This window comes from Amblyraja radiata, chromosome 11 (genome assembly GCF_010909765.2).
Source record: "Amblyraja radiata isolate CabotCenter1 chromosome 11, sAmbRad1.1.pri, whole genome shotgun sequence".
Lineage (NCBI taxonomy): Eukaryota > Metazoa > Chordata > Chondrichthyes > Rajiformes > Rajidae > Amblyraja > Amblyraja radiata.
The window spans coordinates 56,649,980-56,889,456 of NC_045966.1; the positions used below are offsets into that span (position 1 = coordinate 56,649,980).

A 239,477-nucleotide genomic window follows, 5' to 3' on the forward strand; every position below is an offset into this window, starting at 1 on the left:
CGGTCATTTTGTATTCCCCAAGGTGTGATTGATCATTTAAAGCAATCATTTAGCCCGATGGCTCGTTTGTGTATGGCCCAATGTATTTTTAAAGTTTACTAGACCAAGTGGGACCCGTTGGGTCCCGTCCCAAGGCGCGGTTGCGGGGGGAGGGGGTGGCTCGCGGCATCACACATACACTAATCAACCCCTTACACACACACACTAACCACCCCCATTGATATTATATTAATATTATTCATTCATTTCTTTTACCCCATTCCCTGCCCTATCCACTCCCGCATAGCCCCCAACTCGCAGGCACGGCTAGAGAGGGAGGGGGGGGGGGGTAGACAGAGAGGGGCACAGGGAGGGACACAGAGGCACAGGGAGGGACACAGAGGCACAGGGAGGGACACAGCGGCTCAAGGAGGGACAGAGAGCGGCACAAGGAGGGACACGGGGGCACAGAGAGGAACACGGGGGCACAGAGAGGAACACATCCTATAATGGCATAAATTGAGCCTGACAATAAACATAATAATATTTTAATATTTAATATTTTAAGCATACACTCACTGCATCACTACTGATATTTCAATTATGTCCATACATTGGATGTCAGATACGGTTTTCCGTAGTCTTTCTTAAAGATGGGCAATGACTCTAAGCTTATCCAATAAAGTCCATCCCTATTTAAGATAAATCACCATCAAATAACATAATATTCCAGCTTAAATTGTACTTAGTCATATAGAGCATAGTTTATTACACAAATTCCACAGGGCTTTTATATGCACTTGCTGATACTTGATCCTAACCATGTGTCAGTCATTGTACCTCTCTGCAGGCCATGTTCTCTGGGCATGACATTGCCCCATAACATTCGTTTTAACGTAAATTATCAACTGAACACTATAACTGAATCATGCGTGATATCCCTGCATTATAATAGCAAACTATAATTATGCAGCAAAGTAAAACAACTTACCTCAAACAGCCATAAACAGTGATTCTTTACTGCAAAATCTTCCATCCAATCCGATGTTGATATATTGTTTGGCTGCAGCTAAGGAGAGCTTGTCACCGCGTTCAGCCAAATGGCCAAATATATAGAAAGCCAAATAGGACACTCGAACAGTTTATACCTATTAGCCTCTTGTCCCCCTTTTCTCATTGAAATGGGTTGTTGTGGAAATGGTTGATAAAGTGGTTGTCGTCTACAAGCTAGCCTATTGTTTAGGCCCTTTGTGCGGCGTCTGGCGGGCTTTTTGTAGCGAGAAAAATGTCTGCCATTTGTGTTGTTGATATAGGCGTGGCAGTGAGCACGCCATGGTAGTGGATTTAAGTGGTACCTCACTCATCTATTTAGCACCCATTGGCCCCAGGTCTACACGAAGCGGGTGATAACTGGCAGACCCACAACTCCGTTCATTTCAGGTGACCTCCTACACACTCCCATAGTCAGACATTGGTATCTAGTTCATCTAACCTAATGTCTCTGGGCTGAAGTTCTACTGGTTTTCCGCTTTGCCCATAGTGGAAATATATCTTCCATGTCTTGTCTCTCACATCCTCTGATGATCTTAGACACCACTATTAGTTCACCCCTCCAGTTAGATGGTGAGTGGAGGGAGCAAGCTCAAACTGACCTGTTTGAGGCAATTAGCCATGTTCTGAAAGAATGCTAGCTAGTGAAGCAATTGGACTTTTGTTTCCTTGTGAAGAAGATGATGAACATGTCAGGCAACCAGGGTCAGCATCATCAGATATAGGTCACAGAACAGTACATCACAGAAACAGACACTCTGACATGTGACGTCTATGCCAAATATGGTACCAAATTAAACTAACCCCTTCTCAATTCAAACTAACCCCTTCTCAACATCTCCAAGTTTGTGGATGACACAAAGCTGAGTGGCAGTGTGAGCTGCGAGGAGAATGCTTTGAGGCTGCAGGGTGACTTGGATAGGTTGGATGAGTGGGCAGATGCATGGCAGATGCAGTATAATGTGGATAAATGTGAGGTTATCCACATTGATGGCAAGAACAGGAAGGCGGATTATTATTTGAATGGTGTCAGATTAGGAAAAGGGGAGGTGCAAAGAGATGGGGGTGCTTGTACATCAGTCACTGAAAGTAAGCATGCAGGTAGAGCAGGCAGTCAAGAAAGCCAATGGCATGTTGGCCTTCATGGCAAGAGGATTTGAGTATAGGAGCAAGGAGGTCCTACTGCAGTTGTATAGGTCCCTGGTGAGACTACACCTGGAGTATTATGTGCAATTTTGGTCCCTTAATTTGAGGAAGGACATTATTGCTATTGAGGGAGTGCAGCGTAGGTTCGCCAGGGCTTCCCCAACAGCTTTCCAGCCAGCTTTGCCAACAGGTCATTGTTGGAAGATCTGACATCAACATCAGAGACAACATTCTCTTTATTGACTATGGCCTTCAACACCATAACTCCAACCATATCCACCTCCAAACTCCAGACCCTAGAGGTTGGCCACTGGATCATTGACTTCCCGACCCATACACCACAATGGGTGAGGATAGGAGACAAAACATCCTCCATGATCATTCCCAACATCAATGTCTGACAAGGGTGCTTTCTCTGCCCTTTACTGCACTCCTTATACATTCACGACTTTGCAGCCAAATCCTGCTCAAACTCCATTTACAAGTTTGCAGATGAGATCACCATTGTGGACCAGATCTCAAACAATGGTGAGGCAGAGTACAGGGAGGAGATAGGGAACTCTGTAACATGGTGTGAAGACAACAACCTCTTCCTCAATGTCAGCAAGGCAAAGGAGTTAGTTACTGACTTCAGGAAATGAGATAGACAGAAATGCTGGAGAAACTCGGCGGGTGAGGCAGCATCTATGGAGCGAAGGAATAGGTGGCGTTTCGGGTCGAGACCCTTCTTCAGACTGATGTGGGGGTGGGGGGGGGGGACGAAGGAAGGAAGAGGCGGAGACAATGGGCTGTGGGAGAGCTGGGAAGGGGAGGGGAAGGAGGGAGAAAGCAAGGACTACCTGAAATTGGAGAAGTCAATGTTCATACCGCTGGGGTGTAAACTACCCAAGCGAAACATGAGTTGCTGTTCCTCCAATTTGCGGTGGGACTCACTCTGGCCATGGAGGAGGCCCAGGACAGAAAGGTCGGAAACGGAATGGGAGGGGGAGTTGAAGTGCTGAGCCACCGGGAAATCGTCCCACCGCAAATTGGTGCTGCCTCCATAGATGCTGCCTCACCCGCCGAGTTTCTCCAGCATTTTTGTCTACCTTCGATTTTTCCAGCATCTGCAGTTCTTTCTTAAACATCAGGAGATGAGATGGTGTGCATGAACCAGTCAGCTTCAATGGTGCCAAAGTAAAGATAGTCATGAACTTCAGGTTCAAGGTGAAGTTGGTGTAGGTATCATCAATAATTAGTCATGGACTAAATACATTGAAGTTACAGCCAAGAAAGCACACCAACACCTTGACTTCCTCAGAAGTTTCTATGCCAGTCAGTTAGCCTCCAATGACTTTTACCAGGTTCTACAGATGCACTGCAGAAACTGTAGATGCTCTGTAAGATGCATTGCATTGGAACGCATCACAACCTGGTTTGGCAATTGTTCCGTCAAAGATCGCAAGAAATTGCAGAGAGTTGTAGATGTAGCCCTGTACATCACACAATCCAGCCTCCTCCTCATTGACTCCATCTACTCTTCACTCTGTTTCGGGAACCCTCTTCTCCCTTCTCTTGTTGGTGAGGAGATAAAGCTTGAAGCGCCTTCCACCACTTTCAGGAACAGCTTTTGTTCACAGCTGTTATCGGACCACCAAAAGAGTCCTCTCATAAGCTTACGGGTGAAATCCCAACCTATGCCATTGTGGCCCTTGGACACGTTTTGACTTGCACTTTCACTGTTATTGTAATGTTATAACACTGTCACACTATATTCTGTACTCTGGTATTTTTCACTTTGCACTATCTGCTGTGCTTGTGTATGGCTAGTTTGTACTCATATACAATATATGGTATCACCAATGGGGTAATGAACACTCTTGATCTGGCTCTTGATTCTTGTATTCTCCCACCTGATGAGAGACATTCTTACTGTTCTTGCCATCGGGCTCCCTTTCTGAAAATTAAAACATATATTTGGCCATCACTTAAATGGCCATCAACCAGAAATATAACAGTTTTCCTCTCCGCAGTTGCTGACAGGCTTGCTGAGTGTTCAAGAATTTTTGACTTTATTTCAGACTTCCAGCATCTGTGGGTATTTATTTTTGTTTTCGGGCCTTTTCTGTGCTGTTAATAAAGCCATTATACAAATACCTATTTAAAACGGAGACGAGGAAACACTTTTTCTCACAGAGAGTTGTGAGTGTGTGGAATTCTCTGCCTCTGAGGGCAGTGGAGGCAGGTTCTCTGGATGCTTTCAAGAGAGAGCTGGATAGGGCTCTTAAAGATAGCGGAGTCATAGAAACATAGAAACATAGAACATAGGTGCAGGAGTAGGCCATTCGACCCTTCGAGCCTGCACCGTCATTCAATATGATCATGGCTGATCATCCAACTCAGTATCCTGTTCCTGCCTTCTCTCCATACCCCCTGATCCCTTTAGCCACAAGGGCCACATCTAACTCCCTCTTAAATATAGCCAATGAACTGGCCTCAACTACCTTCAGCGGGAGAGAATTCCACAGATTCACCACTCTCTGTGTGAAAACAGTTTTCCTCATCTCGGTCCTAAAAGATTTCCCCTTTATCCTTAAACTGTGACCCCTTGTTCTGGACTTCCCCAACATCGGGAACAATCTTCCTGCATCTAGCCTGTCCAACCCCTTAAGAATTTTGTACGTTTCTATAAGATCCCCCCTCAATCTTCTAAATTCTAGCGAGTACAAACCGAGTCTATCCAGTCTTTCTTCATATGAAAGTCCTGACATCCCAGGAATCAGGGGATATGGGGAAAAGGCAGGAACGGGGTACTGATTGGGGATGATCAGCCATGATCACATTGAATGGCGGTTCTGGCTCGAAGGGCCGAATGGCCTACTCCTGCACCTATTGTCTATTAAAAGTAATATCCCAGATGTGTAGATGGGGAAAAAAAAATGAAGGAAGCTTTACTCCAAGAAACCTGATTGATGCCGACTCTGGATGCATGTAACATATAAGTCGGGTACATCCAACATCTTAAACCTCGCTACAAGAAAAAAATTAGAAAACTATTAACATAGCCTAACCAGCTGGCTATGATCTTAATCCCTTTGGTGTCAAATTAGCTCAAACTGGAAATTTTAGCTTTGGTAAAAGAATAACACAAAGAGACAATGAGGTTAAAAAAACCCACTTTGGAACTAATCCAAAGGAGCATAAAAAGTAAACAAGGGTTCATCAGAAACTGCTTTTAATCAAGCAGAGAAATAAAACCCAAATTGTGGGATTTATTACAAAGCATAATGGAGAATTTTACAGAAGAGGAACGAGTTATCTGGCCTAACTGGTCTAATAGACTGTTTACACTTCACACAAACCTCCTCCTATTTCCTCCTGTCTTACATCAATACAACCTGTCAACACCTCGTTTCATTTTTTCCCCCCTCTTGCATATTCTACATTCCCCTTAAATGTCTCTGCATTCACGTATCAGGGAATCTTCATATTGAAGATAGATACAAATAGCTGGAGTAACTCAGCGGGTCAGACAGCATCTCTGGAGAAAAGGAATAGGCGACATTTCGGGTCAAGCTGAACGTCACCTATTCCTTCTCTCCAGAGATGCTGTCTGACCCGCTGAATTACTGCAGCTTTTTGTGTCTACCTTCGGTTTAAACCCACATCTGCAGTTCTTTCCTCCACGAATCTACATATTCTTGCCCGTTTATCCGTCGTTCCTCTTTTCTGCTGGAAGATGAGGCTGTGGCTGCATTGAGTGGGGAAACTGCCAGTTTCCCCCAACCTCCGCCCCACTCACCCCAGCCTCCCCTTCCTTCCCCCTGCCCTTCTTCCTCCTGCTGCTCTCCAGGTTTCATCTCATGACCCTCAGGTTCGGGCTCTGCTGGTTGTCCTGCCCCCAGCAGAAGCTTCCATTCATCTGTATGGTTGAGCAGCATGCTATTTCTGCATTTGCTTGTCCGGTATTGTAGACAGTAATATTGGTGGTATGGTAAGCAGTGCAGGTAGTTATGAACAACTACGGAGGGATCTGTGGACTAAGGGATGGCAAATGGAGTTTAATTTAGGTAAGTGCTGAATTTTTGGATGTTATCGATCAGCATGGAGTCAATAGGCCAAAGGGGCTGTTTCCAGGCTGCTTCTTTCACTCAATCAATCAAGTCAATCCAGGGCAGGACCATCACAATGAATGGTAAAGTCCGTGGGAGTGTTGTAGAGCAGGGCAGCACGGTGGCGCAGTGGTAGAGTTGCTGCCTTACAGCGCCTGCTACGCCGGAGAATCGGGTTCGATCCCGGCTACGGACGATGTCTTTGCGGAGTTTGTACGTTCTCCCCGTGGGGTTTTGCCGAGATCTTTGGTTTACTCCCACATCCCAAAGACATACAGGTGTGTAGGTTGATTGGCTTGGTGTAAGTGTAAATTGTACCTAGTGTGTGTAGGATGGTGTTAGTGTGCAGGGAACGCTGGCCGGTGTGGACTCAGTGGGCCGAAGGGCCTGTTTCTCAGCTGTCTCTCGAAACTAAACTAAGTTAAACAGAGGAACCTAGCAGTACGAGGACATAGTTTGCTGAAGATGGCTTAGGGCAGTGAAGAAGGCTTATGGCATGTGTGCTCTCATCAGTCATGGAATTGAATATAGAAGACAGGACGTAATGTTACAGATGTACAAGACATTATTGAGGCTTTAGTCACCCTACTATGACATTGAGCTGAAAGAGAATGGATCTTAGCAAAAGGGAGAGGTTGGGCAGGCTGAGACATTGTTACTTGGACAACAGGAAGCTGAGGGGGTCATCTTCAAGACGTGTATAAATTCATGAGAAGAATAGAAAGGGTGAATATACATTCTCTTTTTGCCAGTATAGAACTAGAAGGCTATAGGTTTCAGGTGAGAGAGGAAAGATTTAATCAGAACCTGAGACGCACACACTTTTCACACAGAGGATAGTGGGGATATGGAGCGAGCTGCCAGATGAAATATTTGAAAATAACAACCTAAAAAATACATGGGTCACGGAAAGGCAAAATTTAGAGGGATAAGGGCTGAATGTGGACAAATGGGACGAGCTCGGATGGTGCATCTTGGTCAGAGTGGATGAGTTGAACAGAAGGGCCTATTTTTGTGCTGTATGACTATGGTACTACACTGATGCAAACAGAACTTCCCTTTAATTAGAGACTCCCTTGCCCTGGGATTAAGATTCTTATACAGTAATCTATTATTTTTATACCACATAATTTCATAATTCTTTATAAGGTCACCCCTCAATCTCTTATGTTCAAATGAGAATAAATCTAGCCTATCCAAACTCTCCATATAACTACAGCCCTCCTTTTCCACTGGAATTGGATCCCTTCTGCACATTCTCTATGGCGGCCACATCCTTCCTGTTGTGTGTTGACCAGAACTCTACACAATACTAAAAGTGTGCTTCAACTAACATTCTGTACAGTTGCAATGTGACGGTCTCAACTCTTATACTCAATGCCTTGGGCTATGAAGGCAATCATTCAAATGGCTTTTTCACTACCTACCAGGAAACTAGGGACTTGCACCTCGGGGTCTCTTTCTATATCAACGTTTCCAAGACCTCTGATATTTACACTCTATGTCCTACAGAATGACTACACCCTTGTTGGATTAAATTCCATCTGCCACCGTTTGGTGCAACTTCACAGCTGATCCTTAAGCCAATACTTCCTAGTATCCTGAAGACAATCATTCATTGTCCACAACTTCACCAATTTTGGTGTTATCTGCAAACTTACAATTCATATCCTCCACTTTCTCATCCAAATCATTTCTATGTACATCACAAACAACAAAGTTCCCAGCAGCAATCCGTGTGGTAATAATAATAATGGATGGGATTTATATAGCGCCTTTCTAATACTCAAGGCGCTTTACATCGCATTATTCATTCACTCCTCAGTCACACTCGGTGGTGGTAAGCTACTTCTGTAGCCACAGCTGCCCTGGGGCAGACTGACGGAAGTGTGGCTGCCAATCTGCGCCTATGGCCCCTCCGACCACCACCAATCACTCACACACATTCACACATAGGCAAAGGTGGGTGAAGTGTCTTGCCCAAGGACACAACGACAGTATGCACTCCAAGCGGGATTCGAACCGGCTACCTTCCGGTTGCCAGCCGAACACTTAGCCCATTGTGCCATCTGTCGTCCCGATGAAACACCACTTGTTTCAGATTTGCATTGAGAAAAACACCCATCTACCATTTCCCTCTGCCTCCTGTCACCAGGCCAATTTTGGATCCAGTTTGCCAACATTCCTCAAATCTCATGTGATTTAACCTTCTAGATCAGCCTGCACCGAGGGACCTTATCAAAAGCCTTACAGAAGTAAATTTATACCATGGCTACTGCTCTGCCCTCTTCAACCTTTCTAGTAATCTGCTCAAAAAAATACTTCGATTGGTGAGACATAGTATTCTCTGCAAAAAAACTATGCTAATTCCTCCCATTCAGTCCCTGCACATTGTGTGAAGATTCTCACTGGCATCAAGTGGGTTTCCTCCAGGTGCTCTGGCCTCCTCCCACATCCCGATAAGGAATGGGTTGGGAGTTAATTGGCTGCTGTAAATTACCCCCAGTGTTTATGTGAGTGGTCGAATTTGGGGATGGGCGAGAGGTGAGTTGATGTCAATGTGGGAAGAACACAATGGGATTAGTGCAAGTGGGTGGATGACGGTCGCCACGGACTCTGTGGATGGAAGGACACGTTTCCCTGCCATATCTCTCTGACTCTCTACAGGTCATCCATTACTGAGAGGCATTAATCGTTAAAGACTCCCAAGATACTGTATCTCATAAGATCATAATAGGAGTAGAATTAGGCCATTCAATCATGGCTGATCTATCTCTCCCTCCTAACCCCATTCTCCTGCTTTCTCCCCATAACCTCTGACACCCGTACTAATCAAGAATCAATCTCTGCCTGAAATCTATCCACTGACTTTGCCTCCACAGCCTTCTGTGGCAAAGAATTCCACAGTTTCACCACCCTCTGACAAGAGAAATTTCTCTTCATCTCCTTCCCAAAAGAACATCCTTTAATCTGAGATATCTGATTCTGAGATAACTCTCAATATCTAGTGCTTTACAAAACATCGTGTGTAGTTCCATGTGGCTTTGTATGAGACTGAGACTGATACCACTGAGCAGTTAATGTCCAAGCAGGGAGCCTGCAGCTGCTATTCTATAATTGAAAGCAACAGTGATAGAAACTCTCTACAAGCAGTCTTACTAGTTTTATATTTAGTGATTTTGACAATTGACAAGATGAAGAGTGAGGGGAGACATAAAATGAGATCCCTGGAGCATGGCGTTCTGCATCAGCGATCTATAACAATCTATTTTAAAATAAATCACTGGAATTGTTTTGGAAGGCAGATGGAGTGAGTTGGATGTCAGATATTTAGGAATCCCAACAAACTAGCAACTTGGTGAGCTTGAGAGAGACAGTAACATGGGGGATATAATCACCAGGGGAATTGTTCAATGTCTATAGGTAAATCCTCCAATGCCAAAGAGAAGCAGCATTTCAATTCAACAATACACACAGTGGTCCACATTAGTGTGAGTGAACACTGCTCTACTCACTTGGGATTTGTGAAAGACCACATTAATACAGTGTTTAAGAAGGAACTGCAGATGCTGGAAAATCGAAGGTAGACAAAAATGCTGGAGAAACTCAGCGGGTGAGGCAGCATCTATGGAGCGAAGGAAATAGGCGACGTTTTGGGTCGAGACCCTTCTTCAGACTGATGTGGGGGTGGAGGGTGGAGCGGGAAGAAGAAAGGAAGAGGCGGAGACAGTGCCCTGAGGGAGAGCTTGGAAGGGGAGGAGAAAGAAGGAGAAAGCACTTGGCCAGCCCCAATCACGGGGTGGTGCATCATATTCTCACTGCTGGACCACCGTTCCACGCCCGAGCGCGACGGCTTCACCCTGACATGATCCGTATTGCCAAGGCCGAGTTTCGGCAGATGGGGGCCATGGGAATTGTGTGTCCCTCTGACAGCCCGTGGGCCTACGAATTGGAAATCGTTGAAATGGTGAAGAACTTTTGGGATGTCTCAGACATTGGTCGGAAGGGACTGGGCAAATGGGAAACGAGGGAATTTATGTATTTAAAGATGAGTTTGCCAAACACTTGCACACTATCCAAAGCTCTGGGTTGCCAACCATTTTAACTCCCATTCCGGACTTTCTATCCTTGGTCTTCAATGCCAGAGTGAGGCCACACACAAATTGGAAGAACTGCACCTCAAATTCCGTTTGGGGAGCTTGCATCCAACTGTATAAACATTTCATTCTCCAGTTTCAAGTAATACCCCTACCTTCCTTTCCCCTCTTCCCCCCCCCCCCCCCCCCCCCAACACCACACCCCTGTCCAGACCCATTTCCCACACCATCTACTACCACTGCAGTCACCGCTTCTTTTCCCCCTCCACTCCAATCCTCTAGTCTATTTACTCGTATCCCCTCTTTCTACTCCTTCCAGCCACATTTCATTCTTCCTCTTCTCTCCATATCTGACACGGTCTCCTTTTTACCTTCAGCCATTGTCACTATCTGCACCCATCTGTCTATCAACCCCACCTGCACCTTTTAGTTTAGTTTACGTACTGTGCAGAAATAGGCCCTTCGGCCCACCGAGTGCATGCTGACCAGCAATCCCTGCATACTAACACTACACACACACACGGAACAATTTACAATTATACCAAGCCAATTAACCTACAAACCTGAAGGTACACAAAAATGCTGGAGAAACTCAGCGGGTGCAGCAGCATCTATGGAGTGAAGGAAATAGGCAACGTTTCGGGCCGAAGCCCATCTTCAGTGTCTGAAAAAGGGTTTCGGCTCAAAACGTTGCCTATTTCCTTCGCTCCATAGATGCTGCTGCACCCGCTGAGTTTCTCCAGCATTTTTGTGTACCTTCGATTTTTCAGCATCTGCAGTTCCTTCTTAAAAACCTACAAACCTGTACGTCTTTGGAGTGTGGGAGGTAACCAGAGATCTCGGAGAAAACCCACAGGTCACGGGGAGAACGCACAAACTCTGTGCAGACAGCACAGTCAGGATCGAACCCGGGTCTCTGGCCTTAATGGCAGCAACTCTACCGTTGCTCCACTGTGCAACTTGCTTCCACCTATCACTTGTCAGTCTTTGCCGCAAGCCCGCCTCTCTTTTCCAACTTTCCCCCCTGCCCCATAGTTTGCGTACAGTTTTGGTCTCCAAATCTGAGGAAGGACATTATTGCCATAGAGGGAGTGCAGAGAAGGTTCACCAGACTGATTCCTGGGATGTCAGGACTGTCTTATGAAGAAAGACTGGATAGACTTGGTTTATACTCTCTAGAATTTAGGAGATTGAGAGGGGATCTTATAGAAACTTATAAAATTCTTAAGGGGTTGGACAGGCTAGATGCAGGAAGATTGTTCCCGATGTTGGGGAATTCCAGGACAAGGGGTCACAGTTTAAGGATAAGGGGGAAATCCTTTAAAACCGAGATGAGAAAAACTTTTTTCACACAGAGAGTGGTGAATCTCTGGAACTCTCTGCCACAGAGGGTAGTTGAGGCCAGTTCATTGGCTATATTTAAGAGGGAGTTAGATGTGGCCCTTGTGGCTAAGGGGATCAGAGGGTATGGAGAGAAGGCAGGTACGGGATACTGAGTTGGATGATCAGCCATGATCATATTGAATGGCGGTGCAGGCTCGAAGGGCCGAATGGCCTACTCCTGCACCTAATTTCTATGTTCTATGTTCTATGAAGGGTCCATCCCGAAACATAGTCTGTCTATTCCCTCAAACCGCTGAGTTCCTCCCACACTGTATACCTGGCCCAGCAAATTAAATGCTGTTTCACAAGGCTCAGTAACACAGTATGGATGTTAAATTGTCAGATCCGTCGCTGGGAAAACCAATGAGGCCGAATCAGCTAGCACTGACTGCCATCTAGTGGTGGTGCTGAGATTTACACAACCGTGGATGACATTGCTTCTGCGCAACATTTTCCAACCTGCACTGTGACTTCTGAGATACAACTCCCTTGTTGACCTGTTAGATCAGTCCACTCGCATCTAGTTTAACACGTTGCAATCCAGTCTCTCTGAGAATCTCCTGTTAGCAGCAGCAAATCAACCATGAAACTTGAGTTAAACAAAAACCCTACAGATTGTGAAAAGAAAAAGAACTGCGCAAAAAACCCTAAGACGTTTGTGCAAAACACAATTAGAAAACAAGTTCATATTAGACCAAGAAGTGGTCCATGGTGTGTCATTGCTGAGTTAAGGGCATGTCCCACTTGGTGATTTTTTCGGCGACTGCCGGCGTTATATCAGTGTCGCCAATAGATTTAGAACATTTCAAAATCCAGCGGCGACAAAAAATATGTTGCGACACTTGAAAAAACACCACGCGTCACACGACATCACGCCGCGTCACGCCACAAATTTTTCGGTGACCTGATACATCAATCAATGATGCTGGCAGTCGCCAAAAAAAAATCGGCAAGTGGGACAGGCGCTCTAGAATTAGCGTTGTGCTGGTTTGCTCAAGAATTTGATGGTTGTCAGAAAGTAACTGTTCCTGAATCTGGTGATGTTGGATTTCAGCCTATGTACCTCCTGCCTGACGATAGCAACAAGAGGAGACATGGCCCGGATGGTTGCTATCCTTGATGTTAAGGGCCTGTCTCATTTGGGCGTCATTTGCGCGTCACGCATGTGGCGCGCAAGGATTTTGTACATCCCAAAATCCTGGGGCGCAGCGCGCGACCACGCATCACACGTGCGTCGTGACGCGCAAATGACACCCAAGTGGGACAGGCCCTTTAGATTCCTCCTTCTTGAGACAGCACACTTCGCCACTCATCAATCTTTATCTCGCACCTCGTCTTTCCGTCGCTGCCCTTTGTCTACCCAACTACCTATACCAAGCCCACCATCACCTGTACCCACTTATCACTTCCTAAGCTTGTTCAGGCCATCCAAACTGAAGGGTCCCAACCTGAAATATAATCCATCCACATTCGCCTGACCCGCTAAATTACTCCAACGCTTTGTGTCTTATTTTTTCAAACTAGCAACTGCAGTTCCTGGTTTTTATATTCTACTCTATTCTTGTGCCTCAGTAGCTGCGATCAGCACTACGTTCCTTCAGCAATCGGTGGCATGAAAGCAACCACAGCCGACTTCATTTAATGAGTATGGCACCAACCATTCTCTTATAATTCATCATATTGCATCATAAAGTTAACTCACGGCCTTAACTTTAAGTACGGTTCACCTAACTTAATAATTATATTATTATAAACCTTGATTTGCAATCAGGGTCCAGGTTGTCATCATAAATGCCGTCGTTAACTAGCCCACCCATAGCAGCACTAGACCCATATACCACAGTGGTGTCGGTAGTAAAGCTGCTGCTTCACATCTCCAGCAACCCCAGGTTCAATCCAGACCATCAGTTTCCTCCAAAGCTCCAGTTTCCTCCAACACCCCAAAGATGGAGCTTAGTAAGTTGAATGGTTAGTGTACAATGGCACATTAGTCACATTATCTATGTACAGCGAAATTTAATTTTTGCACACAATTCAGTAAAAAATATTACCCAACATAATCACAATCATACTTAATTACAACGGGTGGACTGGATTGTAATGGAGAGAGAGGACTGCTCCCCGTGTAATATAGGAGCGATTCTCCTCTCATCAATGAATCTGAATAACATAAATTACAATAGAAATCCAATTATACATAGCACAATTAGAACTTGGAAACAAATAAAACAGAATCTAAAATTAAGAAATCTATCTCTTTTATCGCCAATAGTCAATAATCCGTCGTTTAAACCCTCTACTATAGACACATCATTTACACAATGGGAAAGAATAGGAATCAAAACGCTCGGAGACTTGTATGAATTTGGAAAATTACTATCATTCCAACAATTACAACTGAAATATAAATTGAGAAATAATCAATATTTTTAATATTTTCAAATATGTGACTATCTGAAAAAATATACAAAAGACATAATATATATATAATATATATAATATGCCTCCAGACTTACTGGACGAAGCAATGAAGACAAAGACTGAATCAGCAAACTTCATATCATACTTATATAACACTATTTTAAATATAGAAATACCCACAACTGACGGTATTAGAAGAGACTGGGAACAAGAACTAGCTATAAAAATGTCAAAAGAGAGCTGGGATAAACACTAAACACATAAATGCTCGATTAACGTAAGACATACTCAAATTCAATTCAAAACATTACATAGACTTTACTATTCAAAAACCAAAATAAATAAACTTTTCCCTAACGTCTCACCCATTTGTGATAAATGTCAGTCTCAAGAAGCTACCATAGCGCACTCTTTTGTTTTTTGTATAAAAATCCAAAAATTCTGGAACGAAATATTTGAAATCTTCACAAAGTTATTTAAAATAAAACTGATACCAAAAGCAGAATGGATTATCTTTGGAACAATGGAAGGTAGCCCTGAACTAAACGTGTTCGAAAAATATGGTTGGTATATCCCTTTTTGCGTAGTTTTTTTAATAATAGAGCGATTGTTTCTCTTTCTTTCTTTCTTTTCTAGGGTCTATTTCTTAACTTTCTTCTCCAACTCTCTTTCTAATGGGCTTTCTTTTCCCTACACTTTCTTGCACTATCACGACTCTTTCTCACTTTCCTTACTTATTTTATTTCTATCTTTCTTAAAGCTCAAAAAATGAAGGGGTACAACAAATGTAATAAGATATATGTGGTGTGTATTACTGTAACTTATTGTACTACAGGTGCACAACCTTTTATCCGAAAGCCTTGGGACCAGACACTTTTCGTAATTCAGAATTTGTCGGTCTTCGGAATGGAAATTTTTTAGCGTAGATTTTAATGGCTGGCTCAGTGGTAGAGTGCTCGGCTCATATCCGCAAGGTCGCTAGTTTGCGCCTTGATCCCGGCAGTTACTCGGTCGCGAGTTTGCGTCTTCAATGTAGTTTTTTCTTGCAGAATAAATGTTTGTATGAAATGCAGTGTAGGAGAGGTGTACTGACTGTGTGGGCAGAACTTTGGAAGTGATTGCCCACCAGTCTAAAAAGCCACTGTGTCTCCCTGTCCCTGGGATAGCAGGGGGCGATCAAACAGCACAATACCCCCCTCCCCCTCCAACTCCAGAGGAATCCGCTCCCCGATGGGCCGCTACGGCAACAAGTGGCAGTTTGCCCACAGCCCGAGCTGCGCCCCCTCATCCGCCACCCCAAGAACAAGATGTACCTTGCACACCATCAGCTTCTGCCCCTACGTGTTCCTCTGAAGTTGGAGCGGGGCTGGGCTGGAGTTGCTGCTGGCTGTGGGTCTCTGGGATCTCCGTGCTTGCAGTGGGCCTGGGGGTCGGTGTCCCGTTGGTCCTGACGTCTCCGGCCACCCCCCTGGACTGGAGCTGAGACTGGGAACTGTACCGCCCTTGCCCCCTCCCTCTGCAACTGCAAACAACCCCACTCTCCTGCAAGGGCGGTACAGTTCCCGGAAGATGGCAGGTGGCCAGAGACGTCAGGACCAACAGGAACCCGCTCCCCGAAGGGCCCCTACGACGCCCCGAGCTGCGCCCCGTCATCCGCAACCCAGTCATCCGCAACCCGGGAAGCAGAGGGGTGTAGGTGGGGTGAAACTGAAGGGAGCGACAATCTGTTGCTCGATACACTGTGTATCGTGAGTCTACCATGGGAACTTTTTAACTCAGCGGGCAGGCAGCAGCATATTGTCAATTATTAACCCTCCCGCGCAATATACCCTCACCTTATCTTTTATGAATGGGGATTTAGTTCCCCTTTCTTCGAGGACCGACCGGAGGTTCCGCTGTCACCTCTGCGGGCTGCCCTCGGTGAACGTTTTCAAGGACCTTTCTTCAAGGACCGAAAAAATGGCCGCTATTCGGAGGTTTTCGTTATTTGGATCTTCGGATAAAAGGTTGTGCACCACTAATAAAAAATAAAATAAAATTTAAATAAAATTTAAAAAAAACTTAATTACAAGAGTTTAGGAAGAGTAAATTCACTGAGGCAATACATAAGAGACAGCACCATCTGGTATGCTTCTAGTTCAAAGTTCATAAAAGTGTAGATTTAACTTGGTTTTAAAAGCCTGTTGTCCTAGTGGCAGCTCTGGCTCGGAGTTGCATGCGTTGGCCCGGCCCAGCCTGAAGATGCTGTTGATGCCGTCTGCAGTTTCCGATTCACCCGCGCGGCCTCCATGGGGCCTCCAATGGCGACCGATCCAGTCGATTCTCCGGCTGCTGCCAAATGGTTGGTGCCAAACTTGTGGCTCAACGCTACAAGCACTGAGAGTATGTTTTACCAAGATGGAAGGTCTAAACCTAAGAGTTTTAGATTTAAGGATAAAGGGCCAGCCATTTTAAAAGAGGAATTTCTTTACAATGAGCAAATCTTTGTAGTTTTCTAGCACAGAATAGTGGATGGTCAACAAGTATGCTCACAATTGAGATCAATATATGCAGACCTTAGGGGTTATCAAGGGACATAGGGCACATGGCAGGGAAATAAGTGTTATATTGGCAATGATATATAGGCATTAGGTAAAATCATGAGGAATAAATCGGGTAGATGTCTCTTGCCCAGAGTAGGTGAATCGAAAACCAGAGGACATAGGTTTAAGAGCAAGGGGAAAAGATTTAATAGGAATCTGAGGGGTAACTTTTTCCACACAAAGGGTGGTGTGTGTATGGAACGAGCTGCCAGAGGAGGTAGTTGACACAGGGACTATCCCAACATTTCAGAGACAGTTAGACAGGTACAGTGCTCTCCATAATGTTTGGGACAAAGACACATAATTTATTTATTTGCCTCTGTACTCCACAATTTGAGATTTCTAATAGAAATAATCACATGTGGTTAAAGTGCACATTGTCAGATTTTATTAAAGGGTATTTTTATACACTTTGGTTTCACCATGTAGAAATTACAGCTGTGTTTATACAGTTCCCCTATTTCAGGGCACCATAATGTTTGGGACACATGGCTTCACAGGTGTTTGTAATTGCTCAGGTGTGTTTTTAAATGCCTAGTTCATGCATGTATAAGAGAGCATTCAGCACCTAGTCTTTCCTCCAGTCTTTCCATCACCTTTGGAAACTTTTATTGCTGTTTATCAACATGATGACCAAAGTTTTGCCAATGAAAGTCAAAGAAGCCATTATGAGACTGAGAAACAAGAATAAAACTGTTAAGAGACATCAGCGAAACCATAGGCTTACCAAAATCAACAGTTTGGAACATCATTAAGAAGAAAGCGAGCACTGGTAAGATTACTAATCACAAAGGAACTGGCAGATGAAGGAAGACCTCCACAGCTGATGACAGAAGAATTATCCCTATAATAAAGGAAAATCCGCAAACACCTGTCCGACAGATCAGAAACAGTTTTCAGGAGTCAGGTGTGGATTTGCAAAGGACCACTGTCCGCTGAAGACTTCATGAACAGAAATACAGAGGCTACACTGCAAGATGCAAACCATTGGTTAGCTGCAAAAATAGGATGGTCAGGTTACAGTTTGCCAAGAAGTACTGAAAAGAGCAACCACAGTTCTGGAATAAGGTCTTGTGGACAGATGAGACAAAGATTAACATATCAGAGTGATGGCAAGAGCAAAGTATGGAGGAGAGAAGGAACTGTCCAAGATTCAAAGCATACCACCTCATCTGTGAAACACGGTGGTGGGGGTGTTACGGCCTGGGCATGTATGGCTGCTGAAGGTACTGGCTCACTTATCTTCATTGATGATACAACTGTTGATGGTAGTAGCATAATGAATTCTGAAGTGTATTAATGGAGCAAATCAACTCCTACATCGACAAAAACCTGGACCCACTGCAGTTCGCGTACCGCCACAACAGATCAACGGTGGATGCGATCTCGCTGGCCCTCCACTCCGCACTGGACCACTTGGACAACAAAAACTCATATGTCAGGCTGTTATTCATTGATTACAGCTCGGCATTTAACACAATCATCCCCTCCAAACTGGTTACCAAACTCGCAGAACTGGGTCTCTGCGCATCCCTCTGCAACTGGATCCTCGACTTCCTCGTCCACAGACCACAGTCTGTTCGTATTGGTGGAAATGTGTCAGCCTCAATAACAATCAGCACGGGAGCACCTCAAGGCTGCGTGCTCAGCCCCCTGCAGTACTCACTCTATCCCCATGACTGCGTAGCGAACCACAGTGCGAACTCCATCATCAAGTTCGCTGATGACACCACTATTGTGGGGCGTATCACTGATGGGGATGAGTCAGAGTACAGAAGAGAGATCGAGCAATTGTCCATATGGTGCCAGCGCAATAACCTGGCCCTCAACACCAGCAAAACCAAGGAACTGATTGTGGACTTTGGAAGGAGTAGGAGGGGGACCCACAGCCCCATTTATATCAACGGGTTGATGGTTGAAAGGGTCAAGAACTTCAAATTCCTGGGCGTGCACATCTCTGAAGATCTTTCCTGGTCCGAGAACACTAACGCAATTATCAAAAAAGCTCATCAGCGCCTCTACTTCCTGAGAAGATTACGGAGAGTCGGATTGTCAAGGAAGACTCTCTCTAACTTCTACATGTGCACAGTCGAGAGCATGCTGACCGGTTGCATCGTGGCTTGGTTCGGCAATTTGAGCGCCCTGGAGAGGAAAAGACTACAAAAAGTAGTAAACACTGCCCAGTCCATCATCGGCTCTGACCTTCCTTCCATCGAGGGGATTTATCGCAGTCGCTGCCTTAAAAAGGCTGGCAGTATCATCAAAGACCCACACCATCCTGGCCACACACTCATCTCCCTGCTACCTTCAGGTAGAAGGTACAGGAGCCTGAAGACTGCAACAACCAGGTTCAGGAATAGCTACTTCCCCTCAGCCATCAGGCTATTAAACCTGGCTCGGACAAAACTCTGATTATTAGCAACCACTTTCTGTTATTTGCACTACCAGTTTATTTATTCATGTGTGTACATATTTATATCATGGTATATGGACACATTTATCTGTTTTGTAGTAAATGCCTACTATTTTCTGTGTGCTTAAGCAAAGCAAGAATTTCATTGTCCAACACAGGGACACATGACAATAAACTCACTTGAACTTGATATCCTAGCTGCTCAAGTTCAAATAAATGCCTCAAAACTCATTGGCCGGCGGTTCATTCTACAGCAGACAATGATCCCAAACATACTGCGAAAGCAACAAAGGAGTTTATCAAAGCTAAAAAATGATAAATTCTTGAGTGGCCAAGTCAATCACCCAATCTGGACCCAATTGAGCATGCCTTTTATATACTGAAGAGAAAACTGAAGCGGACTAGCCCCCAAAACAAGCATAAGCTAAAGATGGCTGCAATACAGGCCTGGCAGAGCTTCACCAGAGAAGACACCCAGCAACTGTTAATGTCCATGAATCGCAGACTTCAAGCCATTATTGCATGCAAAGGATATGCAACAAAATACTAAACATGAATTATTTCATTTACATTACATTGCTGTGTCCCAAACATTATGGTGTCCTGAAAAAAGGGGGGGGGGGGGGGGGGGGGGGGTGGAGGCTATGTATAAACACTGCTGTAATTTCTACACGAAACCAAAATGTATTAAAATGGTCTTTATTAAAATCTGACAATGCGCACTTTAACCAAGTGTCATTTTTTTTCTATTACAAATCTTAAATTGTGGAGTACAGAGTCATTTAAATGACGGGTCTTTGTCCCAAACATTATGGAGGGCACTGTACATGGAAGGACAGGTTTGGAGTGATATGGACCAAACGCAGGCAGGTGGGACTAGTGTAGCTGGGACATGTTGGCAAGTTGGGCCGAAGAGCCTGTTTCCACACTGTATCACTTTATGACTCTAGTGGGCATCAAGACAGTCACTAATCGCCCTCCAATAAGTTACACAAGTAGCTACGTCTGCATGTGGTAGGCGACCCAACTATGTTGTACGAGTGAAGAGTCGGGGACATCTTGCTACAGATACCAACAGAACATCCCTGAACATCAAGGTGCAGCACTATACAAAATGAAGGGGATTGCGGAAGGCATTTATAAAGCACATACAAAGGGGAAACAGTCCAACAACCACCATGTAGATCATTACGAAGCTGGTAATGTGCAGCCTTCAATTTACAATTAGGTGTTAAGTTTGTTTTTCCATGCACACATTCCTCAATTATATTCACAAACAGGACCACCTGACTCTGGACTTTCAGAGTAAATAGAAAATAATACGTTTCAAATAATAAAAACATTAAAATCATGTTATGACAAAGAACCCCAGCAGGTACTTTACTAGATATTTACACCTTTCATATATGCTCCACTGTGAAAAAAAAGCTTTTAAGAAAAATACAGAATTTAACCTGGAATGCCTGTTTTATTTATTTTAAATGAGAATAAGCACACAACAGTAACAAATGAAATACACAACATGAAGAAACCAACAGAAAAATTCCAGCACATTTCTGGGCCTGTCAGTCAGACTAAACGGTAAACTGATTAGTTTTTACTTCAATTCCCAGCAGGGGAACCAATGTCGATCGACGTAAAACACTGTTATTTGTCTGCTCTGTACTACACTGCTAAGGAAGTGACTGTGGGATGGGTGGGGGGGTGTGGATGATTTTCTTTGAAGGTTTGATTTATCCTGACATGTAGATTCACTGCAGGAACCACTAGTTTATTGGCTTTGTGGCTGCTTTAGTACTTAAGCAGCATCGTGACAGAAGAGCACCATTAAAGAAATACAATGTGAAAATTTGCCGGGTGCCCCCGTGACTGCAGGCACAATGGGAATGTGATGGCTCTTCCTCAACTGAAAGGCTTTCCTTGGGACCTGGGTCATCCTTCACAGGCCACCTTCTTTGTACTGTTGGGTGCAGTTAGCCATGGAAGACTCGAGTTCTTGTAACCTTGCAAGCAATTTTTTAACAAATCAAACACAACACACTGGAACAGCGGATTCTTCCACACTTTAAGCTATCCACAAGAAACCATGTGAGGATAGTATTTAAGATCGTCTCCTTAGTATTTGATGAAGATCTTTCTGTGTTCCTGCAATTTGTAATGTAACATTTTCACTTTAGCCTCGTTATTTCAGGTACCTTTCAGTACAGAAAAACAGCAAGTTGCAATTGCTCCCCGTAAGACAGCTGGATATATAGAATTAAAGCCATGCCAATTATCCATGAAGGTAGATCTCAAAGCACAGCCCCCAGAAAACCAGTTTACAGTGCAATGCAACCTGAATAACCTTCAGCAAGAGATCTGGATTACCTCATAGTAATCAACATTGTCAATGTAAAATACAATTTGTGGTGCAACAGAGTATTGGACAATAATGAAGGCAAAACCGTTTTTTTGGGTCTGAATGGTAAGCACCACTGAAACCTATAACCCAGTCCAATCCAAGCTTCTGGGCCACTATGGGACTATGCAAATACTTGACGACTCCACATTTTCATACAAAATTTAACTGAGTGGAAGTATTTCCTTGCTTCAGAGTGGGGAACTTGCAGTGGATTGTAAGGCTGCAGACCTGCAGTTACTGCTGATACACAGGAGCCAATTCCACCGGAGATTACTTTAAAATGTTCCCCCTCTTAAAACCTTGGTCAATCCGAAATTCTACATATGGGAACTGAACCTTCTATTCACTTATGTAATCCAACTCGGCACACAGGGAAGAACTGCTTAAAGTAAATGGAAGCAACTCACAGTGCTCTATACAAGAGTAACCAGCAGTTAGCATACTGCTGTTATCTGCCAACTTCACAACAAAGCAAGGAAGCCACACTTAGACACACATCAGATTAATGGCAACAAAGCAGGAATACGTTCCTATGAATTCACGCAGTGTGACAGGATTTTGCTGAAGCATGTTGTCCTTTGCTCATTTCGCTTGTCCACAGTGAAAGACCAAAGGATGGGGAAAATTGCAGGTAGTTTGTCAGTTGATAAGTCCCTTTGGCGTGTTTTTTTTTTTAATGTTTTTGTCTGTCAAAGTGCTCAGCACTTGTTCAGAGTTCAATCACAGTTAAAGTTTTGTCACGTAATTCTGAAGTGTACACAACCTAGGGCACGGAGATCCATAAGGGAATCATTGCCCTTGTTTCTTGGAGAGATACCTGCAGAAGAAGCAACATGATCAATTAGAAAGGGTTGCATTTTAAAGCTGAAACAAATAATTTTCAAGAACACAGACATAAAGTAAAAAGATATTGATGTAAAGAAAATTAACATGGAATTCTTCATTGCAGAGGCAGCACTCAAAATCTTTTTTAAACCCATCTCCATCCTACTCTGCACTCTGCAGTCATTTCATCTTCCTCAGTCATGGTTAAAACCAAGCATAAGCTTTCCCAATTCCAAAACAGGAACACCCAAGAGTTCCCATCTTCCTACTATTTGCAAACTTAGTGGGACCCAAAAAATGCAAATTGTGGGGTAGAACCAATTTGTTTCGTATTCATTTTCTTGGTGATATTTTAATTGGGAAAGACAATTATCTTGTCTAAGGTGACTAAAATATTGATGAGCAGAAAGAATAGAGGGAAGATTTATTCGAAGTACATAAAAGAAGAAGGGGCAGAGAGAGTAGGTATCATAGTTAGGTATTGAAGGAGACAAGACCTACAGATGTTGGAGCAAAACACAAAGTGCTGGAGGAAATGAGCAGGACAGGCGATATCTGTGGAGGAAAGGACAGATGACGTTTTGGGTCAGGACCTTTCCTCAGAGTCTGGAGAGGGGCCCCGATTCAAAACATCGCCCTTCGACAGAGTCTGAAGAAGGGTACTAACCCAAAACGCCATCTGCCCATTTCCTCCAGCACTTTGTTTAGGTGCTGAAGGATGGAACAGTTAGATCTGCTCCCTCCATAATGTGACCCAGCTCCAGCTTTGGAAAAGTCCCTCCTATTGCACAATAACTCACGTCAGCCATCTTTAGTTTCTGAGCCAAGATTGATATTTACTTAGCACGTAGGACCATGACACAACGTGAAATCCTTAAAATACGCAGGAAATGCTTATACCACCAGGCCTGACAGAATTTGAATTGAGATCATACAGCTGAATGGGCCGTGCAACCCACGAGGAGAAACATTAATCACAGGAAGACATCCTCAATCTTCCTTGCTCCCTGATACAGCTAACAATAAGCTTGATACCCACTCTACTTTCCTGCCACAGTAATCCATCTCCTTTTTGAAAATCACAATTAAATCTGTAATTTCCACTCTTTCAAGCAACAAATTTCAGATTGCCACATTTCACCGAGTAAATATACTTCAACCTTTTACAAAGGAAAACATTCAAATACACCACACAGAGAGGCAGAATTAGGAACAGCCAAAACCATGCTTGGTGGGAGCAGCTCTGAGAAGGCTTTTTATAGGACAGGGAAGTAAGCAGGTGGAGAGATTCAAGATTCAAGAGTTCAAAAGAGAGAAGATACAAAGCAACATTTTAAAGTACAAGATATTATAATGAATAGAGGTTTGCTTTACGAAAAATAAACAACGAAAGCAAGCCATTTTCACATTGTCAAACCGTGAGTGGTGGAGTGCCTAGACAATCAGTAACGAGCCTTAGGTATTTACATTCTAAATGAATGCCTTTGATGAAGGGGCAAAGTGTAATTCATCCAGGTTTGTTGATAGTATATGAAGAAGATACCAAATGTCTGCAAAAAGTATATACAAGAAAAGAGCCAAACACTGGAAGGTATACAAAATGCTGGATGCTGGTCAGGCAGCATCTCCAGAGAAATGTCCAGACCCAAAACGTCACCTAGTCATATCCTCCAGAGATGTCACCTGACCTATGAGGGCTCTCCCTCTCTCTCCATCCCATACCCTTTCCCAATTCCACCCGTCTTACTGTCTCCCACTACATTGTATCTCTGCACCGCCCACTCCCCTGACAACTCTGAAGAAGGGTCTCGACCCGAAACGGCACCCATTCCTTCTCTCCAGAGATGCTGCCTGTCCCGCTGAGTTACTCCAACATTTTGTGTCTGTCTCCGGCGAGTTATTTAAATACTTGAAAGTGATTTGAGGATTTTTTCTTCTCTCAGAATGTGAAGATCCTTTAGAATTCTCTATGGATGCTGAGCCACTCTTTACACAAGGCCAAAGGAGAATAATGTTTGGATTAGAGTACAATAATTTATAGGTGTGGTGGCCATCATGATAGTGATCATGATTTATAGGGTCAAAGCTATTATCTTAGTGAATGGCGGAGAGCCTCATAATTGATTCCTGCTCCTATTTCTGAATTCCTTATGTGATAATAAGCAATGCTCACTCTCTGGAGCCGCGATGGCATCTATTCTAGTGAGAATCTATTCTTATTGAGCACATTCTGAAATCTCCGCGTCAAATAAAGTACCTGTGCTGTATCATCATTTAACAGATGGCACATTCATACAGTACCAACATTAGCCTTTCTAATGAGCAGAGGGGGGGGGGGGGGGGGGGGGCGGGGGAGGGTTCTTACCTTTCCCAGTATTTATGATTAAGCTCCGTGAAGTCTTCTAACTTGCCAATCTCCTTCAGGTATTGTGACAATTTCAGCAGTTCCATATCTTTATCTCGATTCAGATGAGCCTTCATAAAAGGTCGAATCTGGAAATAAATTGCAATAAAACGCAGGTTAAGTTTACAACTTGCCATCCCACAAGAATAGATAGCACAATATTTCCAAAATATACAGAGGTGGATCAAGTGGGCACTTTGGTCCTTTCCTGTGTGACATGATATATAATTCACAGATATCAGATTGTTACAGTTTGAGATCATAAGCAGCATTATGGTTACATCCACGTTACAAGTACACAATAGGACAGCAACAATAATTAATGGCCTATGATACCACGGAAGCACACAAAAGAAAGTTCCTTTAAGCCACAAAGCACGGAATACTCATATTATCAGAGAATAACCCTTACCTTTAGTCCGTTTTGTGGATTCATCAAAAAGTTTCGCCCAATATCATCAAACATTATTGTATTTTTTCTAGTGTAGAACTCAGGAAATTTATCCCAAATGACTCCCAGTGGCTTGACCTGTGAGGAAAAACTTTTGTGAAATATCTTCCTTAAACTCCAGCATACCATAGGTTCGAAGATGACAAACAGGGGGAAGAATGAACTTAATTATCACAGCTTGAGTTATCAATACTGATGCCAACCTATCTGAGCTTCAGTTACAATAGGAATGAGCAACATTAGTCCAGTTTCAAAAAGAGATGAGCTGGTAAAATGAACCTGGCTCTCTCTTACCCTTTTCTGTTGGCATGTGTCCACAACAAAGCCAACTTTATTTCAGCTTTAACTAATGTGATTGCAGAGAGGTGCCACAGTCAAACTGGTTTTGTCAAGGTAAGAAAGTAACAAATTTGATGTATCAAAGATGCAGAGATAGTTTATTGAGATACATATAGTTCCAAGGGAAATAGTCAAAAAATATCGCAGATGCTGGAAATCTGAAATAAGAGCCAAAAATGATGGAAACACTCAACAGACCAGGCAGCATCTGTGGAAGGAGAAATAGCTCATCTTTCAGCTTGAAATGCTTATTTTTCCGCAGGTGCTACCTGATCTGTTGAAGATTTTAAGAATCGAACAAGGCGGATGCCATGAGGTCATTTCTCTAGCTGGAGAATCTTAAATTCACCACAGTCTCACGATAGAGGCTTGGGTACGGAGAAGCTGTTAATTGCCAGAAGGCTGTTATCTGTTATCTTAGGGATGTTGCACATACTCTCAGGGTTTGTATGTTCTCAACTGTTTATACGCTCAGGTTAAGATCAATAATCTTTGGAGCATTCAGAGGTCATGGGGATCAAGCAATGACGTTAACTTGAAGCATAGCTTCGATGTTCTTTAAATATTTCACCCTCGAGCACAAAATTCAGAATAAAAGAAACTTTAAAACATAATTATTTGATCAGATCCCCAAAATAGGTTTTTAAAATGTATCTAATTCTTTGCAAGTTCGGAACAAAATTCAAATATTTATCCCGAGACAACTACTTTGCACTCACCTCCACTACTCCCCTCTTAGGTGTGTGCACTGTGATCATAGCTGCACTGTCCAGCATGAAGGTTATCTTGTAGTTAGCGTGTGTTGTGACTCCCAGTTCCTGAAAGAACGTGAACGCACACAAAGCTCAGCAAAATAAATGTAAAACTGTACAACCACACAAATAAAAATATAAACAATTGAATTCTGAGTACTTTTCCATTTTGTTCTCCCCAAAGTACAATGCAATAGCCCTGTTCAAGTCAAGTCAAGTTTATTCGTCACACACATACGAGATGTGCAGTGAAATGAAAAGTGGAAATGCTCGCGGACTTTGTGCAAAAAGACAAACAAACAAACTACAAACAGAATCACATATTCTTTTTCATATTGAATATTGTGGGCAGAAAGAATAAGGGAAAAAAACAGCAATTTAAATTTTTTTTTTTAAAGCAGTAGAGTGGTACAGTAAAGTTAGTCCCCGGTTAGTCCCTGTTCTTTAGGTTTATGGGAATGAGGTAATTGAAATGCACAAATTCCTTTTCAAATGGGCTTGACGCAGTTTACACTGAGGCAGTTTCCCCTGGCTGCAGTGTTTGAAATGAACCATTGTCATCTTCAGGGAGGGAAAGGCAAGACCAGGTGTAGAGGAGATTTCTTCATTCAGAACATTGTGAACATTTTGGAATTCTCTACTGATGATGGCTGGGGACAAAAGTATTTGAGTCAGAGACCATCGGATATTTGAATGGTATCAGAATCCAGAGGTGCAAAGAAAGAACATACAAGCACATAGAGGCAAGGCAGCCATCCTCTTGCTCAGCAACAGAGCAGACATAAAAATACCACAATGCAATTTCTGATGCACTCTATGCTCATTCTTACCTTGATGTGAAGCATTTCTCAAGAGCCACAATTTGAAGGGAATTATTTACCAATGTAAAAATGGGCTTGTTTATACCATTACAATGCTATGCCAGCTGGGAGTTATTTATCATATTCAGGCTGAAGAACGCTCATTTTTCATGGACATTAAAAACAAACAAAAGATCAAAGGCAAACTATCAAAAGGCATCTGGTGCAGTCCATGGAACCCAACAAGACCTGGTCGTTTCTTCCAGCTAGAATAATCAGAGCCAGAATAGTGTGACTTTTGCAGGAAAAATATCCAGGAATGGGAGAGTATTGGTTTAAGGCAGCAACGCAAGCCACGACTCTTAAAAACAGGGTAAAGATATCCCATGCAATTTATCTAGGGTAGAAGCAATAATCATGTGATCAAAAATATACTTTGTTTATTCATAGGTAGACAAAAATGCTGGAGAAACTCAGCAGGTGAGGCAGCATCCATGGAGCGAAGGAAAAGGTGAGGTTTCGGGTCGAGACCCTTCCTCAGACTCAACCCGAAATGTCACCTATTCCTTCGCTCCATAGATGCTGCCTCACCCGCTGAGTTTCTCCAGCATTTTTGTCTACCTTCGATTTTTCCAGCATCTGCAGTTCCTTCTTAAACACTTTGTTTATTCATGGCATGTCTGGTGGGCCATGTATTCATGGATGCAATCGGTGCGCCAATGCTGTGGGTGGCACCAAGATCCTCTGGTGCTGAGGCAAGAGAGGTTTCCTTCATGCAACAATGTTTACAATCGGCATCAGCCATTACAAACCATCTCCCTTCAACCCACATGAAAGCTGGAACTAGCAAATCAGGAAAATGTCACTGCATTTGCAGAAGATGGCTTCTACAGTTGCATTTGCAAATACTGAAGAACATAACCAATTCGTCGGTCAATTATTTGCTTTCTCTTCTTTGCCATATCCACCACAGAACAAAGATGAAATGACTTCTTCCACAAGGAAACATGGTCAGTTATTGAAATAATGCCCCATTCCAAAAGGCATTGTTTCTATAACTGACCGTGTGTCAATTGAAATGCTTGAAATACTGTGCGATTTTGAAAAAATAATAAGAAAGGAGTGGTCACCCCTTTTGAAAACTGAATGCAATATAAAAAGGGAAAACGCAAAAATTGTTATCACTGCAGACACTAGAGCTGAAATAGTGCCCTGGACTTAAAATCCAATTAATCCAAGTAGTGCCAGCGATTGAAGCCAATCGCTGGCAATACTTTATACCACATCATCTGAAGGAATGGTTTATACGATCACAGATACAAATCGAACCAGAAGATAAATCATCCAACACTGTCACCTCTAACCTTTATGAGCAATAAAACAGAATGATACTCGGACACAACTTACTTTCATTTTTACTTCAATCCACTTCATACTAGTTGCAGCTGTGCATAAAATTGGAAAGAAAAACTGTATTGAGTCTTGACATGCTGTGCCGACTTCAAAGCCAAACATAAGTACACTAAACAGGAATAGCTGCTGTGTCACTGATTAATTCATTCTAACATTAGCCACATTCATGAGATGTACACTGAAATATTTCGCAGAGTAAAGGTTAGTATCTGTCCCAACAAATGAAAAGCAACGGGCTGGGAATGTTCAGCGCATCAGACTGCATCTGTGGAGAGCAAGACTGTTTCATCAGTGGCCAGGAATTTTGACAACAGATGCTGCTTGACCTGTTGAGTATTTTTTGCTTTATCCCCCAATCACTGCTGCAGCAAATGAACTAAATTCTCACGATCTTTGATGCTTTTTAACACAACTCATACAGGGCAAACAGTGATAAATGTTATAAATATCCTGAGCAGCACGAGATTATCACTGCCGCAGAAACTATAGTGCTTTGAAAACAAATCCCACCACAGTTACTTGTGTTAATGGCAGTAATGCTATTTATTGTCCAAATTCCAAAGATGATGTTGAATGCTTAAATACTGAAATACAGATACAAGTTACCCTGCATTATAAGGGGGTTGGGGGAAAGCCAGGTTGTATTCCAAGTTCACCGTCCATATCACAATTTTCTCCAACCCCCATTGCTAATGAATCCCATGGTATAATTGGGAGTTGTGCTCCTACAAAATGTTTTATTCAGAACAGTAAATGACCTCACGGGTACAAGGCAAGGGGGAGCAGAAAATTAGTTTCCCCCCCCCAAACTCAGAGGCAGGTTCAGCCAGGGTTGTAACATTAAAGAAATTAACTAAAGTATTGATAGAAAAGATATCCTCGTCATTTTCCACAGCAAATCTCTTAAGTGCCCTCAACCCACAACATGAATTGGCAGAAGTGATATTTACAGACAACAGGGTCCGTTTGATTACAATTGGGAAATTACAAATATACATTCCAAAAGAACAAAATGTTATGGCATATCTTACATCGTTTGGTAGGGATTAGCGTATTCTGTAAGGGCAAATTTCCATGGCCCGAATTGCCATAACGCGAGGTTTCCCTGTACATCTAAGACAATTCTTCACCCATTAAGCCTACTTCATCCCTCTTTCAAGCTTGCACTGATCCTCATTTACATTTAAAACATGTTATTTATTGCATGGTTCTGTTTCTCTTTAGATGGTTATAAAACTAATCAGATCAATTTACTCTACCTCATTACTTACACCATATAACAATGTCATAATCTTCATATGCTGATGTGAGGAACTCATGTAGGTACGGCCTCATCAGTTCAAGTCCACTCTCAGCACAGGACCTATGGTCTTAAATCAAGGTTATCAAAATCAGTCGTTTTCAAAGGAAGATTCAAGAACAAAATTGCATTAACGTTGTGCCCTGCTGATATTATAGTATCCTAGAACTTTATTTTACAATTACAAGAACTTCATTTCACAGTTACAATGTGGAAATACAGATTTTTTTTTACCCACAACCAGTAATTAAAGCAATAACTAGATAATTAACTTTAGTCTTGATGTATCTCGAGGGAGAAAGTATTGGCTGTATTACGGTGGAAAATATATCCACCTTTCTTCGAAGTGTGCTGCTCAATTAATGGCATTTAAGGGCAGACAGGGTGTTGTTTTCAAGTCTTATCTGATAGATGTCATGAAACAACTGGGTGGCACTGCAGTAGAGTTGTTGCCTTACAGCGCCAGAGACCCGGGTTCGATACTGACTATGGGGTGCTTGTCTGTATGGACATTGTACGTTCTCCCCGTGGGTTTTATCTCCGGTTTCCTCCGGTTTCCTCCCACACTCCAAAGACGTGCAGGTTTGTAGGTTAAATGGCTGGGTGTAAATGTAAAGTGTCGCTAGTGTGTGTAGAATAGTGTTAGTGTGTGGGGATCGCTGGTCGGTGCGGACTCAGTGGGCCGAAGGGCCTGTTGCCGCGCTGTATCTCTGAACTAACCAAAGGGCAGTTCTATTTCTCTTTGCACAGACGCTGTCTGACGTTGAGTTTTCGTTGGATTTTCTGTATTTATTTCAGATTTCCAGAATGTGCAATTTTCTTTCAGCTTTACCTAGGTATGTTGCAAAGCCTACCTGAAGCGTCTTTGAAAATCTTCCGGTGCGGGTGTGCGCGATTTTGGCGCCGTTTAGAGGGGGCGGGTTTAAAACGCGATTTTCTCTAGGCTGTTCAAATCGAAAATGTTCAGCCTTGTTAATTACTAACGAAAAATCGCTGGAAGACCCCGTCGCAAAAGCTATTATTAGGTTTAAAGGCCTTGAATAATAGTTATAGTAGTTTAAAAATCAATCTCTAAACCCGCGCCCGACAGCAACCGCAGGGTCTCATAAAGCAAACCACAGAAGTTAGACTGTATATTTTTACATTCAAAAGGGCTTCTAAAGATCCCTTTATACTAAGTTTAATATTGCGAGTAGCTCAATTTGGGCCCATTATATCGCGCAGTATTTTTCTCGGCATTTGGGGCACAAATCTACCGCAATGTGAACGTTCTAAACCAGCGCGTTCACAGAGACCCACTGGAAAGCTGATTTAAATGGACATTTATTTACAGCAATTGAACACTAAATTCCTTCCATTTGGTCTATAAATTAATGTAAATGAGATTTAAAAATCATGTTTTATTGTGAATTATTTGTGAATATTATTTGGACATTTAGGCTATTTAAAAATGTTAATCATTTATTAAGAAATGGATAGATGTTTAGATCTAGTAATTGAAGTCTGAAATTAGCTACAATTAGGTAACTAACTAATTATATGCTTTAATTTCAGGTCATCCAAGTAAGATTATTTTATATTTGTTTCAGAATGCTTCAATCTATGATAACTGAAAATTTCATTCAGTTCTCTTAATTTTTAAGAAAGTTATGGGCTTTTGACTGTTCACGATCACAACTTTTTTGTTATGCCCATAGAAAATCAATAGGGAACAAGATGCTCATTTCCGAGTATGAAAATGGCCATAACTTTTTAAATACTTGAGATATGAAAGTGAATTAGGTGTCAAATTAAACTTATTTTTATGCTTTATCTGATGGGATAAATTACAGACTTGATTTTTTAAATCTCAAAATTTTGTAACATTGCTACTTTACCTATACTTCCAATGAGATCGAGTCACACGATACAGTGAGTTTATACCTATGTAACCAGAGATTGAATCTACCCTCATAGAACATAATAATGTAACTTTCTATACTTCATTGCATCCAGAATATTGGTAGATTGGTTATTTTCAAACAGGTATTTAGAGTCAACAACAATAGATCACACAACAATTCATGCTAATAGAACTTAATCTGGCTCAAACTGTGAAGTACTGTTGGGGTTTATGAGAGTTAAACTTTTCCTTGAATCATAAATAATTTTGCAAAAAGAATTACAGAACATCAAACATTGCAGAAAAATGTTAAAAGCACCAAAATATGCCTATTGGAAGCTTATGCAAGTTTTTACAATAACAAAAAAGGTCCTGCAAAGTGAAAAAATGATCATGCCTCGTGAATTATTCATCTGGAGCACATAAATGAGATATGTTTGGCCATGATGTCACTGCACAACAGCTACATAATAACATCTGAACGATGAACCGATGACTCAGTAGGTCATTTCATCCCTTGAGCCTGCTCTACCACTCAATAAGATGGCTGCTTATCCAATTGCAAACTCAACTCCATACCCCCACTTAAGCCTGTAATGATTCACACTTTAATTATCAAGAATCTCTCTTTCCAACCTTTAAAAAAAATTCAGAACTGCTACCCATTCTCTTTCAAAGAGAGTCCAAAGGCTCAAAACACTCCAAAACATAAAATTATCACTTCTCATCCGATTTAAATAAATGACTTTGTGCTTTTTAAACAATGACCTCGCGATAGATGTGCCCACATCCACTCTGTCAAGATCCACCACCATCTTGTCACCCATCCCTCTTCTAAACTCCAGAAGATGCAAGCACCAAATGTTCCTCTTATGTCTTGCACATTCCAGGTATTAGCCTAATACATGTTCCCTGAATTGCTTCCTGTGCATTAATATCCTTCAAAGATAGACACAAAACGCTGGAGTAACGGAGCGAGACAGGCAGCATCTCTGTTCCTTCTCTCCAGAGATGCTGCCTGGCCCAGGGAGTTCCTCCAGCATTGTGTGTCCATCTTCGGTGTAAACCAGCATCTGTAGTTCCTTCCTACACATTAATATCCTTCTTTACATATGACCACCAATATTGTACGAAAGCCATCCTATATAACTGGAGCATCACCATAATATTTCTGCACTGAATTCCAAGCGACAAACGATAACATCCTGAAGACAAGCAACTGCAGATATTGGAATCTTGAGCAAAATAAAAAGTGGTGGATGAACTCAGCAGGTCAGGCAGCTTTTATGGAGGAAAGAAAACGAGCAGATGAGGCTTTGTGGAGGGACTCTTCGTCGGTCTGATTGCAGTAGGGGGAAGAGGTAGGGGCAGGATAAAGCATGCCAGAACTAAATAATAATATTGTGTCTGCCAGAACATGGGCTCAAGGGATTGAGTGCAGCTCGAGCCACCAAACTGACCGTATGACAAGAGCAGCGGCCTTTGGGCCAACACCCACAAGTGGCTGTTGGAGGGCTATTTAATTCTTTATTGTATTTTATAATCGAGATCATTACTGAAATAATGTCCCAGAATAGATTGGGGAACAGGCCCAATGATTGACCCAGTTTTACCATTCCAATGTGCGGACCAGTGAGACACATTATTTCTATGAATCACTTGACCTAGGTCAAGATAACAATGGGGACACTTGGCTGCCTACACGGTTCCCAGAGAAGCAAAAGGGAAATTATAGAAAAACTGCCATAGTTCCTTCCTCACATTACCAGGCCCTGAAGCTCGAGGAAAATATTTGCATATATATGTAGATATTTGATGAAATGGGTCTTCCCCTTTAGTATCAAAACTGAATATTTTACTGGTCTGAAATTTTTTTATTTTTTTATTTTTTTAAATAGGCTGTTGTGGTCAATCTGCTCTCCAGCTTTAATGACTTTGATTTGAGAACATTTTGCTTCCTCTATTAGCTTGAGTGCTTTTCCTCTCTCTCACAGTAAAGGTTGTGGTGGGGACCCAAACACTAATGGTCAAGATGGATGGATGGATGACCTCTGTCTGGTCAGGGAGAGTGACGAGGTCATAGAGGGGAGTTATAGGGAGGTGGTCACTACAAAACCACGGGAGAGAGACATGTGGGTCACGCTAAGGAAGGGCAAGGGGCAGAGGCAGGAACGAGGGAGTACTCCAATTTCGGTACACCTTGCAAATAAGTACTCCTGTATGAGTACGGATGAGGATGACAGCCTACCCGGGGGTAGCAACAGCGGACGGGCCTCCAGCACAGAGACCGGCCCTGTTGCTCCGAAAGGTAGGGAAAAAAAGAAGAGGGCAATAGTAATTGGGGACTCTATTGTTAGGGGGTCGGATAGGCATTTCTGTGGACGCAGTCGGGAGACCAGGATGGTGGTCTGCCTCCCTGGTGCCAAGGTCTCGGACGTGTCTCAACGCATCCAAGATATCCTGAAATCAGAGGGAGAGGAGCCTGAGGTCGTGGTACATATTGGTACAAATGACATAGGTAAAAAAAGTGAAGAGGTCCTGAAGGGAGGATTTAGGGAGTTGGGAGGAGAGTTAAGGAAAAGGACCAAAAAGGTAACAATCTCAGGATTACTGCCTGTACCACGCGACAGTGAGAGTAGGAATGGAGCGAGGTGGAGGATAAATGCGTGGCTGAAAGACTGGTGCAGAGGGCAGGGATTCAAGTTTATGGATCATTGGGACTTCTTTTGGGGAAGGTGGGACCTGTACAGAAAGGATGGGTTGCACTTGAACCCGAGGGGGACCAATATCCTGGCGGGGAAATTTGCAAACGTCACTGGGGAGACTTTAAACTAGAATGGTTGGGGCGAGGGACTCAAATAGAGATAGCTAGTAGACAGAATGGGAGGCAGGAAGCAGAAAAGGGAAGCACTCGGACACAAGAGGAGAAAGGAAATAAACAGAGAAGAAGAGACGGGGGGTTTCTTAAATGTGCATATTTTAATGCTAGGAGCATTGTAAGAAAGGTGGATGAGCTTAGAGTCTGGATAGACACCTGGAAGTATGGTGTTGTGGCGATCAGTGAAACATGGTTGCAGGAGGGCTGTGATTGGAAACTAAATATTCCAGGATTTCGTTGCTTCAGGTGTGATAGAATTGGAGGGGAAAGTGGTGGAGGTGTTGCATTGCTAGTCAAGGAAGATATTACAGCAGTGCTTTGGCAGGATAGATTGGAGGGCTCATCTAGGGAGGCTATTTGGGTGGAACTGAGAAGTGGGAAAGGTGTAGCAACACTTATAGGGGTGTATTATAGACCGCCAAATGGGGAACGAGAATTGGAAGAGCAAATATGTAAGGAGATAGCAGATATTAGTAGTAAGCACAAGGTAGTGATTGTGGGAGATTTCAACTTTCCACACATAGACTGGGAAACACATTCTGTAAATGGGCTGGATGGTTTGGAGTTTGTAAAATGTGTGCAGGATAATTTTTTGCAGCAATACATAGAGGTACCTACTAGAGGAGGGGCAGTGCTGGACCTCCTGTTAGGAAATGAGACGGGACAGGTGGCGGAGGTATGCGTTGGGGAGCACTTCGGGTCCAGTGATCACAATACCATTAGTTTCAATATAATTATGGAGAAGGTCAGAACTGGACCTAGGGTTGAGATTTTTGATTGGAGAAAGGCTAACTTTGATGAGATGCGAGATGATTTAAAAGGAGTGGACTGGGACATTTTGTTTTATGGGAAAGATGTAGAAGAGAAATGGTGGACATTTAAAGGGGAAATTTTAAGAGTACAGAATCTTTATGTTCCTGTTCGGTTGAAAGGAAACAGTAAAAATTGGAAAGAGCCCTGTTTTTCAAGGGAAATTGGACATCTTGTTCGGAAAAAGAGGGAGATCTACAATAATTATAGGCAGCATGAAGTAAATGAGGTGCTTGTGGAGTATAAGGAATGTAAAAAGAATCTTAAGAAAGAAATTAGAAAAGCTAAAAGAAGATATGAGGTTGCTTTGGCAAGTAAGGTGAAAGTAAATCCAAAGGGTTTCTACAGCTATATTAATAGCAAAAGGATAACGAGGGATAAAATTGGTCCATTGGAGAAACAGAGTGGGCAGCTATCTGCAGAGCCATAAGAGATGGGGGAGATATTGAACAATTTCTTTTCTTCGGTATTCACCAAGGAGAAGGATATTGAATTATGTGAGGTAAGGGAAACGAGTAGAGTAGTTATGGATACTATGAGTTTCAAAGTAAAAGAAGTACTGACACTTTTGAAAAATATAAAAGTGGATAAGTCTCCAGGTCCTGACAGGATATTCCCTAGGACATTGAGGGAAGTTAGTGTAGAAATAGCCGGGGCTATGACAGAAATATTTCAAATGTCATTAGAAACGGGAATAGTCCCCGAGGATTGGCGTACTGCGCATGTTGTTCCATTGTTTAAAAAGGGTTCTAAGAGTAAACCTAGCAATGATAGACCTGTTAGTTTGACTTCAGTGGTGGGACAAATTAATGGAAAAGATACTTAGAGATAATATATATAAGCATCTGGATAAACAGGGTCTGATTAGGAACAGTCAACATGGATTTGTGCCTGGAAGGTCATGTTTGACTAATCTTCTTGAATTTTTTGAAGACGGTTACTAGGGAAATTGACGAGGGTAAAGCAGTGGATGTTGTCTATATGGACTTTAGTAAGGCCTTTGACAAGGTTCCTCATGGAAGGTTGGTTAAGAAGGTTAAACTGTTGGGTATAAATGCAGGAATAGCAAGATGGATTCAGCAGTGGCTGAATGGGAGAAGCCAGAGGGTAATGGTGGATGGCTGTTTGTCGGGTTGGAGGCAGGTGACCTGTGGGGTGCCTCAGGGATCTGTGTTGGGTCCTTTGTTGTTTGTCATGTACATCAATGATCTGGATGAAGGGGTGGTAAATTGGATTAGTAAGTATGCAGATGATACCAAGATAGGGGGTGTTGTGGATAATGAAGAGGATTTCCAAAGTCTACAGAGTGATTTAGGCCATTTGGAAAAATGGGCTGAAAGATGGCAGATGGAGTTTAATGCTGATAAATGTGAGGTGTGACACCTTGGCAGGCCAAATCAAAATAGGACGTACATGATAAATGGTAGGGAATTGAAGAATACAGTTGAACAGAGGGATCTGGGAATAACCGTGCATAGTTCCTTGAAGGTGGAGTCTCATATAGATAGGGTGGTAAAGAAAGCTTTTGGTATGCTAGCCTTTATAAATCAGAGCATTGAATATAGAAGCTGGGATGTAATGTTAAAATTGTACAAGGCATTGGTGAGACCAAATCTGGAGTATGATGTACAATTTTGATCGCCCAATTATAGGAAGGATGTCAACAAAATAGAGAGAGTACAGAGGAGATTTACTAGAATGTTGCCTGGGTTTCAACAACTAAGTTACAGAGATAGGTTGAATAAGTAGGTCTTTATTCTCTGGAGCGCAGAAGGTTAAGGGGGGACTTGATAGAGGTCTTTAAAATGATGAGAGGGATAGACAGAGTTGATGTGATCAAGCTTTTCCCTTTGAGAATAGGGAAGATTCAAACCAGAGGACATGACTTCAGAATTAAGGGACAGAAGTTTAGGGGTAACATGAGGGGGAACTTCTTTACTCAGAGAGTGGTAGCGGTGTGGAATGAGCTTCCAGTGGAAGTGGTGGCGGCAGGTTCGTTGGTATCATTTAAAAATAAATTGGATAGGCATATGGATGAGAAGGGAATGGAGGGTTATGGTACGAGTGCAGGCAGGTGGGACTAAGGGAAAAAAGTTGTTCGGCACGGACTTGTAGGGCCGAGATGGCCTGTTTCCGTGCTGTAATTGTTATATGGTTATGTCCTTGTCCATCATCTTTGTCTAACTGAAAGAGATACTCAAAATGGAAAAGTTCGATGATGGTCATCAAAAACAAAATTCATGAATATCAAGGTCTGATGGAAATAAGAAAAATGTGGAATTGAGCTAAGATGCATCGTGGCAGCTCTCAACACAAAACATCAACTATCCCTTTGCTCCACAGATGCCGCCTGATGCCTTGAGATGCTCCGGCAGTTTGCTTTTTGGACCAGATTACAGCATCTGCAGTCTTGTCTGACTTTCTTTTTGAGTAAAATGCTAACATATTGAAAAAATAAAGAAGAAGAATTTTGAGGCTCTCTCTCATACTTGCCACGGCTTAACACAGAGAAATGGGACAAAGGGCAAAGCCACAATAAGTCAACTACCTTCTCATTTGTTAACCATTGACAATAGACAATAGGTGCAGGAGTAGGCCATTCGGCCCTTCGAGCCAGCACCACCATTCAATGTGATCATGGCTGATCATCCACAATCAGTACCCCGTTACTGCCTTCTCCCCATATCCCCCGACTCCACTATCCTTAAGAGCCCTATCTAACTCTCTCTTGAAAGTATCCAGAGACCCGGCCTCCACCGCCCTCTGAGGCAGAGAATTCCACAGACTCACAACTCTCTGTGTGAAAAAGTGTTTCCTCATCTCCGTTCTAAATGGCTTACCCATTATTCTTAAACTGTGGCTTGGCTCCTGGTCTGGACTCCCCCAACATCGGGAACATGTTTCCCATTTCTAGCGTGTCCAAACCCTTAATAATCTTATATGTTTCAATAAGATATCCTCTCATCCTTCTAAATTACAGAGTATACATGCCAAGCCGTTCCATTCTCTCAACATATGACAGACCCGCCGTTCCGGGAATTAACCTTGTGAACTTACACTGCACTCCCTCAATAGCAAATACTACTGATTTCAATAAATACAGTTACGTCAAACTGTACAATATTATTTTCTGATCATTCCTCATGAGAAATTTACAGAGGTTAGAATGAACGAGCGTGTTGAAGGGTGGAGAAGCTTGCTGTTGACAAAACAGGTAAGTGACCAATTATTGCAATTTCTGTACTTCAATTCATAGCCAGCCTATTTCTTTATAATTGGTAAGTATGCTTACCAAATAATGTGTAATCGACATCTAAAACTAGTAGCTTTTTCTCTTCCCGAGGTTGGTTCAGCATTTCTATTTTGTATTCCTTTACTCTGCGTGCAATTTTGGCCAAGTTTTCTTCCCTGGTGTAAAATAATTAAGATTAATTACTGCAAAATCGTCAAATTCATCAGAGGACTGCAAGTTTACCATGCACAATAAAATGTGCCACAAATAAGTGGAAGATTGTGCCCTTTAACATTCCACTCCAAAAATTTGGTTTACATATTTAGATTAGGTGTCAACAACATAATCGGGTTTTTTCTTTAGAAATAAGTTTTCTAACGAATACAGAACAATACAAGACAATAAAGTTAATTCCCCCACCCCCATAGTTCACATTGACCATACAATCCCATCCTCAATCACTACCCTAAAATGATCTGCTGTGCATTGTCAGAATAGCATTTGGAGCAAAAGTTTACCGGGTGGCACCAGCAGTGGTTGCCTCGCCAACAGTCTGTCTGTCCCTTCCTTCTTTTGTTGTTTGTTTGTATGTGTAAAATGTATATTTTTAGTGTTCTTTAGCTTGTTTTATGTGGGGGGTGGGGAGTTGGGGAAACTTTTTCTAATCTCTTATCTCGACGGAGATGCGATTTCTTGCCATATCCACTGCGGCCTAACATTGTGGAGTTGGCGGCCTTTGCTGGAAACCGATATCGCGAGCTCCACCACGGGTGCCTGTGGGTTTACCATAAGGAGCTTGCGATCCTTTCGCCAGAGGTCGACCTCTGAGGGAGCCTGCGGACTTTAACATCACGGAGCTCGCGGTCTGTGGTCGGAGACACACTTCGGGAACTACAAACCGCAGGAGCTTCGACCACCCACGACGCGGAAGCATCGATCGCCCCGATGCGGGAGCTTCGACCGCCCCGACCGCGGGAGAATAAAAGAGGAAGGAGATTGGACCTTATTACCTTCCATCAGTGGCGAAACTGCTGTGGTGGATGTTTATGTTAACTTTTATGTAGTTGTGTGTGGCTTGTTGCTTTTTTTTGGTATGGCTGGATGGCAATTCGAATTTCACTGTACGTTAATTGGTACACGTGACAATAAACTGACCTTGAAACCTTGAAATGTCCTAAGCGCCATCTATCTCACTTGCCACCAAGAGGTGTTCACATTTCAACAACTGAATATCAGATCAAGAGATAAAGAAATAGCATTTAAAATACACTTGGGCAGGAAGATGGATGGGAATAGTTTGAAGGGACATGGTCCAAATGGAACGAGCTTAGAGGCGGCATCTTGGTTGGCATAGAGGAGTCAGGCTGCAGGGCCCGTTTCCTTGCGGTATGACTAATTATAATCTGTTTCAATAAATAGTATGAAGCCCTATATTAGTGTGAAACACCACTCAGCATAATCCTCGGACCAGTGCAGTACAGATGGCAGTTAGGGCAGTTCTATGCACCCCCTGCAAGATGTAGGAAGTCAGGGAGACGTCCAGTGTCCCCGAGGACTACACCAAAGTGGGCTGTGGCCACTGTAGCTCCTTACAGATCACATTAGGGAACTGAAGCAGCTAGACAACCTCCGGATCAGCATGGAGACGGAGGTCATGGAAAAGGAGTGAGAGTGAGGTGGTCACCCCAAGGATATGAGCACAATACAGAGATATCATCACCAGGAAACAGAGTAGGCAGAGGATGCAGCAATCCTATGGCCATACGCCTCGACGAAAGCTATGCCCCTTTGGAAACTGTTGGGGCAATGACAGGTCGAGGGAGAGTAACAGTGGTCAGGTGTGTGGCATCAGGCCTGAATCTGAGGCCCTTCATGAAAGGTGAAGACAAGCAGAGCCATAGTGATAGGAGACCCACAAGTGAGGGGGACCTTTGTATCAGCAAAAGAGACTCCATGAGGGTGTGTTGCCTCACTGGAGAAAGGTAATTTGGAAGGGCAAGCGACTGAAGTGTCAGTAGGAGAGTCTTTTGATGACCACAGTTCTATTAGCTTTAAAATATTTATGGAAAAGACAGGGGCAGGCACACCAGTTAAATTTCTGAATTGAGGCAGGGACAACTTTGATAGTATTGGACAGAAACTTGCTAAAATTGATTGGAGTAGGTTTGCACATAAAGGGACGTCTGAAAAATGGGAGGCATTGAAATAGTGATGGTGAGAGTTCAAGGCCTGCATGCTTATGTCAAAGTGAAGGCCAAGGCCCCTGGATGTAAGGAACCCTGAATGACAGGAGAATTTAATATTCAGGAAAAAGGAGGCATGGATACTTGTGGAGACAGCTGGGATCAAGTGCATCCCTTCTGGAAGAGTTACGCAGACTGAGGAGCATGCTTAAGAAGTAAATCATGAGAGCAAAAAAAAAAAGATGGCTCTAGCAGATAATCTAAAGGAAATTCCAAGCGATTTTATGTAAATTAAAGCAGAGGATAACTAGAGAGAGAGAATGGGGCCCCTCAGATGCGCAAGGCTGGGGAACTTGGAACAGTTTATGGAGATGTCTTGAGGTCAGTCCGTGTTATGGTCAAGGAGGTACTGAACGATCTAGAGCGTATGAAAATAGATAAATCTCCCAGGCCTGATCAGATATATCGGAGGACGTTGTAGGGAAGAAATGGCAGGAGCCATGGATGAGATGTACCAACCATTATTAGTCACGGGTGAGATGCCGGATGACTGGAAGGTTCCAATGTTGTGCCACTATTTAAGGAGGGCTGCAAGGAATTGCCGGGGAACTATAGACCAGTGAGCCTAAAATCAGTGGTAGGTAAAATAGTGATGAGGAGCCTGTGAGATAGATAGCATTTGGATAGAGAAAGGCTGATCATGTATACTCAGCATGGTTTTGTACATATCTTACGAATTTGATTGTGCTTTTTGAAGCGGTTTCTTTAAAGAGTTACGAGATACAGCGTGGAAACTAGCCCTTTGGCCCACCAAGTCTGTGCCAACCAATGACACCCGTACACTAATACACACACTAGGGACAATTTACAAAGCTAATTAACCCACAAAACTGCAGGTCTTTGGAAAGCGGGAGGAAATCGGGGCACCCAGAGGAGCTGAAGCAGATACGATAGCTGCATTAAAGAGATAGATACTTGGGTAGGTACATGGACAGGAGAAGATTAGAGGCATATATGCCATACTCGGACAAAGGGTCTAGCTTAGATGCTGCATCTTAGTCAACATGGACGAGTTGGGCCGAAGGGCCCATTTCTGTGTTGTGTGACTCCGTGACTTACAAGCTAAAATAAAAAAAATCACTGTGATCCATTTAATCACACTGCCGAGGGAAAGAGTTCTGTGCACACGTTCATTTAAAGTGGAATCAGTACCTGTTCTCCACCTCTATAACATCCTCTTCAATATCAAAGTCATTGATGATGTCTTCATTGTCAGGGGGTGGCGCCAAGACTTCCTCCTGAGCAAGGTCGGAAATGAACACATTAAACAGGCAACCCCAAGCAGAAAAACAGGAACCTATCATTTCAAATTTCCTCTCCTCCAATGGAGCTAGATTGAACTATGTAAAGGTCATGTTCACCTGCACCAGTGACAGGAGACCCTAAAATCCTCCCTCCTTCCTTCCCCCCCCCCCCCCCCCCCCCCTCCCCTTCCCACCAACAACAAAAGCTGTATAACATTGTTCTGGAGATCCATGTAAAATTTTCAGTACTGTATCCAGAGTAACAAGCAGTAAACCCCAGTGAATAATTGTTTTCAGCATGCTTCAATTTATCCTGCAAACTACTAACCAGGTTACATAACAACTGCGAAAGAAGAAAAAAAATAGCATCAATATTTTAAGTAGATGAAAAGGCTCTAGTTTGCTAGAAATCTTGCTCATCTTGCTGAATACTTCTAACAATTTTTTTTGCGCTTTTACTCCAAATACTTCACATTTTCCACATTTTCTATCGCTGACCATCTTATCAGAGGCTCATATTAGAGCACTAAGATTTGGGCAAAGTGCCCAATGACTTCAGAGAACGAAATGAAAGAATGAGAAAAATGTATGCTCAATTAACCGAGCATCCATTCGTCAAAAGAAATTCCTATGTAATTCCCTGTTACAACACACTGTGAAAATTACAAACAGAAATTAATCAGAACCCGATATTCAGATCAACAGTTCTCTATGTGGAAAGTCCTGAATGACGAGGTGCTATTGGGTGAGGCAGCAAGCAGTAATACGACTCATCCATTAAGAACAAGGAAATGAGATGATAAAATAAAATCCAGTATCTGTACCATCCCGTGTCTGTGCTTAGATCATACAGTGCTCTCCATAATGTTTGGGACAAAGACCTATTATTTGTTTATTTGCCTCTGTAGTTCAAGTTCAAGTTTCAATTTCAAGTTTAGATTATTCGTCACATACGCATACAAGATGTGCAGTGAAATGAAAAGTGACAATGCTTGCGGATTGTGCAAAAAAAAAAAACAACTACAAAACAGAATGGAACAGAATCAGTAATTACATATTTGTGGGAGAAAAAAAGAAACAGCAATTTTAAAAAGACACCACACAACAGTAAATTGGTACAATAAGTGAGATAGTCCCTGGTACTCCACAATTTGAGATTTGTAATAGAAAAAAAACACACATTGTCAGATTTTAATAAAGGCCATTTTTATACATTTTAGTTTCAAAATGTAGAAATTACAGCAGTGTTTATACATAGACCCCCCCATTTTAGGTCACCACAATGTTTGGGACACAGCAATGCCATGTAAATGAAAATAGTCATGTTTAGTATTTTGTTGCATATCCTTTGCATGCAATGACTGCTGAAGTCTGCGATTCATGGACATCACCAGTTGCTGGGTGTCTTCTCTGGTGATGCTCTGCCAGGCCTGTATTGCAGCTACCTTTACCTTATGCTTGTTTTAGGGGCTAGTCCCCTTCAGTTTTCTCTTCAGCATATAAAAGGCATGCTCAATTGGGTTCAGATCGGGTGATTGACTTGGCCAGTCAAGAATTGACCATTTTTAAAGCTTTGAAAAACTCCTTTGTTGTTTTAGCAGTATGTTTGGGATCATTGTTCTGGTGTAGAATGAACCACTGGCCAATGTTCTGAGGCATTTGTTTGAACTTAAGCAGATAGGATGTGTCCATACACTTCAGAATTCATTATGCTACTACCATCAGCAGTTGTATCATCAATGACAATAAGTGAGTCAGTACCTTCAGCAGCCATACATGCCCAGGCCATAACACCCCCACCACCATGTTTCACAGATGACAGGGCTCTCGCTTAACTTTTTTCCCCTGTTGCCAGCCGGGCAACCTACGCAGCTTTTTAGGTTGCCAAATGACAGGTTAGGTGGTCATTTAAGACGGCTTGCATAACATGTGCGATAATGTGCTCGGACGTAGTTACCAGTCAGAATTATGGTCAATGAAGCATTCACATATTATTTCTGCTTCAAATAAAGTCACAAACTAAACATATTCACCAATCAAGACATGATATATACCACAATGACATGCAGCAACATTACAATATCATCTCTTTTTACATGTTGCAATGAATGCAATTTCTATTATTTCTTTCCGCTTCAAAACAAAATTCTGGTTGGATCAACCTCGGTGAGACTAAGTGCAGGCTTGGCGATCGCTTCACACAACACCTACACTCAGTTCGCAAAAACCAACCTGATCTCCCGGTGGCTCAGCACTTCAGCTCCCCCTCCCATTCCGAATCCGACCTTTCTGTCCTGGGCCTCCTCCATGGCCAGAGTGAGGCCCACCGCAAATTGGAGGAACAGCACCTCATATTTCGCTTGGTTAGTTTACACCACAGCGGTATGAACATTGGCTTCTCCGATTTCAGGTAGTCCTTGCTTTCTCCCTCCTTCCCCTCCCGTTCCCAGCTCTCCCACAGCCTACTGTCTCCGCCTCTTCCTTTCTTTTTGCTGGCGCCTCCCCCCTCCCTTCCCTCCCGACATCAGTCTGAAGAAGGGTCTCGACCAGGAAACCAAGAAGCAAGAGTTACTCCAGGGAGTTACTCCAGCTCCAGCGAGTGATTCTGCGTTGGTTTTCAGCAGTCGTGGCGAGGCGGCCAGATCTCCCACAATGCAAAGAGAGGGAGAAAGCGGCCGATGCCAACCAGTTGCAGTGGCAGTGCGCGAGTGCAGGGCGGCACATGCGCACAAGCACGGCCGATGATGTGCTGCCAACGATCCTCTCTATAGGATCTTTGGTGCTGGCTGTGGTTGTGCGCATGTGGAGGGGGAGGATGTGCAGGCCGTGGCAGTGCGCATGTGCAAGGCGGACTGCCGTGCTGGCGGATGAGGAGCGGACAGAGAGCGACAGAAAGATAGAGAGGGGGCCCGCTCAGAATTAAACGATAGGTGTCCCGGGTGCTTGCCAAGCCGGGCAAAATGGCATGGCTTTTAGGTTGCCCGGCGGGACTGTAGGTTGTTATTGGCAACCGGGCAACCGCTAATTTCGAGCCCTGGATGAGGTAGTATGCTTTGGATCTTGGGCAGTTCCTTCTCTCCTCCATACTTTGCTCTTGCCATCACTCTGATACAAGTTAATCTTTGTCTCATCTGTCCTCAAGACCTTTTTCCAGAACTGTGGTTGCTCTTTTAAGTACTTCTTGGCAATCTGTAACCTATCCTTCTTGGCAAACTGTAACAATGGCCATCCTATTTTTGCAGCTAAGCAGTGGTTTGCATCTTGCAGTGTAGCCTCTGTATTTCTGTTCATGAAGTCTTCAGCGGACAGTGGTCCTTTGCAAATCCACACCTGACTCCTGAAAACTGTTTCTGATCTGTCGGACAGGTGTTTGCGGATTTTCCTTTATTATAGGGATAATTCTTCTGTCATCAGCTGTGGAGGTCTTCCTTCATCTGCCAGTTCCTTTGTGATTAGTAATCTTACCAGTGCTCGCTTTCTTCTTAATGATGTTCCAAACTGTTGATTTTGGTAAGCCTGTTTGGCTGATGCCTCAAACAGTTTTATTCTTGTTTCTCAGTCTCATAATTGGCTTATTTGACTTTCATAGGCACAACTTTGGTCCTCATGTTGATGAACAGCAATAAAAGTTTCCAAAGGTGATGGAAAGACTGGAGGAAAGACTAGGTGCTGAGAGCTCTCTTATACCTGCATTAAAGAGGCAATCAAACACACCTGAGCAATTACAAACGCCTGGGAAGCCATGTGTCCCAAACATTATGGTGCCCTGAAATGGGGGGCACTATGTATAAACACAGCTGTAATTTTTACATGGTGAAACCAAAATGTATGAAAAGCACAGAAGCAGGCTGTCCAGCCCAACACCTCCAGGCCCACCATGTCTAGACCTTTCCTCTTCATGTACCTGTCCAAATGTCTTTTAAATGTCACCATATTTCCAGCCTCAACTACTTCATCTAGCAAAACAAAATAAAGTGCAGGGGTAACTCAGCGGGTCAGGTACCATCTTTGGAGAACGTGGATAGCAAACGTTTTGGATCATGACCCTTCTTCAGACTGATATGGTAGCGAAGAGAAAGAGAGGTGGGGGTGGGACAATGCCTGGCAAGTGATACGTGTATATCAGTGAGGGGGATTTGATTTTCAGATAGTTGGTGAAAGGCCAGAGATGGAAAGACATAATAGCCCTGTACCACGGTGCGAGTTCATTCCAAGGGTTCTCCCGAGTTTGCCCTGATTTGAACTCGGAGATTTACGGTAATGGCCACTCGTCGGTACTCAGGACTCTCATGGACATTTTTCAACCAATGATCCAAAAATATGAATACCTATCCCTGTACCAACTCCTCAGCCGCACATTCCCCTGCCCCATCTTCCCATCCCTACCTTAACTGGCATATGAAACTAGGAACAATCCAGAGATCACCACAATCAAGGTCCTACTTTTAAACCTTTTGACCAACTTCCTACATTCACTCTGCAGGACTTCATCACTTTTCCTATGTTTATGCCAATGTGCACAATGACTTCCCTCTGCTCACCCTCCCCCTTGAGAATGTTCTGCAGCCACTCCAAGCCACCCTGGACCCTGACACCAGCAAGGCAGCACACTATTGTGGAGTCCCATTTGCTGCCACAGAACCTCCTGACTGTCCCTAACTAACGAGTCTCCTATCACTATAGCCCTGACCAACTTCATCCGACCCCGCTGTGCCTCATAACCTTGCATGTTGCCACAGAACTGACTCCTACTCTCCTCTAATTGGTCATTCCTCCAACAATATCTATGTAATCCTTCAAGCATTATGTTAATCCTGCAGAGTATGATATCCGTCAAGCAATTATGATTCCTATGTATGGCATTGATGAGGGATTCCTTCCTGCTGAACAAAGAAAAAAAAGTACTGACCAAAGTACAGAGCTCCAATTTGGCAGAGTTTGCAGCAACAATTTAACTAACTGTACCATGAACTCTCTTTTCTCGAAACATTGTGTTAGCATGGCATGCACCTTCACCAATATATTATTGTTTCCAAAAATGCTGCAAAATTTGCTGATTGCTTGTAGCATTTTCTGACGCTGTTTTACATGGCAAGGCAAGAATCATGGCCTTTTGTCAAGCTATGGCGCAGGTCAAGTCAAGAAAAGGCAGGCTAACATTTTAGACTAAAGAGAGAATATATTTCACTAAATCTCATTCAATCAAACTATTAACTTAGAAGATAGACACAAAATGCTGGAGTAACTCAGTGGGACAGGCAGCATCTCTGGAGAGAAGGAATGGGTGACGTTTCGGGTTGAGACCCTTTTCAGTCTCGACCCAAAATGTCACCCATTCCTTTCCTCCAGAGATGCTGCCTGTCCCACTGAGTTATTCCAGCATTTTGTGTCTATCTTCAGTGTAAACCAGCATCTGCAGTTCCTTCCTAAACTATTTCCTTTTCTTTTCCTATACCAGAATCTGCCAGACCTAATCTAAACAATTGAAACTAAGTGTATTTTTAGTGATCAATCACACGTTGAATATTTGATTCCTACCAGGCACTCCTCCCTGCTGCCCATCATCATAATCTTAGTATTTGGTTTCAATTTAAGCACGCCCAGCTTTACGTCATCTTCTGCAGCTTTACCTGTAAGCAAGAAAAACTATTAATTTAGATTTAATACAAATGAAAAAAAAAATGGACAAAATGAAGCATCTCAACATTGTCTGCACTACATTTGTCAGTAGTTACATGAACTTTCCTCCTAAAATCCAAATGTTGCTGTAACGTCTTAACGGTGCAATACTATAGTCTGCACTTGGGTCATGTTCTCCTTGCACTACATGTTGTACTTGTGTATGGCTTGAGTGTACTCCAGTATACTGCGTCATGATTGGATTGAATGAAAACAAATTCTTTTCCACTGTATCTCGGTACACCTGACAATAATAAACCAATAACAATATTTCATCCTGCATGATCATTTTCTTCTGTTTTGCCCTTTATATAACTTCCCAATTAAGTTTAATTATACCCACTGCCTCAACATTATGAACTCCACTCCTTCACCCGTTTCCCGATCTCAAATGATCATGGGCTGGGAGAGCGTACACAGAATCATTCATTCGCACCTCAGTCTGAACTCTTTTGGGATCCTAGGAGACCATTCAGCTTGGAGTTCTCCTTGCAGAATGCCAGTCAGTCCAATTCCCCCTTCTTCCCCATGCAGAATATTCTCTCTCAAGTGCCTATCCAAATCCCTTTTGAATGCGTAGGAAGGAACTGCAGATGCCAGTTTACACCAAAGATAGACACAAAATGCTGTTGTGTGTTGCGTGTGATCCTTGTGCTTCTGTTTCTTGTTTCAGTGCAGTAGTGATGGCGGGTACAATGGTGCAACGTTCTACCTGCAGCATGTGGGAAGTCAGGGAAACTGCTGGTGTCCCTGATGACTAGGAAACTGAAGCTGTTGCTGGAGGACCTCAGGAACATCAGACACAATGAGAGCTCCTTGGATAAGACTTAAATCCAGGTGGTCATGCCCAAGGTCCAGGAAGAGTGTAGGTGGGTGACCAGTAGGAAGAGTAGTGGGCAGAGTGCAGGTGACCCCCTATGGCCACTCCCCTTCGAAACCATTACACAGTTTGGATACTGTTTGGGGGGGAGAAATGACCCACCAGGGTTGTGCAGCAGTATCAGGCAGGGCGGTGGCATTGAGATTAGTTTGGAGCCACAGCAGGGAAGAACCATAGTGATAGGAGACTCATTAGTTAGGGGGGGTGGCAGACAGGAGATTCTGCGGCAGCAATTGAGACGCTAGGATGGTGTGATGCCTCCCTGGTGCCACAATCCAGGATGTCAGGGAGCAGCTACATGGCTGTTTCAAGGGGGAAGGTGAGCAGCCAGAAGTCATTGACAATAGACAATAGGTGCAGGAGTAGGCCATTTGGCCCTTCGAGCCAGCAACGCCATTCAATTTTATCATGGCTGATCATCCCCAATCAGTACCCTGTTCCTGCCTTCTCCTCATATCCCCCAACTCCGCTATTTTTCAGAGCCCTCTCTAGCTCTCTCTTGAAAGCATCCAGAGAACCTGCCTCCACCGCCCTCTGAGGCAGAGAATTCCACAGACTCACCACTCTGTGAGAAAAAGTGTTTCCTTGTCTCCATTCTAAATGGCTTACTCCTTATTCTTAAACTGTGGCCCCTGGTTCTGGACTCCCCCAAGATCGGGAACATGTTTCCTGCCTCTAGCATGTCCAAGCCCTTAACAATCTTATATGTTTCAATGAGATCCCTCTCATCCTTCTAAACTCCAGAGTGTACAAGCCCAGCTGCTCCATTCTCTCAGCATATGACAGTCCTGCCATCCCGGGAATTAACGTTGTAATTGTGCATGTTGGCACAAATTACATATGGAGAAAAAGGGATGAGGTCCTGCAAAGTGATTATAGGAAGTTAGGCAAAAGGTTAAAAAGCAGGACCTCCAGGGTAGGGGTGTCTGGATTACTCCCTGTGCTGGTGAAGATTGGAATAGGAAGATAGGGCAGATGAATGAGTGGTCAAGGAGTCGGTGCAGGGATTCAGATTTTTGGACAATTGGGATCTTTTCTGGAGATGAAGTGACCTGTACAAGAGGGATGGGGTTGTACTGGAGTGGAACGATTATTCTGGCATGCAGGTGCTGCACAGGTGGGTTTAAACTAGATTGGCAAGGGGTTGGGGTCCAATGCAGGACTGAGAGGTGAGGTGAGAGGCTGGAAGTTAGTATGGTTAGTGATGAAGGAAAGTACAATGGACAGAATGGCCATGACAGAGAGCAAGGAAGGACTGTTGGATCGAATTTTAATGCGAGAGGCCTGATATGCAAGGCAGATAACTTGAGGTGTGAAGAAAGAACTGCAGATCCTGTTAAAATCGAAGGTAGACACAAAATGCTGGAGAAATTCAGCGTGTGAGGCAGCATCTATGGAGAGGAGGAATTGGTGACGTTTTGGGTCGAGACCCTTCTTCAGACTGGGCATGAGCAAGGCAGATTAACTTAGGGCATGGATAGGTGCACGTACCCTGTTGCAGCCAATACGGAAACCGGACAAAGAGAGGAAAAAGGATGGGCAGCTCAATGCTCCAGGGTACAGGCGCTACAGACAAAACAGAGGTAGGTTAAAAGAGGATGCAGCGTTGCTTTATTGATCAAGTAAAATGTCACAGTGGCAGTCTGAGATTACATTACTGATGGTTCGTCCAGTGAGCCTGTATGGGTGGAGCAAATAAATAAAAAGGGGATGATCACTTTGTTGGGAGTGCACTCCATGCCTCTATATAGACAGCAGAAAATGGAAGAGCCAATATGCCAAGAAATTGCAGGCAGCTGCTAGTCTAATAAGGTGGTCATGGTAGAATCTTAACAAATGCCTTGCTGAAATCCATATGGACAACTTTCCCCAATAGAGACAGGGACAGTCATAGTGCTAAGGACTTGGACAGGGGGGAATTTGCCAAATGTGTTCAGGAAAGTTTCTTCAAACAATATGTAGAGGGGCCCGACATGAGAGAGGGCAAAGCTGGACCTGCTCTTAGGAAATTGGACAGGAGTATCTCTCCTCTGTGTTTACTGTGGATAAAGATGTAAAGACTGGAGAACTTGCATCAGTTAATGGAAGTGGCTTGAGGAATATTACTGTCAAGGAGGTGCTGAATGTGAAGGTGAAAACTATATGAAGGTGGATAAACCTCCCAAGCCTGATCAGGTATATCGAAGGATACAAATCATCATCAGATAGGGCAATGAGCCAGAAGACTGGATAATGTTGACTCTACTTAAGAATAGGTTTATTCAGGGAAAAGCTAGCAAACTATAGAGCAGTGAGCCTGATGTCTGTAGTCGGCAAGTTAGCAGAGTATTCTGAGGGATAAGATAAATATGCATTTTGATAGACAGGGGCTGATTAGGGATGGTCAGCACGGTTTTGTATGCGGGAGATCATGTCTGAGTTTTTTGAAGAGTAACTAAAAAGGTTGAGGAGGGCAAAGCCATAGATGGCGTCTATCTAGATTTCAGCAAGGCATTTGATAAGGCTATTCTGGAAGGTTTGATCGCATGGGATGATGGAAAGTTGACAAGGGCAGCTTATACATGGGAACATAAAAAATTGCAAATTCCTAAGTTTAGTTCAGACTTAGCATGGAAACAGCCCCTGCGGCCCACCAGGTCCACACCAATCATTGATCACCTGTTCACACTAGTTCTATGTGATCCCATTTTCTCATCCACTCCCTACAAACTGGGGGCAATTTATATAGGCCAATTAATCTAGAAATGCACACATCTTTGCAATGTGCTAGGAACCTGGTGGAAACCCACAGGGTCAGAGAGAGAATGGGCACATTCCATACAGATAGAACCCAAGGTCAGGATCAAACCCGCGTCTCTGGCCCCGCGAGCCACACATTCCTGACTAAATAAAGCATTATGAGCCCTTCGTCGTCAATGGGTCTAAACACTGGAACTATCTAAATCCACTCGGAAAGCACCTCAGCCAAAAGAACTGCAGCAGTTCACAAAGGTGGCTCATCATCATATTTGTCTAGGTCATTTCCTGACGGGTGATAAATACCAGCTTTCCAATGAGGCCCATATCTTATACATGAATTTAGCAAGTTATTTGAAACGCAAATGGTATTTTGTTTATCAAAGAGATATTGAATATAAAAGTACAGAAGTAGTGCTCAATTAGGATTTTGATGAGACCACGTCTGAAGTTCTCTGTGTGGTAGTTTAGTTTTGAGATGCAGAAACAGGTCCTTTGGCCCACCAAAACCGCGCCGACCAGCAATCCCCGCACACTAACGCTATCTATCCTACACACACATGGGACAATTTTCAATTATAGCAGAGAGTGGTTCTGCAGCCCTTTTTCAAAAATCGTGTAAATATATTGGAAGCAATTAATGAAAGGATTACTGGACTGAAACCCAAAATTAACAGGTTGTCTTAAGGAAAGGCTGGACAGGCTAGTTTAGTATTTAACTCTAGTCAGAGTTTGTAAAAGAGATAGCGAACTTGACTGACACATCTGAAATACCAGGGGCTCTTCACTGGTTATATGTGGAGTGACGTTTCCCCTTACAATTCCCACATGAGGAGTCACAGTTCAAAAATACGGATCACCCATTCCACGAAGGGACGAGCAAACTTTCGCCAAGGGTCATAAGTCTTAGCAACATTCTTCTTCAAAGGATAATGGAAACAATTTTGTATGTTTTTTAAAGGCAGAAGTAGAAGATGGAATGTTACCTGAACTAGCTAAAAATGTAATGTAGATGTTACAAGCAGATCAGCAATGAACCTACTGAAGGGCAGCAAAAGTCAAAGGTGTTTGCTTCTAAATTCCCCATGACTGAACTTGCCTTTCCCAGCCCCAAAAATATTATCAAGCTAGTGCTGTCAAAGGCTTTTTCCCAAGTAATCATAATTATTTCCAGTAATCGCACTATTTTAAAATAACTTATAGATACGAGTTGAAGAAATAGAAGTTTAATGAACACAGTTAACTGTGCCCTTTAAAGTTCATTGTAAACATGAATACAATTTAAAATAAAGGAAAACTCCGAACTATGTCTCTTTCAGTTTGAGATACATCACAATTTAATCACAACTCACCATGGAATGATTCGTATTGGTTTATCATTGTCTATACCGAGATACAGTGAAAACTTTGTTTTGCATGTACTCTGGCAAATCACATAATTCACAAATGCAATCAAATAATTTACTAAAAGTTAGATTTACTCAGCATTAGCATTCATTCTTGGTATTTACACAAGCTTGGGGAAAAGCAAAGAGTGAATGCTCACTCTGCTCTGGAAAGAGTGCAGAGAAGATTTACGTGAATGTTGTCATGACTTGAGATCCGGAGAGGTTGGCCAGGCTCAAACTTTATTCCTTGGAGCGCCGGAGGATGAGGAGTGTATAGAGGTGAATATGATCATGAGGGGGATAGACAGGGTAGATGCATAGTCTTTGACCCAGAGTAGCAAAATCAAGAATCAGAGGACATAGGTTAAAGTTGAGTAGGGAAGATTTAATAGAAACCTGAAGGGCAACATTTTAAACACAGAGGGTGGAGGGTATATGGAACAAGCTGCCAGAGGAGGTAGTTGAGGGAGGTACAATTGCAACATTTAAAAGACATTTTGACAGGTACATGGATAGGAATTTTTTAGTGGGATATGGGCAAACTATGGGCAGGCAGGACTTGTGATGATGGGCCATCTTGGTCGGCAGTGGCAAGTTGGGCCGAAGGGCTATTTCCATGCCGACTCTAAAATTGGGTGGGCGGCGCAACTCACGTCGCAGCGGCCTCTGCAGTCCGTCTGTCGTTTTTTTATTTTATTTTATGTCTCGTTTGAATGTAGTTTAAAGTGCTTTTTTTAAAACTGGGTATGTGTGTGGGGGCGGGGGGTGGGGAAACTTTTAAAATCTTTCCCCTGCACGGAGAACCCAACCTTTTCTCTGTCGGGTCTCCGTTGTCGTTGGGGCCTAGCACCGTGGAGCGGCCTCCAACCGGAACGACCTGGGGCTCCAGTCGCGGAGCTGCAGACTTACTTACCATCGTGGAGCTGGCCGAGTTCGGAGCGGGAGGAGCTGTGGTGGCGCGCCGCTGTGACCCGACCCCGGAGATTCGGAGGCTCCAACCGCAGGTCTGGTGGACGGTGACATCGGGAGCCCGCGGGTCCCTGCTGGGAGACCGCTTTTCGGGGCTTCCGCAACTGCGACTTCTCCCGCCCGAGTTGCGGGGTTGAAAATTACCTGGAGCGGGGCCTTACATCGCCCCAGCACGGCTTTAAATGGCCACGGGGGCTCCAACACCAAGACCCGGAGCGCGGCCTTGCATCACCCCGCGCGGCTTTAATGGCTGCGGGACACTTACCATCGCCAGCCGGGGGGCTTTGACTCTGACATCGGGAGGAGGATGGGGAGTGCAGGGGAGAGATAAGACTTTGCCTTCCATCACAGTGAGGAGGAGATTCACTGGGATGGATGTTTGTGTAAATTGTGTTGTGTCTTGGTTCTTTTTCTTGTGTGTATGACTGCAGAAACCAAATTTCGTTTGAACCTCGTTCAAATGACAACAAATAAATTGTATCATTGTATCAAAATCACACATCGGAACTTGCAATTTTGTGTGAATGGACATTACCTTTGATTTTCAAACCAAGTAACTTCTGTCGTTCCGGCAGCACACCAGTTAGAGTCTTAATCATCTCCTTCAAGTCCAGAACTGTATCTTCTTCCGTCAGCTTTGTCACAGGATATTCCTGCCCACTCCACTTTATTATAATTGATACCGACATCCTCCCAGGTAATCCTCGTTTTGCTCTAAATAGAAAATCAAGTAATTTTTGAGTATCAAAATTAATAAATGCATTCTAAATGCTACAATACAAATATATTTTATAAAAACTCATTCAAAGAAAACAAACATTTCAAACACCTGGAAGAATGTGAAATCAGAGCCCGATTAAAAAAAAACTAAATACAATAGAATGTTTCATGGACTGTGGATAAGAATATGCCTTATACTTAAACTGAAATATAACTGAAGGATGTTTCAAAGTGATGACATTAAGGATCTCTGGGTTTCAAAATGTGCATTTAACACTTTTGATTGGATAGCTAAGAGATTGGAAATACATGTTCAAATCCAATCTTGGTATCAAAATTTCAAAGGCATTGGTAGAATTTACATGAAGTTGTTGAATTTAGATTACAAACCTAACTGGGGGTTGAAACTTTCCACCAATATCCTGGATGGTGTGGATAATCCATACTGGTGTGGATAATCCCAATTTAGCTAGCTTTTCCATTGGAATCAAATCAACACAACATTCCATTGACAATATCCTAATACAGTGACTTCAGTCTTTGAAGATAAATCAAAAGTAAGCAATGTCTTTCTTGAAGTTAACTCACAGCAGGAAGAAAATTGATGTTGATGAGCAATGCAACAAAGTGTATGTTATTTGAACAGAAGTTAGAAAACACTATTCAAATGCAACTAAATTTGCGAAAGACAATTTAGCAACTATTCTGCTTGCCATTTCTCATATTTCAAAATTTCACAAAAAACATAGACATCACACTGAACTTCCAGCGACAACCCTGCATATAAATGGTTAGATGAGAAGACAAGTGTTGATTTCCATTACATTTTTTTTTACTGATAAAGCTCTGTTAAATCAACTGTATAAAGAATCGGAGCGTCAATTATACCCACATTTATGTGTTCTATAGCTTGGGTTAATAAATGCACAGCTACTTTTGGAACATCTCTTAGGCAAATAGAAGCTTGATCCCAACTGGAGTAACATGAAATTGAACCCAAGATAACACTCTATTATTATTATCATGAACTCATCTCAATTTGGATTAGTGAGTCTTACTCAAACCTTACTCATCCACAACCAGTATCTCATGCTGACCTCATACAGAGACTTCCATTTTTGGATTTCTGGGCAATTTAAGGTAAACGTGTTGTAATACATTTAATCGGAATAATCCCTGTTGATTGATATTTAGTTTATTTCCATCAGGGTTACAATAGGTGCTGCATTTAGACCCAGGTCCTGATGACATTGAGTTGAGGAAAGGAAAAATGAATGATGTTCAGTGATCCTACTGCGAATGGAAGGCGAGATTCGACTGAGCTTTTCTCCGAAGAAGTCTCTAGGTAGATGTGTCAACACATTCAATACCAGCTCACATCTGAAGAAGTCACACAGTGGCAGAGAGAAACAGCACAGTAGAATCTTATAAGGGGGAAGAAATAAAAACATTTGGGCACAATCAGGAGGCAGCTCAAATGTCAGCGAAGCATCACTCCCTGTCAAGCTCAATGCGTTTTACGCACGCTTTGATAGGGAGAACACTGATGTGCCTTCCCGAGCCCCCATTCGCCGTGATGGTATTTCGGTCACAGTCCAGAGGCCGACGTCAGAAGATCCTTCAGAGGGATGAACCGTCGGAAAGTGCCTGGACCTGATGGTGTACCCGGTCGTGTTTTAAAAACCTGTGCGGACCAACTGGCTGGAGTCTTTGCGAACATTTTCAACCTCTCACTTCTGAGGTCTGAGGTTCCCACCTGCTTTAAAAGGGCATCAATAATACCGGTGCCCAAGAAGATCAAGGTGACGTGCCTCAATGACTATCGACCAGTGGCACTAACGTCTGTGGTGATGAAGTGCTTTGAGAGGTTGATCATGGCGCATATCAACTCATACCTCGACAAAAACCTGGACCCACTGCAGTTCATTTACCGCCACAACAGATCAACGGTGGATGCGATCTCGCTGGCTCTCCACTCCGCTCTGGACCACTTGGACAACAAAAACTCGTATGTCAGGCTGTTATTCATTGACTACAGCTCGGCATTTAATACCATCATCCCCTCCTAGCTGGTTACCAAGCTCTCAGATCTGGGTCTCTGCGCATCCCTCTGCAATTGGATCCTCGACTTCCTCATTCACAGACCAGTCTGTCTGTATTGGTGGAAATGTGTCATCCACGATAACAATCAGCACGGGAGCACCTCAAGGCTGCGAGCTCAGCCTCCTGCTGTACTCACTCTATACTCATGACCGTGTAGCCGGACATAATGCGAACTCCATCATCAAGTTCGCCGACGACACCACTGTTGTAGGACGTATCACTAATGGGGACGAGTCAGAGTATAGAAGTGAGATCGACCGATTGACCAAATGGTGTCAGCACAATAACCTGGCTCTCAACACCAGCAAAACCAAGGAACTGATCGTTTACTTTGGAAGGGGTAGGATAGGGACCCACAATCCTGTTTATATCAATGGATCGATGGTGGAAAGGGTCAAGAACTTCAAATTCCTGGGCGTGCATATTTCTGAAGATCTCTCCTGGTCCCAGCACACTGATGCAATTATAAAGAAAGCACATCAGCACCTCTACTTCCTGAAAAGATTACGGAGAGTCGGGATGCCAAAGAGGACTCTCCCGAACTTCTACAGGTGCACAGTAGAGCGCATGCTGACCGGTTGCATCGTGGCTTGGTTCGGCAACGAGTGTCCAGGAACCGAAAAGGCTGCAAAAAGTTGTAAACACTGCCCAGGCCTCCCTACCATCGAGGGGATCTATCGCAGTCGCTGCCTCAAAAAGGCTGCCAACATCATCAACATCAACACACCATCCTGGCCACACACTCATCTCTCCACTGCCATCAGGTAGAAGGTACAGGAGCCAGAAATCTGCAACATCCAGGTTCAGCTTCTTCCCCACAGCCATCAGACTATTAAACACAACTTCAAACAAACTCTGAACTATAACAGCCTATTGCACTTTATCTGTTTGTTTATGTGTATATATACATTTAATTGTCCTATTTGGGACACATGACAATAAACTCTCTTGACTTGACTTGTCTTGACAATGAGTTTTCTCACAGATTTTAACTCTTGCAAAACCGCTCATCTGTCTGGTCAGAAACTCATTACTGGCGCTCTGTATTGAATGAATGAATACGTTTATTGTCATTGCACAATACTGTGCAACGAAATTCCATTACATCTCTTACAATAAAGACTGGGAGTTATATCTCATTGTATGGGTGCAAGCTCTTTGCTTCTGGCAGCCAAGTTATCCCATTGTTTTCCTCTCTCACTCTGGTCCCTGCTTCATTCCTGGGTTTCGGCAGTGCTGGGGGATCATTCAGCAAAGCGGTGCAGCGGTAGAGCAGCTGCCTCACAGTGCCAGAGACCCGGGCTCGATCCTGACTGAAAGCGCTGTCTGGACAGAGTTTGTATGTTCTCCCTGTGACAGCGTGGGTTCTCTCAGGTGCTCCGGTTTCATGTCACATACCAAAGACATGGATTAATTGGCTTCAGTGAATTGTCTCGTGTGTGTAGGTTGGAAGTATGCGGGTGATCACAACATGCCATCCTTACTATTGTTAAAGCAACTGTTAATCAGTTGCTGAGGGGAAGCACACGGATACTCAGAGTTAGGGTTGTTATTCTTCTCAACTTTCTCTTTTTGAATGTTGCTCGGCCTCCTGAGAGTTTCTGCTTTTACTGATTCTACTTTTTAAATAAAAGAGAAACGGAGTGAATAATGAGGCACTTGGGAGACAGGAGAATGCTGTTCTTTTGAACATTGATTGCATCCTGCAGGAGAGGTATAAGTAACTGTGTGTCAGATCTTGATCTTGAAAGAGAAGTATCCCATTGTTGCCTTACTTCTTTCCTCTAAACCCTGTCAATTTTCTCCAGTGTTCTGCTTCTAATCTGTATAAGGGGTGGGGCGAGGAGCAGGTAAACAAAACTACAGGTATTTATTTCCACCTATTAAACATCTCACTTGGTACACCAGAAATCCTGTACCTTGCAAATCTTGATGCGGAAACATTTTTGCACAAATTAATAGCAGGAGCAGGACATATGGCCCCTCAAATCTGCTTTCCAATACAATAGGATTGTGGCCGATCGGACTTTAAACTCAATTTCACACCACTGACTACAACCTCCTCCCATCCCCCAGTCACATTCCGCCTCCTTGTTTATCAACAATCAACCTGACTCAGTATTAAAATATCATTTCCAACACTCTTTGTGGAAGAATTCCAAACTCCCAATGAGAACAAAAAAAGCAATTGCCTCATTTGTCATGGGAGAAGTTGGGGGGGGGGGGGGGGGAGGAGGAGGGGTGAGAGAGTAAAGGGGATGGGGGGGGGGGGGTAGCGTGGAGGGGATGTGGGGCGATTTAGGGGGAGTGAAGGTGATGGGGAGGCGGAGAGTGATGGGGAGGGAGTGGGGGGGGTGATAAGAGGCGGGAGGTTAGGGGGTGAGGGGAGGAAGCCTGGCCACAGGTCCAGCCCCAGCCTGCAGGGAGGGAAGGAAGGGGGTGGTGAAGGGGATGGGAGAGTAGAGGGGGTTGCGGGGCGGGATGGGTTTAGGGAGAGTGAAGGAGATGGGGAAGTGGAGAGAGTGAGTGGGTTTGGGGGAGAGTGTGAAGGGGGAGAGGAGGGGATGGGAAGCGTGGTTTAGAGGGGGAAGAGGGGAGAATGAGGGGAGAACGAGGGGGGGGGGGGTTTAGGAGGAGAGCGATGGGGAAGGTGGAGAGAGTGAGGGGGGAGAGTTGGGGGAGAGTTGGGGGGGTCCACCCACTATCCGCCGCCGCCTCCTTCATCTTTATTCTTTGATTACATTTTAATTCCAGGGTTTTTACCGTCTGCGCGCCGGCCGGAAGTCCCGTCTGTCCACCGCCGCTGCCGCTCCGTCGGTCCGTGGCCGGAAGTGTCCGCCGGCGCCTCCACCCTAAGGTTCCGCCCGCAGGATGATCTTCCTCAGCACTCTCCCAGCCTGCAAATCTTTCTCGTTTACTCTGATCACCTGCCTGTGGTTGTTTTTTAAAGTAGAGCAATGATAAAGGTATTTAAGGTGTAACTCTTACTATCCCTCCAACCACTGCCTCCACCTTCAACCCTGATTCCCCCCCCACTCAGCTCCACCTTCCTTTCCTTTCCTTGTGATGATGATAATAATAGAATAGAATAGAATATGTTTATTGTCATTGCACAAAACTGAGCAACGAAATTCCATTTGCTTCTCCCCCGTTAAAAGAAATACAACATAACAACCAATACACATATGTACAGTTAATAGTAAAATAATAGATACATTTTTAAAAGAGTTTAAAAGAATTTAGCGGTATTCCTCAAAGTTACTTCTTGTTTCCCAGTGTTCACTATTGGAGTTAAGCTCTTTTACCGCACATGGGTAGAAACTATTTTTTAGTCTACCGGTGCGAGCCTGCAGAGACCTGAGTCGCCTCCCCGAGGGTAGCAGAGTAAAAGGTGGTTGGCAGGGTGGGATGTGTCCTTGATATTTATGGCAAGCATCGGGCCTTGTATATGTCATCCAAGGAGGGCAGGTTAGCGTTTGTAATGCGCTGCGCAGTTTTTATAATTCCCTGCAGCGCCCTCCTCTCAGCCACAGTACAGCTGGCAAACCACACCAGGATTCCATAGGTGAGGATACTTTCCACGGCACATCGATAGAAGGACAGCAGCAGCGGCTGTGAGACGTTAGCTCTCCGTAGAGACCTCAGGAAATACAGCCGCTGATGAGACTTCTTCAAGAGAGTGACGGTGTTCATTTGCCATTTGAGGTCCTGGGAGATGTTTATTCCCAGGAACCTAAAGTCGTGTGATAATGATGATGATGATACTTTATTGTCACTTGTACCCTGCTAGGTGCAGTGAGATTCTTTGTTTTTGCGTACAAAGTACACAAAAGAGTCGCCACAAAGGCATGGACAAAGTTACAAGAAATACTCATCCCTTCTTCGTCTCCCATCTCCTCTTTTATTGTCTGTGACCCAACCTCGAGGCTCCGACCTGCCCTTGTCTGTGGGGGCTCCGACTCCACCACCTCGCCTTGACCTCTCGCTCTGCACTGGCCTCCCCACTAGTCACGGCTTCCTGTGTCCGCGGCGGGCAAATTGGGCCTGCTTCTCGACGGCTGAGTTACTCCAGCATTTTGTGTCCTTCGGTAAACCAGCATCTTCCTACACCCTTCAAACTTCACCCAACTGCCTCTGTCTTCAGGTAGACAAAAGTGCTGGAGAAACTCAGCGGGTGAGGCAGCATCTATGGAGCAAAGGAAATAGGCGACGTTTCGGGCCGAAACCCTTTCCTGTCTTCATCCTCCCTACTGTTGCCCCTTCACAGTCCACCTATCATCTGCTCACCCCATGTCTCACTCCACTGTCCTTTTTATACAGGATATCGTCCCTCTCAACTCTCAAGCCAGGTCGAGCCTATTGTCAAATGCACATGTCTGGTGAGGTACAGATACAAGCAGCATCACTGGCACATAGACTCAGAAGATACACAAAAACAGAATTTTATTGATAAAACTCACTTAAATTCTGCAAGGCATTAAGAAGAAAAGAGATGGTGGAAAAAAAAACAAGACAAGAGTCTGAAGAAGGGTCTCGACCCGAAACGTCATCTATTCCTTCGCTCCATAGATGGTGCCTCACCCGCTGAGTTTCTCCAGCACTTTTGTCTACCTGTGATTTTTCCAGCATCTGCAGTTTCTTCCTAAACAAGACATTAGTACAAAATACAATTGGTGGGCAAAGGCAAATCCATGGGGGTTCAAGAGGTGGACCCATTGTGCTCCATGGATGAGGTGGGAGTATTCTGCAGGTTGGTTTGAGAATCTGATAGTACAGTAAAATAGCTGTTCCTGAACCTGGTGCTTTGGGATTTCAGGAAAAGAGGGTATGGCCCAGGTGGTGGGCATGCTTGATGTTAGGTGCCGCCTTCTTGAGACTGTACGACATTAAGTTGCTTTTGATGATGATGAGGAGGCCAGTGCCCACGTTAGATCAGGAGAAGCCAATTATTGGCTGCAGCCTCTTGCATTCCTGTGTGTTGAAATTACAGTGCCAGGCCACGATGTAACCAGTCAGGATACCCTGTACGACAAGTCTGTGGAAATGTGTTAGGATATACGGTGGCATTCTGAATCTCTTTAAACTGCTAAGAAAGATTAGTGTCGCTGGCACACATTCCTTGTCCTTACATCTGTGAGCTGGGTCCTTGACAGGTCATCCAGGACAAGTTAACATCCAGGAGCCTTCTTCAGATTGATTGTAGGGAGGAGGACTGGAAGCAAGAAAAGACCAGGACAAATCATGGCCAGCAACAGATGACCACGGGCAGGGTGGTTCCCTGAAAGGCCAATTGTTGATGTGGACAGTGTGATCCCAAGAGGGATACATCGTTGGAAAATGTGCAACTGGTTAACTGACTTTTAGTGGGGGAAGGTTAGGGGCAAAGGGGGAAAAGCGAGGGGTATGTGTTTTACCTAAACCTAGAGAATTTGACATTTATACAGCTGGGTTGTAAACGACCCAAGCGAAATATGAAATATTGCTGTTCCTCCAATTTGTGTACGGCCTCACCGTTGCAATGGAGGATGCCCAGAACAGAAAAGTTGGTGTGGGAATGGGAATAGGAGGGATGTACTGGAGCTGTACAGTACAGAATGTTGAAAGGACTGCAGTCTGGGATCATTCTCCTACAAAACATTGAGGGTCTATGTCTGGGGTAAAGCCCATTCTAAGACTTCAACTTTGTAACAGCCCAGGAGGTCCAGAAGTGGCAGCAGAGCGATGTATATATGTGAATGATCTCTGGAATGAGCGTTTGATGGCTCTGGGCTTGTACTTGCTGGAGTTTAGAAGGATGAGAGGGCATCTCATTGAAACGTACCAGATAATGAAAGGTGTAGATAGAGTGGACGTGGAAACCCACTGTTTCCAATAGTGGGGCTAGAACCTGAGGGCACAGCCTCAGAATAAAAGGATGCGCCTTTAGAATGTGGATGAGAAAGAATGTCCTTAGTCAGAGGAGTTCACCTTCTCCCCTCCATTTCATTCATCTGGTAGTGGAACACATGTCCAACCTGATTTGCCTAGCAAGTCTTCTTGCTCTGCATTTTAATAATAATAATAATAATAAATTTTATTTATGGGCGCCTTTCAAGAGTCTCAAGGACACCTTACAAAATTTAGCAAATAGAGTAAAAACATGTAAGCGGAATGAAATAAATAGTAAAGACATCACCAGTACACAAATTAAAGACAGAATTCAATCCAAAGGCAAAAATCAAAAACACAATATGAAGAGAGAGCAACGGCAGCTAAAGCGCGCCAGCGTACACTCTCCCTTCCGGCAGCCATCTTGGACACAGAATAAAATAATCATTTACACACAAAAAAACATCCCCCCACAATGGTTACCACTGTGGGGGAAGGCACAATGTCCAGTCCCCATCCCCAGTTCTGCCATAGTCAGGCCTATTGAGGCCTATTTAAGACTCCTACATTCTTTTGTCTATGGAGATGCAAGGAACTGCAGATGCTGATTTACAAAAAAAGACACAAAGCACTGGAATAACACAGCTGGTCAGGCAGCATCTCTGGAGGACTTGGATAGGTGACTGATGCAAAGTCCCAACCCAAAACATCCCCTATCTATGTCTTCCACAGATACTATCTTTCTCCAGCATTTTTGTTTCATTTATCTGTGTTCTTTTGTGTTTGTTCTCCCTCCATAAATGCTCCCATTCACTCATTGACCAGATAACCTTGTTTACAATTTATCCCCATGGTGACCCCAGTTTTGCCCTTTCTGAGTCACTCTCTCTCCACTCATCCTGCAGTTAATTTGTTTTAGTTTAGAGAAACAGCGCGGAAACAGACCCTTCGGCCCACCAACCAGCGATCCCCGCACATTAAAACTACCCTGCACACACCAGGGACAATTTTACATTGATACCTTTTATACATTTTACATTTGAGCTCTACTTCTGCACCATCTTGCCGCTTAACAAACTTCTCCTGTCCCCTTCTCAATTCTGTCAAAGTGTCCTCGAAATACTAGCTCTGTTTCACTTCCCACACCTATGGCCTCGCCTACTAAATATTCCCAGCATTTTTTGTTTTTATTTTAGAAGAAAAATCAAGTTTGCTCTATTTCTACAGAATAAGCCAGAGAGGGATAAATACAGATGGTACAAAGTTGTAGTAATTTCTGAAGTACCAATAACCACAAAAAGAAGAAGGGTCTGAAGAAGGGTCTCGACCCAAAACATCACCCATTCTTTCTATCCAGAGATGCAGCCTGTCCCACTGAGTTACTCCAGCATTTTATGTCTATCTTAACCACGAATCCCCTCGAGGGAGATTAATTTATCATGAGATGACAAGATGTTGGTGAATCATATGATCTGAACAGACCAACATTGTGAAAACTTGCCAAAGATTGAGTTTAATAGAATTATTTTGGGAGAACTACTGGAGGCAGATTCACACTTTTAATTTCAGGCACAAAGGCGCACGAAGGATTGCTCCAAAAAATTAAATTGATCCAAGACCAAATATATGATATCCAACATGCTGGTTCTGCTTAAAATAATGAATGAGTCAAAAGATATGAATGCGGTGCACAAACCCAAATAATTCCAGAGACATGAGAGTAAAAAAATGTTGCAAGATGTTACTAAAGAACCCAAGAATAAAGAGCCTTTAGATCACAGGAGATTACATTAGTAGTTCTACAGGAGAGAACCCATGGCCTAACTTCGGGCATATAAGTAATAGGCACAGAAAAATCATTCTGCCAGTCACCTTCAGTGATAAATTGAAATAAATATTGTATAGTCTCATTAGACAAGGGTGGCACGGTGGAGCAGCGGTAGAGTTGCTGCCTTACAGCACCAGAGACGCAGGTTTGATCCTGACTGCGGGTGCTGCCTGTACGGAGTTTGTACGTTCTCCTAGTGACCGCGAGGAATTTCTTGGAGATCATCGGTTTCCACCCACACTCCAAAGACGTACAAGTTTGTAGGTTAATTGGCTTGCGTTTGTATACTTGGTATAAGTGTAAATTGTCCTTAGTGTGTGTAGGATAGTGTTAATGTGCAGGGATCGCTTGTCATCGCGGACTCGGTGGGCCGAAGGGCCTGTTTTCACGCTGCGTCTCTAAACTAAACTAAGACAAGACCCCAATAAGGTTGGAAGCAGGTAGACCTGCATCGTGCTGAGGTCAAGCCCCAGTCCTCAAATATTTCATCATACCCACCCCTCAACCATGACGCTACATACAGGCCATCATCTCCCAGACTGTTTCTAAACTTGTCGCCTCCAACCTTATCATTTCCAGCTCTGCCCTTCCCGCTTCTAACCTTCCCAAAATCCACAAACAAGATTGTCCTGGTAGAATCATTGTTTCTGCCTGCTCCTGCCCTGCAGAATTATAAAGGATGATTAATGGTCCCAGGTGCATATTTAGGATGAATCAGTCGCTTTAGGCAACACACAAGCTTCAGCACAGCATTAACTTTATTAAATTAATAAATAATGTGAAGGCACAAGTTATGGTGTTCAAGTACTTCCTTTGTTTTCACCAGTTACACACAATTCAGAAGTAGCACATGTGGATGAAACAAATAAATCCTCAGATCTGCTCGATGCAACATGGAAGCCACATATTATCATTAAACAGTTAAAGGCGATTTAGTTAATTTCCCTGAAATCTAGGCCCACTTCCATGTAAACATATGCTTTTATTGTTGGATTTAAAATCCAAATGGAAGGAGCAGAGGGCCAAAAATATGAATCATCACCATCACCCCCACTCCCTCTCCACAAGTCCTTTCCAATCAGTTAGTAGAGTGAGGCAAACAAGGTCAGTGATGCTCCTAAGATCTTGCCAAGCTTGAGGATAGATGTCTTCTTGACTCATGCCAGGCTGGATAAGTGAACAGTGGTGGGAGATATTTGCAGAAGGTCATCAATGCCATGTCAGGTCCGTTCAGCACCGACAATTACAAATGAATCTCTCCCCAGTGAGTGATTATAGGAAACAAGGACCCCTTCCCAATCACCAGCCCTCCCTCACTCCAATTACTGACCAAACCAGCCGAGATCAGCTGAACAGCACGAATGGAAGCTCGGGATAACTGTTCATTGGGGAGCTTGCTCAGTGATGTATCATGTTGTGTGTGATGGACTAGGAAATAATCATTTAAATCCTCTAGACTTCAATAGCAGTAGCCTGCATTGATGAGGCACTGGCATCTTAGCAAAACATCACCATCCTTCAGAGTAGTTTCCCCAAATCATAGCTGACTCCGAGACAGAAAGGGGAGTGTCAGGAAAGACTGCTGAAGGCTCAGAAATGGACAATTTTGAAGGTAGTTTCAAGGAAGATGGATGCGAGGATTGCTGAGGGAGAGAATTCCATGCTTTAAGTCTTGGGCAGCTGAAGACACCACTGCCTATGGTGTAGCAATAGCAACAAAACACAATCATGGATGGGACAAGAGATCAAAATTTGTGGACTACAGGGAAGGGAGGGATGAAGAGCTGGAGGAGGTTACAGAGGTGGGATTGAGCATGGGATAGGGGTGGTGGGTGAACCCATGGAAGAATTTGGAAGCAAGGGGATGAGTTTACTTCAGCGATTTTAAAGTATGGTCATCAGGTCCAAAGAAAATCATTGCGAGTACCAGAGGCATGAAGTATTAGCCTTGATAGTTTGGTCTCTTCTATGGAGCAAGTCTTGATGCCACAACCTTCTCCCTCAAGTCGACAGAGTACTATTTTTAGGACAAGCCCTCAATTTACAATATTTTGCAGGTGAAGATGAGGTTATGTTGGGGATACAGATATTTAGAGGTCAGAAAACCTGGGAGATTGAATGTAGAGAATATCACACAGCTTTTAACCGTGGAACACAGTTACAGCATTTTCCATCGGTTACAGATCCTTAGGCCGAGCTGAAACAGTAAGGCCATGGCTGAGGAGTACTGCGAGGTGGGGGGGGGGGGGGGGGGGGGGGGGGGGGAGGGGGGGGGGGGTGGCGGCGGTAGGAGAGATTGTGGAGGAATGTGTCGAGCAGATTGCTTGGTAAGAGAGGTTCAGTTCCAACATTGGCCAGGAAGAGGAGCCAATAATGGTTGTGTAGGCGTGTGGTGGGAGCAGGGAGTCTGATGGCATGGGTGGTGACTCAAATGAGAGTTTACTTAGGTGGCATGGCCGTTTGATCGTGCTAGTTAAGAAGGTCCAATGGATATGGTGGTCGTCGAGGAAGACTGGATCCATTGATGGAGGATGAACTTGGTCAGCAAAGGTGTCCACTGGCGACTGAAGATTTATAGGGACAATGATAATGGAGGAGTGCGTACAGTTCTCTATGTGATAGAGGCGAGTATCAATGGTAAACTTATTGAGTCTGGAGGAAATACGTGCCCCTCCTGGTCGACAATTGCAATTACATTATTAGTTTCTTCCTCCTCACACTTTTCCAACCACTGGGTTTCCCGAGGCATGAAAATCTTGCCACAGGTCATATAACAGTCAGCACAAAGGCACAATATCAATTATAATAGATAACAAGCAACTAGTCTTCTTTAAACTTTCATGGGTACGTCAAAATTCAATGTTCAATAGGTTCCTTTGTCAGATCTTTTTGAAAATCTGATCTGAATCCAACTCATTGGTTTTCGGGAGGTAATAGAACATCTTCAACTAAGTCATTTGACGAATTGTACTTCAGCACTACAGTACAGGAGGTGGCTATTCGATCCATCAGCCCTAATGGCCCTTGCTGGAGCTACACCATTAGTTCCATTCTCTTGATGTTTCTTCATAGGCCGCAGATTTCTTCTCTTCAAGTATCTCTAAAGTTCCCTTTTGAAAGTTATTGTTGAATACACTCTCTTCATTTTCATAAGCAGTGCATTCCGGATCATGGTATCAATTGTATCAAAACATTTCCTCTCGAGCACCGCTGTTTTGTTTTGCCATGTCACCAGAGAAATTTCTACTTGCTAGTCTATCAAAACTGTTCAAGAATTTGGGCATTTTTCACAAATCTCCTTTAACCTCCTCCACCATGAAGAGAATACACTCAGCTTCTCTTGTCTCTCCAAAGAACTGAAGCCTCTGCTTAAATAGAATCTCTCAAATCTCTAACCATTCTAGGAGGTTGTTTTGCACCTCCTTCATAGCCTCAGTGCAAAACAATTATCCCCAGAACTAAAGGGCGACCTAATTGGCGAGTTTAGAAGAGTTTAGGAAAGTTTGAAAAAGTGTCATGTTGAAGACTTCCTTCGACTATGTAGAAGACCTCCTTTGACTATGTTGAAGACTAGCTTGGGAAAATTGGACACCGAATAGTGGAGAGTGAAGATGATCTCCTTCGACCTCCCTATCTACGACTACCTTCGACTACCCTAGATTACCTACGAATAACACACCAACCTAATACGACCTACCTCGAATAAACCTGCGAGTAAAAAAAAATGTTGTTTTTATCCATGGCGACTTTTTTTTACTCACGGGCATTTTTCGGCGTTGAAAAATACGCCGCGACCTAGCTGAGGCCTCGAGTACGCGGGGACTACTCTTGAGCACGAAGGAGTGTTACAAAGACCACCTAGGACCTCGTGTCGACCATGCTGCGAATATGAGTCGAGGGCAAACTCTTCTGAACTCGCGGATTAGGTCGCCGCAGTGGGACAGCCCCTTAACCAGTAACTATGAAGATTCAACATTAACATGCCTGCATTTGAACTGAATACTTTTACTGCAATAGTCAAGGTTCTCACATGGTGTTTTAGCATCCTTGTCCTGACACCTTCATACATATCTACATCTTCTTGTCCAGGATCATTATTAATAATGTACCGTTTAGTTTACATTGCTTCCCCTCAGTATTCCCATTGCAAACATCAAGATCTTTAAATTTCATCTGCCATTCCACCAGTCTGTCTAGGTTCGCCTTGGTCATTTAAGATCACAAAGATTTGTGATCATTTAAGATTTTGAAATTATATCCTGTACAGTAAAACTCCAATAATCTGCTATCTGATTGCTTAGAAATATCAACGGTTTGGCATCTGGCTCACCAAGTGCTGATTCCACCACTCCCACCAACACACTGGTTCCCATTCTCTCTCCAACACAGAGGTCCCAGTTTCCAATCTCTCTCCCACACATAGGGGTCATAGTTCTCCTGCTCCTTCCGACACACTGGAGCTCCAGATCTTAGTTCCCATTAGTTCCATTGCACCCTCCATCACACCATGGCCCTAGTTCCACTGCACCCTCTTATACACCAGGACCCCAATACCCCGGCACCCTTGTAAACACATTATTTCTCATACTCTGTTAAAACACTTGATTCACTTGAAAGTTTGCTCTATTACTGCACAATGAACATCCACACAAAAGTGAATTAAAGGTTGGTTGGAGTATTCATGGGAATAACATCTAAATGTCCAGAAAACCTGTCAGTCTGGCAACACCTGAACATTCCTATTAATTAGGTTTTAGGGAACTAGGGAATGCTACCATTTGCTGTCCTTCCATTTGGAAAAAGAAACATAGTATTCACAATTAATCTCTACTTTCTTCCACTGTTATTTTTTGTCTTTGCTGCCCCTCTCCCTGCAAATAGGCTTTCGTTTTGCCAATTTCTACATGTCATCATTTATCTTATGCGCTGTACATTGCCACATACACAACATCAAACACGCTACCTTCATCAATTTTCTGCCAATCTTTCAACAAACGCAAGTTAGTCAAACCTAAGTTTAGTTGAAGAAATGCTTGCTGCTATTTAATAACCCATAATATCCCACATGTAAGTTACTTCTGACAGTTCAAAAACGTTTCCACTTCTGAGGTTAAGATGACTGGTTTATAGTTGTTGGGCACTGCTCTCTACTCTTTCTCAACATTTACAAGCCACCAACATTTATGTTATGTTTTGAATCACTGGCGATGGTTGTACAGGATTGATTTTGTTCACAAGATGTTTGAAACAACACCATTTGATGCTGCGATTAATATTGGTCGTAAATGGGGTAGGAAATTCACCCAAGGCTTCCCATTGACACCGTTGGAGTGTAGCACAAGGTTGAATCAGCGAGGAATGAGTTCAAACTTCCGATCCTCATGATTCCAGGTCAATGTTGAAGAATAGCCACCCCAAGTCAAGGATTCAGAGACATCTCGCTGTCACTTGATAATGGAGAAGGCAATGCTTTCTGCCCATAAGGAGAAGACTGAATGACGAAATGTAAGTGATCTTTCATACTCCTTGGGAATGCTCCCACAATTTCAATTCAGAAACAAATGACTTGAGCTAGGTAGATCTGGGTTGTAATTTTGGCCATGCATGTTACAAGAACGGCTCCCCTATATTTACAGCTGCTTTGAACTGGAGGTCACATTTATTGTTCCGCTGGCATTGAAACCATGAGATCCCAAAGCAGCAGAGATAGGGATAGTGCAAGTGCTTCTTGAGGTGTTCCAGGAAGGTCTCTGTAAAAGCCAGACACTGCTTGATTGGCACAGGCTAGAGATGGTCCCTTCTGCAAAACATAGGGTGAGAACACAGTTAATCTGGAGGTTGTCCATTTAGAACATTGAACATAGAACAGAACAGCACGTGAATGGGCCCTTTGGCCTACAATGATGTCAAGTTAAACTAACTTCATCTGCCTGCACGTAATCCATGTCCCTCCATCCGCTGCATATCCTTTTGCCTATCTAAAAGCCCCTTCAAATGCCAGCGTCATCCACCTGCATCACCATACATTCCAGGCACCCACTGCTCTGTGGAAAAATACTTGCCCTGCACAAGTTCTTTCAACTTTGCCCCACTTAAAGCTATGCCCTCTATTCTTTGACATTTCCACCTGAGGAGAAATGTTCTGACTATCTACCCTGTCTATACCTCTCAGAATTTTGCCCACTTCTATCAGGTCTCCCCTCAACCTCTGATGTTCCAGAGAAAACAACCCAAACTGTAAGCGGAAACTGTACAGACCATGAACAGCATTGATGTACAGAGGGATTTTGTGGTCCATGTCCATAGCTCCCTGAAAGTGGCATCACAAGTAGAAAGAGTGATAAAGCAGGCATATGGAATGCTTGCCTTCACCAGCCATAACATTGAGAATAAGAGTCAGGAGGTCATGTTACTGTTTCATAAACCTTGGTTTTGGCTTTATATTAGAAGTGGCACACAAAATTGCTGGAGGAACTCAGCGGGTGCAGCAGCATCTATGGAGCGAAGGAAATAGGCGACGTTTCGGGCCGAAACCCTTCTTCAGACCCTATATTAGAAGTGTTGTGTGCAGTTGTGGTTGCTCCATTACAGGAAGGATGCAAAGCTTTGGAGGGTACAGAAGAGATTTGTCAGAAAGCTGCCTGGATTAGAGAGTATAGGTTGGGAGAGGCTGGACAAACTTGAGAAGGGTCTGAAGAAGGGTTTCGGCCCAAAACGTTGCCTATTTCCTTCGCTCCATAGATGCTGCTGCACTCGCTGAGTTGTTTTTGTCTACCTGGACAAACTTGAATTGTTTGTACTGGAGCGTCGGAGGATGAGGGGAGACCTGATGGAAGTATATTCATGATGGAAGCAAGTTCTCTGGATGTTTTCAAGAGAGAGCTAGATAGGGCTCTAAAAAATAACGGAGTCAGGGGATATGGGGAGAAGGCAGGAACGGGGTACTAATTGGGGATGATCAGCCATGATCACATTGAATGGCGGTGCTGGGTCGAAGGGCCAAATGGCCTACTCCTGCACCTATTGTCTATTGTGTATATGGAATGGCATACTTTATTTTCACTTGTGACTAGGCACAGTGAAGTTCTTTGCTTGCATACCCAGAGAGTGGTGAGTGTCTGGAATGTGCTGCACGGGTGGTGGTGGAAGGAGATACGATTGCAGTGTTTAAGAGGCTTTCAGACATGTGGATGGATATGCAGGAAATGGAGGGATATGAATCACGAGTGGGCAGAAGAGATTAACTTGGTATCATGTTCGGCATGGACATTGTGAGCTGAAGGGTCCGTTCCTGTGCTCTACTGTTCTATTACATTATATCGCAGGTTCTTGTGTATTTACCTGATCTGGCCTACATTCCCATTTACATTTTCTGCTTCGTCTTTACAACTGTACTGCCACCCACTATTACACATAGTCCCTTCATCCAAACCATTGTTATAAATTGTGATCAGCTCGAACCTTTTTGAGACCCATAAAACTATAAGAGTACATAGAATTAAGCCATTCAGCCCATCAAATCTACACCACCATTCAATCATGGCTGATCAAATTTTCCCTCTCAACACCATTCTCCCGCCTTCTCCCTTTAATGACCCCACCAGTCACAATCTCCCAACCCAAAAATGTTTATTGCTATGTGTTTTATCCATATATTAATCAGGCATCAATCCATACCAGTGTACTACTTCCAATACCATGTGCCCTAATTCTGCCTAATCACTTCTAAGGTGATGCCTTATCGAAATACTAAATGCACCACACTCATAGATTCTTCCCTTACCTATTCTGCTGGTTACATACAACGTCAAAAAAGTCAATTTGCCACATTCATAAATCCTTATTAACTCTGCTTTCTAATTGCCCCATTACCACTAACAATAGACTCCACATGTTTAGTTTCGATTTGTTTAGGTTAGGGATCCAGCGTGGAAACAAGCCTTTGGACCCACCGAGTCCGCACCGACCAGCGATCCCTGCACATTAATACTATCTTACACTAGAGATCATTTTTACATTTATACCAAGCCAATTAACCTACAAACCTGTACGTCTTTGGAGTGTGGGAGGAAACCGAAGTTCTCGGCACAAACCCATGTGGTCACGGGGAGAACGTACGAACTCCGTACAGGCAAAAACCCATGGGCTAGAATCGAACCTGGATCTCTGGCGCTGTAGGTGCTGTGAGGCAGCAACTCTACTGCTGTGCCACCGTGCCGCCCGTGTTCTTATTACCTCCTCTTTTCCTGAGCTCCACTTTGCAAACAGCAAAAGGTTCAGCTCTACTTACTTGTATGGGCCCGTTTTGGAAGCAACTCTGTTCTCCTGTGGTCTGCCTCTACCTGGTGGCAGCAATGGTTTCTTATTCATCTGGACACTAAGACTATGACTCAGCTCTGTGTGTCTTTGTAAAACCTGTAACCCAAAAACACTCATGTTATTAGTTTGAACATTTTACAATTAATGAATACTTCATTCACTATTTGTTACAATTTTGCCTGCTTAGGAGTTTCGGGAATATGTTCTGTGTATTCATCTACTCCATAAAATTACAATTTTTCCGCATCAGCTCCTTTTCACAGAGGCTCCTTTTCATCATTCTAAGTAGAGATTGTTGAGATGAGAATGGTATTTTTTTCCTCTACTCACAAGCAAGGCAGTTCATTCATAATACAACAATCTGAAGCACTAAACCCTCCTGATTTAATTGGGATATCATGAATTAGAGGGTGAAACTCACCACCATCTCCAGGTCAAGTGGGCACTGATGCCTCAGAAGGTGAAGGAAATTCATCATGTCGCTAATGACTTACCAATTTCTATAGATGCACTCTAGATAGCATTCTATCAGGATGCATCACAACAGGGTTTGGCAAATGTTCTACCCAAGACCGTAAAAAATTGCAGAGAGTTGTGGATGCTGCGAGCCCATCACACAAAGCAACCTCCCCCCATCGACACTTCACACTGCCTCGATAAAGCAATTGAAGACACCCTAACTAACACTAACTATTGAAATTGTACATGTTTGTAGTTTAGTTTAGCTTTAGTTTAGAGATACAGAATGGGAACAGGCCCTTCGGCCCATCGAGTCCGCACCGACCAGCGATCCCCGCACACGAACACAGTCCTACACACACCAGGGACAATTTACATTTATACCAAGCCAATTAACCTGTAAACCCGCACGTCTTTGGGGTGTGGGAGGAAACCGAAGATCTAGGAGAAAACCCACGCAGATCACGGGGAGAACGTACAAACTCCATAGAGACAGCACCCGTAGTCAGGATTGAACCCAGGTCTCTGGCATTGTAAAGCAGTAGCTCTATGCTGCCCATGTATATACTCGTACTGTATGGTATAATTTGAATGGGAAAAAAATGGTGGAAGAAAAATGACAGGAGTCACAGAGCACAGAAAGATGCCCTGTGGCCCACCGTGTCCATGGCAACCACGATGCCCCATCTAAACTTGGCCCATTTATTTATGGGCCTTATCCCTCTAAACCTTTCCTATCCATGTACTTTCCAAGTGCATTTTAAATGTTGTTTAATGTGCTTAATTGTTTTTCGTGACTGCCGATTTGGGAGTTTAACTTCTCATTGTGTTTGTTCTATTGAAGCATAACTATGTGTCAGTCCAGCATCTGGACTCCTGGTCTCACTCCATCAGAGATATGGGTAGTTCTGCTATAACATGTTTCCATATTGCAAATTGGCTATAACGAGATTGATGAATTACTTAGGTTGAAATGCTATAATGCAATTTCAATCGGAAAGTAGAAAACCATTTAAAAGTTACTTTAGATATTGACAACATTGAATAAATAGCTGTTTTGCAAAAAGTCAGGTTCTTCCCCGCAGTAATCAGACATCATTGTCTCTAAAGAACAGAGTCGGTCAGTTTAACAATGGGTGACCATGGACATTGAAAACCAATCACTTCTATTGACATTTGCAAGATGATATTCCACTAAACAACATAACATTCAGCCTTCAGTATTTTTAGCTTGCAGGGACAAAATAAACGTATTGGTATTAAAAAAAACTGTTGTTTTTGAAAATACCGCTGGAGGAAAAAAGTTTGTTATTGGGAGTGAAATTCTTTGGCCCCAACTTTCCTTTCCCTATTCACAATTGTTAACTCTATTTATCTTTCACAGATCCTCCCTGACTTGCTGAGGGAGGGTTCCAACATTTTCCTGTTGTTATTCCATTCTCTGGACACCAGAAGGGAAAAATAAAAGAGGGAGACCCAAAACCACCTGCCGTCGAACTGTAGAGGAAGAAATGAAAACAATGGACCTGACCAGGGGTAGTGTCCAGAAGCTAGCCCAGAACACACAGGAGTGGAGGACCTTTGTTGCTGCCCTACATGCCAGGAGGCTGAATAGGCACTAAGTAAGTAAGTATTCCATTCCCTTACAAAACTCAAATTAGGCCTCACAACCAAACAGCCCAACTTTTGCAGGAGGATTGTCTCTGGGATGTATGCAGTCAACAATATCTTCCAATCTTCTCATCTGTCTTTCAGGTCAATACTCAAGATCACTGGCTGTGAAGCCAGCTTCTAAACTCACCTCTGTCCTTATTTGGACTTTGAAAGAAAGTAAAAACACCACTTCTTCAGCAGGATGCTCTTCATACCTTCCTACAATTCAGCTGGATCACAGCTGGCCAACACCAATCTCATGCCCACCAAAACCTTGAATCATGTTGGTCATCTAAACACTCATACATGGTCTGTCCCCATAATGTAACCCCTCCATCCCTGGTATCAACATAAATGGCCATTTGTTACATTTGTCCTCCTGATGTCCTCTGTCATTGTCCAAGTTATGTACTGATCTTGCTGTAGGGTAGATGCCACTAACCTGGAAAAAGTTGAGAAGATTTATGAGAATGTTGCCGGGGCCTGAGGCTCCGAGCTATGTGGAGAAGTTGGGCAGGCTGGGATTTCATTCCTTGGAACACAGAAAGCTGAGGGATGACTTTATGGAAGTGAATAAAATCATGAGGGGAAGAGTAAGGTTATGGGCACTCACATTTTTCCCCAGGGTAATGGAAGCAAGAACTAGAGAACTTAGGTTTAAGTTAAGTGGGAAAAGGTTTACTAGGAACCCGAGGGGCACCATTTTCACATAGTGGGTTTATGGAACGAGTTTCAGAAGAACCAGTTGAGACAGGTACAATGACAGAATTTAAAAAGACATTTGGATCCGAAAGAGGGATATTGGCCAAATGCAGGCAAATGCGACCAGCTTAGATGGCATTTTGGTCAGCATAGGTGCGTTGGGTCAAATGGTCATTTTGTGTGTTCGATGACTCCATGACCTGTCCATACATATTCAGTTTATTTTAGGCTTAAGTATGTTGGTATTAAATGGTTCAGTAAAAAAGACAGTTTGAGTAATGCCCTCTTTCACAATGTGCTCTATAGTTTGACCCCCCCCCCCCAAATACTGACTGAGAGCTCCTGGCTGTGTACCTTTGGAGTCCGAGGGGGTGGGTCTGCTGGCAGAGGTTTGTTAGGAGGAGTTTGTTTTGAAAACTTAACATTCACATCCTTTACAGTTATTGAAGTCTGCAATCCTGGTCTTCGAGGACTAGGCATGTTATTGCCCTGCGGGTTCTGGCTGGATGGAGAGGTACACCGGAGAACCGGTAAGACCGGGCGCGGAGGTCGCTGAACAGAGTGAGGTAATCGTGGTTTTGGAGGCACTGCAGGACTTTGTGGTTGTACAGTCTGTGAAGGAAAAAAAATGTTGAATAATCTTGGTTAGTTTAGTTTAGAGATACAGCATGGAAACAGGCCCTTCGGCCCACCAAATCCATACCGACAAACACTCGTTCTATCCTACAGACTAGGGACAATTGACAAAGCCAATTAACCTTCTAACTGCACATCTTTGGAATGTGGGAGGAAACCAGAGCACTCAGAAAAAACCCACGCTGTCATAGGGAGAATGTACAAACACTGTACAGACAGCACCCAAGGTCAGGATTGAACCCTGGTCTCCAGCACTGTAAGGCAGCAGCTCTACTGCTGCCCGACTGTGCCATTGGTATTTATCTTTGTTTTTTCTTTCCAATGCTCTTCCCCCACCAACTACCCAACAGATTCACCCATTACCTATCCCCACTCTCTCAAATCCAACAAGCACACTCACATGCGCCGACCTGCTCTCTCTCTCTCTCTTTCTCTCTTTCGCAACTAGCTGCATGGCACTGACGGTGTCGGATGGAATTGGTAAATTCCCTTGGCAGCAACTTTGCCCAAATATTGGTTCTCGAAGAGTGACTGAACTAAACAAGGTTGAAAATCAGGGCTCATAGAAGATGTTGGAGGTGAGTGCACAAGAAGGGAATGTGAGAGTTTGTAAATATCTCTTTATTCTTGAAAGAGGAATGTGATGAGTCTATTAGGATGTAAAGATTAGCGTGTAAGAGTTATCATATAATTTGCTATGGTCCCAAGAAGTAATTTGACTGTGAAAGCCAGGAACCCAGAGTGTTTATATTCAACAAAAGGCGCTGGAGGAACTCAGCAGGTCAAGCAGCATCTGTGGAGGGAATGGATAGGTGATGTTTCCGGTCCAGATCCTTGTTCAGACTGATTGTAGTAGGGGGGAGAATGCTGGATGAGAGAGGGGGGTATAGTACAAAGCCTGGCAAGTGATAGGTGGATACAGGTGAGGAGGGTTGACCAGCAGATGGCGGAGTAAGTGCCAAAGACTGGAGATGAAAAGGAGACAAAATGGTGTCAGGTAAGGAGAGAAGAGGATTGCAATGTAGCCGAACAGAGGGATATAGGTGGAAGCTGATGAGGGTTGGAGAGTGGGAAGCGGGCTGGAGCAATGGAGAAATGGGGGCACACCAGCATTGGGGATCACTGGAAAGAGAGAGGGGGGTATAGTATTTAACATTGGAGAGTTCAACGCTCATACCATTTGGTTGTTTATATATCATTGGGTTGTTATGGGAAGAAATAGTGATAGCTTCAACTACTGTTTACAGCCTTTTTATGGAAAGGAGAGTGATCTATCTGGATCTGGATCACCTCTTGAAATAAATTTGGAATTAGATAGAAAATTATAGGTGAGAGTTTTACTATAGTTATTGTTAGTTTAAGCCTAGATTAAGGGAATATGAAATCTAGAGCAGTGGGAGTCATCACGTTAAGCAGAGTCAATCAACAAATATCTCCAAGGCAGGCTGTGCCTGATCTGAAGAAGGGTCTCGACCCGAAACGTCACCTATTCCTTTTCTCCAGAGATGCTGCCTGACCCGCAGAGTTACTCCAACTTTTTGTGTCAATCTTTGGTTTAAACCATCATCTACAGTTCTTTCCGACACAGTATAGAAACCTTTGCAGGAATGGGAAAGATGGCTACTGGAAAGTAATACATGGGTTATATGGATTTCAAAAGAGCATTTGATAGAAGTCGATTTGGCAAAGAAATGGGTGAAATTAAAACTGTACCGGAAAATGTATTCCAGTCAGTACTGTTTCAGCATGGTATAGCCACAACTGGAATGGTATAGCCATGGAACTGAATTTCAGGAGCAGTGCAGGTTCTCTGGATGGGTTCAAGAGAGAGCTAGATAGAGCTCTTAAAAATAGCAGAGTCAGGGGATATGGGGAGAAGGCAAGAACGGGTACTGATTGGGGATGATCAGCCATGATCACATTATATGGCGGTGCTGGCTCGAAGGGCCGAATGGCCTACTCCTGCAACTATTGTCTATTATCTATAGTGTGTTGGGAGTAACAGCTAGGGTAGAGCATGCAGCCACTCAATCCAAATTGGTGATTGAATCAAGGCTCTCTAGGCTTGAAACAATGCCCACGCCCCATCCACCCCTCCTCCTCAAGATCCGTCCACCCCCCCCCCTTCCCCCCAACAACACCCCACCAAGCTCCCTCTGATATAACTTTTACTTCTAAACATCCTGTTATCTTTAAACATTATATTTTTCTCTCAACGTTACCTTTGTATCTTTGTTTCTGATTTGGAAGGTTGGGTTTGAATGGCCATTGTTGATTTTTTGATCGGTACTATCAGCAGTGGATAAAGAAATAGCGCTGCTCACATTCTTCCTCACATATCGTTCGTAATCCTTCAGCATGCCAGGTAATCCACTGCAGACAATACAATGAAAATCCCGTGAGAAAGATTTCAAGTCTTCTTCTTGATATTTGTATGACAGTTTGTTTCAACGTGAGTGTACACCTATCGTCGCTCCGTACCTTTTACCATTCTTTATGTAATACAACAGACAATACAGACAACAATCTGGAGAACACAACTAATAAAATATTTAGTCTAGTAAGGAACTGCAGATGCTGGTTTAAATGGAAGATAGACACAAAAAACTGGAGTAACTCAGCGGTTCAGACAGCATCTCTGGGGAAAAGGAATAGGTGACGTTTCGGGTCGAGTCCCAGTCCGAAGAAGGGTCTCGACCCAAAACCACCTATTCCTTTTCTCCAGAGATGCTGTTTGACCTGCTGAGTTACTCCAGCTTTTTGTGTCTATCTTAAGTAAGTAAGTAAGTAAGTTTATTGGCCAAGTATTCACATACAAGGAATTTGCCTTGTATGGCAAATAAAATATGAAAGTAGTTTTTAATTTGTGTTGTTATTTTAATGATTTATTTTGCAACTATCATGTCTCAGTCTGCTTTATCATTTTTATCGTGTTGCTTTGGGTTTTGCTTTCATGCAGTTTGATTTGTTCCCATGAGGAAGTGCGAGGATAGCCCAGTTAGAATTCATCTCCCATTTTATCCAGCCATTGTAGGAATGTGTCAGGACTCCCCAATGGACAACTCAGGCAGTGGTACAATTAGATCCATAAGAATACCGTGGGCAAGGGTCAGACCAGAAACCCTCTAGGGTTTATTAAAGAAGTCTGAAACAATTCACCAGGGCCGGCAATTACCAATCAAAAAACAAACTAACCTAAATGTGGTTAGAAGAGAAACAAAGGCAAGAATTCACTCGGAATCAACGTAAAATAATATATTTTAAATTCCCTGCATGTAATGATGGCATTTTGGTCCCAGTGCTTCCAGATATATTTGGCACTGGACAGATTCACTCCTGGTAATTTGCTACTCTCCTCCAGTATTTGGCAGAGGTTGTGCTTAAGTCCAACATGGACTGAACCGGGCTGAAATGCAGCACCAGCAAAATTAGCTACAATTGGGTATTATTAGCATAGTAAGAATAGGGCAGACCCTCTGAGGAAAAGTGGTCATCACATGGAGGTTGGGAAGATGGTAAATTTCCAAAAGTGCAAGATAAATTAAAAATGAAGCTCTAATTACCAGAATTGTTTGGCATCGGGCCTTGGATTCCTGATGCCATTCGGACAGTAGTTGCATCCCCTTCGGTAACAGTAATACAAAATGGCTCCAATGCCACACAGCAACAAGATTACTAGCACCACGATTCCTGCTGCAACCAGGCTATTATCTGCAAATATATTTACAAAAGAGTACAAAAAATAGTAAAAAAATATCTACAAAATATAATTGAACAAAATGGGACCCAGCGTGGGGGAACGGCCAAGAACTGATTGGGAGCTCAAATTGAATACTTTGTGTTGAAATTGAATACTTTGTAACTCTGTCGGTGCCCTTTAAGTGGCGACTCTTTGCATACTCTTACCTCAAGTATGCAAAACAAAGAATCTCACTGTGACATGTCACATGTGACAATAACGTATCATTCATTCACATCATTCATTCACTCATTCATTCAGTTTGCATGTGGACATGTGAGGTGAAGATTAAATAAATTCTTGTTTTCAACTCCAGGTGGCACTAGTCTTACAACAGTTCCAAAATGTCTAGAGCATCGATTTCCTGCAGCCTTCTGCATTTAACACTTTGAGCACCGCATGTCTGCTGCACATATGTGACGGCAGCCCCACTTCAGCCAGACCAGTCTCAATGCAAGGGGATAACCGCTTAAGGTGGAGACGAGGAATATTGCATTGGGGAATGGATTGCATTGGGGGACCAGGCCTCCCGTGTGACTGGGACACAACAGGCCCCACTTAGTCTAAGTAATCTACTCAATGCAAGGAGACATTCTGAATTCAATAGTCAATTTAACACTTTTCAGTCCACGTATCATTCAGCAGGTGCTGCAAGTGGAGTAACGGGAGGTTTTAACATTAAGTATTGTGGCATTGAACACTCATTCTTTACTTCAAAATGCCAAAATCTGGACTACACATCTTCCCACCCTGCCCCCTGTAAAGACTCCATCCCCTACTCCCAATTCCTCCGCCTACGCCGCATCTGTTCCCAGGATGAGACATTTCATACCAGGGCATCGGAAATGTCCTCGTTCTTCAGGGAACGGAGCTTCCCCTCCGCCACCATAGATGAGGCTCACACCAGGGTCTCATCCATACCCCGTAACACTGCTCTCTCTCCCCATCCCCGCACACGCAACAAGGGCAGAGTCCCTCTGGTCCTCACCTTTCACCCCACCAGCCGGCAAATACAACACATAATCCTCCGCCATTTCCGCCACCTCCAACGTGACCCCACCACTCGCCACATCTTCCCATCTCCCCCCATGTCTGCCTTCCGCAAAGACCGCTCCCTCCGCAACTCCCTCGTCAATTCTTCCCTTCCCTCCCGCACCACCCCCTCCCCGGGCACTTTCCGTTGCAACCGCAAGAAATGCAACACCTGTCCCTTCACCTCCCCCCTCGACTCCATTCAAGGTCCCAAGCAGTCGTTCCAGGTGCGACAAAGGTTCACCTGTATCTCCTCCAACCTCATCTACTGCATCCGCTGCTCTAGATGTCAGCTGATTTACATCGGTGAGACCAAGCGTAGGTTGGGCGATCGTTTCGCCGAACACCTCCGCTCAGTCCGCAATAACCTACCTGACCTCCCGGTGGCTCAGCACTTCAACTCCCCCTCCCATTCCCAATCCGACCTCTCTGTCCTGGGTCTCCTCCATTGCCAGAGCGAGCAACAGCGGAAATTGGAGGAACAGCACCTCATATTCCGTCTGGGGTCCTTGCGTCCTTATGGCATTAACATTGAATTCTCCCAATTTGGCTAGCCCGTGCTGTCTCCTCCCCTTCCTTAACCCTCTAGCTGTCTCCTCCCACCCTCCCATCCGCCCGCCCTCGGGCTCCTCCTCCTCCTCCCCTTTTCCTTCTTTCTTTCCCCACCCCCCATCAGTCTGAAGAAGGGTTTCGGCCCGAAACGTCGCCTATTTCCTTCGCTCCATAGATGCTGCTGCACCCGCTGAGTTTCCCCAGCAATTGTGTGTACCTTCGATATTCCAGCATCTGCAGTTCCCTTTTGAACACTCATTCTTTACTTACAGTTGGGCCTTCCAACTCCACCATCCACGCTGCCTCCATGGCCTGAGTTGTCACAGAAGGGTGGCGCCCAGCCAGGCTCACAGTGGCAATTGCGGTTGTTGTTACAGACCTGGGTCAAGAGATGAAAAAGCTGTCATTTTAAACACAGTTTGTCTATCAGAGGAGCTGCACGGGATCTGTCTAATTCAACGACTCTGTCATTCCTCCTGCAGCTTGCCCTTCCCTTCGCTCTCCCCTCCAAGATCACCTCTACCCCCTCAGGCTGGGCTCCTGTGTGTTCCAAGGTTTATACAACTCCTCCAGTCTTTACAAAGTTTATAGCTTCATGCTTTGGTATTTACTCCTCCCGACCAGTTATCTCTGCCTTCAACTGCCTTCTTGATACTTACCTCCATGACTATGCCTTCATCCACCTCCCTGGCAAACTAATAATTGTGATTAGATACTTTTCTCAATATTGAATCACTGTAGACTCTGACTTCAGTTTGAGTTGGAGGGTCATCGAGCTATGCAATGGAAATGTTTAACCCTGTGGAAACCATGCAACATTCCAGACAGGTACCAAAGGAAGACATTCTTAAAAGTATTAAACTGGGTGAGAAAATGTAATTGCAGCTATTTGCTCACTGGATGACCTGTGTTTATAATGAGAGATTAATAATGAAGAAAATACAGAAGTTATGAATCTGATATTTAATATTTAAAAAATGAAACATCAGAGAGTAAAGTTTGGTGTGAAACTGATACATGTCATAAGGTCAAAAGTGAAAGGAATAGAATTAAGGGCCTGTCCCACTTTCCCCGAGTTATTCACGAATTCTCCCGAGTTATTCACGAATTCACCCGAGTTTTCAAACTCGCAGAATGTTCGCAACAAGTCCATAGGAGGCAGTAGGAGTCCGTGGATATATCGTAGCGGCTCGATATGTCAGCTGTAGATACTCGGGGCTATTTTTGTACTCGTGGACATTTTTCATCAGGCTGAAAAAACGTCCCGACTTACCTGATGCCCCGAGTACCTACGGCTGGCATAACAAGCCGCTACAATATATCCACGGACTCCTACAGCCTCCTACAGACTCGTTACGAACATTCTGCGAGTTTGAAAACTCGGGAGAATTTGTGAATAACTCGGGAGAATTCATGAATAACTCGGGAAAGTGGGACAGGCCCTTTAGGCCATTCGGCCCATCAAGTCTACTCCGCCATTCAATCATGGCTGATCTATCTCTCCATCCTAATCCCATTCTCCTGCCTTCTCCCCATAACCTGTGTCACATGTGCTGATCAATAATCTATCCATCTCTGCCTTAAAAATATCCACTCACTTGGCCTCTACAGTGAAGGTAGGCATAGTTAAATGAATGCTTTAGGACAACTTATGCACCCCCTCAGATAGCTAACTCTAGCATCAGTCTTTCACTGATCTCTTGGAAATATCCTTGTCCAACCCTCACCAACATTTAATTTACAATTCTGAGTCTCTGGAATAAATACCGATCTCACTTTGTGTGGCACACAGTTCTCAATCATTGTTACTCTGTCATTTGCACGTTTAACTGATGTTAGTTGAACGTTTTATTCATATTCTATATTCCAAAATGCTATTTTCATAAAGCGATCCTCATTTACATATATTTAAAAAAATCACCAGTGACTGCATCCATGTTTCTCTTCGAAGTCCATTATAAAGATTGCTGAACTAATATTTGTGCTAAAGATAGACACAAAATGCTGGAGTAACTCAGCATCTCTGGAGAAAACAAAAGGTGATGGTTTGGGTTGAGACCCTTCTTTGGGTGAGAGTCAGAGGTATGAAAAGGCACAGAACAAATCAGAGCCACCGGCAGCATTAGCCTTGGAGCCAACAATGGACCATTGTTGGCTGTGGGATAGGTGATACCAAGTTATACAGACAGTGAAACTCACCAAGGCGAGTTAAACTGGGCAGGATGACTAGGGTGGGCGAGGGACACAGAGAGAGGAAATGCATGGGTTACTGGAAATTAGATAAATCAATAAACACACTGCCAAGTTATAAGCTGCCCAAGTGAAATATGAGGTGTTGTTTCTCCATTTTGTGCGTGGCCTCTCTCTGAGAGTGGAGGAGGCCCAGGACAGAAAGGTCAATATGAGAATGGGCAGGGGAGTTAACATGTTTGACAACCAGGGAAATCGTGTAGACCAAGGTGGACTGAGCGAAGGTGTTCAGTGAAACGATCGCCCATTCTGCCCTTGGTCTCGCCATTATAGTGGAGTCCACACTCTGAACAACAGATACAGCAGATGAGGTTGGAGGAGGTGCCTCACCTGTAATGACTGTCGAGATCCCTGGACAGTCGAGGGAGGAGCTATTGGGACAGGTGTTGCATCTCCTGCAGTTGCAGAGGAAGGTAACTGGGGAGGGGGTGGTTTGGGTGGGAAGGGATGAGTTAATCAGGGTGTGGCGGAGGGAATGGTCTCTGCGGAAAGTGGTGAAGATGGGAAGATATGACTAGTGGTGGGAACCCGTTAGAGGTACCTAAAATATCTGAGGATTATGTGCTGTGTGCGACAGCTGATGGGGTGAAAGGTGAGGACTATGGTGACTGTCTCTGTTGTGACTGGGGGGAGGGGGGGTCAAGGCCGGAGCTATGGAATATCGAGGGGACACATGTGAGAGCCTCATCTATGATAAATGATAGGAACCCCCTTTCCCTAAGGAACAAGGACATCTTGGATGTCCTGGTATGGAACACCTCACTTCTTGGGCACAGATGCGGCAGAGACAGAGGAATTGGGAGTAGGGGATGGAGTCTTAGCAGGATGCAGGGTGGGAAGAAGTGTAGTCCAGATAGTTGTGGGAGTCAGTCGGTTTATAATAGATGTCAGTCAATAATCTATCTACTGTGATCAAGATGGTGAGATCAAGAAAGGGGAGGGAGGTGATGGAGAATTTGTGCAGGATGGATATTGGTAACAAAGTTAATGAAGTCCTGCATGGGTGCAGGAGGTAGCCCTGAGGCAGTCGTCAATGTCGCAGAGATAGAGTTTGGGGATAGGGTCAGTGTACATCTGGAACAAGGATTGTTTGACATACTTTACGCAAAGACAGGCATAGCTGGGGCCCTTGTGGGTGCCTTTGATTTGGAGGAAGTGAGTGGAGTCGAAAGAGAAGTTGTTGAGAGCGAGGAACAGCTCCACTGGGTGGAGGAAAGTGTTAGTGGAGGAAAATTGGCTGGTACCGAGGTTGATGAAGAAACAAAGGGCTTCAAGGCCTTCCTGGTGGGGGATGGAGGTGTAGAGTGACTGAACGTCCCGAGTAACAATGAGGGAATGTGGGCCTGGAAAACGGAAGACATTAAAGAGACGAAGAGCTTGTGAGGTGTCCTGGATAAAGGTCGGGAGAGATTGGACCAAGGAGATAAGATGGGGTTTAGGTGCATGGAAATTATTTCAGTGGGCCAGGAGCAGGCAGAAACAATGGGTCTGCCAGGGCAGTTGTGTTTGTGGATTTTGTGGAGAAGGTAGAACCGGGCTGTGCGGGGCTGGGAAATGATTAGGTTGGAGGCTGTGGAGGGCAAACAGCCGGAAGTGATGAATTCAAACATGGCCTGCAAGAGCCTGTTATGCATTTTCCTCTCTAAAATGCAGTTTTGTCTGTCTGCTAGCAGGGTAGAAGCAGTTGCATTAGTTGGTCTTTTATAAGAGTGGAGGAAACAGCACATTGGCCATTGATTGCCTTGTTGATGTCCAGTAAGATTATATCCAGGAATTATTGTTGATGTCCAGCGAGATTATGTCCATGCACTCAATTATTCCAGGTGATCCCTTCTTGCCTCCACATGACGTGACATGGGGAATAAGGGGGAAGTAGGAGCCAGCTTGGATGGTGTTGTAACTACGTCAAGGTAGATGTTTCACTACTTAAGCTCAGGGGTGACCGCGCCTTTGCGGTTGCAGCTCCTAGACTGTGGAACAGCATCCTTCTTCCCATCAGAACTGCCCCCTCCATCGACTCCTTTAAGTCGAGACTGAAAACTCATCTTTACTCTCAAGCCTTTCTTGACGTCCTCTGAGGGAGGGCTATATGTATGTATTTATGTATGTACTTAATCTATGAACCAATGTTGTATAATGTTAGTACCTCCACCAATGTAAAGCACTTTGGCCAACAAGAGTTGTTTTATAAATGGGCTAGAGAAATAAAAGTGACTTGACTTGACTACTTAGTCAGGGGCAGGTAATTAGCTCACTCCAAGTCACAGGATCCTGAAGCACGCCAGCGAATGTGGGTGCAACTGATGTTTCAATCATCAGTTAAGCTCAATAGTGGAACGTAATTTACCGTTTGCGGGGAAGTTCGTTGGTTAAATCTCGATGTGTTTCACACCTACCCCGTGGCTGTGACATTTCGCAGCACACTCATCAGCTGCCAGGAACACAGCACTCTGACACTGGCCCTCAAAGCAGATCTGTTGAAGAAAGAACCATTCATCAAACGGAAATGGCCATTTGTTCTTGCATGGACCATATTAAAATCTTGGAACTCCCCCCACCCAGGCACATCATAGAGTTATACAGCAGGGAAAGAGGCCATTCAGCCCATCGCACAGACCACTGGATGCCCATTCATATCAAACCCATCCTCCTGTACTTGGCCAGTTGCTTTTTATGCCCAAGATAATTTATGTATTAATTCATCATCATCGTTGAAAACATTAACGACGCAGTGGTGCTGGTTTCCGACGGGAACGGTGACGGACGCACCACACATCTCTGTCCTCCAGTTCCTGCGGACATCCGCCGCTGGATGTATAGTATTTTGGTGTGTGTGTGCTTTATCATCATTCCTTACAATGTTATGTACAACAGTAATCGCAACTTCTACTGTAGTGTGGATGGCCGTCGGCTCGCTAGGAGCTCATCCGCCCTTTGACGGGTCTTGTTTTTGGTCCTGCTGGGGGTCCACAGCCCCCTCCTCACCTGGCAAACCAGGTGGGGGGAACGGTTTAGTCGCCGACTATCCAACCATGGAGCGGGTAGCACGGGATTACATGGTACCCGTGGCGGGGGGGGACTCCCCCTGACCTGACCTGAATTAATCTAGACACATGTTTAATGCTTTCAGTGACTCTGCTTCCATCACTCGTCGGGTTGTCCATTCCAGTAACGCTGCACCTACTTGGAGAAATTGGATGGTCTGGGTCTGTTTTCCCTGGAGTGACGCAGTGACTGTGAACCTAAACAGGATGATAGTGAAACTAGGAGGACGACTAGGGTTGGGGAAGAACGGAGAGAGAGGGAATGCAACGGTAACTTAAAATTACCAAAATCAATTTTCATACCGATGTCTACTCAATATTCATATCGCTGGGTTGTAAGCTGCCCAAGATTCATATCGCTGGGTTGTAACTGGGAGGTGCTGTTCCTCCAATTTGCATTGGGCCTCACTCTGACAGTGGAGGCGGCCCAGGACAGAAAGGTCAGTGTGGGAATGGGAGGGGGAGTTAATGTGTTTGGCAACCTCAAGCTATTATTCCTGGGCAGAGTAACTTACATGGTTTTCGGTACATTTTGTTCCAGTCATGACAAGTCCTGGATCCAGCATGTCACCTTCCAGCTCAGGAGTTGTGTACACGTGGGTGCCCCTGCATTGCACCATCCTCCCATTCACAGTAATCGTGGTGTCTATGGGGACAGCATTTGCCTCAAGAGGCTTCTTCGCATAACTCTGACACTGTATTTTCCCACACTTGGCATTCCTTTAAGTACAATAGAAAAACAAATAAGCGTTAGCGCGGGGGTTGATAAGTCCTTGAGTATTATAACACGGAAACAGGCCCTTCGGCCCACCAAGTCTGTCCAGCCAAAGTGGTACTGAACTTAGTTACACACAAGAGAATGTGTGTGATGCCAAATATCCAACCTGTCACTTTAGATTCATAAACTGTGAGAAAGTGGAAGCATTCTTTAAAAGACTGTTCAATTAAAGCATAATTCTTAGCTGGGCATTTTGTGCCAGACTTCACTCCTCTGTCTTTCTGTTGGTGTTCACCATTTCCTCCAGCATCTTCTTTATCTTCTCTGAATCGTTCTCTTTCAATTTTCCTCCATCCCATCATTTTCCCCATCTCTCTCGTCTCCATTCACGCTCCTGCTCTCTTCTCCATTGTCATTTCATCCTGCTGTCTTTCTTCTTCTTTCTCTTTTTTCACATTCTTACTCTCATTTTCTCCCCGCCTCTCTCTTTTTCCCTCCCGCTGTTTCTTCCCTCCAGATGTTCTTGGGAGTTTAGCTGGAATTTGCACATTCTCCCCATGGATGTAGTGTTTCCCCCTGATGCTCTGGTTTCAATCCCATATCCCAAAGATATGCTAGTTGATAAGGTCACTTCAGTTACGAAGATCAGTTTAGTTTAGTGTCACGTGTAACGAGGTACAGTGTAAGGCTTATTGCTGCGTGCTAACCAGTCAGCAGAAAGACAATACATGATCACAATCAATCCATCGCAGTGTAAAGATACATGATAAGGGAATAAGTACATAGTAGTTCACCACTGCACTGTGTGTGGCAGGATGATTCAGTTGCCTGATAACAGCTGGGAAGAAACTGTCCCAGAATCTGGTGGTGTGCGTTTTCACACTTCTATCTATACCTTTTCCCAGAAAGGGGAGAGGAGAAGAGGGATTGGCCAGGGTGCAACTCGTCCTTCATTATGTTGCTGGCCTTGCTGAGGTAGCGTGAGGTAGAAATGGAATCAATAGAAGGGTGGTCGGTTGGTGTGAATGGCCGCCTCGCCAACAGTCTGTCTGTTCCTTCCTTCTTTCTTGTTTCATAATATCTGTTAAATGTATGGTTTAGTGTTCTTTAGCTTGTTTTACGTGGGAGATGGGTGGGGAGGGGGTTGCGGGAAACTTTTAAAATATCTCTATCCTGGACGAATATGCGATTGTTTTCCATATCGTATCTCCGTCCGCACTGCGGCCTAACATCGTGGAGTTGGCGGCCTCTGCTGGGAACAGCCTTGGAAGCTCCAACCGCAGGAGCCTGCGGAACTAAACATCGTGGAGCTGGCGATCCCTTTGCCAGGGATCGACCTCAGAGCTCCAACCGCGGGAGCTTGCGGACTTTAACATCATGGAGCTCGCAGTCCCTGGTTAGGGACCGACTTCGGGAGTTCCAAGCTGCAGGAGCTTTGACCCCACCGACGCGGGAGCTACGATCGCCCCGTAGCGGGGGCTTCGATTGCCCCGACGCGGGGGCTTCGATCGCCGGCTGCGGGGGCTTCGATGGTTCGACTGCCCGGACCGCACGAAAATAAAGAGGGAAGAAGATTAGACTTTATTGTCTTCCATCACAGTGAGGAATCGGCTGTGGTAGATGTTTATGTTAACTTTTATGAAGTTATGTGTCTTGGTGCTTTTTTTTAGTATGACTGTATAGTAATTTGAATATCACTGTACCTTAATTGGTACACGTGACAATAAAAGACCTTTGAAACCTTTGATGTTCTGGGCTGCGCCCACAATTCGCTGCAATTTCTTACGGTCCTGGATGGAGCTGTTCCCAAACCAAGCAGTGATGCATCCTGATAAAATGCTTTCTCTGGTGCATCTGTAAGATTGATCCTGTTGTGTAGGTGAGTAGTGAAATCTGGGAAGGTAGGGAGGATTAAATGATATATAACTACAGGAGGAGTGATTAGAAGGTAGAGAGGGGATGCTATTTCCATGCACATTGACTCCTGTCGCAAGATCCCATAATGCAAGGTTAATTATTGAACAGCAGTTAGAGGATTCATTACCCCATGGGCCTGCTTTGTTAAATATACAGGCAGCCATGGCATTACAGGGAGGGGCAGCGTTGCAATCCTAAAACATTGTCATATCCCAATGTTCAAGGCAAAGCACTGCCATCTCTGCACAATTCTAAACACACATGTGGTAAACAAAATTGTGTTGATCTTTTTACTTTTATTTCCTCATAAATTACATAAGAACAAATTTTAGTCAGTATGTCAAATTTTGGGATGAAGATTTGTAAATTTTGCAAAAATTAGGATTCATAACCCTAACGGCTGTTGCGAGGAGGTCACCTGCACTAATATGGTCTGGTGTCGGTGTAATTTAATACTAACTCGCATATTTAAGTCAGAAGGTCATGAGATGGTCTTCTCCCAAGATATAATTAAAAGATTATCAGCTATCAGTCCCACCTAGCAACAAGAAAGTCCTACGTTGTCCAAGTACTATCTTGCAAATTGCGACGTTAAACCATAGCCGTATCTGCCATCTCACGTAGATAATCAAGACCTGTAGCATTGCTCTTCTTAGCACCTAATTAATATTTCTCCTTCAGCCATCACTGAACAGAGTACCGATAATCTGATCAATGCCAGCCCTGGTGGCTTGCTGTGTGTACCACATTTACTTAATAGAAATGGTGACTATCAAACTTTATTGGCTGCTGAATCTTTTGGGATACGTTAAGATTGTGGAAGTATGTAAATAAAGATCGTTTCTTCCACTTTTGCAAATGATACAAAAGGGTGAAGTTAATCAAGCAGATAACAAGTGGAAGTAAGCAAATCTGTTTTGTGCATCTCTGGTTTTTCTTTAAAGTCCAAGGTTGAAAATATTGTGGTTAGTCTATTTGTCACTGATTGGCAATTTCCGTGCTCCTCACCCCTCACCCCCACCCTCTTTTCCGTTCAACCCCCAGCCTTTGTCCTCCCCTTCATCAGCTGAATCAAATAGAGATGTTTGGTTTACACAAAATGCCAAAACATTAACTTCTCTAACTTCAAATAGCCCTTGCTTTCTCTCTACATCCCCTCCCCCTTCCCAGTTCTCCCACTAGTCTTACTGTGTCCAACTACATTCTATCTTTGTCCCGCCCCCTCCCCGACATCAGTCTGAAGAAGGGTCTCGACCTGAAACGTCGCCCATTTCTTCTCATTTCCCCCTCGACTCCATCCAAGGACCCAAACAGTCTTTCCAGGTGAGGCAGAGGTTCACTTGCACCTCCTCCAACCTCATCTACTGCATCCGCTGTTCCAGGTGTCAACTTCTCTACATCGGCGAGACCAAGTGCATCGTTTGGTTGAACACCACCGTTCAGTCTGTCTTAACCAACCTGATCTCCTGGTGACTCAGCATTATAACTCCCCCTCCCATTCCCAAACTGACCTTTCTGTCCTGGGCCTCCTCCATTGTCAAAGTGAGGCCCAGCGCAAATTGGAGGAACAGCACCTCATATTTTGCTTGGGTAGTTTACAGCCCAGCGGTATGAACATTGACTTCTCTAACTTCAGATAGCCCTTGCTTTCTCTCTCCATCCCCTCCCCCTTCCCAGTTCTCCGACTACATTCTATCTTTGTCCCACCCCCTCCCCTGACATCAGTCTGAAGAACAGGGCCGGATTTAGATTTGATGAGGCCCTAAGCTATTTGAGATAATGGGGCCCTTTATAGAAACATAGAAATTAGGTGCAGGAGTGGGCCATTCGGCCCTTCGAGCCTGCACCGCCATTCAATATGATCATGGCTGATCATCCAACTCAGTATCCCGTACCTGCCTTCTCTCCATACCCTCTGATCCCCTTAGCCACAAGGGCCACATCTAACTCCCTCTTAAATATAGCCAATGAACTGGCCTCGACTACCCTCTGTGGCAGGGAGTTCCAGAGATTCACCACTCTCTGTGTGAAAAAAGTTCTTCTCATCTCGGTTTTAAAGGATTTCCCCCTTATCCTTAAGCTGTGACCCCTTGTCCTGGACTTCCCCAACATCGGGAGCAATCTTCCTGCATCTAGCCTGTCCAACCCCTTAAGAATTTTGTAAGTTTCTATAAGATCCCCTCTCAATCTCCAAAATTCTAGAGAGTATAAACCAAGTCTATCCAGTCTTTCTTCATAAGACAGTCCTGACATCCCAGGAATCAGTCTGGTGAACCTTCTCTGCACTCCCTCTATGGCAATAATGTCCTTCCTCAGATTTGGAGACCAAAACAGTACACAATACTCCAGGTGTGGTCTCACCAAGACCCTGTACAACTGCAGTAGAACCTCCCTGCTCCTATACTCAAATTCTTTTGCTATGAAAGCTAACATACCATTCGCTTTCTTCACTGCCTGCTGCACCTGCATGCCCACTTTCAATGACTGGTGTACCATGACACCCAGGTCTCGCTGCATCTCCCCTTTTCCTAGTCGGCCACCATTTAGATAATAGTCTGCTTTCCTGTTTTTGCCACCAAAATGGATAACCTCACATTTATCCACATTATACTGCATCTGCCAAACATTTGCCCACTCACCCAGCCTATCCAAGTCACCTTGCAGTCTCCTAGCATCCTCCTCACAGCTAACACTGCCCCCCAGCTTAGTGTCATCCGCAAACTTGGAGATATTGCCTTCAATTCCCTCATCCAGATCATTAATATATATTGTAAATAGCTGGGGTCCCAGCACTGAGCCTTGCGGTACCCCACTAGTCACTGCCTGCCATTGTGAAAAGGACCCGTTTACTCCTACTCTTTGCTTCCTGTTTGCCAGCCAGTTCTCTATCCACATCAATACTGAACCCCCAATGCCGTGTGCTTTAAGTTTGTAAACTAATCTCATTTATATGTCCAGATGTCCTATGTCGGCGACAAATTGTCGCTGTTTTTTGTGTTTAATATACTATATGATTTTTTGGACCTAATAGATATCTGAAGCCATTTGCACTTGATAAAATATGTATTTTATCAAAGTAATTGTTAAATTGAAATTTTTTCAGGGGGCCCCCTAGAACTTGAGGGCCCTAAGCTATAGCTTGTTTAGCTTATACGTAAATCCGGAACTGCTGAAGAAGGGTCTCGACCCGAAACGTCACCCATTCCTTCTCTCCAGAGATGCTGCTTGAACCACTCCAGCATTTTGTGTAAATCAGCAACAACGTCTCTATTTGATTCAGCTGATGAAGGGGAGGATAAAGGCTGGGGGTTGAACGGAAAAGAGGGTGGGGGGTGAGAGGTGAGGAGCACGGAAATGGGTGTGGTGGGCGGTGGTTGTGAAATTGCCAATCAGTGACAAATAGACTAACCACAATATTTTCAACCTTGGACTTCAAAGAAAAACCAGAGATGTACAAAACATTTGCTTATTTCCACTCGTTATCTGCCTTCACCCTTTTGTACCATTTGCAAAAGTGGAAGAAACGATCTTTATTTACATACTTTCACAATCTTAACATATCCCAAAAGATTCACAGCCAATAAAGTTTGATAGTCACCATTTTCATTAAGTAAATGTGGTACACACAGCATGCCACCAACCAGGTGCTGGCATTGATTTATACCAGCATCTGCAGTTCATTCCTACACTTGTTAACTAAACCAGCAACTCTATTTGATCAAAATACAACATGGAAACAGACCCTTCGGCCCACCGACTCCGCACCGACCAGCGATCCCCGCACATTAACACTATCCTACACACACTAGTGATAATTTACCAAGCCCATTAACCTACAAGCCTGAAGGTCTTTGGAGTGTGGGAGGAAACCAGAGCACCTGGAGAAAACCCGTGCGGTCAAGGGTAGAACGTACAAACTCCATACAGACAGCACCCTTAGTCAGGATCGAATCTGGGTCTCTGGCGCTGCAAGCACTGTAATGGGCCTGTCCCACTTACACGACTTTTTCCGCGACTGCCGGCACCCATTATAGGTCATTGCAGGTCGCCGAAAATGTTCAACATAATGAAAATTCAGCGGCGACCAGAAAGACGCTACGACTCTTTGGCTGACTAAGGAGACTATTCACGACCATACAGGCGACACTCTGGCAACATGTCCCTGGGTGAAGCCTGTATGCAGTAGTTGCCCAAAGAGTCGTATCTTGTTCTGGTCGGCGCTGGATTTTCAACATGTTGAAAATTTTCAGCGACCTGCTGTGACTATGACGGGTGCCACCAAGTCTCCAAAATAAATCGCGTAAGAGGGACAGGCCCATTAGGCGGCAACTCTACCGCTGCGCCACCGTGCCGCCCCAGAGATGGCAGCTGGCCTTTGTACCTGGCTTCACACTTGCGGTAACTTCCCCGGTGATCTTTGCCACAGTTGCCATATGTGTCGCCGGCATCATTCACCTTCTCGAAGCATTGTGCTGGAGCAACTCGAGCCCCTGAAACAGCAGAGAATAGGTCAGAGGTACACTGTCAATCTACAAACACGAACCTGCCTCACAAGTAGAAACACTAAACATTGGGGAACTCTCAATGAGCAGGAGGCAGTAAGTTGAACCTAACTTGCAACAGTCGACAATTTTCTTGAACTAATAAAATCCACCAAAATATTGAAGCAAAACCAATAAATGTCAGAATGGTATCTCCACAAGAACCATTTGATGCTGGAATCATTTGTAGCCTGGGAAATGCTCACCACAAACTTACTGCTTGTTGGCTTGGGCAGCTTCACTACACAGGAGGTGCAAGATACAACAGATGCTGGGATCTGGAGCAGAAAACAAAGTGCTCAGCAGGTCAGGCAGCATCTATGGAGGTAAATTCCCAATGCAGGGTATTGACTCGAAACGTCGACCATTCCTTCATCTCCATAGATGCTGCCTGACCCACTGAGTTCCTCAAGCAACTTTTCTCCATTCTCTGAGGAGTTGCAACTGGAACTGAACACTGTGCAGCCATCAGTAAATATTCCCAATTCTGGCCTTATGACGGAAGGAAGTTTACTGAAGTAGCTTTTAAAGATGATTGGGACTGAGAAATTGCCCTTAGAAACTCCTGTAGGGCAAGAATAGCTAACATCTGACAGCCACAACAATCTACCTTTCTGCAAGGTAGAACTAGAAACCACTGGAGTGTTTGCCTTTGGTTCCCATTGACCTCAGTTTTACTTGGGTGTCCTGATCCTACACATGTTGTCTTAGAATCAAGGCCAGTCACTCTCATCTCATTTCTGGGATTCAAATCTTTGGTCCATATTCAGACCAAGGTTGTGGTGAGGTTTGGAGCTGCACAGTCCAGGCAATACCCAAACTCCACCAGGAATGCGTAGATAATCGGTAAGTCTTGCTTGATAGTACTGTCAACAGCAACTTCTGTAAATAAGCTCTTCTCAAGCTTACCCCCCAGTCTAGTTCAGTCAAAAAGCACTGAGTCAAGCACGGGACAACTAATCTTTATTTTTGGATAGCACAACAAATTCCCCTATACAATACTTAAACCACCGTGGGTTTGATCCTTGAATCTGCCTGGCCAAGCCCTTCAGCCTCATGCAAGCAGAAACACTCCAAAAATTCATGCAGTCCCAAGCACTCTTCCAGAAGATCAACAAAGGACCTCGTGGGGGCTGCCTTTTATAGGTCCCTGAACCTTGAGGGGCCGAACTACATAGGGGTGGTCTCTTTACAATCCAATAAAACCCATTAATTAGCAACAGTACATTCTTGACAGTTCCCCAACAAAATAACAGAATCTCCCATACATTGTTGCAGGAGAAGCTTCTAGAGGAAGCTAACTTAACTTGAATAATGCAACATTTACCCTGGAATTCAAACAAACCTGCCAGGTCTCAACACTTTGGCCAATCAACAAACAGCAGGGTAACTGTCTAGCAACATTATTTACAATATGCAATGCTTTTGCAGTAATCCAATCTTATCAAAGCATTTTACACTTCCTTGGAGGTCCTCTGCAGAAATCTCATTCATTCTGTCAGTTGAAGCTGAAACACTGATTTGGACCCTAGACTTACTGGCACCATTCTGCAGCTTGTCTTATTTCTGCAGAGTACATCACTTGACCTAATGGCCTAACAATACATGAGTCCTTTACTAGATTTTGGTGCTATTACTGCTCTGTTTTAGCCAGGATTTACACTTCCATCGCTTGCTGATGAGTGAGGGTTGACTAATTGAGCATAGTTGCTACAAGAGATTATTCGTGATTTATGGAATTATGTGAAAAGCTGGTTATTTCAAACCAGTCTTCAACAATAAAAAACAATTTAACATCTGATATTTTAAGGCCGATGAAACTAATAATTGGATGTGGGACATTCTGATACGGTACCATTGAGAACAACAGGTTCTTGAGAACATAAATTGAGAACATGAATGTCCATGGTAATCATCTCTCGTTGAAACCCTCAGGGATAGCATTAAGTTGTCATCTCCTCTATCAACACATCATTGCAGGTACCTTCGTGCCTCTTAATACACAGTTCTGGAAGCCAGTTTTGTCACTCAATATTCTGGCTGTTTGTATATTTAGGGAAACTTCCCTCAACACTGTAACTAAAGCAGTATATGTTGGGTGTCTATTGCCTTGTGGTCAGAACTGCTCAGACCAGCCACTGATAATTGAATATTCAAAAGGGTTTCTGCCAGACCGGCGGTGCTCCTATTATAAATATATAATTCTGCAGGGTTACCTGTCTATATTCCAAATGTTAAACTTTATTTGAGTTGGAGAGATACATTATGGAAACAGGCCCTCGACCCACCAAGTCCACACTGACCATCAACCACCCATTTAACTAATCCTACACTAATCTAATCCCATTTTTTATTCTCTACATATTGACATGAGTTCCCCCCAGATTCTATTGCTCAACTACAAACAAGTTACTATGGCCAATTAGCATACCTATTCCCACGTCTTTAGGATGCAGGGGGAAACCAGAATACCTGGAGAAAACCAACATGATGACAGGGAGAATTTATAAACTCCACATAGACACCATCTGAGGTCAGCATTGAATCCAGGTCTCTGGCACTCTGCGGCAGGAGCTCTACAAGCCACCATTTGAAACTGTAGTTAATCATTTTATGAAGTTTATGACAATTATGAATAAGTTTATTGGCCAAGTATGTACACATACAAGGAATTTGCCTTGGTGCTCCACTCGCACGACATGCAGTAAACCATTAAGAATGAAACATAAAACATTAAAACATTAAGAATAAAACTTTATCGTTTAAACATGTGATATTGTTGTGTCTCTGTATTGAAATAGTATAAACATCATTGTACTGTTTCGTGTCAGGACAGGAAAAATAGATTCTCCGGTAGACCTGATTTTGTTGAATCAAGCTTCAGTCTCCAATGCCCGAGTCACAGTCACAACAGCTAGCCGCATTATATGTGGATTGACTTTTTCTGCACTGACAGAACTGAGCTATTTCCCATATTATTGGGTAGTTTTGTAACTGTACTGGAACAGCTTGGCCTAGTGCGATGGTTCTGTAATGCAGGTCTTCGGACCTCCAGCTGGGATGTTGTCCTGGACCATAATTAGGCCATTTGGCCCATCGGCTCTGTCCTGCCATTTGATCATCGCTGATCTATTTTTCCCTCTCAACCCCATTCCCCAGCCTTTTCAGCATAACCTTGATGTATCCAAGACAGAGTTCAATTTAGCTCTTAGGGAATAACGGAATCAAGGGATATGGGGAGAAAGCAGGAATGGGGTACTGATTTTGGATGATCAGCCATGATAATATTGAATGGCGGTGCTGACTCGAACGGCCAAATGGCTTACACCCACACCTATTTTCTATGCTTCTAATTTTAACCTTTAACGCCCTTACCAATCAAGAGTTCCTGTAGCCCACGTTGTATCTATCGCTCTTCGCCATTTCTTGATATCACATGTTGTGAATCAAATTGGCTGGAGTCCGCCTTCTGCGGGGGTGAGGATGTCAGAACAAAGCTCAGATGCCTCCCTATTCACCCTGACTGAACATGGTTCAGCTTTCTCTCTGGCACTCATATGCTGGGCTTGCCATCATTGAGGACGGGGCTGTTCTAGGAGACTCCTCCTTGTATACTGGACTCTGCCATAATTGTGGGGGAAGTTGTTCTAGGAGGCCTATCCTCATATATATGGTTTAATATTTCACCACCATTCATGACTAGGCATGGTAGAACTGGTGAGTTCCTTTTTTGTTCCATTGTTTGCCCTGGACAATGTTAGTCTTCAAGTCAATATCTCCCACAAATGAAGTGGTAATGAGCAAAAAACAAAGTGCTGGAAGAACTCAGCAGATTGAGGCAGTTTCTGTGGAGGGAAATAGATACAGGGCGTTTCATGTAAGGACCTTTCTTCAGACTCCAAAGAAGCGTCCCTACCCAAAACGTCAATTCCCTCCACAGATGCTGCCTGACCCACTGAGTTCCTCCAGCACTTTGTTTGTTGCTGAGGATTCTAACATCTGCAGTTGCTTGTGTCTCCAACAAAGTGGTCATCTGTTCTTTGTAGAAGATAATGTGCACAGCAAACTGCCAGCAATCGTTACTGCTGGAAGCTTGCTGTGTACAAAGTAAGTATCATAGTTGCCCAGTTTATAACAAATGCCCGTCTTTTGGCTGTAGAGCCCTTCAGGAAATCCTTTGGCTGTGAATGTGGCTTCACAAATTTAAGTCCTTTCATTGAAGATAGACACAAAATACTGGAGTAACTCAGCAGGACAGGAAGCATCTCTGGATAGAAGGAATGTGTGACGTTTCGGGTCGAGACCCTTCTTCAGACTGAGTGTCATGGGAAGGGGGGAGACATAGAGATATGGAAGGTGTGAAAACGAGAGATCAAAGGGGATGAAGCTCAAGGTAAATGTAGAATGGATCATTGTTAGTGGAGGGGAAGGTGCCAATCAGTAAAATGTAATCAGGTGAACAGAAAGATGGAGAACTAGGATGGGGAGGGATGGAGAGAGAGAGGGAGAGTGAGAGGGAGAGTAAGGGTTACTTGGTTAGAGAAGTCTCTGTAAGTCCTTTCATTGTTACATTAGGCATTCACTACACATCCCTTCCAACGGGGACTATAGGTCTTTAGGTCTACAGCCAATTATGGGACCGCGGCTCATTTTTCAACCAACTCCAATCTAACACCACCACCTCCCGCTATTCCAAAACATGCTTACATCGTCCGATCAGCAGAGAAGATTATTGGCTGCAACCTTCCCTCCATTGATGAACTGTACACTGCAAGGGCCAGGAAACGAGCGGGCAAGATCATCTCTGACTCCTCTCACCCTGGCCACAAACTCTTTGAATCACTTCCCTCTGGAAGGCGACTCCGGATTGTCAAAGCTGCCGCAGCCAGACATAAAAACAGTTTTTATCCATGAGTAGTTGCTCTACTCAACAGCCAAAAATCTGTAGCCTCCCTTTGATCTGGTATTTTGTTGGTTCACATGCTTGATCAATGGTGTTTTATCATTAATGTCTTATTATTATTATTAATGTTTAGTGTTTTCTGAGTCATTCGAAACTGTCACTGTATGTCATGTTGTTACTTGTGGGCGGAGCACAAAGGCAAATTCCTTGTATGTGAATACATGGCCAATAAACTTACTTACTTATTGTAAAAATCAAACAGTCTGGCAAAACAGATTCCAGGGTCACCGGAACTTTTAGATCTTACCAGGTCCCCAGAGCAGCACACACTGGCTTTCATAAGTCAAGCACATCCCATTGTAGCAATAGGCCTGACCTCCATCGCAGCTGACCCCATCCATCTGGTAAAAGTTGGCTGGACAAAACTCAGAGTTGCCGGAGCAGTGCTCGGGTAAGTCACAGGCTCCAGATGACTTCCTGCAGACCGTGCCAGGGCTCTTCAACTGGAGGAAGGGAAAATTCACCAGAACATAAGTATCAGCTATCTTGTTTCACTAATGGAAGTCAGTGATCGATTTTAACAAAAGGTACATAAAACATAGAATTTTTCAGGAACAGGAACAGGCCCTATTGTTCACAATGTCTGTGCCAAACATGGTGCCGATAAACTGAACTCCCCAGTCTGAAGAAGGGTCTCGACCCAAAACGTCACCCATTCCTTCGCTCCATAGATGCTGCCTCACCTACTGAGTTTCTCCAGCATTTTTGTCTACCTTCCTCTGCGTGCACATAATCTATCTCCCTTCATGCCCTCTATATCCAGGTGTCTATCTAAAAACCTCTTCAATATCACTCTTGTCTAGGTTTACACCACTTCAACTGGCAATACATTCCAGGCACCCACCACACTCTGTATAAAAACCTTTCCGCACAACCTCTTTAAATTTTCCTCTCAAATTTAAAGCAATGCCCTGAAGTCTTTGAATATCCACTCTTGGGACAAGTTCTAACTGTCTACACTAACTATGCCTCTCATAATTTGACATACTTCTATCAGGTCTTTCCCCAGCCTCAAACACACCAGAGAAAACTATTCATAGAAACATAGAAAATAGCTGCAGGAGTAGGCTGATCATCCAACTCAGTATCCTGTACCTGCTTTCTCTCCATACCCCTGATCCCTTTAGCCACAACTAACTCCCTCTTAAATATAGCCAATGAACTGGCCTCAACTACCTTCTGTGGCAGAGAATTCCACAGATTCACCACTCTCTGTGTAAAAATGATTTTCTCATCTCGGTCCTAAAAGACTTCCCTCTTATCCTTAAACTGTGACCCCTTGTTCTGGACTTCCCCAACATCGGGAATAATCTTCCTGCATCTAGCCTGTCCAACCCCTTAAGAATTTTGCAAGTTTCTAAAAGATCTCCCCCTCAATCTTCTAAATTCTAGCGAGTACAAGCCGAGTCTATCCAGTCTTTCCTCATATGAAAGTCCTACTGAAATTCAACTTCTTCTTATGGCTAATGGCCTCTAAACCAGGCAGCATTCTGGTAAACCTCTTCTGCACCCTCTCCAAAGCCTCCACATCCTTCCTGTAATGGGACGGGCAAAACTGCAGACAATATTCCAAATGTGGCCTAACCAAATTTTATAAAGCTGCAACATGACTTCCTCACTCTTAGACTCAATGCCCTGGCCAATGAAGGCATCTACAGTAGATTCATCTACATGCCTCTGCACGCTCTATTTTATGAGGTCCTTATTGAACAGTAGTGACGAACCTGGAGAAACATCACTTTCCGGGTCCCATTAGCGTATGGAAACCATCAGTAAGTTTTGGAAACTGTAGTTCAGTATTCAACCTGCCTATGTCAAAAAGGTTAAAATGTGAGGAAAATAACAGTTTTTTCTGCTCTTTGCATTACTTTAACATGTTAGAGACTGCTCACCTTTGTAACCATGCTAAATTATTGCATCCAGGAGTTTCCACTGACACAAGGAGCTACACTGACTCTCAGTCCCTCAATACAAGCACTGCAGATTCCTCTCCTCATCAAAATACTGTTCCGTTTTTATAGCAACCTTGCAAATGTCCGTCTAAAGGGAGTTGTTGGCTATTTGAACATATTAGAAGCGATTGAATTGACGAAAATGGTCTCTAACCTTGCAGTTATGACAGCAGACCCCATGAGCACATTCTGCATTAATCTTCAGAGTGCAGTTATTGGCATTACAACAAATGTTTGTGCATTCCTGAAAAATAAAAACAGGTCAAGGTAGGAAGAAAATCAGTAATAGTGCACACTTTGAACATATATTGCATACAAAAACCACAAAGATTAGAGAGATTTGTCATCAATCTTGAAATAATGACATGAAATTAACATTAAAAACATTAAAACATCTCCATATTCTCATCATAAATCAATGTCTACACTCCCTCAGTGGGGTCTCCATCTGCACCTCTGCCATTGTTCTCATTCACTCTCATTTTTCCAAGAATTTTTTTAAATGTTATTTTCATGAAATTATATGAAATTTGAGAAATATAAAAGTGGATAAGTCTCCAGGTCCGGACAGGATATTCCCATTGAGGGAAGTTAGTGTAGAAATAGCAGGGGCTATGACAGAAATATTTCAAATGTCATTAGAAACGGGAATAGTGCCGGAGGATTGGCGTACTGCGCATGTTGTTCCATTGTTTAAAAAGGGGTCTAAGAGTAAACCTAGCAATTATAGACCTGTTAGTTTGACGTCAGTGGAGGGCAAATTAATGGAAAGGATACTTAGAGATAATATATATAAGCATCTGGATAAACAGGGTCTGATTAGGAACAGTCAACATGGATTTGTGCCTGGAAGGTCATGTTTGACTAATCTTCTTGAATTTTTTTAAGAGGTTACTAGGGAAATTGACGAGGGTAAAGCAGTGGATGTTGTATATATGGACTTCAGTAAGGCCTTTGACAAGGTTCCTCATGGAAGGTTGGTTAAGAAGGTTCAATGGTTGGGTATTAATGGTGGAGTAGCAAGATGGATTCAACAGTGGCTGAATGGGAGATGCCAGAGAGTAATGGTGGATGGTTGTTTGTCAGGTTGGAGGCCAGTGACTAGTGGGGTGCCACAGGGATCTGTGTTGGGTCCACTGTTGTTTGTCATGTACATCAATGATCTGGATGATGGTGTGGTAAATTGGATTAGTAAGTATGCAGATGATACTAAGATAGGTGGGGTTGTGGATAATGAAGTAGATTTTCAAAGTCTACAGAGAGATTTATGCCAGTTGGAAGAGTGGACTGAAAGATGGCAGATGGAGTTTAATGCTGATAAGTGTGAGGTGCTACATCTTGGCAGGACAAATCAAAATAGGACGTACATGGTAAATGGTAGGGAATTGAAGAATGCAGGTGAACAGAGGGATCTGGGAATAACTGTGCACAGTTCCCTGAAAGTGGAATCTCCTGTAGATAGGGTGGTAAAGAAAGCTTTTGGTGTGCTGGCCTTTATAAATCAGAGCATTGAGTATAGAAGTTGGGATGTAATGTTAAAATTGTACAAGGCATTGGTGAGGCCAATTCTGGAGTGTGGGGTACAATTTTGGTCGCCTAATTATAGGAAGGATGTCAACAAAATAGAGAAAGTACAGAGGAGATTTACTAGAATGTTGCCTGGGTTTCAGCAACTAAGTTACAGAGAAAGGTTGAACAAGTTAGGGCTTTATTCTTTGGAACGCAGAAGGTTAAGGGGGGACTTGATAGAGGTCTTTAAAATGATGAGAGGGATAGACAGAGTTGACGTGGATAAGCTTTTCCCACTGAGAGTAGGGAAGATTCAAAGAAGGGGACATGACTTGAGAATTAAGGGACAGAAGTTTAGGGGTAACATGAGGGGGAACTTCTTTACTCAGAGAGTGGTGGCTGTGTGGAATGAGCTTCCAGTGAAGGTGATGGAGGCAGGTTCGTTTTTATCATTTAAAAATAAATTGGATAGTTATATGGACGGGAAAGGAATGGAGGGTTATGGTCTGAGCGCAGGTATATGGGACTAGGGGAGAATACGTGTTCGGCACGGACTAGAAGGATCGAGATGGCCTGTTTCCGTGCTGTAATTGTTATATGGTTATATGGTTATAAAGGTTAATTAATTGTTCTGCTTGATTTTACGGTGAAGGGGCTTTGTTGGAATGTGAACTTTTGTTTCACAGAGTTTGGGGTTTGATTATATTTTTTGATGAATTATGATTGAAGAGATGTGATTGATGAACAAGTTTAGAAAAAAATAAGATGATGTCAATGGCACAGAACCTCAAAGGCAGAATTCAGCTCCTTGTTACTGCTAAACACCATATTTAGTGTTTTTAACCAGTAATTATTTTTTTACCATGATAACAATGAAGATTCTAAAAGGATTTACAGGATGAATGCTGAAAGACAGGAGACTGCAGATGCTGGAGTCTTGAGTTAAAAAAAAGACGCTGGAGGAACTCAGCAGGTCCATTCAGGTTGGGAAGAGTCCAACAAGAAATGCCACCCATCCATTTCCCTCCACAGTTGCTGAATGCCAAGATGATGTTTCCCCTATTGCTGTACCTAGAACAGTTTCACAAAAAGAGGTCATCGATTTGAGACAGTAATGAGGAAGAATTTCTTCTCTTAAAAGGTTCAAAGGTCAGTTTATTGTCACATGTACCAATTAAGGTTCAGTGAAATTCAATTGCAAAGGTTATGACTCTGGGATGTTCTACCCCAGACAGGTGTGGATGTAAAGTCTTCGATATATTCAAGTCAAAACATGACAGATTGTTGAACTAAAATGCATAAGAACTGCACAGGATTCAGGGCAATATTGGATCAGCCACAATCTCACTGAATGGCACAGCAGACTGAAGGAGATAATCGGCTTATTCCTGCTCTGCTTTCTCCTGTTCTAATGCTCTATCAGCCATGGAGCCAACATCGTGGAGCTCTGGTGCGGAGAGCTTCCAACGCGGGCGGCGCTGAACAACATCGTATCACCCCGGCGAGCGGTCCTGGACATCGGGCCGCCCGTAGCTGCAACTGCGGAGGGCACGGGGAGGCCCTGACCACGGGGAACAGTGGAGGAAGAGACTGACTTTGGTGCCTTCCCACACAGTGGGGAACTTTGATTCTGCTGTGTGGGGATGTTTTATGTTAAATTCTATAGTGTGTGTGTTCTTTATACCCTTTCTGGCTTAATCCCTCCCTTCACCACCTCCAGTTTAAATTCCAGGTGGAATATTTTGGAGGACCCAAGAACCAAGAACCAAGAACCAAGAGCAAGGAGGCAAAAACTCCCCCCTATTTCCAACAAGTGAAAGAGAGCCAGCAGTCACGGTCACCAGCATTGATTTGTAAAATTTGAAGAAATATTGATGAAACCAACGTATCACTGGAGCATTATAAGAGGCACACATTTATCGGGAAAAAAAACTGTATTTAAATTGCATGAAAAAAAAGGAAAATAACTTCCATTTGCAGTGCTTCATTCAGAGCATAGAGATAACCTAATGTGCCATCATCAATTAAGTGTGGCCACTATTGCCACACAAATACACCATTTAATCTGTGCGCAGGAAAGTCACAGAGAGAGGTATTACTGGATAGTTCTCTTTTATTGACATTGGTGAAGAATAAACATTGATCAAAAAACCAGAGAGAAGACCTTGCTCTTTTCTCAGTAGTGCCATGGAGTCATTATTATTGCACTTAGTTGAACATTGATTTCTAAGGCTGCATTTTTGACTTTACAGTATTCCCTTGGTAGTGCATTAGCTTGGCAGCCTAGATTTTGTGTTCAAGTCTCTGCAATGGGACTTGAAAGCACAGTCTACTGGCTCGGCAGCACCTGAACATGTCAACAGAGAGTGGCAGGAAAGGTCGTAACCAGTTGCTCCTAACCCTTCAATGGGAATTATCCTTAGATTGTTTCCAATTTCAGATACGGTATCTGAATGTCTTCATCATATTCACATGTGCATCATGCAAAACTAACGGAGGTGAACTATGGCTGGAATTCCTCTGCTCTCCTGTTGCAAGTCTGGAAGAAATCCCACACATTCCTTGGAGGAGCCATTTCCCTGAGCTCTCAGTTCTTCCCCTACCAAAGCTACGGCAATTCAAGTTAAAAAGCCTTGCTGAATGCACACCCACCTTAAGGGTGTCAGTTAACGTGTTGGCTCTCAGTAAACCCAGAATTGTTTCAAGAAGGAATTGAGAGAAAATTTGGTTATATAAATTTCAACCCCAAATAATTTAGCTCATTAAACAGAGGGCCACCACTTGTCTACCATTCTCCTCTCCAGAAGAGGACAGACAACATAACACAACCAAGTTCAATCAACACAGAAGGTGCATAATCCTCTTGCAAATTGCCCCCAGGATTCTGAATCAAAAAACATGAATAGATTTTAGAAAGTAAGTCAAAGGATATTCATCTGAAATATGATGCTGCCTTTTGTTATTACCATTTGCTTCCTGCTACAAATGATGTGGCCAGCACTTCACAGCTGTACCTGAAAACCTAACCGCCTGCAAATGGGCATTTCTTACAATGCAGAATATTGTGGAGAAATGCGGATGTAGTCCAGTCAAATCACATAGCCCCACCCCCCCACCCCCACTCATTAACTCTATCTCAACATTATGCTGTCTTGGGAAAGCAGCCAACTTAATCAAAGATCAATTGCACCCAGGGGTCATTACCTTTTCTCCCTTCTCCCAATTGGGCAGAAGATACAAAAGCTTAAAAGTACGTGGTCCTCTCATAAATTAAGGGTGAAGTCCCAATCTACCAACCTATCTCATTGCACCTTTGCACTTTTCTTTAATCTGCACTTTCTCTGTAGCTGTAACACTATACTACATTTTGCACTCTTTTATAATGGCTGTCGAACTAGAAACTGAGAAGTAAAATAGATTAGAGATTAATCCTTTATAATTCATTCCAGTGCATTAATGACTTCAGTATGCTCTTGGATTGGAAACATCACCAATTTGACAATAATAATCCACAAATATAAATGAACACTACCCAAAATACAGAGGTCTGGATTTTGTAGGATGATAACAGGAAAACACAATATTATTATCCCAACAACTGGCAGCAATGTTGAGATATGCAAGTTAGATGTGCTGACAACAATTCACCACTAGGCAGCAGGATGTTTCCAAATGTTGGATTCTGCACAGAGCTCAACATGACAGAAGGATATGGAACAAAATCCTTTCAATGTTTCTCAGATTTTCTTTAGACAAAGAAGGAGGCTATTCAGTTAATCAAATGTGTGCCAGGTCCTCATGTAATTTCCACAACGCCATTTCCACTCCATTCCTGGTAACATCTCTAATGCTCGCATCAACTCCACCACAATAGACACAAAATGCTGGAGTAACTCAGCAGGACAGGCAGCATCTGTGGATAGATGGAATGGGTGACGTTTCGAGTTGAGGTGCTTCGACCCGATAAGTCACCCATTCCTTCTATCCAGAGATGCTGCCTGTCCCGCTGAGTTACTCCAGCATCCTGTGTCTTTCTTTGGTGTAAACCAACATCTGCAGTTCATTCCGACACAACTCTACCACGATTCTCCTAACACCCGACACCACAGTTGCCCAGCACTTCAACTACCCCTCCCATCTGAATCTGACCTTTCTGTCCTGGGCCTCCTCCATTGCTGGAGTGAGGCCCAGTGTAAATTGGAGGAACAACACATCATATTTCGCTTGGGTAGTTTACACCCCAGCGGTATGAACATCGACTTCTCTAATTTCAGGCAGTCCTTGCTTTCTCTCTCCTTCCCCTCCCCCTTCCCAGCTCTCCCAGTAACCTACTGTCTACGCCTCTACTTTTCTTTTTCCCGCCCTCCCCCTCGGCTGAATAAGGGTCTTGACCCAAAACGTCGCCTACTCTTTTTCTCCATAGATGCTGCCTCACTCGCTGAGCTTCTCCAGCATTTTTTGTCTACCCACAATAGAGATAATTTGTTGCACCAATTTACATGAATTTGGAGTGTGGAAGAAAACTGGATCACCCAGGGGAAATCCCAGGCAGTCACAGGGAGAACTGAAAACTCCACACAGAGAGCACCAAATGTCAGGATTGAAATTTAGTTACTGAGGCTTAGGCACTATCACTGCAACACTCATTTGGACTGAAATATCCTGTGCCGTTAACATAAATCAAGTGGCATTCTTGATTTGAACAAAAGAAAGCAGCTGTGAAAACCTTCCAACAGGTCTAATAATTTGAAAAAAGTTTCCGATAAATTTAATAGTTTAAAAATTCTATCTAAAATCTTTCCAATAATTGTTCCTTTATTAATTGTCTAAGTGATTAAAAGTCGTCTTGAAAGTGTTTAATGGTCATAGTCATACAGCGTGGAAACAGGTCCTTTGGCCCAACTTGCCCATTCCGGCCAACATGTCCCGTCAACTCTAGTCGCACATGCCTGTGTTTGGCCCATATCCTTCTAAACTTGTCCTATCCATGTCCTATATATGTTTCTTAAGCATAGCAATAGTACCTGCCTCAACTACCTCTTCCGGAAGCTCGTTCCATACACCTGCCACCCTATGTGTGAAAAAGTTACCCCTCAGGTTCCCAATAAATATTTGCCCCCCTCACCTTATTCCTATGTGCAGTGGTTCCCGATTCTCCTACTCTGGGCAAGAGACTGCTTCTACTCTATCTATTCCTCTCATGATTTTGTACACCTCTATAAGTCACCCCTCATCTTCCTGCACTTTAAGGAATAAAGTCCTAGCCTGATCAACCTCCCCTATAGCTCAGATCCTCAGTCTGAAGAAGGGTCTCGACCCGAAACGTCACTTATTCCTTCGCTCCATAGATGCTGCCTCACCCGCTGAGTTTCTCCAGAATTTTTGCCACTATCAATTTACTTGAGTAATATTTCACAAGTGAAAATGAAATCATGTCCAACCTATTTTGGTAATGTTGGTTGATGACAAATATCAGACAGGGAGAATTCTCCTGCTCATTGTCAGCACATTGCTTTCACTTGTGTTTTATATCCACTAGTTTAACGCCTTATCTGGAAGGCAGTACCTCTGCAAGTGTTGCACTTTTCCAATGCTTGACCAAGTATCAGCCTATATTTCTGTGACACAGTCTCTGACTGGAAGAATTGAGGATTGACCTTCTGACAAACAGCTTGCACTGCTTGTTAACACGGGGGAGCAGCGGTAGAGTTTCTGCCTTACAGCGCCCAAGACCCAGGTTCGATCCTAATTACGGGAGCTTGTCTGTACGGAGTTTGCATGTTCGCTCCGTGACCTGCATGGGTTTTCTCTGTGATATCCAGTTTTCTCACACATTCCAAAGACATACAGGTTTGCAGGTTAATTGGGTTTCAGCAACTAAGTTACAGGGAAAGGTTGAACAAGTTAGGTCTTTATTCTTTGGAGCGCAGAAGGTTAAGGGGGGACTTGATAGAGGTCTTTAAAATGATGAGAGGGATAGACAGAGTTGATGTGGATAAGCTTTTCCCATTGAGAGTAGGGAAGATTCAAACAAGAGGACATGACTTGAGAATTAAGGGACAGAAGTTTAGGAGTAACATGAGGGGGAACTTCTTTACTCAGAGAGTGGTGGCTGTGTGGAATGAGCTTTCAGTGGAAGTGGTGGAGGCAGGTTCGATTTTATCATTTAAAAATAAATTGGATAGGTATATGGATGGGAAAGGAATGGAGCGTTATGGTCTGAGTGCAGGTAGATGGGACTAGGGGAAAATAAGTGTTCGGCACGGACTTGAAGGGCCGAGATGGCCTGGTTCCGTGCTGTAATTGTTATACGGTTATATGGTTATATGGTATATAAATTGTAAAATTGTCCCAAGTGTGTGTAAGGTTGTGTTAATGTGCGGGGATCGCTGGTCGGTGCGGACGGTTTCCTCGCTGTATCTCTAAACTAAAAAAAATAGAAAGCCAAATTAACTGAGGAGGAACATAGAGGAAGTTGAAGAAACCTCTGCCTGGCTGACTTACCTCCACTTCCCCACAGTCACACTGCTCGCCTTGCTCCACATAGCCATTCCCGCATCTTCGTCCTCCATACAATGTGTTTGCATCAGGCATGTTGAACAGACACATCCCTCCACCTTTGTGCAGATACTTCTGAAGCTCCTTTTCATTGCACTTGTTAAAAACTTTGGGAAATGGGGCACTAAAGAGCAAATGTTGGAAACAAACAGTCACACTTGGTTTGTGCGGCATTATTCAGAATAAAGGCAAAAACACGAAACACTCCTGTGCAAGGCACAAGGAATCATTTTGTGAATAAAATGCAATTGCGTTTCCTGTAGTGATCCTCAAGGATAATGGGTTCAATTGCTCTCTTAAGGCACAATTGCTGCCAATTTACGATCAACAAACTATTAGTATCATTCAAAGTCCTGACCAGAATCTATGCACATTTTTAAAATATACTGAATGCAAGATTCCCACACTAGCCAGCACTGGTTTACCACAGCCCTTAATGACTTCTATTACATGAGAACTCTGATTTGTCCAGGAGGGCCTGACTCAATCAATGTTGCTCCACATTTCTGGCAGGAAGCTGTAAGCACAGACTAAACTCCAGACACAAACTTACCCCGTTAAACATATATTTCGTCTGCTTGAGAAAGCCCCCGGAGTCAACCAAAACAAAACTGGGTAAATAGTGATTATGACCAAACTAGCAGCAATGAAATCTGGGAATGGTGAGGACATGGGTATTCCAATATGCGTGGGATATAAATGTACAACTCACCTTTGGATGTCTCTTGTCCTAAGTTCTTTAGAACTAACATGGTGCAAGGACAGGCGCAATGTGTAGGAACAGCACCTATATTTCACTTGGGCAGCTTACGACCCAGTGGTAGGAAATATTGATTTCTCTAACTTTGTGACCCTTGCTTCTCCTCTCTCCCTGTCCCTCCCCCACCCAAGTCTTTGTACTAGTTTAAAGTCGTGTTGTTGAGTCTCATTGTCTGTAACTCATTTTCACCTAGCCCACAGCTAACAATAACCTGTTTCCTTTCTCATCGTTACTTCTTTGCATATCTTTCATTCATTTGTTCTATATCTCTCGTTCCCTTTCCCCTGAATCTCAGTCTGAAGAAGGGTCTCAATCCGAAACGTTACCTATTCTTCTTTCGCCAGAGATGCTGTCTGACCCGCTGAGTTACTCCAGCTTTTTGTGTCTATTTTGGTGCAATGACAGTGTAGGCCATCCATGCAGAAACCCACCTCTCTTGATGTGCGAGGCTTGATTCTGCATAGATCAAAGGGAAACTGCACTATGTTCCATGGCCTTGGAGGATGACATCTCCATTCTCATGCTCACATCCACATTAAGAGCTTAACAAATCTAACATTATCCTTCCCACCCCCTTCTGTGGGTTTCTTTCAAGGCCAGAACTTCTGGTCACAGCCTGATCTTCAACTCCCCTCACAAACGCCAGCCCTTCCTGTTCCCATGAGAAGATGCCTCCAGTCCTCTAACACCACACTTGGTTTGTCCTGCCAGACCCTTGCCTTACCCAGCCTCAACAACCTCCATCCCGTCGCCAGCACCAGCAACTCTATGACCAATGGAGTTAGTGAAGGATATATATTTATGCAAGGCCTATTCTATTGAACAGGTCCTCTTGGGTGCCTAGTGAAGTAGAATTTTCATGCAGGTACCACATGTGTTGGCTTATTGTACATCCCATGGTTAACACGGTGAATTGTGGATGCAGCCCAGACTATCACACAAATCAACCTCCCTTCCATTGACTCCATTTATACCTCACGCTGCCTCGGCAAGGCCAGCTGCATAATCAAGGACGAGTTACACCCTCTGCTCCCCGCTCCCATCAGGCAAAAGGTATAGAAGTGTGAAACACACACCACCAGATTCAGGGATGGTTTCTTCCCAGCTGTTATCGGGTAACTGAATCATCCTACCACAACCAGAGAGCAGTCCTGAGCTACTATCTACCTCATTGGTGACCCTTGGACTATCCCTGATCAGACTCTGCTGGCTTTACCTTGCACTAAACATTATTCCCTTATCAGGTAACTATACACAGTGAATAGCTCGACTGTAATCATGCATTGTCTTTCTGCTAACCGGTTAGCACGCAACAAAAGCTTTTCATTGTACTCGGCACACATGACAATAAACTAAACCGAACATACATTTAGACCCACAGAAGCATTTCTAGGCTATTGTTTTTGCTCTCTTGACAAACTCCACTCCCTTATTCCTCCTTCCATGCCTGCAAATTGTCAACACAAAGCCAATCTCAACTTTGTACGCGATTTTGATTTGAGCTTCCAATCACAGGCACGTCCCTCTTCAAGACCTTTCACCTGGATGTGCCTATGGTGGCCTGACTGATCCCACTTCTGCTTATCGGCTGCTGAAACCTTCATCCATGTCCCCATGTCTCCATTCCCTCTAGACATGACTATGCTAGACCTTCCACTTCCTTTAGACATGCTATCTTCCCCATCTCTCTACTTCTGGTCATCCAAAACACTGCAGTGTATATATTTTATCTCCCTCCAGGTCTCATTCAACCTTCACGCAGTGCTGACTGGTGCTCATTTGACCACATCTCTGTGTTAGAATCCTTCTCTTCGTAATCCAATTATTCCACGGCCTTGCTCCCCCTATCTCTGGAACCTCCTCTAGCATTTGGAGATCAGAAAATACTGAAACATACATCAGACCAAACATTGCCAGTGGACACCAAAATATTTCAGGAACTAGAAATTCCATCAAAGAATTTATGGGCACAAAGGGAAGTTTTTTTTTCTTCTGGAACTCATGGAAAAGGTGTCCTCTTTGTACACAATAATGTGGTGTATTTCAAAGGTTATTTGTCAAGGGTAAGCTACACGCAACAGCCACAGCTCAGACACCATCTCAGCCACGCCAGGTCCTTACCCCGTGGCTGCGGCCATGATACACCCTCCGTCCTCTGGGCGGGCTGCGCAGCAGCCATCTGCGTCATGGCTCATCCCAAAGTTGTGCCCCATCTCATGGGCCATTGTAGCAGCAACACCAACTGCACTGTCAGAGTGATCCTGGAGTGAGAAGAGATCAACGGTGAAAGGACAATAGTTCCATTCAAGAACTATTTTTATAAACTATCACTTGTGATGGGTTCACTCTTATCCATGATCCACATGTTAAATATCTTCATTATTAGAGTCATTCCAATATTGGAAAAGCTGGGAGATGCCAAATTGCAATGGAAGGAAGAAGGATACAACTTGCTTTTGAAAAGTGCTTCAAGATGTTCATAGTTTCAATATCATCAATTAAATTGTTCTGAGCTCCAGACACTGTAGGGCAACACACCACCACTTTGTGCAGAACAAGACAAAACGCCAAGGGATATGGGGAGGAACGGGGTACTAATTGTGGATAATCAGCCATGATCACATTGAATGGCGGTGCTGGCTCAAAGGGTTGAATGGCCTACTCCTGCACCTATTGTCTATTATCGATTGTCTATCGTCTAAAATGGGAGAATGGGGTTGAGAGGGAAAGATAGATCAGCCATGATTGAATGGCGGAGAAGACCTGATGGGCCGGATGGCCAAATACTGCTCCTAGAACCTATGAACATGTGAAGGTACTACACACAATACAATGACTAGATTTTTATTTTATTGTTGCTAGTTAAGGGATAAACCTGTATTATTCACCTGCAAAAAGTGATATGCAATTGTTTTTCACTCAGTTGCGAGTTGGTCCACAATCTCATGTGACAGGCAGCACCTCTGACAGTACAACCCTGAAATGTCAGGGTGAATTCTGTGCTCAAGGCTCTGGAGTGGAACCTAAAACCATGGTCTTCTGACGGAGGTGAATGTACTACAGTCTGAGGAAGAGCTCACTCCTGAGCCCAGGCCAGTGCCACTGAAATAATTCCCTCACATTCATGACAAAGAGGATTTGAAGACATCTTCTCATCCATTCTCTCCTTGAGCTGCAGCATTGTTAAAGGGAATCAACACATCTCCTCCTGTACTTGTCATGCATTGGGTGGGATGGAACAGCTGTCGGACATGGAAGAGCAGCCTGGCACACACGCGCACACACACATACACACACATGCGCACACACGCACGAGCACACACGCACACACATGTGCGCGCACACAAACGAGCGCACACACACACATGCACGCACACACACACATGCAAACCATCCACGGATTAACTTCCATTCTTTCCCCTACTTGTTGTTGCACCGTGGACAATCACAGACAGTTTCCCAATTGAATAACTTTGAGATTAAATGGCAGTATATTTGATAACCGGGGGAGAATGTGATCCAAATGCATTATTTATTTAGCAACTCAGAATTTTAGAATTAACAACCAAATTATATATTTAAAAAAATTGAACCACTAGAGTCATTAGTATTACAAATTCCCCTACCATTGATTTTCAAAGAGAAGTGAAAACAGTACAAGGAAGCACAAAAGGGAACTCACTAAGTAGAAAGTTTATGCTGTGTTAGGCGCTTCCCCCCCCCCTGGTGAATGCTATGTACTTACTTCTCTGTTTCTATCCCAAGTACAGGCCTCGTGGCTGTGAGTCTGGAATCGAGGGGTTAAAGGCTCCTGTACCCGATTGGCCCAGCTGCGTCAGGTGACGGGTGACTCATCTGAAGTATAAATACGAGAACTTCCCAGGATTCTCTTCTCTTCGTCGTGGACTCTGACTGATAAGCAGTCTGTTGGTGGGGGCTGAGGCAGCCTGACCACATGGCATAGAACTTTGTGTATTTTCACCATTCCTTGTTAATAGATATTGAATTCGGACGGATAAGGGCTGACCTTAGAGTTTACATGTATTTTGGTTTCAGGGTTGTATCTCTTTGGGCAGGTTTTGGAATCTCCGGTTCGACGGCCCATGGTGTGGCTGGCTGGAGCATTGTTAAATTGTTTGTCGGTTTATCCATATCCCTGACTGGGTTGTTTAAATCAGGTTTGAGTTTTGTGTTCCATGAATAATTAAAACTGTTTTTTGAACCTGAACCTGGTTTTTGACTTGTGTTACGTGGCTCTGAAGTACTTGCATTCGGGAGTCGTAACAAAATGGGGGCTCGTCCTAAGTTTTGAGGACCCTAGACGTTTTTAGGGGGTTGTTTTTGGTAGGCTTCTGGACTGAGGAAGTCTGTGTGTTGTGAAGGAATTTTTTCTTCCCTGTTTGTGGTAGCATTAGTGCCCAGGTTTTAGCTGGTGCTTTGGGGCTACTTTAGAAATGGAATTTAAGGTGAAAGAATTTGTTGAGGCTCCTAGTCGGGAGTTGTTTGATAGATGTACGAAGGAGCATTTGATTTTGCTGGCTGAGAACTATGCCGTGACTATTGACAAGCATTCAAAGAAACACTCCATTAAATCGGAGTTGTGGGCTGCGTTGGTGGAGGCTGGGGTTTTGCCTGGTGGTGCAGACAGTCCCCCACCTTCTGTTCAGCCAGTTCAGAACATGGAGGCCATCATTAAACTGAAGGAGATGGAGCTTGAGTCACAGAGAATTGCCTCTTTGTTAAAAGAGAAAGAGCTCATGCATGTTCTTGAAATGAAACGGCTTGAGGAGGAAACCAAAAGGGCTGAATATCAGCTGCGGGCAAAAGAAATAGATAATTCCTGGGTTTCTTCTAGGGAACGGGAGTTTGATATGAGCAAGAACATCCGCCTGGTTCCCCCATTTCGTGAGGAGGATGTGGACAAGTATTTCACAGTGTTTGAACGGGTGGCTTTGTCCTTGAAGTGGCCTAGGGACGTGTGGACCTTGCTATTGCAGTGTGTCTTTGTGGGTAAAGCACGGGAGGTGTACTCGTCTTTATCTGTTGAAAGCAGTCTGGACTATGAGTGTGTGAAGTCTACAGTATTAAGGGCTTATGAATTAGTTCCAGAGGCGTACCGGCAGAAGTTCCGGCGCTTTAGGAAGTTTGATAGTCAGACTTATGTGGAGTTTGCTAGGGAGAAGGAGGCACTTTTTGACAGGTGGTGCGCTTCTCAAGGAGTGAAGGATTTTGAGCTACTGCGGGCCTTGATAATTATGGAAGACTTTAAGAACTGTCTCCCTGAGAGGGTTACTACTTACCTTAATGAGCAGAAGGTGAATGAGGTGTCTAAGGCTGCAGTGTTGGCAGATGAGTATGTATTGACTCATAAATCTGATTTTGTTGGGCGATCCTATAGTTTTGGTGCACGGCCGGTTGATCGTGGTGGTGTCGCCGGTGGCAGTGTCAAAGCTGTACCTGTGCCTGCAAATGGCAGCACGTTGATACAGGGGGAGGTCCGAGCTGATAAGGTTGACGGAAATGTAAGGACTGATGAAGGTCCTGTGTGCTACTATTGTAGAAGGAGAGGGCACATGTTAAAGTCGTGTCCCGTTCTGAAGCAGAAAAATGCAAAGCCTGTGGCTTTGGTGGGTGCACAGAAGGCACCTGTCGTACCTGAGGTGCCTGAGTCTGATGAGTGTAGGAATTATTCTGCGTTCATCATGAATGGTTTTGTTTCTCTAGAGGATGGGGGTGATAAAGTTCCAGTATCCATCTTGCGTGATACTGGTTCTACTCAGTCCTTTATATTGGATGGTGTACTGCCGTTTTCTGGGGAATCATCGGTTGGGTCAAGTGTCCCAGTGGTAGGATTCGGGATGGATGACATGGTAGTGCCTTTGCATACCGTGCGTCTCGAGTCCGAGTTGGTTTCAGGCCGGGTAACTGTTGGGTTACGGCCGTGTTTTCCCGTTGGGGGAGTTTCTGTGATTTTGGGGAATGACTTGGCAGGAGGTAGAGTTTTAGTCACTCCTGAGGTGACGGCTGTTCCGATGGTGCAGAATCCTGATAGATTGGCTATGCAGCATCCAAAGGTCTTCGCAGCTTGTGCTGTCACGAGGGCTATGGCTAAGAGCCAGGCGAAGTTTGAGGATGTGGTGGACCTGAGTGAGAGTATTTTTGGGGATCAGGATGATAGATCCTGTGTTGTGAAGGGTGTTTCTCCATCTCAAGATGGGATAGTGTCTGGAAATGTGCCGGTGTCACTGTCACGTGACCGGCTGGTTGAGGAGCAAAAGAGTGATCCAGGTTTATCTGATCTGTGCGACTGCGCAGTGCCTGAGGGGGATATGGATTCCACAGCAAAGGGGTATTTTCTAAGGGATGGCTTACTGATGCGAAAGTGGTCTCCCTTGGATATATCTGGGCATGATGATTGGAGCGTGGTTGATCAGATTGTGATGCCTCGTCGGTATAGGGACGAGATACTCTGTTTGGCTCATGATGGTCCTCTGGGTGGACATTTGGGGGTCAATAAAACGTATGACCGCATCTTACGGAAATTTTTTTGGCCAGGGTTGAAAAAGGACGTGAAACAGCACTGCAGGTGTTGTCACATTTGCCAGGTGGCAGGAAAGCCGAACCAATCGATTGTTCCTGCGCCTTTATATCCAATCCCTGTGGTCGGTGAGCCGTTTGAGCGGATTCTAGTTGATTGTGTGGGCCCTCTACCTCGGACAAGGGTGGGCAACAAGTTTTTATTAACAATTATGTGTGCGACTACCCGCTTTCCGGAGGTGGTCCCTTTGCGTAGAATTACTGCCCCTGCAATTGTTAAGTCTCTCACTAAGTTTTTTTCGTTGTTCGGTTTGCCCAAGGTTGTGCAGAGTGACCAAGGTACCAACTTCATGTTGAAGGTTTTTGGTCAGGTAATGAAGTTGGTAGATATTAAGCATTGTTACTCCAGTGCGTATCATCCTGAGAGCCAGGGAGCTCTCGAGAGGTTTCACCAGACTTTGAAATCTATGTTGAGGACTTACTGCCTGGAGTTTGAAAAAGACTGGGATGAGGGGGTTCATCTAGTTATGTTTGCGGTGCGTGAGGTCATGCAGGAGTCTTTAGGATTCAGTCCTGCTGACCTGGTGTTCGCGCATACTGTACGTGGTCCGTTGAGGGTCCTGAAGGAGAAATGGTTGCAGGATACAAAACGTAGTATTTTAGACCACGTCTGTACTTTTAGCTCTAGACTGAGGAGGGCATGCGAACTGGCAATGGGTAATCTTGCCTCTGCTCAGTCTAGGATGAAGGACTGGTTCGACAGGAAGGAGCCTGTGGAGGTTGATGGGTCGGAGCTATGTCCTCCTAAGCCTGTTTTGGCTGCAGTGGTGCTGCCCCCTGACACGGGTGGTGATGTGGGGGAGGCACGGTTGTCTGTGGCAGTAACGCAGGGAAAGCTGAGTAACTCTGAAGCTTTGGAGACGCTTCCCTTGCGGTTGTCTCATTTGACTGGCATATCCGTGGCAGGGATGGTGTATTGGCTGATGCATTGTCGCGCCAGTGATGTCTGTGTTACTGAATAGTTGCTGAAATTTGGTGGTGTTTTTTTTGTTCATTTTCAGAAACTTATTCAGTATCTTTGGGTGGGGGTGTTAGGCGCTTCCCCCCCCCTGGTGAATGCTATGTACTTACTTCTCTGTTTCTATCCCAAGTACAGGCCTCGTGGCTGTGAGTCTGGAATCGAGGGGTTAAAGGCTCCTGTACCCGATTGGCCCAGCTGCGTCAGGTGACGGGTGACTCATCTGAAGTATAAATACGAGAACTTCCCAGGATTCTCTTCTCTTCGTCGTGGACTCTGACTGATGAGCAGTCTGTTGGTGGGGGCTGAGGCAGCCTGACCACATGGCATAGAACTTTGTGTATTTTCACCATTCCTTGTTAATAGATATTGAATTGGGACGGATAAGGGCTGACCTTAGAGTTTACATGTATTTTGGTTTCAGGGTTGTATCTCTTTGGGCAGGTTTTGGAATCTCCGGTTCGACGGCCCATGGTGTGGCTGGCTGGAGCATTGTTAAATTGTTTGTCGGTTTATCCATATCCCTGACTGGGTTGTTTAAATCAGGTTTGAGTTTTGTGTTCCATGAATAATTAAAACTGTTTTTTGAACCTGAACCTGGTTTTTGACTTGTGTTACGTGGCTCTGAAGTACTTGCATTCGGGAGTCGTAACAGCTGTTGAAGACGCAATCTACCATTCAGTTTCATTAATCATTCCAAAACGGACTGGTGTAAAGTAAATTGGAATTCTATTGTGCCAGATCCACCATTGCAATCACTTACCATATTCACACCACCTGACTGATAATCTGAACACATGCCCATCAACGATGCCAAGCCAATGGTCGTGCCATTGAAGGTGATCCCCCTAAATGCAAAAACATTCAGCGTTACAGGACAGGAATAAAGTCAAGGAGGAGAAGAGGCCACTTCTTACCTCAGATTCTTCAATGTTTAAAGCACCCAACCTGTTGCCTTTAAAGTATGAGGACAGGTTTCCTAGAATATGCTACAAAAGACTTTTGATATGATACAAAACGACAGACCTTTATTTATCCCAGTCGGGAAATTGATCTGTCAACGGTCACAAAACATAAGATACATGAAAAATTAAAGTGACGAGTGGAAAGGATTGGGGGATGTGCAAAGATTTGGGGGATAGGGGAGTCAGTCTACCCCACGACAGAAGAGGGAGGAGTTGTAGAGTTGTACAGTTTAATAGCCACAGGGAAGAAGGATCTCCTGTGATGTTCTGTCCTGCATCTTGGTGGAACCAGTCTGTTGCTGAAGCTACTCATCAGGTTGACCAGTGTGTCATGGAAGGGGTGAGTTGTATTGTCCAAGATGCTCCGCAGTTTGAGGAGCATCCTCCCCTCCAAGACCACCTCCCATGAATCCAATGAGATGCTGCCCAAAGTTATATACCCTTTGGAAAACGGACAAAGGATTTAGCCAGCAGCCTTGCCTGCCAGAGGCACATGGCAGAACTTTATCCTTGGACTGGTGCTGACATTGAGTGGCCAGAAATACTGAGGGAAGCACTCCAATACTGAGACCGACTTGAAAAGAAGCTAGTTTTGTGCAGATGCCCAGCATTGTTCATCCCAAACAGCACTCAATACTGCCAGTGAGTGTAGGAAGGAACTGCAGATACTGGTTTAACTCAAAGAAAGACACAAAACGCTGGAATATTTTGGTGGGTCAGGCAGCATCTCTGGCGATAAGGAATAGGTGACGATTCGAGTCGAGACCCTTCTTCAGACTGCCAGCGAACGATGCACATTTACATTCATATCAACATTGTAAAACGTGTAGGAAGGTAACTGCAGATGCTGGTTTAAACCAAAGAGAGACACAAAATGCTGGTGTAACTCACCGGGACATGTAGCATCTCTGGAGAGAAGGAATGGGTGATGTTTCAGGTCGAGACCCGAGACTGAAGAAGGGTCTTGACCCAAAATGTCACCCATTCCTTCTCTCCAGAGATGTTGCCTGTCCCGCTGAGTTACTCCAGCATTTTGTGTCCACATTATAAAACAATTCTTCATCCCAGTCAATAGAATGCAAGGATTTCTGAAATGTCTATTGCCAGTACTGAATTGCTTTACATTCAGTTAAGTGATGTTGTTGCTTCAGAACAGAGCAAGCACTGCAGCCATTTTGAAAGCAAACAAGGCAAGGTCACAATGGACAATTAGGGGCCAAGGCAGTGGGCTAATAACCATGGGCAGTGGGCTAATAAACGTGGGCAGTGGGCTAATAACCGTGGGCAGTGGGCTAATAACCATGGGCAGTGGGCCAATAACCGTGGGCAGTGGGTCATTAACCGTGGGCAGTACTCCTTCTGAAAGTTCATCCAACAGCCTTCACCATTTCCCCCATTTCTATCAGCCAGCCTGACGGATTACCTGTCATCCTTTATAGGAAGAAGCCACATATAAAATCTGATGAATATCCTCATTAATCTATGATTCCATCCAAGAATATATTGGCTCGAAGTTTACCTAATTTCAAGTCATTCAGTATATTATATATCACCAGGGTTTTACTGTAACTTCCTACTTCACAGACTGTAGAACTGTAGCTTGCAAAGAGTTTGTTTTCAAACTGTGTATAAACATCGTGGCACATACACACTATCCAGCTGGGATCATTTGTTTACTGATTAGGATAGGACACCTACTGATTCTTCCTCTTCCTGGCACAGGAAGTTGAGTGTGGGAGCAGCTGTTCTTATTTGCAATGCAGCTATATAAACATCTGGAGACTTGTGATGAGTGTAGTTCAACTGCAGGGTCATGCATCTCAATGATAATAGAAGTTCCTTTTTGCAAAATAATTCATCTTTGTCTAAAGATGCGAAGTCACCAATAAACTAGGGTACTGTCCGATTCACCTCTACCCCACTGCAGACATTGGAGTTTGTCTATGAAACTGGTGTGTACAATGCTGATAACTGTATTCTGCACTCTATATCTTCCCCTTTGCTCTGCCGAGAGTACTTGAGTTTGATTTGATTATGCTTATGTATAGCATTATATGATTTGATTGAATAAAGCTCTTCATTGTACCCAATACACATGACAATAATAAGCCTAAAGCTACAACTAAAGCTTTGCAGGCTGAGCCAGCATTTAACTCCCTTTGCAAAGCAATGGTAGGCAGTCTTCAATAGACCACAATGTGTACAAATTGGCCGCAACACTTCTTCCTCGATAACAATCAGTACGGGAGCACCACAAGGCTGCTCTGCTCACTCTATACTCACGATGTGTAGCCAGACACAGTGCGAACTCCACCTTCAGATTTGCCAACGACACCACCATTGTTGGGCGAATTACAGATGATGATGAAGTAAGATCGATCAACTGACCAAATGGTGCCAGCACAACAACCTGGCTCTCAATGTCAGTAAGGCCAAGGATCTGATTGTGGACTTTGGAAGAGGAAGGATAAAGAACTTCATAGAACTTAAAGAAAGGTAACTTTGAGGGTATGAGACGTGAATTGGCCAAGATAGACTGGCGATTGATTCTTAATGGGTTGACGGTGGATATGCAATGGAAGGCATTTAAAGACTGCATGGATGAACTACAACAATTGTTCATCCCAGTTTGGCAAAAAAATAAATCAGGGAAGGTAGTGCATCCGTGGATAACAAGGGAAATCAGGGATAGTATCAAAGCAAAAGATGAAGCGTTCAAATTAGCCAGAAAAAGCAGCCTACCAGAGGACTGGGAGAAATTCAGAGACCAGCAGAGGAGGACAAAGGGCTTAATTAGGAAAGGGAAAATAGATTAAGAAAGAAAACTGGCAGGGAACATAAAAACTGACTGCAAAAGCTTTTATAGATATGTGAAGAGAAAAAGATTAGTTAAAACAAATGTAGGTCCCTTGCAGTCAGAAACGGGTGAATTGATCATGGGGAACAAGGACATGGCAGACCAATTGAATAACTACTTTGGTTCTGTCTTCACTAAGGAAGACATAAATAATCTGCCGGAATTAGCAGGGGACCGGGGGTCAAATGAGATGGAGGAACTGAGTGAAATCCAGGTTAGCCGGGAAGTGGTGTTAGGTAAATTGAATGGATTAAAGGCCGATAAATCCCCAGGGCCAGATAGGCTGCATCCTAGAGTACTTAAGGAAGTAGCCCCAGAAATAGTGGATGCATTAGTGATAATTTTTCAAAACTCTTTAGATTCTGCAGTAGTTCCGGAGGATTGGAGGGTAGCTAATGTAACACCACTTTTTAAAAAGGGAGGGAGAGAGAAAACGGGGAATTACAGACCAGTTAGTCTAACGTCGGTAGTGGGGAAGCTGCTAGAATCAGTTATTAAAGATGGGATAGCAGCACATTTGGAAAGTGGTGAAATCATTGGACAAAGTCAGCATGGATTTATGAAGGGTAAATCATGTCTGACGAATCTTATAGAATGTTTCGAGGATGTAACTAGTAGAGTGGATAAGGGAGAACCAGTGGATGTGTTATATCTGGACTTTCAGAAGGCTTTCGACAAGGTCCCACATAAGAGATTAGTATACAAACTTAAAGCATACGGTATTGGGGGTTCAGTATTGATGTGGATAGAGAACTGGCTGGCAGACAGGAAGCAAAGAGTAGGAGTAAACGGGTCCTTTTCACAATGGCAGGCAGTGACTAGTGGGGTACCACAAGGCTCAGTTCTGGGACCCCCGCTATTTACGATATATATTAATGATTTGGACGAGGGAATTGAATGCAACATCTCCAAGTTTGCGGATGACACGAAGCTGGGGGGCAGTGTTAGCTGTGAGGAGGATGCTAGGAGGCTGCAAGGTGACTTGGATAGGCTGGGTGAGTGGGCAAATGCATGGCAGATGCAGTATAATGTGGATAAATGTGAGGTTATCCACTTTGGTGGCAAAAACAGGAAAGTAGATTATTATCTGAATGGTGGCCGATTAGGAAAGGGGGAGATGCAACGAGACCTGGGTGTCATGGTACACCAGTCATTAAAAGTAGGCATGCAGATGCGGCAGGCAGTGAAGAAGGCGAATGGTATGTTATCATTCATAGCAAAAGGATTTGAGTATAGGAGCAGGGAGGTTCTACTGCATTTGTACAGGGTCTTGGTGAGACCACACCTGGAGTATTGCGTACAGTTTTGGTCTCCTAATCTGAGGAAAGACATTCTTGCCATAGATGGAGTACAGAGAAGGTTCACCAGACTGATTCCTGGGATGTCAGGACTTTCATATGAAGAAAGACTGGATAGACTCGGTTTGTACTCGCTAGAATTTAGAAGATTGAGGGGGGATCTTATAGAAACGTACAAAATTCTTAAGGGGTTGGACAGGCTAGATGCAGGAAGATTGTTCCCGATGTTGGGGAAGTCCAGAACAAGGGGTCACAGTTTAAGGATAAAGGGGAAATCATTTAGGACCGAGATGAGGAAAACTGTTTTCACACAGAGAGTGGTGAATCTGTGGAATTCTCTCCCGCAGAAGGTAGTTGAGGCCAGTTCATTGGCTATATTTAAGAGGGAGTTAGATGTGGCCCTTGTGGCTAAAGGGATCAGGGGGTATGGAGAGAAGGCAGGTACAGGATACTGAGTTGGATGATCAGCCATGATCATATTGAATGGCGGTGCAGGCTCGAAGGGCCGAATGGCCTACTCCTGCACCTATTTTCTATGTTTCTATGTTTCTATAAGGACCCACAAATCTGTCTATGTTGACGGGACGATGGTGGAGAGAGTCAAAAGCTTCATATTCCTGGGCGTGCCTATTTCTGAAGATCTTCCCCGGACGCAGTAAACTGATGCAATTATAAAAAAGCACATCCACGCCTCTGCTTCCTGAGAGGATTGCGGAGATTCCATATGTCAGAGAGGACTTTCTTGAACCTCTACAGGTGTACAGTAGAGAGCACATGGACTGGTTGCATCACAGCCTGCTTCAGCAACTTGAACACCCAGGAGCGAAGAACAATGCAGTGGTGAACACTGCCCCAGTTAATCACAGGTACTGACCTCCCCACTGTCAAAGGGATTTACAGGAGTTACTGCCTCACCATGATAGACAGCATCATCAGAGACCCACACCACCCAGGCCACCCTCTCATTTCACTCCTGCCATCGGGAAGAAAATACAGGAGCCTAAAAACTGTAACGTCCAGGTTCAGGAACACCTTCCATCCTCACAGCCATCAGGCTATTAAACATTACAATCTCCAAATAAGCTCTGAACTACATAGATTTGGAGGCATTGCTTTTATCCTTTTGCACTATCATAGTTTACATAATATACACTTAACTTTTTTTTGTTTATTATATTGTTTACAGATCACAATGTTTAAATGTTCTGTCGTGCTGCTGCTAGTATGAATGTCATTGTTCTGTTTGGGACATATGACAATATGTCAGAGGCAGAGATAGATAGATTCTTGATTAGTACGGGTGTCAGGGGTTATGGGGAGAAGGCAGGAGAATGGGGTTGAGAGGAGGAGATAGATCAGCCACGATTGAATGGCAGAGTAGACTTGATGGGCCGAATGGCATAATTCAGCTCCTATCACTTATAAACTATGAAGCACTCCCAGGTATTTAACTTTACTGTACTTTTTTAAATTGCTGTTTTTTCTTTTTTTTCCCCTCCCACAAATATGTAATATGTGAATATATGATTCTGTTCCATTCTGTTTTGTAGTTTTTTTGCACAATCCGCAAGCATTGCCACTTTTCATTTCACTGCACATCTCGTATGTGTATGTGACGAATAAACTTGACTTGACTCTTGACTCTTCAACCTATCTCAGTGTGTTTCAGCTGTATGAGTTACTCCTTCTGCAGCAGAGTAAACGTCCTGGAGCTAAACAAGGAAGATATCTTTGGCACTTACGTGATCAGCTGCGCATTGTCATGCTTCTTCTGGGCCAGTGCCTGACGTCTCCATTTCAGAAAGGACCAGAGGGTGCTGTAGGGGTTCTCCTTCACTTCACACATGTTCCCATGAGTCCATACCTCCAGGTGAACCAGTGCAATCCTGATATTGAGTGACCTGTAATACTGAATGAATGAATGAATGAATGAATGAATGAATGAATGAATGAATGCTTTATTTTCACATGTGACAAGTCACAGTGAAATTCTTTGCTTGCATACCCAAGGTATGCAAATAGTCACCACATAAAGGGCACTGACAAAGTTACAAAGTATCCCGCTCCAGGTTCATCTTTGTTCTCCCCCCCCCCCCTTCCCTCTCCCCCCTTCCTCTTCCCCCTCTCCACCCTTCCCCTTCCCCCCTCCACCCCGCTTCTCCCCCTTCACAGTTATCCCCCCCCCCCACGCCGGGTCCTCCATTGTTCTTCTGAAAGAAACATTCCAGTAAAGAGACAGACTTAAAAAGTAAATCAGAGCACAGGACCTGGCTCTGTGCAATGCCCAGCATCAGTTATCCCAAAAGGCACTTAATGGCCCGTAGCGGTTATTCTGTCAGCAAAGTTGATGCATGTTTATTAGCCCTCCAGATTCCGCATTATAAAACAATTCCAGTCAATAGTAAGAAAGGATTTCTAAAATACATAGAAGATTATTAAGGGTTTGGAAATGCTAGAGGCAGGAAACATGTTCCTGATGTTGGGGGAGTCCAGAACCAGGGGCCACAGTTTAAGAATAAGGGGCCAGCCATTTAGAATAGAGACGAGGAAACACTTTTTCTCACAGAGAGTTGTGAGTCTGTGGAATTCAGAGGACAGTGGAGGCCGGTTCTCTGGATACTTTCAAGAGAGAGCTTGATAGAGCTCTTAAAGATAGCGGAGTCAGGGGATATGGGGAGAAGGCAGGAACGGGGTACTGATTGGGAGTGATCAGCCATGATCACATTGAATGGTGGTGCTGGCTCGAAGGGCCGAATGGCCTACTCCTGCACCTATTGTCTATTGTCTATCCATTGCCATCTCTGGACATTCTGAGATGCTTTACATTCAATGAAGTTGTGTTAAAATGTAGTCATGATTAGAAAGGGCAGCACAGTGGCAACAGTCTGGAAAGAGTCCTCGTATTCAGGAAATGAACAAATGCAACAAAGTCTTATTTATCTGTACAAAATCATTTTAAATCTAATAAATACTGTTTGGTGGGTATCAGCTTTTACAACCAACCAGAGCTACTGCCTTATAGAGCCAGAGACCCGGGTTCGATCCTGACTACGGGTGCTCTCTGTACGGAGTTTATATGTTCTCCCCATGATCTGCGTGGGTTTTCTCCGAGATCTTTGTTTTCCTCCAACACTCCAAAGACGTTCAGGTTTGTAGGTTAATTGGCTTGGCATAAATGTAAATTGTCCCTAGTGTGTGTAGGATAGTGGTAGTGTACGGAGATCACTGGTCAGAGCGGACTCGGTGGGCCAAAGGGCCTGTTTCTGCATTGTATCTCTAAAAATAAACAGAACAAAGGCAACAGCCAATTTCAAAGCAGACACAGCAAGGATGCATTGGACAATTGGAGGCCAAGTTCTACCATGTGGACTATGCCTACACACACACACCACACACACACCATGCACACATCGGCACACTTTCTTTAGACTCACACATGGATAGAATGTGTACTACAATGCAACATACAAAGATCTCTCACATATATGTTCTCACCTTATCGACATAGTTGGCAGTTTCCTTCAATTTCAGTTTTGTTTTCTCGAGATCCCACTGATGTTTCTGAAACTAAAAAGGTGATAAACTTAGATAAAGATATTGATCGTTCAGCAAAGAGGCTTAATATGGATTAAATTCCAAATTTGGGCAATCACACTGGGCCTAAGTTGGGAGCAGTGTGTGTGGTCCATTTCATCCAATCCTTTCTCAATGCAAGTTCTCCAATTGTCTATTGCAGCTAACTGGTCTTCCAAAATTATTCTGAAGGAATAAGAACAAGAGAATTGTAAGAAAAGGTCCACTCTCCCCCGCACCCCTCTCCTTTGGTCCCATGGCACAACAGTGGAGTTGTTGGAGAGGATGTGGAGAGTCTAGGGCCAGAGATCGTAGCCTCAGAATTAAGGACGTTCCTTTAGGAAGGTGATGAGGAGGAATTTCTTTAGTCAGAGGGCAGTGAATCTGTGGATTTTTTTGCCACAGAATGCTGTGGAGGCCGTCAATGGATAGTTTTAAGGCAGATATAGATAGATTATTGATTAGTACGGGTGTCAGGGGTTATGGAGAGAGGCAGGAGAATGGAGTACGGAGGAAGAGATATTTCAGCCATGATTGAATGGTGGAGTAGACTTGAAGGGACGAATGGCCTAATTCTGTTCCTATCTCTTATGACCTTATGAGTTGTTGACTAACTGTGGACATTAATTTCAACCAAACCACTCTTGTCCTTGGTCATCTTTCAGGACAGGCTTCACTTGTCCCTGATCACTCTTTGCACAAAGGAACACCTCCTCCTTGAGTATGAAACAAAAACAGAAAATGCCACAACCAAATCAACAGGTTAGGAAGCACCTCGAGAAAGAACAACAGAGGTAGCATTGCAGGTTAATGAGTTTATCAGAAAGGAAAAAAAAAGTTGCCTAACATGCTGAATGATTTCATAATTTTATGTCATTATTTCAAATATCCAGCATCTGCTGTTGTATGGATTTTCATTTCCTCTGCTCGTTTTGCCATTTCTGGTCTCTCTTCCGATAAATCTGCAAATGCTGTCTGTAGTTACCTTTTTCAATCCTTTAATATGGAAGGATGCTAAATAAAGTTAGTTTGGTCAGCCTTTATACAGCTCCCAAGACCCAAGAGGCTACCTCTCAGTGAATCTTACAGACATGCGAACCAGATGGTTCATGCCTAGAACACAGTAGTTGGTGAAACTGCTGCCATGGGAGTATCCTTGTGCCAAATCCAAGGGAAGAATAAAATGATGGATCACGTTCCGACCTCAGATTAATGGCCCCGTGGTCAATAATGTCTCTGCCAAACCATACACATCATTGGGAAGGGAAAATATTTAATAAGGTCAACATTAAAACAGTGCTGGCTATGATGTTGATGGAGTTTACATGTGGTGGAGGCAAAACCCTTGAACCAAGGCAAGTGACCAGGCACTGCAACCATACTCTGTGTCCTCATCTATTCCCTCTCGCCCAGTTTGCAGTTCAGTGACCCCTGATCGGAAGTACATGAAGATCAGGTGAGGATGGTCACAGGCATGGCAGAAGACTTTTATAAGCACTCTAACATATAAAGTTTACCCAGTTTTTTCCAATCATTCCAACTGCTGCAGGAAATCTGAAATTATAGCTTAAAATTCTGGAGAGTTGTCTGGTAAAAACAAGTTAAGAATTCATCCCCTATACCCTTAAGACCACTAAAGTAGGTCTTGACTGCTTGAGTAAGTGTATAATGGGCGACGGAGAGGCAGGAATGGTCATAGAGTGTTACGTTCTTCTAATTGTTTTCATTTATATTGAAATCACTGAGAAAGAAAATGGCTCCTGTTTTCCCACTTTACACCATTGCAGAAAGTCAACATCTATGCCAGCAAATGCTCTCCAACACCATCTTGTCTTGTTTGGCATTGGTATTGGTTTATTACTGTCATGCACACCGAGATGTAGTGAAAAGCTGTGTTTATGTGCTATGCGGTCAAATCATACTACAAATGAGTCGTACACAAGACATAGAAACATAGAAAATAGTTGCAGGAGTAGGCCATTCTGCCCTTCGAGCCTGCACCACCATTCAATATGATCATGGATGATCATCCAACTCAGTATCCTGTACCTGCCTTCTCTCCATACCCCCTGATCCCATTAGCCACAAGGGCCACATCTAACTCACTCTTAAATATAGCCAATGAACTGGCCTCGACTACATTCTGTGGCAGAGAATTCCAGAGATTCACCACTCTCTGTGTAAAAAATGTTTTTCTCATCTCAGTCCTAAAAGATTTCCCCTTTCATCCTTAAACTGTGACCCCTTGTTCTGGACTTCCCCAAAATCGGGAACAATCTTCCTGCATCTAGCCTGTCCAACCCCTTAAGAATTTTGTACGTTTCTATAAGATCCCACCTCAATCTTCTAAATTCTAGCGAGTACAAGCCGAGTCTATCCAGTCTTTCTTCATATGAAAGTCCTGACATCCCAGGAATCAGTCTGGTGAACCTTCTCTGTACTCCCTCTATGGCAAGAATGTCCTTCCTCGGATTAGGAGACCAAAACTGTACACAATACTCCAGGTGTGGTCTCACCAAGACCCTGTACAACTGCAATAGAACCTCCCTGCTCCTATACTCAAATCCTTTTGCTATGAATGCTAACATACCATTCGCTTTCTTCACTGCCTGCTGCACCTGCATGCCTACTTTCAATGACTGGTGTACCATGACACCCAGGTACACCAGTCAACAGGTAGTGCAAGAAGAAAAATACCAGAGTGCAGAAAATAGCATTACAGCTTTACAATTAGAGAAAGTGCAGATTTTCTTTTCAATTCCCAAGGCCAAGATGAGATAGGTTGGAAGATTGGGACCACACCCTATCTTATGGGAGGGCCATTCAGGAGACTGATAACAGCAGGGAAGAAGTTGTTCTTGAAACTGGTGGTATGCACCTTCAAGCTTTGGTGTCTTCCGCCCGACAGGGCAAAAATGCCATTAATTATGTTGACGGCTTTGGCAAGGCTGGTTTGTGTCAGGGGCTAGACGACATCCATGGTGTAGCGTGGATATCGCTTTGCAAAGTTAAACTACAACCTTCCCTCAGTCTTCCACGATTTATCTTAAATACTGTCATATAAAGTTTCAGTTTAGTTTATTGTCACTTGTTAATGACCACAAGTTAATGATCACTGAAATTGGTATTTACCGAGGTACAGTGAAAAGCTTAAGTTGCGAGCTAACCAGTCAGCGGAAATACAATACATGATTACAATTGAGCCATTCACAGAGGACAGATACATGATAATGGAATAATGTTTAATGCAAGATAAAGCCGATAAAGCCAGTATAGCCAGTATAAAGTCTGTATAATGCAAGCAAAATAACATTTTCAAGGAACATTAAGAGCCTTACCTCAGCATAATCAGCCACTAAATACAGTTCCACATACTTCATATCCCTCACCACATCTCTCTTGTTCTGTGCAAAGTAGAATAAACATGTAGTAACATGACAGTCTGCGCGTACATCCGTGTATCATTATTCTTATGAAACAAGTGAATTAATGGTCAAATCAGTCAATTCTCTGACATGACAAAGTCTCAAAATTTAGGTTCCCCAATTCATACAGAGGAATCCTGCACACAAGAATGTAATATGGTGATTTGAAATCACTCCCTGCATTTTTAATGCCATCAGTCTGTTTCAGGTACAGGTAGTTCTGCTAAAGTACAGGAAATAATGCCTATTTCGATATCGTGAATTGGACTCAACACAATTGATGAATTAGGGCACAATATTTGTATTACACTATTTGTATAACTGAATTGGTTACAATATAAATTTGATCAGAAATTAAAATATCTACTTAAAAATTGCTTTGGAAATTGACATACAGAAAAAAAGCTGCCTTGCAAAAAAAAAACTGTTTCCGTGTAACCTTTCCACAGCAATCAGTCTCAGAGGAACATAGTCTCTCAGTTTCACCACAAGTGGTCACTGAAATTTACAAGCATTTTATTCTCTTATTACGTGCAACAATACTCTATTAAACAATGTGACATACAGTCTTTACGAGTTTTAGCTTGCATAACAACAATATATAGAAAACTATTAAGACCTCTATTTTTGAAAATCCTGCGGGGAAAGAACTTTGTCATTGCGAGTCTGAAATTCTCTCACCTGTAAAACAATTCTCCCCATTGAAACATCTACTTTTCTAATGCAAGGTTTCTTAGGAACACAACTCTTGAATAATAGCAGAACTTCCTATTTACAGACTAACCAATAAACTAAAATAGTACAGAGGGGATTGTGAATTAGTGATAATTAATTATTTTTCCACCGCACAATGAATAGGTTAAGATTCTGTGTATGACTTTTGCCAAAGCCTGCATTCCTACTAATCTTACCCGGTGATGAGTTGGATGAAAAAGGCTGGTGAAATCTTTGAACCAGTTTTCCATTTGCTCATTCTGTTGGAGACCACAGGTCCCACTCTTCAGCTTTAGATACCCAGCCCTGTAGATGAGATGTTGGTCGAGACCATCGACATGCGGCTGCACCAGATAACTGACGTTGGTGTTCAGAACGATCAGTCCCCTACCACAAATAAATCATTCAGATAATGTACTTCCCGTTATTGGAGAGCAATCATTCATTGTTCAACATCTTACGCCTTCAGGATTAATAGGCCGCAGAATTAGACCATACAATAAGTTAGAAAATGATCTTTTAACTCAGTGATCTAATTTCAAACCGATATGTTGGGCCAGTGTAAGGACCCTATGAGAAATAATTTGGGTAGTTTGAAAGTCCTGTCCCACTGTACGAGGTAATTCAAGAGCGCTCCCGAGTTTTAAAGAAATCAAACTCGTGGTAAGCACGTAGAATGTACGTAGCGGCTACGTCAGAGCTCGTGGTCGTCTCGTAGCGGCTCGTAATGCTAACGGCAGGTACTTGGGAAACGCGGAAACTCGTTTTTTTTCAGTACAGGTACTGTGAAAAATGTCCACGAGTGCCCCCGAGTACCTACGAACAGCTATTACCGTAATTCTCCAAGTTCGAATCAGGGGAAACTCGGGAGAACTCTTGAATTACTTCGTACAGTGGGACAGGCCCTTTAGCCTACCTTCCGCTAGGGGTATCATTAAATCAAATGTGTACGAAGGAACTGCAAATAATGGTTTACAACGAAGATAGACACAAAATGTTGGAGTAACTCAGCGGCTCATGCTGCCGGTCCCACTGAGTTACTCCAGCATTTTGTGTCTATCACTAAATCAGACCTGACTTTAAACTGATATTTTCACTTTGTGAGGGCACTGATAGAACTGTCAATGTTAGGAATGGATGTAATGGAAAGGACAACATAGTAGATCAACACATTTAATGTAGACAAGCTGGCGTGCATATTCTAGCTGATATTCTCTTCCTTCAAGAATAACAGAAATGGATAACAGATAGGTGAAAACAGGGAGGGCTGGCTCACGACAACCGACCTCACTTTTACTACTGAGAGAAACCATCGCAGGTGAATTTTAGATTGATAAATAACTTAGCAGGAACAATAATTAGAAGATGCATTAATAAGTCACATTACCTCAGTTTAGAGTTTAAATCATAAGCACATTTCTCATGAAGGTCCTTACTATTGTAAAGTTGACTAATATATTGGTGGAGGTTTAATGATATTAGTTTATTATCGTCACATGTACCGAGGTATAGTGAAAAGTTTTCTTTTGCATGCTATCCAATTAAATCATATAATTTTATACATGTATAATCTAGCAAAACTCAAGTACAAGCGAAGAGAAAAATACCAGAGTGCAGAATACAGTTTTTCCAGCATTGTCATATAATGGTTCCAGAGAAAAGGTCCAATGTCTGCAATGGGGTAGGTTGGAAGATCGGGATTACATCTTAGCTCAGAGAAGCACTGTTCAGAAGTCTGATACAGAGGGGAAGAAGCTGTTCTGTACATTAAAGTTTTTGTATCTTCTGCCAATGGGTGCGGGGAGAAGAGGGAATAACCGAGTTGAAAATGGTCCCTCATTATGTTGGCTGTTTTCCTGAGGCAGTGTGAAGTGCAGATAGAGTCAATGGTGGGGAGTATGGTCTATGTGATGGACTGGGCTACATACACAACTCTCTGCAATTTATTTCGGTCTTGGGCAAAGCTACTCACATTTCTTTGCATTTTTGTTCACACTGCTCACACATGACTGTGCTGCCAGATTCAGGGACAATAAGATTCAGGGACAATAAGATCATAAAATTCGCGGATGACACAACAGTGGTGGGACTCATCAGCGGAGATGACGAATCAATGTACAGGGAGGAAGTAAAACAACTAGTGGACTGGAGCGGCAACAACAATCTAGCATTAAATGTCGACAAAACAAAGGAGGTGGTTGTCGACTTCAGGAGGGAGCAGCCAAAACACACACCCCTCAACATCAGTGGCACCACAGTGGAGAGAGTGGAGAGCATAAAATTCCTCAGAGTGCAAATTACAGACAGTCTCACCTGGTCCAGGAACAACACTGGGATTGTCAAATGGGCCCATCAGCAACTGCACTTCCTGAGGAAACTCAAACAGGCCTCACTTCCCACCAACATCCTCAAGACTTTCTACAGGGGCACGGTGGAGTCTGTACTCACATACAGCATAAACACGTGGTACTTCAACTGCAACTGCTCCGACAGGAAGGCTCTGCAGAGGGTAGTGAGGGGAGCAGAGAGGATCATTGGCGTCTCCCTACCCTCGGTACAAGAACTGTTCCAGAGCCGCTGTCTGAAAAAAGCTCTGAGAATAGCTAAGGACAAACTGCACCCCATCCACACACACCTAGATCTCCTGCCATTAGGCAAGAGATACCGTAGCATCAAAGTCCAGACTACAAGACTGCTAAACAGCTTCCTGCCACAGGCTGTGAGGCTGCTAAACAGTCACTCTGTACTCACAGTGACCTGATTCTGCGGCTTTGCATTGACATTTTAATAACTCTGGCACTGGCCACTCAAATCAGCTGCCCTGGACATTTTAATGACTGGTTTTACTGTATTTTAATGTTGCTGTTTTACCTGCTTTTAACTATTTATACTGTTCCATCAGGGACTGGATTGTTTTTATTGTTATTATGTGTGAAATGTTTTTAAGTTTCATGTGCGATGCTCCGGTATTCCCTGGGAAACGTCTTCTCATTTTGCACTGTACAACTGTTGCTTTGCAAGATGACAATAAAGATTGATAGATTGATTGATAGATTGATAGATTGATAGATTGATAGATTGATAGATTGATAGATTGATAGATTGATTGATTGATTGATTGATTGATTGATTGATTGATTGATTGATTGATTGATTGATTGATTGATTGATTGATTGATTGTACCAAATGGAAAAAAAATCCACAGTTCATTTTCTATTCGATGAATAGGCCGAATAAAACAGTAAAGTGCTGCCATTTCTAGTCAGGAAGACCAAAGAAAGACCTTCCCTTCAGTTATATCCTTCTTCACAACTTTGCCCATTTTGAGCCGCAGTTCAGTTAAGTTCATTTTCTTGTGAACTCATCACCCTTCACTCTAATTCTCAGTTGACAAGGTAGAAACCTACTCCAATAATTGCTGGGGGTTGGAGATTGAATGGTAAATACTGACAAAACACATAGAAAAATCTTCTGGTCATCTTTAGTTAAAAACACAGGGTTGTTCAACATCAAGAGGACAATTTTAATTTTTCTAAAAGGATGTGCCTCCATAAATGTAACAATTTAAAATATTACGGTAAAGTTGTAGTTATATAGCATGGAATTAGGCCCTTCATTTCTAGCAATTCATGCCAAATAAATGCCTTCCTGAGTTTGCCTTATTTGCCTACATTTAGGCCAAATCCTTCTAAACTTTTCCTTTACATTTACCTGCCTCTCAAGGGGCTGTCCCACTTGGGCGACCTAATTGGCAAGTTTAGAAGAGTTTAGGATAGTTTGAAAAAATGTCATGTTGAAGACCTCCTTCGACTATGTAGAAGACTAACTTCGACTAGCTACGACGAGCTACGACTAACTTCGGGAAAATTGGACAACGAATAGTGGAGAGTGAAGATGACCTCCTTCGACCTCCCTTCGACTATGATGAAGACTATCTACGACTACCTTCGACTACCCTCGATTACCTACGACTAACATGCCGACCTACTATGATCTACTATGACCTACTACGACTATATTTTACTCGCAGGCATTTTTCAACATGTCGAAAAGTACGCCGCGTCCTACCTGAGGCCTCGAGTACACGGGGACTACTCCCGAGCATGAAGGAGAGTTACAAAGACCTCCTACGACCTTGTGTCGACCATGCTGCGAGTATGAGTCGAGGGCAAACTCGCCAGAACTCGCGGATTAGGTCGCCCAAGTGGGACAGCCCCTTAACACTTCCTCTGGGAGCTCGTTTCACATACCACCATCCTCTGTGTGAAAAAGTTCTCCCTCATGTCCCCTTTATATCTTTCCCCTCTCACCTTAACTGTATGCTCTCTAGTTTTTGACTTCCCTCCCCTGGGAAAAATATTGAGACTATTTGCCTTCACTTTGCCCCTCATTATTTTATAAACCTCTATATGGTGACTCCTCGGTTTTCCACACTCCAGGGAATAAAGTCCCAGACTATCTAGTCTCTCCTTATAACTCAAGCCCTCCAATTTTAGGAACATCCTTGTGCATCTTTTCTGCACCCTTTTCAGTTTAAAGACATCCTTCTGATGGCTCAGCAGCGAGAAATGTACACCATACTCCAAGTGCGGTTTCACCAACGTCTAGTACGGTTGAGACATGATGTCCCAACTCTTCCACTCAATACCCTGGCCGATGAAGGCGAGCATGCCAAACACCTTCTTCGCCATCCTATCTACCTGTATCGCCACTTTAAGGGAATTATGTACCTGTTCTCCAAGGTCACTCTGTTCTACAATACTCTCCAGGACCCTGCCCTTGTTTAACTTACCAAAAGATAACACTTCACACTTGTCTGAGTTACATTCCATCTGCCATTCCTTGGCCCATTTTCCAAGTCGATCTAGATCCTGGTGTAATCTTAAATAACGTTCTTCACTGTTCAGTATTCCACCAATTTTGGTGTCACCGGCAAACCTACAAACCGTGCCGTCTACATTTTCATCTAAATCATTAATATAGATTGTGGTCAACAGTGGACCAACACTGATTCCTGTGGCAAACAGGGCCGGATTCAGATGAAGAGAGGCTCTAGGCTATTCCACTTGTGGGCCCTCCCAATCCCTCACCCCCATGACTAGAGGAAGATGGAAGAGTGTTTTAAATAATTTGAGTAAAGCCAAGGATGATGACGAGTGTTTAAAATTCCGCAATTCGCAATTCCTTCTCTAAAGGACAAAAAATGTTATTGTTAAATACCGTAGTGATTGAAAAAAAATGCATAAATATTAAAATTAACACTGTGAAAAACTTTTGCTATAACTGAACTTTGTAAACAGTTTGTGGAATAAGCAGGAATTTCACAAAATGGTATCCACTTGAGTGAAGAAAAAAAAAATCTGTATAATATTTGGGAAATATTTCTTGAATTGTTCCTTATTGACAATTATATTGCAAATTCTGAATCAAATCTGCTTCCAAAAACCATTTACAAAACGAGTATGCTTTTTCCTATCATTAACAAAGATGCTACAAATAAGCTTAGTTTTATTACTAACCTGACAGTGGCAGCCACAGCACTACACAGTAGGTTTCTAGCAATGATTATCAGCTCTACCCCTAGCATTGCTCCTGGCCAACTTCCTAGTTCAAATATCTTTGCACTTTCCTACTTACCCCTGAGTTTTGACTTTAGAAGCCTGCAAGTATGTGCTGCTTACTGGATCACGTGTTAAAGTTTGCCAGACCCCGGTGCCACCAGATTGACACTGATGTGCAGCCAAGCGTGGCCAATGAGATAAGGGGCTGGAAAGCTGCGCTTTTCAAAAATGTATTTATTGCCAGTGCTAGTGTCGAGTTATCGGCTTAAAACAGTATTATTCTGAAATGGAGGGCAAGGAAAATTACTGAAGGGTTGTTTAGAGATTACAGTGTGTTGTGACAGCATATGTAAGAAAGGGTTATGACAGTGTCAAAAATATTATACACCTTGGCCCCCTAGATTTTGAGGCCCTAGGCTTCAGCCTGCCAAGTCTATAGGTAAATCCGGAACTAGTGGCAAATCACTAGTCTTGAGCCTCCAATACTACCCTCGGATTCAATCTACCAAGCCAATTTTGTATCCAGTTGGCTCTCAGCTTGGATTTCAGATAATCTAACCTTCCAGACCAGTTTACTATGCAGGACCTCGTCGAAGGCCATGGTTAACATAGTTTAGCAACACTTTCAAACATCTTATTTTCAGATTCAAAAGCCAACCACTAAGACAACGCCAAACTAACAATCACCTTAACTTTTAATCAGTCTGACGAAGGGTCTCGACCCGAAACGTCACCCATTCCCTCTCTCCAGAGATGTTGCCTGTCCCGCTGAGTTACTCCAGCATTTTGTGTCTACCTTCGATTTAAACCAGCATCTGCAGTTCTTTCTTATACTTTCATGACTCATACCTAGTTTCGTCACCATAACAATGAAAACTAAAGGTCCAGTTTTGAAGTGTAAACTATTGACAAAATAAGTCTGCCAGGTGGCGCACACATATCGTGAAAAACCAAAGATCTCCATCTGCACACAATGTGTTCTCTATTTCTATGTAAACATTAATAAACGGATCTGATTGACCTTGACAAAATACCCCCAGCAGGAAGTTCATTGTATTTATCCGGGGAGATGACTTGTGGTTCCTCTAAGTTATAAATACAAAACTTCTTTTTATACTGACCTCAGACGTGCAACTGCCAAACATCTGCTCTTACAATACCCAGCTGCTGCCACGCTGCTAAGATCCCACTTCTGATCCATCTTCACTTTGAACTTGGCCTTGGCTTATTGTGTGGAACAAAAAGTTTCCAAGTAACATAACTCAAGTTACTGGTTATTTTAAATAGAAGACAGATCCATTCCAAGTTGGCATTCCAAGGGTAGACGGTTTACCAGCAGCTAAACATTAAGACTGGAAGATCGTAGATAGTTGGTTTGTACATCAAGCAGTTAACGCTGTTAAAAGGAACATCCCAACAGTGTGTAAAAGGGCAAGATGCCAAAACACTACAGACCCATCCCCCCACTGATGTAAATACATTCAAGGATAAGTCACACCCTGGCCACTCCCTCTTCTACCCTCTCCCATCGGGCAAAAGGTATAGAGGTGTGAAAATGCACATCTCTAGATTTAGGGACAGTTTCTTCCCCGCTGTTATCAGGTAAATGAATCATCCCACCACAACCAGAGGACAGTGCTGAACTACTCAATCCACTGGTGACCCTCGGGCTATCTTGATTGGACTTTGCTGGCTTTACCTTGCACTAAACGTTATTCCCTTATCATGTATCTGTAAATGGGTCGACTGTAATCATGTTTAGTTTAGAGATACAGCGCAGAAACAGGCCCTTCTACGCACCTAGTAAGCACCGACCAGCGATCCCCGCACAATAACACTATCTTCACACACTAGGGACAATTCACACATACACCAAACTTGTACATCTTTGGAGTGGTGAGGAAACCGAAGATATTGGAGAAAATCCACTCAGTCATGGGGGAACGTACAAACTCCGTACAGATAGCACCCGTAGTTAGGATCGAACCCAGGTCTCTGCGCTGCAAGCGCTGTAAGGCAGTAACTCTACCGCTGCGCCACCGTGCCACCCACTTGTCTTTCTGCTGACTGGTTATCATGTAACAAAGGATTTTCAATCTACCTTGGTACACGTGACAATAAACTAAACTGAAACTGTGACTGGAAGATCTTAGATAGTTGGTTTGCACATCAAGTAAAGTTAACGCTGTCAAAAGGCAGCTTCCGAACATCCATACAGTGTTTAAAAGGGCAAGATGCCAAAACAATACAGACCCATCCCCCCACTGCTACAAATACTTTTTCCCCTTTGCCCTCTGATATGTCTGGCACTCATTCAGTGAGCACATGTTGGAAATAGGAGGGAAATCGGGAGCACATTTTCTTCATTCCATTCATTCATATATTCCTGTGATTTTCTTTTCAAGCAAAATCTTAAACAACATTGTGGGCCTCAAAAAAATAATAGAGATGTACTGGTAACTAGCAAAGAACAGCCCCCATAGCAAGGACAGTGTACAGGTGCAAGTTTAACTAGCGATAAATGTCGCAGCTTGACCTAGGTGCTTATTCCTTCCTCTATAAGAAATGTGCTTCAGCAATTTTACCTTTCCCGGTAACTACTAGCACCAAGGAGGACAAGAGCAACAATACAACGATAACATCATTATCTCCAAATAGGTTCCCAGCTTATACACTAAACTGACATGAACATAGAAAATAGGTGCAGGAGGAGGCCATTCGGCCCTTCGAGCCAGCACCGCCATTCATTGTGATCATGGCTGATCGTCCCCTATCAATAACCCGTGCCTGCCTTCTCCCCATATCCCTTGAATCCACTAGCCCCTAGAGCTCAAACTCTCTCTTAAATCGATCCAGTGACTTGGCCTCCACTGCCCTCTGTGGGAGGGAATTCCATAAATTCACAACTCTCTGGGTGAAAACTTTTTTTCTCACCTCAGTCTTAAATGACCTCCCCTTTATTCTAAGACTGTGGTCCCTGGTTCTGGACTCGCCCAACATTGGGAACATTTTTCCTGCATCTAGCTTGTCCAGTCCTTTTATAATTGTATATGTTTTTATAAGATACCCCCTCATCCTTCTAAACTCCAGTGAATACAAGCCTAGTCTTTTCAATCCTTCCTCTTATCTTTCCTCATATCTTTCAATATGCCCGTTCCTTCAACATCCTTGGATCAATATCCTGGAATTCCTGACCTAGCAGTCAACCAGTCTGTCAGTGCATTCTTCAGCATAGCCAGTAGGTTAGGGATTGAAACCATACTTCAAAAGCATGAATAAACAATGTTTGACCCCCGAAGCAAAGGTGCTCTATTGGGTTCATTTTTCTTCAGGCAGTACCATAATAAAATCCCTTTTTCTTTCTATGTGAGGGCACTATCTGAACAACAGCAGCCTCTCCCAGTCACCAATCAGGCAAGTCCTACAAAAGGAGTTGTCTGATTGCTGCATGTGGTGCCTTGACATGAACTAGTTGCCCCACCCCCCAGAATTCCTAAATTCTCCTCACTACAGCAATTAATTACCTATAAAAGATATATATTTTCGGTGAAGTTCTTCTGTGAGGTTGTGAAAGATGCTACCCAAATGCAAGTCTTCTGGAAGCATGTGCGAGTAAAGTAATCGCTGAGGCCATATTGGATCAGGGAGAGGACTCACCTCCACCTTTATTCAAGGGAGTTAGAAATCAGTCAACAAACACCAGCCATTACATACTTTCCCTCTAACTCCTTCTCTTCTCCTTCACTGCAGAGAAGTGTGCTTATCGCTAGTGGGAGAGTTTAGGACCAGAGGTCACAGCTTCAGAATTAAAGGACATTCCTTTAGGAAGGAGACGAGGAGGAATTTCTTTCATCAGGGGGTAGTGAATCTGTGGAATTCTTTGCCACAGAATGCCGTGGAGGTCAAGTCAATGGATATTTTTAAGGCCGAGTTAGGTAGATTCTTGATTAATACGGGTGTCAGGGGTTATGGGGAGAAGGCAGGAGAATGGATTTAGGAGAGAGAGATAGATCAGCCATGAGTGAATGGCGGAGTAGACTTGATGTGCCAAATGGCCTAATTTTGCTCCTAACACTTATGACCTTATGAGAGATTCATGAGATAATTTGCAAATCAAACAATTATTTTATTTCTCATCAAGTAGATTGTTATTTATGGCCATCAAATACATGCACAGTCAGTCTTACCGCAGGCCTCCGCATGTGCTCAGTACTACACTGGAATGCTCAAAGCCCTTCACATTGCCATGGTAAAAACAGTGCGCCTAAAATAAAAGCACACAGTGGTACAAATTAATAATGCAAGCATGCAAGGCTTCACGTGCAGCAACTTCTTAGGTTAATCTGTTAGGGTCACAATGGATTGCCATATTATTTATTTACAATATCGAAGGCCATTCAGCCCATTCGAATCTATACTCACACTCGAAGCATTCCAATCAATCCCATTCCCCAGTTTATTTTCCAGTAACCTATTCTCCCTCGCCAGCCTATTATTAGGTACAGCAGCATAGTGACTAGACTATAGGACATGGAAACAGGCACTTCATCCTAACGGTGCAGGAAGGAACTGCAGATGCTGGTATAACCAAAGTTAGACACAAAATGTTGGAGCAACTCAGCGGGACAGGCATCATCTCTGGAGAGAAAGAAGGGGCGATGTTCCGGGTCGAGACTGAAGTCTGAAGAAGGGTCTCAACCCGAAACGCCACCCTTCCTTCTCTCCAGCGATGCTGTCTGTCCCGCTGAGTTACTCCAGCATTTTGTGTCTAAGTTCATCCTAACTCGTCCATGCCGACCATCTAAGCTAGTCCCATTTGCCCTTGTTTGACCCATATCCCTCTAAACCTTTCCTTTCCATGTACCTGTCCAAATGTGTTTGTATTTTAAGTTGTTATTGTATGTGCCTCAACCACTTCTTCTGGCAGTTCACTCCATCTACGTACCACCGTCTGTACAAAAGCTATGTAGATGACATACCTTGGTCACTTGCTTTAGTTTCACTAGCTGCATCTCACAGTCACGTGCATCCCACCCATACCCAAACGGTCCGTGCATTACACAGGCTCACCTTGTGACTAGGGGAACTGGTCCTTCGCTTTCCATCCCGGCCATAATGAGTCTCAGCATAAACCGGTGCCAATAGCTGCCTGAAAGAGAGACGGAATTCCATTTAACACCTCAGTAAAGTTTTCAAGGCTTTTGAATATCAGAATTCACTTTCAATAATAAGAAAAAGGTCTCGTCCAAGTCCACATTTGAAAGAGAGCCTCCATAGTCCCTGGGAAAATATTTGCAATTCTGGTGATATCCAAGGGAATGAGCACAGGTAGTTCTGCTATAAAGCATGTTTCCACTATGCTAATTGGAATTAACATGATTAATGAAAATATTGTTTCTAATGTAGATATAAAAAGATTTGGAATTCTCTTTAACCCGACACGCAAAAGCCATTTAGTGGCCCCTTTTGGCTCTTCTAATCACCTGCCTATTCTTTCCCCCTTTCTTTATATTCCTCAGGCTTGGCTGATTCCATCCTTTCAAGCCTTGTATGTGCTTCCTATTTTTTTTTTAAACCCAATTTACTGTTTCTTTAGTCGTCCAAGGTCCCCTTACTTTGTAATCCTTATTCCCCTCCCAAGCCGGTTCTGAACATTAATCGACTGGCCTTTAACCAACTCCCACGTCAGATGTAGACTTGCCGAATAACAACTGCTCCCAATGTGCAGTCCCAAGCTCCTGCCTAATGACATTGGAGTTAATCTTGCTCCCATTTAGTATCTTCCCACAAGGTCCAGCCTTCTTCCTACTTAAAACAATCTTAAAGCTTGTGGAGTTATGTTAATTATCCCGCAAATGCTCTTCCTCTGTAACACCAGTCACCTGGCCAGGCACATTTCCCAACACAAGGCCAATTTGTGCCCTTCTCAGGTTGGACTATCCACATACTGTTTCAAGAAGCCCTCTTGGATACACCTCACATATTCTGCCCCATTGAAGCCTTTGATTAATGAGCAAGTCCCAGTCAATTTGAGATAGCCTCTTCCATTGTCAGAGTGAGGCCTAGTGCAAATTGGAGGAACAGCACCTCATAGTTCGCTTGGGCAGCTTACAACCAAGTGGTATGAACATTGACTTCTCTAACTTCAAGTAACCCTTGCATTCTCCCTCTCTCCAATCCCTCCCCCTTCCCAGTTCTCCGACCAGACTTACTGTCTCCGAGTACATTTCATCTGTTTGTTTTGTTGTTACCTTCTCCCAGCTAACAATGAGATATTCTATATTTTCCGTGATCTATATTCCCTTTGCCCTGTTTTCACACCTTACACTTCCTTATCTATGTATCTCCCTCTCTCCAGTCATCAGTCTAAAGAAGGGTCTCGACCCAAAACATCACCCATTCCTTCTCTCCAGAGAGGCTGCCTGTCCCACTGAGTTACTCCAGCTTTTTGTGTCTACCATTGGAGTAGTTAAAGTTCCCCCCCCCCTTATAATGGGGGCATCGTTCTATCTCCTTCAGTTCCTCATTCTTGTGAAACACATGCTTCCCTTTGGAATGGTCATTACGTGAAAGCAAGTTCCTCTTCTGCATTGGATGTAACAGAATTTTTAATTTTTACGCTCGTAGAATCATGGTGACCATCACTAAAATCAAAAAAATCTATTGCTGTTCAGAAAGCAAACAAATGACTGTTGTTTACAGCCCCTGAACTCTCTCATCAATGGTAACATTGTCCGCGCTCACACACGAAAAATAATAAAAATCAGTTTGTGTTTTTTTACAAAACAAGCATAGTGAGCCATTCATAAAAATCAAACGGATTGCGAGTGCAATAACGAAGCATCAACAGTGTATTTCCAGAACTACATGCAGCAGTATAGTTGAGAAGGAGAACCATCACATTTATTTCACAATTCTAATTCTAAGGGAACCTGGATAATGTTGACTGTAGCTCACTAGTTCACCTTGCCCAGAACAGTAAACACCAGAGGATGTGATCTATGAATGAAAGGGTTAAATTGAAATCCAATCTGCGGAAACAATGCTTCTCTGAGTGACTGAACAATTAGGGTCCCTCAGGGAAGCAGTTAGTATTAAATCAAATATAATTTACATAGATTTGGTTTAGAAAATAACATTTTGAAAGGCAGAATATAAGTAACGAGACATGACAAGTGAAATTAAGGTATAATTGCTTCCACCATCCCCTGAGGAAGACATGACTCTGTTACATTATTTCTGAGGATTAGTTTTGAATTTAGCCTTTTACAAGTCTGTGTCATGTCCTGTGGATGCACACAGCCCTTGCAAGGAAAGAGTTGCCTTTAAACCTATGTCTCCAGCATTGGCCGTTTTCATGCTCTCATGTCTGGGGTTGGTGTAGACTAATCAATAGGGATTAGACCGAGTGGGGCCCAGTGCAAATTGGAGGAACAGCACCTCATATTTCGCTTACACCCCAGTGGTATGAATATTGACTTCTCTAACTTCAAGTGACCCTTGCTTTCCCTCTCTCTCTCTGCATCCCTCCCTCTTCCCAGTTCTCCGACCAGTCTGATTGTTCTCCTGATTAAATATTCTCTGTATGCTTCGTTGTCACCTTCTCCTAGCTACCAATGACCTATTCTACATTTTCCTTGATCTGCATCCCCTTTCATGTCTCAATTTCACACACCCTTATCTCTGTGTCTCCTTCTCCCCTGACTCTCAGTCTGAAGAAGGGTCTCAACCCGAAACGTCACCCATTCCTTCTCTCCAGAGATGCGGCCTGGCCCGCTGAGTTACTCCAGCATTTTGTGTCCGTCTTCGATGTAAATGAGCATCTGCAGTTCCTTCCTACACATCTAATCAATGGGGATTGATTGCTATGGTTAGTCACCATCCTCTTTATCTTTGTATCACGCTCTAGCAATAGGATAGGTGAACTGTTACTGGACTGTCCCACTGCGGCGACCTAATCTGCGAGCTCTGGCGAGTTTGCCCTCGACTCATACTCGCAGCATGGTCGACATGAGGTCCTAGGAGGTCTTTGTAACTCTCCTTCATGCTCGAGAGTAGTCCCCGGGTACTCGAGGCCTCAGCTAGGTCGCGCCGTATTTTTCAACATGTTGAAAAATGCCCGCGAGTTAAAAAAGGTAACCATGGAAAAAAATCGATATTTTTTTTACTCGTAGGTTTAGTCGAAGTAGGTCGTAGTAGGTCGGCATGTTATTTAGTAGGTAATCGAAGGTAGTCGAAGGTAATCGAAGGTAATCGTAGATGGTCTTCTACATAGTCGAAGGGAGGTCGAAGGTCGAAGGAGATCGTCTTCACTCTCCACTATTCGGAGTCCAATTTTCCCGAAGCTAGTCGAAGCTAGGCTTCAACAATATCAAAGGAGGTCGAAGGAGGTCTTCTACATAGTCGAAGGAGGTCTTCAATATGACATTTTTTCAAACTCTCCTGAACTCTTCTAAACTCGCGAATTAGGTCGCCGCAGTGGGACAGCCCCTTTAAGCTGGTACTCTTTTCATTCACCAATTCCTACGTTCATAAGCTTTACCTTCAAAGGAAAGTGACATTTGCTAAGGAGCAGCTAGTTAGTGAAGACCAGTTTAGGGTCATGCTTAGAACGTCAGACTCTGTTGATCCAGTTTTTAAATGGTTGTGTGGGAACTGCAGAGTTGATTTGGTGCATGGAACCTACATTTTGCAGGCTCGTTTGTTGCCACTGCAATCAATTCCAGGAAGTTTAATTTCCATTTCCTAGCCAGACCACTTCTTTTTAGGGGAGTGTCTACCCAATGACCTTAAAGAAACAGGCTCCAGTTTACCTTGGAGTTCTGATCTGGTGTGAATGATCCAACTAACAGCCTAAGTTAAAGTAAATATCACTGCTCAGGACCACTTCACAGGTGGTGTTTGCTGAGGAGGAGATCTGGTTGAAGTTTGCTGGATAAATGAACACTCAATTGGAACATTGCCTGTCTACTGGACAAGACAAGTCAGGAGATAATTTAGTGCAGTTAGCAGTAATAAAGTCTGTATCTATAAATGAAAGATTTCACTCTCCTCAAAATGAAAGGCTCTTAATCAACATTACATTTTAAAGTGTTGGATTACAACAAGAATTTTTTTTATTTTCTCCCGTTTCACACACTAATCTCCCATCCCCGAGTCCCACATTGCTCTTTCATCACTATTCTCCCCCTCCTCCTGTCTCCTTCCACCTATATCCCTCCCTCTGACTTTAAATTTCACTCGTCCTCCCTCCTTATCTGACACCCTTTTGTCTCCTTTGCCAGTTACTCCAAGCATTTGCCAATGCAGCCCCTCCCCCCCCCCCCCCACTTCTATCACCTATCACTTGCCAGGCTTTGTCCCACCCCATATCTTTTTTTCCAGCTTCCTCCCCCCCCCCCCCCCCCCCGCCCCATTACAATCATTCTGAGGAATTCTCCCGTCCCAAAACATCGACTGTCCAGCCCCTCCACAGATGTTGCCAGACCCGTCGAGTTCCTCTAGTACTTTGTGTTTTGCTTGAGCAATTTAATTCCCAATTGCATGCTTTATTTTTCGAGGTTATCTTGTGCGATTCTAAGTATTTGAATACAAGGCTTCTTGTTCTGTTCCAAAATCTTTAACTGCAACTGAACATCATTCTTCTGATGTGAAATGTGTAGGAAGAAACTGCAGATGCTGGATTACACCGAAAAATGCTGCAGTAACTACACGGGACAGTCAACAGCTCTGGATGCATTTCGGGTCGAGACCCTTCTATCACTTTCAGTCTGAAGAAGGGTCTCGACACGAAGCATCACCCATTCCTTCTCTCCAGAGATGCTGCCTGTCCCGCTGAGTTACTCCAGCATTTTGGGTCTATCTTCTGATGTGAACCTTCATCTAACCAGAAAGAACTTGTATATGTGCAATATGGTTTAAGATTTCTTAACAAAATGCTTTACAGACAAGGAACGAGTGGGGCAATGCTAGGAAACAGAGCAGCTAACTCCGGCACCAGGCAGCTTGTGCAAATAGCAATGAATTAAATAATTCAGGTGATGGTGGAGAGATGAACCTTGGCTGGATACAAAGGCATTGCTCATGCTTGTCTTTGAAATAGTGCCGTGAGATATATGAGTGTCTTCATGTCTTATATAACAGACAGCACCTCTGAGAGTGCAACATTCCCTCAGTACTGCACTGAAATATTAACCCCAGAGGTAAAGGTTTTGTGGGGAAGGATCTCAGACAGCAATCTAGATCTACAGAACTGCAGAAGGCTGTGAAGGCCAAGTCAATGTTATGGTAGATTAGTATGGGTGTCATGGGTTATGGGGAGAAGGCAGGAGAATGGGGTTGAGGGGGAGAGATAGATCGGCCAGGATTGAATGATGGAATAGACTTGATGGGCCAAATGGCCTAATTCTGCTCCAATCACTTATGAACAAGAACAAATGTCCTTTCCTCACTGGATATTGAGAGGCTGGGCAATGTGTGACTGTCCGACAGAGACTCAAAGAGGCCACGTGAATGGCATTGGTGCTAGCTCATTTTATGTATTAACTTGACAACATCATGAATGCATAGATTGATAACACTATGAACGTAGAAGGATCTTGACCCAAATGCCGCCTATTCATTCCCTCCACAGATGCTGCCTGGTCCACTGAGATACTCCATCACTTTGTGTTTTGCCACCAATGTAAATAAACCCATTACTGTTATGTACTTTTTGCATGAAATTTTTAATGAATAAAGTTTATTATTGAAATAAAAAGTATTAACCCTAGATTATCTGCTCAGGTCTCTGGAGTGGGAGTTGAACACACAGGCTTCTCGTCTGGAGATATTTATGCCAACGTGGGTAATTGCTGCCAGAACATAATCGGGTGGTGTTATAGAAACATAGAAAATAGATGCAGGAGTAGGCTATTCGGCCCTTCGAGCCTGCACTGCCATTCAATATGATCATGGCTGATAATCTAACTCAGTACCCTGTACCTGCCTTCTCTCCATACCCCCTGATCCCTTTAGCCACAAGGGCCATATCTAACTCCCTCTTAAATATAGCCAATGAACTGGCCTCAACTACCTTCTGTGGCAGAGAGTTCCAGAGATTCACCACTCTCTGTGTCGGTTCCAGTATTAAAATCATAAACCTATCTGGGTGTGTGCAGTCCTGTTTATACTCTTGGCTGGATGTAAGGATCCCAGGTGCTTTTGAATGGAACCTTGGAGATCTGGCTGATGCATCTCCCTCGACTAATGTCAACAGCACGATTTGCTGGCCTTGCTCTTTGTGGCATCTTATTGTGTACAAATGAACAGCCTTATCTCCTATCTCACAACCATGACACCATATAAAAATTGAAGGATAGCACTTCTGTAGAGTCCCAAGTTGATCTCTTTACAATTGACCTCATCAACTGTGCATTAGACAATAGACGTGTGCTCCATTCCACTTAGATGGACAATGGAGGACCCAGCGTGGGGGGTACCGCCGTGAGGAGGTGAGGGGAAGAACAAAGGAGGAACTGGCATGGGGGGGAAGGTGGGGAGGGGGGATCTGTAGCTTTGCAAGCGCCCTTTATGGGCAACTATTTGCATACCTTGGCAAGGTATCCAAGCAAAGAATGTCACTGTGACTTGTCACACATGACAATAAAGTATTCTATCCTATTCTATCTTGAAAGTTACACTTGAATTTCCCGAATCCCTGACTCCGGCCAGAGCAGAATGAAAACAACTATATTCCAACCTCTTGTTTGAAGTGACACAGTAAGAGCAGGAAATCCCACCACTGAGCTGCAGATCTCCACGAGTTGGTCTCTTGGGGGAAGTAAATCTGAGACAGGAAAAATTAATCAAAGCATCTTACAGCTTGGAAGGAAGCCATCTTTTGGTCATGGGCTTGTCGGTCCTTTGAAATATCTGCTAACGAGCCCCTGCTTTCCCTGTAGCCCTCTGATTCTTTACTAGTTCCCTACTGAAGATCACCACGGAACCTCAGACAGGGCATCCCAGATCATAAACATCTGCAGAAGAAAGTTATTATATCTCCCCTGTTGCCTTTTTCACCTTAAGCCAGTATCTTCCTACATGAAATCTTCTGCCATGGTATCAGTTTGGCCTTTCTTATCCTATTAACCCCCAATGCAATTTTGAACACGTCAATATAATCTGTCTTCAATTTGCTCATTTTTTGGCAGCGTCTGTTCTTCCTCCAGTCAATTCCAGCATATAAAAATAGCCGCTGTGAAACAGTAGGCCAAGACTGATGTCATCTCTCCGCTCGTTCAAAACCAATGGGAGCAGAACTGAAACCCATGATAGCGATCGTCGGATCCAATGCAAACACTGGAGGAGGAAGGTTGCCCTTATTTTGTCCTTCGTAAACTAACAGCTTGTGTTAATCCAACAAGAGGTTTCTCAGCCTTCAAGGCAGACACTGTGCTGGCCTGTGACCAGTGAAACGTTCCAGGTCCACAATATGTGGTCTTGACGATTGAAATGAATGCACTCGTGTGAAAAGTAATCAGTTTTCCCTCTGGCTGACTGACCTCTATTCCTATGAAGGAATGAAGATCTGATGAAGGGTCTCGACCCGAAACGTCACCTATCCCTTTTCTCCAGAGATGCTGCCTGACCCGCTGAGTTACTCCAGTAATTTTGCGTCTACCTTCCATTTCCTACCAAAGCAGCTTTCAAGGATAGGAAAGTTCATGGAGAGATACAGGGTTAGTACAGGCAAATGGGACTAATGTTGAAAAGCATCAGAGTTGGCTGTTAGAGGTGGGACAAAAAGCCCTGTTTTTATGCTGTGTGGTTCTAAGACTCTCTGAATCTAGAGCTTGTGCCTCCTGGTTTGAGGGAAGAATTATGGGCCTGTCCCACTTAGACAATTTTTTAGTCGACTAGTTTGTGCCACATGTTCGCCGGTGGTCGCCGGGAGTAGTCTCATCAGTCGCACAAAAAGTCGTGGCGTCTTTCTGCTCGCCGCTAAATATTCAACATGTTGAAACATTTTCGGCGACAGTGGGATTGACGCCAATGAGCGTAGCTTGACTTCTCCTAACGTAGGTGCTGTCGTAGGTTGTCGCCAGGATGACGTAGGTTGTCGCCAGTTTTTCGGCGACCTGCTACGACTATGACAATCGCCGGCAGTTGCCTAAAAAATCGGCAAGTGGGACAAAGTGGTAACAATGTTAGCTGTTGGTCTCCCAACAAGATATTTATTTGGAAATACATCACAGTTCCTGGGTCAACTGCGGAGGCCAAATCAATGGATATTTTTAAAGCAGAGATAGATAGTTTCTTGATTAGTATGGGTGTCAGGGTTTATAGGGAGAAGGCAGGAGAATGGGGTAAAGAGGTGGAGATAGATCAGCCATGATTGAATGGCAGAGTAGACTCGATGGGCAGAATGACCTGATTTTGAATTGAATTGAATTGAATATTTTATAGTCACATGTGACAAATCACAGTGAAATTCTTTGCTTGCATACCTTACACGTCACATAAAGGGCACTGACAAAAGTTACAAAGGGCTCCTGCCACTTATGACCTAATGATGTAGAGTCAAAAGAATCAAAGGAGAGTCCATGGGCCTGTGGGAGAATGAATTGTACGAATACAGGAAAACAGAGAGTGGGGGAATAGGAGCAATGAGACTGCTCCTCTGGGGGTTAGCATGAATATGATGAGCCGCACAGCAGTGCAATGCTGAGAACTACATTCTGCACTGTACGTCTTTCCCTTTGCCCTACCGATTGTACTCAAGTTTAGCTTGATTGTGTTTGCATGTGTAGGAAGGAACTGCAGATGCTGGTTTAACCCAAAGATAGACACAAAATGCTGGAGTAACTCAGCGAAGTCAGGCAGCATCTCTGGATAGAAGGAATGGGTGACATTTCAGGTCGAGACCCTTCTTCAGACTCACAAATGATCCGAAAGTCACCCATTCCTTCCATCCAGAGATGCTGCCTGTCCCGCTGAGTTACTCCAGCATTTGTGTTTATCTTCTACGTGCTATCCAATTTGATCGGATAGCATGCAGAACCAAGCTTTTCACTGTACCTTGGTACACGTGACAATAACTTACTCATAAGACCCATAAACTTACTCCTAAGATGCTGTCCCACAGCGCCAGAGACCTGGGTTCGATCCTGACCTTGGGTGCTGTCTGTGTGGAGTTTCCTTCTGCCCATGACTGCGTGGGTATTGTCCTGGTGCTCCCGATTCCTCCCACGTTCCAAACATGTGTGGTTTGTAGGTTAATTGGCCTCTGTACATTGTCCCTAGTGCATAGGGAGTGGATGCAGAAGTGGGATTACATAGAACTAGTGTGGATGGCAGATCGATGGTCGGTGTGGACTCACTGGGCCAAAGAGCATGTTTCTATCTTTCAATCAGCTCAAATAGTTTCCATCTGTTTCATATTAAGTAAGTGGGAATGCAGTGAGAAAGCACAGCTGACTCAAAATATAAAGCAGACATTCCACAAGCTTCCCGTGGTGATCTGCTGACTGACTTGAAGCAGGAAGCAGCCCTATAATCTGTCCAAGCAATGCGATGGAGCAGTGCGCTCTTCACCCATCCACTTAGAAACAGAGTCAGCCTTTTGCCTTTAATCATGCAGATTCTCCGAATTCCCCTCCAGACGTTACTCATACACAGAACGTGATCGCCCACCAGTGAGGTGGTAGGATGTGGCTTTGCTGCTACTCCTTGTAGCTTCCTGCACTCTGTCATGCTGTCAGCAGCAAGTTCCGTTTAGTTTATTGTCACATGTACCAAGGTACAGTGAAAAGCTACTGTTGCGTGCGATCCAGTCGGCAGAAAGACAATACATGGTAACAATCGAGCCATTGACAACGAATAGAAACATGATAAGGGAATAACGTTTAGTGCAATGCAAAGCCAGCAAAGTCCGATCAAGGATAGTCCGAGGGTCATCAAGGAGGTAGTTAGTAGTCGGCAGACCCACTGAAGTAATAAAGACTGAGCAGGAAATCAATCAAACAAAGTCCATACCCCTTGCCCTTGTAGTATAAATCCTTGAATGGATCAGCCCCATAATATTTTATTTAGTGAGAAAATGCTGGAAGTATTCAGCAGGTCAGGCAAAGTGCATAGAGTGAAATGGAGTTAATAGAGTCATAGAGTGATACATTGTGGAAACAGGCCCATCAGCCCAACTTGCCCACACCAGCCAACATGTCCCAGCTACACTAGTCCCACCTGCCTACGTTTGGTCCATATTCCTCCAAACCTGTCCTATCCATGTACCTGTCTAACTGCTTCTTAAATGTTGGGATAATCCCAGCCTCAACTACCTCCTCTGGCAGCTTGTTCCATACATCCACCACCCTTTGTGTGAGATAGTAACCCCTCAGATTCCTATTAAATCATCCCCCCTTCCTCATAAACCTATGCCTTCAAGTCCTCCATTCACCTACTCTAGGCAAGATACACTGTACATCTACCCGATCTATTTGGTTCAATGTTTCAGTTCAGTGTTCAATGTTTCAGTTCAGTGTCTTTTTATCAGAATTGGAAGATAGAGAAAACAAGTACAGGTGCTCCCTGATTTCCGATGCTTCGACTTGCGATATTTCGACTTTACGATCGGCATACGTTCGGCCATGGCAGCGAGCCGCACGCCACTTCCGGTCACGTGATCGCAATGTATTAAATGCGTTTTCGACTATTCAGTGTACGATGGATTTATCAGAACATAATCCCATCGTAGGTCGAGGATCAGCTGTATGTTCCAAGTTGCAGACATGAACCTAGTTGCAATTTAAAACATGCTTCTATTCTCACTATTCCAGATCTGATAAAGATCTGAATGTTTCTCTCACTAAAGACACTGTTTGACCCGCTGAGTATTTCCGCCACTTTATCTTTATTTTTGGATTTCCAGCATCTGCATTTTTTTGCTTTTCCCCCCCCCCCCAGTAATATTTTACCTGTTTTCCAATTCTTTGTAATAATAGTGCAGATGAAAGCAATCTAATTAATTATCAACATGTGCATTAATTTTCAACAAAGTCGAAGCAGAATCCATGTACAAAGTGCCGATTGAATAGTTGTACCTGTACAAATTTGTTGACTAAATAGAAATACTGTCAGGTGTGGTTATTAAGAGGTTGTTTCAAACACAAGTATTTAAGGGAACATTAATAAATGTTCATCATATCTTTGAATATTCAGTCCAACAGGTGGAAGGTATCTTCCTGATGCTCACCATCTCAAAGTGCTCCTTAAAACCTCTGATCAAACTTTTGATCATCTTTCCTCAACATCTTGGTGTGAAACATTGTTAAGCGATAAAGCACCTTAGGATGTGTCACAATACTAATTGCACTATAGATATATTACAACCTCTTATTATCATTGAAGATAGACACAAAATGCTGGAGCAACTCAGCGGGGCAGGCAACATCTCTGGAGTGAAGGAATGGGTGACGTTTCGGGTCCAAAAGGTGGATCCAAAACATCACCCATCCTTCTCTCCAGAGATGCTGCCTGTCCCACTGAGTTACTATGTCTATCTTTGGTGTAAACCAGCATCTGCAGTTCCTTCCTACTCTTATTATTATCATTATTATTTGTGGCTGAACTGAGCGCAGCGCAATCATGGTCTTTGGGATATACACAGAATCTTAAATATTTATTGGGAATAGCTGGGAGATGAAAAGCTGGTAGTAATGACTTAGACAGAGTTTAGTCTCTTGTCACATGAACCGAGGTACAATGAAAAGCTGTTTTATTGCATGCTAAATAGTCAGCGGAAAGGCAGTACATGGTTACAATGGAGCCATCCACAAGGTGAGGCGAATAGAGAAGAGGTGAGATGTACTGGTGACTAACTTTGTGCTTAGGGAATAACGGAGTGGAGATTGGGAAGCAAGGCATGGAAATCTGGAGCAGATGAAGGCACAGTCATCAAGCGGGATTGACAGACTCAGAGGGAGGAAATACATTCCAAATGACAACTGCAACCCTTACATTGTGGAAAGTAAGCCGAAGGATTTCAGATAACGAATATGAAAAGGGAAGTGAGCCCTGAGACAATGAAACAATCAATGACAGCTTGAAAATGTATAGATAAGAGAAGGAAGTTAAGGATGTGCAACGCTTTATTCAACTTCTTTCTATTGTAATGGGGGAATATTTAGAGACATCAGTGTTCTCCATCACACAGAGAGGAAACATTTCCTATTGAATTCACGCACTGTGACCCAACTCAATGAAGGGCAGAGAGGCGAGGCTTTGACTAGTGGCCACAGCAACAGTGCAATACCCATCCATTTGTCACACTAAACCACAGCAGCACAACAGAAATAGAGAAGTTGCTCGACTGGCTGCAAAGTAGCTATCTGCACCCGCTGAGTTTCTCCAGCAATTTTGTGTACCAGCTATCTTTAGATTTCCCTCTACTGCCACTATTTTAAGAACAGGTTAGACAGGTGATTGATAGGAAGGGGTTAACTGTCACGTAGTTTAGTTTAGAGATACAGCGCGGAAGTAAGTCCTTCGGCCCATCGAGTCCGCACCGACCAGCGATCCACGCACACATTAACACTACCCTACACACACTAGGGACAATTTTACATTCATACCAAGCCAATTAACCTACAAACCTGTATGTTAGTGGAGTGTGGGAGGAAATCAAAGATCTCAGAGAAAATCCACGCGGTCACGGGGAGAACGTACAAACTCTGTACAGACAGCACCCGTAATCGGGATTGAACCCGAGTCTCTGGGGCAGTCACTCTACCGCTGCGCCACCGTGCCGCCCTAGTTGTAACGACTGCCCATGGTAGTTATATTTCATGTGGAAGATACACACTAACTGTTGCTAGAATAAACAGCTTTTGTTGTCATTTCTGTGTAACGTTGAATTGATGATCCATCACAACTGATTTCAGTTAAAGGAAACTATAATTAAATATTTTGAAAACAGCCATCAGATCTTCAGCTATCCCTTCCTGCTCCAAGGGTAATAGTGTCGATCTGACTTTGTGTAATAGATTCGCAAATCCATTCATCTGTTTCCAGTAATACAAAACATCCTGAAGCATTCATTCAAACTTCCACCTCGAGTCAGATGCTGGCTCCTTTTTCTTTCTCTATCTTTTCCTCTCCTGATACAAGATGGTTGTATTTATGAAGCCGTTTTCACACCCACGAGCAAAGTGCTTTTGAAAGTCAATGAAAATTGAAAAATAAACACCGATGCTCGAAATCCAAAGTAAAAATGGAAAATCCACTGGCGCTAAGCTATAGATAACACCTTTATCTGATCATCCTGAATCTTTTAGGATGAAGAAGGGTCTGAAGAAGGGTCTCGACCCGAAATATCACCTATTCCTTCGCTCCATAGATGCTGCCTCACCCGCTGAGTTTCTCCAGCATTTTTGTCTATCCTGAATCTTTTAGTCATCGTAATTAATTCAATGCTTTGAATATCCCGCATCTGCAAAGACCAACATGATGCATTTGAGTTTTTCCAGAGCCACTAAATAATTAGTGTAAAAGTTGCAGACCTGCTACAGCTCTGTAATACATACAGGCAGCCTACTACCAAATATCTCAGTGCCCGTTAATAGAGAGAGGAAATTCAACCACATAGTTTTGTTTATGGCCCGACATCAAGAATGATAAAATGGCCTTACTTGAGATAAAGTGCTTCCATCTCTCATTCAGCCACTGCAGAACATGTCAAGGAAATTGAGTGAATCTATACCGATCTGTGCGTCTTTGAAGTGTAGGAGGAAACCGGAGCACCACGGAAAACCCACACGGTCACAGGAAGGAATGTACAAACTCTGTGCAGACAGCACCCATAGTCGGGATCAAGCCCAGGACACTGGCGCTGTAAGGCAGCAACTCTACCGTTGCACCATCGAGCCGTCCCTGATAGTGTGGAGGGAAAGTTGCTGCACGGTTTGGGAGGAGGAGGATGGGAAGGACAATCGAACAAGTCAGTTCCTTAACGGGGCTCTGTTCAGTCCATTCCCATAGAATCAATACAGACAAGTCACAGAAAGTTTGTAAGCTTGCAAGTAGACTGCACATCACATGGGCCAGTCCTACATGATCTGAAGTCCTGGATGTGATATCCAATCCAGACATGTTAATGGATGGCACTGTGCATGTCCTAGGTCCTCTATATATGATGTGTCCTATTCACAGAGAACCCCTGTACACACAGTTCAGAATAAGCGAGTTCGGTATTCCGACTGCACATGCCCAGGTCAAAGGTCACTCGCGATAAATATTCTCGGCAGCCGAGCTGCTGCATGAATACAGACCTGCGTTTCATCCATAGTCAGGATCGAACCCGGGTCTCCGATGCTACAAGCTGTTGACCTTGTTCGTCCCGTCCCGACTGTCCCATCCCTGGCCGGGGGCGGCCGGAGATGTCCAGGGTGACCCTGGACTGACGGGGCACCAGCCCATTGCAGTGGCAGCCCCGGCTTACAGCCCGCGTGGAGAAGAAGCGTTAACTCCAGCTGAACTCTGCCTGACCCGCCAGGTTAACCGACAGCCCTGGACTGACGGATCACCGGCCCAGAACAGTGGAGTTAGCACTTCATCACCGTGCTGGCTGTAAGCCTGGGCCGCCACTCCCGTCTGGCTCCCGTCAATCCAGGGTCACCCCGGACATCTCCAGCCATCCCCGGACAGGGATGGGACACTCGGGAGGGGACGGGGATAGTCCAGTAGCAATTTAACAGCGCTTGCAGCGCCGGAGTTCCGGGTTCGATCCTGACTACAGGTCTGTATACATGCAGCAGCACAGTTGCCGAGAATGTTTATCTCGAGTGACCTTTGACTAATTCCATGATTCCTTGCATTTTTCAGAATAACGAACTCGCTTATTGCGATAGAACCCAGACGTGAATAGCATTTAACATCCAAACAAGTCACAAAGTGCTGGAGTAACTCAGCAGGTCAAGCAGCATCCTTGGCCTACTTTGAAAAACAACCCCTCCTCTCTCCAACAGGAGTTCTTTTGAGACCTTCTCTTACTGCTACCCCTCAAATTCATGCTGCTCCAGGGATGCTGCCCAACCCCCCTGAATTACTCCAGCACTTTGTCTTCTTTTGTAAACCAACATCTGCAGTTCCTTGTTTGTAAAAAAAGAAATGTGAGGTTACACAGAGTATGTTGCCATGGAAGAGCTGCTTAATGCAAGGACTGATGTGCTGGGTAACCATCTCCGGGAGTTTATTGGGTGTGATCAATACTCCAGTGGGTGTGACCAACCAGTCTAGGTCCTTCCCCTACCGACCTCTTCACATCCCAACAGCAATCTCATTACATACAGTGCCAAAAATCTCCTCCTAAATTATTTGTTTGGACTCGTGGTGTCTCTTTCCTCAGTAATCCAGTTATTCCAGTCGTGGCACATCCCGGGGAATGCTGACGACAGAAACTGTACCACAGTGACTGTCTGAAGTAGCCAATTCTGCAACCACCGACCGTCAACCTTCACTGACCAACCGGAAAGATGTAATATAGAAGATGGCCGGACACGAGGAAGAAGAAGTTATTCCAGTCTTGCAAACAAAACACTGCCCTCCACATCCTTTTTATCAAACCCCAGGGTGATTTTCTTGCCCCCAGAGGAAAGAGTAAGCTATTCAAATCATTTTTGATAGCCACATCCTGTTGGTTCTGATGATATCCCTATGAATCTTACCAGACTTTGCCCAACACTTCTGAGTTTTCCGCTAACTGAAAACCTGTTAGTACTCCAAGCATGAAGATAAACACGAAATGCTGGAGTAACTCAGCGGGTCAGACAGCATCTCTGGAGAAAAATAATATGTCTTTGTTCTTCAGGCTCTTCAGTTTCGACCTGAAAATGTCACCTATTCCTTTTCTCCAGAGATGCTGTCTGACCCGCTGAGTTACTCTAGCTTTTTGCGTCTATCTTCGGTTTAAACCAACATTGGCAGTTCCTTCCTACACAGTACTTTGTGAACAGTACTCTTGAGATGTAAACATTTAATACCACTTCCTTGAATTTGCAGAATGTTTTTCTTGAGATTATGTGTTAGAAAAACTCAATTCCATTTACCTCGGGGGGCAAATGCTCAACTCCATAAAAATACTTCTTTAAAATTTATGCAGGCAACTCTGTAAACTGTGTCAAGTAGGGGCTGGTGAATTTGCTTTCCCTGCTGCTTGGGCCTCTGGTTTCTATCAGCCTTGTCACTGCGCTGGCCTGGTTTTCCCCACAGAGTCAGCTCAGGACTTGGAAATGATTACACATGCTCAGTATTGCACCTCCTAGACCTGCATCGCAATTCATAAGCACGAGGCAGACAGCACAGTATTTACCAGGGTGTCGCACATTTGTACACTTGCCAGCCAGAGCTCTCTCCTGTCTGTGCGAATATCCCACTCCAGGTATAAAGGAGAACTCAGGTCTGGATGTAATCCATTGTCAAAAAGCCTTCTGTCCAACAGCACAAAGTAGGTCATTTGGATGATGTCTTACGATGAAACCAGAATGATAATTCAGCATTTGTTAGAGAATGTTAGAGAGGAATAGAATGCATTTTCCCCCCTGTATTAGGATGATTCAATTTTAACCAAAGTGCATTAGAGGAATGCTTTTAGGCCTCATTTTGTCTGCCGCACCATCTGCACTTTTAATCCAGCTGGCTGTATTATCGTATGTTTTCCTATATTTATTCAGGGTTTATGGTGGTAAACATTGGCCAATACTGATTCCAGACTAAAATAAAAGACAAAAATAATTTTACTGATTATTGGTCTTTTTTTTCTGTTTGCTTAACGTTTGAAAAAAATCAATTGCCACGTTCGAAATAGTTGTGCTGCTTGTTTTTGTCCGACGGTTGTTGCTATCATGTTGCTACCATTCGAATGGCTCTGTAAACCACGACTGAAACCCAGATTGAATTCAAATGTTAGGCGGTAATTGCCCAAGTTTCTGTTCATGTCCAGCATGAGAGCAAAACTATCCAGTTAGACACCACACTGGTTCCCTCGCTCCCACCTGCCTCCAATTGTTCCCACCCCCTTATCTCATGATTTACTACTTGCTACTCCCAGACACCTTCATGCTTGCCATCATTGGTCAGACCATTAAGTTTCAAAGTTGGAAAATCTTGTGGCAGTTGTATGAAATGTTTAGGGTTTTTTTGGTTACAGATACAGCGCGGAAACAGGCCTTTCGGGCCCACTGAGTCCACACTGACCAGCGATCCCCGCACACTAACACCACTGGGGACAATTTACAATTATACCAAGCTGATTAACCTACAGACCTGTATGTTTTTGGAGAGTTGGAGGGAACCAGGGTTTACCGGAGAAAATCCACGCAGGTCACAGGGAGAAGGTCCAAACTCCGTACAGACAAGCACCTGCAGTCAAGATTGAACCCAGGTCTCTGGCACCGTAAGGTTGATACTCTACCACTATGCCACCATGCTGCCCAAAGCTTGGAGTGTTGTGTGCAGTTCTGGTCACTCAATTACAAAACAGATGTAGAAACTTTGGAGAGTGTGCACACGAGATTCTCCACAATGTTGCCTGGACTTGAGAGTTGTAGCTACGAGAGGTTGGACAAACTTATATCACTTTCTCTGCAGCATCAGAGGCTGAGGTGTGACCGATGGGGATATATATTCAGGATATTTGTCCCAGGATGGAAATGTCAAATTCAAGAGGACATAGATTTAAGGAGAATGGGGGAAAGTTTAAAGTAGTTTTGTGAGGTGAGTATTTTTTTTAAACAAAGAGAGCAGTAGGTACATACTGCTCACGGTAAAGGTAGAGCAGTCATTATAGCAATGCTTAAGATAGACACTTGACAAAGCACAGAATATAGGGATACAGACCCTCTGCAGGCTGGTAGCATCATGACCAGCATGAACATGGTGGGCCAAAGAGCCTGATTCTATGATTTGGTTTAGCTAGCAATAAATCCATGTCTATTTTAAACCAGTTTACCTTAACTGGAACCAGTGTACAAGCTTATTCTGAGCTCAAGCATTTCCACAATGTCTGCATCAACACAAGGCCTGATTTTGGGCATTTTGATGATTGGATGTAATCTCTGAAGTCAAAAGCAAATAGAATAGTCTGTGTATATGTTAGTCTGACAGTCTGTTTGCTGAGCAGTCTACAAGAATATCGAAAGCCAAGAACAGGAATAATATTTGAATCTAAACACTATAATTTAGCGATGTTTTATGGCACGGATAGAAAATAAAAATATCTGAATTTAGGTTATTATAACTGTTAGTGTATGAGGGAGCAAAGCTGGAATTAAAATTCACAGCTTAAAAAAGGTAGGGGATTAGAAAACCTCTACCACACAGTGCACTGCACCAGAATCACTCCACTATCTGTACATCTTCAACACCCACCATCACACCAACCCAACACAAACGACTCCATCGTCCTCCCACACCCAATACCACAATGCCCCCCCTTTATCACACCACCCCCAATAGCCTGCAGACCACCCCATCACCCGATAACCCCCCATCACTATAACACCCACTCTACTATCTCACAAGCAGTCCAACAGAACGACCACGCCACCAAGTCCAACCTACCACAATCAGCCATCTACCATGCTCACCTCAAAACCATAACTATCCCAACACCCACCAACAACACTCTCCCATCAACAAGCTCACAATCACCCAAATCCTTCACCATCACCTCATCACTCAAGCACTCCAAGAGGTGGCACGGTGGCACAGCGGTAGAGTTTCTGCCTTACAGCGCTTGCAACGCCAGAGACCCAGGTTCGATCCCGACTACGGGTGTTGGCAGTATGGAGTTTGTACGTTTTCCCCGTGACCTCGTGGATTTTCACATATAACAAACATGTCGTTTTTAGCTGAGTGTTTTATTGGTGCATGGCAAAATGGGCCGCCGAGAATAAAGGGGGACCCAGCGTGGGGGGCGCCGAGAACAAAGGGGGGCCCATTGGGGACTAAATGGACTACTTTGTAACTTTGTCGACGCCCTATTCGTGGCAACTCTTGTGTGCGGAAAACAAAGAATATCACTGTGACATGTCACGTGTCATAATCACCCCAATCCTGCATCATCACCCCATCACTCATCATCATACTACCAACCAGCAACAGTACACAAGCACTCCAGGGGGTGGCATGGTGGCAAAGTATGTATAGTTCATAAAAGTATAATCCATTCATTCATAAATTGAAATTGAAGTATTACCAGGCCCAGATATGAACCCCACAATTAATGAGGTGCCAGTAAAGGTGTCTGACTCACAAATCATTATTCTAGGATGCCAGTGCCATAAGTTCCCCCCAAAAAATCTGAAGAGCCATTGGAAAGAATGTGCTCTGTAAGAATGAGTAATAATGCATTCACGGGGAAAAATATTGGCCAGGCCAGGATCTTCACAGTGAATGGTGCGGCCCTGGGGAGTGCTATAGTGCAGGGGGATCTGGAGCTACAGGTACATACCTTCCTGAAAGTGGTGTCACAGGTAGATATAGTGCCTTTTGGTATATTGGCCATCATCAGTCAGGGCATTGACTCTACAAGTTGGGATATGATGTTACGGTTGTACAAGACGTTGATGAGGCTTCATTTGGACCATTGTGTTCAGTTCATGTTGCCCTGCTATTGGAAGGATGCCGTTAAGCTGGAAAGAGGGCAGAGAAGATTTATGAAGGTGTTGCCATGACTCTCAAGGGTCTGAGCTATTGGGAGAGAGTGGGCAAGCTAGGGATTTAATTGTTTGAGTGCAGAAAGCCAAGAGGTGATCTTGTAGAGAAGGAGTATAACATCACAAAGGGAATTGATAGGGTGAATGCACATAGTCTATTAGCTAGGGTAGAATCAAGAACCAGAGGATATTATAGGTATAGATTTAAGATGAGAGGGGAAAGTTTTAAGAGGAACCAGAGGGGCAACTTTTTCACTCAGAAGGTGGTGGATATTTGGAATGAACTGCCAGGTGAGGCAATTGAAGCAGGTATAATAACATTTAAAAGATACTTGGACAGATACATGGACAGGGAAGGTTTCAAGGAATATGGGCCAAATGGGGCATGTTGGACGGCATGGACGAGTTGAGGTGACGGACCTGTTTACCTGCTGTATGACTTTAAAGGGCTGAAATATCTGATTAAGGGAATGATACTAATTGCGACACATCATATTTCACAAACAGAAATTATTAATCTTTTGGATTCAACAATGTGATTATCAGTATCCATCAGTTTCAAGCCAGTTAACAAAGAATGAGGAACTTACCATCAACAGAACAGTGTATTGCATTCCCCAGAAATTTGCAAAGATCTACAACCAATAAATTACATTCAACTGTAGAGAGACTTGGGTAAAGACAGCAACTAATCAGCATGTAGGACAGGACCATTGGGACATGCCAATTATCCAACTGCTTTGGTCAAGAGAGAATTGTAAGTCACTTTAAATAAACTCTCCAATTGGGAAACAAATCAAACCTGATGTGTTCAAGAAGGAACTGCAGATGCTGGAAAATCGAAGGTACACAAAAATGCTGGAGAAACTCAGCATCTATGGAGCAAAGGAAATAGGTAACGTTTCGGGCTGAAACCCTTCTTCAGACACAGGCAGCTAACTGCAGTGCCAGCTCTGCGAGGAAGAGTAGCCTGATCCATCACCATTCAGAACAGGAGCGAAATGGAGGTCCCACCTGGTTGTTCAGCTACACACCAAAGAACCAACAGCATCACATGGTGCTCAGTGCTTCTCTCACTTCAGTGAGAAGGCCTTGCATAAATAACCTGGGCTGCCAATATATAGGGAGAACTCTGTACCATTGAAGGAGCCAATTGACCAGTGAAGTATAATGCTGTTCTTAATTAATAAAGGATATTCTCGCTCAAAAGAAATGCAACAAAGATATACAAGGCTGGTTCCTGCAATGACAAATCCGTTCTTATGAGGGGTGATTGAGTAAGGTGGACCCCCGTCATAAAGTCATAAGGAATAGGAGTAGAATTAGGCTATTCGGCCCATCAAGTCTACTCTGCCATTCAATCATGTGCTATCTACCTCTGCCTTAAAAATATCCACTGACAGCCTCCACAGCCTTCTGTACCAAAGAATTCCACAGATTCACCACCCTCTGACTAAAGAAATCCCTCCTCATCTTCCTAAAAGAACGTCCTTTAATTCTGAGGCTGTGACCTCTGGTCCTAGACTCTCCCACGAGTGGAAACATCCTCTCCATATCCAATCCTCAGGACTTCAATAAAATGAGAGCGAGCATCATTGAAACATAGAAAACCATGGAGGCCTAGATAAATTAGGAATGGGAGGAATGTTTTCCACAAGGGAGGAGTCTTGAACAAGGGTTCAAGATAAACGGTTTAACAGGGAAATGAGGAGAAACCTCTTCTGGCAGTGGGTGGTGAATCTTGGAGGCACATAAAAACAGGTCCCACACTGAGACCATTAATCAAAATGATTTGGGACCATAAAATACTTCATAGGGATGCTGGAGTAACTCAGCGGGACAGGCAGCATCTCTGGAGAGAAGGAATGTGTGAAGTTTCGGGTCAAAACCCTTGTACAGGGTCTCGATCCGAAATGTCACCCATTCCTTCTCACTGGAGATGCTGCCTGTCCTGCTGAGTTACTCCAGCATTTGGTGCCTATCTTTGGTGTAAACCAGCATCTGCAGTTCCTTCCCACACATTTCATCTGCAGGTAACATCCTTTAGTTCACATTTAAAGGGAAGATGACAATAGACAATAGACAACAGACAATAGACAATAGGTGCAGGAGTAGGCCATTTGGCCCTTCGAGCCAGCACCGTCATTCAATGTGATCATAGCTGATCACATGATCAAATTTCATTACACCATTTGGTGTATGTGATAATAAATGTCCTTTGTATCCTTTTTGATCATCCCAAATCAGTGCCCCGTTCCTGCCTTCTCCCCATATCCCCTGACTGCTATTTTTAAGAGCCCTATCTAGCACTCTCTTGAAAGCATCCAGAGAACCTGCCTCCACCGCTCTCTGAGGCAGATAATTCCACAGACTCACCACTCTCTGTGAGAAAAAGTGTTTTCTCATCTCCGTTCTAAATGGCTCACTCCTTATTCTTAAACTGTGGCCCCTGGTTCTGGACTCCCCCAACATCGGGAACATGTTTCCTGCCTCTAGTGTGTCCAAACCCTTAACAATCTTATATGTCTCATCCTACTAAACTCTAGAGTGTACAAGCCCAGCTGCTCCATTCTCTCAGCATATGACTGTCATCTCTCAGCATATGACAGCATATGACTTGTCATAAGTTCAAAGCGGAATTATCAATAAGAAACAAAAGCACCAATGTAAAGTTAGGTCTATTGGCCATAAAAAATGGACCCAGAAAGAAGCCACTTGGTCTCCAAAATTGTCTGGCACAGGAACAATTCTCAGCTGAGTATTTATTAGCACTGTGCTTGCAACCACACAGAGCCCAATAACCCGACGAATGTGATAGAGCTTCGAAAGCTGTGCGTTCAAAGTTAATTGAGACCAGCTGCCTGTCTCGCACGTCTGAAAAAAGGGAAGTTAGAAACAAAGATATCACAACATGAATAATGCCATGAAAGCGGGTGGTTTTGTAGATAATGAAGATGGTTGTCAGAAATTGCAGCAGGATCGTGATCGCTTGGGCAGATGGGCTCAGCCCATCACACAAACTAGCTCTTCGTGCTCTCACCCTTCCCCTGGCCCTCTCATTTTCCAATCGCTTTCCCATAACGACCCCCTTACTGCCCCCAAGCTCTATATTTGTTCTCCTCCCCCAAGAACAGGTCAAAGGGCAGACAAAGGCGGTCGAGGTCACGGGTGCCGGTGGTCGAGGATGGGCCGGTGGTGAGTGTCAGAGGTTGGTCGGCCGAGAACAAAGGGGGACCTGGAGCGGGGGAACCGCCAGGAGGACGAACAGAGGAGCACCGGGAGAACAAAAGGGGGACCCTGCATGGGGGAACTGCCTAGAACTAAGGGGGAGCCGGAGTGGGGGAATCACCGAGTACTAAGGGGGTCCGCAAAGGGAATACTTTGTGTTAAAATTGAATACTATGAATTGAGTAACTTTGATGGCGCCCTTTATGTGGTGACTCTTTGCATACCTTGGAAATAAAAAAACCTTGGGTATACAAAGCATCACTATACAAAGGGTGCCAACATATTTACAAAGTATTCAATTTTAACACAAAGTATTGGGTGTGCAAAACAAAGAATCTCACTGTGACGTGATAATAAACTATCATTCATTGATTTCTCCTGTTTTCATCAACCTCCCTCCCTCACATTTCACCACAGACTCCCCCCTCCCCCCCCCCCCCCACCCCCCATCCGGTTCAGGTTCCATCTGCCAGTAACTTCTCCACTAATGGTTCCCACTATATTTCTTAGAGTGTTGAAGGGAAATATCTATCACCTACAGACAACCTGCGGGGGGAACGCAGCAGGTTATGCAATGCCTGTGTATGGAAAGGAAAGTACAAACCCTGCATCATGACTGAGAGCTATCAGATCCCAGGGCGGCAGTCCTTGTGCTCAAACAGCTGTCTTCACCTTCACCCCAACTCCAGTGCCCTGTCCTGCTCCACTCTGGCTCCATCTGCCTTCTTTTATTCCCTGTCTACCTCCACTCATCCATCTGCATCCCAACCCCTTCCTTCCCTCTCCGCTAACCGCCTCCACATACCCGCCATCCTTCACCCCTCCATGATCCACCTATCGACTCTGGCTTCTGTCTCACCCCTCTCCCTCACCTCATTATTATCCCCTCTCCAATATCAGGGCCGTAGAGGGCAGATGCGGAGTTTCGACCCAAAACGTTGAACTTTCCTCTCCATCCTCATTGCTGCTCCATCCATCAAGTTCCTAACACAGATTGCCCGTGAGCAATAGATCTTCCCCCACCCCGTCGCAAAGTGCTCCTGCACTTAGTGGATTACACACTCAAGCAAATTAAATCAATGCTGAAAGAAATAAAATGGTGACCTGACGTTTTTTTATGAATCAAAATCAGTCATTTCTAAGATTTAAAACTCAGAAGAAATTAAAGCCTCTTTGTATCTGTTCCTCTCTTGTCATTCATCACATTCCCAAGGCACACAGTCTGCCAGCAATTTAGATTAGCTATGATCAGGAAAGTCAGAATTCCCAAGGGGGAATTCATAGACCAGCTGGCACCACTGTGTGAGAGGATATGTGGCAGTCTTTCTGTTAAGCAGACACCAATGTCCATACTGTCTACAAAGAAGCACCAAGCCCGAAGCAGGCTAGTAACTGAACGCATGTCCAAGTCTTGAACTGCTTAGTTTACATACTAAAGTGTAATCTCCAAGTTGATAATTTGGAGTTTATATCTTATAATGCAACCTAAGCAGCTGGTTTCTTCATGCGGGTGATACCACTAATCTTGCGAGGTTCTCCAAGAGCGAAGAGTGACAATCGAAAAAGAGAGGTCACTGTTCCCACTTCATCGGGGCAAGCAAGGTTGATCGCTTTGCCAATTCCACCCACATCCTCAAGGTAAACAAAATTCTCAGAATTGCCTGTAATTGGATTTGGTTTATTTGATTACTTGGGCAATGTCGGCCAAAATCCTGGTGCACCACACAAAATGTCCTCAACATCATGTGGACAGTTTTGGGCCACGCACAATGCACAGGTTCCGCCCTTGATCACAATTGCTGCTGATGGAAGACTGTGGAAGGGCCAGGCAAATAAATACGGGGTTGACGTTCCGCCATGATATCACCTGCAAGTGGACAGCATCAGAATGAAGGGCTGAAGTGAAGGAGGCCATTAGAGTAAATTTGAGGCTATCAATGATGATTTTACTTCGGAGTCACGTGAGTGACTACGTGAAGAGCCCGCTCAGCACGCATGCGTGGCATTACGTTCAGCAGTGCAACAGCGGCCGCTTCGGGAGTCAGGGCTCCCGCTACAGGTGAAAGAACGGACCGTCAGGTAAGCTCTGAGGTCGGGTTTTCTTTCACAGGGAGCCTTCTGCTTTCAGGCAGAGAAGAAAGGCTCTTGGACAAACCTGTCCCCCGCTCGACTCCACGGAGGAGCGTTCCATCTGGGGGGGGGCAGCAACAAGGCGGTAGGACCGTTTACCCGGCACTCCGCTATTTCCCGACACCGTGCCGAGCCCAGCCCGCTAGCGCCTGAGCAACGGGCTGGAAGTAAAGCCACGGAAGAGGCGTCCGGCCGGTGGCTTCCGACTTGTCGGACGGGGACGTCTCTCCACCCGCCCGGGGGAGAGACAGCCGCTTGAGCCGCTTGGAGCGGCTCCTGGAGCAGGAGCTCCAGCGAGACGCGCTTCGTGAGGGGCGCTCTCGCAGGGGGAGTTCAGGCACTCCCTCCACAGTGCCTTGTGCACTGCCCATTGCTTCCTCCTTACCCGAGGGTAGCTTTGGTGACCAGGACTGGGCTGGTCAAGAAGATGGCTGAAGATCTCGGGAGTATGCAAGGGGTGCAGGAACAGGAAGAGCTGCTAGGTGTGGTGGACCGCTACGTGGCAACCCCACGTGCAGGAGGCCGTTAAAGGCCAAACCAGCGGCCAGCATTAACCACCTCTCCAACAGGCCCCTACAGGAGAGGTGGTCAATAAGGCCTTAGGAAACTGCAGCGGATCCTCAGGCTCCTGACGTCAGCCATCACATCGTTTGCTCGTTCCGTGGACAAATACGGAGATGACCACAACCTTCGTAAACAAATCATAAAACCTGCCATAAAATCCTAAATTTACGGGGTTGTGCAAACCCCAGCCACTGAGCCAGACCCACTGCTCTTTGGCAAAAACCTCACAAAGCATATGAAGGATATGGAAGAGGCTTTAAAAAACTTTCGGTCTCATGAGGGCAGGCCCCGGGACGAGCAAACCAAAAACAATAATTCCTAAGCAGCAGCACCCCATCGCGTCCATCAGTCGACGTCTACCATATGGGACTGGTGTAAAGCTCGGGGTCCGCATTCTATCCCCGGAAGTCTTCTTTAGACCAGGGCCAGAGCGGACCCCATGGAAAATGCGCCACACCCCAACATCACCGCCACGTCAGACGACGTGCAAGACTCGTTGGACCGGCAGGAAACAGAACAATACCCATAACCATGGAGGTAGGTGGGTCTGGTTCCTACCAGCATATAGAAAATAGGGGCTTAATACTAACAGGGGGGAGATTACACCTGTTTTAAGAAGCACGGGAGTCTATCACGAGTGATCAGTATATACTCAATGGCATTAGTGGATACAAAATACAATTCATACTAGAAAAATTGCCACCAGTTCAAGATTCACCCCAGAGGGTATTTTTGCTCTCCGTGAAAGAAACGAGAGGGACAAGCTGAACTGGTGAGACTAATTACAAAGGGTATCATGGGAAAACATGAACCCTTGGAATTCGTGACAAATATTCGTCACTAAACCCAAAAAAGATGGTGGATGTCGCATCATCATTGACTTAATTTCACTAAATATGTTTGTTAAGTATATACATTTCAAAATGGAAACGGTTGTTACTGCCAAACAACTAATTTCCAAAGGATACTTCATGGCAAGCATTGATCTTAAAGATGTTTACTATTTAGTACCATTCACAAGGATCATCGCAGATACCTGAAATTTACCTGGATGGGGCAGCTATGGCAGTTTAAAGCGTTACCCAATGGTTTCACATCAGCCCAAGATTATTTACCAAGATACTAAAACCAGCTCTGGCAATATTCAGAAGACAAAAACATATTGTCATGGCATATCTTGATGATATCTTAAATAATAGGCAAGACCATGGAATTGACTATGTTAGCTGTATCAGCTACCAAACAGTTATTCAAAACCCTGGGATTGTCTTACATCCAGATAAATCTAAGTTGAAGCCATCCACAATCATGGACTACTTGGGCTTCACAATTAATTCAGTCTATGTGACTGCAACATTGCCAAGAGACAAAACAGTTGAATTGGCACAATCATGCAACAATTTAATGATTTGGACCTTTGCACTGTCAAGACTTACAAAGAGCAAAGGTACAGGCACCAAAACGACATACAGGTCATTATGATCGTGTCATAAAGTTACCCACTGAAGCAATATCAGAACTACAGTGGTGGGCAAAAAACGTTTGGCATAGTTTCAGCCCTATTATCATCACTAACCCTACGTTAGTTATCCAAACAGATGCAAGTGCTCAAGGCTGGGGAGCAACTAACTCCATATCCAGCACAAGTAGTAGATGGACTAACCCAGAGTCATCGTTACCACTTACACTGGGCATTAATTATCTAGAGATGTTGGGTGACTTTTATGGTTTAAAAGCATATGCACAAATATGCATCACTTGCATGTACGGTTACAAATAGATAATACTACGGTGGTGGCCTACATTAACCATATGGGCGGCATAAAATCGGTATCATGCGACAAGTTGGTCAACACAATTTGGCAATGGTGTGACGAAAGACATATTTGGCTATCAGCAACTTACCTGCCAGGTAAGCTAAATACAGTGGCAGACACCAGGTCACGTAAATTTAATGACAACATCGAATAGATGTTAAACCCCAAAAAATTTGCAAAAGTTATCAAGCAATATGGCATGCCAGATATCGATTTATTTGCATCAGGCTAAATCACCAGGTACCTATGTATGTCGCTTGGGAACCAGACCCTGAGGCAGCAGCAGTAGATGCGTTCGCGCTGGATTGGGGAAATTCTTCTTCTATGCATTTCCTCCCTTCTGCCTCATCAGTTGGGGACTACGCACAATACAAATGGACTCTGCTTCAGGTATTTTGATAGTACCCGACTGGCCTACGCAGCCATGGTTCCCAATACTCCATGACATGGTTGTTGAAACTCCGATGGTATTCCCCAGTGACCCAGAGTTATTAACACCCAGTGTCGGGCACAAGCCACCCGTGCCATGAAAAAATCAAACTCCTGGGTTGCAGATTCTGCACAAACCACTTCTGGGACTGGGATTATCAGAACAAACCATCGACACCATGTCAGCATCCCTCCGAACATCCACTAAAAAACAGCACTTGTCCAGCATCAAAAAATGGGAGAAGTACTGCTTGGATACAGGGACCACCTACTCAACCGCTACAGTTACCAACGTACTGGAATTCCTGGAGAACCTTCACCACGATGAAGGACTCAGCTACAGAGCCATCAACACAGCTAGAAGTGCCCTGCCTGTCTATTTAAAACCAGCTCCAGGACAACAGGCCATGGGGTCCCACCCGCTGATGGTCAAACTAATGAAGGGTAATTACAACTCTAACCCCCTAGACCAAGGTACACCCATATATGGGATGTCAGTGTGGTCCTGACATACCTCAGGGGATGGCCACCAGCCAGATCCCTCAACCTGGAACAATCTATGCTCAAAACACTCATGTTGATGGCACTTGTATCTGCACAGAGGGTCCAGTCACGACACCTATTGCGACTGGACAGCATGCTCACAGCTCCAGACCAGATCACTGTCGTTATCCAGGGACTGATCAAACAGCGCAGACCAGGAACACCTAATCCAGTCGTGGAATTCCGGGCTTACCCACCAGAACCACGGTTATGTGCCATGACCCACCTACTGTCCTACATAGACACAACCAAAAATATTCGAGGGAGATGAAAAGCCTTGTGGGTCAGTCATAAAAAACCTTATGGTCGGGTGACGAGCCAAACCATTGCGAGATGCCTCAAGCAGGTGCTAAAAGCTGCTGGGATAAACACTAACATGTACAAATCTCATTCCACCAGGGCAGCATCCACGTCGACAGCTAAAAGAATGGACGTGCCTATAGACCACATCCTGGCTACAGCAGGATGGTCGGGGGAAAGACCATTCAGAAATGTTATAATAAGCCGTTGGCAAAACCTGTTTTATTTACAGAAAAGATTTTACAGACTGCAAATATTTAATTTAAGCCCAGGGGAGCAATTTAATTTCTTTGTTGTTATTGTTAAAAAATACCATTGTGTTTTTCTACAAACAGATTCATTGGTTGATTACGATAACACACTTCCTCCCTCAAGGACTTCGGCAGTGCGTGAAGTAATACCTGTTACACGGTTTGAAATCACAGAGCTTTGAAGTCTTCACGTAGTCACTCACGTGACTCCGAAGTAAAATAGTAAGATTAAACGAGAACTTACCAGTTTGAAGTTTGATCTGTATTTTATGAGGAGCTACGATGAGGGATTACATGCCCTCCGCTCCCACGCTCAATATTCAATTCAATTCAATTCAATTCAATTCAATTTATTGTCATTTGGACCCCTTGAGGTCCAAACGAAATGCCGTTTCTGCAGCCATACATTACAAACAAATAGACCCAAGACACAACATATTTTACATAAACATCCATCACATCGCTGTGATGGAAGGCCAAAAAAACTTTTCTCTCCACTGCACTCTCCCCCCCGATGTCAGAGTCAAAGTCAAAGCCCCCGGCGGGCGATGGCGATTGTCCCGTGGTCATTTAAGCCACGCCGGGTGATGCAAGGTCGCACACCGGGTCTTGGTGTTAGAGCCCCCGGCGCGCGCTCGCAAACTCCCGCGGCCATTCCAAGCCGCGCGGGGCGGTGATGTAGGCCCCGCTCCAGGAGCTCCTCAACCCCGCAACTCGGGCGGGAGACGTCGCCGTTGCGGGAGCCCTGAAAAGCGGTCTCCCTCCAGGGACCCGCGGGCTCCCGGTGCCGCCGTCCACCAGACCCGCAGTTGCAGCCACCGAATCTCCGGGGGTCGGGCCGCAGCAGCGTCCACCACAGCTCCACCCGCTCTGGACTCGGCCAGCTCCGCGACGGTGAGGTGAGTGTCGGCACTGGAGCCCCCGGTCTTCCTGTTGGAGGCCGCTCCTCGTTGCAGCCCCAACGACAACGGAGACCCGACAAAGAAAAGGTCGGGTCTCCCGTGCAGGGAGCGATTTAAAAGTTACCCCCAACCCCCCCACACCACCCCCACCCCCCCCACAAACATACCCCAACAAAAATAACAAAAACTACATTAAAACATAGACATAAAATAATAAAAACGCAGACGGACTGCAGAGGCCGCTGCAGACGAGAGTCGCGCCGCCTACCGAACTATATGTGTCAAACTGATAAACTAATGTCTCCTTTTCTTTACTATGTTTACTTCAATAACTGTATCTGTGATTCCACACCGCTGCTTTGAAGTATGCCGCGCGTGCGTGCTGAGCGGGCTCTTCACGTAATCCCTCATCGTAACTCCTCATAAAATACAGATCAAACTTCAAACTGGTAAATTCTCGTTTAATCTTACTATTATTGCTCCAATACAATGATGATCAACGCTCCAATACCATGCGACTGCCGATACGTTCATGCACTAATAGGAAGCAAGTCACCAGCCTGTAAAGAACACCTGTTCCCTGAACGTGCTGGAAGGAACTGCAGATGCTGGTTTACTCCAAAGATAGACACAAAATGCTGGACAGGCAACATCTCTGGTTAGAAGGAATGGGCTGGAGATGATGCCTGTCCCGCTGTGTTACTCCAGCATTTTGTGTCAACCTGTTCCCCAAACTGCAGCTCTGCTGAACACGTTTGTCAGGAACATGGTTTAAATGGTCACATTTGAGGAAATGCAAGGAAGACTACATCACTAGCACAGTGAAGAATTCTTGATTAGAACGGGTGTCAAGGGTTATGTGGAGAAGGCAGGGAAATTGGATTAGGAGGCAGAGATCAGCCATTATTGAATGGCAGAGTAGAATCAATGGGCTGAATGGCCTAATTCTACTCCTATAACGCGAACGTGAACACAGACCTTCATATCCTTGTGTATGAAGCCAAGAAGGGGAGGAGGAGGTACAGATTATGCATCAGAAGTACTGGGGAGCACAATAATAAGGGATGTTTACAAGATAGGAGAAGACAGTGGTAGGAATAACCCCAGAGTCCTGCTGTACCTCATACAGGGATGAGTGCTACAGACACGCGCACGTTGTCAAGGTGAGTGTTCTTATTCTTATACAATTGCTAAAATACAAGCACTTCTAAATATAATCTTGAAACCAACACAATCCACAGTAAAACGCACACGCACTAAAACATGCGTGCACACAGAAAGCCATTCTCTCTTCCAGCAGTTATGTTGCTGGCTGTCTCATGTTCCCTTCACTGTGTCAGCAGTTTTCCACAGCTCACATCACACGCTCAACATTTTAACAAAGGCACTTATATAATTACAACATGAATTATTCCCCTTGTATTGTAGGATTCAGTCACTCACACTAGCAAGTGGGATCATAACAGTAACAGAGGCTTAGCCAGCTGGAGGAGGAGACAAAATGTGTAGGAAGGAACTGCAGATGCTTGTTTACACTGAAGATAGACACAAAAATGCTGGAGTAACCTAGCAGGACAGGCAGCATAGGTAGGAAGGAATGGGCGATGTTTCGGGTCAAATCCCTTCTTCACACTGAATGTCAGGGGAGAGGGAAATTAGATATGGAAGGGTACAAAGAACATGTAAGGTGTGAAAAGAACGATGATCAAGAAAATGTAGAATGGTTCATTGTTGGCTGTGGGGAAGTTTACAACGAAGCTTACAAACAGTAAAATTAATCAGGAGGACAGTGTAACTAATAGGAGAACTAGAGGAGAGAGAGAAAACACAAGATACTTGAAGTTAGAGAAGTCATTGTTCATACCGTTAGGTTGTAAGCTGCCCAAGCAAAATATGAGGTGTTGTTCCTCCAATTTGCATTGGGCATCACTCTGACAGTGGAGGAGGCCCTGGACAGAAAGGTCACTGTGGGAATGGGAGGGGGAGTTAAAGTGCTTAGCAACAAGGAGATCAAGTAGGGCTTAAGCAGGCTGAGCAGAGGTGTTCAGCGAAATTATCGCCCAGTCTGCTTTTGGTCTCGCCGATATACAGGAGTTCACACCTGTGGTCTCGCCGATATATAGCAGTCCACTCCTGAAACAGCGGATGCAAGAGTCTCTTCATGATGCGTGATGATATGTGACGCATGCCAGAGCTGGCAATGGTACAGACAAAGATGGGACACAAGTTTCTATGGGCTCTTTATCCCACCATCTCCCCTCCCACCGAGGAATAGTCTGCCTATGAGCATACATGTTGGGACCGCCACTATCAATATGATGCACTTAATACTGTTGTGTTCTTTGTCTGTATCACTGCAGAACCATATGGATTACCACCCAGCTAGTCCCCGACACTATCTGCCCACTCCACAGAGGAGAAGAGGCTGCCATGTCATCACATTCACAATGTTGTAGGGCACAGAATCGAGCCCTTCAGTCCAACTTGTTCTTGTCAACCGTTGGTATTCTCGGCTGATCTTTTTCGTCCCATATCACTCAACCATCCTATCCATATCTGTCCAAAATAGGATTTTTGTTGAGATACTCAGTTCAGAGACTGTCACCAACACATGGTTTGGGCCACGATTAAACTGGAGGGAGTATGCACTTGATCCCCCTTACATTCATGTCAAATATTACCTCACGACAACACACTTGGTGCTGTATACCAGGTTAGTACCAGGCCCAAATGTCTAATACCACTCACCGACACAGTCACATTTGACGGGAATGTAATAAGGATAAAGTAGATTTGGGTAGGATTAATATACATTTGGGAACTGATGGTTATTAAGGACTTGCGGGATGAAAGACCCATTTTTGTGTTGTATCTCTGTGTGCATATTCCCAGTACAAGTCCTGCTACCTACCACCTGGGAGCAGACACGTTTGCAGAAATGGAAGGAGCACCTTCGGAGCACAGAGTTTCCATTAGGGAGAAGACTTCAGCGCCCCAGGGCAGCACAGCTGGTGGAGCTGCTGTCTCCTAGCACCAGTGACCGGGTTCAATCCTGATCTCAGGTGTTGTCTGTGTGATTGGCATCTTCTCCCTGTGACCACGTGGGATTCCTTCAGGAGCTTTGGTTTCCTCCCACGTCCCAAAGACGTGCAGGTTTGGCCTGTGAATTACCCCTAGTGTTTAAGGAGTGGATGGGAAAATGGGATAATATAGAAATTTGGGCAGCATGGTGGCGCAGTGGTAGAGTCGCTGCCTGACGGCACTAGAAATCCAGGCTCGACCCTGACTACGGGTGCTGTCTGTATGGAGTTTGTACGTTCTCCCCGTAACCTGAGTGGGTTTTCTCCTCTATCTTCAGTTTCCTCCCATGCCCAAGGCATACAGGTTTGTAGGTCAATTGGCTAGGGATAAATGTAAATTATCCCTAGTGTGTGCAGGACACTGTGTGAAGGGCCTGTTTCCACGCTGCATCTCTAACCTAAAAACCAAACTAACTAGTGTAAACGGGTGATCAATGGCCAGAGTGGAATAGGTGGGCCGAAGGGCCTGTTTTCATGCTGTATCGATCAATCGCTCACAGGCTCATTGGATGTGTCTAGTTCCAGTCTGATGATAGTGGTTCTAGATCACATTACATACATTGCCATTTAGAGACTCTTTCCCAATTGAGTCCAAATCATCTGGTCTAGCTGGAACCTGTTGACCTTTCTTCAAAAGATCAACCCCTTTTTTTGCCCAAACACATCTTGCAATACTTTACATGGGGAGGTTGCCCAAACTGCAGTCATTTAGTCGATGATGGGCGCACTGGGCTGAATTCCCTGACCAGATCACGGTTGTCCATCCACTTTCACAACCCCCAGCATGGTTGGTCCCACGGACGAGACACTGGACAAATGTGGTATGATGATCAAAGGCAGTCTGGAATCTAGTACTAAGGCAGTCCCCAAAGATGGATCTTTCCTTTAAAATTAAATGTTCAGAGATGTAGGTTAATTAAAATCTTTTCCCAAATTCATTCCACTTCAATGACATTCAGATTAGGTGACAAAAGGCCTAGCAAACTGCCAAGGCCTTTATTTAACGTGCTGCATAAGCCGGCAACAACCTACGTCATCCTAGCGACAACCTACAACAGCACCTACGTCAGGAGAAGTCAAGCTACGCTCATTGGAGACAAGCCGACTGTCGTCGACTGTCACCGAAAAGATTTGAACATTTCAAAATCCAGCGGCGACCAGAAAAACGTTACAATTCTTTGGGCGGCTGAGGAGACGACTCATGACGATATAGGCGACCCCCCAGGGACTATGTGGTGACAGCCTAGTCACCTGTAGTTGCCTAAAAAAAAAAATTGCCTAATTTGGTTAGGGGCATTATTCCTAACAGACCTGGCAGCACAGCAGTAGAGTTGCTGCCTTACAGCACTTACAGCGCCAGCGACCAGGGTTCAATACCGGCTGCGGGTGTCGTCTGCACGGAGTTTATACATTCTCCCCGTGACCACGTGTGTTTTCTCCAGGTGCTCCGGTTTTCTCCCACGCACCAAAAACGCGCAGGTTTGTAGGTTAATTGGCTTGGTATCAATGTAAAATTGTCCCTAGTGTGTGTAGGATAGTGCTAATGTGCGGAGATCGCTGGTCAGTGCAGACGGTGGGCTGCAGGGCCTGTTTCCCTGCTGTATTTCTAAACTGAACTAAACTAGACGGGACGGCTGGAAGTGAGTTTGGAGAAAGTAGGTTGCAGGGAAATGAGTGGGGCAATCGACCTAGTGGAATAGCTCAGAGCTGGCATAGGCTCAATGGACCAAATGGCCACCACCCATGTCATATGATGGAATCAGATTGAGGAGTGCTCCGAGGCCTCTGAACTCAGTCACATGACCAGCTCACACCCAGAAACCTGACCAGATGTGGCAGCCGGTTCATAGAAAAAAAAATCTCCTCCCTTTAGAGACTGCTAAATAATAAATGATCTGTCCCATTAAGTGCCATATAATACGTCCCCAAGGAGCTCAGAGATTTCCCATCACTCACACACGACATCCACCTGTAAATTGAAATTAAAAAGGGAATGAAAATTTACTTCCAAATAACTCTAGATTGCATCTTGTTCTAGAATATACAGGTTGCTCTCCAAGCCACATGCTCCAGAACCTGACAAAGATGGGCATCGTACAAGGGTGCAGATTATTCAGCCTCCACTGTCCTGAGATTTGCAAAAACCTTAGCCACCTAATCTTTTTCAGCAAAAAATCTTGTTCACCTAATACCCCGTGACACTCTGTCCTTCATTAAGTCCTCATTCCCCACACAACGCTCAAAATGCAACTCATTAACTTGCCCCTTATAGAACCCAGACAACCATGAGATATAGGAGAAGAATTAGGCCTTTCGGCCCATCAACTCTGTCCGCCATTTGATCACGGCTGATCTATTTTTCCCTCTCAACCTCATTCTCCTGCCTTCTGCATGCAACCTTTGACCCCCTTACTAATCATGAACCTATCAATCTCTGTTTTAAAAATACCCAATGACTGCCTCAACAGCCATCTGTGGCATTGAATTCCACAGATTCACCACCCTCTGGCTAAAGAAATTCCTTCTCATCTATATTCTAAATCTGTCTGCACATGTACATGACAAATGGCTACTTTAAGTTTAGTTTAGAAATACGGCATGGAAAAAGACCCTTCGGCCCACCGAGTCCATGACAACCAGCGATCCCTGCACACTAACACTGTAAATAGCTCGTTCTAAGCCTCCCCCCAGTCTAGTTTCAGTCAATAAGATACTGAGTCAAGCACTTGCGCAACTAAACTTTATTTTCGAAAAAACACAATAACAGTTCCCCTCTACTATACCTAACCACCGCGGGTTTGATCCTTGTATCTGCCTGTACAAGCTCTCCTAGCCTCGTGCAAGCAGAGACACTCCAAAAGGTCACGCAGTCCCAAGCGTTCTTCCAGAAGATCGACACAGGACATCGTGGGAGCTACCTTTTATAGGTCCCCGACCCTTGAGGGGACGAACCATATGGGGGTGGTCTCTATACAGTCCAATAACAGATATTGATTAACACAGTACATGATAGACATTTCCCTAACCCAATAATACAGTAACTAATACAATGTATCTGACGAAGTTTCTAGAAGTTCCAAGTTAATGGAGATTAATTATGCAACAAGTGCCTGAATATTCAAGAAACCCAGACAAGGCTCAACACTTAACCCAATCAACGTCTAGCAAAGTAATGATTTGCAACATTATTTACAATGTGTATGTCTGGTTTGCATTCACCCAATCCGTTTCATGCAATTTACACCTAATTGTAAGAAGCTGCAGATGTCACATTCTTTCCCTGCAACTCTTATCTGGGCTCCAGACAAGCTGGCACCATTCTGCAGCTTGTCCCATTTCTACAGAAGGCACATTTAAATTGACCAAATGGCCTAGCAGCACAGGAGCCTTTACTAAATGTTGGTGTCCTGGCATCTCCAATTTGGCCAGAATTAACATTCCTTCCTTTTATCATATATGATAAACCATCATTTATGATAGCCAAATAATCAGATGACCAGATATACATGTGTGACTATTACATTCTCCATCTATTAACAACAAGATGATGATGTTTCTTCCCAGAATCTTATCAAGCTTCCCGAGTTTTCGTGAGCGTAGCTTCACAATTTCCGTCTGATGAGTCTTCAGCTCTCGAGTTTTCATGGGCGCAAATTCCCTCCACCCGTGTTGTTGTCCATTCTTCCATCCCTTTCTATAGTCAAACCTATAACCTATAATTCCTGAAAAACTTGGGACAAAGCAAATTACCATTCATGCACTAATGCTTTCCCATAAATTCACTGTATTCCTATTCTGTCACAAACCCTTTTCCATATCACTATAACTATTTCTACTATATTTCTGCTATATAATATACTCTTTACTAACCTAGGATCAACACTAATCAGCCCTCTCCGTATTCACACGATGTTCCTTAATGTATATCTGATGATGGTTTCTCATATAAATTTCAGCTGGGTTCAGTCCAGATTTCACTACAGGCGTGACTCTTATTTAAAGCAAACCATGAAGAATGTTTCAATTCAACCAAATTCAGTCTAATTCCTTCAATTTAATATTTTAAGATTCTGGGTCCGTCTCACCCTTCTCATTCCACAGCTTTGTGGTTGATAACATAATTCCATTCCAATTCCTGCGGAATTCCCAGCTGTTCAAATTTAATCAATCAAGTTTAATATGTTGTCAATTTTATCATAAAGGCAATTAAGAACGCTGAATCTAGGGACAATTTATTTCCACCTTGATAATAGAAGCTGGTTTACTATCAAGGGTTAAACAAATTTAGATCCACCGGTCAAATACATTGACTCTGATATCTCAACACCCATTTCTTTATTCCTCCTTCTAATTCAATAGACTTCTCCTCCAGTATTTCTTCCTTTGTATGTTAGCTCGGCTCTCAGTCCATAGCTCGGTTCTTCCTCATAACTAGTTTTACCTCTAAGTAGCTTTCTTAGTATGCTAACTTTGGTCTCTTAAAGGGAAGTCCTGCAGTTCACAGTCCTCTTTTTTACTATCTCCAATGCCAACTCTCATGTTCCCTGAATAATTCTCCCATGTTACCAGATCTTCCCAAGTTCCATCCTTCCCTGATGTTCTCTGAATAATCCTTCCCATCTTTGGCGGCCTGTGTGGGCATGAGACAATAAAAATACCAATTTAATAATCAAATTTTAAATACTCCTAAGCCAAATCTCACAAGTCAGTTCCAAATCTCAAACTTTAAAATCCTTCCAATTCATTACCATACAATTTAGAGATCGAATTAAAAATGTTATCAATTTATATCTAATGACTACAATTTAGGCGCAAAGTAGATGTTTTGCCCCGAACCACAGAGGAATGTCAATTTTCAAATTTAAATTCAATTCTTCAAATCAGAGCTTGCCCCAATGGTTGCCATAGGTTGTCTGTATCTTTTAGAAAATGTGGATGGTGTTATTTTCTTTTTTTTTCACTGGTGTCAAAAGCTAGATGATGTTAAAGTTGGGCACTCGGGGAGGTATCTTCATCTTCCTCTTCCTCGATGTTAGTTTCAAAGGAGTAGGGATACTGAGGAGCAGCCTTCTCTATTTGTTGGCCTCTCCCAGATGTCTTAAAGGGACAGGACAGTATTATTTCTTCTTTGTTGTTAGTCCTTTTCTCTGGGGAGCTACCTTGATGGAGATATTCACTACACATCCGACCTGAGCTGTGTCTTCTGCCCGTTCTCAAGAGTCCACATGCTCTTTACCTCACTCCCCAGATAGTGGCGTTGTAGGTTATACTGTCCTGCAGTCACAACAACTTTGTAACAAATTAGTACAATAGCCCTTTCCCTACTCCCGTACCTCCTGCGCAATAAGTTTCTTCTCTCCCTAGTGCCAGTTTAGTTCCTTTTAGTTCTTATTCTTTCTGACACCAGTTAATATGGTTCCCTTTTTGTAGTCCTTCCTTTTAGTGAGGTTTCTCAATCCATCAGCTTCTTTGTAACTCTCTTCCTGTGATTCGGAAGGGGTGGTGTTCTTTCTTGTTCTTATAATTTATTATTATTTTTGGGCCATGTGAGAAGACCCTCAGATGTCATACTTTGTATTAGCTGGCAGATCAGGGCTATCGGAATGGATTTGGCTGCCAGAATGTCCCTGCTCCCTGATCTTCTGGCCAGTGTTCTCTTCCTCTACCTTCGGGGTCCCAAGAGTAACCTCTAGGGATCCACTGACTTCTTAGACCCCGTGGCCCTCTTCTTTGACCACTTCCTTCTCTTTGTTCCCTCACAGGGCAAGATCGGCTCCAATGTCCTGATTCCCCACAGATGTAACATTGATCAGGTCTAACAGCTCTATAGCCTCTCCAACCAAACTGAGGGAAAGTCGGCTCTCGGATTGGCCTGTCTATCCATGCTTCAAAATCCTCCTCCTTCGATGTTACTTCCTGTTTCTGGATTCTTAGTATGGGTCTTTGGAAGGATTTAGCTGCCGTTGAACCAGGTTGCATTGAAATGTTGACATCTGTAGCCCGGGGATAATTTGCACCTACTACGGGATCTAATTCTAAAGGCGGAGTAGGCAGCTTCCAACTAGGGAATTACCTACGGGGAATCCATATCGTCGGGAATTTGCTCTGATCTTATAATGTTATCCATGTTAGGATCAGCCACTTCATAGCCTCCTGCTGTCTCACCATCAGAGAAACTGCTCTTTCTGCTACCGGAATCACTATACTTTAGGAAGGATTCTTTCACTTTCCCACTTGATTTCCCAATTAATTTTGGCACCCACTTCTGAGGAACCTTCCTTCTAGCTCCCTGATTCCCTACACTATCCTCTGCCCGTGAAGCAATCGTTGGAGCTGGAGAGTCCTTTCCCGATTTTCCCACTTTGGATTTGAAATTAGTGGGTGGAGTCGAAGATAGCACTAACTCGTCCTGAGCGCCCCAGTTCGCAAGCTGCGCATGGTGTCTCCGAACTAAGAACATGAGAGGGCTGAGAGGAATGCTGTGACTCTGTTCCGAAAAAATCTGCCCATCCTTGTATATATTGGGCTTCTCTCCCTTCGAGATCCACGCTAACCGCGGCACTCTTACTAAATTTAATCAGTTTGATTTTAGTCGGCACCTCCCCTTTAAGAGCCATCGCAGTCATTTCTCCTTTAAAAGATGATGTTCTCTCCTGCTCCTGACTTCCACTATCTTTCTTTCCCTGTTCCAAAATGTCTAGAGAAGGACCAGTTCTCTCTTTTTCCATTCTAATCCCTAATTTAAACGCTGTCATTCTTAAAGTAGAAAGCAGAACAACTTCTTTATTTACTTTCCTTTCAGTGAACTTTCAATAAGCTTGTTCCCTTCTTCACAGTTTCCATATTGTCTAACAATTGTCTTTATGTAGGTTGTTCCTACTATAGACTTTAGCCCACCTATTGGCCAAAGTTCGTTCCTCAAAACTTTATTTAATTTTCCCGATAATTTTCTTAATCTCTGCTTCATGCGGAATTTTCTCACAAATTATTCTTATCAGACTTTCAGGAATATTTGATAGGTCCTTCTCCAGTACATTCCCCATCCTCCTGCACAATAGACACAATACAGATAAGATGCAAAGCACTCACGCCTCCTCAATACTGGCCCCTTCCTCCAAGGCGACTGAAATTGCTCCCATGCAATGACTAATGTCTAGCAGATTCACACCTTCTCACACAATTGTACCTTCAATCTTTCCCAATCACTCCACTCAATTGCTCTATTCAATTGTTCGACTCGCTCGCTCTTGTTCAATCACGCTCTCAACTTTCTTATCAGCTCGATCACAATCACTTCATACAACTCTCAGCCTGTAAATAAAGAATCTCCGGTTTCCCAAACTACAGCACCGGCTCTTAATATTTAAATTTTAGCAGCAATCTCTCCCACTCAGAACACTTTAAGTTCACACAGACAAATAAACCCGAACCACGCAAGTAAAACTATAATCAGACAAGAAATTATTCCCTCAATTACAAGTAAACCAAGACACACCCCCAATATAAACTACAAGCATCCACTTATTATGACGACGAATCGCACACTCTAATAAATCCTCTTCGTGGCGTACGGAACAACTCCTTCCCCGACACAGCGATCGAAAGAATACGAACCCTGATCGAACCATCACGAATCGGATTCTAACAATACTACAATCCCGATTTACACAGATACAAATATTCAATTCAAACGCACTTTTACTCCAATTATCTAACACCCAAAATTCCTTATCACTCACACAGACAATACAAGTAGCGGTCCGCAATCTTAACACACTCTAAATCTTAACACACTATAAATATTTTTACATACGCAAAGTATTTATACAATTCGGATCCGATAAAGAAGCTAAAAAAGACGGTGCTGGGTGGAAATTTACAATAATAATTTAACACGCTAGCGCCCAGATTACAAACACTCGATCTCAATGCTGCGTCGCGCTGTTATCAATCAGTGAAGCTCTCCCTCCGATATCGAAAATTTTCTCCTTCCTAGGACACTTTTTGCTGAGGGTACAACTTCTTAAATGGACTACTTTTCCTCCTAAATGTTACTTTCCCCTGCTAAGACTGGACTTCTATAGGGGGACCTCTATCCCTCCTCTCATAGTTCTACAAAATTAGGGGTACCTCTCACATCCGGGTACTTTTCACCAAGTAAACCAGGTTCCCGTCTCTCAGTTACTCTTCGCTATCAGGTACTAATCAACAATCGATCAGAGGGTTACTATTCACTGTTGATCAGCCGCTATTCAAAATTAATCTCAAACTGTTTAATCTGTTTATCTCAAGAAGCATCTATAGCACACTCCTTTGTCTCTTGCATAAAACTCCAAACATTTTGGAAAGAAATCTTTGAAATCTTCACAAAATGATTTAAAACAAAACTGGACCCCCATGCAGAATTGATTCTTTTTGGACCAACAGGAGCCTGCTCTGAGCTAACTACATTTCAAAGACATTTCTTTAACTACCGCCTGATAATGGCAAAAAAACTTATACTCAAATTTTGGAAAAATGCACCCACCCCAATGCTTAAAATGTGGATCACAAGTATGTCTGAGAAGCTACATCTTGAAGATAAGAGACTCGTCTTAGCAGGAAAATTAGAGCAATTCCTAAAGATATGGTCTCCTTTCATTGATTTATTACAAGTATAGTATGGTGCAACTCTACTCTGGAAATTAACTGTTTCTGAACTGGGTGATGGATGTGGTGAGATATGAAGTAGGCATATCCCTTTTCTGTTTCTGTTTTTTTTCTCCCTTTTTTTCTCTCTTTTTTTTCCTTCTTCCTTCCTTCTTTTTTTATAATTCTATGGGTTTTTCTCCTTATCTTTCTACAGGATATCACTTGTTACTCAGATATCACTTGGTGCTCCAGGGTTTACACATCACCATTTCCTTCACTCTTTCCTTTTTACGCTTTCTTTCTTGTGTTACCTTTCTCTTGCTAAATTTAAAACAGAAGTTGTACACAAAATGTATTACGTCTTATGTCATGGTTTATACTATTGTACAATGCTTCAAATAAAAATACAAATTAAAAAAAAAAAAACATGCACAAACTCCGAAGTTCTATTTACACAGAATTCAAATTCTACTGTAACGGGCAGAACTTCAATGTGAAATTCTGTATTTGGAAACATTAATTCGGCAAATCTAAACTCGCTCTCGGACCAATTAGTTTTGGTGCATATCACTCAACACACGCGGGCTCTCAAATTCAAATTTAATTGCCCAATGAAATCTCGAATGGGCTAGAGTATTCCCAACCAATCTATACTCTAGCCACTGAGCCCAGTGCCTTTACGAGATTCCTCGTCCATCACTCCAGGGAGGGATTCAGATATCTTCACACAGGCGTGGCCTCTAACCAACCTAGGTTTTACCTCTTCAAAAGGACTTTCTTTACACCTGCTTGGCACCGGCAGTCAATGTCAATTTTCAGAACACACTATTCCAATCAGCGCTCCCAGCAACGACAGGTCAAATGCCTTACCGCTTAGCACGTAAACCAGCCTTGTTTACAATACCCCTCCAATTGAATACCAAATCTGGGAAAGGATGCACGTTTGGCTCTGGTTAAGCAGCTGCTGTCTGCCAACTACGACCAGGTTTTGGGCCTCTAACTGAGAAAAGGGCCTCTAACCCAACCCCAGCAGGGCCTCTAACCCCCCCCCCCCCACATACCCCCTGCCCACACACACCCCTCCCCTCCACACACCCCGCCCACACACCTCCCCCAAACCACCCCTCTCCCCTCTCACATGCTCCCTCCCCCCCACACCCCCTCCCCCCCCCCCTGCTTGCTAGTCTCTGTTCTACGATCTCGTTGGGACCCTTTTCCAAGCCCACGAATGATCGATCTGCTCAACTAGCGAAGTGCTGAAAATCAATGCAAAAACTGCACAGTGGCACCGATTTCTGCTCTCACGATCAAAACAGCTCAACTCCCTTAATCGCAAACTTGTGTTTGGGGGTCCGTTGAGATCTCGGACGTGCCCCCAATGTAAATAGCTTGTTTTAAGCTTCCCCCCAGTCCTATTAGATCTCTCCACCCCCCCACCCTCAATTTAAACCTCTGTCCTCTGGCCCTCGATTCCCTTACTCTGGGCAAGAGACTCTGTGTGCTTACCTGACATTCCTCTCATGGTTTTGTACACCTCCATAAGATCACCCCTCATCCTCCTGCATTCCAAGGAAATCAGTCCTAGCCTGCTCAAACTCTCCCTCTTGCCTGAGCCCTGGCAACATCCTTGTAAATCATCTCTGCACCTTTTTCAGCCTGACAACGTCTTTCCTATTACACGCTTCCCAGAACTGAACACAATACTCGACAATGTCTTCCTTAACTGCAACATGACCTCCCAACGTCTATACTCATTCATGTTGTTATAAAGATTTGGAGAGCTACAGAGAAAGAGCAAGAGAATGGCACTGGTTGCATTACTTTTGCCATCTCCTCTGGTGTTTCCATTCTACGAGCAGCATTCACACCACTTTGCAGCAGCACAATGGTGCAGCTGCTGGAGCTGCTACCCCACAGCACCAAAGACCTGGTTCGAATTCTGACCTCGGGTGTCATCTATGTGGAATTTGCACGTTCTCCCCCTGATCACGCAGGTTTCCTCTGGGTGCTCCAGTTTCCTCCCACATCCCAAAAATGTGGGGGGTTTTATTGGCCTCAGTAAAATTGCCTTTAATGAATAGGGAGTGGATGAGAAAGTGGGACGAGTGTGAATGGGTGATCGAGGATTCAGCATGGAGTCAGTGGGGCGAAGTGCCTGTCTCCACGCTGTATCTCCGAAAACAGAAAACGTCTCCGACTAAACCAGGATATCCAGTTACAATTATAATGCCCAGAATCTGTTTCCTCACACCTTGTTGTGTTAATCTGGATTTAATATCTACATGCCAACAGTTTGTTCTCCTCTTCACATATCACTCCTGGCTCAGTGTCAATTGTAAATTGCAGATCTCTTTATTCCAAGCTCAGGAAAGACTGGGGAAGGTACAATATTTCACGGCCTTGAGTTGAAGAACATAATTTTTTTGCCATGAAAAAAGTGCCTGTTTACCGGAACTGTGATTCACATTCGACGGCTGGTTTTTATCGGCCTTCGCTAGTTGCCCTTGGAAAACAACTGCAGCCAATCCTAATTTCCCCAGTATATGTTGCTCCAGGATTTTGAAAAAAAAGTGATGAATGAGGAAAGGAACCTGGATCCTATTTGGGTGGAGTGTGACTAGGAAGAAAAACGAGAGATGATAGCCTTTCCGCACATCTATGAGGTTGGGGAGTGTTATTAAAGAAGCTTTGGTGACGTGCAGTGTATCCAGTGTTTGGTGTATGCGTCGGCCTTATGGGGCTGTCCCACTGTACGAGCTAATTCAAGAGTTCTCCCGAGTTTCCCCTGATTCGAACTCGGAGAATTACAGTAATAGCCGCTCGTGGGTACTCGGTGCTTTCGTGGACATTTTTCAACATGTTGAAAAACCTTCACGAGTCTTCACGAGCTTACCGCGTTTCCCGATCACCTGCCGTTAGCGTTACGAGCCGCTAAGAGACGTCCCGAGCTCCAACGTACATTCTACGTGCTTACCACGAGTTTGATTTTTCTTTAAACTCGGGAGAGCTCTTGGGTAAACTCGTACAGTGGGACAGGCCCATTACTGTATGGATGGTGGAGGGAATCAGTTCTTATATTAAAGGATGGCGTGTGGATCAAATGGACTAGTGAGCTAAAGGGCCTGTCCCACTGACGTGATATTATCGGCGACTTGCCGACACCCATCATAGTCACAGCAGGTTGCCGAAAATGTTCAAAATGTTGAAAATCCAGCGGCGACCAGAAAAAGGTACGACTCTTTGGCCGACTACTCACGACCAAACAGGCGTCACATGTCGCATGGATGGTCGTGAGTAGTTGCATAAATTGCATAAGTGGGACAGGCCCTTAATTTGTCAATTTAATTTGAATACTCTTTACAGTATTGTAATTGTTCTGTAAAATTGCCCTGGGATGAGTTGTTGGATTCTTTCCATGTTACTACAAATCTATATCTTAGTTTACTAGTGAGCTAAAGGGCCTGTCGGTGGGGGCGCTGCAATGGCGGCAGTCCTGTCAGCAGCGCGTTAGTTTTTTCAACTTTCTTTATTTTTTTTAGTATGTTTTAAAGTATGTTTTTAATGTTTCTTTGTGTGTTTTGTGTGGGAGGTGGTGTGGGGGGGTGAGGGGGAAACCGTTTCGGCCGCCTCCTCCATGGAGAGGCGACTTTTTACAGGTCGCCTCCCCCGTGGCCTAACAACAAGGATCGGCGCGGCCTTTCCCGGAGACGCGCCCAGGGCTTCAGCGGCGGGCGCAGCGTGGACTCTCGGCGTGGAGCGGGTGAGCCCTCGCTGGGGCTCGCTGGAGGGGGGCGCTCCGTTTCGCTGGCCCGCGGCAGCCGGCAGCCTGAAGCCGCGGTCTGCACAGCTCCAGCTGGCGCGGCGTCCGCAGCCCGGGCTCCCTCGTGGGGGACCCGGGGGAAGAAGAAGCCATCACTGCCGGCCTGCGGCCAACTTCTACCGCGGACCCGGCGTGGACTTAACATCACCCCTAGAGGGGAGCTTTGACCGCCGGCCCTGCGGTCTGCGGTGCTTCTGGCTGCGGCGCGGCGGGAACTTTAAACTTTAAATCTCGACCGCCGGCCTGCGGCCTACACCAACTTAAAGCGGCGGTCTCCGGTGGGGAAGAGCCGATCCTGGACTTACCTGGACTTGTACCTTGTCCTTTTACCATCTGGACGCCCGCAGCAATGGCTGCGGAGGGTTGAGGTCCCGACCACGGGGGGAAATGGAGGAGGACTGGCCAAATTGTGTGCCTTCCGCCACAGTGATGAATGCTGTGGTGGATGTTTATGTTAAATTTTTATTGTGTTTTTGTGTGTGTTTTTTATCATTGTACCGCTGCTGACATATTCATTTCACTTGCACTTTATGTGCAATGTGACAAATAAACCGTATTGTATTGTATTTGTATTGTATTGTACTCACCCCACACAAGGGATTAGACCATAACAGCTGCCAACAAATTTACAGTACTTTTGAGAAGTGATGTATTCATGACAAATCTCTGCCTCACAAATAACTGGAGATGAAACCCTTTTATATTTCCTTTTATAGTTAATAAGAGAAATGTTTTTGCACATTAGATAATTCTTGGACCAACAAAAATACTCTCAGCAATGTGCAAATTGGCCGATGTTCAATCTTGAGGTCACCTTCTCAAAAGAGAAACTGTAACAACTGCCAAGGACGAAGACCTTGAAATTAAGAGATCACAGCAGCAGGCACACGATGAATGTGTTTAAAGCAATGTGCTCTGCCTGTTGGTTGTGTGCTTTCAGTTAGATCCCATTAAACCAGTTTACTTGGCGACCCCTTCATTCATTGTCACAGTGTTGCCTGAAACACATTTAGAAGCACTGCCCAGATTAGTGGTGAAATATTAAGTTGCAGTGCAAGCATTTTTACTTGGAAAGCAAGATTTTTTTTTAAGATTCCATTAACATTCTGAGGCAACGTGCCAAAGTCCGTCATGAGTGGGGCACAGCCCAGGCGTAAATGAAGACTAATGAAAATGGGAGGTAGACAAAAATGCTGGAGAAACTCAGCAAGTGAGGCAGCATCCATGGTAAAAGGATATAGGCAACGTTTCAGGACGAAACCCTTCTTCAGAAGAAGGGTTTCGACCCAAAACATTGCCTATTTTCTTTGCTCCATAGATGCTGCCTCACCCACTGAGTTTCTCCAGCATTTTTGTCTACCTTCGATTTTCCAGCATCTGCAGTTCCTTCTTAAGCTAATGAAAATGGGTATTGCTTGAACACAGAGGGGAAATTAAATGGGGAACCTGGAGAGATATTGGGTTTAGTAATTAAGGAATTTTCCAATATATATTTCGAAGGGCTGTTCAATTAATTCTTTGGCAAGAGCTATGCTCTTCAGATTCTGTACAAGTAAATATCCTTCAATACTTCAACCCTCATCTACACTTTTAACAGAGAGCGGATGAACTCCCAGTTCTGTTTGCTATTTATCTTAAATAGGTATCACCTGTAATAAAATAATAAACTGGCCTGTGACATTACAAATGTAAGAGACAGAGAGAAAAGGAACGTGTGAATGTCGCAAATTCGGAATAAAACTTATTAGAAATGAAGATCGTGCATTCAGTATCTGTAAGCGAAGGGGTAAGAATTGATTGGTATTCTGCCTCACAACCGTTGAGTAATTAAATAGGTACAAATAAAAATGGATAATGGTCTGCCCTTCTGAAGTGTAATCAATGCTGAAAGCACAGTAACTCGTAAGTGCTGAGCAAGCTCCCACATACAGGATGAGATAGTCCATTTTAAAAAAGATGTTGGGGGACGAGTATTATCCAAGATTTCAGTAATAATCCCACCCTGCTGCACCCCCTGCTTTTCTTAGAAATGGTACCAAGTCACCACCTGAGGGCAGCCAGTGTCTTGATTTAGCCACCCATCAAAAATCCACCAGTGCAGCAGTTCCTCAGCACCGCATTGAAGTTGTCAACCCAGCTCAACCCTCAGTATTCACTGTTAGTTTAGTTTAGCTGAAACAGGCCCTTCGGCTCACCGGGTCCGCGCCGACCAGCGATCCCCGCACACTAACACTATCCTAGTCTTAAGAAGGGTTTCGACCCGAAACGTTACCAATTTCCTTCGCTCCATAGATGCTGCCTCACCCGCTGCGTTTCTCCAGCATGTTTGTCTATCCTACACACGCTAGGGACAATTTATATTTATAGAAAGCCAATTAACCTACAAACCCGTACGTCTTTGGAGTGTAGGAGGAAAGCGAAGATCTCAGAAAAAAACCATGCCAGTCATGGGGAGAACGTACAAACTTCATACAGACAGCACCCATGGTCATGATCGAACCCGGGTCCCTGGTGCTGAAAGCTCTGTAAGGCAGCAATACCACTGCACCACCATGCCGCCCTGAAGAGTTGACAAATACCTCATCATTAACCACTTTTATCCCTTGTCACCCGGTAGGCTTCTTTCATGAGATCAGGGCGTTTTAGTTTTAGCTTCTAGGTTTAGAATTTTACTGATTCCGTGCTGACCAGTGATCCCCGCACATTCACATTACCCTACACTAGGGACAGTTTTTACATTTATACCAAGCCAATTAATCAACAAACCTGTACGTCTTTGGAGTGTGGGAGGCAAACCGAAGATCTTGGAGTAAACCCACGCAGGTCACGGGGAGAACGTACAAACCCCTTCCAGACAAGCAACCATTGCCAGGATCAAACCCGGGTCTCTGGTGCTGCAAGGGCTGTAAGGCAACAAATCTACTGCTGTGCCACACTTTTAACTCTTGTTGAACTCGTTTTGGGGTTAAGTCATGCTAGATATTCAAGAATACAGAGTCATGCGTTAAAGATTTAAAACGTTCACATTTGTATGATTCATTTCTGGTAACCAGCTTCCTTGGGTAGAACTAATTGATTAGCACATTGCTACAATGCGAGCTATTGACTGCCAAGGGCCTGCCATACTCGCACTGGAATAAAACAAAGACACTTTAAAAGGAGCATCTATAAATATCCATAATATCTGATTAGCGGCTGCTTATGGTATGTCTGTGACTCAGGATGAAATCAGAAATGGTTTTCATCCCACTGGTTCATTCTATTATCGAGAGGATATGTCAGGGTGAAATGAACAAGATTGCTTCACAGGAGGTTCTGCAGAACCTCAGACCCAGAATTAGTAGCACACAATAATAAATAGGAGAAACAAAAGACTGCAGATGCTGGAATCTTGTGCAAAAATAAATCAAAATGCTGGAGGAACTCAGTGGGTCAGGCAGCATCTATAGAGGGAAATGGATCTGATAAGTCCCAGACCAAATCCATTTCCCTCCACTAATGCTGCCTGGCCTGCTGAGTTCCTCCAGCACTTTGTTTTTTTTTGCTCAATATTAAATACACTTCCTCCAAATGAAGCCAAGGCTTCTTTAGTTGGATACAAGTGCCAACAATCCCGGCTTTTCTGTGCAATAGGCATAGCTAGCAGCACAGCTACCTAACAGCTCCAGGGTTCAATCCTGACCTCGGGTGCTGTCTATGTGGAGTTTGCACATTCCCCCTGTGAGAGCGTGGGTTTTCTCAAGTGGTTTAATTAGCCACTCTAAACTGCCCCTCATGTAGGTGGGTCGACCAGAAACCCTGGGGTGGAATTGACGGGTGTGTGGGGAGCACAAAATTGGAGTCATGCTGGATTAATCTGGGCGGCGCGACTCTCGTCAGCAGCGGCCTCTGCAGTCCGTCTGTCTTTTTATTATTTTTGTCTCGTTTCTATGTAGTTTTTATTATTTTTATTTTTATTTTTTTTGTCGGGGTATGTGTGTGGGGGGGGTGGGGTGGGGGGGGGGGGAACTTTAAAATATTTCCCCTGCACGGGAGACCCGACCTTTTCTTGTCGGGTCTCCGTTGTCGTTGGGGCTGCAACGTGGAGCGGCCTCCAACAGGAACGACCTGGGGCTCCAGTTGCGGAGCTGCGGACTACTCACCGTCACGGGGCTGGCCGAGTCCGGAGCGGGTGGAGCTGTGGTGGAGCGCTGCTGCGACCCGATCCCCGGAGATTCGGAGGCTACAACTGCGGGTCTGGCGGACGGCAACACCGGGAGCCCGCGGGTCCCTGCTGGGGAGACCGCTTTTCGGGGCTTCCGCAGCAGCAACTTCTCCCGCCCGAGTTGCGGGGTTGAAGAGCAGCTGGAGCGGGGTCTTACATCACCGCCCCGCGCGGCTTGGAATGGCCGCGGGACTTTGCGAGCGCCCGCCGGGGGCTCTAACACCAAGACCCGGTGCGCGACCTTGCATCACCCGGCGTGGCTTTAATGGCCGCGGGACAAACACCATCGCCAGCCGGGGGCTTGGACTTTGACTCTGACATCGGGGGGGGGAGAGTGCAGTGGAGAGATAAGTTTTTTTTGCCTTCCATCACAGCGCTGTGATGGATGTTTGTGTAAACTGTGTTGTGTCTCGGGTCTTTTTCGTTTTGTAATGTATGGCTGCAGAAACGACATTTCGTTTGGACCTCAACGGGGTCCAAATGACAAATAAATTGTATTGTATTGTATTTGTATTGTATTGTATTGGATTGTATTGTTTCTTAGCGGGTGGTTGGGGATCGGACTTGAAATCAAATAAGTCTGTTTCCATGTTGTATGACTCAATAACTCCAAGTGTCAGCCATGATACATTGGGAGGGCCACACTTGATTTGCCAGGTGTAGCAATGCAGGATACTGCAACAACTGCAGATTATGCAAGCATTACTCACTGGAGTGTATTTCCTCCACTTCACCCAGTAAATTCACATTGGCTTTCAGACGACTCTTATTGTCTCACTCATTTTCCTTGTAACCTATTCTCTGCACACTCTCATCAATTCTACCATCCGATACATACTTTTACGATCAACTATGTGTGCTCCCAAAAAGACCAAATTTAACCACAGCGACATAAGAGACTGTGAACATTGGAATCTGCAGCTATAAAAACAGAGCAGCTGGAGGAACTCAGTAGGTCAGGAAACATTGGAGGGAAATAGACTGTTGATGTTTCAGGCAGAGACCGTTGATGTTTGGGGCTGAGACCATTCATCTAGACTGAAAGAGTGGAAGGGAAGCAGCCAGTCTAAAGCTGTGGGGGAAGGGTTGGGGCAAGATATAGCAAGTCAAGTCAAGAGAGTTTATTGTCATGAGTCCCAGATAGGACAATGAAATTCTTGCTTTGCTTCAGCACAACAGAATATAGTAGGCATGAATACAAAATGATGGGTTAGGGGGAGTTAATTGGCAGATAACAGTCAGGTGGGGGAGGGAAGGGTGGAGGTGATAAATGGAGCCGAAGGACTGAGGAAGGGTTTCGACCCGAAACATCACCAATTCATCTGCCTAACCTGCAGAGTTACTCCGGCACGCTGTGTCCTAAAGGGCTGCAGATTGTGGAATTGGATGGGGAAGTAAGGTGAAGAGCGGAACTGAATGAGGGGTGGTGGCAGAAGGGAAGGACAGGGAATGGAGGTGTGGGCAATAGGGGGAGGAGGGGTAAAATAAATGGGGTGAAAATTGATGAGATTAAGGTGCGAAGTTGGGGAGAGTAAGAGAGGACCAGAGTAGGAGGAGAGAGAAGGACAGGGAGGCTGCTGGTTGCCTGAAATTAGAGTATTACAGCAAATGAGAAAGCAATTGAGAGGAACTCAGCTTGCTGGGCAGCATCTGTGGAGGAATGTGAACAGGTGGCCCTTCGACTAGATTTGAATAGAATGAAGTAGTCAATGTAAAGAGGTGGGAGAAGGAACAGGCTATGAGCTAGCAAGTAATAGATAGGTAACAGATGAGGAAGCTCCCCCATTGGACTGTTATCGGCCAATTCCTATCTACCCTGTTTCTCTCTCATAAATTGCCTGATTAATTTATGGCTAAAACAGCAGTCTCATTTTAAGGGGAGTGATGAGGCAAATATGAAAATTAGTCTTAGAAGCCATCTCGTAAATTTCTCTCCTCTAATGGATGAAGCATGAACCTCATTTTTTTTGTTCTCCTCATCAGTAGTTTCTAAATAAACCGACATTTCTGTTAATTGTGCAGAGATAAAGTCTTGGATTTTCCCACAGTCACCAAGACCATTAAACCAGAGGATGTATTGGCAAACTCTTCACAAGAATTTAAAGTTAGGTCAATCCCAAAAAATTCTAAAGTGTATTAATGACTTAGAAATTGGAATGCAGTGTACGGCTTCCAAATCTGCAGCGACTGTAACACAAAGTCTGGAAATGCAATAAACAGTGAGACCAAAGAAGACAGGAATATATCAGCAGGTGAAATACAATACAGGGAAGTGTGGGGGGAATAAGGAGATCCAACATAGATTAAGAGGTAGTCTTAAAGGATGTTCAGATTGACAAGAGTTTGGGAGACAATGCATTCATCCTTAAAGAGACAGGGTATTTTCTAAGAGATAAAGGCATTAGGCCACAAAGATTGCATCTGATTGTGTCCCAACTGAAGGACTACATCCAGTCCATTCAACATGGGTGAAGATCCTGAAGAGATGCAGATAAGATTTAGAAGAATGGTTCCTGGGATGAAGGAGTTGTCTGTGGAATTATCTGCCTCAGAGGGCAGTGGAGGCAGGTTCTCTGGATGCTTTCAAGGGAGAGCTAGATAGGGCTCTTAAAAATAGCGGAGTCAGGGGATATGGGGAGAAGGCAGGAACGGGGTACTGAGTGGGGATGATCAGCCATGATCACATTGAATGGCAGTGCTGGCTCGAAGGGCCAAATGACCTACTCCTGCAACTATTGTCTATTGACTTCAGTTACAAAAGTAGAATAAACAATAAGGGGCTGTTGGAAAAATGTGCAGCCACAGAATTCTGGCAAATCTTTGACAGGGTCAATAGTGCGATCACAGGTTTAAGGGGATTCTGAGGAAATCCTTTATTTCCCCACACAGGAAGTAGGAATAAGAAGCACAAGAGAGAGCATGTGTTGTAATCTTGAGGAAATACCAAAGTGCTGGAGAACATCGATATGTTAGGCAGCATCTATGAACGATTACACTTTGGGTCAGGGCCCTTCTTCAAACTGATGACGTCTTCAGTCTGAAGAGGATCCCGACCCAAAACACTTCACGGGGCAGTCACGCTGGCACAGCGGTAGAGTTGCTGCCTTACAGTGAATGCAGCGCCAGAGACCCGGGTTCGATCCCAATTACAGGAGCTGTCTGTACGGAGTCTGTACGGAGTTTGTACATTCTCCCCGTGACCTGCGTGGGTTTTCTCCGAGATCTTCGGTTTCCTCCCACATTCCAAAGACATACAGGTTTGTAGGTTAATTGGTAAATGTAAAAATTGTCCCTAGTAGGTGGAGGATAGTGTTAATGTGCGGGGATCACTGGTCGGCGCGGACCCGGTGGGCCGAAGGGCCTGTTTCCCGGCTGTATCTCTAAACTAAACTAAACCTTCTGTCCATTCTCTCCACAGATGCTGCCTGACCCACTGAGTTCCTCCAGCACTTTCCTTTTTGCTCAGGAAGCAGTAGCATCTGTAATTCACCGCCTCAATGGTTGGTGGAAACAAAATCAATCCGTGCTTTCAAACCGAATTGGACAGTCATTGGTGAAAAGGTAATGTAGAGGGATACCTCGCTGTGCATAACCTTCCAATGAATGAAGTCGCTCCAATAGTAAACTGCTTAAATTTTTTTTAAACCCTGCCTGCAGTTATTGACATAGACAATAGACAATAGACAATAGGTGCAGGAGTAGGCCATTCGGCCCTTCGAGCCAGCACCGCCATTCAATGTGATCATGGCTGATCATCCCCAATCAGTACCCCATTCCTGCCTTCTCCCCATATCCTCTGACTCCGCTATTTTTAAGAGCCCTATCTAGCTCTCTCTAGAAAGCATCCAGAGAACCTGCCTCCACCACACTCCGAGGCATCTTGTATTCATTAATGTATGGCTTGCCCGTTTTAAATTACACTTTCATTCTTTATTGCTCAGTACCAATCCCAATTTTCTTCGACCTTAAACATAATTGAATCCTACATTCAGCATTCATTATCTGACCTCCCCGTGCCCTTGCAATGTATATTGTGTGCTGTCACCATTATTCTGCCCTTCCCCCCCCCACTAAAGCTCTCTTCATTCTGCACAGCATCCGACATTGCAGTTCATGTTGCACTTACTCATTTTTCTGGATCTGTAAAACGTATTCTCTTCCTTCAGCTGTGACTCGGATCTCTGCCCAAGTCGGGTGCTGTGTCCACAGAGAGGGAGGATGGGGAGGGGAAGAAAAGAGAAAAGGCTCAGTCAGATTGCATATATTGAGTTGTAGTTCATTCACGTAGTTTAGTAATACAGTACGGAAATAGGTCCTTAAACCCACCGAGTCCACGTTGACCATTGATCATCTGTTCACACTAGTTCCATGTTTTGTTTTGTTTAGTTTAGAGACACGGCGTGGATATAGGCCCTTTGGCCCAGCAAGGCCACACCACCCATACATCACCTCTTCAAACTAGTTCCACGCCATCCCGCTTTCGCATCCACTCGCCACACACTAAGGGCAATTTATAGAGGCACATTAACCCACAAACCCACACATGGGATGTGGGAGGAAACTGGAACAGCCAAAGCAAACCCATGTTCTACACACGGTCACAGGAAGAACGTGCAAACTCCACACATACAACACCCAAGGTCAGAATTGAACCAAGGTCTCTGAAGCCGAGCATGCAGCTCTACTGGCTGCGCCCCTGTGCAGCGACTGGTCTCATGTTTATTTGCACCAATTTCAGACCATGGTGTTGGAAACCGGTATTTGCATCATTTGCAGCCAAGAGTACTTCGTCTGCACCCACTGAGTACAAGGCTTCAAGCACAGCTCCATAGTGTGTCCCTCCCCCTTGTAGGCTGGGAAAGAGATGAATCAGACAAACCAAGGCAAGCTGTGTGAAGGGATAATCCACCTCAACCATACCAAAATAAATTTGCTTACCAAAACAATTTTTAAAATATATAAGAACTCGCATTTATACAGCACCTTTCACAATCTTAGTTGTACTGCAGTGGACGCAGTCAATCTCTCCCTCCCACCCTCTTTTTAACATGCAGTGAATGGAAACCTCACCTCTCCAGGATTTCATAAGACAACCCACCCACTCTGAACAAGTTCAATGGATGTCTCATCCAGAAAAAGGGAGTCATGTAATCTTAGCCTCGATTACACACTCTTCTGTTTTGTTTATGGCCTTTTGTCCTGAGTTAGAAGGGGTGAATCTGTGGAATTCTTTGCCACAGTATGCTGTGGAGGCCAAGTCAATGGATATTTTTAAGGCAAAGATAGATAGATTCTTGATTGGTACTGGTGTCAGGGGTTATGGGGGGGGGGGGGGGGGGGGGGGGGGAGGCAGGAGAATGGGGTTAGGAGTAAGAGACAGATCAGCAGGTGTAGACTTGATGGGCCGAATGGCCCAATTCTGTTCCTATCACTTATGACCTTATGATCAATCACTAAAATAAATACAACCTAATTAAAAAGAGCAGTAAATGGTTATTTTCAAAATGCAGATCGTGCAGTTTAAACTGCAGATGCTGCAGCAAGTAAGACTATAATTGTTCTGTCTGGGACATATGACAATAAAACACTCTTGAATCTTGACTCTCTCTCTTGGAAATCTAATTAAAACATAATAATTTCCTGTAATTATTTTAGATTCCCTGCATGTGCATTCTGTTTTAATTTTCAAATATCAAGTGTGTGCAGTTGTGTGCAGACCTCTAGCATGACATGCAGTATACCTTATTAAATGAGCCACCGTAATTTAGTGGGGGCGCATGTGATTAATGTCTTATGTTGTCAGCTGCATCAACCAGTCTCAATGCTTCAAAATGGACAGACCACCCACCCGTTCATGATTAATCCTGATACTTCTGCTGAATACTCCACAAAAAGGTGTGTATGAGGTGCAGCACCAGATTTACCCAAGAACCTGTTGTTTTATTTTTAGAGATACAGCGTTGAATTGGACCCTTCGGCATACCGAGTCCGCACCGACCAGCGATCCCCGCACATTAACACTATCCTACACACACTAGGGACAATTTTACATTCATACCAAGCCAATTAACCTACAAACCTGTACGTCTTTGGAGTGTGGGAGGAAACCGAAGATCTTGGAGAAAACCAACGAGGGGAGAACGTACAAACTCCGTACAGACAGCACCCATAGTCGGGATCGAACCCGGGTCTCCGGTGCTGCGCTGTAAGGCAGCAACTCTACCGCTGCGCCACTGTGCCTGTTGCTTTAACTTGATAATAAGTGGATCTTAACCCATTAACATGTTCATGCCCAGTAGCTGATTACCTTTGTAATTCATTGTAACTACCTCTCAGCTATGAAGCTCAGATGAGACACTAAATTTAGTGTTTTCTTTCCTCTTGAGAGGAGAACAGCAGAGACTAAATGACTTGATTTGAAAGAAGTGTAGGGATATTCTCCACAAAAACCTATTCTTCAGCCAGTATCACTGCATCAATACTGCGGACATAATTGCCAGCGAACTGTTTGGATCCAACAACATAAGCTGCAGATGTTATAATCTGAAGCAACAAAAAAATACGTCAGCAGGTTGAGCTGCATCTGTGGAGGAAAAGGAATGGCTGGCGTTTCAGGTTGAGACCCTGCATCAGGACAGAAAGTGTAGAGGGAAGATAGCACATTAAAGTTAGATAGAGCTCTAGGGGCTAGTGGAATCAAGGGATATGGGGAGAAGGCAGGCACGGGTTATTGATAGGGGACGCTCAGCCATGATCACAATGAATGGCGGTGCTGGCTCAAAGGGCCGAATGGCCTCCTCCTGCACCTATTTTCTATGTTTCTATGTTTGTATGTTACATTAAAGTGAGAGAGAGAACGGGGGGGGAAGCAAGACAGGAGCTCCCACAAAGGGTGGTGGGTGTGTGTATGGAACAAGCTGCCAGAGGAGGTAGTTGAGGCTGGGACCATCCCATCGTTTAAGAAACAGCTAGACAGGTACATGGATAGCACAGGTTTGGAGGGATATGGACCAAGCGCAGGCAGATGGGACTAGTGTAGCTGGGACGTGTTGGTCGGTGTGCGGGGCCGGCCTTAAGCCAATTGGACCAATTGGGCCCCGCGACTGAGGGGTCCCCCATTCTAGGCTGGTGGGCAACAGGGAGCTGTACAGGGACGACATTCTCCCTGACCACTGACTAAAACATTGATTGCAAGGAGCTGGTTGCAACCGCAGAGCCCATAATATTAATAAACCTTCATTAAATAACGCGTGGAATAATGCCGTTTAATGGTAATTAGCAGCTATGGTAAAGGTTGGAAGCCAGCGGAAGGACTGACAGTCAGACGAGAGCAAGAGAGATTAAGGCAGTGTATAATCCATAGCACCTTAGTGTACAATTTCATAATATATATTAAATAACAGGGCTGACAGACCTTGGATAGGAACCTGGGGCTTAGCAAAATTGTTCCCAATTGGGCCCCGCACCTCCTACTAGGTCATAGGTGGGATTAGGTGGAGGTACGGCAGTGCAGTGTTGAGACAATGACTGACAGGTGGAAATAAAAGAAAAATAACAAAATACGCTGATGGAGACAGGGATGGAGAGGAATCTAGGGAATAGGGGGAGAGGGGTGGGGAACATGGACAAAGGAAGAGGGAGACCTCCTTGGGAGGACTTGAGGCAGTGGGAAAGGAACATGATGGGCGTGTTACCAGAATCTTGAAACTTCAATGGTCATACCATTTGATTGTAGGATCCCTAAGCAGAATGGGAGGCAAGTTTGTTTTTGGCCTCACCTTAGCAGTGGAAAAGGCCAAAGATAGACACATTAGTGTGGGATTAGGAACAGGAGTTGAAGTGCAATGCAAATGGAAACTCAGAACAGCCATTGCCCACAGAGCACACATGCACTGCAGATCAGTCAACCAATCTACACCTTGTATGCACTGGAATTTAGAAGGATAAGAGGGGATCTTATAGAAACATGTAAAATTCTTAGAGGATTGGGCAGGGTAGATGCAGGAAAAATGTTCCTGATGTTGGGGGAGTCCAGAACAAGGGGTCACAGTTTAAGAATAAGGGGTAGGCCATTTAGGATTGAGATGAGGAAAAACCTTTTCACCCAGAGAGTTGTGAATCTGTGGAATTCTCTGCCACAGAAGGCAGTGGAAGCCAATTCACTGGATGTTTTCAAGAGAGTTAGATTTAGCTCTTACGGCTAAGGGAATCAAGGGAAATGGGGAAAAAGCCAGAACGGGGTACTGATTTCAGCCATGATCATATTGAATGGCGGTGCTGGCTCGAAGGGCCGAAAGGCCTACTCCTGCACCTATTTTTTATGTTTTCCATGACACGCCAATGTTGAGGAGGCCTCATCACAAGTTATGAATGTGATAGACCGAGTTGGAGTAGGTGGATCTGAATCTCTGCCTCACCTGGAAGAACTGTTTAGGTCCATGGATAGTGGGGAGGGAGGTGGTGTAAGGACAAGTGCGGCACCTTCTGCAATTGCAGGAGAAAGTACCAGATGAGGAAAGATGAATGGACAAAGGATTCAGAGAGAGACAGTGGTCCTTGTGGAAAGCAGGAATGGGGGACAGAGGGGGAGATGTGACTGGTGATAGGAACCCATTAGAGCTTGTGGCAGTGGCAGAGGATGATGTGCTGGATACAGAGCAGAATGGAGTGAAGGCTGTCCAGGGAAGGGGGTGGTGAGAACAGATGTGCAGGTTCCATCAATCACTGCAGGGTGAAGTCACATTGCCTGATGGAAGAAGATATTTCAGAGCTGACGCGGCAGAGGCGGAGAAACAGAAAGTGACGATGTCCTTGCCAGAGACTGGGTGGCCTTATCAGAGACTGGGTGGGAGGAGGTTTCGTAAAAGGTAGCTGTTGAAGCCTGTAGGTTTATATCAGTAAAAATCAGTAAATAGTTTGTCTTCTGAGATAGGGGACAGAGAGAAGCAGAAAAGGAAGAGAAATATAAAAAGTGGACCTGAGGCAGTGAATTTGAGGCAGTGGATGAAATCGATGAATTCTGCATGAGTGCAGGAAGCAGAACCAATGCAAGTGTTGGTGTAACAGAGGAAGAGTTTGGGAGAGGTAACCCATTTGGAATTTGCAACAAGGACCATTCCATATAGCCAACAAAAAGACAGGTGTGTCTGGCACCCGTGTGAGTGCCCATAGTCACACCTTTGTTTTGCAGGAAGCGAGAGGAAACAAAGGAAAAGATGCTGAGGCCAAGAATAGTTTCTGCCAGGCATACGAGTGTTGGTTGGAAGGACTGGTTGGGTCTTTGTTCCAGTAAAAGAGGACTCCAAGACCATTTCTTATGGGGGATAGTGGTGTATAGAGACTCGACATTCATGATAAAGGTGAAGCAGTTGGGATCAATGCATGTGACCTGCCCTCAAGAGTTTTTGCAGAGTCATCACAGGATACTAATTGGTCTCCATTGTATATGGTGATACACGGTGGCTCAGTGGTAGAGTTGCTGCCTTACAGCGCCAGGTACCCAGTTCGATCCCAACTAAGAGTGCTCTCTGCATGGAGTTTGTGCGTTCACCCCGTGACTTGCGTGGAGTTTTCACCGGGTGCTCTGGTTTCCTCCCACACTCCAAAGACATAGGTTAATTGGCTTAGTAAAATTGTGTGTGCAAGATAGTGTTAACGTGTGGGGATTGTTGGTCGGTGCAGACTCGGTGGGCCAAAGGGCCTGTTTCCATGCCGTACCTATAAAGTTCATCTTGTTATCAAGTCTAGACACTAAGTGGTTTATCAATTACATCTTTCGGGGCATTGGGCAACCAATGGATCCTGGTTCCAAATCAGAATTTGTCAATTGTTAATCGGTTTGGAACATCATAAGTGATATTCAATGTAACACCAACACAATTTTCCGGTTCTCCAGTTAACAAACTTCATCTGGCTATCAGGTTATGCAGTATGATGAATGACTTAATTGGCGTGATAAGCCAGTCAGCTGGTCAACTTCCTGTACCTGATTATGAGACAGAAGGTTTTCCGAAGGTCCTGAGGAGAGCCACCGTGGTTCCATTATTTCATATTTGGTGATGTGCTCGTACATTGGAGTTTCTGTCTTCAAGTTACTGTTTCTCTCTGGGAAACAAAAAAAGGTCAATGAGATTTAACAGGCAGCACATGATCTGAGAACCTGCAGTCATTGTTTCGCCTTCCAGACTTCTCACTTGTGTCCCCGATTCATCTTCCCATTAAGTGGGGTGATTGTGTGTGTGCAGTGCTGGGAGTTCATCGCCTCCACTTTAACAGAGTGTGGCTGAATACAGACATGGTGATCGGTGCCTCTGTGTATATACTTGGTACCATGGCACACAATTCACACTGCCCCTCCCTCATCCATTTCACACTCCCCCACCACACCTTCAACTTGAACCCCCCATCCTCTACCAAGAATATCACACATTACAGTAAAGGGCCAGGCCCTTTGACTCACAATGTATGATTGACTGAAAGCTAAACCCAGCTGCCAAGGCAAGATACATGTTCCGATATGCCCTACCTGTTTGTGTATCTGTCTAAACTCTTCTTAAATGTTGCAATCATATCTGTTTCTAGCATGTCCCTTGCAGCAGGTCCCAGGCACGTACCACTCTCTGTATATAGGCCTTGCAAATGTCCTTTATACTTTCCTCCTCTCATCTGAATCCCATACCCTTGAGCATTTGATATTTCCACGCTGGGGAAAAGACTCTGACCACCTTCCGAAAATATTTGCCTCTCATAATTTTATACAGCTATCAGATCGGCCTCAGTGAAAACATTCCAAGATTCGCCAACATCTCCTTCTTAGCTGATGTTCTCCAATTCTGGCAACATCCTGGTGAACAGCATCTGCACTCTCTCCAAAGCCCACGTGTCCTGCAATGGGGCAATTCTCCAAATGTGCCGCAACTAAAACTTTTATACAGATGCAATATGACTTGACTACCTTGATGTTCAATTCTGCTACCAATGAAGGAACGCATGCCATCTACCACCATTACTACCCTACCCAGTTATCATACCACGATAGGTTCCTTCAAGAGAAAAACAAATCAGGTGCAACATATCAGGGTGGCACGGTGGCGCAGCAGAGTTGCTGCTTTACAGAGTTTACAGCACCAGAGACCCGGGTTCAATCCCGACTATGGGCGCTGTCTGTACGGAGTTTGTACGTTCTCCCCGTGACCTGCGTGGGTTTTCTCTGAGATCTTCGGTTTTCTCCCACATTCCAAAGGCATACAGGTTTGCAGGTTAATTGGCTTGCTATAAATTATAAATTGTTCCTAGTGTGTGTAGGGTAGTGTTAATGTGCGGGGGTCGCTGGTCGGTGCAGACTCGGTGTGCCGAAGGGCTTGTTTCCGCACTGTATCTCGAAACTAAACTAGTCAGCAGGCAGGTACACAAAATAGCTGGGAAAACTCAGCGGGTGCAGCAGCATCTATGGAGCGAAGGAAATAGGCGACGTTTCGGGCCGAAACCCTTCTTCAGACTGATGGGGGGTGGGAGAAAGAAGGAAAAGGGGAGGAGGAGGAGGAGCCCGAGGGCGGGCGGATGGGAGGGTGGGAGGAGACAGCTAGAGGGTTAAGGAAGGGGAGGAGACAGCAAGGGCTAGCCAAATTGGGAGAATTCAATGTTAATGCCATACGGACGCAAGGTCCCCAGACGGAATATGAGGTGCTGTTCCTCCAATTTCCGCTGTTGCTCACTCTGGCAATGGAGGAGACCCAGGACAGAGAGGTCGGATTGGGAATGGGAGGGGGAGTTGAAGTGCTGAGCCACCGGGAGTTCAGGTAGGTTATTGCGGACTGAGCGGAGGTGTTCGGCGAAACGATCGCCCAACCTACGCTTGGTCTCACCGATGTAAATCAGCTGACATCTAGAGCAGCGGATGCAGTAGATGAGGTTGGAGGAGATACAGGTGAACCTTTGTCGCACCTGGAATGACTGCTTGGGTCCTTGAATGGAGTCGAGGGGGGAGGTGAAGGGACAGGTGTTGCATTTCTTGCGGTTGCAACGGAAAGTGCCCGGGGAGGGGGTGGTGCGGGAGGGAAGGGAAGAATTGACGAGGGAGTTGCGGAGGGAGCGGTCTTTGCGGAAGGCAGACATGGGGGGAGATGGGAAGATGTGGCGAGTGGTGGGGTCACGTTGGAGGTGGCGGAAATGGCGGAGGATTATGTGTTCTTAGTCTTAGTCAGCAAGCAGGCTGTTTTTTTGCCCTGTTGATTCTCTGTAACTCAATGTTTTACTCAGCACTCGCCAATTCTCATTAACCCTTCTGTTATTCTGCAACATTTCACAGAAAAGAGCAAAATAATTTGGGGCTTCAAAGAGAAATAAATCACCCTATGAACATTACCACTGGTGAGGGAATGTGTTTACTGGAGCCTTTTCAAAGATATGTTCTCAATGCAATGATTTAAGGTTGGCTCAAATTGCTGAAGTTGAATACCGTTACTATTCTGTTTCCCCACCCTGGAATATATTAACTCGTCTGCTAATCCTGCACCGTGTATCAGTTGCATTCAGTTCCCGACGATTTCCTGTTTTGCTCCCTTGACCTCTCTCCGGGAGGAGCTGACTCGCCCCAGCAGGAGGTGGAAAAGGTAAAGTTTCCAAAGAGCCCTCACTGTGAGAGTGGCCTTGAGCGAGGTCAATCCAACTCAATGCATGCCAAACTGCAGCGCAAACATGAACTGTGAACTGCTGCAGAGTAGCTGACTGTGCAGATGCATTGTGTAGGAAGGAACTGCAGATGCTGGTTTAAACCAAAGATAGACAATCTTTTGCGTCTGAAGAAGGGTCTCGATCACAAAGGAACGAACTACTGATGTTGGTTATGGCCAAAGATAGACACAGAATGCTGGAGTAACTCAGTGGGACTGGCATCATCTCTGGAGAGAAGGAATGGGTTATCTCTGTGATGTCTTGTCTTCACACCTTACCCTTCCATATCTCTGTGTCTCCCTCTCCCATGACTCTCAGTCTGAAGAAGGGTCTTGATCTGAAACGTCACCCATTCCTTCTCTCCAGATTTGCTGCCAGTCCCGCTGAGTTACTCCAGCATTTTGTGTCTATGTGCAGATGCATTGCTGCACATAAAAATGGATATTGTGCACAGGTTTAAAGAGACAGAGAAAACAACATAGAATCAGAATAATCTGCCACAGTCAAACAGAATACTTAGTTTCTTCCCCTCCATTTTCAGTATGAATCAGGGTTCAGACTAGAACGTCAACGCATCATTTTTTTCTCCAGAGATACTGGAGTTACTCCAGTACTTTGTGTCTGTCTTCCGTGTAAACCAGCATCTGCAGTTTCTTTCTACACATACTTAATAAAACTGTTGAACTGCATACTTCTATGAGTAATTACATCATATGAGCAAACATCTTTGTTAGAGTAATGCAATATTTAACTAATATATTATGATTTTTTAGATCAGCATTTGTTGTTTAGTGTTTTTAAAGATTTTAAAAGAGTTTTAGTAAAAAAAAACAACTGTCTGGGGCAGCATTTAACAGAGGAAATATGGGTGTGACTTGGTTAAATGCAAAAGACTGATCTTATCTTTATTTGAGAGACACTTGTAATCACATTAGACAAGATGGTGTTAGATAAGAAAGAAGGGCGTTGGGCAGAAAAGTTACCTCAGTGGTTTAGCCCTGAAAATAGTACGCCAGAGTAGATGTACTCAATCGTACCTTGCTGCCTGTGAACATTTGCTAATTCCAGGGATTTGGCTACCTTGTTTTTCAGCATAGAAGATTATCAATGCTCCTTGTACTAAATATGCTGTGTACCATCAATTGCATATTCCAATTCACTTCCAAAGGTTGATGCAATTGAAGTTAGTAGTTCCACATTTCAAAAACTGAGTAGAACACACAATGGCTTTGAAAATGGACGATCAATTGGATTACTGAGCAGGGATGATTTTTTGGGTCCTTTTCAGTCATATTCAGGAAATGTGTGTGTTGTTCCAATATCCTCACCTACATGTAGCACTTTACATTTGTTCTTCTTAAGTTTCATTGTTTTGCCCCAAAGGTAAGGATGATAAAAGACGCCCCTATTCAACCTCTTCTCACCATCCTGGAACTAAAGGGAGTGGTGCTGTTGGGGGGGGGGGGGGTCAAACGCTCTCAGTTAATCTCCAAACAAATTGCAAATTAAACCTTGGATAAACACAAAAAGCTGGAGTATCTCAGCCGGTCAGACAGCATCTATGGAGAAAATGAATGGGTACCGTTTTGGGTCGAGACCCTTCTTCAGACAGTCAATAGAAAGCGAAATGAGAGATATAGATGGTGATATAGAGAGATACAGGCCCTTTTCCTCGATCATCGTAACTTTCATTCATTTGTTCTATATCTCTCCACATCACCGTCTATATCTCACGTTTCCCTTTCCCCTGATGCTCAGTCTGAAGGGTCTCGACCCGAAACGTCACATATTCCTTTTCTGCAGAGATGCTGCCTGACCCATTGAGTTACTCCAGCTTTGTGTCTATCTGGTTTTAACCAGCATCTGCAGTTCCTTCCTACACCTACAAATTAAACCTTTTTTTTTAAAGCTACACCTCATGTTCCAAATCTGTACGCAATATGTTATTTTATTAAATGTCTGTCTGATTTACTAAGTCCTTTCATAAACCCTTGCAGGAGCCTATCCTTCAGCAGACTATTAGCACACCTATTCATTTTGAATTTAATCCCCACTTCTAGCAGATCTTTTACAGCCCCAAGATCACTACCCACTCAGTCCAGAGGCCATCGTCTGTTCCAGGTGACATTAGACACCGGCAGAGCAGTCAATCCCCAGCATATGGTCAGCTAGAGTTTCAGCAGGACCACCTTTCATCAATATTTTGATGAACGGCCATTGCTCTGAAGTGCAAATTCTGTTTCACTCACTACAGTTGCTGACTGACCTAGTGACTACTACCAGCGGCCATATGGGAGTAAGCACCAGAGCGCAGGAGATGAAGCTGCAAAGTGTACTGAAGCTACTAGCTTCCGGCATTACGGCATTCAGGAGGTCGGTGGATGGTGGGCACCTGACTGAGGTTCAGCAGGATGTCCTGGCCCTCATGTGCAATGCGCACTTTGAGATTAACTACCTTAGAAAGAGCGCCATCCGCCCTACAATCAACCCGAAATTCGCTGCCCTGTGTAAGCCTAGCAACATCCAGCCACCCAATCTTTTGTTCGGGGAAGACCTCGCAAAACGGGTGAAAGAGCTAGACGACGAGGCAAAAACCGTCGGGCTCATAAAGGTGCCAATGACCAGCAGAACCCTTCAAAGGCAGCACCCCTACAAGAGGTTTGCTGAAAACGGGTCGGGTCAAGGACCAAGCCGGCCATTCAATGTACGCAGCTGGCGCACTCCAGGAACACGACCAAACATGCCTTTTCCCACCAGAACCAGGGGACAAAGAACACCACCGGTAACCATGGAGGTAGGTGGGTCTGGTGTCTTGTCGAAACATACTCAGTGAGAATTACGTACCAGTTGGGGGGAGGTTACACTGGGTTTTGAAAGAATGGTATGGGATAACATCAGAGATGTTTATACTGCAAACTATACAAGGGTTTTGAATTGAATTAATTCCCAATTTGTGTCCGCCTACTCAACATACCCCACGGCGGGCACTCATTTTCTCACAAAAAGAGAATTTGGAGGTTCAAGCTGAAATTGGAAAATTATATTTAAAAGGTGTAATTGAGAAGACAGTTTGTCAACCTCACTAATTTGTATCTAATATATTTCCTCGACCAAAGAAAGATGGTGGAAGTCGGATTATTTTGGACTTGACAGACCTTAATCCGTTTGTGCAGTATAAACATTTCAAAATGGAAACATTTGAGACTGCCAAGCAATTGGTTTCCAGAGGGTGTTATATGGCATGTATAGATTTAAAGGATGCATATTACTCAGTGCCTGTTCATAAAGACTATCGGAGAAATTTGAAATTTAGCTGGATGAGGCAATTGTGGCAATTTAAAGCGCTGCCTATGGTTTAACCTCAGCCCCTAGATTATTTACAAAGCTGCTAAAACCAGTACTGGGGCTACTCCGGGCTCAAGGTCATATTGTAATGGCTTATTTGGATGATATCTTAATAATTGGAAAAACTCAGGAAGTAGCTGAGTTATGTTTCAGCTGTTAAACTCATGTTTGAGAGATTGGGGTTTCTCATCCATCTAACTAAATCAAAATTGATACCAGTTAAATTTATTGCTTATCTGGGATTCACAGTTAATTCAAATCACATGTCTGTAACTCTGCCCAAGGGCAAGAGATTAGATTTAATTGAAGGCTGTATCAAGATCATTGGGGAGCAATCACCTTCAATTAGGCATGTGGCTAGCTTGATTGGCAAATTAATAGCAGCCATTCCAGCTGCACAGTATGGACCTTTGCATTACCAATATTTACAGAGGGTAAAGGCACAGGCACTTAGAATACATGCAGGTCATTTCAACAGACCCATAAAATTACCAATTGGAGCCATTGCTGAAGTACAGTGGTGGATAAGAATCATTTCGAATTGTTCCAGCAAAATTTTGATAGAAGCACCTTCAGTTGTGTTACAGACTGATGTTAGTGCAATTGTTGGGGGGCTACTGATACCATCTCTAGCTGTGGAGGCAGATGGAATGTGCATGAGGCATTTATTCTCCAGACACATGGAATTAATTATTTAGAGCTATTGTGAGAATTTTATGGGCTTAAAGCTTATTGTACAACCAAGCATCACTTACATGTTCAGCTTCAGATTGACAACACCACGGCAGTGGATTGTGTGAATCATATGGGTGGAATCAAGTCGGAATCTTGTGACAGATTGGCTAACTTTATTTGGCACTGGTGCATTAAAAGAACCATTTGGGTTTCAGCTGTCTATTTGCCAGGCAGATTCAACATGGTGGCAGACACCAGGTCACGCAAAATTCAATGACAACACAGAATGGATGTTGAATCATGATGTATTTAATGATATTGTTGTTCGGTATGGGATGCCAGATATCGATTTATTTGCATCCAGACAAAATCACCAGGTACCGAAGTATGTTTCATGGGAACCAGACCCAGGGGCAGTAGCCGTAGACGCTTTCACGCTACAATGGGGTGGACTGTTTATATATGCATTTCCCCCATTCTGCCTCATCAGTGGGTGCCTGACCAAGATAAAACAGGACTCCGCTTCAGGAGTTTTGGTGGTACCCGACTGGCCTACACAGCCATGGTTCCCTCTCATTTTGGACATTATAACTCAACCTATTATGGTGGTTCCAAAATGTAATAACTTATTGGTGCACCCTGTGACTGGGGATCAACACCCATTGTATGATCGTATTAATTTGTTAATTTGCAGGTTTTAAGGAGGCCATACCTGGGTCAGGGATTATACAATCGTACCGTGGATATCATCACATCATCCTGGAGGGATAGTACCAAAAACCAGTACATCTCTCATGTCAGGAAATGGGAGGAGTTTTGCTTACAAGGGAACATTAGTTACCACGCAGCTTCCATCCCAGATGTGTTAGAGTCTCTGTCCAAGTTGTACTTTGATGAAAAGTTGAGCTATAGTGCCATCAATAGTGCCAGGAGTGCTCTATCATTGTACTTCTGCTTGGAGTCAGAACTACAGTCTGTAGGATCTCATCCGTTAATATCCCGGTTTATGAAGGGTGTTTTTAATTCCAATCCCCCCAGGCCTAGATATTCAGAAATCTGGGATGCGAGTGTGGCACTCATGCTGCTTCGTCAGTGGGGTCCAGCCACATCCTTGTCTTTGGTGAAGATTACCCCGAAGTTGGTCATGCTCATGGCGTTGGTGTCAGCGCAAAGGGTTCAGACTCTGCAGAAGTTGCGACTGGACAGGATGGTGTCATCTGGGAATGACATATTTTACATCTATAATCTTATAAAATAGAGCAGACCAGGGGTGTCAAGATTCAAACTTGTACTGTCAGCATATCCCACGGATTTACGACTATGTGTAGTGGCGCACTGGCGATGTTATATCGAGGTCACCAAGGGTCTCAGAGGCTCGGAACTATCGTTATTTATTAGCCACAAAAAGCCACATATGAAAGTGTCAGCTCAGACCATTTCAAGATGGCTGAAACAAGTGCTGGTCTGTGCAGGAGTTAATACTGACAATTTTAAAACTCACTCCACCAGGGCGGCATCAACGTCAGCAGCGAGGGTAATGGATATTTCATATCCTCGCGGCCGCAGGATGGTCAAATGAACTGACTTTTCAGCGGTTTTATAATAAACCACTTATTGAACCCGGGGTGTTCGCCCAGTCCATTTTAAGTTCTGTTTCATAGCTTCCCCCTGGGAGAGAGGGGCCGCTATTGTGTTTCTTTATTTTTTGTTGTGAATTAAAGCATCAACATGTTAATCTGTACCATGTTTCACTGTATTTCTCATTATTCACTCCTCCTGAGTCAACTGATGCAGTGTGACGCCTGGATTCGTATCTATGGCATGAAATCATAGAGCTTTGAAACCTTCACGGAATCACTCACGTGACTCCGAAGTAAAATAGTAAGATTAAACGAGAACTTACCAGTTTGAAGTTTGATCATTATTTTATGAGGAGATACGATGAGGAATTACGTGCCCACCGCTCCCGGCCCTCAATATCATAAAGGTCAACTGGAAGGTCTGTTTATAGTCTTACTATGTTACTTCAGTTACTATTATCTGTGATTTTACACCGCTGCTTTGAAGATTGATGCGCATGCCGTCTGGTGGGGTCTTCACGTAATCGCTCATCGTAACGCCTCATAAAATAAAGATCAAACTTCAAACTGGTAAGTTCTCATTTAATCTTACTATTCTAGTCCTAAATACAGGAGCAAACATTTAGTGCCTTCATATAAAAGAAAACTCAATCACACTGCGATAAAAGGAGTCATAGTTAAAACAGGCGGTGACCCTTTGTGAATTAGAAACTTAAAGCATCAATTTGATTGGTAGCCCAATCTGCACATACAGGTTTACTGAACTGAGTTTCAAATCTGAATGTCGTTACAAAATGCAGGAGTAACTCAGCAGGTCAGGCAGCATCTCTGAGATGTCCCACAGATGCTGCCTGACCCACTGAGTTACTTCACCATGTTGTGTCTACGTTCAGAGTAAACCAGCATCTGCATTTCCTTCACACACTTCAAGTCTGCATGGGTGGGTTGTCTTATGATCAAAGGCTCGACAGGCTAGACTTAAATCCAAAGGAACTCTCATCTTTCAGAATATTTTTAAGGCAGAGATAGTAAATATTTGATAAGCAGGGAGTATGAAAGGAATATAGAGAATACAATTAGGTCAGCCATGATCTTATTGAGTGAGCTCTTCCTGGTATTGGTATTAGCTTATTGTCATGTGTACCAAGGTACAATGAAAAACCTTGTTTTGCTTGTGATCCAGGCAGATCATACCTCACACCAGTACAAGAGGTAATGAAGGCGAAACAAAGTCTAGAGCATTCAGTGGTGTATTTGTTAAAGTTGGCAAGAGTCACTTGGGACATGCTGAATTTCCTTAGTCTTCTGAGGAGGTAGAGTCGTCAGTGTGCATTCTTGGCAATATTGTCCCCATGGTCGGACTAGGTCAAATCCTTGGTGAATCTATACCTAGGAACTTGAAGCTCTACATCTCCACTTTGATGCAATCTGGGATGTGTCCTTCGCCCCACTTCCTGAATTAGATGACCAGCTCCTTTGTTTTGCCGACATTGTGGGAGTGGTTGTTTTAATGACACTATGTTACTAAGCTATCAGTCTCCTTCCTGTACTCCAACCCCTTGCAGCACTGATACTGAGAATTATCATGTACAATGATCTGTCGCCTAGCTTTACTGATTGCAGTCTGAGTCAGGAAGTCACTGATCCATTTCCAGAGGGAGGTATTGAGTCATAGAAACATAGAAAACAGTGCAGGAGTAGTCCATTCGACCCTTCAAGCTAGCACCACCATTCAATATGATCACAGTTGATCATCCAAGATCAGTTGCCTTTCCTGCTTTTCCCCCCCATATCCCTTGATTCCGTTAGCCCCAAGAGCTAAATCTAACTCTCTCTTGAAAATATTCAGTGAATTGGCCTCCATTGCCTTCTGTGGCAGAGAATTCCACAGATTCACAACTCTCTGCGTGAAAAGGTTTTTCCTCATCTCAGTCCTAGGTCCAGGAGTCTGGAGATGTGTTTGATTGGTGTTGAAGGCAAAGTTACATCGGTAAATAGGCGTCCAACAAAGGTGACCTTGTTCTCTAGGTCTTCCAGGGATGAATGTAGGGCCAGGGAGATGGCATCAACCATGGACCTGATCCTAATAGTATGTTTGCATGTTAAGCTTTGCACTCACAACTTGTCTTTTACAGTCCTTGTTCCATTCTGCCAATGTAATTTAAGGTTTTAAAGAGGCACCAACTATAACGGAGCAAATTTGCCCTAAGGCACATTACAGGAGCATCCTCAACCAAAAATAATTGGCCACAAGCCACATAAAGAAACAATAAGGCTGGTACCCAAAAGCTCAGTTCCAAGAAAAAGGTTTTTAGGAAATTGCTAAATGGGGACAAAAAGAGCCTCGGGTTGCGGGAAGGAATTCCAGGGCTAGGGCTCCTGGCAACTGAAGACAAACTGCCAATGGGAAAGCAAACAAATGTAGTGATGTCCAAGAAGGCAGATTTAAAGGACTACAGATTTCACATATGGTTGTAGCATTTGAGGTCATAGAGATGGGAAGGTGTGGGTGCATAGCAGATTTGAAAAACAATGTCAGGATGTTGCCCAACAAGAAACCAATATTGCCAAAACGCAAGTTGGAGTGCATAACGGATTTGAAAAAGAATATCAGGATGTTGCTTAACCAGGAACCAATATTGCCAAAACTCAAGTTGAAATAGGGGCAATCTTTTGGATGAGTTTAAGATTACAGACAACAGGGTAGAAATCAGCTAGGTATAGGAAACATAAGGAACTGCTGCTGCTGGAATCTTTCTGAAGATGGATCCCAACCCCAAATGTCACCATTCCAATCACTCCACAGATGCTGCCTAACCCGCTGAGTTCCTCCAGCACTTTGTGGTTTGCTCAGGTATTTGTTAGAACAGTCGAGTCTGGAAATAACCATGGCATGATTGAGAAAATGAGCAGAAACTGAGCTGAGGTCGGCTATTTCACAGGGGTAGACGCAGGTGGTCTAGTGATGTTGTAGATATGTGATTGAAAACTTAAATCTGGATCTCAGGACAGCAAGTTTAAGATTAAGTTGGTTGAGTTTCAGAAAGTTGCCAACCCATCAGTCAGAATAAGGGTTTCGACCTGAAACGTCGGCTATTCCTTCTCTCCATAGATGCTGCCTCACCCGCTGAGTTCCTCCAGCATTTTTGTCAATCTTCGAATTTTCCAGCATCTGCAGTTCTTTCTTAAACATTAGACTTGTATGAACTGTTCGAGTAGATCACAGATGTTAATCCTTATATTTCCAGTAGGTGATTAGTAGCCTGCACCAACTCTCTTCTTGACTGCTGCACAGTAGCAAGAAGAGCATCACTATGAGCACATTGAAACCAAAACCAGCTTCAGGAATTATAGATTACTCAGACGTTATAAATAGGCTATCAAATGTCATTAATTGTAAAGTTGAAACTAAATAGCAATTGTGTAATGTTTCCCTCTTTGTATTCTCTGCGTATATTGATTTAAGGAGGTAACTGGAGAGAGATCTGGGGCGAGGAATCAGTACAATCCCCACTCGGGCGACAAACACAGATAGTGTTTCTGATCTTCACCCCAGCGGTCACTGGGCCCAAATCAATATGGAATTGAATACGTTATTGTTACATGTGACAAGTCACAATGAAACTTTACTTGCTCGGGTATCCAAATAGCTGCCTCATAAATGGCACTTACAAAGTTAAAAGTACCCGCCACCAGTTCCTCCTTTGTCCCCCCCACGCCGAGTCCTCCATTGTTCTTCCCCCTCCGTGACGGAGCTCCCCCCCAAACCTCCTCATCAATTGCCAACCGCGGGTCGACCCGCGAGGCTTCACCGCCGCGAGGCTTCACCACCGCTGAGGTTCCACCGCCGCCGCAAGGCTTCACCGCTGCCGCCGCCGCTGAGGCCCCATCATCGCTGCTGAGGTCTCACCGCTGCCGCCGAAGCTCCATCAGCCAAGACAGGCTTCGCCGCACGGCTTTTCCGCAGCCTCCTGGAAGGCCTCGCTGGTCAGAGCCACCCACCAAGCGAGTCCTCAGTCTCAACTGCCCACGCGGCTTGCCGGGATACTCCTGCCGCACGCGTGGCTCACCGGGATACACTGATCCATTTTTTAGTGAATGTCCGTCATAGATGGACTCCTCACCTGCATATTTACTGTGTCCTGGAGTTCTGCTCTCACTCCCTCTCCCCCCCAGGCACAACTAGGACAGAGCTCCCTTGGTCCCCGCCTTTCACCCCACCAGCCTCCACCTCTAACACATAATTCACTGACATTTCCTCAAACATTCCAACATGACCCAACCACTAATCACATCTTCCTATCTCCACCTCTTTCTGCCTCCACAACTCCTTGGTTCACTCATCCTTTCCCACCCAAACCTCTTCCTCCCAGGTACTTTCCCCTGCAACCGCAACTCCCTCACATCCATCCAAGAACATCAGCAGTCCTTCTAGTTGAGACAGAGGTTCACATGCACCTCCTCTAACCTTATCTATTGCACCCAGTGGTCCTGACGTGAGCTCCTGTACATTAGCAAGACCAAGTGAAGACTCAGCGACCATTACACTGAACACTTGCGTTCAGTCTGCCTAGGCATACTGGATCTTTCAGTTTGTTAACCATGTTAACTCCCCTTCCCATACTGACCACCTCCATTGCCAGTGTGAGGCCACACACAAATTGGAAGAACAGCAAATCACATTTTGCATGGCTCATTTACAAATGTTGAATTCTCTAATTTTAGGTGACTTCTACAAACACCTCCCCCTCCTCCCCACTCTCTCTCCCCCTCCTCCCCACCCCCCACTCTTTCCCCCTCCCCCACTCTCTCCCCCCCTCCCCCATCCCCTCTCCCCCCTTCCCCACCCCCTCCCCCTCTCCCACCCCACTCCCCTCCCACTCTCTCCCACCCCCTCCCACTCTCTCCCACCCCCCATCCACTCTCCACCCCTTCCCCTCCCACCCCCCCTCCCCCACCCCCATCCCCTCCCACTCTCTCTCTCCATCCTCCCCCCGCACCCCCCATCTACTCTCTCTCCCCCCCCCCCCCCCCCCGAACGTTCCTCCACTAATAGACCATTAAACAGCTCCATAGTTCACAACTATATATCCCTCTTGGGCTCACACCTGTCTCTATCCAAAAATCTGGGAACCACCTTGTCTAAGGTCATCTGACCCCGATTTGTCCTGGGGTTTTTTCCCCCCACATTCCAGTTTTTTCCCCAGTGGTGGGGAGAAATGGGATGAAATTTGGTGGCCAAGTTGATAGCCCAGGTTGCTGTTGGTGATTAGCAAGTCTAATTGGAAATGAAGGGGCAGGCAAATCATATCCTCTCTCGGAATTTCTGGTGATGGAAATGTCGGAGAATGATGTGTTGGATGCGGAAGCTGGTGGGGTGAAAGGCGAAGACCAAGCGAACTCTATCCTTGTTGCGTCTGGGGGAGAGGGAGTGGGAGAGTCTAGGACCAGAGGTCATAGCCTCAAAATTAATGGACATTCCTTTAGGAAGGCAAAGTGGGGGAATTTCTTTAGTCAGAGGGTGGTGAATCTGTAGAGTTAATTGCCACAGAAGGCTGTGGAGGCCAAGTCAATGGATATTTGACAGAGATAGATAGATTCTTGATTAGTTGGGGTTATGGGGAGAAGGCAGGAGAATGAGGTTGAGAGGGAGAGATAGATCAGCCATGATTGAATGGTGGAGTAGACTTGATGGGCTGAATGGCCTAATTCTGCTCCTATCACTTATTAATTTATATCATTAAATGGAGACAAATGATTTGCACGTCGACTTCAGTGACGTGCCTCTGATTTGCACTTGCAGTCAGCTGCAACTAACAACGCGGAGGGTGATAACTAGGACAGCCCTCGATGAAGAAGCAATGAGTATCGTGGTGGTTTATGCTGCTCATCTGCACAGCTTCAGCTAATCTTCACTCCTTCCCCTTCCTTCCTCCACACCTCCCACCAATCTGCAGCATTCCATTTGGACAGCCTGGTTAGCATCCCTGCTCTCCAAGCCATGCATCTAGAAACTGTCTGCGATCGAACATTTACGAGCAATTTATTAAGCTGGAGAAATAATTTTACTTATCACCCGTGATTGAAAAATAACTAACTCTCACAAAACTGGCCAATAGTTAGATGGCATCATCTGAATGTTGAAATTAAGTTTATCTGTCCAATTGTAACATTAATATCTTGGATGTACATCAAGGAAGAGAAAAGTCTTCTGGGGCCAAGAATACAGGACAGCACAGCGAGATTGATGCAATTCGTTGATTCCCAGACCCAGAGAAGGAACATTAAGGCCAATGGCCTCCTTATTTGCTTCCAATTTATGAGCTCATCAATAAAGTATATTTTGGACCTTGGCCCGCTCCTCAGAATTGATCATTCTCAGCATTACGTCACCTCATAAAAAGACTGAGCAATGTTGGTGGCCCCCACAAAGTTCAATGGACACAGCATGAGGTTCAGCTGGATCATATAAAGAGTGGTGTCATTCTGCAGTCAGTGAGTGATTAAGAGCAGGAATCAGTTTCAAAATACATTAGAAGACAAGGTACTGAAATATTACAGCCCCCCTGACACCGTTTCACAAAACTACTCTCCACCTGAGGCATAATATAATGTCACAGTACTGAATGGTGGGATTGTTGTAGTCAATGACCTATTCAAAATGGGACAGAAGGGCAGAGGTTATGTGAATGTATGCGAATGAGACAGAAGAAAGAGAAAGAGAGAGAGTGTTTCTGCATGAGTATGGGAGTGGGAGAGAATTTCAGAGAGATGATTTATGCATTGTGCACAAAGAGGGCTTGTGTATATAAGGTGTATGCGTGTGTGTGTGTATATGTAGGAGGGAGAGGGAGTTGGCACATGGGCTGAAGCGTGCACATGTCTGCTTGCTTGTGATTGAAAATATTTTCCAAAACAAGCACAATCCTTTTGTAACAAAAGAGTTGTTGTTGTCAAATTCCATAAAGGAGTTTTATTTGGTTTAATGTTCAAGTCAGATTGAAGGGTAACGGTCTCTTGAAAATATCTGCTTTGGATTTGGGCTACCCTTTCAGCATTCATCTATGAAGAATGGAGACCATTGCCAGATGTGCCTGGTGCCAGCAAGCAGTCAATTTGATTTACACTGTTATCTCATATGTACCTTCATGGGGTGACATCTAGGCCATGCCAACTACATAATCTAGGACGAGTCTCACTCTGGACAGTCCCTCTTCTCCCCTCTCCCCGCGGACAAAAGGTACAGGAGTGTGAAAATGCACACCTCCATATTCAGGGACAGTTTCTTCCCAGCTGTGATCAGGCAACTGAACCATCCCACCACCACCAGAGAGCAGTACTGAACTACTATCTGCTTTATTGGTGACCCTCAGACTATCCTTGATTGGACTTTGCTTGCTTTACCTTGCATTAAACGTTATTCATTTATCATGTATCTATACACTGTAAATGGCTCAATTGTAATCATTTTTCTGCTGACTGGTTAGCACACAACAAACGCTTTTCACTGTACCTCAGTAACGTGACAATAGCCTTCACTGTGGCACCTCGAATTCGAACAAGTTGCGTTTACATCCCATATTAATGGCTCTCCAGTACAATAGTGAGGGGCTGCTATATAGATAGATACAGGAAAATATTTGGTGTATGCTTGACCAGCAGGGTTGATTTTACCCTTGAAACAATAGCACCAAAACAGAGTGCCTTTAAATGTTAACAATTGGGTTGGTGCTATGAAGTGTGCATTAGTGAGGTGTGCATTTGGGTATCACCTGGTGCATTGACACACTGATACCCAGAGGCTTCAGGTCTACTGCGCATGTTTGGATAACTCACACTAGAGATATGGATGTGTAGGAAGAAACTGCAAACGCTGTTATAAACCGAAGATGGACACAAAATGCTGGACTAACTCAGCAGTAAAAGGCAGCATCTCTGGAGAGAAGGAATGGGTGACGTTTCTGGTCAAAACGTTTCAGTCCAAAGAAGGGTGTCAACCCGAAAGTTCACCCATTCCTTCTCCCCAGAGATGTTGCCTGTCCCACTGAGTTCCTCCAGCTTTTTGTGCCTGTCCAAAGACATGGAGATCATTTGGTATTGTGGAACGCAGAGCTCCAACCAATGTTCCCACACAGCCACACGCAGCTGAAGACACAATCAGAAGAGACAACCTCGCGTCATTTACAAGGGATCATCAACAACGTGCAGGTTTGCGGCAGATTGATTTCCACCAGCTGTGATCACAATCAAACAAGTGTTTGATGCTTTAGACAAATCCTCATACGCTGTTCTGGTGTGATGAGAGTATCATTCCAAACATTGATGAACAGTCTTGGTCTCAAGGCTACTACACAAACCATTTGAGCCCACAGATGGATACATTAGTGTGCATTCCCCATGGAGTGAAGTGTGACAGGGAAAGTAAACAGAGGACATGCAAAGCAGGGGGAGGGAGGGGATGGTTTCACGGGAAGAAACCAAATAGGCCCAAGGTGTTCAGCTCAATTATCCTACCTGAGCCATTTTGAAGAGCAATGTGCAAGACGACATTTCTGTAAGGGAGTTCTCGGTGAAATCAACACCTGGAGCAGACACAGTTCTGGTCTCCGAGCAGAATGAGCACCATATTGCAGAAGACTGTCAAGGTCACCAAGGCCATGACCTCTTATGCACCCATGCACAGAATCCTTTCAGGCTAGAGGCAAACATGTCCGCAAGATTTCAGTTTTCCATCCATTATTGCACGAAGGTACGACTGATTTTCTCGGTGTAAAAAGAGCTGAATATTTACCATCCTCGTTTGGTAAAGAGTCGTGCTTATAGCACACGCATAGCTGACCATTAATGACCACCACCATTTACACCAATGACCCAGCCAGTCAGCTGCCACTGCCTGTGACAGTAGCTGAGAAACAGAAGCCAAGATCAGTCAACAAATGAGTTCATGGCTGATCATTTACTACAGTGATGCTTTCCTCCATTAACCCCTTTTATCTGGACTGCCAAAATCTAGCGATCTCTACCTTGAGTTTACTCACAACTGAGCCTCTATAATCATTCTCCGTGAAAAATATTTTTCTCATCTCAGTCCTTAATGGCAGACCCCCTTGTTTGAGATTGTCACCACTGCTTTTGCAAGTGCCAGTGCTGGAGAAACATCAACGTTGTACCTACACCGTCATGCCTTGGAAGAGTGTTGAACAGTTTCATGAGATCACCTCTCATTCTTCTAAACTCTGGAGTGTATAGACCCACCCCTTTTAATAAAGGAGATTTAATAAAGTCTGAAGAAGGGTTTCGGCCTGAAACGTTGCCTATTTCCCTCACTCCATAGATGCTGCTGCACCCGCTGAGTTTCCCCAGCATTTTTGTCTACCTTCGATTTTCCAGCATCTGCAGTTCCTTCTTAAACTTTTAATATCTCCTCTTTCAACAAGCCCACTTTCCCACAAATTAATCTGGTGAACCTTCATTACACTCCTTCTATTCTTGCTTAGGTTTGGGAGTCTGGACCTTGCACAGAATATTCAAGAGTCAAAGTCAAGAGTGTTATATTGTCTTATGTCCCAGATAGAACAATGAAATTATTACATGCAGCAAGCTCTGCATGTAAAGCATACATGTAATTGACAGAATTATTATCTATTCCTATTATTATCCCCAAGTCATTCTGCTATAAAGGGCAATCTATCTTTTCTCGTCATTGCTTATACACACATGTTGACTTGTAGTAAATTGGTGTTGTTGATGGTGTCCTCGCCCATATTTCCTCTGTGCCCAGCAGCTCTGCCTTCTCCTCGAAGTGGAACAGAGTTACCCTGCTCCTCCCTTTCACCACACCAGTCTCCACATCCAAGAGTCCCCAACTCTTTCTATCGTAACCATTCCCCCCCCGCAACATCTGGGTTCACTCATCACCACACTAAACCCGTCCCCTCCGCGGGCACTTTCCCCTCCAACCACAGGAGATGTAACACAGGTCCTGACACATCATCTCTCACTACCATCTGGGAACCCTACATGCCCTCAAGGTGAGACAAAGGTTCATGTGCTCTTCTTCCAACCTTGCCTATGGCTCTCGATGTGGCCTCCTTTACATGGGTGAGGCAACCATTGACTAGGCAACCGTGTCTAGTCTAATAGAGGAATAGCTAGCAGTGTCCAGTGTGAGAAGTGGGCATGAGGCTGCAGTGGAGTGAATGAAAGTTCGGTACGAGTCCTAATTGCCAGATGGATGGTGGGATTTTTTGAGCAGTTATAAAGTCAGCAGTTGAATTTGAAGAACATGACATTTAAAGATACATTGATCGAGATTGACCACTCGGGTGTGATTTCCAAGAGCTACTGGTTCATAGCATTGGCAGTCACAACTGCTCTTCTCACAGCCACCACATTGTGCCTGGATTGCATCTTACCCCCTGTGGAGAGACCTCCCATGTTATATCTGATTTCCAATGAATCCACTCTATCATGTAATGATAATCTTTGCAGTCTTCCTCACCTGTTTCCCCACCTGCAGTCAAATCCTCCCCTGAAACGTCACCCATTATTTCTCTCCAGAGATGCTGCCTGTCCTGCTGAGTTACCGCAGCATTTGGTTTCCATCTTTATGTATTACAAGCCAGTTATGATATTGGGTGCCCAACCGTGACATGCAGCCACTTCACTTCACTGTGATTGCAAAAACAACAGTGTACATGAACAGCCAACCCAATGAGTGCGCTGCCTGGATTGCAAGGAATAAGTACTGGTTAATTGTATGCCGTGATCTCCATGCCTGTTTTACAAAGCAATCCAATTCAGCCTCAATTATCTTGGCACTGTGCTTGTGGAGGTTTGCTATATTTGCTTTGTTTTAAAGTTGGTTCTAATGCACCTTGAGATGCCCAACGTCATGAAGCCACAATATACATGCAAGAATTTCTTGCTAGTTTTTGTATTTAGTAATGGTGCTCAATGAAGGGAAAAAAAATCCAACAGTTTTAAAATATATTTGTAGAGTAGTAATGATAGACCTGTAAAATTAGCTACCTATTTTAGTGACTTCCATTCAAATTTTCTTAGCTGAATAAACTGACTGAGCAACACCTACCAAGTGACAGTGTAATCTGGACATATATCAATATAAATATATTGCTGCTTATCCCGTATACACTATGTGCATTTTTATTAATATTTCAATCTAATTGGTGCACTATAGCCCTCATTAGAGATTCCATTCCCAGTTGTAGCAACTCGAAGCATCAAACAATTAATTTTTCAATCCTTTCACTAATACAAAGTCTATTTTTAGGAAGAGGTAGTGCTCCTAATAGTCTTAGCCCAGATTTCCAGAATCACTATTCGATGTTAAGTTGTAAAACATTCCAGGTTCAGTTCTCATTCTGGCTCCATCTACTGCTCCCTTCCTTGAGCTACTCAGCCATAGTCTTCCCAGCCTCTTGAGTACACAGATCTACAGATTCCCCATTAGTGAAGAGTTGTTTTTGTCATCTCTATCTCGAACGGTTGATCGCTTATTCTGAAACTCTGCCCCCTGCTCAACTCAAGTCAAATTTAATGTCATATGCACAACAATGATGAGGCAGGCTACAACAGGAAATCTTACTCACGACAATACATGCACATTGACTCAGGCAAAGACACAAAAACAAATTATACATTAATTGAACAAAAGTTCAAAAAGACTGCATTAAAAGAAAACCATTAGTGCAGAACACAGATGGAAAACTAAATGTCCATCATAGCATTTATTTTAATTTAGAGATACAGTGTGGCCCTTCGGCCCACCGAGTCCATGCTGACTACTGATTACCCATTCACACCCATCTCCTTCCAAGATAGTGCCCAACCAAGGCGACATTTGCGTGTTAGCCACAAAGCAGATCTTATAATCTTATCTTACAATCACATCTTACAATCGCTCCATATTCTTAAATACAATAAATAGCTTGATGGTAATCATGCACTGACTGGTTGGCACGCACCTAAAGCTATTCACTGTACCTCGATACACGTGACAATAAACATAACCATAACAGTTTCACAACCTACACACTAGGGCACAATTTATAGAAGCCAATTAACCTACAAACCCACATGTCTGTGGAATGTGGGATGAAACTGGGGCAACCCGGAGAAAACCCACGTGGTCACAGGGAGAACGTACAAAACTCCATACAGACAGCACCCATAATCAGGATTGAACCTAGTCTCTGGCATTGTAAATCAACAATACCAGTATGGAAGGTACACAAAAATGCTGGAGAAACTCAGCGGGTGCAGCAGCATCTATGGAGCGAAGGATTAGGCAACGTTTCGGGCCGAAACCCTTCTCAGACTACTTCAGAATACCAGTATGCTACAGAATACCAGTACTAGTACCAGAATACCAGACCTTCTTCAGAATACCAGTTAGGAGGTCTCTCATCTTTTGTCAGGTTAGGAATGTGCAAATTAAGGTTAGGAATGAGCAAATTTGTTGAAGAACCTGACGGTTGCAAGAAAGAAGCTGTTCCTAAAGCTGATTCTTCAAGCTTCTGTATCTCCTGCCCAATGGTAGCAAAGTCTGAAGAAGGGTCTCGACCCGAAACGTCACCCATTCCTTCTCTCGAGAGATGCTGCCTATCCCGCTGAGTTACTCCAGCATTTTGTGTCTACCTTTCCTACGTTTATCAGGTTCTTGAACCAACCTGCACAACCCAATCCAACTCAGCAATGGAACACTGCAGACCACCTTTTCCTCCACTATGGATTTGTTTTGTTCTTCCAACAGTGCTTGGTATTAAAGTCTTGGGGGGTTTTTTTGCAGTCTTCGTTCCTTTTAGCATCTTGCAGAATTTGATGTGTAATTGATGTATAATGTATATTTCAGCGTGTTTGGCCGAGTCCATGTGTCTGCAATGCTGCTGAAAGATTTGTAAATGTACCTGTTCTTCATTGCACTTGTGTATATGACAATAATCACAACCCCCTACCACTCAGCATTCCACTGTACTAGTCTGATCAGTCTGAAGAACTGTCCCGACCCGTAACACCACATATCCATGTTCTTTAGAGATGTTGCCTGACCCACTGAGTTATTCTGGTACTTTGTGCCTTTTTTCTTCACCATACTATTATTTTTCCCCACTACATATGAACTAGCTTTTGTCAGCTAATCTGCCGACTCCCCTCAGGGTAAAAGGAAAGGAGGAAAGTGAGCCTGGATTCCAGACAACAAATCCGTGATCCCAGTGCTCCTACAGGCGAGGTGGATGTGGGGGTGATTGGCCTTAGTTGTGATTCTCTTTACCGTCAAAACAATCTGCTGCTTTCCTCACATTGTATTAGCGCTGACTTAATGAGCGCATGGCAATATGCTGACGCAGCAGTTAGTGCAGCCTCCCAGCACCAGGGACACCAATAACCAACCTCAGGTGCCATTGCTGTGGAGTTTGCATGTTCTCCTCATTATCTCACAGGGTTTCTTCCCACGTCCGAAGAACATGCTGTTGATTTGATTGGCCATAATAAATTATCCCTTAATGTAGGTAAGCAACCCAAGAACAAAAAGGGGAGTCAATGGACATGCGAGAGGAAAAATAAGTTGCAACACTATAGGGAAAGGGAGATGCTGAGGTAGCTCTGCTGGAAACTGGCATGGACCTAATGGGCCGAATAGCCTCCACTTTGCTGCAATCAGGAAGAAAGGTACAAGGGGATGTTCACTTGGACAATGTATTTGAAGGCAGCAGAGTGTAATATAGAGAAAGGTGTCAATAAACATGTTGCTGATCCCATGACAACTTGCCTGGTGAGTTTGGTTATCGTTATCATCCCCTCTCAGTAAATGATGGACTGAAAGGCAACGCACCTCACAGAGCAAATCCCTGACCATGGTAACACCTGACAAATTACATTTTGTTCAGACATGTTTGTCACCCAAAAGAAACGTGAACACCCGCCTGCATGCTCCTACCAGCCATTAGTAGATCACGAAGAAGGTGGAGGAAGGTTGGTTTATATCCCATCTTCCGAGGGCACGAAGAGTTTTATAACAATGCACAATGTGGATAAGTTGAGTGCGTTTGTCAACCTTTGCAACATCACTGCAGGAACCTTTAGCAATTTGTCAAATGTCTACATTTCTATTCTATACATCAACATCTTCCCCTTTCTCATCATCATCGGACACACGCTGCATGACCTCCCATATCCTTCTTCCTCCAGCAATCATCTTGTTGCCCTTGAAATGCATTCCTGCTACTCATATCGACTCTTTGCATTAGTGAGTTCCATATTTCAGATAAAGACCTTTCTTCTCAATTCCCACTTTTATTATTACTGCCGACCGTATTGATATTTCCATCCTGGCGAAGCCTTAAAAATTCCATTAGGTCAGGTTTTCTACAGAAGAGCTCCAGTCATTTAATGTTTCCTGAGAGGTACAACCTCTCTGTTTAGGCATCATCCTTGCCTTACTGCACACTGATTTAAACAGCGCAGAAACAGGCCCTTCGGCCCACCGAGTCCACACTGACCAGCGATCACCACACATTAACACTTTCTTACACACACACTAGGGACAGTGAACAATTTTTACCAAAAACAATTAATCTACAATCGTGTACTTCTTTGGAGTATAGGGGGGAAACCAGAGCACCCAGAGAAAACCCACACAGTCACAGGGAGAACATACGAACTCCATACAAACATAGTCAAGATCGAACGCGGGTGTCTGGCACTGTAAGGCAGCAACTCTACCCCTACGCCACTCTTAATAAGTAACTTCAACAGCTAACATATACCCACTGTAACACTCCGACTTGAATGTTAGGGGAAAGGGGTAAGCTATTTTATGGGGAAAATATGATAGGTTTATACATTAATAAATGCAAAAAATAAGACAGTTTGTTTCCAACTGTGGAAGCTGTTCAGCTCAGCTCAGGATAAGAAAATAAAAAAGGAGACTTGTTTGAAATAACCCTTACAAGAACAGAAATATGAGTGCAGGAACAATGCAGAAGCATTTTCTTGTTAGTAAAACTGTGCATAATTGCTCAGCAGATACTCACACCAGTGCTTGCAAAGTCTGGAGGGGAAGATTTATGAATGCATCCATTAACAAATCTCCAATAAGTTCCATTTAGGCAATTGCTTGAATATATTACCACATGGAAGCTGATGTTGAGGTCATTTAGGGTAGGGGAGGGGAGGGAGAGATTTGCCTTGGCAAATTTTAATCACTAGCACAACCAACCATGCTCTTCAGGTGTCTTGCAAATAGAATGAGTGTCAAGGCAGCGATCACATGCATCTCCTGATGACTGGGATGTGCGGGGAGCCAGGGTTACAGAGCGGACACATGCTGTAGGGCAGTGGTTCCCAACCTTTTTTAGCTCATGGCCCCCTTGGCATCTTTTAATTTTTCTGTGGCCCCCCTGACATTATTAGCAGAAAAAAAGTACTTCAATATTATAATACCTTCCATAAAAATATCAGTGTCTATTAATTGCACATATATTCTCTTTTATTCTATTCCACAAACATCAAAAATATTTCGACTACATAGATTTAAATTTATTAGAACTGAAATTTAGGAGGCAACAGGGTGGTAGCTCTGTGGCCCCCTTCATTGAACCTGTGGCCCCCTAAATCCCAAAAAATGTCTGTGGCCCCCCCTGAAATTTGCCATGGCCCCTTTGGGAATCACTGCCTTAGGGCATCATTCTTGAGAGTGCAATCCCCTCTCATGTTCTGATGCGAGGGCAGCATCAACTAGGGTACACCATTGGAGTAGCAAAGACCCCACAACAAGGCACAATACCTATTTTGACACCTGAAGAAGGGTCTCGACCCAAAACATCACTCATTCCTTCTCTCCAGAGATGCTGCTTGCCCTGCTGAGTTATTCCAGTATTTTGTGTCTACCTTCAATTTAAAACAGCACCTGCAGTTCTTTCCTACACGTATAATACTTTACAAGTGAATTACATTAAATAAGCTGTTAATTTATAAAACCCAATTTATTAAAAAAAATAAAATGCAGCAAAGATGAATAAAAGTTATGAGAGGCATCAACATGGTAGACAGTCAGGACCTTTCTCCCAGAATGGAAATGTCAAAGGCTGGACTGTGCAGCTTTAAGGTCAGAGGGGGAGGGGAAAGAGTGTAAAGGAGATGTGCTGGGTACGTTTTTTTCTTTTTACACCAAGAGTGGTGGGTGCTTGGAATGTGCTGCCAGCAATGGTGATGGAAGCAGAATGCCACCTTATTCTCCCAGTATTCACATCAACTCTTCCCCAATGCTACCACCCATCCACACAATAGGGGGCATGCACAGTGGCCAGTTAACATACTCACTTCTATCTTGAACTTTTGCAGAATGCACTCCAAGTATTTAGATGGAAGTTGGTTTCACACAACATTTTTAAATATTGGTACAATAAAGTTGAAAATTATAATTTTCACCAGGTCTGTACTAGACATACCTAGTAATAGTTTTCATGAACAGTGGATACAAGGTCTAAAAATATTCTGCTCCTCCATACTAATATCCCTTACCCTAATAAGTTCAATGTTCCATGCAAACTGCATACAGGCAGCACCAGAGGTCAGGATTAAACATGGGTTGTTGCAATTGTGAGGCTGTAGTGTCCTTAGTTAGCACACTTATGCCACCTATACACCCTAGATAGCTAGGCTTGAACTGATCAACATCTGACTCACAAATACCCGGCAATGCTCATCGCCAACCAGAGGCCATTTTTCTGCGATATTTAATGGCAAATCCCTTATCTTCACCATCCTGAGGTCGCCTTTGACCAACTGTCAATTAGCTCACAAATACTGAAGACAATAGAGCAGGCTCAGTTCAGATTAGTTTATTGTTACGTGTACCGAGGTACAGTGAAAAGCTTTTGTTGCATGCTAACCAGACATTGGTAAGACAATACATGATTACAATCGAGCAAGTTACAATGTATAGATACATGATGAGGGAATAATGTTTAGTGTGAGGCAAAGCCAGTAAATTCCAATCAAAGATAGTCCAAGGGTCACCAATGAGGTAGATAGTTGTTCAGGACTGCTCTCTAGTTTTGGTAGGATGCCTGTCTAGTTAGAAATGGGGTATTCTGTGATTGGGTGACCTACCTCCTGACCCGTCAGAGCCTCAAGACAAAAATCAGGGGGGGAGGGACTGGATTGAGCTCCGTCAGTCTAGAAGCTCATTGCCATCCAAGAGAAATAACCACCCTCACACTAACATGACTAGCCCCACCTCACCTTGCAGGTTTTCAGAAAATATAGGTCTTTTCAATTGCAATATGACTTTTTTGTAACTGCAAAACATAAAGGCTAAAAATGGTTTCATAAAGTATAAGTTGCACAAATGCCAATAGAAGCAATTGCTCGTCAATGTCAGTCGTTTCCGGTGATGCAACTGACAGACTGTGTCCTTAAGAGACAATAGTGTCAGATTACTGCCTGGAGGTTACATAGAAACACTTTTTTCTCCCTAGACATTTTTTTCCCCCCAAAAGACAGCTTTTTTCCCCCCTGCTTGTCAACTTCAAAAGTAACTTTTTAAGTAGTTCTCCAGTTGCCGGTTGAAATACAGGTTGTAGCCCATTTTCAGCCTGTTTAATACAAATAGTATTCCCCCAATTCAATCTTGTTATATTCAATTCATGGTAGAGAAACAAGTGTTATACAACTACCTTCAACAATTTATTACCAATAAATTAGGAGTTCCTCTTTTCAAACCTCCCAAGAAACTGTTTGCATTTATTTCCTCATTCATTCAAACCCAAAACTATGTTTTCTAACTAATTCAATATTTTAGTAAATTCATTGGCTTAACTTCTACAGATTGTTAAACTCTGCACAGTCTTTCAGGTTGTCAACAATTTACTGTGAATTCATAATAGTATATTAAATAAATACACAGATCCATGAAGGAAACATGTTACAATATTAAAATATTGTACTACAAACGTTGATATAATCAAAACGAACAGACGCGCACAACACTTCCTCCACCTTTTATGGTTCCCAAAATATTGTTCCTCTCCTTTCCCCAATATAGGATAGATTTCTACAATTGCTAGACCATTCCCTTGTCTTCCAGCGGTTTGATTCCCCAGTCCCTGTGACTAATTATTTCAGTGCTTTCTTCTCCCAAAGGGATATTTCAATTACAGAATCAATACCGAGTTCTCACAGAAAGGAGGGAAGGGAAGCAAGAGGGGGTTTCTCCTCCCTTCAACTCTCCAGCCCCGACTTAAAACTTTCTCTCTCCTCCCAAACACGCCTGCACTGAGAGCCAGGCTCATAGCCTCTCTGCCAACATCCATATAGAGTCTGAGTTGCGCCTCACCTTTGCCCGCTTTATTTGCAGAACAAGCCAGAGCCAGGCAGCAAAGGAATTGGGTGAGATGGGTTGCCGCTCCTAACTTCCGAGCCATCGGCTCAGCGGGCTGGGCGAGTGCCCCTCGCCTGTTCCCCCTCCAGCCTCCACAAGCCGCTCGCTTGCCTCTTGTGTGACCGCTGCTGTCGCCCAGGGCATCAGGGCTGGAGCTGCCTGCGGCTATTGACGAGCCCGTTGGATCCACTCACATTGTGTGTGTGTGCGCCAGAGACAGCGCTTTCCCCATTGAAGTTACAAGCAGAATCCGGGCGAAATGAACATTATTCATCGCCGAGCTGAACAGTCATCCTCTTGCACTCAGCTCCCGCAACTTGACACGGTTTATGTTTTGTGTCTGAGGCCGGTTTACACATATCGGACCCGGACCCCGCCCTACAGTTTCTTTATCCCGCCTCTCAATCATATAAACGTGGTCGGTATGTTGTTCAGTCTCCACTGTTTCAAGCATAACCTCATCCTGGTGCGTTTATAATTTACTGCACGTGATTTGCAGCAAGTTTTAGTTTAATGCCGTTTTAGCTTAATCGTTTTCCTCTTCCTTTAAGTTTTTCCACATCCGTCCCGTAAATCAAAGCCGTGCGAGAGAGTCAGCGGCTGGGAGTATCCGAAGGGGGATGATCCCACAAGGTTATCCCTGGGGTAAGGGTCCCCACACTGTTAGAGGACGCAGTAGCACTGGTGACAGCTCAAAGGAGATTCACCAAGCTCAATCTGAAGGGTCTCCACCCGAAATGTCCCCAATCCATGTTCTCCAGAGATGCTTAAGAAGGGTCTCGATCCGCAACGTCACCCATTCCTTCCCAGAGATGCTGCCTGACCAGCTGAGTTACTCCAGCTTTTTGTGTCTTTCTCCAGAGATGCTGCCTGACCAGCTGAGTAATTGCAGCACATTGTGTCTGTCTTTGGTAAACCAGCATCTGCAGTTCTTTGTTACTTCACCAGGCTATTTCCTGGGTTGAGAGGCTTAGAATCAAAGAGTGATACAGCCCCTTTGGCCCAACTTGCCAACACGCCATATCTACACTAGTCCCACCTATATTTGTGTGGTCCAGAGGACATAGGTTTAAGTTTTATGTATCATTCTTAACTGTCACTGTATGTCATGTTGTCACTTGCGGGCGGAGCACCAAGGCAAATTCCTTGTATGTGAATACTTGGCCAATAAACTTATTAACTCATTCATTCATATCCCTCTAACCCTATCCCATCCAGGTACCTGTCTAAATGTTTCATAAATGTTGCGATTGTACCTGCCTCAACTACCTCCTCTGGCAGCTTGCTCCATACACCCACCACCCTTTGTGTGAAACAGTTGCCTCTCAGATTCCTATTAAATTTTAAACCTTAAACCTATGTCCTCTGGATCTCGATTCCCCTATTCTGGGCAAGAGACACTGTGCATCTACCTGATCTATTCCTCTCATGATTTTGTCCATGCTTGTCCAAGTTAGGGGGGGGGGGGGGGTGACTTTAGGAGTTCAGGAGAATGAGGGGTGACTTTATTCAAACATGTAAGATCCGAAGGGCATGCAAGATTCTGCAGATGCTGGAACCTTGAGCAACAACAAACTGCTGGAGGAACTCAGCGGATCGGGCAGAATCTGCAGAGGGAAATGTATGGGCAATGTTTCAGGTGAAAACGTAACCTTTAAATTTCCATTGACAAAACTTTGCCTGACCAATTAGATCCCAAAGTGACTTAAGAGAGGAGATGTTGAGATGGCTTCACTGGTGGGGAGATCATGAACAAGAGGCCATGATACAAAATAAGAGGTTCCTCATTTAGCACTGAGGAGCATATAATTTTTGTGACAAATAAAACTGATTGATTGAGTGATTGATAATTCTTTTCTCTCGGAGGCTAGTGAAACTCTGGTTGATCATTTGAAACAGTTAAGATAGAAAAATATATATATTTTTTTAAATTGTTTTGAGGAACCAGCATAGATCAGCTAGGATTATACTGAGTGGTGAGACAGACGTGAGGGGCCGATTGGCCTATTCCTGCTCCAATTTTAAGGTGTTTTGTATCCATCAGACCATACGACAAAGGAGCTGAAAATTAGCCCATTCTGCCCATTAAATCTATCTCACTATTCGGTCAAGGCTGATCTATTATTCCCTCTCAACCCATTCTCCTGCCTTCTCCCCGTAACCTTAGATGCCATTACTAATCAAGATGCTGTCAATCTCCGCTTTAAAATACCCAATGTCTTGGCCACCACAGCTGTCTATGGCAATGAATTCCACAGTTTCACCACCCTCTAGCTGAAGAAATTCCTCCTCATCTCCATTCTTTCGGCAGGTCATTTTATTCTGAGGCTGTGCCCTCTGGTTCTATACTCTCCCATTACTGGAAACATCCTCTCCACATCCACTCTAACTAGGCCTTTCATTATTCGGTAAGTTTCAATGAGATCCCCCCTAAACTGCAACGGATAGAGGCCCAGAGCCTTCAACTGCTCCTCATATGCTAACTCAATCATGCCCTTCATTCTCACTCCTTGCCTTCTGCCAGTCAGCCAATCTTCTATCCATGCTAGTAAATTGCCTCTAATACTACAGGCTCCTATCTTGTTTAGCAGCCACACATGTGGGATTTTATCGAGAGTCTTCTGATAATCCAAGTAAACAGCTACAGTGTCATCTCTGTGTCAGACAATATCCAACTTTCTATGGTTTTCCACGAATTAAGGATTGAATTCTACCAAAAGCCCTGAATGAACCTTTATTATTTTTTATTATCTATTTTTTTGCTTTTATCAAAAATATTAGAACTACAAAATTAAAGGATATTTCTTTAGGTAGGAGAAAAGGAAGAATTTATTTAGTCAGAGGGTGGTGAATCTGTGGAATTCTTTGCCACAGAAGGCTGTGGAGGCCAAGTCAATGGATCTTATTAAGGTAGAGATAGATAGATTCTTGATTAGTACGGGTGTCAGGGGTTATGAGGAAAAGGCAGGAGAATGGGGTTAGGAGGGAGAGATAGACCAGCCATGATTGAATGGCGTAGTGGACTTGATGGGCCGAATGGCCTAATTCTGCTCCTATCACTTTTGATACATGAAAATCAGCTTTGTGTTTGACAGTCCAATGTGTATAGTGAAGACTCGGTTTGCCTGTAGTTTGGGTATGAATCAAGTTGCTTGGTCAGGTGACCAGCTGCTAGACCATCTGATGGCACAGTGGGAGGAAGCTGCTCACTCCATGGTGGCTCACACAATGCATCAAATTAGAGATGGCAAACCCAGCCACTGAACCAGTATCCCCAACCAAATGTGCGGGTAGATGTCAAATGCTACCTCACAACTTCGTAGGAAAATGGAGAGTATACAGTGGGGTTTGCTGACCACTTCACCCTGAATTTAAGGAAAACACAATGTGTTGGAAGAACTCAGTGGGTCAGGCAGCATTAGTGGAGGGAATGGACAGGTGACGCATTGGGTCGTGACTTTTCCTGAGTCTGAAGGAGGGTGCCGACCTGAAAAGTCACGCATCCATTCACTGCACGGATGTGCCCTGACCCGCTGAGTTCCTCCAGTACTTTGTGCTTTGCTATAGTTTCCAGCATCTGCATTCTCTTGTTCTCACCCTGAACTAATAACTTTCAGAGCCTCGGGCAGCTCATGAGACATGAGCTAATGAAGTACTGAGTACTCATTGAAACTTACCAAGTAGTGAAAGGCCTGGATGGAGTGGATGTGGAGAGGATATTTCCACTGGTGGGAATCTAGAAATGGACACCATAGCCTCAGAATAAAAGGACGTAACCTTTAGAGAGGGGATGAGGAGGAATTTCTTTGGTCAGAGGGTGGTGAACCTGTGGGATTCATTGCCACAGGAGGCTGTGGGGGCTAAATCAATGGATATTTTAAAGGCTGAGATTAACAGATTGATTAGTATAGGTGTCAGGGATTATGGGGAAAATACAGGAGAATGAGGTTGAGAGGGAAAGATAGATCAGCCATGATTGAATGGCAGGGTAGACTTGATGGACCGATTGGCCTAATTCTGCTCCTATAAGTTATAAACTTATGAATTACTCTCAAAGTATTATGCCTGTAACAGAGGATGCTAATTAGTACCTCTTAAACTCCTGTGAACTGGATGCAGGCTGGATTTAATGGTGCTGGTTAAGAGATATGTAATGGTGAAGGTAGCAAAGAGAAAGCTTCACTTCAAAACTCTTAGGAGGGGTGGTACACAAAAATTACAGAATGATTTTTGACAAGAAATGTAAGTTTGGAAAGGAGAGTGGAAATACTGAGATATGTTTGTAAAGTTCAGGATTTCAAAAAGCATGGCGTAATGTTAATGATGCGGACAAGAGCATTCTTGCTTGTCCAAAGTAAAAATAAATAACCGTTAATAATACCCAATTAACTGTGTTATTATGCCCTTTATTATCTGATAATTGCTACCACACTGGCAATTAGTCTCTTGGACCAAGAAAGACAACGTTTTAAACTGTTGTGTTTCCTTCCTGTGTTTAATAAATTGTTGGTAAAGAGTTTTTAATTTTCATCTCATTTTTCTTTTCTATTTCCTTTTTCTATCTCTAAACTATTTTCTTTCTAGCTCTTTATTTCTCTGCTTGTGGCTGGTTTGACTTTAATTCCTCCCTTTCCTCCTTCCTTACCTGTTTCTGCCTCAATCCCCAAACCTTACTGATTAAATTGATAGGTGACCAGCAGCTCACTTAAGGGCCTGTCCCACTGTTACGGCCTAATTCAAGACCTCTGCCGTGTTTGCCTTTGACTCATACTCTCAGCATGGTCGTCACGAGGTCGTAGGAAGTCGTAGGAGGTCGTAGGTGGGTCATAGGTAGGCCGTGATGCTAGTCGTAGGTACTTGTGGCATCAAATAGGTCGGGGTGTTTTTCTAGCCTGATGAAAAATGTCCACGAGTAAAAAAGGTCGTGAATTAGGTCGTGAAAGTGGGACAGGCCCTGAAGTTATGATGGAAGTTTAGTTTATTGTCACGTGTACAGTGAAAAGATTTTGTTGCGTGCTAACCAGTCAGCAGAAAGACAATACATGATTTTTTGTGTAGGCCCCCCTCGGTCATGGCTGACCATGGATGATGCATCCTAGTTGTGGGCCGCTTGCTCCAAACCTCGGCTTGAGCAGCGTCGCTTGTGTCTTAAGGGACCAATGTGGGAGTGACAGTCTCTGTTGCAAAGGTCACATTTGAGTGTGGTCTCTGGTCTGTTGAAGTAGCTGTGCTCTGAATACATGAGTACAATCGAGCTATTTACAGTGTATTAGATACATGATAAGGGAATAATGATTAGCGCAAGGTAAAGCCAGCAAAGTCCGATGAAGGATCGGAACATTATAAAGTAAAGCAACGTCTTAGTACAACTTTGAGTGGCATTGGCTGTGCCACATCTCGAGTACTTTGTACAGATCTGGAATCTACAACATAAGCTGGGTGTGATTGCTTTGGAGAGCGTGCAGCGATGATTCAGTTCTGAGAATAATGGATAGGCTGGGGTTGTTTTTCTTGGAGTGGAGTGGCCAAGGGAAACCCGGATAGAAATAAATAGGAGGAAAGGTTTACTCATGGTAGGGGCATCTAAAACTGGAGAACAACAATTTAAGGTAAGAGAGAGGAAGATTAGGAGGAATCTAAGAAATATTTATTTTCACCCCAAGGATTGAGTATAGAATTTTTTCGCTGTACCTCAGTACAAGTGGCAATAAACTAAACTGAACTGAAATTGGGAGGTCTTGTTACAGTTGTTAAGATATTGGTGAGACAGTTTTGTTGAGTATTGTGCTCGGTTTCGGTCACCCGGCTTTAGGAAAGATGATGTCAAGCTGGACATGGTGCCGTGAAGATTTACGAGGATGTTACCAGGACTCAAAGGTGTGAGCTTTAGGGAGAGGATGAGCAGGCTAGGACTTTATTCCTAGGAGCGTAGGAGGATGAAGGGTGACTTTAGAGAGGTGTACAAGATCATAAGAGGAATAGATTGGGTAAATGCACAAAATCTTTTGCCTAGAGTAGGGGAATTGAGAACCAGAAGTTGTAGGTTTAAGGTGAGGGGGGAAAGATATTATAGGAACCTGAGGGTGGTGGGTATATGGAACAAGCTGCCGGAGGAGGTAGTTGAGGCTGGAACTATCATAATATTTAAGAGACATTTGGACATCCAGTAGATAGGATGGGTTTAGAGGTTTATTTGCCAAGCTTGGGCAAGTGGGATCAGTGTAGATGGGGCATGTTGGTCAGCGTGAGAAAGTTGGGCTGAAGGGTCTGTTTCCACGCTCTCTGACTCTATGTTTAAGATGCTTCCAGATGAACACTTGACTCGTCAGTACACAGCCAGCTATGGATCAAATGCTGGTAAATGTGATTTATATTACAGTGTGTTTCATGTGGATGATGTGGGCCAAATGGCCTGTCTCTGTGCTCTGTGAGTGTGTGACTCTATAACTATGTCCCCGTATTGTTCTCACCATTGTCATCATCAGCTTGAACAAGATATGACAGAAACTCTCCGAGAGGTGAAGGGCATGGGAAATTGGCACCGGAAACACAATGAAAACAAAGCAATTATTGCAGAGTGAACTGAGCGTCTGAGCACATGATTCACACATGAGAAATATGAAGTTAAAGCAATTCATAAGGAAAGCTGACAGCTTATGGCCAAGGAAAATAAATATTATGGTCAATGAAAATCATGAAAGACTGCATATGCTGGAAATCTAAAATAAAAACAGAAAAGGCTGGAAATGATTCAGTCACTCGGTCTGGCCCCATTGCCTGCAAATCTGCAGATGACACAAAGCTGGGTGGCAATGTGAACTGTGAGGAGGATGCTATGAGAATGCAGGGTGACTTGGACATGTTGGGCGAGTGGGCAGATGCATGGCAGGTGAAGTTTAACATGGATAAATGTGAGGTTATCCACTTTGGTATCAAAAACAGGAAGGCAGATTACTATCTAAATGGCGTCAAGTTGGGAAAAGGGGAAGTACAACTTGATCTAGAGGTCCTTGTTCATCAGTCTATGAAAGTAAGCATGCAGGTACAGCAGGCAGTGAAGAAAGTGAATGGCATGTTGGCCTTTATAACAAGAGGAGTTGAGTATAGGAGCAAAGAGGTACTTCTGCAGTTGTACAGAGCCCTAGTGAGACCACACCTGGAATATTGTGTGCAGTTTTGGTCCCCTAATTTGAGGAAGGACATTCTTGCTATTGAGGGAGTGCAGCGCAGGTTTACAAGGTTAATTCCCAGGATGGCGGGACTGTCATATGCTGAGAGAATGGAGCGGCTGGGCTTGTACACTCTGGAGTTTAGAAGGATGAGAGGGTATCTTATTGAAACATATAAGATTGTTAAGGGTTTGGACATGCTAGAGGCAGGAAACATGTTCCCGATGTTGGGGGAGTCCAGAACCACAGGCCACAGTTTAAGAATAAGGGGTAAGCCATTTAGAACGGAGACGAGGAAATACTTTTTCTCACAGAGAGTTGTGGAATTCTCTGCCTCAGGCGGAGGAAGGTTCTCTGGATACTTTCAAGAGAGAGCTAGATAGGGCTCTTAAAGATAACGGAGTCAGGGGATATGGGGAGAAGGCAGGAACGGGGTACTGATTGGGGATGATCAGCCATGATCACATTGAATGGTGGTGCTGGCTCGAAGGGCCGAATGGCCTACTCCTGCACCTATTGTCTATTGTCTATGTTAATTCTCCATCCCACTTCACTGAACTATTGGTTGGTGAATTATTGCACAATTACAGTGAGACCCAACACAACTTGAGGAGTAGCACCTCATCTTCCTTCTGGGCACATTGTTACCTTCTGGTTTAATATGGTTCTGGTTGATAGTTTAGTTCAGTTCAGCCCCAACCACGATCACCTGTACACGAGCACTAACATACACACTAGGGACAGTTTACAAAATCCAATTAACCTACAAACCTGCATGACTTTGAAATGTGGGAGGAAACACGATCACCTGGAGAAAACGCACTCGGTCAGAGGGAGAATGTAGAGATTCCATACAGATAACACCCATAGCCAAGATCAAACCCTGGTCTCTGACACTGTTGGGCAACACTTCTACCGCTGCACCACTGTGCCGCCCTGATATTATGGTTCTGTTGTAATGTGTGTTTCCGTAAAACAAATTGGATATAACATGAGTGATGAATTAGGAGCACTGGTTGCATTGTATGACTAGTTATAACACAATTTAAAATTGAAACCGAAAAATCACTTAAAAGCACTTTGGAAATTGACAATCAGAAAAATAGATCTTATATTTAAGCAGTAAAGGGAAAAAAAATGTTTCCATGTAAACCTCCCCACAGGGCCATAGGGTGGCGCCAGCAATGGCTGCCTCGCCAACAGTCTGTCTGTCTTTTCCTTCTTTGTGTCTGCTTTATATGTGTTAAATATATGTTTTTTAGTGTATTTTAGCTTGTTTTATGTGGGAGGTGGGGGGGGGGGGAGTTAGGGGAAACTTTTTCTAATCTCTTACCTCGATGGAGATGCGATGTTTTCCGTATCTTATCACCGTCCGCACAGCGGCCTAACATCGTGGAGTTGGCGGCCTTTGCTGGAGATCGACCGGGAACTCCATCGCGGGAGCCTGCGGGACTTACCATCACGGAGTTCGCGATCCCTGTCGGGGATCGTCTTTGGGGCTCCAACCATGGATGCCGGCGGGACTTTAACATCGCGGAACCCGCGATCTCTGGTTAGAGATCGACATCGGGGTCTCCAAGCCGCAGGAATTTCGACTGCCCCCACCAGGAGTTTCAACCGCCCCGACGTGGGAGTTTCGATCGCCCCGACGCAGGAGTTTCGATCGCCCGATGCGACGGTTTTGATCGCCCCGATGCAGGGACTTCGACCGCCGGCTGCGGAAGCTTCGATCGCCCCGACTCCGGAAGGTTCGACTGCCCCTACCGCGGGAGAATAAAGAGGGAGGAATTTGGACCTTATTGCCTTCCATCACAGTGAGGAACGTGGGGAATCCACTGTGGTGGATGTTTATGTTAACTTTTATGTAGTTGTGTGTCTTGTTGCTTTTTGTTTAGTATGGCTGTATGGTAAATCGAGTTTCACTCTACCTTAATTGGTACATGTGACAATAAACTGACTTTGAAACCTTGAAACCTTTACTATTTTTAGCTTGCACTGACAAAAAAATGAACTTATAGCTACTAAAAAAATATTTAATTTGAAAATCTTGCAAGAAAAGTTTTTTACAAGAGTATTGTCTGAAACTCTCTTGTCCCTAACCCTTTTTTCCCCATTGGTGCAATTGTTGTTACACGCGGTTTCTTAGGAACGCAGCTACCTCATTATAGCACGGCTACCTGGAATGAATTCTACAACTTCAGATAAATTTGCTTTCTCTGTCCGTGGCTTTGGCTCAACTTTCTCCCCCTTACCCTCTGAGAATAGACAACACGCCCAGCCTGACATTCTGACAAGATCTTCCCATTTCACAACTCCTGCAACCCTATGTCCATGTTCTTTGCTCCTTATTCTCCCTCCCTAATTGCTCCCATTCACTCATTGACAATAACCTTATTTCTAGCTTCACCCTAGTTTTACCCTATCGGTAAGATACACTACTTTCCCTGCAGCTTAAAAAACTTATTTTGTCCCCTTCAAAAGGTCCCTGAAAACCAGAAAAACTAAAAAACAGCGGTGGCTGTTCAGAAAGAAAGGCCTTGGGACCGTGAATAATTGGAGTGTGCCTTGGGTGAGATTGTCAATTGTGAAGAGGACACATAGAGGCTTCATGGTGGGATCTCGGGTCAGGGCCCTTCTTCAGGCTCATGATTTCACACAGTGAAAAAAATGATTTTTTCCTCAAAATTCCAGCTTCTGCAGTTTCTTGTGTCTCAAGAGACAGTGTAACATGGATAAATGTAAAGTTATCCACTTTGGTAAGAAAACCAAATAGGTGGGGAATTATTTACATGGTATTAAATTGGAAAGTGTTGATAAACTCAATACGCAGTTACTGAAAGCAGTAGTGCAGCTGTAGCCACCAGCTATGAAGTTAAATGCACCTTTGCTTTTGTAGTGAGATATTTCAAGAACAGGGGCAAGGAAGTCTTGCTGCTGTTATGCAGGTCCTTGGTGAGGCCATATTTGCAAATTGGTGTGTAATTTTGGTCTTCTTACCGAAGAACAGATATTCCTGCCATCGAGGGAATGCTGTGCCCGAGCCGGCTGCCTGCCCCTTTTCCGGGGTTACGTCCTCACCCGGGTGGTACTAGAAATGGACTACGCGCTGTCCACGGGCACCCTGGGGAATTTCCTGGACCGCTGCGCACCACGGGGGGTGGAATGAATCCTCGATAAGGATTGTTTTATAGTTATTTGAAAATTTAGTGCCTTAGATAATTTGGTGATTTTGTAGTGTGGTGATGGGTGTTTTGTTTTGTAGATATTATTTTGTATTGTAATTGAATAAATTATTTTTGATTTTTTTAAAAGGGAATGCTGTGATGTTCATTAGACTGATATGTGGGATGGTGGAATTGCCAAGCAAGCCAAACCTTACTCAACCAGTTTGTATTCATATTGGATATTGGTATATTAGTTTATTATTATGTCATGAACCGAGTCTCAATAAAACTTATTGTTTTACATGCTATGCAGGTAAGTCATACAATACATGAGTGCAGTCACACCACACATGAGTACATCAGGTATTGTACATCAGAAAGTAAAAGGAGTGCACTTTATAGTGTGTAAGAAGGAACTGCAGATGCTGGTATAAATGCAGCATCTCTGGTGAGAAGGAATGGGTGACGTTTCGGGTCGAGACCCTTCTAGTGTGACAGCTACTAAGTTCCTTCGTCTTCTGAGGAAATAGAAGCATTGGTGTGCATTCTTGGCTGTAATGACAATGTGGTTGGAGCAGGTCACATTGTTGGTGATATTTCCGCCAAGGATGTTGAAGCTGTTGACCATATCCACCTCAGCATTGTTGTTCCTGGCTGTGGTGTGTACTGTACCTCTCTTCCTGACCTCGATGACTCGTTCCTTTATTTTGCTGTTACCGAGGGAGAGCCTGTTGGCTTGATGCTATTTTACCAGTTCTTTCTTTACTTCTTCTACTCATTGTTCGAAATTTGGCCCACTACGGTGGTGCTATATACAAACTTATAAATGGAGTTAGAGCAGGATTTGGTCATAGTCATGAGTGCATTGGGTGTATGGTAAGGAGCTGAAAACACATCCTTGTACGGCACTGGTTTGGTTTAGTTTAGTTTGGAGATACAGCGCGGAAACTGACCCTTCATCCCATCAAGTCCGTGCCAACCAGTGATCCCTGTACACTAACACTATCCTACACACTAGGAAAATTTTACCGAAGCCAATTAATCTCTAAACCCGTACGTATTTGTAATGTGGGACAAATCTGGAGCAGCTGGATAAAACCCACACGGTCATGGGAAGTACGTCCAAAACTCCGTACAGACAGCACTAGTAGTCAAGATCAAACCCAGGTCTCTAGTGCTGTAAGGCAGCAACTCTATCACTGCATCGCCATGCCACCCACTGGTGTTGACAATTACAATGGAGGTTATTTTATCATCCATCCTCACTGATTGCTGTCTATGGGTCAGGAAGTCACAAAATGCTGGAATAACTCAGCCGGACTGGCAGCATCTCTGGAGAGAAGAAGAGAAGGAATGGGTGACATTTTGGGTTGAGACCCTTCTTCAGACTCCAGGAGTAGATTTGTTCCTGCTCCTGTTTTTCTGTATTTCTATGTGAATAACAGGATTGGTTCTGCTCTTCCATTTCATTCTTAAAGCCCTGTCCCACGAGTTCATTCCAAGAGCTCTCCCAAGTTTGCCCTGATTCAAACTCAGAGATTTACAGTAATGGCCACTCGTCGGTACTCTGGGCTCTCGTGGACATTTTTCAACACGTTGAAAAATCTTCACGAGTCTTCCCGTGCTTATCTGCCATTAGCGAGTCTTCCCGAGGACCTGCCGTTAGCGTTATGAGCCGCTAAGAGACGTCCCCGAGCTCCGATGTACCCGCTATGTTCATTCTCCGTGCTTCCACGAGTTTGATTGTTTTAAACTCAGGAGAGTTCTTGGAATGAACTCGCACCGTGGGACAGGGCTATTATTCTTTGAATGCTGGGCATCCCCTATGCACAGTAAGAATGCAGCCTATGTGAGTAAGATCTAGGAAATGTGTAGGAAAGAACTGCAGATGCTGATTCACATTGAAGGTAGACACAAAATGCGGGAGTAACTCAGCGGGACAGGGAGCATCTCTGGAGAGAAGGAAGCATCTCTGGAGAGAAGGAAGCATCTCTCCAGAGATGCTGCCTGTCCTGCCGAGTTACACCAGCATTTTGTGTCTACCTAAGGTCTAGGAAAGATTGGAGGGTATTAGGTTGAAGGAGAGGTTGGAGAAACTTTGGTCAAATTGGAGCATTGGAGGCTGAGGAGAGACCCGATGGAAGTTTGTAAAGTCATGGGAGGCATTTTTTGGGTAGAAAGTTAGAACCATTTTCCTAGGGTGGAAATATCAAATACTAGAGATGTAGCTTTAAGATCAGAGAGAGAAAGTTTAAAGCAGGGCAATATATTTTTACAGAGAGTAGTGGGTGCCTGGAACGCATTGCCAGGTGTGGTGG

General features: G+C 44.1%; 2 protein-coding genes across 4 annotated transcripts; both read right to left on the reverse strand.

The window, feature by feature from the left end:
* Positions 1-20,610: 20,610 nt before the first annotated feature.
* On the reverse strand, positions 20,611-59,457 carry ublcp1 (ubiquitin like domain containing CTD phosphatase 1). Of its 2 annotated transcripts, none has more exons than XM_033029966.1 (11): positions 59,353-59,429; positions 54,324-54,502; positions 47,675-47,766; positions 42,045-42,130; positions 38,710-38,825; positions 29,819-29,917; positions 28,542-28,579; positions 26,302-26,400; positions 25,205-25,321; positions 24,754-24,881; positions 20,611-22,380 (listed from the first exon to the last, which is right to left on the reverse strand). In XM_033029966.1, exons 2-11 carry the CDS (start codon positions 54,475-54,477, stop codon positions 22,353-22,355), a joined length of 957 nt encoding a protein of 318 aa, XP_032885857.1. In that variant the 5' UTR covers positions 54,478-54,502; positions 59,353-59,429; the 3' UTR covers positions 20,611-22,352. The 2 variants fall into 2 exon arrangements, with proteins under 2 accessions (XP_032885857.1, XP_032885856.1); XM_033029965.1 differs by having other exon boundaries at positions 21,227-22,380; positions 59,375-59,457.
* Positions 59,458-69,412: 9,955 nt separating this feature from the next.
* Positions 69,413-227,374, reverse strand: adam19 (ADAM metallopeptidase domain 19). Of its 2 annotated transcripts, XM_033029968.1 has the most exons (24): positions 224,778-224,781; positions 214,770-214,781; positions 200,134-200,252; positions 194,275-194,345; positions 140,631-140,709; positions 139,748-139,824; positions 130,196-130,385; positions 129,198-129,263; positions 125,782-125,853; positions 124,029-124,195; positions 117,930-118,014; positions 111,733-111,872; positions 108,798-108,975; positions 100,939-101,028; positions 99,080-99,275; positions 93,710-93,818; positions 87,209-87,413; positions 86,046-86,123; positions 81,670-81,778; positions 79,640-79,787; positions 78,299-78,449; positions 75,795-76,052; positions 72,598-72,722; positions 69,413-70,107 (listed from the first exon to the last, which is right to left on the reverse strand). In XM_033029968.1, exons 3-24 carry the CDS (start codon positions 200,218-200,220, stop codon positions 70,092-70,094), a joined length of 2,697 nt encoding a protein of 898 aa, XP_032885859.1. In that variant the 5' UTR covers positions 200,221-200,252; positions 214,770-214,781; positions 224,778-224,781; the 3' UTR covers positions 69,413-70,091. The 2 variants fall into 2 exon arrangements, with proteins under 2 accessions (XP_032885859.1, XP_032885858.1); XM_033029967.1 differs by lacking the exons at positions 214,770-214,781; positions 224,778-224,781 and adding an exon at positions 226,782-227,374.
* Positions 227,375-239,477: the final 12,103 nt, after the last annotated feature.

What these genes read in the sequence shown, in the direction of transcription:
- ublcp1 (XM_033029966.1), bottom strand. Translation starts at nt 54,477, where the DNA reads ATGTCGGTATCAATTATAATAAAGTGGAGTGGGCAGGAATATCCTGTG. An exon ending in GCAGCAGGGAGGAGTGCCTG is followed by an intron (nt 42,131 to 47,674) that starts GTAGGAATCAAA and finishes GACCTTGCTCAG; the next exon opens with GAGGAAGTCTTGGCGCCACC. An exon ending in CTAAGAGGGGAGTAGTGGAG is followed by an intron (nt 25,322 to 26,301) that starts GTGAGTGCAAAG and finishes TTTTCCTCACAG; the next exon opens with GTCAAGCCACTGGGAGTCAT.
- adam19 (XM_033029967.1), bottom strand. Translation starts at nt 226,869, where the DNA reads ATGGCTCGGAAGTTAGGAGCGGCAACCCATCTCACCCAATTCCTTTGC. An exon ending in GTGACTGTGGGGAAGTGGAG is followed by an intron (nt 101,029 to 108,797) that starts GTAAGTCAGCCA and finishes TTTATTTTTCAG; the next exon opens with GAATGCACAAACATTTGTTG. An exon ending in CAAAATGTACCGAAAACCAT is followed by an intron (nt 86,124 to 87,208) that starts GTAAGTTACTCT and finishes TTTCTTCAACAG; the next exon opens with ATCTGCTTTGAGGGCCAGTG.